General features: G+C 31.3%; 6 protein-coding genes across 8 annotated transcripts; 3 read left to right on the top strand and 3 right to left on the bottom strand.

Moving 5' to 3' along the window:
- Nucleotides 1-3,294: 3,294 nt before the first annotated feature.
- Nucleotides 3,295-7,834, bottom strand: LOC127722286 (uncharacterized). Its single transcript, XM_052229180.1, has one exon. The coding sequence runs from the start codon at nucleotides 7,793-7,795 to the stop codon at nucleotides 4,928-4,930; it is 2,868 nt and encodes a 955-aa protein (XP_052085140.1). The 5' UTR covers nucleotides 7,796-7,834; the 3' UTR covers nucleotides 3,295-4,927.
- A 7,835-nt stretch (nucleotides 7,835-15,669) lies between these two features.
- Nucleotides 15,670-122,051, top strand: LOC127722275 (Fanconi anemia group D2 protein-like). Its single transcript, XM_052229170.1, has 41 exons — nucleotides 15,670-15,710; nucleotides 19,071-19,153; nucleotides 19,863-19,985; nucleotides 22,137-22,204; nucleotides 22,947-22,999; nucleotides 23,989-24,036; nucleotides 24,978-25,038; nucleotides 27,343-27,398; nucleotides 27,635-27,722; nucleotides 28,413-28,625; nucleotides 29,347-29,451; nucleotides 30,171-30,271; nucleotides 30,646-30,754; nucleotides 31,709-31,882; nucleotides 33,425-33,559; nucleotides 34,437-34,568; nucleotides 35,393-35,500; nucleotides 35,715-35,764; nucleotides 36,623-36,682; nucleotides 37,412-37,574; nucleotides 38,149-38,225; nucleotides 38,542-38,679; nucleotides 43,544-43,644; nucleotides 44,685-44,909; nucleotides 45,432-45,555; nucleotides 46,015-46,090; nucleotides 46,742-46,833; nucleotides 47,381-47,462; nucleotides 48,454-48,570; nucleotides 49,632-49,760; nucleotides 94,298-94,416; nucleotides 101,918-102,034; nucleotides 102,567-102,694; nucleotides 103,769-103,868; nucleotides 105,231-105,447; nucleotides 109,749-109,820; nucleotides 110,193-110,231; nucleotides 112,455-112,604; nucleotides 114,327-114,473; nucleotides 116,159-116,248; nucleotides 117,580-122,051. The coding sequence occupies exons 2-41, from the start codon at nucleotides 19,078-19,080 to the stop codon at nucleotides 117,664-117,666; spliced, it is 4,350 nt and encodes a 1,449-aa protein (XP_052085130.1). The 5' UTR covers nucleotides 15,670-15,710; nucleotides 19,071-19,077; the 3' UTR covers nucleotides 117,667-122,051.
- On the bottom strand, nucleotides 52,747-56,316 carry LOC127722264 (E3 ubiquitin-protein ligase TRIM56-like). The gene has a single exon (XM_052229160.1). It carries the CDS (start codon nucleotides 56,224-56,226, stop codon nucleotides 55,528-55,530), a length of 699 nt encoding a protein of 232 aa, XP_052085120.1. The 5' UTR covers nucleotides 56,227-56,316; the 3' UTR covers nucleotides 52,747-55,527.
- Nucleotides 122,052-123,283: 1,232 nt separating the features above from the next.
- LOC127722241 (uncharacterized) lies at nucleotides 123,284-172,309 on the bottom strand. Of its 3 annotated transcripts, XM_052229140.1 has the most exons (7): nucleotides 171,856-172,309; nucleotides 166,610-166,654; nucleotides 136,469-136,523; nucleotides 135,534-135,653; nucleotides 131,015-131,261; nucleotides 127,507-127,663; nucleotides 123,284-126,450 (listed from the first exon to the last, which is right to left on the bottom strand). In XM_052229140.1, exons 1-7 carry the CDS (start codon nucleotides 172,039-172,041, stop codon nucleotides 126,343-126,345), a joined length of 918 nt encoding a protein of 305 aa, XP_052085100.1. In that variant the 5' UTR covers nucleotides 172,042-172,309; the 3' UTR covers nucleotides 123,284-126,342. The 3 variants fall into 3 exon arrangements, with proteins under 3 accessions (XP_052085100.1, XP_052085106.1, XP_052085112.1); XM_052229146.1 differs by lacking the exon at nucleotides 135,534-135,653 and having other exon boundaries at nucleotides 171,856-172,307; XM_052229152.1 differs by lacking the exons at nucleotides 166,610-166,654; nucleotides 171,856-172,309 and adding an exon at nucleotides 159,313-159,673.
- A 9,231-nt stretch (nucleotides 172,310-181,540) lies between these two features.
- LOC127722230 (uncharacterized) lies at nucleotides 181,541-194,302 on the top strand. The gene is made up of 3 exons (XM_052229130.1): nucleotides 181,541-182,090; nucleotides 191,877-191,948; nucleotides 193,189-194,302. The coding sequence occupies exons 1-3, from the start codon at nucleotides 181,736-181,738 to the stop codon at nucleotides 193,662-193,664; spliced, it is 903 nt and encodes a 300-aa protein (XP_052085090.1). The 5' UTR covers nucleotides 181,541-181,735; the 3' UTR covers nucleotides 193,665-194,302.
- An 8,993-nt stretch (nucleotides 194,303-203,295) lies between these two features.
- Nucleotides 203,296-247,226, top strand: LOC127722162 (kinesin-like protein KIFC3). The gene is made up of 17 exons (XM_052229035.1): nucleotides 203,296-203,645; nucleotides 217,921-218,028; nucleotides 226,550-226,627; nucleotides 227,414-227,584; nucleotides 228,479-228,701; nucleotides 229,446-229,540; nucleotides 230,386-230,436; nucleotides 231,274-231,390; nucleotides 232,400-232,549; nucleotides 233,007-233,123; nucleotides 234,170-234,343; nucleotides 235,330-235,466; nucleotides 237,125-237,188; nucleotides 237,486-237,691; nucleotides 238,720-238,906; nucleotides 240,458-240,553; nucleotides 240,985-247,226. The coding sequence occupies exons 1-17, from the start codon at nucleotides 203,310-203,312 to the stop codon at nucleotides 241,114-241,116; spliced, it is 2,442 nt and encodes an 813-aa protein (XP_052084995.1). The 5' UTR covers nucleotides 203,296-203,309; the 3' UTR covers nucleotides 241,117-247,226.
- The last annotated feature ends 552 nt before the right edge of the window (nucleotides 247,227-247,778 follow it).

Raw genomic sequence — 247,778 nt, 5'->3', positions numbered from 1 at the left:
GATAGCTAGTGATCACTGTACCACTCGACCACTGTGGCCCCTATTTTTATAATTGACATGCCACCAAAATTAATCATTGAGTGTAGCAAGGCCTACCGGGTAAATTAAAAATCTTATCTCTTTATCTTAAATTTCAGTTGAAGTAGTTTAGACACTTCCCAGCAATATCAATGTCTTATCCCTTCATTTCAAAACATGTAGTATAATGTTATACATATTTTTTTCTATCTTATTACTTACAATGTTTAAGAACAAATTCAGGTTCTTGTCTTGTCTAAATGAACAGATAATAGTTAATGATGAAATGTGTTATTCAATCAGATAGTATAATGTAATTTCAAACCAAATGTCACGTTGCCACATTTAATAGACAAATAAATATTCTTTTTTTTTATCCAGCTAATAAGTGCTTGGTTATTTAAACTTTACACTTATTCAGAAAATTTTAAATTTCTCAAGTTTTTATTTTGAAGAAATTTTTGAAAAAAATCTTTTTTCTCATTATATCAATAACTAAAGCTCTTGATTTTAAAATATACAATATACTTACATTTGAGGGAAATCAATCTAACTCAAACATTCATTCATTCCAAATTATCAATGTAGATTTGCACTGCAAGAGATTTGAATTAGCAGGTAATATTCAATTATCTCCCTTTAGATATGATCAAGTAAGCAGACACGACTACCATGCTTCATTACATAGTCATGATGGCTTCTACACCTGTGATATAACAATGGAATACAAACAAATCATGCAAAATTGTGCAAAGGTTAAAACTATTCAGTGAAGGTGTATCCTACATTCATAGTGAAACTCTGAGTGAACTGGACTATTTCCAAAATATTAAATACTCGTACTGAGAAAATATGAAACCATGTAATTCAAATTAGTGAAAGAAACTAAATCACTATGTTTGATATTGAAAATATTTTTATTAGTGCATAACATCAGTTTTTTTTGCATCAAAATCTTTATGCTCAGTTCCTGCTCAGATTAATCTAACAATGACAATACTTGTTTGTATGAATAAAAGGAATGTGATTATGTAAGGTAAATACCAATGGGACAGCATTTCTAAAATAAATATGAATAGTTTTATCTTTTCAGGAATTTGACTGCAGTCCTCTGGTGCTTTACTTTAGCATATAAAATTGGGTTTACCAAGTAATTTGTTTGGCTATACCAATTCAGACTCTATATAGACAACCTGACATTTCTTCTTTGTTCAGACATCCTTACCATACTGAAAGTTATGGTACGAATACAGAATATCTTAAGAATGGACCTCATTACAATATGAAGTCAAAGGAACATGCCCCTCTTACATAAAACAATCCTTAATAAGTTAACTGTTATAATGTCAATGTTGATTCAGAATTATAACGAAGATTTACTTATCAATTCTTATATATAAAGGCAAACAATCGTAAAAGGTTTGTATTGATTGTCACGATCAGAAATATGAAGACAATTCAGCTGGTATTAACTTTTTACTATAAATAAAATTGTATTCTATATTTTGACAATGGTTGAACCATTTTATCCTATTACATAATGTTTGTATTTCCCATTCATAAACCTTTTTGTGTGTTTACCTACTTAGAAGAAGTATAGTATAGGCGAACACTTGTCTATTCTTGAAGACCATGTGTTGACCTCTTGATGATCTTTGTTGTTTGCATTGTTGGGTTGCTGTCACATTAATACATATCTCATATCTCCTTAAAACATAAACATAAAAAAATATGTTGGTCCTTTAAGGAAATTCATATCAAAAGTTAAACTGTATAACTGAACTGATCTCTTTTTTATTCATATGTAAAATGACACATAGATTATAAAGATAGTTTGAAGAAGTTTCCTGTTAACATCATGTGCAACTCTTATCAGACTGCCTTTAATCTGAAGTATGACAAAAATTAACAGATATTTAAACAAAGGATATTTTCCTGGCAGTGATATCTGCCAATATAAATTAAGGTAACCCAATGATTCTCTTGACCTTCCAAATACAAATCCAATTATATTTGCAATACATTTTCTAAGACATGAAGTATCATCTTGAATTCAATAGGTAATCATGAAATAGATGACACAGTTTGTAAACATGAAACTTGGATATGCAGTGTAACACAATAAGATTGAAACCTTAATTACAAACTTGCTTGAAACATCCAAAGATTTTGAACAATCATACAAAAAATCATCAATGAACACATGGAAGTAAAATGAAATATAATACTTCCATGATGAACCCAACAAGGCACTGCAGAGTGGAGCATTAATAATATTACCAACAGTTTTCTTTTAAACCATTTTGTTATACTGACATTTAATAAAAACTGATTTGGACCCTAAAATGATAAGTACATGAAATGGCCATCAAAACTCAACTGAGATTTTAACTGAAAAATACTACAAAGTCAAGCATCTTTTTGCAATCAGTGTTTTCTATAAAACCATATTCTTATTCATGTACTAAATATATCACCTTCAACTCTTTCACTGCTTATTCAATCTTAATTTACAGAGCCTTTATGAGCTCTAAATTGGATTATAGACCACTATACAAGCTTATCTAATCTGTTTTTACTCTACTTATTTGGAATAGCATCTCATCACTCTCATGCATATTATCCCCTTATCTTTTCATATATATAAACAGAAGACCTCCCAGGGATGTTTGAGATGAGAAAAATCAAGGTATTGGAATTTGTAAAACAGAAAGTAGCTAGGTCTCCGACAGATTCTATAAGTGTGCACATTATTATACAAATATAATGTAAATTGTTAAGTGTGCACACTTAAAGAATATACAACTGCCAAGTTGTTGACTTGAAATATGAAATCATTCTGTTCAGTAGCACATGAGAAAAGTATGCCGAATCATAATCAGTTCATCCAAGATACTGAAAAATTCTGAAAATCAGCCAACAGGAGTAGATGTCGGACCAATCCCAAGAGAGCTCACACGTTACTACTCGATCATCACTGTCAAGCTCCAACCAAATACAAAGTCATTTTGTTCTGTAGTACCTGAGAAAAGCATGACAGGATATTAGTTAAATGAACAATATACAGTAAAGACGAATGCAAAATAGCCTCCACTTCTAGAGTGGGGTTTAAAATTGATATGCATGTAATATTTTATATAACTTTATTGTTATCAGTCTATTAATTAAAGGGGAAATTATTCATACTTTCCATTCTTTAAAATGTTCTGCCTTTATGAAAACTTTGTTTTCATCCGTTTCATGGTTCTAAAATCTTTCATTATGCAAAACTAAATGTTACAAACAAAATTTTTTTAATAGAAATTAATATTCTCAAAATCACAATTACCACATCAGCACCAATTTATATACATTTATCAACAAATTATATAATTACAAAAACCTCCAAATTAACGGTATAGTTTTATAAATATATTCTAAAAAACACAATTATTATGAAAAAAGCACCACTTTACAGATCATTTATAATATACATAATGACATATCAGCAGCAAAATCATTGTTTACTGCTTCTACCCAAATACAATTACACCAAAAATATATGTATGTTTCGTACTTATTTTCATGCAAGTTGATGACAGAAGCTTTCTAAAAGTACAAAAAACAATGTATTTCTTCATTCTGCCTGTCATATGGATTCTAACAACTTGTTTTTTTTTGTAAAGGCTGCTATAACCAAGGAACCATTGATTTAACATTCTAAATTTTTTTTTAAATCCCCCAATTTGTAAAATATTCAAAATCAACTGCACTTATCTCCCTTTCTATACTAACTAATTTTAATTCTGAAAAATTTATTACAACAAGATATTAAATATATAAATATAAAATTTCAAACTACAAAAAAATAATGTGCATAATACAGAATACCGGTTAATATGTAAAATACTAAATTCAATGCCTATAATTTACTAATAATCTAAATATTACACCAATGTAAAAAAAAAAATCATAGGAGTTGAAAAAGAGAGGCAAAAGATACCAGAGGGACATTCAAACTCATAAGTCGAAAATAAGCTGACAACGCCATTGCTAAAAAAGAAAAAGACCAACAGACAAACAACAGTACTCAAAACACAACATAGAAAACTAAAGACTGAGCAACACGAACCCCACCAAAAACTGGGGGTGATCTCAGGTGCCCCAGAAGGGTAAGCAGATCCTGCTCCACATGTGGCACCCGTCGTGTTGCTCATAAAAGTTCAAACCTGGTAATAAGTCTTATTCGATAGGTCACATTCAGGAAAAGGGGGGACAGGATTGTAGTTACGACATAAGGAATATATCCACTATCATCTGTGAAACGGATATTCCATAACAATCAACCAATTCGTGATGGCGTCCGTAAAACTTACAAATGGGATGATTTCGACTTCACCACTTGGAACTCTTGATTTAATAGCTTCCCTGTGAGCAGCAACCCTCTATAAAGGAAATCATGATAGGAAATACAAGCCCTGGAATATTGAAAATAGTAGACTCGCAATAATGGATGTCAATTTATGTCTCGCTGAAATAAACTGTTGAAATAAAGATATTTCTCAACTATATGTAATTTAAAAGTATGATCAACATGGCAACAGTTTAATGTAAACTATGCATTAACTTAATATTGTAAGCAGACATAATTACAATTAAGCTTTAACATTTAAATCATGCAAAAGTTTCAAAGTCAATAGATGATAAATGGGGGTAGGCCCAATTAATCTCCATAAAAGTGAGATGTCACCTCAGCCTGAAGCAGCGTGCCTATAGACAAAAATTAGACATGTTATCAGGCTGGCAAACCCAAACAAAAAATTCTCTTCTTCTAACAATATATTGAAATGTGGTTTTTTTTTTCTTCTTCAAAACTAATGAAAAATATATCACAATTAAGAACATTTATCAGAATTTTAATAATCAGTTTTTATATGGCAGATTCACTGTTCAAAAGTCCTGATCCTTCAAGACCAACTGTACAGGAGTTGTCAGAAGCAGACTTGTGTAAACTAGTTTGTCCAAAGCTTCTTTCAAATGCTTGTTTAAATTCAATTTCCATACTCTCCATCAAACTCACAGCAGACAAATTCAAATTGCTTCCTAAAGTTTCAGAAGTAATAAAACTAATTCTGTCAACTGATGACATGTCACCTGTTCGTGTTTTGTTCGTTTGGAAATCACAATTAATTGTTTCAATCTCCTTCACATTGAATTCCATCTCCATGATGAAAATAGAATTATCATGAGATTCTTCATGGATTTCAGCATGGCAAGTGTTAGTGAGATCAATGCTAGCATTTCTTTTTTCTTGAATGACAGCACTATGAACAAGATCAGGCAGATTGGTTGTCAATGACAACCTAGATTTTCCAAATTCTTTGAATCTTGCATGTAAACTTTGTTTTTTCTTTTTATTATGACCATGAAATTTAGACATTACATGTTCATGATTTTCGCCAATGTTATGATTCACATCTAATGCTGGTGATATAAATTCAAAGCTGTTTGTTTCATTTTGCTGATGAGTACAGCAACTATGTCCGAAAGTATCATAGGCTCTTTCAACAATGTCATGCCAACTTGATCTTTGGAAATTAACAGATTGTGTAGTTACATATACCATTAAAAAACACATACAAAATTCGACCAATCGTAAAAGAAACTGGTAAGAAAAATAAGGCCATGGTTCAGGAGAATGGTTATCTATCTGAATCTTATATACACCAAATATTCCATATATTTCGAGCAGAATACATACCAGTCCAAGAATTGCTGCTATCAGAGTAATTTTTACTGAGGTATTCAAATTATATTTTTTCTTTTTCCCTCTCTTTATTTTTCTAGAAGTATAGTCACTTGAAACAGATATAACATTCTTTCTTATAGCCATTCTTCTATTTTGATAGGTATATCTGTCTGTGTGTCCTCTGTGAATGGAAATTTTTGAACGATTTATTGCTGCTTTTCTTAATTTTGTGAATATGTATAAAAATCCAGTAAATAAAATAGTTCCCCATATAATATAGAAAAGCTGACAGATTAGCATTAGTACCTGAGCTCTAGCAAATAAGCCAACAACAACATCAGTAACGATTGACAACCCAAAATGAAAAGTAATTATTCCAATGAGAACCGAAAGTTTCTGTATTTTTGTTGAAAGCACCTGGACTTTTGTTGCTAGTAACAATGCATAAAACAAGATACAAAAAGCAGATGTCAAACATGGAAATGCTGTACTGTAAAGAAAGTAATTCAATATTATCGGAAATGTCTCATTTTTGTTCTGTGCATCAATCAATAGATATAATCCCCTCAAGAAGGCTATGATGGCAATCAAAATATTCAACATCACAAAGTAATTCCTACTGAATAAATGTTGCATTGGTAGTAAACGAACAATATTAAATACATTGTAAGATCCAAGTAAAAGGAACATTATTCCAAACAAATAAACCAAAAAATCCCATCCCCATTTGTACTGTGTCATTGCAACATTCCAATCTGGAATAGGCTCAGCAAAGTGACCTTTAGGTTCAAAATCTGGTACTAATTCATCTTCCGGAGTTGGTTCTTGTACTGATTCACCTTCAGGAATAAATTCTGGTTCTGATTCACCTTCAAGGGTGGATTCTGGTACTGATTCACCATCATGAAATGATTCTGGTATGGATTCAACTTCAGGAATTGATTCTGGTACTGCTTTACTTTCAGAAATGGATTTAGGTACTGATTCACCTTTAAGAAAGGATTCTGGCAATGATTCACCTTCAGGAGTGGATTCTGGCAATGATTCACCTTCAGGAATGGATTCTTGTATTGATTCACCTTCAGGAATAGATTTGGGTATTGATTCACCATCATGAATGGATTCTGGTAATGATTCACCTTCAGGAGTGGATTCTGGCACTGATTCACCTTCAAGACTGGATTCTGGTACTGATTCACCTTCAAGAATAGATTCCGGTACTGAATCCCCTTCAAGATTTGATTCTGGTACTAATTCAACTTCAGAGGTGGATTCTGGTATGGATTCAACTTCAGGAGTGGATTCTGGTACTGATTCATCATCAGGAATTGTTTTTGGTAGTGCTTGACCTTCAGAAATGGATTCTGGTACTAATGTATCTTCAAGAAATAATTCTGGTAATGGTTCACCTTCAGGAATGGATTCTGGTACTGCTTTACTTTCAGAAATGGATTTTGGTACTGATTCACCTTTAAGAAAGGATTCTGGCAATGATTCACCTTCAGGAGTGGATTCTGGCAATGATTCACCTTCAGGAATGGATTCTTGTATTGATTCACCTTCAGGAATAGATTTGGGTATTGATTCACCATCATGAATGGATTCTGGTAATGATTCACCTTCAGGAGTGGATTCTGGCACTGATTCACCTTCAAGACTGGATTCTGGTACTGATTCACCTTCAAGAATAGATTCTGGTACTGAATCCCCTTTAAGATTTGATTCTGGTACTAATTCAACTTCAGAAGTGGATTCTGGTATGGATTCAACTTCAGGAGTGGATTCTGGTACTGATTCATCATCAGGAATTGTTTTTGGTAGTGCTTGACCTTCAGAAATGGATTCTGGTACTAATGTATCTTCAAGAAATAATTCTGGTAGTGGTTCACCTTCAGGAATGGATTCTGGTACTGCTTTACTTTCAGAAATGGATTTTGGTACTGATTCACCTTTAAGAAAGGATTCTGGCAATGATTCACCTTCAGGAGTGGATTCTGGTACTGATTCATCATCAGGAATTGTTTTTGGTACTGCTTGACCTTCAGACATGGATTCTGGTACTAATGTACCTTCAAGAAATGATTCTGGTAATGGTTCACCTTCAGGAATGGATTCTGGTACTGATTTGCCTTCAGGAATGGATTCTGGTACTGATTCAACTTCAGGAGTGGATTCTGATACTAGTTCAATATCAGGAATTGATTTTGATACCGATTCACCAGCAGGAATGGATCTAAGTATGGATTCAAATTCAGGAATGGATTCTGGTACATATTCACCTTCAGGAATGGATTCTGGTAGAGATTTACCACCAGGAGTGATTTCTGGTACAGATTTACTTTCAGGAGTGAATTCTGGTATGGATTTATCTTCAGGAGTGGATTGTGGTACAGATTTACCATCAGGAGTGGATTCTGGTACAGATTTACTATCAGGAGTGGGTTCTGGTACAGATTTACTTTCAGGAGTGAATTCTGGTATGGATTTACCTTCAGGAATGAATTCTGGTATGGATTTACCTTCAGGAGAATATTCTGGTATGGATTTACCTTCAGGAGTGGATTCCAGTACTGATTCATTACCAGGAATTGATTCTGGTACGGCTAGACCTTCAGAAATGAATTCTGGTATTAATTCACCTTCAAGAGTGGATTCTGGTACTGATGCCCCTTCAGAAGTAGATTCTGGTATATATTCATCTTCAGGAATGGATTCTGGTACAAATTCATCTTCAGGAATGGATTCTGGTACAGATTTACCTTCCGGAGTGAATTTTTGTATGGATTTACCTTCAGGAGAGGATTCTGGTATGGATTTACCTTCAGGAATGGATTTTGGTATGGATTTACCTTTAAGAGTGGATTCTGGGACAGATGTCTCTTCAGAAACAGGTTCTTCTGGCTTAATTTCACCAGTGAGTTCTTCTGTATCATATTCTGCTTCTTCTTCAAAAGTAGGTCCTTGTTCTGCTTCAGGAGTGTGTCCTAGTTTTATCTTGTTTTCTATAACAGCTTCCTGTCCATCTTCTGTAATGGCTTTTGATTCTGCTTCACTTTCTGAGGTAGGTCCTAATTCACCTTCAAGAGGCACTGCCTTGCCTTCATTATTGATTTCTTGTACTTCTTCACTCTGAGGAGTTTCATTTGTAGGTTCTGGTTCTGATTTACTCTGCATGGATTCAGTTACTTGCAGTACTTCCAGTATTGAATCATAAATTTGTTTGAATGTAATTTCAGATGCAGCTATTGATGCAGAATTAGAAACATCCATTAAATCTTGACCTATTTCATGTTCAGACCTTCTACCAGTTCCTGAAGTGTCTAGTTCTGATTTATGGATTGCTGCTCTGATAAACCGTGTAAAAATAGCATTTTTTTCTGACAAGGAGTGATAAGAGTATACATTCTGTCCAAGTCCACTACATAAAGACAGGAGAGTTAGTCCAAAAAGTCTTACATACCACATTGTTAAGCATTACTATGCCACTGAATGACTAAACCAATACTGTACTTTATTTCCTTGTCAATGTATTTTGTCCTTTCTCAGGTATAACAGCAATATCAGGGTACAATCCACAGCAGGGTTGCATCTGTCTTCATCTGAAAGTATTTAAAAATAAAATAAAATTTCTTGTGTATATATGTAAACATTTTTCTTGGATTTGTTTTATTTCAACTTAAAATAAATGTGGATTGTGTCCGGGACGGTAAAAGTGATGCTACCCAAATTTTGAACTTGATCTGAGTTTTCTGGTAATAAGCATTGTGTGTAAGTCTCATAAAATTTGGTTGAGGCAAACTTAAGTAGTGAACAGAAACTAGCAATTTTTCTTTTTGTAAACACGCAGAACTCTAGAATGGTTGTGTATAAGTTTTATAACATTTGTTTGAGACAAATTAAAGTTAGAGAATGGAAACGAAAAATTCAGCAATTTTTCTGTTTATAAAGGGACATAACCCAAGAATGGTAAAAGTGATGCCACCAAATTTCGTATTTAATCTGTATTATGTAGTAATAAGCATTGTGTATAAGTTTCATTACATTTGGTGGAGGCAAACTTAAGTTAGAAAACGGAAACAAAAAATTTGTACTTGATCTTAGTTTTGTGGTAATGAATATTGTGTATAGGTTTCATAATGTTTGGTTGGGGCAAACTTAAGTTACAGAATGGAAACTAAAAATTTTGCAATCTTTTCGATTTATAAAGGGGCATAACTCAATAATGGTTAAAGTGACACTACCCAAATTCAACTTGATCTGTATTTTATCAGTGGAAGGCAAAATTAAACATTGCATTGTATAAAGCATTGATTGTAGTTGATTCAACTATAATCATGAACAAAGGAAGATAACTCCAATTTCAAAAATTACTTGAATAATGACATTGATATTTTTAGAAATTACATTTAGTTACCGGTAAGACAAACTCAAGTTAGAGAACGCTTTAATTTATCAGTGGAAGGCAAAATTAAACATAGCATTGAGGGGCCTGATGGGTTATTTTCGTTCTTCGTGATCGGCGCATTTTCGCTATCATGATCCGTTTTTCTACAGATTTTTTTTTTTTTTATATTTTCGTGATCCGTGATCATGGAAATTTATTTTCTGTGAATCGTGATTGACAAAAAAATCAACTCGTGAATCGTGATGAGACCCCCCATCAGGCCCCTCAGCATTGTATAAAGCATTGATTTTAGTTGATTCAACTATAATCATGGACAAAGGAAATAACTCCAATTTTAAAAATTAATTGATATTTAGGGGGAAAAAATTCACACTTGATCTGTATTTAGTGGTAATAAACATTATGTGTAAGTTTCAAAATATTTGGTTGAGGCAAACTAAAGTTAGAGAACAGAAACCAACTTTGGGACGTACGTACGGACAGACGTACAGATGGACAAGGATAAAACTTATTGCCCCCTCCGCTACGGCGGTGGCATAAAAAGAACATGAAAAGATTCCATCAGTTTGAAGCAGATCATGCAGACTTGCCGATTTTTCTAATATTTAGCCTCCCAACCAACCAAAATGGCTGCTAAATATTGATTTAAACCTTAATTATGTAATCAGTATCTTCTATAGATTTGATTTCCAGTAGTTAAAAGAGTTAAAAATAATTTCTTGTTGATGTATCAAGGGCAACAATCTACATTTATTTGCTATAAAATATTGCAAAAAGGGGTGCCAAGATGTCACATTATTTCTCCAAAATTTGGCCTAAAGTGGAATTTCAATCCCCTGGAATGATACCTTTTCTGAAATTATTTAAAGGTATCAATCAAGATATATCTTTCGTCTCATTTTTTCATAAAACTATGTCGAAAATTCGTGTGAAAAAAAAGTGTTTGCAAACATTACAATAATTTCAGGACCTATGGCCAGTCTGGATATGAAAATAGGGACTGTCAAATAGAAAATAGCCCATAAAACATGTAAAAAAAATCATGATGTTCATATAAACCCACTTAAAAGTCATTTTTTGTCATCAGCTGTCTAAAAAGAATTTTATTGCGAAACCACACCCCTAACTGTGTATTGCTACCTTTTTTCCGACCCCCCTTTTATTTTCTGTGTTCTGCTGGCTTAAGGTGGTACCCAACACCTTGACTTATATTAATTTGGCTCGTTTAATTTTCATAAAATTTTGTCAAAATGTTTACTTTGACCCTTTGACAAAAATATAAAAATTTCAAAAAACTTGAACCAACCACTTTATCAGAAAAATTTCATTGGTTATATAGCAGTTTGACAAACACTAATTTTGATCATTGAGAAGCTTAATATTTCCATAACAATACAACGTGATTAAAACGTTTAGCTGATTTTTACAGAGTTATCTCCCTGTAGTGTTAGGTACCACCTTAAATGAGTAAAATAGCCTCTTATTTTTGAAAATTGGTAGAGAAATGAATTTTTATTGAAAAATAGCAGTTGACACTGAAACACGAAAAAACTGAATTAAAGAAAAATGCCAACTGCAAGTCAAAGTGTAAAATCTCATTTCTTTCTCAATTTGTAGTTAAAGATTAAAAACTATACCTCTTGCATCTGTTTTTTAATGTTGAAAATCTTAATAAGACATCTGAGGATGCAAAATTGTACAAAATTAAGCAATTTAAAGCACAAAAATGTTTATTTTTAAGTGTATTGCATACCAAAGCCTCGTCTAAGAGACTTGCTTAAATAAGGACTAAATTTTTCACAGCAAAGACAACTATAGATTTAGCTTATGCCAAATTGTAGGATGAAACTTGGCTAAAAATAATAATTTGTTATATCTGCATGAAAAAAATTTAAAGCTTTTAATACTTAAGGTATTGCATACAGTGCGATCCTTCGGTAACAAGGGTTAAGTCAATAGAGCATAAATATAAGCTTTATGTCAAAATGTCTATTTTTGGTTGCTAATGATAATTAACAATAAAATTTATATGTATGGTCATTCTCAAACACTTTAACCCATCAGAAATTGATTTGAAATCTAAATATTAATAGATTTGGGATATGAATAGTCTTCAATTATGCAATTCTGAGCTTTCTACAGTATGCCACAAGGTAGCAATATACAGTTAGGAAAAAAAATATTAAAATTTACCCTCATAAATTTTACCATCCCCTTTTCTTTGCCTTCTTACAAATTAAGCTTACTGTTTGTGTCATATATGTGCATATGTATGTAATCAGCATCTTCTATAAGATTTGATTTCCAGTAGTTAAAATAGTTAAGTTATTAAAATAGTTAAATATAATTTCTTGTTGGTGTATCCATGGCAACAATCTGCATTTATTTGCTATAAAATATTACAAAAAGGGATGCCAAGATGTCACATATTTCCCCAAAATTTGGCCAAAAGGGGAATTTCAATCCCCTGAAGTTATAATTTTTCTAAAATTATTTACATTTATCTATCAAGAGATTCATAAGTGTTTCTCGTTTCTCGTTTTTTATATAGATTAGACCGTTGGTTTTCCTGTTTGAATGATTTTACACTAGTCATTTTTGGGGCCCTTTATAGCTTGCTGTTTGGTGTGAGCCAAGGCTCCGTGTTGAAGGCCGTACTTTGACCTATAATGGTTTACTTTTACAAATTGTGACTTGGATGGAGAGTTGTCTCATTGGCACTCATACCACATCTTCTTATATCTATTGAATAAAAATCATGTCTTTTTGTCTCATTTTTACGAAAAATTATGTCAAAAAGCTTGTGTGAGAAATCATTATAATAATTTCTGGACCTATGGCCTGTCTGGATATGAAAATACAGATTGTCCTAACAGTATACTTCTATTAGTTTTAGATGAAGGAAATATGCCAGCCCTTTAACATGTTTAAACCTCTAATTTGTCTTTTCAAGTTCATAAAATTATAATTTTATATTAAATGTAGACTGTTTATCATTCTATGATAAAACAATATTCAGTTATTCCAGTCACTAATAAATGACTTACAAGTTACATTCTAAAATTTGCTTTTAATACTTAGTAAGACTCATTCCTCAAATGTTTCTAAAGCGCCTGTATGTATCACTCACAGGTATCTTTATGCATTTTTGTGACTAAGATCTCTTTTTTTGTCAATTGCTGATTATTTTATCTGTTAAATTCAGTTTCTCTCTATCTACTGTTGTTTTTGCCCAAAATTCAAAAAATGGGCAAAAATCATGGATTCAAAAATAACGTTTTAGCAATGTTTACTTATTTGTAGATCTTGTCTTGCTCATTATTTTAGCTGTTTACAGTTTTGCTTTGTCTTTTATTTATAGTTTTTGTATGCAAAAATTGGGTAGAAATCATCATTAATGGGCAATGACACCCTTTAAGAGTCAACTGATATTTTGGCCATGTTGATAAAGCAGATCTTGCTGATCACTTTTGATGTTTACTAGCTTTCTTTACTATTTTTTGGGTCAAAAATACCAAAAAAAGGGGTAACAATAGTGGCACAATGCACAGGCTTGCTTAACTTATCGATTTATTAAAAATTTATGCTGAAAGTCTTAGGAGAAAAAAAAGTTTTACATAAAAATAACATTATCAATAATCCGTGTTTACAAATGAGGTAAAGGTCAGATGAACCTGTTCAGACAGACAATCATCCCACACACCAACTAAAGTAAAAACATTGCTTATAGTATCTGAGAAACAGACCTTACATGTACAAATAAACCAAACTTTGATCAATAAACCATGAAAATGAGGTCAAGGTCAGATGAACTCTGCCCGAGAGACATGTACACCTTGTAATCATTCCATTACACCACATATAGTATTAATCTTTCTATGCAAAAATAAGGTTGTCATAAGTGTTTCTTGTTTCCTGTTTTTTATATAGATTAGACCGTTGGTTTTCCTGTTTTAATGGTTTTACACTAGTCATTTTTGGGGCCCTTTATAGCTTGCTGTTCGGTGTGAGCCAAGGCTCCGTGTTGAAGACCGTACTTTGACCTATAATGGTTTACTTTTATAGATTTTCGACTTGAATGGAGAGTTGTCTCATTGGCACTCATACCACATCTTCTTATATCTATTGACTTACTGATGGATGGTCTTTAAAAAGTTCATATACCAAATACATGTAAAAAATCCTAAAAGTATCTGGTCACTGGTGTAAAACAGATGCAACTTTATAATAAATAAATCATCAAAATTCCAATGATAGAAAAGTGAAAGTAAACTTTTTGATATTCAGACTTCTAGAAAATCAAGAGACCGTTTCTATTTAATTTCCTAAAAAAAAAATCAGGTGATTTTTATGCTGAAATATGGACAAGCCCTGCTTTTTACGCTACTTATTGTTGTGTTTAGAAACGTGACCTATTTATATAAATAACTTGGGAAAGCCGATTCCAAATCAAGTCAAGGTCAACAATGGCTGCAGATGAATGTTGGACGCTGACAAAATATTATGATTATCGTGAGACGTGGACCATACAGCATACACTTTCCTTTACACAACTGTTTGAATGATTAAAATAAGTCGTTGCCGATTTGTTTGATGATGGTATTTTAACGGAAAATCATAACGCGAATATGATTCTTTATCAAGACTTCTCCGCTAAAAAGTTCCGTTTTTGATGAATTCACTTAATTTTTCCATAGATTTACTCAAATTAAATATATATCTTATATGTATAAACAGAAAAAAATACGACAGAACAGTTACTGTAATATGCACTTATCAATGTTTAATCAACAATCGCACACCAGCTCCAGGAAAAGCATCAACATGTCGGGTTACGAAATATCCGAAATGACAACAAAAAAACAAGCACTTTTATTGAAATCAATTTGGGCGGGTGACGGTCGCATGCAATTTCTATAATGTCATAGAGCCGCTCAATCCAGTTCAATCCCAATCTCCCATACAGACAGAGTTGTCGTCCTTTCCTCCTCAAAGATTGAGGAGAAAAGGACGACAACTCTGTCTGTATGGGAGATTGGTTCAATCTGGTAAAGAAAGTGTTAAGAAAGCCTGAAAGGTGAAACACGTACTGTGTGTCAACACTGTATTCATCATCATCATATCATTAATCAACTCAACTTCCTTAATTCACTAGCACTGTGAGATAATGACTTTTGAAAAGATAGCTTTATTACCAATGACTTTCCAAGTTTACTGTTCTTCATTACAGTTTTCTTTTTTCTTTCCTAAAAAAATGCACAAACGAAAGAACCTTACGAGCGGAAATAAATACTAATCCATTCCGTTTTGTTTTGTGACTTCTTTTTCCCGCAACGTTTGAGTTAATAAAATTATATCAAGTAAACCTACACTTTAATTCGCTCTCATTCCTTTAGTTTGAATGTTGTTATACTGGCAGTAGGTGATGTGTTTTAGTGGAGTAAATTAGCTTTTCCTTCGTTTTTTCTATCTTTTGAAGTTCTTTTCAAAATAGTTTGTTCAAACCGGAAATGACATTTGGCGGGAAATGTAAAAAGGAAAACAAGGGAATTTTACAAGGTACTAGTATCATGCTATTAACGTTTAACCTTTCACATTCAAGATTTGTTCAGCTCCTATTAGAGGAGAAGTTATTTGTGAAGATAGTTTCGATGTGTGCATTCTGATGCGTGACGAGTTTCTGTCAAGTTTGACCATGCCCATGGCATTGGATCAAAACATTGAACAGACGTTGGGATCCCCCTTTTTGTGTGTGTTTTAGATGTATGCATACAACCTCTCTAATGTTATGTGTAACTGTCCATTACACAATATTAACAATCATGGACCCTCAAAGCAGGGCTCCCAAAACGGTCTTAATTTCTGGACTTGTCCGGTGAATTATACAAATACAAATACAAATACAAATATTTTATTGGCAGAAACTCATTAACAATAAATGGTTAAGACCTATTGCATACATATAATTATATTAATTGACATGGTAGAATGAAAAGCTACATGATAACATATCATTATAGAATGAAAAGTACATATTGGTGATTCATATTAGTTCACTATTTCTTATATTTAGACACTCTGATATGAAAGAGGAAGACAGTCTTAGTAATAATGCTGAGCTATTGTTAACCAATAGAGATATTTTATCATCAGTGGTAATGTTACACTGTATTTTAAATATAACATTTATTTTATTTTCTAATATTTCTCGTTTTGAGGTAAATCTATTACATTGTAATAAGAAATGTTGTTCATCCTCAATTTCCCCATTTTTACAGACAGGACAGTATCTTTCCTCTCTAGGAATGTTGAGATGTCTTCCCTTTTCAATCATTAAAGAATGTGCATTTATGCGTATTTTGCATATTGCTGCTCTATCATTTACATTGTTTAGTGAATCAACATATGATGGTCTTTGACCCATTTTGTAGACTCAACGAAAGAAACTGAGTTTAGAAGATTCCTGTATGTTTGCATTTTGATTTTGCAAGCACTGATCATAAATTCTTTGTTTTACTTGTCCCAAGTGCTGCTTTGTTCAACAACTTTTTTCTACAAGATATGAATATCCTAATTCTACAAGATATGAATATTATATAAATGACTTCTTGTGCAGATGCTGGAAATTATGGACATTTTAACATAGTACCGAAAAAAAATTAAGTTTATGTGATCTTTTTGACCTGACCTTTTGCCTTAAACAGCCACACATTTCCAATCATATAAGTGACATGATGAATAATTACTATCAACACAAACCCTACTTTAATACCCTCTCATTACAATCAAGGTAAATTAGTTTTCTGACAGCTGAAGTTTACCTGTTCAGGCGACAGGTAAACTATTTTGTCCCGGACATTGATCTGTCTGGTAAAAGTAATTTTCTTAAATTTCAGCGGTTTATATCTAATTAATGAATGTAGGACAGAAAGTCACATAACAAAAAGTCACAGGACAAAAAGTCACAATTCAATTTTGAGATTCTTTTTCTTTAAACAAGAAAGATTCAGATTCAGATTCAATAGTTTATTAAAGTCTCACCACATACATACAAGTATAAACACATTATAATATCAAGTACACAATATAAAAATTTAGAATGCATGTGCCATTCTTAAAAGAACTATGAGAGACTGTTATATACAATTATAAAACAACAGAATTAAAACATAATTTTGTTATTTACACAAAACATAAGAGTGCAATATCACCATGCACATTCAATGATAAAACCTGTTACATGTACATAGAAAACACTAATTTAAAAAATTTTTTTTTGTTTTTTCTTGAACTATTATATACGAAGCAACTTTGTAATTAACATTTATTCAATAAATATCAATAATGATCAAATAATTGTTATAAAACAAAATGTCAAAGTGGCTTGGTACTTAAATGGCTTCATTGTGCCAAGAAATATATCCTTTGCATGATTAAAATTTAATAAATTTTCATTTATCAAGGCTTATGAACAATTTCTTAAACTTAAAAATGAATATATGTAATAAAAAGAAAATATTTCAAGATCTTTCTCTTATATATTCAAACAATTGTCAACAAATTATTTGTGACTTTTTGTCCTGTGGCTTTTTGTCCTATCAAATTTGTGACTTTATGTCCTGTGACTTTTTGTCCTGTGACTTTCTGTCCGTTTACCTAATTAATTTAGTCAACCAGATTTAAATTATCAGAAAATGTAAATAAATAGGATTTGATGAAAATTTAAAAAGGTAGTAATAAAGGTTTTAAGTGAAAAATCGTCAGAACCACATTGCTTTAACTAGTATACTTGTGCGCAGTTGTGAGATTTAATTATGAATCTGAATTTTCAAAAATGCTAAAAATATCATCGATACCTTTATCTTCATTAGTAATGTTCATTTCAAGTATTTTCCTGAAGAAATAACGCGGAAAGAGCTACTTAAACTCAATCGTGCTTTGTAAACGTAGCAGATTTTACGTATCTATCCATGGTCCGTGTTTTACCATTGTCAAGTACTTCAAGGCAACATCTAGTAAGGCGGTATTAGGAAAATTACTTTTTAAAAACGAAAGTAAAGTTATTGACAGAATAATTTTGCACAAATAAAGAGTCTTAAGGCAGATATTTGTACGCTGATGTTGCACACTTGGAATGGTGTACTGTCAATTTAAAAGTTAATGCCAGAACATTGAATTTATATAATAAAATCAAGTTAAATATCATTTTTGTGTCAATCATGATTTATGTGATGCCCAACTGATTTTGACGGCCATTTTCTTGTACATTTATGCTCTTAGTCTTTTGGAGGTACAAGGAGTGTCACAAAGTAAAAGGTTCTAGACTTAAGATACCTTATGTAACTTTAATTTTGGAAAATAAGAGTCGATGCCCTCTGAGGCAACACCATTAATCTTTCATTAATTTGTATAGTTTGTGTATAGAGTTATATTATGCTGTATATTGTCTATTGAATATTTATATTGTGTAAATCCTATCAGCTGTATTTGCTTACGGAAATAAAGTATTATTATTCTACAGTTATTGTAAGATTGTATGGATACATTTCATCATGTATTTATTAGAAACTACATGTATTTATGATCATTTATATGTATCAGACTTGCCTGATGACATGCAGACTGCTAGTTTTTCCACTTAAATTCTACACATTGTTTGCACATGCAGCTTAAGAGGATATTATTTGTGCAAAGTATAGTCTTTTGAAACATGAAATACATTTTTGTACCAAGTACTTTATGTGTGTATGTGTATCTATTTACAAAATGCATCTCCATAAATTCCGCCTTCATTTGAAAAAAAAATGGTGATGTATATTTTTAACAATCATTATTGTGTTTATATGATACTCTTGTTACAAAAGTTAGAAATGGATGCTTATAATGATTTGGTAATTGTAATAAAGGAATTCATTTCAGATTCAACATGGTTGCAGAAAGAAATTCTGTTTTGTCTAAAAAAAGGAAGACAAGTGGTGAACATGGGGAAGAAAAGTTAAAAGGTACAAAATGTAGTACATGTAGCTATATACTAATGATGTATAGTTTATTTCTTATTATTAGAGTGTCTGTAAAACATGTAAAACTAACAAAATACATCCATGGCAGATGATGCATTTGAAGGTTACAAATCCTTTAAAAGAGCTGTGCTAGAAATAGATGTGTTGGGGATCCAAGGAATCCATTGTAACTGTTCCATCATCCTCTGATTCCTTTAGCCATAAATACCTCAGTACCTATAATAATCTATTAAAGTGTCTGCCTCCCCTCTATACTATTACATCATTTCTGAAATAACTCTGAAAAAATACTATCATTTTGATATTCACATACATCATTAAGTTCAATAACATTATAAGATCTGTATATTTTAAGTATGTAAAAAGAGGATTTATCTATGAATTCATCATTTATTACAATTTGCAATATTCATAGATCAAGGTTTGTCTACATGGTATAATTAAGATAGGCTTTGAATTCTTACATGAATATTTTATGCAATTAAGGATTCATAACACATTCGCTTTAACATGTTCTGAAAGTTGACTAGCTGGCGTCCCTCTTGTCATAACAAAATTTTCGTTTAATATGTTTTAGGACAAAAACTTTTATATGAATCATGATAATTCTGCACAAATGTAGTTTGTTGATAATATCTACATAATCTGTATACATTTTATATTTTATCTTAATTTTATATTAAATATCTAGGTGGCCAAAAGAAAAGAAAAGGCAGTGAGGATGAAGATATATACCAAAACAATTCTACTTTTTGTGAATTAGTGAACAAAGCAGGACTTACATTAATGAAGGGAAATAAACCTAATTCACTAGGTAACTACATGTAAAAAAATGTATTGGAAGTTTAATAGGAATAAATTTATCATCATGAAAATACATATGTCTGCAAAGTTCACCAGCAAGATAATCACCTCTTTTATGCAAGTTATAATTATATAAAGTACTGTGAATTCAGGAGACTGATCATAGCAAAAAAATCATTGTTTCTGAATCTCAAATCTGACTGCTAGGGCGTAGGCATAATTGTACTATTCCATTGGTGTTATTTTCAAAAGTAAATACCGTTTAATCTAAAGTACTGTAAATTAATACAATTTTACACATTAACGTTGTAATTGTTGATCAAAGAAAAAAACAGGGGTTCAAATTAGCGGTGGTCCGAGGTCCGCGACCTTCCATTTTTGCAGTCGGACTCTCGTTTTGGTTACAAGCTACGCCCGACGGACCTTCGGTTTGAAAGAAAATAAAAATAAACTTTGCCGACCTTTTTAAACAAAAATTTCCAAACAATCTAAAAATTTATTTTCATCATTATCATTCATGACAGCGATGTTCATTTTGTTCAACCGCTAGCTTTATACCGAAAATTGCCAACTAGTAATGTGTAAATCAGAGTAAAATCGTATCTGACTGACAAAACAACATTGAAAAACATTGGATGCCATAAACCGGAAATGAAGAAAATAACAAAAAGCGGATCCGATTCCGGAGCGGATAAGGGTAATTCCGGGTTTGCCGATCAAATACAATGAAAAAATAATAATTCCAGGCAGTTGACAAAATACATCTATGATGATAAAATATAAACACTAGAATTGAAAACCGAAAGATATATTGAAAAGAAAGAAAAAGTAGGAAATATTTTTTTACAGAAACTCAAAATTACTTTTAGTTCATAAATTTTCATCTCAAAATCCCAAAAAATGTGACAGTAATTTTCTTTATCATTAATAAATATTAATATTACATGTAGATTTTGTATAGTGTAAACGTATTACTACAATTCCAAGAGGTAATGTCTTCTCAATTTTAAAGGACCAGTACAAATCTGGAAGTTTCTTATCTTATTTTCACAGAGGAACTAGTCTAATGCATTATAATAGTGCAACTAGATATGATACACTTAAACCAGAGACATATATACATATGTATATTGTATATACGTGTCTGCTTAAACAGCTTTGAATTTGAACTGTTTTATAAAATGGTATAAGTAGTAATAAATTACCAATAGTTGAGACAACACACCCACCCATGGTGACACCCTCCTCAATAACAAAAAAAAAAGATTATCTGAATTTATAATATACAAGACAATTACAATTGTTATTAAATATTTTATACAACAGTGACTTTGACAATGAAACAAGTTGATCTAACACCAACAGCACATTAATTTTGTTACTTGTATCTTACTATGTTAGGAAATATTTCAAGTAAAAGTAGGACCTGGAATTTAGGTTGTGGACCTTTCAGTTTGGAGTGTCAAAGGTCCTGGACCTTCCAGTACCAAATGTTAATTTGAACCCCTGAAAAAAACAACAGGATTAGACAGTGGGATTTCAAGATATGCTATATAGAATTTATGTGATCAAAATTCTTTAATGCCAGTTCTAATAATTTATATACTGATCCTGTTGCTTATACATTTTAACAACCTCACAAATTTTTCAAATATACAGTACCACACCTTTTAAATTCAAGAAAAAATTTGTATACACACATTCTCAAAAAGTCTCTTACATTTTAGAAATAATAAAAGGCATAATACCTAGGAATCAGTCTTTATGATATTATAAGATACTATGTGATCTATGAATACAGGACTTTTAACTAGTCTTACTTAATGTAGAAATCAATAATGATTCTTCTGAAGCTAAAACCTTAAAGTTTTCTAATGACCAATATAATGTAAATTTCAAATAAACAAAACAGTTTCAGCTGGCAAAACAATCGGTAAATTTGCTATTCATTGTATTTCTGGATATATATGGTAGTTTTGGCTGCTTATAATTGGACTGGAAAAGAAAATGTTTCTTTGAAACAATTTTACCATGATTTTACTTAAAACTCTTGACATGTATAATCATATTTAAAAATTAGAAAACTTTTCTGATAGAACATATTCTCATTGATGAAGCTGCTCATTTTAGAAATGCATTTTTTTCTTGGGTTTTTATTTAGGTGTTGACCAGGCAGTATTTCAGAGAAATCTTCAAGTTTCATTAAAAAGACATGAAAGTTATCCAGAGGTAAACTTCTGGACAGTATTGTAGAAAAATATTTTTACTTCCTGTTTCATGTGTAAAGGAAGTATAAATTCATAACCTGTTGTTCATGTTGACTAATTCAAATAAAAATAATGAAAATTTTCACAAATGAAAGAAAAAGTAAAGGTAAAAATAAGTGTAAACTCATTTTGTGTCATAATGCAATTTCACTAGCAAATTGCTTTAAATACAAATTATTTGAAAATCCAGAACAGTGTGAAAGAGAGGTGAAAGATACCAAAGCGACATTCAAACTCATAAGTGGAAAACAAACTGACAATGTCATGGCAAAAAACAAAAACGACAAAAAGACAAATAACAGTAATCAAAACACAACATAAAAAACTAAAGACTGAGTAACACAAACCCAACCAAAAACGTAGGGTGATCTCAGGTGCTCACGAAGGGATCCTGCTCCACATGTGGTACCAATCGTGTTGCTCATGTAAGTACAAACCTGTTTATAAGTCTAATTTGGTAGGACTCATTCAAGGAAAAGAGTCTGTAACCTGATTTAGGATGATTATGTGTTTGATGATAATAAAATACAAAATAAATTTTGGTGATTCCAGTACAAATTTTAAACAAAGATGCTGTTTTGGTAAAACATGTCAAAATTAAAAGGAATACACATTCTGACATCACATTTTCCTTTTAAGTTAAAATAAAATTGAATATTAATACAATTAATATGTACTGTAAACTTTTTTTCTGTCATTTAAAGGTTTTAGATGAATTTGTGGAAGGATTCCAAGAATATATTGAGGACCAAAAGAGGTATTTAGCATCCTTAGCATCAGAACTTATTATGAATACAGTTTATATCCTTTTTTAGTAGTATAATTACAGATAGCTTAAATTCATCCAATATCAGCAATCTTTGATATTTTACATGGAACTTAAATCAGTTTAGGCAAGCCAAATTTTATTGCATGCAGTAAATATTTTATTTGTTAAAATTTTGGGTTATTAAAAAAAATGTTTTTAAGTGGAAAAACTAGAGACATTGTTGATCTTTTTGTTAGGTGTGAGGACTTCAGCTCAACAGTGAAGACCTTCTTGTAACTATCTAGACTACACTTTGAAGATGAACCCAAGTTTTTGTAAGATGAATCAAGTCATCAAATTATAAAAGTTGAACCTAGTTAACTCAATTCATTTTATTTGATTGATGACTTATTTAGTGAATAAAACCATTAATCTGGCTTTCTATAAAATGAACTCATCATTTCCTAAAAATGAATAGCCAGACTAAGAACATTCAAAATGTCTCATTGACACAATTGTTAGCTTCTAGTATTTCCTTAGAATAATTTTGTTTCACACATTTTCCACATATAATATTTTGTTTTAATTTAATGTGATAAAAATGTAAAGGATGATGGGACTGTTGGGTACCTTTTTCAACAGGATCAAAGAATAATAATGCAGCTATGAACAACTGACTTGCTCTATTTTCATACCATAATGAGATATTCAATAGAAAAGGAGTTAATCTTAAAACTTGTTATTTAATGGAATAGAAGTTCCTTTATAGTATTAGTTCTAAATGGAAGAAATAATCTGGAATATTGTTTCTACTGGAAGAAATATTACAGAATTTGTTCCTGACAGAATATAGGGTTTATAAAATGTGTTTCAATGGGAACAGATATTTTAGCATTATTCATAACAAAGTTTCCAGAGGAACTTCTGTTGGGAGGAACAAATATATATTAACAGTTACACAGTTGTTTTGTCTTGATAATACTGATATTTATTTTCAGATTACACAACAGCCTGGTTCCTACATTTACAGCATCAGAGTGTGACAGGTAAATCTAAACCAACACTGATAATACCACAACTTAAAAAGTCCTCAGGCCGTTCTTAAGTTACCAATGACTTGCTTCAAATATTCAGCAGCTGTATATGTTGTATGGTATTTAATATTTAGTGCATGGCATGATGTATGTGAAATAACGATGGATTGAACTTTAAACCAGACATTGCTACCATCAATTTCAATTTAAAAATGCTCTCCTATTTTTCTACTGTATACTTAGATAAACATCAGTATATATCCAAGTGATTTTAAAGTGGTATTAGACCTTTTTCAGACAGTAGTACTAGCAAGAAACAATAACCTACATGTATATGCTTCATAGTGGAATACATGTGTGTTTTTAAACCCAAGCTGTGTACATGGTATATGGTATCATATAATGCAGTCACCATGTTATTTAAAATTATAAACAACATCAAAAAAATTTTCATTCCTTTTTCATTAGAGCATATTGAAATTTTGATTTGTGATTGTCCACAAATCTAAATACACTTTCAAAGCAGGTGTAAATGAATTTTAATGATTGATTGATTGATTGATTGAATGGTGTTTAATGCCACAAGATTGGAGTCGAGCGCACCTGACTTATGCTGGATTCGAACTCACAACCTCAGTGTGATACAGTAGTTCGACTACTTAGACCACTCGTCCACTGAGGCCCCCTGAATTTTAATGAGAACAGACACTGTAGACCAACAAATTTCATTAGGTGGTTTGTTTACGTAATTTTCTGAAGTAGAAATGGCATGAACAGAAATTGTCACGAAAAAGCCACACTTGGATCCTCTCTTATATGAATTAATATGTTATAATAAAATTTAAAAAAAATAAATAGTATAAAGTCTGCTAATAAGGGCTGAAAAGTATCTCTGAAAAATAGGTTGGTTCACAAAATATATTTTCATTGTTAGTTTTCTTTTGTATTTCTAGTGCAAGAAGTGTTCACCAAGACTGTTTAGTTAGATTACTACTTGGAGTTGATTTAATACAGGTAAATTTATTTAGAAAACATTCATACTATATCGTTAGACTCAAGATGTCAAGGAAGTCAATTATTAAGTTTAAACGAAATAATACATGGTACATGCTGATAAATTGAATTTACAGAAAAGAATTTCAATAATGTCTAAAAGAATTAGATGAATCAGATAAAATAAACCAAACTTGTTATTGTGATGCTATTTAGCAGCATACATGTAAAGCTTATACTTATTTTTTTATTCATGCATTCTAAATATATACACAATCAGATTATCTGTTAATCACATATTTATATTTTACTGTGGATTAATTCAAATTCATGGGATAATATTTTTTTTTCAAGGAAAAAGTAAAACACAAATCTGTTCTGCAAATAAATAGCAATATTCTTTAGAAGGAAATGACAAACATCAAGATTAAACATCATTAAAACTACTTGTCTTGTGCATGAAAAATTATAAACACAATTTATTTAACCTAATGTACACAATGTTTTACCATTTAATAAATGTTATAACTTGATATTTGTTTTTGTGTTTGAAGCATAGCAGAGTCAGCAGTCTCTATTTAAAGATCCCTTGACTCTTCTATGGGAAGTGAAGTTATACACCAATTAATTTTTAGCTCACCGGGGCCGAAGAGCCCCATGTGAGCTTATGCCATCACTTGGCGTCCTTCCTCGTCTGTCGTCGTAAACTATTTAAAAAATCTTCTCCTCTGAAACTACTGGGACAATTACCTTCAAACTTTAACTAAATGCTCCTCAGGGTATCTTGTTTATAAATTGTATCCGAAGTTTGTATCCATCGACAAATATGGCCGCCATGGCTAAAAATAGAACATAAGGGTAAAATGCAGTATTTGGCTAATATCTCAAAAACTAAATCTTTTAGAGCAAATGTGACGAGGTTAAATTGTTTAATTGGTCAAGATCTATCAGCCCTGAAATTTTCAGACGAATCGAACAACCCATTGTTGGGTTGCTGCCACCGAATTGGTAGTTTTAACAAAATTTTGCAGTTTTTTGTTATTATTTTGAATATTATTATAGATATATATAAACTGTAAGCAGCAATAATGTTCAGCAAAGTAAGATCTACAAAAAAGTTAATATGACCATAATTGTCAATTGACCCCTTAAGGAGTTATTGCCCTTTAAAGACAATTTTACACAATTTGTTCATCAAGTTTGCTAACATTTAAAAATCTTCTCCTCTGAAACTACTGGGACAATTACCTTCAAACTTTAACTAAATGCTCCACAGGGTATCTTGTTTATAAATTGTATCCGAAGTTTGTATCCATCGACAAACATGGCCGCCATGGCTAAAAATAGAACATAAGGGTAAAATGCAGTATTTGGCTAATATCTCAAAAACTAAATCTTTTAGAGCAAATGTGACAGGGGTAAAATTGTTTAATTGGTCAAGATCTATCAGCCCTGAAATTATCAGACAAATAGAACAACCCATTGTTGGGTTGCTGCCACCGAATTGGTAGTTTTAACAAAATTTTGCCATTTTTTGTTATTATTTTGAATATTATTATAGATATATATAAACTGTAAGCAGCAATAATGTTCAGCAAAGTAAGATCTACAAAAAAGTTAATATGACCAAAATTGTCAATTGACCCCTTAAGGAGTTATTGCCATTTAAAGACAATTTTACACAATTTGTTCATCAAGTTTGCTAACATTTAAAAATCATCTCCTCTGAAACTACTGGGCCAATTACCTTCAAACTTTAACTAAATGTTCCTCAGGGTATCTAGTTTATAAATTGTATCCGAAGTTTGTATCCATCGATAAACATGGCTGCCATGGCTAAAAATAGAACATAAGGGTAAAATGCAGTATTTGGCTAATATCTCAAAAACTAAATCTTTTAGAACAAATGTGACGAGGTTAAATTGTTTAATTGGTCAAGATCTATCAGCCCTGAAATTTTCAGACGAATCGAACAACCCATTGTTGGGTTGCTGCCACCGAATTGGTAGTTTTAACAAAATTTTGCAGTTTTTTGTTATTATTTTGAATATTATTATAGATATATATAAACTGTAAGCAGCAATAATGTTCAGCAAAGTAAGATCTACAAAAAAGTTAATATTACCAAAATTGTCAATTGACCCCTTAAGGAGTTATTGCCCTTTAAAGACAATTTTACACAATTTGTTCATCAAGTTTGCTAACATTTAAAAATCTTCTCTGAAATACAGGTGAGCGATTCAGGCTCTTAAGAGCCTCTTGTTTATTTTCTCTATAGCTAAAATATTTAACTTTGAACTGTTATTGGGTGTTTTCTATTTTTAGACAAAACTAATGCATTGCTTGTTAGAAAAGTTGGCAGAATTTACAGAAGATGATCAGTAAGTATAACTAATTAGTAGAACTTTGTTATTATTTTGTGAACATATTTTTTTTTTAAATTAAAATTTTTAGCTTGGTTAGGTCCATAAATTAGAAAGCAGGATAAAAAAAAATGTCCTTGCTACTATTAAAAAAGTTGTTAATCAATTAAAAAGAAAATTGTAAAACTTTTTTTTTAAATTCATTTAAATCACTATTCTTTTTGTTTTATACAATTATTTAATTTTTTTTTCAGATCTATATTTGAACATGGGGAGAAAGTAAACATACCAAGATTATTGATGAGTCAGTTCAGATGGCTAGACAGAATTTTGGCAGGAAAGGTACAACATACATTGGCAACCTCCTCTTATGAAACCTTATTGTTATTGATATGTATTGTCCTTCTGTGATAATGTCTTGGCATACTGATTTGTAAAAGCCAGAATGGGACACACAAGATTCATGTCAGAAGTGTGCAATTGTCCTTTACAAAATAAAGAACCCTTGTAAAATAATTTTATTTGGTCTGTTGATACCTAGTTGTAAGGCATTTTTAACTTGATTAATGATACTCTTATTGTCTGTCCAGTTTCTTCCCTTTCCTCTCATTTTTAGAACATACCTATGGTATTATTTTACTTTTTCTCATTCTGTTTATGATCGTGGCATTTTTTGGTGGACACAAAGCAACCCATGGTCATACAGCTACATGTTTTACAGTCAAACATTCCGATCATGTTTTAAAAGTAATACAGTTGCCTGACTGTGAAAAAAGTATATTGTGTGTTACTATAAAAGGCATAAAATAAAACATTGGATATATAATATTAAAAACAAAACAATAATGAAATGAAATAAGTATGATACAAATAACAAATCAAACTTGTTTAGTGCTGCAGGCAAACAAGCTCAGTGTGATCCCTGTTAAATTAATAATACCACTTTATTTTGTTTTTTTTAATGTCACAATCAATTCAAAGTCAAAATGATTTGAATGTCAACAAACATTAAAGTAATTGATTATATTTCAGGAAATTACAGAGAAAATGGTAGAGATGATTGGAATCGTTACACTTGATGTTCAAAGGGAGATAATTTCTTGTTTACCAGAAGTGGTGGAAGATTCAGAACACGGGGATGTAGCCACTGCATTAAGAGATTTACTCTCACACAACACACAGCTGACAGTTTCCATTCTAGATTCCTTGGCTAATCTGAACCTTACTTCTGAATTATTGTCTGAGGTTGAGATAATGTTACTTTAGCAGTTTTTGTATAAAAAAAAAATGCAAACATACGGTACTACAGAATAGCAAAGTACATACATTTAAAGATAAAGGGAGATGTGGTGCAAGGATCCAGAAATATATTCACAAAATTTGGTTATTGTTATTTAGGACATGAAAGTTCAGGAGTCGGTTTCACAAAAAAACTTATGACTAAGATTGATCGCAAGTATACTGAATTGTTCATGACTTAGGATAGTCTTAGTCGTAAGTTTTTTTGTGAAACTGACTCCAGGTTCTTTTTTCAAACTGATAGATTCATACTAGAAGTCACAGCATAAAGAACTTGTATTGACAGTTCCTCAGCATTTACTTCATGAAATTACTCACCTTTTTGTTAAAATAATTGAGAATGATTAATTGAATGCAACACTTAAAATTTAAATGATTTTAATGATAAACAGCTGTAAATTCATCTAGAATTGATAATGCTTCTTTTCTTTTTGAGAAACGAAATAAAAACAAAAAGTTAACCTAAATTATCATTGATTACAGATTCATTTTTGTGGTTTTTTTCTGCTTATCAAATTTTTATTTGATTACCTGCAAAGTTTTTGAATGTGACTGATGATAGTTTCAATCATTTAATTTGTCATTAAATTATTTTACAATTAAGTGTAATAACCTAAACTTTCTAATAGTAGAATTTAGAAAACTTTTAATCATTTTCTATTTTAAGGTGAGAGGAACTGTTTTAAAGACTCTCCATTCTGCAGAGGTAGAAGAACTCCCAGTGATTATAAAGTTTTTATTACAGTCAGTGAATAATCAAGATGCAGTAGAGGTATAAAGTTTATCAATTTAATAGTTAAAAATTTTAAAGACCATTTTGTCAGATTTTAAACACTGTTTTGTTCTCAGGTTTGTTAGTCTTTGTCTTGACACTCAAGGGTACTAAATGTATACCAAGCAATGTATTATGTGTTTTGTTACAAATCTGAAAATGAAAACTTTGATTGGTCAGATTTTTTCTTTTCTTTTTAACTCTGTTATTTGAACTGATGATAGTGTAAATATAGAGTATATTTGAGGATCACATTTTTTTTTTTTTTTTTTTTTTTTTTTTTTTGCTTAATACACAGATGTCATGATTTGTTTCAATTGTGCATCTGCTTTGTAATTTTACAAAATATTAAAAGTATATGATATGATATTAGTTTTAAATATCAGATCCTAGATACACATGTAGCTTAGAAGCGAATATATAAATTATTTAGAAATTATGGTTCCAACTTCCTCAGGAAAAGTTGGCCATGGATGAATTTGGGTATTCTTTTAAGGTTCTTAAAATTTCTACATATTTACACAACCCTGGCTATCAAATGATAGCATTCCCGATGAAGGTAAATCCAGAATAGCACTTCTTTCACACAAAATTTAAAATAGTGTTATTTTCATTCTTCCAAATTTTAGAGTACTACAAAATCTAAATCAACAAAACATATTTGAGCATACATGCAAGTTGATTTATGTTATACTGTACAGTCTGTTGTTTATTTCAAGGTTGTGTCAGAAATACGCTCTAACTTGGATTTTAGTACAACTTTTAGACCTCCAATATCATCTACACCTCACCAGTCTGTTCAAAGGAACAGGGATAAAAGGTAGTTTAATCAGATTGATTATATTCATTATAGAGATGTGGCACCATATCTACTGATAGTTGTAAGTTTCTGTTGGATACATATAGATTTGTTGAAGTTTTGTTTTAAATAGCTGTTTTATTTTATTTCTAATGTTATTTGGATATCTTTCAAGTGTATTTGCTTAAATAATAAAAGTTCTGTCAATCTGAATCGCTTGATATAATGTGTAATCACTTATATAAGTTTTGATATATCCTCTCAAGTAATAGTTAAAAGTTCACACTGCCGTAGTATTATAAGGTTCCTTCAAATTTCACAATTTGCACAGTTTTTCAATGCAATGTGCAGATTTTATGAGCGAATAGAACATACAAAACTTGAATGTATTAAAGATTGCAGAGAATAAGTGGTGATGTGAACAGGGGAGCTGAAGCTTTAACTTTGGATGCCATTAAATCTAGTATTAGATTCCAGAAATGTGTGGCAGAAGCTTGTGTTAAGGTTTGTTAAAAAAACACAGAAACAAATTTATCTTATTAAATCTTCAGATATTTAAAATTTTGGAATACCATAGAATGATATTTTTACATAATGCATTTCAAATATTGCAGAGATAATAGTTATCAATTCTAATTCATGGAAAACTTTTTGGTGTCAAAAAAATCACATATATAATATTTTTACCCCTTTATACAATGAATCTGTTTAAAGCAAATCTTTTGTAAACAGGAAACCTGCCTGAATTTAACTCTTGTTACTGTTGAAAATATATAGAAATTTGTATACTTTTGACCTGTCGAATGCTAAGAAGATTCTGAATGTGCTCCATTTAGACAGGTTTTGCATGAGTTAACAATGCACATGATTTCGCCAACATCCTTGCTAAGTAAATAAGCTTATTTATCATGACATATAATACTGAAAAAATGACTGCTGAATGGAAGGAAATATAGACTTATAGATTATCAATGCTTTTTCAAATGAGAGGGTGTTTATCAGCTGCATCTCATCGACGGGTAACAACTCTGAGATGAGATGTGGCCAAGAAACATCCTCAAGTATGGAAGACCATTGATAATCTGTTTATCGCTATTTTGCCTGTGACTTTGTTGATGTTTACATTATCAACCTAAACCTTTAGTTTCAAAAAAGTAATTTTCTATCTCAAGATGGTAGCATGATATGAAAAATTAACACAAAAAATGATTAAAGGAAAAGTACACCAAATAGCAATAATATAACTTATTAGTGGTTCCAAGACACCAAAGTATAGGTGATGGGTCTATAAAACTTTGTACCAAATACTTTTATTCTTAGAATTTGACAGAACCTAGTCTATTTTCTGCAAGCTTCAAATATTTGGAACCTTTGCAGAGGAATGTGAAGAAAAAAACAATTGTCAATTTAAATTCTAAAAGTAAATTGTCTCATCAGTTGAATTAAAAACTTTTTTAGGCAATAGATGGAGTAAAACAGCCGGGTGATCATAAAGTAATAGACATATTCTTATTGCTGATTCTACACAGTACAAACAGGAAGAAACCTGTGGAAAGTCTGGTCAGAAATAAGATCAGGGCTGGTGGTATAACAGAGGTTCTACTACAAGATATCTTTACAAATCATAATGAGGTAATAAAGACATCTTATAAGATGTAGTCATGATCACAGTATTCCTTATGTTTTAATTTTTGCTATATTCACTGGTCAGCTTTTCTGTTTCACTGTATATTTAAGATGCATAGGAGCTGACCATATTATTAAAGGGGCATTAGCTGTCAAATTCATGTTTCACTAATTCAGCTCAAAATGTCTATCCATATAATAAAACGTCCAAAAGAAACAAATTACAATACATGGACTCATTATAATGAATCCACATTTGATGTATATTTTAGAATAGACACCATCTAATTTAAAACCATCAAGCTGATCTCTGAAAAATTCTGTAGGTCGTAATACCTGATGTAAACATAGATAAAAATACACAGACAAGCATGTGCAATCTAAAATGACGATTTTTCTAGATCTGTTTGTTTTTATGTCATTTATTTAAAAAAAAAAATATAAATCATTGTTTTTCCTGCATTTGAATGATTTTTTGTTGACAGAATCAGTCATTGAAAGGAATCTTCCCGGTGGCTGCCTTGTTTCTCTTTTCTATGGTTACATTCTTTTCTTTTTAATAACTAAACATGCTTAGCTCATGGGTAGCCCATCCCAGTTAAGGGTTAAATTGCAGTTCGCATGGATACAGATTTAAATGAATTGAATTATTGACTTGCAAGCCAATAATACATTATCAATGATTTTGTGCTTATTTTAACAATTGAACCAAAACTGACTGCTTATAGCGAAATATTATTTCACAATTCCGTTTTTATAAATGTTTGAAACAAAAGCAACATCAAATTTTGATTTTTTTTGTCAGCATTATAGCTAATGCCCCTTTAACTCAGTTTTTACCCTGTAATTGTGATTAAGTCTGGTGCCAAAATAACCAAAGTATTTGAATGTCTTGTCTGAACCTGCTTTTTAAATATAGATTCTACCACTGCATTGTATTATATACAATATTTTTCTGCTTACAACAGGTAAATTGTCAAATTATAAACGCTTGCTAATATGAATTTTACTTCTTCTTGCCTTCTATCTCGAATGATCCCGTTTTATCAGTAAATGGAAATTTTATGTTAAGATTGAATTTTTACTGATGATAATAAAAAAATAACTAAAATATAAATTGTCAAAGAATATGAGAAACTAAGAAAACAAAAATGATTTTCAGAATCAAGCGTTGAAATTGTATGAATTAATATGATATATGTTTGTTCACATTAAAATAGTTAATTATACCCCCGCTTTAAGAAAGTGGGAGTATACTGTTTTTCCTCTGTCTGTCCATCCGTCTGTCTGTCCGTTCGTCCCATGAATATTTTTCGTTGCATCTTTCTCAGGAACTACATCATAAGGATTTCTGAAATTTGGTTTCAGGGTTTATATAAGTCAGCTATACCGTGTGATGCATTTTCAGATTCATCACTCAACAACTTCCTGTTTACTGAAATATTTGGGCCGCGGCATCATCAGTGAGCAGTAGCTCGCAGTTTCACTTGTTTAATATTAATTTTGTGTTGAAATAACTGAAATTACAAGTGTTTATTTCATTTTTAGGTGCTAAGAGAGTTTTTCCCCTCCATTTTATCCCTAGCAGAAGTACTGTTGAGATCACCAGAACCAGCAGTGTCGTATATAGCATGTACCCTATACACAAAAGCATTTGTAGCATTTGATTCATTTTGTCAACAGGTAAGTTATAAAAATTGATACTGTTACATTGTCATTTAGAAACTTTAATCTGAGATTACAAACAAATGAACAAGAAATTCTGCCATTGTTAATAAAGGCTACCCTTGCATTTTGTTTCAGTATCAGATTCATTAACTTGAATAACCAGCCTCACAGAGAGCGTGGTATATTTCAATCACCTTGTTTGTTAATATGTCTGTATTAAAGATTCATTACATATTACTCACTTCTCAAAAATGAAGATTTTGTTTGGATTAGACAGGTGATCTGTCTACCTAGGTTAATTTTAAAAAAGAATATCCATTGTATGTCCTGGTTCAAAAGATGGGACAAGTTTCATTCTTTAAAACAAAAAATAAAGGAACATGGTTCGCCTTAGTAAAAAAAAAATTATTAAACTGGTCATTTTTGCTTCTCTGCCAGGCACCAAGTATTCAATTCAGAAAGCATAGACAGGTCAGATTGCAGTCACATTATCATTGTGTTCGGCTGGCATTCTTTTACTTAATGTTAGGTTCTTATAACCTTGTGTATATATATATAGATATAAACAAGTCTAAATTGAAAACAACGTTCAAACCTATGATTACGTTGGATAAAAACCGCAATTTTTATACGTGTGCATGCAAAACAAATTTCTTGGTAGAGGGGTCTAAATACAGCACAAACAACATTTTCCAAAAGACCAAAAAAGTGAAAAAGTATATTTTGACATATATATATATGATATTGTAATGGATGGTGACACTTTAATAAAATTAATTATCTAATCTGTGTTCAGTACAATGTAAAGTACCAATTATTCATTATTAGTACATATCAGTTATTGTTTTTTGGTTTCTTTTAAATTTATGTTTAAATTAAAATCTTTTTACAGGAAATAGTAGGAAACCTGGTGACACATATTGGCAGTGGGTTTGAAAGTGAAATAGACCATTCATTAGATATTCTGTCTGATCTGGTGGAACATTATCTCTCAAAGATGGCACCATTTGCAATATTTGTAAAGGTAAATTATTATAAAAAGACTGCATTAATCTTGACCAAGAGTTAGTGTGAATTTATGTGATCAATTGGCATCCATCATGTGTCACTAATTTTTGAATTTCTCCTGTGATACAACTTTGCCAATTGGAAATGTAATCATTGTGAAACTTCTTATGTGCGTTCTTAAATATTATACTTGATTATGCCATCACCATACCTTCATGGCATCTAGGGGGCCTAGGTGGCCAAGTGGTCTAAGTAGTGGAACTACAGTATCACTAACCTGTCAACACTGAGGTTATGAGTTCGAATCCTGCACATGGCAGGTGCGCTTGACTCCAATCTTCATTGTCTAGGATTATCAGTTTTCCTACCGAAGGTTGATGGTTCTCTCCGGGCACTCCGGTTTTCCTCCACTAATAAAAACTGACCACCATGCAAAAGCACAATAGTGATGAGAGTGGCATTAAACACCAATCAATCAATCAATTATGGCATCTTTACAAGAAGGAAAATAAGAAGATGCCATGGGGGCACTGAAACATTAATATCAGACAAGTATGACAACACCATGAGTGAAATTAAAAGATGAAAAGGAAAAAGAATGGCTCATCAAGAATTAACAAATCCTGTTAAATAATCATGAGTGAAATTAAGTTTCTTCGGAATGGTTTTATGCATTAGAAATACATCATTATTATAATAGTATCTGCATTGTATTTCTAACATAACATGGTTTTGATTGTAGTCTTTGAACATGTTGAATCAAGGCTGTTTTTCAAATATTAAAAAACTTTGATGGTTCATTCTACAGATTTCACTACTAAAAACAGATGTTAATTTCAGGGTGTGTTGGATTACTTAGATAATTTATCAGTAATGCAGATAAGAAAACTTTACTCCATGTTGAGTATCCTGGCTTTCAGAAATCCTAACGATGGTGGAATGATACAGGTAATATAATAAATTAATAGCTAAATTTGTTTTTAAGTTGAATAAGCTAAAATGAAAGTGAATATGCTAAAGTCAAAATAAGAATTATCAATAAATCTTATTAATGTGAAATATCTTTACATATTTTGTGTGTCCATTACTTTTAGCTGATCGAAATCATCTTATGAGACAGTGTATTTCCATCATAAACATTGATAATTTTCTTATTTTATAGGATGATCTTCACATTATTATAAGGAAACAGCTTTCAAACAACAGTCCAAAGTAAGACATGTTACATTGTTATGTATAATCTTGATCACAAATTGTTCTACAGTAGTAATGAAAAATAATATATAGTGTACAGAGATGATTCTATTCTGACCCCTATTTTGCAGATTTTCATTATTGGTAACTCTGAATTGGTCCATTACAATTTCTGATTTTTACCATAAGCTTGAAAGCGAGTACACGGTCCACTTTTTACTAAAAATGACATTTGACTTGATTATGTAGGAAGATTATTTGTACAAATTTTTATGAAAAAATGACATGAATTTTTGTAAAAAATAGATAACAATACAGAAAAGAATGCTGTTTTGGGGTTGTTTTTTTTTTTTTAATCATGAATATTGTATAGAAATGAATGATTTTCAAAATATTTGTAACACAAATTTAAAGCATACTTATGTAAAGAAGAAAGTTCAAATGCTTTTACAAAAATCTGTTTATGTTTTGAAACAAAAAAGTTAGTTATATCTGTCCATAGGATAGGAAATTCAAGAAATCAAACTTTTGAGTAAATGCCTAAATTTCAACCCCATTTATCTCTAAAAGTAGCACATGAAGTTATATATTTTATCACATATTTGAATTGATTAGGTGAAATATAGCTTGAATGTATGTTGGGATCAAAACTGTATTGTATGCCCTTAAATGTGTTTCATTTCTTTACACATTTGTTTTTAAAAAATCTATTTTGGATTGTGCTATAATTATATTTGAAGTGACATTTCAGTTAAAAATTTACTTTTCCTATCATGAATATAAAATCCTGATAAAAATAAATTCCATTTATAACTTCTGTAAGTAAACAATACATTTCAGGAAGAGGAACATAATTTTTGTAAATCATCTTTGCAGGTACAAAAGAATGGGTATTATTGGTGCCATAATGATTGTTAAAAGTATAGCCTATAAAAGGTATTGTAGAAGTGATCCGCAGTTCAAAAAGTGAGACTTCTTTCATTTCATGAAAACTGATTTTCAGACTTTATGTTGTTTAATATATCTCTCTATATTGAGCTGATTTTTGGTTTCTTTTCACAAGAAATATGACAAAAATTGATCGTAAGTTATATTGAATTGTTCATGACTTGAAAGAGTATTTTTCTCTTAAAATTTTTTGTGAAATTGATCGGTGATGTTTACATATAAATAAACAATGTGAACCTGTCACTAAAGAAAAATAAGTATTTGCCATGATTTCACTTGAATGCACTCAGAAAGCTGTGTATTTAAAATTAATATCAATATGGCATATTTTTGCCTGATGAGAGAAATCATGCTTTTCTGAACTGAAGATATAGTTTTCATTATGCCTGTACATATTGATTCTATTTTTGAATAAAAATGTTTAATGACTAAACAGTTGAAATTTAATCAATGTTATTTTTATATATTTTGGCGTTTGAACATGAAATTACACATAGTCTTTTAGATTCTGAAATTAAGAATTAATAAATACTTGATAGTTTATTTCATGTCTGTAAAAGATCATCCTCTGCGAAAATAAAAGTGTTTTTCTGCACTTGTTCCAAGGTTTTGAAAATAAGAATTGCCTTTACACATTAAGATGTTTGTTTATTAGTTTTAATGTTAAGTTGCTTACAGTATATGTACAGTGTATTACAAGATCTATTATTTTGTCAGTAATAATGGACAGTCTGGATTGACAGAGGAATCATACAAGCAGGTTGTAGCCTTACTGAATCTAGTAAGAACCAGTATAAACAGGATACCAGAAGCAGCAGCTCTCTTTATGGATGAACTTGCTAATGTTATACAGAAAGGTTGTCTGGATCCTAAAGTTGAGGTGTGTGTAACACTAGATAATCTTAAAAGTACATGGTGAAGAAAAAATGTGAATGTGAATTTTTTGTTTGTTTACAGAGTAATAAGGTTAGCACATAAGGGACAGATATTTCCTTATTTTAATCAAGTATTGTTCATATGGTATTATTTGGGTTATCTCTAATTGCTGATGGTCTTTTCAGACTAATTAGCGTGAGAAAGTAAGAAACGAAAGAGTACATTTTGAAGTTTATGAATAATAAGTAGAGTAACAACCCCCCTCCCCAAATCAAATGAATTGAAATTGGTTTTGGAAGTAACCAATAATAAATGGAGAACCCTTGGATTTGAATTTTATATTATGTGACAGATTTTTATTTTCACTTTCCATTCCTTAGTTTTAAGTCATTGCTATAAAGTCATATGGAAATTTTGATAAGGATTTAAGAGTATAAAAGCTACAAGGACAAAATGGAGTTTGTGTCTTGGCACAATACTGTAAATAAAACATACGAAATAACAGTTTAAACAAATTTTGCATTGGGAACTTTGATTCTGAGGTCAACTTCTAGTTTTGCATTGTTGTCTTTTTATAGGCCTGGATAGACGAGACTGTAATTTCAGATTTTCAAGGAAATTTTGTATTATATGTGGACGAATCGCCCAAGGATGAGTAAGTATTCATTTATTCTCAAGGTTGTAGCTCTAACTTAAAAAATCATAGAAAGAAATATTTTTGATTATGTTAATGTTTTACGGTCATCGTTACCTTATATTTTTCATGTGCAAAATGATGTTCATTTGAAATTAATTTTAAAACATATTTTAGATCTAATCATTTGGACCGACTTAATTGTTGAAATTTTGTAATGAAAGAATCAGTGCTATAAAATATTCAGACATGAAAATTCATAAAGCTAACCTTTTCTAAAATAAAAGTATGTTGACTACATCATGTATGATGTTATTTCAATGACATATATTTTTAGGTGTTTAACCCCTGGAGAACTACAATATAATCTTGACCCTGAAAGTGAAGAACCTATTGCTATATACATGTCACATCTTGTAGAAAAATCTGTTGCTGATAAAAAGAAAATAGCAAATAAGGATTCCTCCAGTGAAAGGTAACTAAGCTAGACATTGAGAGAAATGTGAAGTTGACTATACGGTATAGGTTTTGCTCATTGTTGAAGGCAGTACGGTGACCTATAGTTGTTAATTTCTGTGTCATTTTTAGCTCACCTGGCCTGAAGGGCCAAGTGAGCTTTTCTTATCACTTGGCGTCCATCGTCGTTAGCTTTTTACAAAAATCTTCTCCTCTGAAACCACTGGGCCAAATTTAACCAAACTTGGCCACAATCATCATTAGGGTATCTAGTTTAAAAAATGTGTCCGATGACCCGCCAACCAACCAAGATGGCCGCCATGGCTAAAAATAGAACATAGGGGTAAAATGTAGATCTTGGCTTATATCTCTGAAACCAAAGCATTTAGAGTAAATTTGACATTGAATAAAACTGATTATCAGGTCAAGATCTAACTGCCCTGAAATTTTCAGACAAATCTGACAACCTGTTGTTGGGTTGCTGCCCCTGAATTGGTAGTTTTAAGGAAATTTTGCAGTTTTTGGTTATTATCTTGAATATTATTATAGATAGAGATAAACTGTAAAACAGCAATAATGTTCAGCAAAGTAAGATCTACAAATAAGTTGTCATGACCAAAATTGTCAGTCAACCCCTTTAGGAGTTATTGCCCTTAATAGTCAATTTTTAACAATTTTTTGTAAATTTTTGTAATCTTTTACAAAAATCTTCTTCTCTGAAACTACTGAGACAAATTTAACCATACTTGGCCATAATCATTATTAGGATATCTAGTTTAAAAAATTTGTCCGATGACCCCCCCTTCCAAACATCATGGCCGAATTGGTTAAAAATAGAACATAGGGGTAAAATGCAGTTTTTGGTTCATATCTCTGAAACTAAAGCATTTAGAGAAAATCTGACAGGTGGCAAAATTGTTCATCAGATTTTGATTTATCTGCCCTGAAATTTTCAGACGAATCCGACAACCTGTTGTTGGGTTGCTACCCCTGAGTTAGTAATTTTACAAAAATTTTGCAGTTTTTTGTTATTAACTTAGATATCATTATAATATCTAATATCTAATACTATTAATTATGATTTTAACCTTATTTTACATGATTTCCAAAGCATCAGTAAATACAGGTGAGCGACACAGGCTCTTGAGAGCCTCTAGTGTTTCTTGTGGAGAGTTGTCTCATTGGCAATCATACCACATCTTCTTATTTTCATATTAGACTAAATAATTTAGAGGTAGATAATTGAATGGATCTTTTAAAGTTGCTTTATAATCATTGAAATGTCTGTGCTCAAAACACAGGTAATACTTTGTACAGTTCACACTTTCTGAGTCTTGAATATCCATCCACGTAAAAAGCATTGAACTGTCTCCAATAAATTTTTTATTTTCATTCTCAACGTGAAATTTTGTTATTTTGGTGTGGAATTGTTTCTAAGCTTAAATACTCAGATAAACACATACATAAGGTTTAGTTTTCACCCAAAACTACTTTTTAAGGAAATAAGGATATATTTTTTTTTACCTGCGTGGTCGAGGGTGAAGCAGGTTTTATTACCGCTCAACTCTCTCTGTCCAAAAGAAAACTTTTGTCACAGTTATTTTGGCTTCTGTAAAAGGGAGTGATTTAATATTTTGTCTGCAGCTTTATAATGTTGAGTTGTAGCGAGTAAGCAAGTTTTACTTTGCATCAGTGAAAGGAAATGATCAGTTATGCTCCAGTATACATGTTACATCAATCAATTGCATACAGTGATGCAGGCCCAGACCCAGTATTGGTCTTGTTTTAAAAACACATATGCTTTATAAGTGTATGTGTGGTTGTTTAGCTCACCTGGCCCAATCACTTGCCGTCCGTCGTCTGTTAACTTTTACAAAAATCTTCTCCTCTGAAACTACAGGGCCAAATTTAATCAAACTTGGCCACAATCATCATTAAGGTATCTAGTTTTAAAAAATGTGTCTGATGACTTATGTATGAAGAGTATTTGTACAAATGTTTATGAAAAATCACTGATGATTATACAGAAAAGAATGCTGTTTTTTGGGTTTTTTTAGCTCACCTGGCCCGAAGGGCCAAGTGAGCTTTTCTCATCACTTGTCGTCCGTCGTCGTTAGCTTTTTACAAAAATCTTCTCCTCTGAAACCACTGGGCCAAATTTAACCAAACTTGGCCACAATCATCATTAGGGTATCTAGTTTAAAAAAATATGTCCGATGACCCCGCCAACCAGCCAAGATGGCCGCCATGGCTAAAAATAGAACATAGGGGTAAAATGTAGATTTTGGTTTATATCTCTGAAACCAAAGCATTTAGAGCAAATCTGACACAAGTAAAATTGTTCATCAGGTCAAGATCTATCTTCCCTGAAATATTCAGACAAATCCGACAACCTGTTGTTGGGTTGCTGCCCCTGAATTGGTAATTTTAAGAAAATTTTTGCAGTTTTTGGTTTTTATCTTCAATATAAATATAGATAGAGATAAACTGTTAACAGCAAGAATGTTCAGTAAAGTAAGATCTGCAAATAAGTCAAAATGACCAAAATTGTCAATTGTCCCCTTCAGGAGTTATTGCCCTTTAAAGTAAATTTTTCACAATTTTTTTCGTTAATATTTGTAATCTTTTACAAAAATCTTCTCTGAAACTACTGGGCCAAATTAAACCAAACTTGGCCACAATCATTATTGGGGTATCTAGTTAAAAAAATGTGTTCGATGACCCCGCCTGCCATCCAACATGGCTGCCATGGCTAAAAATAGAACATGACAAGAGCAAAAATGTTCAGAATGTTAAGCTCTACCAATTGTCCATATACGTCATAAATGTCAGATGACTTCTTACAGGAGTTATTGCCCTTAAATGAAAAATTTTCCATTTGTTTTCATTTTTGCCTATTATCTTGAAAACTATAATAGATACAGAGAAACATTAAACTGCAAAAATGATCAGCAAGGCAAGTTCTCCAAATAAGTTTGCATTGTCGAAATCGTCAGATGACTCCTTATTAGAATTATTGCCCCATTTGATGATGATTTTTACCATTTTTTTTGCGTTTTAACCTTATTCAGAGCTCACACCACTTCAGAATCATAGGTAGAAGTGACTTCTCTTATAGAAACTGAGAGGGAGAAGTGGTGAGATTTGAAAGAGAAGTGCTCGTCCGCTCGCGGCGCTACAATGTTTGGTTTTTACTATGATACAAAGGGCCATATGTATCATTTTTTTTTATAATGTTAAATTTGTACCTGGGTATACAATTAAAGTAACAGTTCAAATTCAACGTTGTTTAATTTTATCATATCTAGTTGCACAATCATATTAGTCCTCTTGTCAGAAAAATACAATTAAATAATAATAAAAAAGATTTTTTTTTATATCATAAAGGAAAAGAAAGTTGTTATATCATTTAAAATTCAATTAAAAACTACTCTGTTATCATGTTTATGAAATTAAGTATTTCTCATTAAAAAGATATATAAATTTGACAGTTTTATTTGACACAGTTAAGCTTGGACATAATATAATTATATTAGTGTAATAGTCCCAGAGTTGAGCAACTTTAATTTATGAATTGAAACAATGAATATACATGGAAATATATACATTAATCAGGTAGATCTAACCAAAAGTATGTTAATGCGTGTGGAATGTGTAATTTTTCCTTTTTTGGATCAAATTTCTTCTGTCAGCTGTGCCATTCATGAGTCTGTAGTCATTATCGTAAGAATCCGGATTTCGGTCATAGCTGGTCCGTTTCTGATGAATCCTGACTCCGATCCGTAGTTGTACAATAATTTGCCCAATTATTTCAATGGCGGACGGAGAAAATTTACAAAAATAAATGATGTTTGACATGCTATTTGGAAAGGAATATGATGTTTTTAATGCAATATATGGATAACAAATTTACTTCAGGCAAATTTCATCACGTTTTAATGAAGTAACAAACTTATTTTGCTGAAAGCTAGAATGATTTGATGTACGCTCTCGAGTAACAAGTACCGAAAGTGATAAAAAAAATTGTCTTTATGAAAATAACATGCAACCAACTTTAAAATCAATGCTTTAACCTCTTTTCTAAAGAAAATAAATCGTTTTTGTCTTTGAATTTCTTTACTTTTAAATGAAAAATTGCTGTTTCATCGACTTGGTAAATATTGAATATTGCCGATGACGAGAGTGACTGAAAGCGAGTATCGTTAACAACAGGGCGACTACATTTCGCTTTTGACGGTCGGGCAAAGCAAAGTGACAGACAGGAAAGCGACTTTGTCGCCCCAGTGGCCTGCTAGCTTGAGCCCTGCTTATATCATAAAAATAATAATAGATAGATGGAAACTTAAATAAGCAAAAATGATCAGCAAGACAAGATCTACAATGAAGACCATGTAGACAAATTTGTCATATGTATCCTTGGAATTATTGCCTTTTAATGACAATTTCTATCATTTTTGGGGGTTTTTTGCCGTACATGATTAAAATTATAATAGATAGACACTTTAAATCACAAAAATGATCAGCAAGGCAAAATCTACTAAGTAGTCTCATTTCGCTGTCAGATATAGGTAGTAGGCTGTCACTTTTTATAGGAGTGATTGCCCAGCCCCTTAAATAAGGATTTTTTTTACCCTCTTTTGTGTTTTGAGCAAAAACTAAAGGAGATAGAGAGAAACTAAACAGACTAAATGATCAGCAATACAAGATCAACAGAACAGAGATTTTTGTCATGAATTCTATCTTCGTCTACAATGTTGAAGAGTGTCCTTTGATGAAGATGCTCATAGACCAAGGTGAGCGAAACAGGCTCTAGCTCTAGTTTTAGATTTATAATCCTTATTAATGTGACAAAAATTTCTCACTTTACACTGTATTTATTTCAGTGGCTTGAGTGATCCATTGTGTCTGTCCCCACACTTCAGACTGTTGTATGTGTGTGAATCTCGACAGCAAGAAGATCTCAGTGATATCAATGCTTTATTAGGTAGGTGTAGCATGATAAATAATTACAATGTAACAACAAAAATAAAATCTCAAGATTTAAAGAGAGATTCATGGTAAGTTGATAAAAAAGATTTAAACTGGAACAACTTAATAAGAGCTGTTCTAGAAAAACATAGAGGACCCAGGAAAGGCAAGTTGAATTTGACATTATGGGTGTTTGCCAGTATGGGTGGGTGTAAAATATGTTGTTGTACATGATTTAATGTATGCAGATCTCAAAAATTGCTATTATGCATGTTTACTCTTTTTTTCAAAGTGCCTTCCCTTGGTATAATTTGTGTTTTAATGGCTTTTAATTGATAGCATAAAGTTATAGAAAGGCACCATGACCGAAGAGAAAAATACAAAGAGACAAACAACAGCTTGCACAACACTACAAGGAAACTAAAATTGAGCAATAAAAACATAACCAAAAAGGGGAGACAAACTCTGGTTCTCTAAAAATGAAAATCTGGTGACAAAAATAAGGAAAACAGGAAGGGATAAAGAATAAATAAGGTGTAAATGTCTTAAGATATATTCATCTTTCTACAAAAAAATGTACATTTGGAAATCAAATAAAAAAGCAGTGTTCCCCAAAAAAAATATTACAAAATGGCAGATTGTGAAACAATTTAACAGGGACAAATTAAAATATTATTGCATTTATTTATTATTTTTGATTTTTGATGAATGGACAATAATGCAAGATTATTTATTTTTATTCTTAGAAATTCTGCATACAGATATATATGTATCAGATATCAGAATGCGAGTTCTTATTAATTAGATACTCACCCTGTTGCATTATTCGTAATTAATAAAAACATCGCAGTTATTTCTGAATTTACAGTAATGAATGTTCTCACTTAATTGAGTAGACTAGCCAGCAAATTAATTTAACTCTATATAGTTGGGTTGAATGTTTTGAATTCTGGTAAGTTTAAGAATTTGATAAAAGTTACAAAACTTATTATTCAATAATCTGTTAAAAAAAATTGTGACATTTTAAATCAAAGAAAGGTAATCATGATTTTGTAGGATGCCCAGTGTTTTTACCAAAACCAGAAGTTTATGAGAAGTTGGAGCCACTATCACAGAAAGAAAAGGAGTTCCTGTGTGACAATTTGTTCCTATCACTCAACTGGTTCAGAGAGGTCATCAATGGTTTTGCCACTCAAACAGACCCAGAAATGAAGGCCAAGGTCATATCAAGATTACATAATATTACAGATCTTCAGAGGTCATTGGAAAAATGTTTGAATGGTAGGTGTTCAGGAAACCAGAATGCTTCAATGCACTTCAAATCTTTTAATTGACATGGGCTTGTATGCAAGAGAACAGCAATCTAAATAAAAACAGTTCCTTAAATTATATTAAAACCATTATGGAAATAAAAAAATTCGAAATTTGAGTGACATTATAATTCCTATTAGATGCATGTACTTAGATGGATTGATGGATATTTAACATCCAGTGGCAAATTAATGCATATTCAGGATAAGAACATGTAAATGTAAATACTTTAACTTGTAAAGGAAAGTATGGGTTAAATCAGCTTTATAGTGTGAAAGCTTGAACTGTACGAAACCCTTCTACTTTATTATACCAAAATGTATGCTCTATTCACACACAAAGAATATGTCCATGAAAAAGATATTGATTATTTACTTGTAATGAAACAGGCATAGAAAAGGAATTTCATGAAAAATATTAAATCTCAACATTCAAACATACATAAATTATCATTTAAGCTTTTCTTATTATCTTTAAAACATTTTTCTTTAGTTCAGCCAAGTTATACCCCTCCACCTGCCCATTTTGATTGGTATGAAGCACCAAAAACTGTCATACAGAATATAGCTACTACAACTGAAGGAAAGAAGAAGAAAACTAAGAAAGCTTCTAAGAAGTAAGTATTTACAACAGTCCGTAATTTGTTCTGTTTTTTATGTCCCTGCTGTGGCGGAGGGACAATTAAGTGTTACCCTTGTTCGTACATACGTCCCAAAATTAGTTTCCGTTCTCTAACTTTAGTTTGCCTCAACCAAATGTTATGAAACTTATTCACAATGCTTATTAACATAAAACACAGATTAAGTTTGAATTTAGGTGGCATCACTTTTACAGTTATCTTACTTGATTGAATTATCACATTAAATGCTTTGATTTTCCTTCATAAAAGTTTTGCAATCTCATTAATTAGATTTCACATTTTTGTCAGTGGTAAAGGATTTGCAATAATAAATGCACTCATTAATTTCTGAATTTACAGTAAAAAAAATCGATACAGAGACTCTCAGATAACTGGGACAGCTGTTAGATGAAATATTTTAAATTGAAAATATTCTGAACAATTTATCTTTTATAGAAAAGCAGATAGTAATGAAACAACCAGAGTTGATGATAGTGATGAAAGCAGTAAAGATTCAACACATATAGAAAAGGTATCATTGTATAATATGATGTTTAATTTGCATGAATAATAGATGTAGGATATATGACAGAAAGATTCAAAATGCTTGACTTTTACTCATAGATTATTCATGGACAAATTGAAATTTCAAAATTGTGTTTCCGAGACTTATGCCTATTAAAATGAGTATTTGAAATTTATTCAATTATTTGTATTGACTATATGCATTTAAGAGAGTATCTGTTGGATGTGAAAGCATTTTACTTGTTTCATTAATTTCTCTTTGCATGACCTTTCTGAAATATGCCAGAATATTTGCAATGATCAGTTAGTTAAATACAGAAGCTCATGATGACTTGCTACAGTTGTGAGGCATGCCACAACCTTGATATTAACCATTATGTTTTTAATGCCCCTGCTACGGCGGAGGGGGCATTAAGTGTTACCCTTGTCCGTCCGTACGTCTCAAAATTAGTTTCCATTCTCTCACTTTAGTTTGCCTCAACCAAATGTTATGAAACTTATTCACAATGCTTATTACCATAAAACACAGATCAAGTTTGAATTCGGGTGGCATCACTTTTACAGTTCTCTAGTTATGTCCCTTTATAAAGTTATTTGCAAGCAGGGGCATCATCTGTGTCCCATGGACACATTCTCTATTTATTTATTTTTCCTTTAGGATTCACAGAATACACAAATAACAGAAAATAAAGATGGAAATAGTACCCCAAAGTCAGGAATTAGTCTACAGAATTACAGACCTTTCTTTAGGTATGATGGAGTTGGTAAATGTATATCTAAAACTTAAATGAAAGAAGTTTTTGAGGAAAGTTTGATTTTGATGATGTATAAACTTAAAACTGAAAATCTTTACAAGCAAGTGATTTTATATTCTATGTTAAGAGTAAATTGCACAAACTCATTTATGGAAGAGAGTTTTTCAATATTGCTATGACGCTTTTACCTGTGTCTTCCTGTTTGCTGATAGTTTGAATTTTACATTACTCATTGTACAAGAAACATTTTTGTCAGACTTTTCTTGCCTTCCATGGAAGGGAATGGTCAATAATGCTGCAGTATACATGTTACCTCAATAAATTGCATGCAGAGACCTAGGTCCAGACCTGGTATTGGTCTTGTTTACCTGGTGATTTAAAAAATTTTGTTCCATGTACGATTTTTGTCCAAAATTTTGAAGAAAAAATTCTAGATTTGTACAGGTACGAATTACATGTAGGTGTAAATTTTGGTTTGTGACAATAAAGTCGTAAGTCTGCAAGTATTACAATACAGTACTGACAGTTATCTTGTTTTACAGGGAAATTAATATGGAAGTCTTTACCATTTTGAATACAGGAATGATTACCGTAGCTGATTTAGACACAGAACAGAATACAAAGGTTAGTTTGATGGAACATCTAATGTTCTCAGTATTATCCACACCTTTTATCATCAGAATTCAAACTGCCAGGAACGAGAGAAGTGTGTTTTCCTAAAAGTTTGTTTGCATTGAGAAAGTAGAGATATCCATATTTCTCCTCTGCTTAATTATTTGTCTTTAATATCATTATAATAATTCAGTGTTATTTTTAAAAGAAATATTTATAATTTAGATAATCAAATAAAAGGGATCTTTACAATTTATTCGTTCTTTTAGTAGCTATCAGTTTTTTGTGCAATGTATATGATCAAGAATGGAATTGAAGATTGATCTTATTTGGTGTATCAGACAGCTTCTATGTCTTTCTTTCAGATTTATAATCCTCAAAATTGCTACCATTAAGATGTATATTTTCAGCTTGCTTTTGATGAAAAACACGATTTATGTATTTGATTTAAGTTGATTTATGGCTACTTTTAAACTTAAAAAAGTATTCTATGGTCCTTTGATTAAACCCTTTTCCATTTTCTGTGACAAATGCATATGGCTCGTAACTAAACAAAGAGATTTATCCAGAATTTCAATGGTCAGAAAGAGGTAATCTACATGTATCACCTACTTGGTTGTATTGGACAAGGTTCTGACAGTTTTTTCACTCATCTGGAATATTTTAAGCAGATAATATGCTTGATAAAAAAATCCCTTCAGAAGAAAGCACACAACACATTATAATAGCTTTCAATCCCCAGATTTCCAGGTGAAATATTGGTTTATAAATTGTGTATTTGCTATTGTTTGACATAATCAAAACTATTAAAAGAATGTGACTCCCCTCCAAAGATTTAGGATATGTTATTTATGTTTTTTTCTTATTTCTTTTCTTAACATATAAAGAAGTTTATTGTTTTTGAGTACTGTTTAGTTGAACTTGTATAAGTAAAGTGCCTTGAAATAGAGAATACAGAAAGTACAACACATAAATGATTTAAGTTTATATTTTTATATTGTAGGCTACAACAGAACTAAGTATTCAGCCACCACAGCTAGAATTCTTGCTGGAAGATTTGGCTTGCAAATTAAGTCACAGTTTGATAGCTTCAGCCTCAAAGAAGAAAACTTTCTTAAAAGTGAGTAATTTTTAAGTGTAACATACATACGACTTAACTTAGATTAATTATAGAAATTACTCCTAAAGGGTAAACAGTTCCTACTCCGCCAGTGTCACCTGTTTTGGTGCTCATGGCAAGTAAACATTTGACGATAAACACATTTGGTAGTATCATCAACAAGGAAAGAGAACATGATTATGTCTATGACAAGTGGAACTGATATGTCTATGACATGTGGAACTGATATGTCTATGACAAGTGGAACTGATCCACAATTATGTCTGTGACAAGTGGAACTGATCCATGATTATGTCTATGACAAGTGGAACTGATCCATGATCATCTGTGACAAGTGGAACTGATTCATGATCATGTCTATGACTAGTGGAACTGATCCATGCTTATGTCTATGACAAGTGGAACTGAACCATGATCATCTGTTACAGGTGGAACTGATTCATGATCATGTCTATGACAAGTGGAACTGATCCATCATTATGTCTATGACAAGTGGAACTGATCCATCATTATGTCTATGACAAGTGGATCCTATCCATGAAAATGTCTATGACAAGTGGAACTGATCCATGATCATCTGTGACAAAGATATACCATGACAGTCAATCAAATACATGATGGAGTGTGTAAAATTTGTGAAGGGATGACTTCAATTTTATAATTAGGAACTTCAGTACTTTTCTTGTAGATAGCAACCTTTTTTCAATGAAAGCATGATATTATTTTTTAGTCATTGTCACCTTAAAGTAAAATTTCACTACCATAGCTCCTCTGATTATAATATGAGGTTTATTTTGAATATTCCTAAGTGAATTTTGTCCTATAACCATGATAACTCAACATTTTTCTGTATGAATTTGAAAATTTCATTTTGATGAGCATGCTTCAATACATAGCTGGAAAAATTTAATAGTTAGGTTTTACTTGGTATGGAATTCAAACACCTATTTAATCAGTGGATTTATAATGTCAAAAAGAAAAGTGTGCTAAACAATTATGAGTTCAATGCCATATGGACACAGATTGTAAAGAAATTCATTTGAAATGTTTTCTTTGAACAGCAAAAGACAGATAAGAATATAGGATTTTCCCACATTGATCAGTTAACTCCAAAGGAAGTAGCCACTAAAGCTGTAAAATTATTACCAGCCTTGTGTAATCACTTAGAAGCTGCTAGTGGATTCTTTCAGGTAAGCTGTTGAATTATTACCAGCCTTGTGTAATCACTTAGAAGCTGCTAGTGGATTCTTTCAGGTAAGCTGTTAAATTATTACCAGCCTTATTTAATCACTTAGAAGCTGCTTGTGGATTCTTTCAGGTAAGCTGTCAAAGTTTTGTATTTTCAACATGTTACTTGGTGTTGAATGTGCCTATTAACCAAAAAAAATGTTTCATGTAAATTCCTTGGTTTTCTTGTGAAAGGGAATGAAAAGAGAAGTCAGGAATTGAAAATATGCTCTTAACCTGAATAAACAAGAAATTAGTAATGTGTCTTGATTAGGTTTAATAAGATGTTATTTCTTCTAAGACAACATATTGTCTTTCTGAAAATCCCCATGTTTTAGCTCACCTGGCTTAAAGGGCACAGGCATTTGTCTCTGAAAAAAAATCCTATATACCTTAATATAACACAAGGTACATAACTTATATAGTCTTATATTTCCAATCAGCTGTTGGTAGACGAAATAATTACAGTTGACATACTTTGGGCAGGCCTGTTACAAATGATTCGGACAACAAAGGTAGGCGTATTGTACACCATTGTGTAGATAAATCAATTTAGATTTACGGCATAATAAGTTTTAGTGGGGTTGACAACCGAAAAATCGAAATATAACGGAATTTCACGACCGGGTGACACTTTTCAAAAATGCGAGTTAAGTACCTTGTGTTATATTAAGGTATATAGGAATTTTTTCAGAGACAAGTGCCTATGTTAAAGGGCTAGTATGAGCTATTTCTTTCATCTATCAGTGGGAGAATATATCCATTATAGAATAATTTTGTTCAATCAATATTTAGAAAACAAAGAAGACAATAAGTGATACTATTAAGATATAATTGTTGTCCAATTGCAGGTAACTGTTTTGACTCTGCTGGGAAGTCATTGACATATACTGTGGATTCTTTAATATTCGTTGGATACCAATTTTCGTGGATTTCGTTGGTACAAGTGAACCACGAAATTAAATGTTCAAAGAATGACAAATTTTCTATAGGCTTGTATGCAGACTTCAGCAAAACCACGAAATTATATATCCATGAACATGCAAGTTTTCCCTAATCCACGAAAATTGGTACCCACGAAAATAAATGAATCCACAGTACCCATTATTGAAATGAAGTACTGCTACTTATTAATTCTACATGTACATGTATGTATTCATCGATAGATCTTATTACTTTTATGGTAATAAAAAAAGTGATAAGATCTACTATCTGCTTACAAATAATAATCTATTACTCCCTGATATTAGAATTAGACAGAACAAAAGTAGTTAATAAATTCTATTAAATAAAATCATAAATCAAGATATTTTACATTTTAAATCTCACAAAAATATACTGTCATATAATATCAACATATCTACATAAGACTTCTTAATAAAGGCTTAACTAAATTTACACTTTGATTTGGGTTTGGGGCAGACTTAGCATTTACTAAATTACTAACATAGTTAAAACTCGATGTACCAGCTGATAAAGCTATCCGAGCTGAAAAACTAGATGTAGTTAACTGGTTGCAACATAGGCTACAACAGCCGCAATAACAATGTCAATAATGCATATGGATATAATGCCCAACTACAAGAGCTGGAAGTGAGGTCAAATGCTACTTAATGTAGGCTGAAATTTTAGAGCCGGAAGACACGTGTGATACAAGAACTGAAAGAGCATTACCTCAAACTGATCTGAATGAAGATTAGCAAAATACGCTAGACAAATGTAGTTTCCCATTCAAACTTTAATGTACATAGCAACAAATAAAAACTTCAGAATTTTGGGGAATTAATGAATTGAAAATTCCCATTACCAGAGGAAATAACCCTTACCATGCGGTATTATTACAGACTCTACCCAAAATACTGTTTTTTGGCTCCAATTGCTCTCCATACTTTAAGAGGTCAGCTGTATGATATGTATTTCAAAATTGATGCATTTTCTCCCAACCTAGGGCTATTTATTGTCATGTTTCTCAGGTTTAAGATGCAGTTTGAGTCCAAATATGAACTTCAAAAATTGAAATCAGATAAAACTGGAGGGTGCCCTATCTTTCTGAGTTTAGCATAAGCAGTACATAGGCCTAAAACCTCCAAAAATAGTTTAAACTTGCTGATTGTATTTATTATCAAAATGCGCATAGGGAACGACTACTTCGGTTGTAGGTGAATACAAAAATCTGGGAATAACGGAAAATTCAGGAAAATCGTGAAGGACTTTCTTTTGACTGTCATACCAAATCCAGTTTCACTCCAACCTAAGCACTTTTGTGGTTAATGTGTTCACTTGGTTCCAATTTACATTCAGTGGGATACATCTATCGTCAACCCTCAGTCTTCCGGGTCAAGAAATAGGATGAAATATCATAAAAATTTACAATTTTCGCACCAGATGACCAACTTTGGGGCATAATAGATATAATTTGCATATCTATGAAAAAATTAGACAACATCCGAAATCAATTTAGCATGGTAAGAGTTAACAAGGCAAACCAAGACTTATATATATAATACTGAATCTGCCCAAAATGCAAGTATGGTTGACAATAGGATAAAGACAAAATACAAATAATGTAATCATAAAATTGATAAAAAAAAAAAACCATCTATATATTGAGAAACACAAAAACACAAAAGCAACAATTATTGTTATGAATGAAACTTATGGAAGAGCTGTGGGGATGGTAGTGGCTGTTTTATACTTTAATATGACAAGACCTTGCAGTAATAATGCAAAACATTAGACATAGACAGAACAAAAGTAGTTAATAAATTCTATTAAATAAAATCATAAATCAAGATATTTTACATTTTAAATCTCACAAAAATATACTGTCATATAATATCAACATATCTACATAAGACTTCTTAATAAAGGCTTAACTAAATTTACACTTTGATTTGGGTTTGGGGCAGACTTAGCATTTACTAAATTACTAACATAGTTAAAACACGATGTACCAGCTGATAAAGCTATCCGAGCTGAAAAACTAGATGTAGTTAACTGGTTGCAACATAGGCTACAACAGCCGCAATAACAATGTCAATAATGCATATGGATATAATGCCCAACTACAAGAGCTGGAAGTGAGGTCAAATGCTACTTAATGTAGGCTGAAATTTTAGAGCCGGAAGACACGTGTGATACAAGAACTGAAAGAGCATTACCTCAAACTGATCTGAATGAAGATTAGCAAAATACGCTAGACAAATGTAGTTTCCCATTCAAACTTTAATGTACATAGCAACAAATAAAAACTTCAGAATTTTGGGGAATTAATGAATTGAAAATTCCCATTACCAGAGGAAATAACCCTTACCATGCGGTATTATTACAGACTCTACCCAAAATACTGTTTTTTGGCTCCAATTGCTCTCCATACTTTAAGAGGTCAGCTGTATGATATGTATTTCAAAATTGATGCATTTTCTCCCAACCTAGGGCTATTTATTGTCATGTTTCTCAGGTTTAAGATGCAGTTTGAGTCCAAATATGAACTTCAAAAATTGAAATCAGATAAAACTGGAGGGTGCCCTATCTTTCTGAGTTTAGCATAAGCAGTACATAGGCCTAAAACCTCCAAAAATAGTTTAAACTTGCTGATTGTATTTATTATCAAAATGTGCATAGGGAACGACTACTTCGGTTGTAGGTGAATCCAAAAATCTGTGAATAACGGAAAATTCAGGAAAATCGTGAAGGACTTTCTTTTGACTGTCATACCAAATCCAGTTTCACTCCAACCTAAGCACTTTTGTGGTTAATGTGTTCACTTGGTTCCAATTTACATTCAGTGGGATACATCTATCGTCAACCCTCAGTCTTCCGGGTCAAGAAATAGGATGAAATATCATAAAAATTTACAATTTTCGCACCAGATGACCAACTTTGGGGCATAATAGATATAATTTGCATATCTATGAAAAAATTAGACAACATCCGAAATCAATTTAGCATGGTAAGAGTTAATAAGGCAAACCAAGACTTATATATATAATACTGAATCTGCCCAAAATGCAAGTATGGTTGACAATAGGATAAAGACAAAATACAAATAATGTAATCATAAAATTGATAAAAAAAAAAAACCCATCTATATATTGAGAAACACAAAAACACAAAAGCAACAATTATTGTTATGAATGAAACTTATGGAAGAGCTGTGGGGATGGTAGTGGCTGTTTTATACTTTAATATGACAAGACCTTGCAGTAATAATGCAAAACAATCAATGATGTCATAATTAAGGTGAAAAGGTCAATGTTAGAGAAAATTTACAATACAGTGAAGCTCAATGTTAAAAAAAAAAAAGTTAAAAAATATACAAAACGTAAATCTCTAAGTAAAAATGTTTTCCCAACGCAAATAGCATGGTTTAGTAGGATTATTGTATTGTAAAAAGTACTACTGGGGTGTTTAATGACCTTGACTACCCATGAGGGTCTTCAATGGTTGGGCTCGTTAAAAGAGTTCTGTTTTATACTTTTATATGACTGAGACCTTTCAGTAACAATTCAAAACTATCAATGATGTCATAATTTATTAACAGCCAATTAAAAGCCTACTAGGCAAAAACTGTATTAACCACCTAAGCTGCAAGTATATATACATGTAGAGTAAAAAGATGTATGTTTGAAATAAATAAATCTGTTTATTTTAAAAATGAATACAATGAAATCAAATTGTCATGGTTTCAATGTTATTTAAACTCCTGATATTTTCATTTCATAAATCTTTGCTTCTGGATTGCTACTGTTATCACAAGTCCCTATGAATAATACCCCTTTATTGTCAATTTCTAAAGACAGTGGATTAGTTATTCCAAATTCTCTATCTATTCTTACATAATGAATGCATTGACCCATGCTATTGAGGACATGTAAAGTATTACACCAATAATCTGTAACAATAACATTATTGACCAATGTTGTTTTCAGATCATGGGGTACAAATTGCTGATGAGAGCTATTGATTGCAGGATTACCTAAATAAATGCTACTAACACCACCCCCCTTATTAAGTTTGACCACCCTTCCATCGTCATGAGAAAACAGATCAATAACAAAAATATCATTATTAATGTCTGTGGTGATTCTGAATGGCAATGTGAAGATTGGTCTTCCTTTATTGTCTAAATAGTATGTCATTTCATGTTCTCCTTCCATATTCATCACTATAACTTTCCTGGGACCATTAGGGGGAAACATTGGTCCATCTTCTCTTGCTCCAACAATGATTTTATTGTTCTTGGAAATATGAAATGCTGAATTAGATAATAAAGGTGCAACTGTGTACTTTGATGATGCTAATTTTCCAGTTTCAGGTTGGAATATACACAGATTCGATTTTTTTAGAGACAAAATCAAATCTGACTTGTTCAGTTGCATACGGCACACCTCACTCAATTTCACATTTTTATTTAATTGTGTTGAACCATCTTTTAGAAGGCTGATATTTTGCATTTCATTTGATGTGAAATTGCTTATCCACAATGATCCATTTGGACAACAAACTATGCATTGTATTAGTGGTAAAGTTGTTCTGTATTGATTTAAAAGTTTGAATTGAGGCTCCTGTGGTATTGGTTGAGCTGGAATATCAACCAAAGTTCCGTAAAATGTTGCAATGGCTTTCTGTTCAATACATCCAGGAACAAATTTTGGAAGACTTTTGTATTTTGTTAGATCTTCCAGGCTTATCTCCGTTGTTTTTGCTATATTTTCTTTTCCTACAATTTTAAAGACCTTTTGTACATTGTTTGAGTCTATAGCATCCAGGAAAATTTTGCTTTCTCAACTCTATAGCTTTGTATTCTTCATTTGTATGGTTTTCATCAGCTTGCATTGATATGGTCATCTTATTTAATCTTGCATCCAGTTTGTTTAAAAGTTTTTCTGACTGTTCATGAACTAATTCATTCAAGACTTTTTCTTGATGCAAAATTCCTTGTTTTTCCTCTGAATATCTAGCCTTTACTTCTGTTTTCAGACTCTGTAGTGTCACCCTTTTTGTTGTTAATTTAGTAAGATTCTCAACTGTACTGTCATGCAAGTCTCTCAGAACTTCCAGAGAATTTTTGAAACCTTCACTTATTTCAATCATGTTGTGTGTATTATGAGCATTGGTAATACACAAAGGGCAGACAACTTCTTCACATTTTGTACAAAATAAGCAGCATATTTTCCCACTATGTCTGTCACATTTAATGTTATTGAAATCATGAATATGTTCCAATTGTCTTTGCTCCAAAGCAATGTTTTTCAAGTCCACAATTTTATGTTCTTCAGTGGATTTGACCTTCTGATGGATTTTCTTGCATTTGTCACACATTAAGAAATTACAAAGTAAACATTTCCACTTGATCTTACTTTCTTCTTCACACATCTGACATGCTAAGACAATCTGTCCTTTCTGGAAAGATTTTGATAAAGCCATTTTCTGTTGATTAATTTCACATTGACTTGTTAAATTAAACTTACAATGGATGTAATCACTTAATTTTTATCCATTGTTAAACTTCCTTGTTTAAAGTATGCACCTTGGTAACTAACCTTGAACTTTAAATTTTTTAAGATATGCTATTGCAAAATGCTTTAAAGGACATTTTCTAAAAATAGAATTGAATATTGAATATTGAAATAGGGTGAAAATGGGGACAGAAGAGCATAAATTGTGTCATTATTTTTCCAGTTTTTGCACAACTGTGAAAATTCTTTGATGCATGTACCATCTTTAATTTAAACTTGATCGTTGGCCATCTGTTATGATTGCATTGTTTTGCCTGCATTTTTTTCATCTTTCCTGAGACCAATTATTTTATTTAATAAATTACCAAGTGTGTGTCATTGATTTTTTGAGACTGGTCTAGATCACACAACTGTTGATTTTTGCACAATAAATCTCTTAATATTGCCCATATGTAGATTAAATGAAGTTGATTCCCTTTGCACATTAACCAACAACAACAACAATTTTTTTTTAAAGAGTTTTACACAGTTAGCTATATAACTTATCTTCACTGAGGCCCTCATCATAGAAAAAGCATCAACAAAAATGCAAACATATACATGGCATACATTAGTATAAAAGCCAAGTATTATGATAATGTTCAATACAACTTGATAAAATGTTATGAAAAAATAAACATGATGAAATAATCAATATTCAATATTTATTCAACTGATTGATTTCAATAACTGATCTGTTATTTTGTATTTGAAAGAATTAACATTTGTAATATTTCTTAATGATATTGGCAAATTATTCCACAAGAATGGTCTAGAATACATAAAAGATTTCTTGAACAATTCTATTTTTGTCGAGCCTTCGACTTTTGTCGAAAAAGCGAGACATAGCGATCCTACATTCCGTCGGCATCCACAAATATTCACTCTGTGGTTAAAGTTTTTGAAATTTTAATAACTTTCTAAAACTATCCTGTATTTCTACCAAACTTGGACACATGCTTGTTTATGATCATAAGATAGTATCCAGAAGTTAATTTTGTAAAAAAAAAAATCCTGTTTTTCCGTATTTTACTTATAAATGGACTTAGTTTTTCTGCCAGGAAACATTACATTCACCCTGTGGTTAAAGTTTTTAAAATTTTAATAACTTTCTCAAACTATCCTGGATTTGTACCAAACATGGCCAGATGCTTGTTTATGATCAAAAGCTAGTATCTAGAAGGAAATTTTTATTAAAATTTTGTACTTGTTTATCCATATTTTACTTATAAATGGACTTAGTTTTTCTTCCAGTTAACATTACATACAGTCTGCAGTTAAATTTTTAAAAATATTTATTAAGATTCATAAACTATCCTGGATTTTTACCAAACTTGGACAGAAGCTGCTTACAATAAAAAAATTGTATCGAGAGGAATATTTTTATTAAATTTTTTCCTCATCTCATTTTTGTTGAGCCTGCGATTAACAGCAAAAGTGGGCGAGACACTGGGTTCCGCGGAACCCTTACGAATTTTTGGTTTAGGCAGTATGAGGTTTCCTTGAACAGCATTTCTCAAGGGGTATGGACTGAAACATAATGAAACTTGCTAGTAAGATATGATGGGGCATCATTGTCGAGCCTTCGACTTTTGTCGAAAAAGCGAGACATAGCGATCCTACATTCCGTCGGCGTCGTCGTCGGCGGCGTCCACAAATATTCACTCTGTGGTTAAAGTTTTTGAAATTTTAATAACTTTCTTAAACTATCCTGGATTTCTACCAAACTTGGACAGAAGCTTGTTTATGGTCATAAGATTATATTCAAAAGTAAATTTTGTAAAAAAAAAATTCCATTTTTTCCGTATTTTACTTATAAGTGGACTTAGTTTTTCTGCCAGTTAACATTACATTCACTCTGTGGTTAAAGTTTTTGAAATTTTAATAACTTTCTTAAACTATCCTGGATTTATACCAAACTTGGAAAGAAGCTTGTTTATGATCATAAGATAGTATCCAGAAGTAAATTTTGTAAAAAAAAAATTCCATTTTTCCGTATTTTACTTATAAATGGACTTAGTTTTTCTGCCAGGAAACATTACATTCACTCTGTGGTTAAAGTTTTTAAAATTTTAATAACTTTCTTAAACTATCCTGGATTTCTACCACACTTGGACAGAAGCTTGTTTATGATCAAAAGCTAGTATCTAGAAGGAAATTTTGATAAAATTTTGTTCCATTTTTTCCGTATTTTACTTATAAATGGACTTAGTTTTTCTTCCAGTCAACATTACATACATTCTGCAGTTTAAGTTTTTAAAACATTTATTAGATTCATAAATTATCCTGGATTTTTACCAAACTTGGACAGAAGCTACTTACAATCAAAACATAGTATAGAGGGGAATATTTTTATTAATTTTTTTCCTCATTTTTGTTGAGCCTGCGATTACCACCAAAAGTAGGCGAGACACTGGGTTCCGTGGAACCCTTACAAATTTTTTTTTATATATAACCAAGTCTAAGAGTAATTAGAATTTATTACGTAATTTACAAAGTCAGAAGGTTTCTAAAGATAATTGGTTCAAAAGTTCAATAAATCGTTTTGGCACTATAACCCTTTCCGTGATCTTGACGAATTCTGATGTTGGCGAATTGTGTCGTTCTTGACTGAGTAATTCGGATGGTAAGTGAATTAATTCCAGCCTACTCACAAGGGGGAGACCTGGCGGAATCTCCTGTTCTAGTCCAAAGCTTGATCTTATATAGTTCAGAGGGGTCATCAGTCAGCTTTCAACAGTAGCCCATAACTGTCGTAAGGTTTATAGAGTAGTCTAGCTATTAAATAATACATGTACTAGGTTAGGCAGTGGACATTGCTATTAACGTCTGCAGAATACATGTACGATAAATGTCTGCAAGGTACAAGGTAGATTGGAATACACCTTGTTAAATATTGTTATTTCACAAATTGTGTTACATAATGCCTTCCATCACAATAAGAACGAAAGTTCGATAAAAATAAGTTAATCATCCTTCTTTTATGCGATTATCATTTCTGTAGTTCCTTGTTAAGTTTTTGGTAACCATCACTACATATATATTTCATAAAATTCAGCAAATTCCAACATCTGGATACATAGAGTTCATAAAATTCCTAAAGTTCAATATCTGGATATATATATATATATATATATATATATATTATAGAGTTCATATAATTCATAAAGTTTAATATTTGGGTATATATAGTTCATAATTTTCCCGTCACCATCATACCGTATATCAGGTTTTTTTTTCGCGATTTCATGACAAAATGGGCAGGTTAAATTTTCACTATGTATAATTTTCGCTGAATGGAAAAATACACGCGAAAATATAACTGTTTAGCATTGTTAAGATCTGAATAACACAAAATTGATTGATCGACAAGGTAATCGATCACAAATAAGTACGAGTCATACAAACGAAAGTACACAATTTAGAGAACTTTTAAGGAATATAAATTATGAACATTGGGGCATGCTAGAAATAGAAATCTGATCAATACAGATATACAAATAACTGTGTAAAAGTGATTTATTTTTATTCTATTTTTTATTGTTTGGGTTAGGACACCTATCAATATAATAGCTCGTCCCTAATTAACATCTGATTGCTGTGTTTTCAATAGGCGTGACACGAATATTTAGCCAATTTAATTATTATGAAAACAGAGATTTTAATTAAGTATGCTCATTCTTGTGATCTGTTGAACAACACAAAAGACTCCATAATTAGCAGTATAATGTATAAAACTTTCAAAATTTGATCAATCTTGGAATATGCAGGGAAATTTACGCTGGGTCAAATTATCGCGTTTCTTTAGCTACTGCAAACAAAGCGAATATTAAACACACACGAAAAAAACCCGATATACGGTAGTATACTGTTCATCAATATCCAGTAAGTGCGCAATTCTTTATACAATTGTTGTTCCATTCTATTTACACAGTTCATATTGTCACTTTTCATTATTTACACGGTTCATCATCTGCTAGTGAATCAGGCCTCAAGGTTGTAAGTTTACAATCTAGTCACATTATGAAGTAGTTGACGTATCTAGCTCTGGGTACATTTTTCTCAAGAGACTAGGGGTGTTGGCCTTCAGTTAAGTTTCGCCCTTGATCAATGGCGCAGAAGGAGACATCTCTCTGGAAGCAGTAACATCTGTCCCAACCAATTGAGTTGACACCATTTTGTACCCATCGTTCGTGGCATTAGAACCAAAACTTACACCTTTCTTATTGGCTAAACAAGATTTATTTCTGATATACATACAGATCAAAAATATGGCTATTCCAATGAAGATCACACTTTAATCTTGGCCCACGGATAAACCTACTCCCTAATCTGGAAATTCAATATCGTTTTCAATTCCCCTAAAATTTCTTAGCTTTTCAATTAGAGCTTCCATGGGAATTTGTTTAATCGCCTTAAATTCACTTGGTTTTTCAAGCCTAGCAAAATGTGAAAAATTTCTATGTCTGAATTAATACACTCTTAAATATTGAATTATCTGGCAAGAACAAAAAAGGGGAAAAAATGTTGTATACAACTTCTCAAAACAAGAAATGTTTTTTTTTATACAAGACTTAATATATACATTTATATTTATTTTTTTTTATTTACTTTAAAACTTCAGCAACCTATTGCCTATCCTTTTTATACATTTCATATGACTGAATGTATATGCTTAGATTTTATTGTCTCGCCTTGACGGAGTCAAAAAGCGAGACATAGGTATGCTGTTTCCAGTGTCGGCAGCGACGGTATCAACAATGTATTAGTTTGTGATTAGGTCTAGTTCATGGTGAACCAATAGTGGTAGGTCAATGATATTTGGTATGCAGTTGTATTAGCATTGGCACATCTCATTACCTGGGAGATTATTTGGCCCCGCCCCCTCAGTCAAGGTCTATTGACTTTGAAACTTTTCATAGTTTACATGTATTAGTTTGTGATTAGGTCAATTTATGGGGACCCACTGGTGGTAGGTCAATGATATTTGGTATGCAGTTGTATTAGCATTGGCACATCTCATTACCTTGGAGATTATTTGGCCCCGCCCCCTCAGTCAAGGTCTATTGACTTTGAAACTTTTCATAGTTTACATGTATTAGTTTGTGATTAGGTCAATTTATGGGGACCCACTAGTGGTAGGTCAATGATATTTGGTATGCAGTTGTATAAGTATTGGCACATCTCATTACCTTGAAAATTATTTGGCCCCGCCCCCTCAGTCAAGGTCTATTGACTTTGAAACTTTTCATAGTTTACATGTATTAGTTTGTGATTAGGTCAATTTATGGGGACCCACTAGTGGTAGGTCAATGATATTTGGTATGCAGTTGTATAAGCATTGGCACATCTCATTACCTTGGAGATTATTTGGCCCCACCCCCTCAGTCAAGGTCTATTGACTTTGAAAATTTTCATAGTTTACATGTATTAGTTTGTGATTAGGTCAATTTATGGGGACCCACTAGTGGTAGGTCAATGATATTTGGTATGCAGTTGTATAAGTATTGGCACATCTCATTACCTTGGAGATTATTTGGCCCCGCCCCCTCAGTCAAGGTCTATTGACTTTGAAACTTTTCATAGTTTACATGTATTAGTTTGTGATTAGGTCAATTTATTGGGACCCACTAGTAGTAGGTCAATGATATTTGGTATGCAGTTGTATAAGCATTGGCACGTCTCATTACCTTGGAGATTATTTGGCCCCGCGCCCTCAGTCAAGGTCTATTGACTTTGAAACTTTCATTGTTAAAAGGTAAAAAAATGAGTATGCCTGAAGCTGTCAAACTGAATTATAGACCCCTTAACATAGAATTGTCCATATTTTGAGTTAGAGCTGGTAGACTTTTCTATAATTTTGATATTATTTGTCCCAAAAGTAGTACACTACACTGTAAAAATCTTTTTCAGATAGAGCAGGTGCGATTTTTTTAATTTTAATTTATTGTCTAAAAGAAATGCACTACCAAATAACTGTGTTCTCGGGCCACATGTCGGTTTTGCAGAGCTCATCTGACATTGAACTTATTTTCATGGTTCATTGGTGAATGTAAGTTTTCATGGTAAGATTCCTTGGGTCCTATTTGGGAACTCCAGCTTTCTCCACCTATAAAAACTGACTGCCACGAAATAACACAATAGTGCTGAAAGTAGCGTTATAACACTAATCAATCAGGTCCTATATGTATAAGGTCAACTATATTTGGTGTATGGTATGATTGCATAGTGTACATGTCTGTCTGGCAAGTTCATTTGACCCTTACCTCATTTTTGTTTCGCCTGTGACGAAAGTTGCATAAGTCGCAGTCGCAGAGAGCGAGACATAGGGATTACAATCCGGGGGCAATGGTGTAAACTGTTTGTTTAAAGCTCTTTACTTTAAATTCAGAAATTATAGTGCATTTATTATTGCGTTTTAATTTTTGCAATATTTAGAAAAATCCTGTTTAATTCATAAAAATTTCAAAATGTGAGTTTAAATTATTGCGATTATTACCCTGTCGCATTGTTCACACTAATAAAAACATCGCAATAATTTCTGAATTTACAGTATATCAAAAGGTAGAAGACCTGGATGCATCATACCAATGTATGCAGATACCTTATGTTACGAAGTTTCTGTCTGTCATATGCCCATTGTCCTTGACCTTATTTTCATGATTCAGTGACTGCTTGAAAAAAAATTACAGTTTTTTTGTCAAGAGAAATACTTATTTATTATGATAAATAGGATACTATATTTGATATATGGGTTCCTTGCAACGTCTTCATGTCAGTCAGGTAGGGTTCACCTGACCTCAGCCTTATTTCATGGGTCAGTGATCAAAGTTTAAGTTATGTAGTCAAGTCTGTATCTCACAAACTATAAGCATTTGGTCAACTATATTTGGTGTATGGAATGATTGTAAAGTGTACATGACCGACTCAGGTTTCATCTGACTTTGACCTCAATTTTATGGTTCATTGGACAATGTTTAGTTTTTTATGGGTTGGTCTATTTCACAGATATAAGCAATAGAGCCACTATATTTGGTGTATGGAATGGTTGCAAGGTGTACTTATCTGTCTGGCAGGTTTCATCTGACCTTGACCTCATTTCATTGGACAATGTTAAAATTTTGTGGTTTGGTTTATTTCTCAGATATTTTAAGCAATCAGTCTATTATATTTGGTGTATGGAAAGATTTTAAGGTGTACATGTCTGTCTGGCAGGGTTCATATGACCTTACCTCATATCCATGGTTCATTGTACATGTTAAGATTTTGTGGTTTGATCTGTTTCTCAGGTACTGTTAGCAAGAGGACCACTATATTTGGTGTATGGAATGATTGTGAGGTGTACATGTATGTCTAGCCATTATCATCTGACCTTGACCTCATTTCCATGGTTCATTGGTTAACATTAAGTTTTTGTGTTTTGGTCTGTTTTTTTCAAATACCAATAGCAATAGGTCAACTATAATTGGTGTATGGAATGATTGTAAGTTGTACATGTCTGTCTAGCTGGTGTCATCTGACCTTGAACTCATTTTAAAGTTTTTGTGTTTTGGTCTGTTTTCAAATACCAATAGCAATAGGTCAGATATACTTGGTGTATGAAATAATTGTAAGGTATACATGTCTGTCTAGCCAGTATTATCTGACCTTGACCTCATTTCCATGGTTCTTTGGTTAACATTAAGTTTTTGTGTTTTGGTCTGTTTTTCAATTACCATTAGCAGTGGGTCAATTTTATTTGGTATATGGAATAATTGTAAGGTGAACATGTCTGTGTGACAGTTTTTATCTGACCTTGACCTCATTGTCATGGATCTTAAAAAATGTTAAGTTTATGTGATACTTGTAGTAAAACCTTTATCTTTAAGACTTTCAACATAAAATCAATGGTCAGTAAAACAGGCGATACATTTCACCATGTGCACTCTCGTTTTATATACATTTATACAAACTACTGCATTTTGACTATTTGGGATGTATAGATACGCAGTCATGTTTATAGAGTATTGAGTTTTTGTCTCGCCTTGACGGAGTCAAAAAGCGAGACTGGTATACTGCTTCCATTGTCGGTGGCGTCAATAATGTATTATTTTGTGATTTAAGGTCAGTTTAAGGGGAACCACTAGTGGTAGGTCAATAAAATTTAGTATGCAGTTGTATCAGCATTGACACATCTCATTTCCATGGAGATTATTTGGCCCTGCCCCCTAAGTCATGGTCTATTGACTGAAACCTTTGCTTAGTTTACATGTATTGGTTTGTGATTGGGCTATTCCAGAAATATTCTGTCCCCCCCCTATGGAAGACATAAGATGTAAACAAAAAAATCCATGGAAATATTTTTCACCATTACCAAAATTTTCTGGAATTCCAGATTTTAAACGCATTATAAAACTTAAATATACTGGAATTTTTTTCATGATGCTGTCAATTTGTCTGGAAATTTTAGTGTAAAGATTAGAAGCAATACCTATGGAAGACATCGATATTATTTCTTTTGTCTGGAATTTATCTGTTTTTTTTCTAAATGTGCCAAAAAAACTGGAATTTTATACTTAGTAACATATATGCAGCCGTAACCAAAGAAGTTTTTTTAAAAGTTAAGCGCAAACAAATCCCTGACTAGAAGAACTGTTAGCCAATATGTTTACCAGTGTATATAAAGTCTTGTCTTTGCAGACAAATACACCACTATGATATCCCAGGAGAATTTGGATCCAGCACATACGTTTTTTTAACCTCGTTGCATATATTTTCTATATATATATATATGTCCCAAGTCAGAAGCCTGTAATTTAAGTGGTTGTTGCTTATTACTGTATTTCATATTTGTTTTTCATTTATTGTTTTGTATATCAATTTGGCCATTAGTTTTTCTCGTCTGTATTGTTTCACACTGGTCATTTTCAGGCCCATTCTAGCTTACGATGCTGTGTGAGAATAGGCTCCATGTTGAAGGCAGTACTTATAGGTTTCATATAACAAGTGAGAATTGAAATTATATCGCTTGATTTCAACTGGAGTTATTTAATTTCAATATAATAATAAACTTGCCTGTGGCGAGTTTATTATTAGTAATTAAATTAAATAACAAGAGTTGATATCAAGCGATATCCAATTTTCTCAAGTTGTTAAACCTATTTCTCTTATGGTCAACACTCTCTAAGTGTAAAATTAAAAATATGTAGTTTTACAATATTACAAATTTTTAATGTTAATTAGGTGAAAATGTCTAAACAATAGGATTAAAAGCACAAACAGCAAGTTAATAGCTGGTAAGAATGCATATGGGAAAATTTATAGAGAGATAATTGATTTGACCACTATTGGATACATTTACAACTGTTGTTATTACCACATAAAAAGATTCTGACATCTGATTAGTTTCAATCACTTGTGATATGAATAGGCAAGTTGAAAACTTGACCTTCATCTAAATTTCCAGATTTGATCATATATAATCATGGAAGTAATATTTAAAAGGAATGAAGCTTGAAATAGTGACCATGGTGACCTTTTAAGCAGCTCATCCCTACCACTAAATAAATAGTAATTGAAATTGGATTTCCTGTTTGAAAATGCAAATTATTGCTAAAGTTCACTTATGAATGCAATAATCATTCCATAAATCTTCGAAGATGAATCCTTCGAAAAATACTGGTGTTTTAGATATGAAATGCTTTTGAAAGAATACTGAAAAATTCCGATATCTTCATAAAAACTCAAACCACCCAATTTTTAAAGAAAAAGAACAAAGTTGAAAATAGATGTAATGTATCATTCATTACATATTATCATTCTCAAGCAGAAATACTTCAAAAAGTATTCAGGAAATACTGGCATCTTTTTAAAACAGATTTTACAATAGATGCCAGATCCCATAAAATCCTATCAATAGGATTCAAAAGAAATAGAACATTGGTGAATTAGTGAAATGAGCTATAAAATTATTTGTATGAACATCACAGTTCCTACAAAATATTTCACTGTGCAGAACTAATTAATGACCATCATCATGTAAACCACACAAGTAAACTGATATTCTTAGGACAAAATTCTTACCATGAAACATTTAATTCAACATTAAATTTTATTGAAATAAGGTTGAAATAGTTAGAAAATCTAAATCAAAATTCAAATTTAAATTAACAAATCAAAAAACTATAATTATTCTTATTATTATTATACAGTATTTATAACAGCGATTTATATAATATTAAAATTACCCTAATTGCTTTACAACATATATCCATTCACATATATAAGTATTAACAATAAAATATGAAAGCCCATGTTATAAAATCCTAAAACAAACAGATTTTAAAAATATTGCATATAAAACTATACAATGAAATTTACTGATAAACAATAAAATTTATATAAAATGGGCATGGAAAAATTACCATAATAATAAATAAAAAAAGATATTAAATTGTTTTTAAAAACTTTAAACAGTAATAAAAAAGAAATAAATGAAAAACCAAAACAAAAGGGGTGGTCTCTGATGAAGGTTTCCCTTTAATTATAAATACAATTCCGGAAAAAACCCAAAACATTGCTACATGTACATAGCACAGTATCCATGAAAGGCCAGAGATATGATTTGCACCAAAATGTGTGGATATTGGATCAAATTCTATGAAATTATCCCTAATCACTGAAAATGATACTTGGATGTTTAATTTATACTCTTAATTTATCTTGTCAACTAAAAAATTGTGTCTTTTTGAATTAAAATGTTGCTTATTAGATAGATAAGTGCTAGCTCTATTAGGCAGAGACCCCCCCCCCCCCCCCCCCCCTAAATACACGTCTGCATATGACCCTGTTTATCTCTTCAATTTAAATTATTGCAAGATATGTTTTTAACTTTATTTTATTTATATATAAAAATTAATCAAAATTTTTTCAGGGTTCTATTTCTTGATTTACAAGAAAGCTTCTGTCTAAGTTTTGTAAGTTTTGTAAAATTCCACAAAGGTTTGACAAAATTTATTCAAAATCTTTCACTTACCTAAATGTTGACTGTGAAATAATATTTATTAGTAAATTATGGAAGAATGGATGGAAAATTCAAAATTTTACTCTACATGTCGGGTATTTATCAAGTATGAAGAAACTAATCATCAGTAATATACAGAAGCGATAACAAAAAAAACCCAACTATTTTTTTCTTAATTGCAATGTTTTTGTCAAGAAGAAACTTCTGTCCTTGTTCTTGAAATTCTATAGTTATATTGATGTCTTAATACTTTAACCCAATACTATTTAAGGAATGAGTGTAATATTTTTTCTGTCTATGAAGAAATAACATCAAAAATGTGGTGCACACTGAATAACCCGCTTAGCGTGTTATTTTAAAGTGTGCACCACATTTTTTATGTTATTTCGAATAGACAGAAAAAATATTACAGTCATTTCTTATAATTTAATTCTAAATTCCATTTTAAATCGTAGTAAAACATGAAAAAAGTTGATGACGTCACGATCACATGACAAAATTATGTCTATGAGCTGATAAACAAAACAACGTCAGCCAATCAGAAGACGTGTTACATCCAAAATTAAATTGTAACTAAATAATAACTTCAAAAATTCCATTTATCTGTAAAATATAAAAAATGAAACAAATATTTTAAAATTTTACTCTTGATCTTGAAGAAGCTATTTATATCATTCCAGGGGCCTTAGTGTCCAAGAGGTCTAAGTATTCTAACTACTGTATATTTAGCCTGTCAGCTATGAGGTTTTGAATCCCGCACATGGCAGGTGCCCTCAACTCCAATCATTATTGACTATGATTGTTATTTTTCATACCGAATGTCATGGTTCTCTATGGCTTCCTCCACCCAATAAAAACTGACCGCCACAAAATAGCATAATAGTGCTGAAGTGGCATCAACACCAATCATTCAATCAATATATCAATCATTCCATAATGCTTTGACAAAGTTATTTTGAAGTCTAAAAAACCACATTATTGATACCAGGCTTAAAATTGTGAACACCAGACCAGGGTTTTATCTACAAAAGACTCAACAGTGATGCTCGAATCCAAAAAGTTTAATAAAAGGCCTAATAAATTATGAAGTTGAAGAGCATTGGGGACGCAAAATTCCAAAGATATTTTGCCAAATACAGCTAAGGTAATCTATTCCTGGAATAAAAAATCCTTAGTTTTTTGAAAATTTCAAAGTTTTGTAAACAATATATGTTAGTGCAAAAAAAACTTAGTCCATTATATCAGTAAAATATTGAAAAAGAATAATAATCTCTGGATGCTGTCTTTGTATAGAAGAAGCGTCTGTCAGTTAAGCAAAATTCCATGAATATTAAACAAAGCTATTGACTTAAAATAAAAAAGAAATTAACCCAAAACAAAGGAGTAGGCCCAGTAAGACCCCTTTTTGGCCCCAAAATGTAGCAGTTTTACAAAATTGTTAAAATGTAAACTTTCAGCTATTCAATTGGTAGGAGAACATTGCATTCAATATCATCTAAAGTTTCATTCCAGTACACAATAAAAATATTTTTGAAAATAGGTTAATTCTTCAAACATCAGTCATTTCTTATTATATTTATTTTTCTTATCTTAGTAAGTTATATGCTTTCATATGAAAATAAAACACTAAACACAAATAATTAATTTATAAAAGTTCACATTGCCTTGCATTAATTTAAAAAAAAAAAGGGGGATCTTCTGTGTGTAAATTCAAAAGTCAGTAGACAGTTTTTGCACTGATTCTGATAACAATATATTTATGTGTAATAGTATTTTGCAATCCATAGTAGAGTCAAAGTACACAGCTGGTCATTTCTGGTCAGTCTTCTACAATATTGTGGTAATTAGACAATTTCCTGCTGTGAAGACAATCAAGTGTGTTTGAATAAAGGATGTATCACTTAGCTGTTTATTGGTAAATGTTCTGGCTATTTATATATACTTAGTTTGAGAAGTAACCCAAAATCTGGCATTTGTTTATAATGATATAGGACAAACATTAAATTTCATTCCAAAAAATTTAGGAGATATCAAATTGCACAATTTATTGGTGTTAATTAATGGTGAAAAATACAGATTAAATTCTAAATATATAATTAGGTTGACATTATCATCTACTTGATTACATCATATGTCTGAAACTAATCAGATGTCAGTATTTATTTCTGATGTGTTTAAAAAGGTTATTAAGGCATCAAACATTTGTCAAACCAAATTTTCTTTGTTTTTATCTTCCCTGGTGTGATATAATTTTCCACTGAGTGATGCTAATCATAGATGCTATTAATCCAATCATTTTGAAATTTGCACCTGATTAACATTCAACAGTTTTGTATACATGAAACAATTCAAGATAAAAATCTTAAGTTGCACATCTGTAAATAAAGACAATGCAATTTCCCATAGGAACCCCCTTTACAGCTCAAACTGTGCCACTTTCACTATGAAGTTTTGTAACAAAAATTATATCCTAGAATGGAAAGTTGTTGATATGCACAACTATTTTATTCAAAAGTCTAACCATAGGGATCTGCGGCATATTTTCAACATTTACATGCCCAGAACTTCTAAGAGTTTGAACTTATACTTATAAAATTCTGTACTGCTCCCCCTTTCCCTTCATTTTGGGTCTTCCTCAGAATTCAAGTTGGCCACTACCTATAAATATCTACCTATACTGGTAACATTCCCAAGTTATGTCTCTATGTCAGAGATAAAACATACAGATCATATCTGGGAACGTCGTACATATACAAAACAAAATATCTATGAATATGATATACAAATGTATCCCCCAAAAGAGGCAGTCTGTGAAACAGCTGTATTTACAAAGTGCAACCTACAAAATGAAATTCCATAGTATCAATATCATTTATTCTCTAAACTACTATTGTTGTATCAGACTTTTGTCCCCCTCCCCAGAAATGTACATATACATAGGGAATTAATCAGAACTCTTGTGTTTTAAAGCTGGAAATTATGGGTCACAAAATATTTCTATTCTGGAAAATCTTAATGACTACCAGTAAAAATTATATGGAAATTATTCGTCCCTTTGGAAAATACATGGAATTTCATGAGCACTAACAGACAAAAAGTTTGGAATTTTTTGGTCAAGACAGAAAATTTGTTTGGAATTTTAGAAAAAATCAAGAAAAAAAAATCTGGAATTCCAATGTCTTCCATAGGGGGGGGACAGACTATTTCTGGAATAGCCCATTAGATCAGTTTAAGGAGAACCACTAGTGGCAGGTCAAGGTACTTGGTATGTAGATGGATTAGCATTGGCACATATCTTTTCCATGGAGATTATTTGGCTCTGCGCCTTCAGTCATGGTCTATTGACTTTGAATGTTTTGGATAGTTCACATGTTAAAGTTTGTGATTAGATCATTTTAAGAGGAACCACTCATGTTAAGTCAATGATATTTGGTATGCAGTTGTATTAGCATTTGCAAGTTTCTTCTCCATGGAGATAATACGGCCACATCCCCTCATCATAGGTTATTGACTTTGAAACTTTTACATTGTTTACAAGTTAAAGTTTGTGTTTTGGTTAGTGTAAAGAGCATCACCTATGATAAGTCAATGGTATTTGGTATGCAGTTTTATAAGCATTGGCATTTCTCATTTCCATGGAGGTTATTTGGTCCTGCACATTAGTCAGGGTTCATTGACTTTGAATGTTTTGCATAGTTTACATGTTTAAATATTGCCATTTGGATTCAATATTTGCATTATACTACCAAAATTACAAAAAGGCAAGACATATCTCTGTCAACAGTTTATTTGGGTTTTTTTTTATGAGGTTCAAGATTTGGGATTATATCAATAGTCCAAAACTTACCTGTATTACTGAGCTATTTTACACTAACGACTAATATTGTTAAAATTATTGATCCTGACGAAGGCTATTTGTTCAGCTGAAATATTTGTCAACACAATTTTATTAACATCATCTTCGTATATTACCATCTTATATTAGTACCATTGCGCAAATCTTTAGACTTTTATATATATGTATATATTATGTATTCTGTCAATAGTCGAAAAAGGTGTCTTTTGTGGGTCTGTCGTCTATAGTATAGAGAATACATATATATAAATTGCCTAACAATGTAATTTTAACACACTATTTAGTATGTAAGTATTAAAATGTTAAAAAAATTTATAATGAAATAAAAAATAAATGCAATATTTCGCTAGACAAAATGAGCTGCAAAAGTTTCTTATCTGCATCTGATTTCACCTGGATAGATGCACTCTTGATGAAGCTAGTTTGTCTAGCGAATTATTGCATTTTTTTTTTATCGCATTGAAAATATTTTTAATATTTTAATATTTACATACTAAATAGTGTGTTAAAATTACATTGTTAGGCAATTTATAATTTCATTTGTGTAATTGTATTAATCTTTGTACTGATCCACACGCACATAGATTTGTATGTTATATGTGTTGCTATTTATAGACATTTATATATATATATATATATATATATATATACAATAAAATCTATAACACAAGGTTCCATAAGTTTCAGCCATTACGGCCTTCTTCATTGGAATTAAATTACAACATTGAAACAACAATTACATCGCTTGGATACATTATGTTACAATAACTTCTATGACGTTCATTTGCTGGGTTTTTTCTTCTTCTTTTTTTTACTATCGTTCGTACATAGTGTTCAGTCCGTCAGGCTCTAAAGTTTTTAATTTTTTAATCCAAAAGGTTTCTTCAGTTTTTCTGTAAATTTCTGTGCCAAACACTCTTTCCATTGCTGTGACTTTTAGATTTTTCATCGAATGGTTATGTTGAATGAAGTGGTTTTCTACAGGATCATCTGTTTTGTTTGTTCTTATTTTTTGAAAAGTTCAATAACATCCTTTGATACAGTGTAATGCCTGTTTGTCCTACATATATAAGTTTTTCGCATTTTGTACAGTTTATTGCATACGCTATGCCCACAGTTTTACAGTCTATTTGTCCCTGAATGGTATATTCTTTTCCGGTGTTATCACAGAATACTTTGGTTTCATTAATGTGTGAACATAATGCACAATTTTTCCCGCATGGTCCACAGCTATTACTCTTTTTTGTAAAATGATAAATTATGTTTCTTGTGCACTAAGATGTCTTTTTTGTTGTAGTCGCATTTGAAAGCTACTCTAGGCTGATAGGGGAATATTTTCTTTAGTCTGTTAGATTGGTGTAGAATTTTCAAATGTTTTCTGAGAATGGAATGTATATTAGGAAGCACTTTGGAATAAGTAATTACTAAAGGTACTCTTGTTTTCTTTCTTTGTTTTGTACTGTAAAAGATCGTCCCGGTTTAACATGTCGACTTTTTTCAATTGATCTTCAGTTGACAAATTATTATTTCCTCGTTTTTGCAGGTGCGTTTTTATTATTTTCTTCTTCTTCTGTTGAGCAAATTCTTTTAACACGAATACCGAGTCCATAAGGTATAGCATTTTTGACAGAATTTGGATGGCTCGACGAAACATGTAGGAACTGATGCTTATCCATGCATTTTGTATAAAGATCTGTTTTCATTGATCCATTTTCTATGGCTACAAAAACATCTAGAAATTCGATTTTTTCAGTTGAATAATGCATTTCTGTTTGAATTGGCAGATGAAAACTATTTGACAATTCGTGAAATATTTTTAACTCTCCTAAACTGTGTTCCCATATTCACCAGATGTCATCAACATATCTCCAATATGAATACAGCTGTAAATTACTCTTTTGAAATAAATTTTCTTCCCATTGTCTGAGGTAAGTATATATATCTTCATCAGTGTTGTCCCTTTTAAAAATGGGATAAAACAATGAGTTCTTTGTGTGTTAAAAAAGCTCACTCACTCGTACAGGTTGACATGTGTTTTGTGCTATAATTTAAAAAATTCAATACTGATTAAGCCGGTGTGAATGTGTATGTTTGCATCCCGATTCTTAAGTAGATGTGAATGGGTACCTTTGACATCCTGATACTGGCCTAAGAATCACCATTCATTATTCTATACATATTCCAATATAGTCCCCAATATGGACTACATTACTTGTAAATTTTACCCCATACATCTTCCAAATCCATCTCCTCATGTGTCATGTACAAAGCAGAAGCAAAAAGGTAGGGGTTGGGGGTGGGAATCACACCAGTATTGGGATGTCAAAAGCATGTCTACTTAAACACGTACATTCACACCTGCTTTGTATTGAATTTTTATGCCCCATCTACGATAGTAGAGGGGCTTAATGTTTTTCTGTCTGTGCGTCCGTTCGTTCGTTTGTTCGTCCGTCCGTCCGTCCTGCTTCAGGTTAAAGTTTTTGGTCAAGGTAGTTTTGGATGAAGTTGTAGTCCAATCAACTCGAAAATTAGTACATATGTCCCCTATGATATGATCTTTCTAATTTTAATGCCAAATTAGAGTTTTTACCCCAATTTCACGGTCCACTGAACATAGAAAATGATAGTGCAAGTGGGGCATTCGTGTACTATGGACACATTCTTGTTTAAATTAAATTTTTTATGCCCCACCTAGGGGCATTATGTTTTTCGGTCTGTGCACCTGTCTGTTCGTCTGTCCCGCTTCAGGTTAAAGTTTTTGGTCAATGTAGTTTTCTGATGAAGTTGAAGTCAATTCAACTTGAAACTTAGTACACATGTCCCCTATGATATGATCTTTCTAATTTTAATGCCAAATTAGAGTTTTGACCCCAATTTCACGGTCCACTGAACATAGTAAATAATAGTGCGAGTGGGGCATCCGTGTACTATGGACACATTCTTGTTTTTTTTAGAAAGATTATCGAACAAAGCACACAATGAACTCAATGTTTTATCACATTTTGAAAAGGGACTGACACTGTTGTGCTGAAAGATATGTCTGTTGCACAAATCTTTAAACTTTTATATATTTTTCTATTTGTTCGGCATTTTAGTTAGACAATACCATACTTATGAAATTTGCTGATTTGTTTTTTTCTATACACTCTTTATAAATATATATATTTAAGAGTCTTTAGAAAAAAACAAACCATCAAATTTGATAAGTATTTAATAATTTTATATATATATATAGAGGTTGGCAATTTTTATAGTTGAAAACTTATATTTAGGTTGAAACAAATAGCTTATACATGTGCAGTTAACTAATTTGAATGGAGTAATGGCCATCTTTTCCTTCAGAGCTATCTTTATTTGTACTTTGTACATCTGTTTTTTCAAAGATTTCAGATTTTGGTGGAGGTAATGTGGTCTCTTGCACTGTTCAGTACTAATTTTGATGATTCTTTTCTTTTAACATAATATGGTATATGTTTAAATTCTTATCATTTGATCTTTATTGGTAGTTGTCTTATTGACAATCATACAAAATCATCTTATAGAGTCCCCTGCGCAATACAATGTGGGGGACATAGAAATACAGGGCATCTGTTCGATCTTGTAAGCGTTCTCATGTGTACAATTCTTGCCAGATTTTTATGGAATTGATATCAAAGGTTTATATCAGCAATGCCTCGGACAAGTTTGAAAATCAGTGCCAAACAACTATTTTTAAAGAAGTTATGCCCCTTGGAAATATAAATTATATTGAAAATTGCATTGTTAGCGCTCTCAAGCCTACATTTCTTGTAGGATTATTATGAATTTTTATCAAGGCTTATATCAGTGATGTTTTGGACACGTTTGAAAGTCAGTGCTGAACTATTTTTGAAAGAGTTATGTCTTTTTGAAATGTAATTTATATTGAACATTGCATTGTAAGCACTCTCACATACTGTGGATTCATTTATTTTCGTGGGTATCAATTTTCGTGGATAGAGAAAAAAAGACATTTCGTGGTATACGTAAATTCGTGGATCGCTGATTACAAAAAAAAAAAATTCAGATACGTAATTCGTGGATTTCTTTTTGATTTAGGTGATCATATAACCTCCTTGGTTTGATCAATAATAAAACAAACAAAAAAGCAGGAATTCATTGAAAAAGTTTTGAATTGTCAAAATCCTCGCTTGGTCATTCTAGGTTAAAAATTTCTTTGAAAACTTCTATTACAATAATGGACAGAGACAACTAATTATTTGTTTGTTTTACAATTTATAAATACTTGTCGGAATTTTATAAGGCATTCCAAACTCTATGATTGAAAGCTCATTTCCCTAATCACGATATAATAAACAGTCATTTAAGTAAAAGGTGTGAAAATAAATGTTCCTGTCTTAAACAATATTACCTACGGGCAATATCCCAATACTTAATCCTATTGAATTTTAATCACCAGTAAACCAAACTATGACACGGTAATTAACAACTTGCAGTTATTTTCCATAAACAGTTTTAATCAATTTTAAAAAGTAAATGATCACTGATATTCGATATATTTATTATTGATTTAATCAAAATACTTGTATCTTCTTTCAATAAAAACACGTGTTATGTTACAATGTTTATCGCTAGTCAACACTATACTAGAACTGCATAACATAACCAGAAATAAACATTCGACCCCATACACATTTCTCGGGATTATTCTTCGTTGAATTCTTAAATTCGTGGTTCACTGTGACCCACGAAACCCACGAAAATTGGTATACCACGAATAAAAATGAATCCACAGTATACATTTCTTGTTGGATTTTTATGAAATTATATCAAAGGCTAAATTCAGCAAGGTCTTGGAAGAGTGCAGACCAACTATTGTTACATGAGTTATTCCCCTTAGAAATATAAATTATATTGAAAATAACAATTGTTAGTGTTCTCATGCCTACATTTCTTGTAAGATATTTTTTTTAAAGTTTTGAAAATACTTATTGCCTCTGGACAGATAAAATATGTGCAAGCCGAGGAACATTGAACAGCTGTTCTTTTATATTTATTTAGGAATATTAAAGCAATGTCAAACATGTCATAAAAAGTTGGCATACATGCCAACTTTTGAAAATCCCCATGGGGGTTTTAGTGCGCGACAACAAGTTCAAAGGTTACAATTCTTTGCGGTGATTTTTGCGCGTGCTGTTTTGTGGTCTAGAAAAAGTGTCATATTTGTATGATGAGCTTACAAGCCTTTTTCTTCTGTTTATTTGCATGATTCTAGTTATTATATCAGTAGAAAAGATGAACATGTAGCTAGAATACTGTAAATTCAGAAATTATTGCGAAAAATGCGACAGGGTTATAATCGCAATAATTTAAACTCGCATTTTGAAATTTTTTATATGAATTAAACAGGATTTTTCTCAATATCGCAAAAATTAAAATCGCATTTTAGTCTAAAATGACAAAATCGCAATAATAAATGCACGCAATAATTTCTGAATTTACAGTACAAGGATTTATTTTCTTGTGTAAGAATATTGAATGATTGCTGACTTTTCCAATTTAAAATTATGCAAAAAGAAAGACATTTATTTGGTCCTTGTGAAAAATAAAGAATAGTACATTGTACTTTAAATGATTTGGTAATTTAATTTAATACAAAAAATGACAACTGTAGTGTATGATATCAAGTGTAATGTCAATAAGTTAGTGAATAAACTACTATTTATTATCTTTATGGTAGTACTGCATCATTGGATTTTGTCAATCAGCCATGCTTTTATTTTTAAGCTGTGTAAGAACCTCCTTGCAGTTGAAAATTCACCTGCCTTGTTCACGATTTTACGATTCTGACCAACACACAGAGGAATACAACACAAGTTCAAAATTTAGCATGTCCCAATAATCATGAGAGAAGACGTTTTTTTGATTAGCTTATTAATTTGATCATGAGAAACACAGACTTTGATTGGCTGATCACGATTGTCTTCCCTTGGGAACAGTTCAAAATCGGGAACCATAATTTTTTCGTGTAGATTTTCACAAAATCGTGTTTAAGAGCTTTTTTCACGATCAGGATCGTGCAATCGTGACAAGGGGTCAAAATCGTGTCGTACACGCCTAAATCGTGAAAGTTGGCAGGTATGAGTTGGAACTCCCAATTATTTAAACTCCTGATAGTTCCACTTCAAAGATTTTTGCTTCTGTCTCTGATTCTTGATTATCAGTATCATTTCCTATCAACAACACACCTTTATTGTCAAATTCTAGAGACAATGGAAAGGTCACTCCAAGTTCTTTGTCAGTTCTAATAATATGAATGCATTGTACTGTGCTGTTGACAATATGTAAAACACTATGCTCAGTATCTGCAACAATAATATTATTATCTAAGGTTGAAATTATGTCATAAGACATAAATGGGTGATCACCATCATTGATATCTGGACTTCCTGTATAAATGTTACTGATCCCACCACTCAAATTAAGCTTTATTAACCTTCCCTTGTCCTCATTTAACTTGTCAACAATATAGATATTATTGTTATAGTCTGTTGTGATACTTATGGGAGTGGTGAAGATAGGTTTCTTTCTATTATCTAGATGGTACACCATTTCATTTTCTCCTTCCATGTTCATCACAATAACTTTCCTTGGTCCTTTTGGAGGAAATAGAGGTCCAGCTTCCCGTGCTCCCAGAATAATTTTGTTGTTTTTTGATATATGGAATGCAGTATTTGTGATCAATGGTGCAACTGTGAACTTTGACAGTTCTAGCTTTGCTGTTGCAGCATTATAGATAAGAAGGTTTGATTTCCTTACTGACAAAAATAAGTCTCCTGAGTGGCTCAGTTGCAACCATGACACTTCACTTACTCCAATTATTTGGTTTATCTTTATTGACCCATCATGAAGTAGACTTATATTCTGTATTTCATTGGAAGCAAAATAACTTATCCACAGTGAATTATTAGAACAATTGACTATGCATTTTATCAGTGGAAAAGATGTTTTACATTATATGGTTTAATAGTTTGAAGATTGGCTTTTTTGGTACTAGTGGGCCAGGAATTTCCTCTAAAATTCCAAATATTGATGCAATGGTCTGTTTTTCAATATGTCCAGGAACCAATTTTGGAAGTCTTTTGTACTTGGTTACCTCAATCAAACTCATTATTTCCTTGTGTATGTTTCTTTGTCTTTCTGCAGTTTTAAAGACATCAGATGCATTGTTTGAATTTGCAGCTTCCATGAGAGATTTTTTATGCAATCTCAAATCTTTTTCTTCTGCCTTTATCCTGTTTTCATCAACTTGTATTGGTCTCATTAGGTTTATCCATCTTGCATCAAGTTCGTTTTGAAGTTTCTCAGACTGTACTTTAATTAATTTTTGTAAAGCTGACTCCCGATTACAAATTTCTTGTTTTTCCTCTGAATACTTGGATTGGTTTTCAATTTTGATCTTCTGCAGTTTCAATATATTTGTTGCTGATGTCTGCAAATTCTGATCGGTTCTAGAACACATTTCTTCTAAGGATTTAGCTGCAGCTTTGAATCCCTCACTTATTTCAATCATGTTGTGTGTATTATGAGCATTGGTAATACACAAAGGGCAGACAACTTCTTCACATTCAGTACAAAATAAGCAGCATATTTTCCCAGTATGTGTGTCACATTTAATCTTATTGAAATCATGAATTTGTCCTAATTCTTTTTGCTCCGATGCAATGTTTTTTAAGTCCACAATTTTATGTTCTTCAGAGGATTTGAATTTCTCATGGATTTTCCTGCATTTATCACACATCAAGAAATTACAAAGTAAACATTTCCACTTTATCTTACTTTCTTCTTCTTCACACATCTGACATGCTAGAACTGTCTGTCCTTTCTGTATAGATTTTGATAAAGCCATTTTCTGCTTTCTAATCGTACACTGACTTTTAAATTTAAACTTCCAATGGATGTTATTGTTTGACTTTTATCTACGATATGGTTAAACTTCCTTGTTTAAAGTATGCACCTTGTTTACTCTAACCTTGAACTTGGAAATTATTTAAGATATATACTATAACAAAATACCTTAAATGACATAATATAGAAATAGAATAGAATATTCAATATTGAAAATGGGGACAGAAAGAGCTGATGTCATTTTTTGCTCACCTGGCGTAAAAGGCCACGTGAGCTTTTCTCATCACTTGGCATCCGGCGTCCATTGTCCGTCTTCGTTAACTTTTACAAAAATCTTCTCCTCTGACACTACTGGACCAAATTTAACCAAACTTAAGCTGAATCATCATTGGGGTATCTAGTTTAAAAAATGTGTCCGATAACCCGACCCGCCAACCAAGATGGTCGCCATGGCTAAAAATAGAACATAGGGGTAAAATGTAGATTTTGGCTTATATCTCTGAAACCAAAGCATTTAGAGTAAATCTGACAAGTGTAAAACTGATTATCAGGTCAAGATCTATCTGCCCTGAAATTTTAGACAAATCTGACCTGTTGTTGGGTTGCTGCCCCTGAATTGGTAATTTTAAGGAAATTTTGCAGTTTTTGGTTATTATCTCGAATATTATTATAAATAGAGATAAACTGTAAACAGCAATAATGTTCAGCAAAGTAAGATCTACAAATAAGTAGTCATGACCAAAATTGTCAGTCCACCCCTTTAGGAGTTATTGCCCTTTATAGTCAATTTTTAACAATTTTTCATCAATTTTTGTAATATTTTACAAAAATCTTCTTCTCTGAAACTACTGAGACAAATTTAACCATACTTGGCCATAATCATTGTTAGGGTATCTAGTTTAATAAATTTGTCTGATGACCCCACCTTCCAACAATCATGGCCGACATGGTTAAAAATAGAACATAGGGGTAAAATGCAGTTTTTGGTTTATATCTCTGAAACTAAAGCATTTAGAGCAAATCTGACAGGTGGCAAAAATGTTCATCAGATTTAGATTTATCTGCCCTAAAATTTTCAGATGAATCCGACAACCCGTTTTTGGGTTGCTGCCCCTGAGTTAGTAATTTTACAGAAATTTTGCAGTTTTTTGTTATTATCTTAGATATCATTATAATATCTAATATCTAATATTATTAATTATGATTTTATTCTTATTTTACATGATTTCCAAAGCATCAGTAAATACAGGTGAGCGACACAGGCTCTTGAGAGCCTCTAGTTGGTTATTATCTTGAATATTATTATAGATAGAGATAAACTGTAAACAGCAATAATGTACAGCAAAGTAAAATCTACAAATAAGTCAACCTGATCAAAATGGTCAATTGACCCCTTAAGGAGTTATTGCCCTTTATAGTCATTTTTTAACAATTTTTTGTAAATTTTTGTAATCTTTTACAAAAATCTTCTCCTCTGAAACTAATGAGACAAATTTAACCAAACTTGGCCACAACCATCATTTGGGTATCTAGTTTAAAAAATGTGTCTGATGACCCCGCCTGCCAACCAACATGGCCGACATGGCTAAAAATAGAACATAGGAGTAAAATGCAGATTTTGGCTTATATCTCTTAAACTAAAGCATTAAGGGAATACGATACAGTAGCAGGGGCAGATAATAACGTTTTCTAAACTGTTCGTGTTGTTTTCGCGACGTTGTTAATCAGAACGTTGTAATTTCGCGAAGTTTCTAATAAGAACGATTACATTTCGCTTTGTCGTTTTAAATGTAGTCACATTTGCGGAAAATCCAGTGACGTCACAAATCCGGTTGCGCGAATTTGAAAAAAAAGTACCTGCCAAGAAAATCGGCCATATCATGAAAATTGTTATATTCATTCATTAATATTGAGTTCAACAGTATTAACTTGAAATGTGAAAAAAAAAATTAAATCCACATTCATACTCTTGTATATGTTTTATTTCATATAGGAAATGAATAACAGATATGCAAATAATGATACGTCGATGAGACAGAAACCCAACTAAACAAAAAGACCAATAAGTAATTAAATGTAATTTAGATATCAACGTACTGTCTTGATCTATATATAATATCTACACCATTTGGAAAACTGTATGGAGAATTGTGCAAATAAATTTAACAGAGACTATCAACAAAATGACAAAATAACATGATTAATAAAGACAACGCCTCATACTGCACCTGACTTTGAATAAGTACATTAAAAAGTTTAACGGCATTTTTAGAATTTAACCCAGTAGAATACATATGTGTATGAAAAAGAACTGTCAGTTTAAAAGTCACAGTTATAAGCCCCGTATTATAGACGGAATGACGGACGGACAGACGGACAGGTGTAAAACAATACGCCACCCAACTTTCATTTGCGGGGGTATAAAAATACCCTGAAGACAAATAAACTTAGGCAACTTATCTTTTGATACAAAATCATGCAATTTCATGATCTAATACCGAAGGCCGTGCGGTGACCCTTAATTGCGTTTATCTTCGTTATTTGAAATATGGTTGATAGTTGTCTCATTGGCAATCATACCAACTGTCCTTATTTTTATATTATCCCACTTACTTGATAATTGTTTCATATTTTGTCTTGTTGGGACCTTTTGAATTATTAAAAATATGCCCAAGCTGTGTTGTCTGCATGAGTTGAAGGACTAATGTCGGACTGAGATGCAAATTATTTTTTATGCCAACGCCGTAGCGGAGGGGGCATTAAGTTTTACCCTTGTCCGTCTGTACGTACGTACGTACGTCCCAAAATTGGTTTCAGTTCTCTAACTTTAGTTTGCCTCAACCAAATGTTATGAAACTTATACACAACGCTTATTACCACAAAACACAGATCAAGTTTGAATTTTGGTGGCGTCACTTTTACCATTCTAGAGTTATGCCCCTTTACAAATGGAAAAATTGCTGAATTTTTTGTTTCCGTTCTCTAACTTTAGTTTGCCTCAACCAAATGTTATGAAACTTATACACAATGCTTATTACCACAAAACACAGATCAATAGATATAAGAAGATGTGGTATGAGTGCCAATGAGACAACTCTCCATCCAAGTCAAAATTTATAAAAGTAAACCATTAGGCTATAGGTCACAGTACGGTCTTCAACACGGAGCCTTGGCTCACACCGAACAGTAAGCTATAAAGGGCCTCAAAAATTACTAGTGTAAAACCATTCAAACGGGAAAACCAACGGTCTAATCTATATAAAAAACGAGAAACGAGAAAAACTTATGAACCACATCAACAAACGACAACTACTGAACATCAGATTCCTGACTTAGGACAGGTGCAAACAAATGCAGCGGGCTTAAACGTTTTAATGGTACCAAACCTTCACCCTTTTTCCGAAACAATAGTGTAACATCACAACATAGAAAGACACACTATAAAATATCAACTGAAATAGCTTAACTCAATCAAAGGACATATTAACACCATTGAACATACACTGAACAAATAAATTTGACCTATGACACAATGTAAATACAAAATAAATAAACTAAGGGAAGAATAATAAAAGTAACATGTTATATCGGTAAGAAATGTTAAACAATTAAAGAAAAACAATATGCTCGAACAAAAATATCAGCTATTTGCACTAACTTTAAACACAGGTAAATGAAAATAATTTTGTTGTTAGGTATACGTGTATATAGTACCAATGGAGAAAGGAAATATTTTTACAAAATAAATAATTTTGATGTTCATAGTACGAAGTGAAAATTTATAGTTATACCAAACACTTATCAAAGCTGGTATATAGACCAGATATAACCCTGAATAACATTAAATAACAAAAAAGCAATACAATTAGTATCAACAGGTCAAATAAACAAGAAAGTACGATTTGAGAGTACTCGCAGTTACTGACAGCTAGTTAAAAGCCAAAACAATTAATAATAAAAAATCATGCATCAGAGACTAAAATCAACTAAAACACATCCCAGGGATTTAGTATTTTAACGTCATGGACAGTCAAAGAAGACATGAGAAGTTTGAATTTTGGTTGGGTCACTTTTACCGTTCTAGAGTTATGCCCTTAACAAATGGAAAAAATTCTGAAATATTTGTTTCTGTTCTCTAATTTTAGTTTGCCTCTACCAAATGTTATGAAACTTATGCACAATGCTTATTACCGCAAAACTCAGATCAAGTACAAATTTGGGTAGCGTCACTTTTACAGTTCTTGAGTTATATCCCTTTATAACGTTATATGCAAGCGGGGGCATCATCTGTGTCCCATGGACACATTCCCCATTTATTTTTATTGTTATTATTATATTTTGATTATGAAATATTTATTTTTATCAAATTTATCTTTTTATGTTTCCGAACATTTCTTTTCTAAAAGTAATTTATTAGAATACTTTTTGTATCCAGCATGTCCAAGATTCGTAACAATTCATAAAGGTTTTGGCAAATATTTTATGCTATTTTACGAGTAACCAGCTTTAAAAATTTTAATGAATAATATCATTGCTTTCGAAAAAAAAACTTGGCTATACCACTGAACTTGACAGCGTAATCATGAACGGCGGGAATGATTTTACGACGTTATTGCGATTAAAACTTATTTCAACGTAGTTTAGCGCCCTATTGGCAAACGTCCCGTTTGCAATTAAAAATCAAAGTTTATTGCTTTTATTGAAAAAACAAGCACATGGACCCCCAGTTTTTTCTTTTGCAATCAATCAAGTAATATTTAAAGAACACTCCGCCAAAATTTTAAGAAAAAATCAACTATCGATTTTTTTCTGCACTTCTGAATAGACACAAAAATATTGTCAATTTCTTTATTTCACTAATAGTAAAGTAAATTCAGAAAACATCAATTTTGTTTAACCTTAAACTTGATACAGCATGGTCATGCCATGGATCAAGGGAACATTTTACAAAAAACCCGGTTAAGTTATGACTGTTCGTTCAAAAGTATTGTAACTTTCTTTAAAAGTCCTTTTTTATGAAATTTCAGGGTTTTCCCTTCAAATATGCAAATTTCAAACCAAATTATCTCAAAAAGTAAGTCATGAAGGTATATTTTTCTTTGCATATTTCAAAAGTACACATCGAAATTGCCCTTCTACCAAAATTTCAAGAAAAAATCAACGAGGGATCTCTACTGTATCGTATGCCCTTAAGAGCAAATCTGACAAAGTAAAAATGTTCATCAGGTTAAGATCTATCTGCCCTGAAATTTTCAGACAAATCAGACAACCTGTTGTTGGGTTGCTGCCCCTGAATTGGTAATTTTAAGGAAATTTTGCAGTTTTTGGTTATTATCTTGAATATTATTGTAGATAGAGATAAACTGTAAACAGCAATAATGTTCAGCAAAGTAAGATCTACAAATAAGTAGTCATGACCAAAATTGTCAGTCGAACCCTTTAGGAGTTATTGTCCTTTATAGTCAATTTTTGTAATATTTTACAAAAATCTATTTCTCTGAAACTACTGAGACAAATTTAACCATACATGGCCATAATCATTATTAGGGTATCTAGTTTAATAAATTTGTCTGATGACCCCACCTTCCAACAATCATGGCCGACATGGTTAAAAATAGAACATAGGGGTAAAATGCAGTTTTTGGTTTATATCTCTGAAACTAAAGCATTTAGAGCAAATCTGACAGGTGGCAAAAATATTCATCAGATTTAGATTTATCTGCCCCAAAATTTTCAGATGAATCCGACAACCTGTTTCTGAGTTAGTAATTTTACAGAAATTTTGCAGTTTTTTGTTATTATCTTAGATATCATTATAATATCTAATATCTAATATTATTAATTATGATTTTATCCTTATTTTTACATGATTTCCAAAGCATCAGTAAATACAGGTGAGCGACACAGGCTCTTGAGAGCCTCTAGTTGGTTATTATCTTGAATATTATACCGAGACAAATTTAACCAAACTTGGCCACAATCATCATTAGGGTACATCTTGTTTAAAAAATGTGACTGATGACCCCGCCTACCAACCAACATGGCCGACATGGCTTAAAATAGAACATAGGGGTAAAATGCAAGTTTTGTATATTATTTTTTGAACCATTATAAATAGAGAAAATCTGAAAGGAGCAAAAATGTTCAGAATAATGAGCTCTACCAATTGTCCATATATGTCAAAACTGTTAGACAAATTCTTATAGGAGTTATTGCCCATATATGACAAATTTTACCATTTTTTTCATTTTTGCCTATTATCATGAAAACTATGATATTTAGAGAGAAACATTTTTTTTCTGTTATGCCTTATATGATTTGAATTGTAATAGATGAATAAACACTTTAAATCACATAAATGATCAGCAAGGCAAGATGTATTAAAAAGTCAAATTTTGCCGATATAGTTAATAGACTGTCACTCTTCATAGGAGTGATCATAAATGCCCTTAAATGAGGATTTTTTTAACCCTCTATTGTGTTTTGAGCAAAAACTAAAGATGATAGAGAGAGACTAAACAGACTAAAAGATCAGTAATACAAGATCAACAAGATAGAGATTTTTGTCATGAAGTCTATAATAGACTCTATTCTCGTCTACATTGTTGGAGAGTGTCCTTTGTTTGATATGCACATAGACCAAGGTGAGCGACACAGGCTCTTTAGAGCCTCTAGTTTTAAAAGTTTTTATACACAACTGTGAAAATTCAATGGTGCATGTACATTAATCCAGATATCCTTCTGAGTTTGCAGTCAAACTGGCAAACGCAATATTCTTGTCTAAGCCCATCTAAAAAATGGATGTAAGATAAAAACCAAAACACACATTGTTAAGAAAATAAGTAAAACATCTGCCAGGGATGTGGTGGAAGGGAATTAAAACTAGATTTGGCATTGCAAGCAATAGCGGATGGCACCCTTCCCCCCCATTTCCGGGCGAGCGGCATCCATTTAGAAAATTCCACAGTCAGAGAGCATCTACACATGCAAATTATCATTTTTGTAAAGTTTCATTAAGTTTGGAACATTTTGAAATTTTGGACATTTTTGCTGTTTCCATGGTTACGGCGGCCATTTTGAAAATTCCAACTTCAAAATGCAACTCTGCCCATGCCAGTTACCATTCCTGTGGAGTTTCTTCCAGTTTGGAACACTTTGATTTTTTTCACATTTTTGCTGTTTCCATGGAAACAGTGGCCATTTTTGCAATAAACAATCTAATTGGATAATTATAATTGATCCAAGTACAATTATAGATAAGCATCCTAGATACCAATTATAACAATTAATCAAAGAACAGGGTTGCAGAATACATGATATCCAACCTTGGTTGGTTAAAGGAAACTTTGTGTAGACGGTAATTAACTAAGTAAGAAAATGGCAATAATGCAAGATCCCTCTATATAAATACTTTATTTTATTTAAAAAACATGGTCATACAGATATACTTTACAGACTGCCCAAAATGCGACATCTTTTGTGGCGTTAAAGGAGAGTATAGCAAAAAAAAGGAAACAAAATCATGGGTGTAATTTGCAACTTAGTAGTGTTAACGTCCCACAACACCCAACGAGCACCTTTAGAACATTGGAAACTAAATGTGTGTCAATAACGAAGGCATAACCTCCCTCAAGATGTAAAATCTGTATTATAGTCAAATAATTACGCAAAGAGTTATACTACAGATGACAAGACAGGTGGGCAATATAAGGCTAAATTGTATTGAGTTGAAGGATCCAAAGGAATATTAAATAAATTACAAAAAGTCAGATAGGACTTTAAAGTAAATCATGTAAGTTTTTTGGTTGGCTCTGAACATACATGTCATCTGAAGTCCATGACAATATCTTCATATGCTGCCATCTCATTTGAGTCCTGTGAAACTAGACAAAACAAAAAGGATGGAATGACTAAACATATGGGAACAAAGTTCACAAACAGAATTAGGTAAGTATAAGATCATGAAGGTAAAACTCATGGAAGCATCATGCAAATGTGAAACCATGTCAGCCATGACTTTGGATTTGCCTGCAATGTACACTGCTTTTAATGAAATTATAGGAAGCTGACAACAACAAAAAAAACTCTTAAATAAGACATCAAGGTAGCATTCCTTGATGAACAGTTTTTCAAACAATTAACTGTTTAACCAGTTAAATTTCCCAACAAGGGATTTCAATTGCTTCTTTGATGCATAGGATCACTTTGCAAATGCATTAAGCTCTTCCTTTAAATCTGCCAATTTATAGCCTGGAAGTCTGACTTCCATAGTTGTAGGATCAATTTCTTACTTCAAGAAATGGGATGTGTTGACAAGGGGCAACCACTTTTGACCAGTTAATAGCAAAACCAAAGTAATAAGCACATTCAAAGCTTCTTGGCAAGGATATTTAGTCTGCTTGCATATGAAAAACTCATCTAATTAAGCCACCATGGTAAAGCCCTTACATAACATCATACATCTACCTGGAGCCAATTATTACCTATAAGAGAGTTTGCAGAAAGTGGTGGTCTGAAGGATTTGACAAACAAAATTTTGCATAGAACTGTCATAATTTTGGCATTTTGCAATCGAAATAATAGTGAGGACCAGTAGATTTTCTTCAAAGACCACAAGGGAAAAAAGATTTCACAAACTCTGGCCAAAAGGGAGCTTGCGTTCAAAAAAGGTAAACTCCTTATTATCAGTAAAAGTCCATCTAAAACTTGTCACCTGCTGACTAGCCTTGCTTATTCAAACGGACCTATACCATGACTACAAATCAACCTTTGCAATGTAGCAATTTGGTTTAACAAATTTAGTTGCAACATCTAAAGTTTGAAATTTTATTTGGGGGTCACCCACAAAATCGTTTACAGCAGAACCCTTAGTCAGCTTTATTTGAAAATTATCATTATCAGTTTTCATTAGATGCTAAGTTTGCTTAAATACCCAAAACAATTCAAGTTACAATAAAATGGAACTGTACTACTATATGAAAAAGTACAAATGTACTATGTTATGATATTGGACCCCTTCATTATGGTTCTATCCCATTATTATTGTGTAATTTGTTCCAAGATATATGATATATCATACTGTGATGTGGTTTCTTGTTTACCATCTTCTGTTCAGAAATAATACAATTTTTTTCCATTAAAAGTAGAGGGATAAAACTGCATATTACAAAGAAATAAATCTGTTTATTTCAAACATGAATACAATTAAATCATATTGTCAGTATTCAAAAGTTATTTAAACTCCAGATAATTTCACTTCATAAATCTTGGCTTCTGAATAGTAATTGTCTTGCTGAGTCCCTATGAATAAAACCCCTGTATTGTCAAATTCTAAAGACAATGGATTATGTATACCAAATTCTCTATCTATTCTTACATAATGCATGCAACTGCCCTTGTTATTGAGGACATGTAAACTGTTACACTTGCTATCAGTAACAATAACATTATTGCACAGGGTCATTTTCAGGTCCGTAGGTGTAAATGGATCCTTGATGGCAGGATTACCTAAATAAATACTACTGATCCCACCCATCATATCAAGTTTGACTACCCTTCCACATAGTTCAGACAACAGATCAATTACAAAAATATTATTATTAATGTCTGTGGTGATTCTGAATGGCAATGTGAAGATTGGTCTTCCTTTGTTGTCTAAATAGTATAGCATTTCATGTTCTCCTTCAATATTCATCACTATGACTTTCCTGGGACCATTAGGGGGAAACATTGGTCCATCTTCTCTTGCTCCAACAATTATTTTATTGTTCTTCGAAATGTGAAGTGCAGAATTAGAGATTAAAGGTGCAACTGTGTACTTGGATGATACTAATTTTCCTGTTTTAGTTTGGAAAATACACAGATTTGATTTCTGTAGTGACAGAATCAAATCTGAATCTTTTAGTTGCATACAGGCCACCTCACTCAATTTCACATTTTTATTTAATTGTGTTGAACCATCTTTAAGAAGGCTAATATTTTGCATTTCATTTGATGTGAAATTACATATCCACAATGATCTATTTGGACAACAAACTATGCATTGTATTAGTGGTAAATTTATTTTGTAATGATTTAAAAGTTCGAATTGAGGCTCATGTGGTATTGGCTGAGCTGAAATATCAACTAAAGTTCCGTAAAAAGTTGCAATGGCTTTCTGTTCCATACATCCAGGAAGAAATTTTGGAAGACTTTTGTATTTTGTTGCCTCTACTACTTTTATTTTTGTCTTTTTTGCTCTATTTTCATTTCTTACAGTTTTAAAGACCTTTAGCACATTGTTTGAGTCTAAAGTATCCAGGAAAGTTTGGTTTCTTGACTCTGTGGCTCTGTAATCTTCGGTTGTCTGGTGTTCATCGGCTTGCATTGCTATGGTAATCTTGTTTAATCTTGTATCCAGTTTGCTTATAAGTTTTTCTGACTGTTCATGAACTAATTCATTCAAGATTTTCTCTTGGTGCACAATTTCTTGTTTTTCCTCTGAATATCTGGCCTGTACTTCTGTTTTTATGCTCTGAAGTGTCACCCTTTTTGTTTTCAATTTAGTGAGATCCTCATCTGTGCTAACATGCAAATCTCTCAGAACTTCAATAGCAACTTTGAATGCTTCACTTATTTCAATCATGTTATGTGTATTGTGAGCATTGGTGATACACAAAGGGCAGACAACTTCTTCACATTCTGTGCAAAATAAGCAGCATATTTTCCCAGTATGTGTGTCACATTTAATCTTATTGAAATCATGAGTTTGTCCCAATTGTTTTTGCTCTGATGCAATGTTTTTTAAGTCCACAATGTTATGTTCTTCAGAGGATTTGAATTTCTCATGGATTTTCCTGCATTTATCACACATCAAGAAATTACAAAGTAAACATTTCCACTTTATTTTACTTTCTTCTTCACACATCTGACATGCTAAGACAGTCTGTCCTTTCTGTAAAGATTTGGATAAAGCCATTTTCTGTTTACTATAATTTTACATTGATTTAAACTTCCAATATATATTATTGCTTAAATTTTATCTATTGTCAAACTTCCTTGTTATTAATATGTCCTTTGGTAGCTCCTATCTTTAAATTACTTTAAATACTAATACACAACACATTAGGTATTTTCAAAATACATGTACTTGTGATAAGTCTAATCAATAAATTAAATTGAATACCAAAACTAAAGTTAAAACTGCGACATTTTATTAAACCAGTGATATATAAGATTTCCCATGAGAGGACAGCCACGTGGCGCTGTCCATGGTCATTGCAGTCATTATGTTGTCCGAGGTCGTAAGTGCATAATGTGGTTGCAACATTGTATCATTTTATATTTTGGCAGAAATGCCCGGTTAGTGATTCAGGCCCCAGGGAGCCTCATGTTTTATGTTTCAATTGATAAATTCATTCTTCAATAGATAAAGCCAAATAAACGACTGATTGTGTGTCATGTTGGAATGTGGGGTTATAGTCCTTGATCCCATTATAGATAAATGAGAATTCACAGTATTTTTTTCATATAATCTGTTGGAAATCACACACAGAAGAATACGTTACTGTAACGCAGTATTATTGTTTCTAACGTCATATACTTATGATGTTATCTTGTACTTTAGTCATCAATACAAATTCATACAGTTTAGACGTCTTTATTATTATATATGCAGTTTTTCGTAAAACCACTTTACGATATTGGCACGGTGACCAGAAGAATATGACTTCAAAGCTTAAATCTATTCAAGCAGGACACAGAAGCGCAGTTTCTAGGATTTTAAGAAGATTTGACGAGCAAAGTGAATTAGAAGAAAAACCGGAAGAGGACATGTTGGAAACATTTCTTGATATATTAGAGAAAGTGTACAGGAGGAGGATATAGAGCAAGAAATACTTGACTCAGATGAGTATAAATTTCACTTAGAGACGAAAATATGTTCAAATTCAAGTGCCAATAGCAGCAACTTTCACCAAATTTACCCAAATTTGATGGAAACATACTTGAATGGCAATCCTTTTGGGGTTCTTTCAATTCAGCAATTCACAACAACAACACACTAAGCTGTGTTCAAAGGTTCAATTACATAAAGCCTTTACTAGAAGGAGAAGCGTCAAACACCATTGCAGGTTTTGCTCTTTTGCACACAAACTACAACAAAGCTATTGAACTTATACATGAAAGATTCGGACAAAAGCATAAGATGATTCAATCGTACATGCAGGCACTACTAGACATATCTGGACCAAAAAATACGTTAACACACCTCAGAAGTTACTAAGACATGGACAGAAACATACATAAGAGGATTAGAATCTCTGGGACAAGCTCAAGACTCGTACAGCTAGTTATTGGTACCAGTCATACTCGACAAAATGCCAAGTGATATACACTTCAGCTACGTTCTACACAAACACAAAATCGCGTAAAATCTGGCCAAAAACCAATTTAACACAGAAATCAAATTCAATAAGCTGCGCATTTTGCAAGGAACCCCATTTTCGTCTGAATGTACTAAATATACAGATCACAACGAATGCATGAAAATTGTAAAAGAAGATAGATTATGCATTAATGGCTTAGGGCAACACATTGTAGCAGATTGCAAGTCTACATCAAACTGCAAGAAGTGTAATAGACATCACCACACAAGCTTATGCAGCGATGATCAAAATAAGGAAACTACAAGTACAAGTAGTACATGTACAGTACAAACACACAACGTGGAGGAATCTGAGACATCTGTTCTTTATTCATCATTAAACTATAGTCGCCCAAATGTTGTGTTGAAGACCGCAATTGCACCACTAAGCTACAAAGGACAAACGATTGACGTGAATATCCTTTGAAGGCGCCCAAAGGTCATTTATAACCAGTCATTTAGCAGAGAAATTGGAGTTAAGACCCACAGGAAGTGAAGCAATCACCTTATCTAGATTTGGAGATGTGGATATGAACAACCCTATTAAACAGCTAAACACAGCAACAGTGAAGATACAAACTATTTTTGGCAAAGAAATACCAGTCAATGTTTTAATTGTACCTAAAACAGCCGCCCCAGTAAAGACTAACATTGAAAATGCAAAACAGTTGCTGTATTTGCGAAACTTAAGATTAGCACACGCCGTTACTGAGGATGAAACGTTTGATATTGGACTGCTTGTTGGAGCTGACCAATACTGGGATATGGTCGAGGATGAGATCATTAGGGGCGAGGGACCAACAGCAGTAAGGTGCAAACTAGGATACCTACTCTCAGGACCACTCATAGGAACTTCCCGTCCAATCAATGAAACACAAATTTTTACAAGTATAAGAGGAAAAGAAGAGACACAGACAACAGAAGATAAAACAGAGAGGAAAACTAACAACATTGAACATATTTCTGGAATTGTAGACATTTCAAGGTTTGACACTTACAAGAAATTATTACATGTAACTGCCTACATTATTAGATTTATTCAAAATTGTAGGACAAAACAATGGACCACTAGTCCGTTGACCATAAATGAAATCGACAGATCAGCATTAATGTGGATAAGAGACAATCAACAAAAAAAATACTTGGATATTTACGACGATTTACAAAGAATTGGAAAATCGAAACATTTTCTGTTCAATCATTTTCCCGTACATTTCCAACCCAATTTCTGTTCCCTCGAAATCAGGGATTTTTTTTTTTAGTAAAGCGAAAAACTTACCTGTCTTGTGCCGATTTGTGGGGGGGGGGGGGGGGGAAGGCTTTAAAAAGATCGCTACCATAATTCTTTAAGATATAATGAACTATTTATTTTTATTATATAGCTTAAACTACCTAAGAGTTATAAAGGGCTTCATCAAAACACAGAAAACAGCTGTACTTCCACTGTTTGTTATCGAGAGCAGCCATTTTGAAACACCACATGACCTTGTAAATTGTTTCCGGTTCTTATTTTAGAAAATAAAATTTTCCGATTTGATTTATTTACCTTCACGATGTTATTAAAGCTGTTGAAATAACTGAAATAATATCTTCAGATATAGTAGATTTTAATTGAAACGTTGAATTGAACTGTCAAGAATGGTAAACCGCGTAAACTCGCGGCTTTTATTGGGGTAATATTTTTGTATCCAGAAGGATACACTCGCCCTGCGCACCGTGTATCTTTCAGGATACATCTGCCCTGCGCATTATGTATCCTCAAGGATACACTCGACGGGAAAGGGTTAAACTATATCAGGAATTGGACTACAGGGAGAAACTTACCAGAAAAAAAGAATGTTAAATAAATGTGACACCGTACTATTACAAACTGTGATAAAAGTTTTCATCTAATGATTGACTTTAAAGTTAATTTCATATTATTATTTTAACAGAGAAACTTTAACTATTTTAAAACATGTAAATTTTCACTTTTTATGGGCCGGAGAATGTTGGAAATCACTCACAGAAGAATACGTTACCGTAACGCGGTATTATTGTTTCTAACGTCATATACTTATGACGTTATCTTGTACTTTAGTCATCAATACAAATTCATACAGTTTAGACGTATTTATTATTATACTTGCAGTTTTAGTAAAACCACTTTACAATATGATCTTTTTGCCCAATATTTTGCTTTTTAAAGCAAAGTATACGTAATGGGGTAATATATCAGATTTTTTATAAAATTTTGTATGCATTTCTAAGTATTTAAACTGCATCTGGATATCAAAAATGTTATGTATGTAGGATTCATAAATCCATATATCATGTATATACAATCAATTAAAAAATTATGAAATAGGTTACATATGTTAAGCATTTACATGAAAAGTGGTGTGAAAATATGGATTTTTTTTCACTGTTCTCAGAATTTTGATTAAAAATTATATATATCATTTATTTTTGTGGTTACCAATTTTTCTCAGATTGAGGAAAAATGATATTTTCTTGGCTATTTGATTTCATGGTTTTGCTAATTAAAGTCTGCATACAAGCCTATAGAAAATTAATACTTCGTTGAACATTTGAATTTGTGGTTTAAATTTACCCATGAAACCCACAAAAATTGGTACATGTATTCCATGAATTAATGAATCCACAGAATATTGATTCAACCTATAATTTGTTATCCAACTTTTCTAAAGTACTACTGAACAGAATAACGTCATATTTAGTCTGCAGTTTTACATTTAAAGGTTGCTTAGCACTTCAAAAGATGCATTCGTTTTTTGAATAGTATTTAAATCACATATCTTTATCAGTGACAAAAGTTTGATTATTTATCGTATTTGACATATTTTTTTTAGACTATGATTGCTGAGAATGATGGAATGATCGATGGTCCAGGTTTTAATAGTCCTGAATCCTTACTGATGGCATCTTGTTTCCAGTTAATTCTCCAGACAATGTGTTCTCTGTTCTCATGGTAAGTGTTAGATATACTTAAAGTCACAAGGCCATCATTGCAATGGTGATGGCTTATTTTTTCCTATACTGTAACAGGTCATATCTTATTGTTTTCATTATGTGTATGAAAACGTAAAAACAAACTTTCCATAGACATATAAAATGCAATTACTCTTTATTATATCCCCTGAATTCCAAAGCATGTGGTATATTTTGATGGGGAATCTGTCCATCCTTTCATTCCTTTGTTCATTCATTCATTCATTTAAAAGTCCTTCTGTCCCACTTTAGTATCCACAACTTCTCCTAAACACCTTGACAGAATCTTTCTGAAACTTCCAATTAATTTTACTCACATGAAGAACTTTTTTTTATCTATTTCATTTCTTATGCTGAATGATTTTTGGGGTTTACTTTGGGGTAACATGGACTTCGTCATATCTGTACACTTTAAATCTTGCAGTACCTCTAGTTTTAAGATATTTACATGACTGATTGTTCTCTGTTCTTGTCTGAGATATGGTGACAGTATGTGTCTTTTGTAATTTTTGAATGAAACCTGCTTCAAGCTCTCTCCAAGTCATGCTTATATATATTGAGAAATGTAGAAATGCTCAAGTTCTGGACCCTACAGACCCATTGAAATTTGTTCTCATTGTAATTAATTGTATATGGGTAATAGGAAGTTGTTGATGTTTTACTGGGAATTTCATCAGTCTTTGTATTGGATTTCATCTTTTTACAACCTTTTAAAAGTATGTGTTTTCACCCATTCCATATGTAAGTACATGTAATAGATGTGTAGTTGTTAACATAGGGAAGTTGGATTAATTGTTATAAAATAGAAAATGTTAACCTTGGAAATCTGAGATTAACTGGAAAACGGGACAAATCTGTTTTAAATCTAAAGTATAAGAGATCAATTTAATAGTGTACAAATGTAAAGTTTTTTTTTAGATATTTTTGTGTGAACATTTCTGACAGTTTTCAGTATTTTTTATATGTAATTTTGAAGTTTTAAAGTCTATAGTTTTCATCTTAAATTAAATTTGAAAAACAATGATTTAAAGGCTTTATTTGAAGAGTTAAATACTTCTGAGAACTTGAAACTTAAAAGTTACTTCAAGTCTTAATTTGATGAAATAACCTAGGCTTATGACATATTTTGACAATTTTAGAGTAAAAAAAAAATAAATTTCAACCATAACAAAATTTTCATTTTCAAGGAAAATCTGATCCAATTTCGATAATCACTGTTTGGTTAATCCAAAGGCAACAGATAAGTGGTGTTTAATGAGTATATAATAGTCCTTATCAAAACTGGAATATGGGTGTAGCCACTTGCAAAAGTCAAGTGCAATTTTTTATTCAGATAATAAATGTATTTCATTTTATCTCAATGAAAAATGTCTGTCCTGGAATAGCACTTTAATATTTCTTGGACAATCAACCTGTAAATAGATAATTTTTATAAATATTATTTATCTGGAATAAAGCCTCCTAAGCACACTTGACTGCAATGACTCAAATAACTTACCGGTAAACTACTAACAAACTACCTGTGCATGAAATTCTACTGTATTCTTTTAGATAGCCAATCAAACAGACCTATCAATAAATACTATAAACACATGTTCCTTAAAACACAGCAAACTTGTATGGATATATGTACAACTTTGATAAATATAATGATTCGTTTCAAAATAAAGAGTTTTATTTGCACCATCCAACTATTTACATTTTCATGGATGATATCAAGAAAATTGAAGAACAAACAAATGTCAAAATCAGATCTCTTCATGTGCTAGCATCTGAAAGATAAAAAATGGACTTTTTTCTTGAAAAGTAACAGATGTATGATAGAGGTGTTATTACATAGTTCCAGCATATTAGAAATGTAGCCTTCAAATACTCTGCCAGAATGGACTTGTAAATATGTAAATGTGCATATGATTTCAATGTGCTTTTTACCTGTGATATAAAAAGATTTAGAAACTGCACGGCTGGTAATCTACACAAAATCAATCGTCCCACGAGTAATTGCCGAAAAAAGTGACATTTAAATTTTGAGATGGTTCTATTAACAGAACTACAAGTTCAGATTTAGTTTTTTTTTCTGTCAACGGGATTGAATGTCGTTTTGGGCGGCGTGTACCCTGTCCGAAGTTGATAGACGTCTTAATAAATCTAAAAACTGCCAATTTTCATTATTTCATACGTGAGGGGATCCGTTCTTATTGAGGACATCGTGAATGCGTGAGGGGAAGTGCAATCATATCTTTATATCGAAAAATGCAATAATCACTTCAAAGAAAGGCTAGTAACTTGCATAGTTTTATTGAAGTTCATACTAAATATATAAATTGACAATGGAAATGGAAATGGCTACAACGTAAATATAAGTGGTTTAGATTTATGATTGATTTTCTCGTGTGCATGTATTAAGACTTTTAATCTATGTTTTAGATGGATTGAACACGCCACCATTGCCTGCAGTGTGATAAGTCATAAACTCAACGTCCAAAGCTGAACTTCCATGCAAAGCTGGTACATGAAAACACACTAGACACAAAGTGCAGCTACTGTGACAAGACATTTTCATCTAAAGATAATAAAAGAAGGCATGAATCTGTGGTCCGCATGGGAGCCAAGCCTTTTCAGTGTAACACAAATGATTGTCAGGAGGAATTTTTAACTTCTTTTATTATCTTTAGATGAAAAAGTCTTGTCACAGTAGCTGCACTTTGTGTCTAGTGTGTTTTTATAGGCAATAGTGGCGTGTTCAATCCATCTAAAACATAGATTAAAGTCTTAATACATGCACATGAGAAAAAAACATAGTCAATCATAAATCTAAATCACTTATATTTACGTTGTAGCCATTTCCATTTCCATTGTCAATTTATATTTAGTATGAACTTCAATAAAACTATGCAAGTTACTTGCCTTTCTTTGAAGTGATTATTGCATTTTTCGATATAAAGATATGATTGCACTTCCCCTCACGCATTCACGATGTCCTCAATCAGAACCAATCCCCTCACGCATGAAATAATGAAAATTGGCAGTTTTTAGATTTATTAAGACGTCTATCAACTTCGGACAGCGTACACGCCGCCCAAAACGACATTCAATCCCGTTGACAGAAAAAAAACTAAATCTGAACTTAGGTCTGTCAATAGAACCATCTGAAAATTTAAATGTCACTTTTTTCGGCAATTACTCGTGGAACGATTGATTTTGTAGGAGTTTTACTCCATGCACAACAATAAACTATACATGGTTCTCTTCGTTAAAGTATTCACCACAGCATAGCATTCTCCGATTTTCAATATTTTGATCAGTTGAATTAGAAAATTGCGATTTAGAAATGTACATACCTTTTGAAGCGGTGACAATTACTCCACTCAAGCATAACCGGAAAATCCTCTCACGGTTTTCATTGCAGAACCGATTGTTCTGCGTGTGTAGATTACCAGCCGTGACTGATATAATAAATTTATAATTCTGCACGAAATCCATAAAATGCTCCCCAGGATCAGCTTGATACGACCACAGAGGTTGAACCCTGAACAGTTGGGGCAAGTATGGACACTACATTCAAGCTTGATACAAATAAAGAACTGAAAAATTTGAAATTGGACATTTACCTATTATGGTCCAATATCCAAAATCTAAATACATGGTTAGATTCAGCATATCCAAGTACACCAAGAATTTAAATTTTTAATGGACAATAAAGCTTAGTTTTTAAAATGCTCCATAAAGGAATTTAGTTTAAGCTGTAATTGGTAGGAAACCTTTTATTATATTAATTAATATTTTTTTTGTGTTTGATTATTGCTACAAATGGGGTACAGATGGATGTGTATGGTAGTTGTAGTTAATTTGTCATCAGGTAATGAATGAAGTTTTAAACATATTGTGACTGGATGGTGGGAAAGGGGAGGGAATTCACTTTTCTTGACATTGTTAAGGGGTAAATTCAGTAAATAAATATACGTCATCAGGGACCGCTTATTTGGGGGAGAGCTTTCTGTACAAAACTGAAGTCCTGTGCTCTTCTGATTGGTAGATAATGTTTGTAATAAATATTTTTTGATGGATGGATCAAAACTAGAGTTAAAAAAAATTAAAAAATGAATGCTGAATGTACTAAATTTTTTTAACTGCAGGGTTGAAAAGTAATGGGGGTCAGTAAAGGAATTAAGTGCGAATCTACAGTGTTTGTAAACAAGGCCATGTGAATGCCCAAAAATGCCACATGACCCTATGTTTTTATTGTTGCAAAAGATAGGGCTACATTTGTACTTTCATGAATGATATATGAAAGCTTCCAATTTCTAAAGGTAAATCAGGTATAAATTTAATTCAAGACATAGATTAGCATTAAAGTCAATGGGAGATTTTTTGCTGAATTTACCCCTATAGGAAAATATGCACTCTGTCACTGTACTTGTTCAAGGCCACACAATAATCACAAAACTCATTTCCTGTAAATATTAATGCAATCGAAGCCTTTTGGAACCAGTTAAAGTTGTTTTTATACAAATTTCTATGTTTAACCGCGGCTATCCAGGATGCTCTGAGTGTACTGTGGGAGGAAGCATGGGGTATATGGTAAAAAATCAGTTTTGTGTCCAGATTGAAAGAAACAATAGAAATTACACTTGAGAGTTATGATATTATTAAAAGGCATAAATATTCTCCCCACTTTAAATCACATTTTGCACATATTTCTCCTAATAATGTGTAAAATCATATGGAAAATAAGAATTACCTCCCTTTGACATAGTGTATTTTTTTTAGCTGTGTTCCCCATGTTAAGTTGTAGATCATGTTGTAAATAAACACTTTTCAAGTATTTTAACACTCTAATAATCTGACCGTATGAAGATATTCATTTATTTTTACATAATTCATTGCGTTTCTTTAAGTAAAAAAAAATACTAGACAACTTTTCATGATTATATACCCTTCATCTATAAAACCAGTGTTGAAATGTTTGTAATTGGATTGCTATGTTAAATAATTGCTTTTTAATATTCTTAATTGTTACTTTTATGTTCCAAATGCAAAGTTTGGTCATACCCAGTCTTATTTTTTTCATATTTGGCACTTTTTTCTACTTCAGTTTTGTCCGCCTAGTTTTGGCGAATAAACCATCCAGATGTTGGGGTAACAGGAATTTCTGCAGAGTAGTTCTCAATGACATTTTGTGAAATTTACAAGTAATTAAAACACAGATTTAGTAAAATGAAACATAATTGTTGTTTTTTATGGTATGAAACTGCTTAAAAAACCTTTGAAAAGTCTTTTTCAGGGTATTTAATTAAAATCTTCCATATAAGGCAAAATTAAACTAAGAGTACATCAAGACTTTAGTTCCTAGATGTACTTGCAATACTGATCAAAGCAAACACAGAAAACATTTCATATTTATTAAGCATAGTATTTTACACCATTCTTTTAAAAACAGTCAATGCGCAACTTTATATACCAAATATACATTGGCCGCAGTATGGGCTGTAGTATAAATTTTCCTCCCTCTTTACAAGTTGAGCCTTTATGAATGTTGCATTGAAACTGGAACTTGAAAATTGGACACATAACATGATTAATACAACAAAAATAGGAAAAGAAGTTAAAAAGACCCTTATAGGGGTAAATTCAGTAAATAAATATACGTCATCAGGGACCGCCCATTTGGGGGAGAGCTTTCTGTACAAAACTGAAGTCCTGTGCTCTTCTGATTGGTAGATAATGTTTGTAATAAATATTTTTTGATGGATGGATCAAAACTAGAGTTAAATAAATTAAAAAATGAATGCTGAATGTACTAAATTTTTTTACTGCAGGGTTGAAAAGTAATGGGGGTCAGTAAAGGAATTAAGGGTGAATCTACAGTGTTTGTAAACAAGGCCATGTGAATGCCCAAAAATGCCACATGACCCTATGTTTTTATTGTTGCAAAAGATAGGGCTACATTTGTACTTTCATGAATGATATATGAAAGCTTCCAATTTCTAAAGGTAAATCAGGTATAAATTTAATTCAAGACATAGATTAGCATTAAAGTCAATGGGAGATTTTTTTACTGAATTTACCCCTTAAACTGTTAGCATTTAGAAATTAATATTGATAATTTAGCAATTTTAGTAATGAATGAATTAGTGAAAATGAAATGCAGAATAAAAATTATATCAAAGTTAAAAGGCTAATAGAATTAAATTTTAATGAACTGAAGATTTTTTTAATTGTTTTGCAAAATAGGAAAATAATATGGGATAAAATTGTGGTTTATGGGATTGTAAAAGAGAAGACATAAATTATAAGCTAAAAGATTGTAAGGGTGGTTAATCTTAATGTAAAAAAAACCAAACAAATGAAAATGTTTAAATATAAGCAATTCAGCATAGCAAAAACCCCTACCAATCAATTTTTGTTGAAATCAGACAGTTTAATTTTGGACCCTTTGGACCCTGATGTGGACTAAGTCAGGAATCTGATGTTCAGTAGTTGTCGTTTGTTGATGTGGTTCATAAGTGTTTCTCGTTTCTCGTTTTTTATATAGATTAGACCGTTGGTTTTCCCATTTGAATGGTTTTACACTAGTAATTTTTAGGGCCCTTTATAGCTTGCTGTTCAGTGTGAGCCAAGGCTCCGTGTTGAAGACGTACTTTGACCTATAATGGTTTACTTTTATAAATTTTGACTTGGATGGAAAGTTGTCTCATTGGCACTCATACTACATCTTCTTATATCTAATTTGAAAAATGGGCCAAAAGTCAAAAATCTATATACATTATTAGATTCAGCATATTGAAATCAGTTGAAGTCTAATTTTGGACCCACTTGAAAACACAACCCAAAAACAGAATTCTAAATACATGGTAAGATAAAGCATATCAAAGAACCCCAATATTTCAAAATAATTTAAACCCCATTGAAATTGGTCGGAAATAAGCAATTCAAACATTTTTAAGAATTTGCTTTTTTTACCCCTTTTTGGCCCCTTATTCCTAAGCGGATATGACCATTACCCACCAATTCAATCCAACCTTCCTTTTGTGTTATGGAACCTTGTGATACTATTTCATACATATCCATACACTTATACTCAAGTTATTGTCCGGAAACCAGAAAAATGTTTGCTTCTGGCCCCATTTTGGCCCAAAATTCTTAACGGAAAAGGCCATAACCCCCAAAATCAATCCAAACCTTTCTTTTGTGGTATGGAACTTTGTGGTACAATTTCCTAGAGATCCATACACTTATAACTCAAGTTATTGTCTGGAAACCAAATGTCTTTGGAAGACGACGACGCAAATTTTTGCAGTCTTATAACAGTCACCTCCAGGGTCAGCAAGGGGCAGATGTAAGGGGTGTTTCCTGTAATCATATCAATAAATTCTATGCAACTTCAGTTTCCTATGACTTGTGTTTACCTGCAGACTTATTTACCCCACATCTGTTATTCATAAGTATAAAATTTTTCCATATATTATATATTTTTACAGGAATGGATTTCTGATGTCAGATAACAAGTCACTGTTTAAAGAAGGACTTGGAACATTAGTATCAAGGATCAAAACAACCTCTGGTTCTACACAATTATCTAGGCAGGATCTCATTAAGTATGTTACTATCACAATTGTGCAGTCTTTTCTTAAAAATGAAACGGAATATCACTTAATTGTTAAAAAAGAATATTTTTTTGTTAACTGTTTACATGTAGGGCATGGAATCATAGGATTTGTTTAAATAAGATGTGTGCTGTTACCTGAAATTTGACAGTTTTTTTGTGATGAGTATTGTTTACATTCATGAATGGTCAGCTGGGGGGAAAAAAAAGGAAAATAGGAAGATACATTTTATTAAAATTTTTATTAAGTTATGTAAAAATAAATTGGTTCTTATATATACAGTTTGCATAAACCATAGGATGCTTTGTCAGTACTTTTATTTTTAAATTAGTATGAACTCACCTTATTTTTATTTAATGATGATTTTCAAGAATGAGTTATTGTTACTCCTCTAAACAAATAACTTGAAATTAAACAATTAATTGGATTAGTAAATTATTGATTTGCCTTAATTTTAAAATTATAGAGGACAAATGGAATGCTATTGTGGATAAAACTTACAATATTTTTTCATGTTTTTCAGGACATCGTTTCAGTACATTAAGAATTTTGCAGACATGGTACCAAACATAACTACAGCTGTCAGTGTTGTTAAGTTATTAACTGTATTAGCAGATAAATCTGACTCCAGAGATCTTCATGGACAAATCCGTAAGTTTGACTACAGAAATCTTTATGGAGAAATAAATAAGATTTTCATTATTAAATATGTAAGTCTGTTCAAGAGATCTTCATTGGCGAATATGTTTTTCTGACTCGTAAGATCTTCATTGACAAATATGTTTTTCTGACTCATAAGATCACCATGGACTTACATGTAAGACAAGTATGTAATTTGACACTATTGGCTAAATACATCAGTCTAATTCCCAAAGATCTTCATTGGCAAATACATAAGTTTACCTAATGATATATTCATTGGGTAAGTTTGACATAAAGAGTACATAAGTTTGACTCCTCAGTTCTTTATGGACAAATACTGAAGTCTAACTTTCAGAAATCCTCATTAGCAAATACAAAAGTTTGCCTCATGAGATCTTCATGGACAAGTATGTATGTTTGACTCCAGAGATCTTCATGGACAAATACGTAAGTCTGACTCATAAGATCTTCATTGACAAATATTTAAGTCTGACTCATGAGATCTTCATGGACTTTTACATAAGTCTCACTCATAGTATATTCATGGACAAATATGTAAGTCTGACATATGAGATCATCATGCACAAATACCTAAGTCTGATTCATGAGATCTTCATGGACAATTACATAAGTCTGACTCATGGTATATTCATGGACAAATACATAAATCTGACTCCAGAGATCGTCATGGATAAATAGGTAAACCTAACTCATGAGATCTTCATGGACAAATAGGTAAATCTGACTCTGAAGTTCTTATCGGACAAATAGGTAAATCTGACTCTGGAGTTCTTATTGGACAAATAGGTAAATCTGATAGAAATAAAGTAATGAATTTTAAATCTTTTTGGTAGAGTGCCATTGACTTTTTATAGATTTTACTATTGAAATGTCATCACCATGAATTTAGTTTTTTTTTTTTTTAACCTTTTGATGTAATCAGTATTTAGTTATTTTCTAAAATTCTAGTTAATTATGTCTCTTTTAAGTGGCAGTTTTAGGTATGACAGGGACTATCCATCAGTATGTGGTTAGATGAGCATAGTTAAGCTGTTCTAACTTTCTACTTTGTTATTTTTACAGCAAAAATTTGTGAGGAATTTTTGAAAAGGGAATGGATGTCTGCAGATGGACAAAAAGAAAAAGGTGTTAAATATAATGAAAATTTACAGATAATAATAAGGTAAGATAGAGAACTACAGTTAAACAATGCATTAGTTTATGAATTTTTGATTTACATTAAGAGTATACAGATTAGGTCTGGAATTCATTCTGTTTCCTTTTTACCGTAGAAAGGCTTGTATAGTTCGCACTGGTACATAGTCCGCACCCCCTTCTCCCCACGAAATTTTAGGTAAAAAAACTTTTTGTAACTGTTAGAAAAGGTCTAATGAAACTCCGGTAATTTCAAATCCTGTGCGGTCGTTTGCGGTATTTTCATGGAAAAACCTGTTTTCCATCATCAAACAGAAGCTGAAACTGCTTGTAAATGATTCTAAAACGCTTCATGATTGTTAAAATAAGTTTAATTCACTTAAAAAACAATTTAGAAACTTGTGTATGTTTAAACAGGAAGTTTAAAAAGCATGTGTAAAAGAAGAAATTAACCGGTGAGAGTCGAAATCCGTACATAACAGATATTACTATAATACGACTTTGAAAGTAAAACAGTTCCATCCTTTTGTAAAACAGTCTTTAATATATCTATCACATTAATGTTTGAAGGGTCTTAAGCTAATACAAACCATATTAGTCAGTATGAAACACCAAAACGGAACGAACAATAACCGATGACGTTTTGTAGTTTACAAATTCTAAGCTGGTTTACGGTTGTCTTTTTCACTATGTTTGAATAGTTTCAATCAAGCAGATACCAGTTTATTTCAACCAATGCATTGAAAAGAAACGAGAAATTTGTAATGAAAGGTTTAGTTTTTAAATTTATCAGTAATAATTTGATATTAAATAGAAATAACTTATTAATATGGATGAGTTAAAACTATTAGTTTGAAAAATGATAAGAGCGCCCTCTACAATATAAATAACAAAGATGGCGGAACGTAAACAAACCACCTCGCCCGCGAAATTGAAATTTTACTCTTATTTCTTGCTTATTGTACTCTATAGTCCGCACCCCGTCTGGAAGGTCCAATTTTGGAGAATAAAACCGCGGACTATACAAGCCTTTCTACGGTAATTAATTAATTTTCATGGTTGATTGATTGTTGTTTGCTGCACATACAAATTTCTGAAGTTAATGTCTCTTTACTTTTACCATGATTTTACTCACACTATAATTGTCTATTGAAGACATAACATGATTTTGTTACTTTTCACATCATTGCACCAAATAGGTACTGCTTGTAGACGAGGTGACTATACGACCAGTCTTTCTGAAATAACTTTTTTTGTGATATCTGATTTTTTTCCAATTGTAAAGCAATTGCAATTTGCATTTTACCAAAAACATGATTTTTTTTGTTTATGTTAATTATTTTATGATTTCAATTTTTTACCTCACTTTGTTTTAACATATGTTTTTCAGAGCATTTATGGTGTACTCAGATGACCCATTATCTGCAGCTGAAACCATAGCAACTAAAGGAATGCCTGAGCTCTTGGAAACAGATAAAAATGGCTGCTCAGCCACCTTTCCCACATTAAACAGATCATCCTTTTCAACTTTCTACAGGGTTATGTTTAATCAGTTGATTGATTGTATAAAAACTATGGCACCAGCAAAGCAAACAGATTCTAGAGAGGTATTTATTGTCAATCATGAGAGCAGAAATGTAAAAAAGTTAGAATTCCTAAAAGTTCAGATAAAATCCAAATTTGCATGTCTCATTTCCTTAGAGATTATATCCCTCTATCAAGGTTTTATTGACTTTGAAATGTTTGCATAGTAAGACATGTTAAAGTTTGTGTTTAGGTCAGTTTAAAGACAACCACTTGTGATAAGTATTTGGTATGCAGTTGTATTGTCATTGTCATTTCTAATTTCCACAGAGGTTATTTGGCCTTGCACCTTTACCCATGGTTCATTGATTTTGAATGTTTTGCATAGTGAACATGTTAAAGTATTGTCATTTAATTTCAACATTTGCATTAAACTATCAAAATAATATGAAGGCGAGACATATCTCTGTGTCAACATTTTTAAGATTTACATCTCCTTGTCTATTTATCCGACTTTGGAATCAGATGCGAGCTAACGTTGTATGCAAAATTTTACCAAAATATGACATTGCCAATTTACTGTACCTTCACCTTCACCTTAACTTGTCTTTGGCAATTGGACAGCTGTTTGTGTCAAACCTTGATGTGTATATGATATTTGTCACTGGACAATAAGCAGGTATTAATCAATCAGATCATGTGTTTTTTATACGACCGCAAACAAATTTTGTGGTCGTATATTGGTATGACGTTGGCGTCGTCGTCGTCGTCGTCGTCTGGCGTCGTCGTCCGAATACACAATGGTTTTCGCACTCTAACTTTAGTTTAAGTGAATGGATCTCTATGAAATTTTACCATAAGGTTCAATACCACAATAGGAAGGTGGGGATTGATTTTGGGGGTTATGGTACCAACAGTTAAATAATTAGGGGCCAAAAAGGGGCCGAAAATAAGCATTTTTGTAACTTCCAGACATAACTTGTGTGTTATTGTATGGATCTCTTTGACATTGTACTACAAGATTCCATATCACAAAGGGTCGATGATGGGATTGATTTTGGGGTTAATTTCCTCGAAATTTTAGGAACAAGGGGCCAAAAGGGGGCAAAAAACAAGCATTTTTCTAGTTTCATGACAATAACTTGTGTGTAAGTGTATGGATCTTTCTGAAATTTTACTACAAGGTTCCATTTCGCAAAGGGAAAGCTGGAATTGAGTTTTGTGGTAATTGCCCAAAACGTTTAGTAATAAGGGGCCTAAAAAGGGGTGAAAAATAAGCATTTTTTAGTTTCTAGACAATAACTTGTGTTCAAGTGTATGGATCTCTCTAAAATTGTATTACAAGGTACCATACCAAAAGGCAAGGCTGTTACTGAGCTTGGTTTGGGGGGGAAGGGGGGGTGATGAATCATGGGGGGGGGGGGGGGGGTCAAAAAAGGGGTAATTATTTTTTTTCGTTTAAGGAATAAGGGGAAAAAAGGTTAAAAAACTAGGGTTTCCATTTTAATAGACAAATAATTGAGCAAAGAACATTATTTAAAAGCAGTGTAAGGTTGGTAATTCAAACTCATTTAAATATCTCACCTGCACTATGTTTGAATTATGTAAATTGGAAATTTGCCAATTATTTTAGTATAATAAACTTCATTGGAAATTTGCCAATATAAAATTTTGCTGATGAAGGTTTTTTGTTTACCTTTAGTCTGACTATGATGTCATTTTCTATTTTAATAGCCTTATGATGTAGTTAAATATTTTTTAATACTTTTATGATGTATTTAAATGCGCTTTTATGGTTGCAAATTTATTGTTTTAATATAATAAACTCCATTGGAAATTTACCAATAGTTTGTTTATTTTTAGCTATGACTATGATGTCATTTTCTATTTAATTTTAAGGTTACAAATTAATTTCAGTTTTAAATATTATTGTAAAATGTTTGCCCAAAACATTTATTAATAAGTGGCCAAAAAAGGGGGCAAAAATAAGCATTTTTTTAGTTTCCAGACATTAACTTGTGTTCAAGTGTATGGATTTCTCTGAAATTATACTTAAAGGTACCATACCACAAAGGGAAGTGGGTCAAAAAATTTTTTTGGGGGGGGGGGGGGGGGATTTTTTTTCCTTTTTTTTTTCTTTAAAATTTTCCATTTTAAGTTGGTTAATTCTGATCACAAAGAGAAAGTTGGAATTGAGTTTGGGGGATAATTGCTCAAATGTTTAGGAATAAGGGGCTAAAAAAGGGGTTAAAAATAAGCATTTTTTTTTAGATTCCAACAATTAATTGTGTTTAAGTAATTGGATCTCTGTGAAATTGTACTGCAAGGTACCATACCACAAACTGAAGGCTGGGATTGAGTTTGGGGGGGGGCGTGATGTGTGAAAATTTTCCACTTAAAGTTGGTTAATTATTTCTGATTTAGATATAAAAGCAAATAATAATGATGTGGTTTGATTTTATCAAAAACTTAAATTGAAGTTATGTATATTGTAAATTTAGGTTACATTGGAATTTAAGAATTGGCTTTGGGGTAGGGTTATGGCTCAAACCTTTAAATAATAAGGGAAAAAAAGGTGAAAAAACAAGGGTTTCCAGGTTAATAGACAAATAAGTACAAAACATTATTTAAAAGCAGTGTAAGGTTGGTAATTCAAACTCATTTAAATATCTCACTTACACTGCTTTTAAATTATGTAAATTGGAAATTTGCCAATAACTTTATTGTTAATAAATGCATTGGAAATTTGCCAACAATTTTAGTATAATAAACTTCATTGGAAATTTGCCAATATAAAATTTTGCTGATGAAGGTTTTTTGTTTACCTTTAGCCTTGACTATGAAGTCATTTTCTATTTTTATAGCCTTATGATGTAGTTGAATTATTTAATACTTTTATGATGTGTTTAAATGGGGTTTTATGGTTGCAAATTTATTGTTTTAGTTTAATAAACTCCATTTAAAATTTGGTAATAAAAAAAAATTTTGTTTATTTTTAGCTATGATTATGATGTCATTTTCTATTTTACTTTTATGGTTGCAAAGAAATTTTTATTTTTAGATATTACTGTTAAATGATGCTGATTAAGGTTTTTGCTATGTTTAGCCATGACTATGATGTCATTTTCTATTTTAATATCTGTCATGATGTATTTAAATGGGCTTTTATGGTTACAAAGGAATTTTATTTTTAGATATTACTGTAAAATGTTGCTGATTAAGGATTTTGTTTATTTTTAGCCATGACTATGATGTCATTTTCTATTTTAATACCTTTATTATGTAATTTCCATTTTTAGATATTACTGTTAAATGATGCTGATTGAGGGTTTGAATGCTGGGGTTGATTTTGGGGGTAATTGCCTCCAAATTTTAGGAATTAGGGGGCAAAAAACAAGCATTTTTCTAGTTTCATGACAATAACTTGTGTGTAAGTGTATGGATATTTATGAAATTGTACTACAAGGTTCCATATCACAAAGGGAAAGCTGGAATTGAGTTTGGGGGTACTTGCCCAAAACGTTTAGGAATAAGGGGCCAAAAATAAGCATTTTTCTAGTTTCCAGACAATAACTTGTGTTCAAGTGTATGGATCTCTCTGAAATTGTACTGCAAGGTACCATACCACAAAGGGAAGGCTGGGATTGTTTTTGGGGGTAATTGTCTCAAAATGTTAGGAATTAGGGGCCATAAAGGGGCAAAAAAACAAGCATTTTTCTAGTTTCATGACAATAACTTGTTTGTAAGTGTATGGATCTTTATGACATTGTACTGCAAGGTTCCATATCACAAAGGGAAAGCTGGGTTTGAGTTTGGGGGTAATTGCCCTAAACTTTTAGGAATTTGGGGCCAAAAAGGTGCAAAAAACCCAAGCATTTTTCTAGTTTCCAGACAATAATTTGTGTTCAAGTGTATGGATCTCTCTGAAATTGTACTGCAAGGTACCATACCACAAAGGGAAGGCTTGGATTGAGTTTGGGGGTGATGAATCATAAGGGGGTTTCAAAAAATTTGGGGGGGGGGGGATTTTTTTTTCCTTTTTTTTCTTTAAAATTTTCCATTTTAAATTGGTTATTTCTGATTTATATATAAAAGCAAATAATAATGATATGGTTTGAATAGGTAAATTAAAAAATTTTAAGTTCTTAGACTACTTTCATTCTGTGTGAGAAACCTATGCTGTGTCAAATATTTAATTACAATCCAAATTCAGTGCTGTATCAAGCTTGAATGTTGTGTCCATACTTGCCCCAACTGTTCAGGGTTCGACCTCTGCGGTCGTATCAAGCTGCGCCCCAGCGGAGCATTTTATTATAGATTTATATCAGGAAATGTGTTAATTCTGTGTAGCTATTGGATTCAAAATGAATATTATCTGTTTTAGGTGAAGATAGACAAGCTGCTACAGTGGAATCAAGCTGTCAGAATATTACATATCCATATAAATTTGATAAAGGTTTGTACCTATAAAAATATAACCAACAAATATTGATGGAAATATGTACTGTTAATGCTAAAACAATTGTATGGGGAGTGGGAGCAGTGATTGGAATAATATTTAGAGTTTACTATATACAAGAAACGGAAGACAGAACATTTTTACAATTTTACCTTATTTGTAAGCATACAAAGGGTTTACATGTTTAAGAGCTTTTTTATGCATATGTACTTGTTTATTATAGCAGTCTATAGACAGTTATTTTCAATTTTGAATTAAGAATAGTATGAATGTATCTGTTGACAAGAGTGTTATTCCTTTTATGTATGATTATAGTTAATTTTACAATGTATATCAAAATCATTGCAAAATATTTTCGTCTGTTTATAGGCATTTGATGGAAGAGGAAATGTAACATCAGCATTAAAGGTATGTGCAATACTCTTATTTAAGTTAAACATATAGATTTTATGATATTATTCCACTGTATGTTAAATTTGATAGCTTAATCCACAAGACATTGGTCATAACTTCATATTCCCCTCTGAACATCAGGACTTCCTCATGCGACGTTACGTTCGATTAAAGTAAGTAACGTTTTGAACGTTTTTAAATTGCGGTAGTAAAGTCACTATTGTGTTCTGAATTATTTAGACGTAAAATCAAAACAAAAATGATAGATAGCTATCTTTTGATAGGTACTGTTTATCTATGTTTTAAATTATGTCTTGTTTAGTTATGAAAACAAGCGGTTACGAAAAATGTATGTAAACTAATGTTTTATGTTCAGGTACTTTGTTAGTAGTAAACAAAGTATAGGCAGTGGAATAAATCATTCATTTCCCTTGGCTTATGAAGATATGAAGATTTCTTCACCCTTGAAAAGTCATATTTCCTCGGGAAATATGAATTTTCTTGGGTGCAGGAGGTCAAGGGTTTGAAAATCAGCGGGGTCAAACCAAAGACTTTAAAATTGGTATTTGCTGCTTCTCTGCTAAGCACACGGCATTAAGGAGTAAGAGCAATGACTGGTTGACTCGGAGTCAGAATAATGTGTCCGGGTAAGGTGACATGTCTTCCGCGAACTGTTACCTTTTGAACTAGCACAATAAAAATCCAGCACAGTGTGTTGGTCTAGTACAAAGCAGGGTTAATATTCAAAATACATGAACATGTCCTCGTCCTGAATATGCCTATTTATTTGCCGCTGACAAAATAAAAGAGTTCACTATTCAAAATAATTTGTAGTTACAAACAAGGATCCGGAAATTTTTCCAGACAATTTCGGTCATTTTGAGATGTTTGAAAAGTTGGTGCCCCTTTTCAAATTGTCAATATCAATTTGACTATTCATAGCATCAACGAACATGACGAACTTGTATTGCTGTTTCATCGCATTTACTAAGTAAATGTCTTACCATTACCATGAAGGACAGTTTAGGGAAGGCAGCAGTCTAAAATTGAAATGATTTTAATGACTCAAAATGGTTAATTTCTCAGACATTGCTTACGTTTCTTTCGATTTGACAAAAGTTAAAACCGGAAGTTTGCGATATTTTAAAGTACGAATAATTCCGGATTCATTTCCGGGATTTGTTTTGTTTATCAAATTGACAGGAAATCACCAGCTTTTTATGGCTTTTTTATTTTATTACCTTTAAAAGTGTTTGAATATAGCAGATAATAGTTGCACTCGTTTAATTTAGCATGAAATCAATTTGCATTTTACAATTAAATATTAAATTTACTGAAGACAATTTCACGCATGCGTATTACATAGTAAATAAAGCACATGTGTTACTCATGAAAAAATACTTTTTTCTACGTAAATTTAGATTTAATTTTTAAATCAGAATTGATGACTGTCTTTGATGAAAAGTAAATAAATAATGAATACACTTGTCAGGGAACTTTAATGTTTTAAAGATATTATTCTGAGCTTGTGATCACCGTCAGGTGTGAATTAAAACCACAGGTAAAAAGTGATTAGTGATCATTAGCCTATGTTTCCCGGAGGCATTGATATAGATATTAGGAGGGCCCTCAGGATTATCAAACTACTGTAGTGGCAGTTTTATTACAGGAAAGGGATTATAAACAAAAACAAGTGATCACAAGTGCAAAATGGCGATTACGAAATCCGATTTCAAACATTGAGTCAATGAAATGACCGAAATTACTTCTGTAAAAAAATAAAATTTGTCCTAAATCCCAATTACTCGTTTAGGACAAATAGTTTTATCTTAGGACATGACTGGCAAATATGACCGTTTCCGGACCCTTGGTTACAAATCATATACAACCTAATCAACATGGAGTTGGTTTTATTTTATTTTTTCAATTTTTTTTTAACAATTTTTTTTTCATGATTTTTGGTGCGTATTATACACAACTGGGAGATAAAAAAGGATTTAAATAAAATACATGACAATAATTTTGGTTTACTGTCTAAACTTAATAGACATATTTGATGTTTGGTCACTGACTAGGGGCTTTACTAGAGTTATGAGATAGCCCTCACCAATTTTATAAAGAATAAACCAAAAGTTTTCAATTTATTAAAATATTTTTACAGATTGTAATGTTTAGTACCTGCTAAATTTAGTTTTATTATATTTTTTCACTGAAGTTTGCCTTGTATTTCTATTAAAGTGTGGAAGACAGTTTATAGAGATATTTTTAAGACAAGGCATGCCATTACTGGACACCATGTTCCGTACGAACAGAGAGGATGTACAAGGGTTACTGAAAAATCTACAGATTAGTACCAGATATCTTCATCATATGTGTGGACATTCTAAGGTAACTAAAAAATCTGCAGATTGGTACTAGATATCCTCACCACACGTGTGGATATTCAAAGGTAAGGACAAAAAAAAACAACCAACCCTAATTCATGAGAGCTGACACTAACCTTTTCTCACTGAAAATTGGGCAAATTGTATTCTCACAAGTATTGTACTTAACAGTGATGTTCTTTTTGCTAAATCTCTAACTTAATCCTGAAAATGGTCAACAATATTCTGTAAAACTTAGTAAAAACATATATGATTGACAAAAAACAAATTTGACAAATGGCAGCTATAGTGCCTAACAAGATTTTGTTAGGTAGACTAAAATTGGCCATCGTATTGAATTTTGATGTCCAAAAATAGGCAGATCGGACATATTTTGACTTTATATACAGACTTCTTTTGTTTGGGATTAATTGTAATTATAACATTATAATGAGACTGAAAAATGTTTTTTTTTTGTTAAGATAAACAATAATTTTACCTGGCATAGCCGCGTGTAAAATGTATTTCGGCATTTCTCTTCAAAAAATGACTTGTTTAATGGAATAAAACATCTGATTTGTAAACTTTCTCTTTTTTCTCTGGAATAGGCTTTATTCATTTGAATTTCAGTATGCTGTGGATTCATTTATTTTTGTGGGTACAAATTTTCGTGGATATTTGATATCTTAGTTTTGCCAAAGTCAAAAGTTTTAAAAACTAATGTGACCGCTAATGGTCACTAATTTTTAGTGAATTGAGGAAAAGGAATAGGTTCGATAAGGCCCTAAAATGGCCCCTTATTCTAGCTGATATTTGAAATTAGGATTTATTGACCAATGTCACAAGGAATCATAGCTAATATAATGACTAGATAGGGAAAAAAGTATTTTTGTTGAAAATTTATGTTTTTTGCGTTCTTTTCATGACGTCACAAATAGCACTTGTTTTGATTTCCGTGAAAATTCGATGAAAACGGGTAAATTTACATTGATTATTTTGGAGAGGAAACATAGAGCGCATGCGTCGACAACAAAGATATTTTAGCCTAATGTTTGTCACATATTACACATTTTACATATTTGACTTGAATATTTTGTTTGTGGACATCTGCGCTCTATATTTCCTAGGTCTTAATTTGGTTGAAATCCGAACGATTTTTTCCAATGTCGCAAAAATCTCTATTTTTAACCTATTTGGGATGTAAAATTCAATGCTTGAAAATAAAATTATGGCAAAAATAGTTTTATTTAACTTTCTCACATGTCTTTTCATCAACTTCAAACACGTTTTATCCTGAAACATTGAACTTAATAATCGGGGCCAAATTTGGCCTGTACCAAACTTACTCCTTTGTACGTTCATGGATACTGTGGATTCATTTATTTTCGTTGGTACCAATTTTCGTGGATTGAGGAATTCTTGCATTTTCGTGGATATTTGATTTTGTTGTTTTTGCCAAAGTCTGCTAATGTTTTTATAGTAAATTTGTAATTCGTTGTACATTGGAGTTCGTGGTTCCCTGGTAATCCACGAAAATTGGTATCCAACGAATAATAATGACTCCACAGTATTTGATTTTGTAGTTTTGCCAAAATTTGCATACAAGACTAGAGATAATTTGTACTTTGTTGAACATTTAATTTCATGGTTCCCCTTCACCAATGAAATATACGAAAATTTGTATCCCATCAATAATAATGAGTCCCTAGTAGAGAATAAATAATGAAAGTATTTTGAATATTTTCAGATCATGAAAGATGTATGTCTGACAAATTTGGTACCATTGATGAAGAAATGTTTGGAAGCTTTTGTTTATCGTGTCAAGGCTATGCTGACTATGAATAAATGTTTAGAAGCCTTCTGGTTAGGAAACCTAAAAAACAGAGATTTACAGGTAAAATCATTCTAGGTATTTCTATAGAGAGTTTTCAGATCTTACAAATAGTATTACCCGATAAAATGTCTGACGGCATTCTTTATGCCAAAATTTCACATGAAACAATTCAGATACAATACAATATATAAAGAGTATACCGTAGAAAGGCTTGTATAGTCCGCGGTTTTATTCTCCAAAATTGGACCTTCCAGACGGGGTGCGGACTATAGAGTACAATAAGCAAGAAATAAGAGAAAAATTTCAATTTCGCGGTCGAGGTGGTTTGTTTACGTTCCGCCATCTTTGTTATTTCTATTGTAGAGGGCGCTCTTATCCTTTTTCAAACTAATAATTTTAACTCATCCATATTAATAAGTTATTTCTATTCAATATCAAATTAATACTGATATATATAAAAACTAAACCTTTCATTACAAATTTCTCGTTTCTTTTCAATGCATTGGTTGAAATAAACTGGTATCTGCTTGATTGAAACGATACAAACATAGTGAAAAAGACAACCGTAAACCAGCTTAGAATTTGTAAACGACAAAACGTAATCGGTTATTGTTCGTTCCGTTTTGGTGTTTCATACTGACTAATATGGTTTGTATTAGCTTAAGACCCTTCAAACATTAATGTGATAGATATATTAAAGACAGTTTTACAAAAGGATGGAACTGTTTTACTTTCAAAGTCGTATTATAGTGATATCTGTTATGTACGGATTTCGACTCTCACCGGTTAATTTCTTCTTTTACACATGCTTTTTAAACTTCCTGTTTAAACATACACAAGTTTCTAAATTGTTTTTTAAGTGAATTAAACTTATTTTAACAATCATGAAGCGTTCTAGAATCATTTACAAGCAGTTTCAGCTTCTGTTTGATGATGGAAAACAGGTTTTTCCAAGAAAATACCGCAAACGACCGCACAGGATTTGAAATTACCAGAGTTTCATTAGACCTTTTCTAACAGTTACAAAAAGTTTTTTTACCTAAAATTTTGTGGGGAGAAGGGGGTGCGGACTATGTACCACTGCGAACTATACAAGCCTTTCTATGGTAACTGGAAACACCAATAATATTTAGTAATAGAACAGATCAGACCAACCACTACAACTCCTCCCTTGCATCATTGAGACCCTCCATTCATTGAATATGCTTGCACTAACTTAATGTTTGGGATTGAATCAGATTATAGGAATATCACTAATTGTAAGTCAATTATATTTGATATTCACTTGTTGTAGCTTTGGCATATCCCTTTTTGATAGAGATTATTTGGCCCTGCTCTCTTGGGCACAGTCCATTGATTTTTATAATGTTGCATATATTTAAATGGTTTAGTATCGCTATTTAAATTTCCTCAGCATTTGCGTTATACTATGATAAATTACACACAGGTAAGACATATCTCTGTGTCAACAGTTTATTGAAGATTAATTCAACTATGGAAGAAATGTAAGATAAAGTATTCTGTATTGTAGAGCTACATACTTGTATATTATTTTTCATGGCCACATTCTGATTTTCATACCACAATTTTAAATTATAAGATCAGATTGATTGAAATCACATTTTGTAAATGAATCTTGTTATCTGAAATTCTCTAAAACAATTGTGTTGCTTCTTGATAAAAAAATTGTCCTATTTAAAAAATAATTTTCATTTTTGAAAGTTTATAAAAACAATATTTTATAGGGTGAGGAGATTTTATCACAGACTTCTGCTACAAATGACCAAGGCAGTGATGATGAGGCTCCTGAGGAGGATCAAGAAGAAAGTGATGTTGTAAGTTGTATGATTTTAGTTCAGTAGTGCTTGACTTGACAAGATGGTTTGTTTCCCTGACATTTGTACATGTGGCATTTTCATGCCAATCAGGCTGCTTTTCCTGCTTATCAGCCTTTTGTAAATGTATTGTTAAATGCATGAAACATGATATTATATAGTTTATTCCAGGCTGGAATAAAACATGTAAGACATCCTATTTTAATACCCCGGAGTCAAATTTTAATTTCCTAAGTGGATTTGAGGGCATCCATCTTTCATTTTCATGATTTCTAATCAAAATTGCCTGCTTTTACATGGAATGTATTGGCCTTGGTTGTCTAGTGGAAGCAATCTTACCATGAGTGTGGGGAATTGTGGGTTGGATCCCAGCTTGGTCGAAATAATGACTTCAAAATTGGTATTTGCTGCTCTGCCAAGTACGCTGTATTTATGAGTAAGAGCAAAGACTGGTTGGCTCAGAGTCAGAATAACATGTCCAGGTAGCAGTGAACTAGCAGTTAAAACCCTGATAAGCATGTTAGTCTAGAAAAAACCAGGGTACATATTCATAGCACTTACATTGTTGTTATCCTTGACATGCATGCAATATTTGCCACTGGACATTAAACACTTATCCATCCATCCATCCTTTACCAAGACTTGTGGAATTAAAAATGCCTGAATGCTGCTTTATAATTAACATACAGCTATATGTTTATAATCATAATGCTCATAAGGTGTAGTACCACCAAATCATAGTACGTCACATCCAGTTTCATACGAAAAAGGGTAAAAAAAAATATTCCCTTGATTTTGACAGTTGTAGAAAATTAACCCTGCATTTCATAGCAGAAAAAAAAATTCTCAGTCAAAAACATATATGTTGGGTGTTAAAAAGCACCATTCTTTTTTTTATTTGCTGTTTCTATAAAATATTTTGGAAACTTCAGGTGACATGGTTACTAAAGCTTGTTAACAGGAAAAAAAGGGGTGAAAATTTGATTGGTTTACTTTCGGTGATGGTTATTATCTTATATACAATGACATGTTATTTGAAATTGTCACTGTAGTACTGGACAGGATAAAACTTTACTCATGCCTAGTATTTCTTTATCTGAAACAAAGATAAATTCTGCACAATTTTTTGAAAAGTGCCAATTTAACAAAGACTAATAGGGGAAAATCAATGGTGGTATTAGTCCATAATACTAAATGATTAATTAACATTCTTCTTTGGTGACATCTATTGTTTGTTGCTGTAATAGTATGGGTATACATGTATAGGTAAATCTGAAAAAATCAGTTTCTGATGCCTGTCTTTTAAACTTTTAATGTTTCATTGGTTGTAGGAAATGGATAACCAAAGTGAGGCTGGAGATCAGACCAATCAGGATGGAGATGATAGTGATGGACAATCTTGCAGTGAAACTTTCTAATGAATGGACTGTTGCTGTTGTGCCAATTATTTGAAGAGATATGAAACTTCACATGTCAAAAAAGATGAAATGATTAATTCAAAAATGATCAATTTATCTCTTTGATCACAAAAACAGATTAACTGGTTACAAAGATGTTACCTTGAGAATTAAATGTTAATGAACCTAAAGCTGTTTGAGCACTCAAAATATTTTGTAAGGAATTTTTATTTGTCAGTATTGGGTGTTAAATAGATGTGTATTTATTCAGTTGGAGTACAGTATACTGTTTTCAGTAAAATGTTTAGCAAGTCAATGCATGTAAATTAGTCAGCACTCGGCAAAAACAATAGTCGGCTTACATGAAAGTTTCCTGTAAATTAGTCAGCACTTGGCAAAAACAATAGTGTGCTTATATGAAAGTTTCATGTAGATTAGTCAGCACTTGGCAAAAACAATAGTGTGCTTACATGAAAGTTTCCTGTAAATCATTACATTGTATTACATACTATATCTTCATAAAGGTAAAGTTAGTGGGACCAGAGAAAATTGATTAAACAAATCCAAAGTTTGTCTTTGAAAACATTAATTGAATGATCTTCAACTTTATGATAAGATAATGTATAATTTTTGCATGTTTATGGAGGGTATCTATGGAAAAGATTTCAGGGTTAAAGTTAAAGTTTTGAGTACTCCAAGTTCTAAACTTTTGTGGAGTTACTTGTATATTGATTTATATTGAAATCAAGATCATGGGAAAATCAATGTTTCAAATCTGTTGCATAAATATTGAATTATGAAGTATAAAGTTTGAGTATTTGAAGGAAATATATTCAACAGAAATGTTTTGTTATAGTTTTTTCAGTTATTCTTAATCTCAAAATTTCGATTGCAATATTATTTTTAGCTGTTGAATAGACTGCAGTGGCATGAATTGTAGAGCAATAAGAAATGTTTTTTTTTTAAACTGGTCAAAAATGAATGGGTTGGAGACAGGAAAAGTTGAACATACTACAATGTTCTGAACATGTCTCAAAAGGTCGATGGGCCATTACATTTTTAGCTATAAAATATTAAGAAAAAATCATTTGAACCAAAAGTTTCAAAAAAAAAATTAAATCTTAAAAATTAAATGCAAAAATTACACAAAATTATTTTATATAAATTTAAAAACAAATGTCTTGAATGATGATAAACATATTGTTATCCCTGCCAGCATTATCGGAACATGTGGATAAAAAACAAATCAAATGGTACATTTATTAGTGACTTATCTTATAATCAGTTAGATCACATGTAGCATTGCTTTTTACTTATGGAGGTAATAATGACAAAGCTCTAATATTGTCAATTCTTCTGTTATGACTATCTTTTTGGAAAATGATGCTATCAGCGGCATGTTTCCGATACCATTGACCAGAACTTAAGGAAGTCGATTATTGCCTCCGCCTACCGCACTCGGTTTCATATTTACTATTTTACATACTAACTGGAATCTGCTTATATTACGCTACAGTCGAACAAAATGTTGTAGTCGGACGGGAACCAGTTTACATACTTTATTTTATTTACCAAAAAGATATCTTGACCTGTCCATATGTTTTTTGTTATTAAATGGTATTTGGAGCTATCCCTTTGTTAATGTTATATTTTTCATATTTATTCGAGCTTTCACTTTTATGCTCATGTCTTACAATCGTAAACAATCGGTATGTATACATGATAAATAGATCACGGTTTTGTTATGGTGTTGGACTTTTTACCCTCCAATGATCAGCAATCGCTAGACAAAATAGTTCTCCTAAATAATGTCAGCCTTTCATGCCATTTCATCATTAAAAAAAGTGAAAATCGGAATCATTTTGATATCCATTGGATAGAAACTGGTCTTTATCCAGATTTACGAAGATTTTAAAAATTGGAAATTAGTAATACGGTTATACCCACGCGGTGCGTATGAATCTTTGTTTACAAAACAGGATTTCGGAACGTCTCTAGTTTTTAGATCGTAAGTCACGATAAACTCAAACTGAAAGTAAACAGTTGTTTGTAAAACGCAGGTTTACTCACCATAAACAAGCTGAAACGTTCAGTATGGCATATAGTTTAGGTTAAAGACCGTCCCATTCATTTAAAAAGCATTTTGAAAGTAGACGATGGGATTATTTCAGGTTTGGGGAACGAGTAAATTATCACAAAGTTCATTTCTTGACGACCTCATAATTTCATCATGTCAATGGTACAAATCGATTTTTACTGTTTACTTCTCATGTTTTGTATTTGAACGGTCGTTTATTTTTAAACCCGAACCAGGCATATGCATTCTGTAATTGTGCAAATCTTCGTTCTTTGGTCAATTGGCTTATGGATAGTTGTATCAATTTCAACTCTTACATTATTTTTTTTTTAAATATATTTGCATTACACATGCAATGGCAGTACCTTTCCAATTACTATTTATGTGTTGTGTCTAAATTAAAGTTGTAACACTTTATAGTGACTGGAAAGGGTAGAAAAATTCATCAGATGAGAAAAGGCTGAAGATACTTCAAACGGCACCGAATCATTAGATATTGCATCTTATAAAAAGAAACTGAGATTTGGATAGTTCCACTTCAAGGTAAAAATGTTTATCTCTTGTGAAATGAAATAAAAAAAATATTGTAACACTGTAATTAATTAATAAAGATACTATTACGTGTATTTCTGTATTGGCCTTATTATTGGTTCTCGGCCAGCAGTCAAACGGCGCCGATCCATTAGATATTGCATCTTATAAAAGGAAACTGAGATTTGGATAGTTCCACTTCAAGGTAAAAATGTTTATCTCTTGTGAAATGAAATAAAAAAAATATTGTAACACTGTAGTTAATTAATAAAGATACTATTACGTGTATTTCTGTATTGGTCCACGGCCAGCAGTATTGGCCTTCCGCTTCACCTCAGACCAATACACCCAAGACATGGACCAATAACAAGGCCAATACAGAAATACTGACGCAATGATATTATAGAATGACAGTATGGTTCAATAGCGGGAATCAGCCCCTCAACTACTTTTTACATAAATATTAACTTCTGGCTTCAACGCTTTGTTCGTCTTGTCTGGAGATCTTGCTTGTAGTTCCAGTTCAGCAAGCATTTTAGAGACGTATCCCGTCCATCCTCTTTTGACTTGTAATCTCTGGTGATAGATTTTGCCGCTTGACATTGTATCCCTTCAAGCTTGTTTTTTTTTGTTACCGTGTAGGGGTCCCATACTATGGCTCCATATTAAATTATAAGATCCATTCCTAAAGATCTAGATCATTGTTCTTATCTGACACAAATTTCAATAACTGGAATGCTACCCAAGTTGAATATATGGTGACCCACGAGAACAGCATTATCACTATTGAAATTGTGTTTAATACCATGATTGTTCAATGTCATTAACTTAAATGGAGACAGACATTTGACCTGAAAGACATGAAAGGTGGTGTGGGAGTGCAAAATCAAAAACTAACTGACTATGATATATGATTAAAGAATGAATATCAATTACATGGGTCAACATGGTCAAGGGCAGAGTTGTTATAAAATAACAATATGGCAGAGAAGTGGTTTCAAGTTTCATATAAAGCGACCTGACTGACATGAAATAAAAAATCGAAGGAGTATCCCTATTTGTCTAATCTTCAAGGTGAAATAAAACTAGTAAAACAATATACTATTGTCTTAATATACAGAAATATAATTTGCTTCAAGTAACAGAAATAACTAGGTCACTAGTAACTTATTTAATGAGTATGTTGGGTATAAGAGCTTGCTAACATCAGGCTCTTCATAATCATTTGGTTTGAAAAGGATACTAGTAGTCTATATTCTTGATTTAGAAAAATGTAATAGCAAGAAAAAAATCACATTACTTAGAATACTTTAGATCATTCAGGTAGTCTTTATTTATATGTACAAAAGAACAGCCAGTAGTCATTGGATATTGTAGATCATTCAAATAGTCTTGACCTTTTTATTAGTACAAAAGAACAGCCAGTAGTCATTGGATATTGTAGACCATTCCGGTAGTCTTGACCTATTTATTTATACAAAAAAACAGCCAGTAGTAATTGGATACTGTAGATCATTCAGGTAGTCTTGACCTATTCATTTGTACTGAAAAAACAGACACATATACGAATATCAATTATATGCTTACGAGACATGTTGCAATGTTAAACTTATTACGGTATGTGAAAATCAAGACTTGCATAAAAAATATCACAATATTAGAGACAGTGGCGTCATTTTTCCTCAGAGCTTTCAGCTCTTTGATTCTTTTGTTATAGTTTGTTAGAGCTTTTGTACATTTGTATTGTTAAGACTATACTCTGATGTATTTAATTTTCATATTAAAAAGAATGAAATAACGTATGTTTTACATTTATTATCTCCCCTGTAATAACAGTCATTGAAACTAGAAACATGTTAATTCTCCATTGGAGTATTGACATATCCATGGGTAATGGGCAATCTTGCTGTTTCGGTTCATATACATCCTTGGCTTTTAATATTTGTCTTTCAGCGTTCCTGATATAAAAGGTAAATCCAGAAAAGTGCTTCAGACACATGAAATTTATAAAGTGTTCTCAATTTTTTTTTTAAGAAGAGTGACTAGAATTAAATCAGCCTGGTCATGTAGCTGTAGGTTCCTGAAAAAAATAGGGTTACCTGGATCCGTGTTGGATATATAGCCTGTTTTCATATAGCTGCATGTTGGATAGTAGGGGTTTACAATTTTTATTGCACTTATCCAATAATGGACTATTGGACATCTTACAAAGTCTACCAGAATTATTTTGCAAAAAGTTTTTTTGCTGTTGTTGTTTAAGGCCTCCCTACTGTGACTTTGAGATGAAGAATAGCAATAAAAGCACTGTTCCTTTGCTTTTTGTGTTTTTTGCTGTGCATATACTTATTTTGTGTCATGGATGGATACCCCATATCCTTTTTCTATTGTATATTTTGCCTATGGTTTGTTCCAGTTGAAACACTTTTTACTCGTCATCATTGAATTTGAAGCATAGAGCTGATTTCTTGCAAATAATTAAAAAATGAATAGAAATGGGTACTTTTAATTAAAGTTTCAATGACCTACTCTTGAGAAACACAACAGGTGCCACATGTGGAGCAGGATCTGCTTACACTTCCAGAGCACCTGAGATCATCCCAAGTTTTTGGCAGGGTTAGTGGTTGCTCAGTCTTTAATGTTGTGTTTTGTATACTGTTGTGCATCTTTTGGCCTTATTCTTTTTTTGCCATGGCATCAGATTATTTTTGACTTAAAAGAGTGTGAATGTCCCTTTGGTATCTTTCACCTCTCTTTTTAGATCTGGCAGACAAGGTAAGTTACAGAGACCCATTTCTTGATATTTAAAAGGAGATGTACAAACATCCAACATTTTTGAGACTCTTTCAGGGTGGAAATGACAAGGCCATGTACATATTTTCTGGCATGTTGGTACAAATGCCAAAGAACTATGCATATTTTTTAACATGGGAGAAATACCACACACTATTGCATATCAGATGCCAGGATTTTAAAATATGTGATACAGGATTCTTTTTTTCGAGGGTGAGTGTAAGCAAATTGATAAAAACATTTTAATTATTTCTATCATTTTATTAATAACAAATAATACTGGATAACATAAATCAAATTATATATGAAACAATAATAACATACAATATAATTACTTGGACCAATAGAGAACAAAATTATTTACATAAAACCTGACTGGTCCATGAGGAGAAATTAGCACAAAATTTGGTCCAAGAACAAATGATACTATGTAATATAAAGCACATGAAATCTGGTCCAAGAACAAATGATACAATGTAACATAAAGCACATGAAATCTGGTCCACCAGCAAATGATACAATGTAACATATAGCACATTAAATATTAAATTGTCCAAACTCATAACGATGAGTGAAACAGTACCTGAATATAATATTTCTAAAATCACTAATGAAAATTTGGAGCTTCCTATGCGAAGCTCTTATCATCTTTTGACAAATATATAGCTTCTCTAAACAAAAGCTACATTAACCAAGAGAAATACACATTTCATAACTGGAAAGTGTCATGAACTGCATCTCTTTTTGTGGAGAACTATAAATGTACATTTGAGTCAAATATCATAAAATGATGAACAAAGGTTAAGAAAAAATACCAGATTTTAACCCATTTTTGCTATAAATGTTTTTTTGTACTTTTTACAAATTGAAACATATTTTCTTTACTATCTTTTCCTCTAAATACAAAATGTACCTAAAAAATAATTCCTCAATACACTCTGGCTATTTCTGTATGTGCTGTAATCTTAAATAAAGAGTATTGTATACAGGATAACACATACCATTCATCCTCACATAAAATATACATTGTTTTGTTTCAGTGTCAATTTCCTTACTATTCTACTTTTGTTAACTTAAAACTATACATTGAACACATATTTAAACAATTTAGAAACAACATTGATTTATAAATATGGTATTAAAATGCTGGGTCGTTGTTACGTTAAGTATGAAAATAGACATCTATGGACGCAGAAACTGACTTACATCTATGCAAACTTTTTCACTCGTTTCGACATGCACAATTTAATATAAAACAACAATTATGGATGTATAAAAATCAATGGACATAGCAAAATATGAGATTTAAGCATTTTTCCAAAAATAAATGTAACGGTGATAGAAGACATTTTATTATTTGGCCACACGACAAAGGATTTACCATTTTCAAAAACAATCAACACTCTAAAAACAAAAATCAGAATCTCCATTTAATAGGCTGTAACTAACATGAAGATGCAAAAGGACCCATTAATGGAATGGAACACGAAAAGAACACAATATTATGTCATGGAAGATCTGTCCTTTCTGTTAAAACTTCTCAAATGCAACAATAACAAGAAACACTGAACAAGCTTCTGCTTTGGAGTGTAAAAAGGCAGATTTTTAAATTTGACATCAATTTACACATTATATCTTACAATATTAAAGATTAATTATTACCATGGCAACTTAAGTGATTCAAAAAAATTTAGAAATTCCTGTAAAAGTCTTTCAATTTGACTTGAGTCCTATGTATCATCATAGTTTTGGAAGCGTTTTTTTTTAAAAGAAAATTTACAAATAATAAACAATTTATTTTATAGTAATCTATGCAATCTCCTGTAACTCCTGAATTTGATGACTGCTGTAAAATAGCAGGAATGATTGAACTATGGTTGCCATAGTACTGTTAAGTTTTTGACACAAATACAGATCATGACAACACCAATGGAGGGAAACATGGCAATACTAAGCCCTGAGACAATGATAGCATTCACCAGTATAGCACCATTATGTAATTTCTGAAGCACAAAATTTACTACACTGACTTAATATTGGTTAATTTAAAAATTTCCATGCAAAGACATAAATCTGATAAAATGTAACTTAGTATCTGAAATGATATTTGCAGTCACATAATCATAGGACTTAATAGAAATTCCTTTTTATCTGTTTGGAAAGAGGGCATGCATTTGTCCTCAAAAATAAAATATATGGTATGATAAAATTGATAGTAAGAAATATGAAACTGCAGTATTAAAGACTGAATTTGCTTGCAATTTTACAATGACATTATTCTACAAATAAGCACATGTTGATCTAGTCAGTTCCTTACATCAAATCAAATGCTGTTTGGTATACAAATACTGTGGTGCTTTTTAATTTACTTTCATGTTCATCAAAATAGATTTAAAGCTATGAGACATAAGGCATTTTTACATAATACACCTGAGCTTTTGAGGGTTATGTGACCTTTTCTTTTCAACCCCTAAATTTGAAAAAATAGGTGATAATTTTTGTGTAAACATGCTTTACAGAATTCAAATCCTTATGCAATTCATAATGATGGGCAGATAATTTTCAATTTAATACCATTTCTAGCACTATTCAAAGAACATATAAACTCCCTCGCCAGAATTCCATCCAATTAATTGTGCCCTTTTCCCAACTACAGTACTTTTTAATATTTCCACAAAAAATACATTCTGTTTGATGACTTTCTAAAAATTTAATACATATGCTGTATTTCATTTTAAGATGTCACAACTCATGGTGAGTGAACTTTTTGCACTGAGTATTATCATCATACAATATGGAAACTGAGGTACAAAAAAGAATGTGAAATACCATTTAAACTAATTTCAAGTTTATCACTGGATTTCTGACAATGAATAGATTAAAATGGCATTCACATTGTGGTCCAATTGATACATTATTGATCATAACTTGGAATGCAAATTCATTTTTTTGCTTGCACAAAATGTAAAAAAGCTGAGATTAAAAAAAGTAATATTTTTTAAAGTTATGAAGATCTAATGTCAGCAGAGCAGTGATTTCAACAATGTTTCAAGAATAACTTTCTGCTTAAATTAAAACATGTCTGTCATATGCTCAATACAGGTTAACATGGAAAGTTTTTAAATACATTAAAATAAACATTTAAGATGATAAAATACAAGTTACATTCTTTACTTTCATACAGAATCATCTATAATATCCAACTTCACTAGATTTACAAGAAAAGAAAACCAGCTTCTTAGAATCAAGGTCTTCTAACTCTGTCCAGATTCCACAAATTGATAAAATTCAGAATGATGTCACTTCACTTGACCATTAGCTGTCTTGCTTAATATTTTTGCCTGGATTTTTGATAGTTCAGTTTGATTACCTTCTTCTTTAATGGGTTTCATTGTGAGGTCTTCTTGCTGAAATGATCAAAGATTTATCGTTCAATGTAGCATTAATTATTACAGAAAAGATTAAGTAAAAATCTTTGTAAAATAAATCGTGTAGCAGCTCATCCGAAATCTAAATTATTATCGAAGATCTCAAAATGAGTCTATTTTGATATATTTTGCAGTTTTGTACTTAACTCAAGAAGTTTGAAGTGGTGAGGCTAACATGCAAGACAAAATTCAAAAATATAGTTACTCATGTCTGGCAAACAGATGTCTTATTAACATCAGAAGTATCATGTTTGGTAGCAAACTTTTATACAATTTTTGAATTCAAGGGGAAAAAATAGATCAAAGACTCAAACGGCCGGGTTACAAAGAATTATTCTTAAACAACTGAGAATGTTCTATACTGAACATTTAAATATTTGAAAAAAGACTACGTTCCCAAGTCTGGAAAAATGAGAAAAAAATTCCTCAAACAATCCCATAATAGCAGGTGCACAACATCAAAATATGTGTAACCTCCCTGTGAAATTTCAGGGATCTGAGTTGAAAACTGTAAGAGGAGTTCATTACACAAACTAGGTACCTACTTTTCCTTGCTCACCAGCCCACCCGCCCATCAGCCCGTCCAACATCACCATGACATAAGCGGGTTTTCAACCCGAAACAAAAAAGTGACCTTATCGTATCTTCTCCTTTGTGTTATCTCTAAATCAAACATTTTTTATACCCAAAATAAGGTACATAAATTAAAATGGTGATTACACTTGTGATAGAATTATTACATGCCATGAGCAACATGATAGGTGCCACTAGTGAAGCAGGATCTGCTTACCCTTCCGAAGCACCTGAGATTTGCCAGAGTTTTTGATCAGTTTGTGTTGCTGAGACTTTTGTTTTCTGTGTAGTGTTTTATAGACGTTTTTTTTTTGTTTTTTTTTTCTGTATTTTTCAACTTGTGATTTTATAATTGTTCCGTTGGTATATTCTGTGCCTCTATATTCTGTTAGAATGATCTAACTAAAGCACAATATAAAATCATAAATATCTTTCAAAATTTGTTGGAGCAAGGGATAATACCTCCTTTAATCTTGTTGCTTGTTGTTCTAATTTATATTCAAAACTTGATCTTTTCTGTGCAGCTTTCATCTGAGCATCCCATTCTTCTCTTCTTTGTTTTTCTTTTCTTTGGTCCAAAACTTTAGAAAGTTCAGGTTTTTCTAGCACATTTTTACCACTGAAAATAAAAGATGAAATTAATTATAGAGAAAATTACATATGTGCACTGTTTTCGAAAAACTCTCGTCATATAAATTCTGGAACTATATATTAACAATCACAGATGAAAATAAGATATTTTTTTTCAAATTTGACAATGAAGATAAATTACACAGCATTTTAATTTCAACATGCTTTCATTATATTTATTTTTACACAAGTTATCTTTGTTAGTGCAATGAAATAAGTCATGTGAAAAAAAGCCACAAAAATCACATCTACAATAAAAATTTTGGAACAGAGGATTTTTTTCTTTGGTGCAAACCCAAGTCACAGTAATATACATGTTTGTGTGAGAAAGTAAGTTCAGAAATGATTGGCAGTATTTATTTGGGCGATTCTTTTATGATCTTTTATCACCTATAACCATTCTGAAATTGATTAATGATATTTCTAAGAACACTGTACACCAATAATGATATTAGAATTTAAAAGGTGAGTTCTTTTTAATGCAAAGCTTTTTCATTATCGCTTTTTATAGAATGAAAATGTTGCAAACATTTCTGAACTTTAGAGTAGTGTAAAAATTGCAATATACAGCAAATGTCATTCATATAGATTGTGAAACACCTTTTCAAATACCTTGTTATACTTTGAGAATGACTGCTTAAATAAAATTTGCATAATAAAATAATTGTGTAAGTTCAAAAACCATGATTACAAGCAAGTAATAGATGAACCTCTCCCTTGAATTTAATCCAATTCCTCAAAAAAAAGGTTAATTACTGAACATATTGGTCATCCATATTCTCATGTTAACCCTTATATTCGGTCAAGTTGGTATTGCTGATGGCCTGGCAATTTTGTTTAAAAATGCAATTTTACGGATTAGTTGCTCATTTTAGTTTTAAAAATCACCTTCTATAAATTCATGAAACTCATGATGATCAGTTTTATTAGTAGAAATTACATAAAGAAAAACTAAATGCAAAGAGCTACAATACATCATGTATTGCATCATACCAGAAGTCCACTACTTTAAAATTAAAAAGTTAAATCTATAAAAAGCCCTCTTGGTCAAGTAGTCTAATGTGATGGGCGAAGTGCAGAGTTGTGTTGACATATCGTCTCACTAGCTTTACTTTTGAATCACACTGAAGTAGAAATATTTGCAAGTGCAAAAATATGGTTCTTCTATTGTAGGGCTGTTAAATTCAAAACAAAAGTATATATTTATAGCAAGTTACTGACAAAATCTATCATATACTGTTACATTGGGAGATCCTTACCATTAAACAAATGATTGGGCTACGATAATGTCAAAGGTTCAAACGAGGCAATTTAAAACAATTTTTGGTCTACAGTAATTATAAAAAGGTTAATAAAGAAAACCTGAGGATAGTTTGTCATCTTAGAAGTACATGTATACAACATGCTTTTCCTTTATGCAAAGAGCATTTAAATGCACAAAAAGGTGCAAGCCAGGACCGACCGTGCAAGACCCTCATGGGTAGTCAAGGTTGTTAAAACACCCCTTGTCGTCATCGCAAAGAGCATTCTATGACAATGGGCAGTCAATCAACCTATTCTAAACTTTAAGGACATAACATTTATTTGTGAATACTTTTGTTGACACTGCACCAATACACTGTTAGTATGTTAAATCTGCTAATATTGTTTGTGAGTGTTGAATTAGAAATCACACTATCACAAACAAACAAACCTTGTTCTCAACCTACAGAAAAAGTCATTTTACAATTTGCTGTAGATTTGAAATTCACATTTTAAAATTTTCTATATTAAAGTATTATTACAACTACAGTAAAACCTGCTATAAAGTCGACTCTATTGAGCGAAAAACCTGTCTTGTGAGGCCACCCTCTTCTCTCATTGTTTTATTACCTATGTATTTTGAACCTCAATTCAAAGATGACCACTCTTATAAGGTAACTTTGTTTCTTTTCCCAAGAGTGACCTTTATATACAGGTTTGACTATAGTACTAAACATTATATACAGATTACACACAATCTAGATGATGTGCATCAAATATGTATGCTCAACTCACATCAGTTGTCTTTTAAATACACTTTTATATGTAAATAGGTTTCAAATGACGTAATTTGATTTTGAGTTATATCCCTTGGTGCCATTTTGGAGGGATAAACATTTGATTTCCTTATTTGACTTACCAAATTGGAAAATGCGATACACACAAATCTGATAAGAGATCCTGACTAAATCTTAGCGATTAATTAAGCAAGACTAAAAGTAATCAAAACTGTTCAGAAAAACTCTCAAGTCTAGTGGTCAGAAGAACAAGTTGAATTTGACTGATTTATGAAGAAATTTGCATACATGGCCCTCCAACATGGCGACAAAAGGAAAGTAACTCTTGCTCAAATTGTATCAAAACATTTTGAAAAATAAATCAGTAACGTGAGTTTAAACATTTTGTATTTAATATTTACTAGATACTATTAGGTTTTATTTCCATCAGGCAAAGATAATTTAAATAAGACGTTTTGTATGTCCTTTTTAGACTTGTCTATTTAGGTTCATGTCTTTTATTTATTTAGGTTTTTGTTTAGCAGAGTAAGTTATATTTGTGATGGATGAATTAACAACCTATCACCAAAGATTAACAGGAACCTTTTTTTTTTTTATCTTTTCATATTTTTTTTACATTTTTTACATGCACTAAAAAGATGTTATCAATGCTGCCAAAACAAAGGCAGTAATGGCTCGGAAATAAAACCTGAAACAGCTGTATCTATCTTCAATGTACATTGAATAGATCTATTTATAAACCATTATTAAATAACCTCTCCTTAAAAAAGTCACGATTTATAATATAGTGACAATCACCTCTTAAAAATCCAGAATTTTAAGTGATATTTGTCATATTCATATACTTAATTTTACAATCAAATTTAGCCATAGTATCTTGTCATAGATATGTTATAAAAATTTGCTAACATTATCAACACAAATAATGTCCCTTATAAAGTCCTGTTTCATATTAAACTGATGACAACAGTCAAGTTTGAGGGGCAAGAGACATACAAATACTTTTCACAATAACTACAATAGTACAATGATTAATAATCTAATGTTATTTATTCTAAGACAGACAAAAAAGAATGCTTGTAAATTATATTTGCAAATATAAATTGAACGGTTTAAAAAAAAGAACAGAAAAAAAATCAAAAACATTTCTTTTCCCCTTTTCCAAAGTTTATAATTTTCGATTTACATTTACTAACTAACCCTACACATATATTGCATGTTATTGTTACACTTATGTTATATTTGCTATCATAATGCATATTTTCATTTTTTTAAATTTTCATCTCAAAATGAACTCTTACATTTTATAATTCCGTAGTAGTTCTTTATGTAATGCCATTCGTTCTCTAGAATCCACACATGGATTTGAAAGTTTTCTTGGCTTTATGAGTTCATTATTTTCAATGTCTGGATCAGATAAACGTTTTTCTGTCTCTGATGGGCCTCTGGCTCTGATGATGACTGGTTCCCCATTCCCTTGTAATCCTTCTCCAGAGTCTACTACATCATTATAATCTGGTTCTGGTTCAGGAATATCATATTGGTCATCTGCAAAATGAAATAATAACTTAATTCATATGCAAATATATTTATTGAAACTTAAAAAGATTCTGCAATATTCTAAAAGATTTCAGACAGTTTACGTTATGATGCACATTTTAAAATGTTTATAAGTATTCACTCTTTATATATAAATGTTATCTAGATTCATAAAATAAGAACTCTTACTTGCACTAATAAATTGCTTCGCCGAGCGCAGCTGAATACGACCGCAGAGGTCCTCCCCTGAACAGTTGGGGCAAAAATGGACACAATATTTGCGCTTGATACAGGTATCAATTTGGATTGTAATTAAATATTTGACACATAATAGGTTTCTGACACAGAATAACTGTAGTCAAAGAACTTAGAATTAATTATATGATTTGAATTTATATTCAATTTTTTGCTTTTGTGAGTATACTCTATGCTGTTGCGAATTGACCCCCCCCCCCTCAAAAAAAAATTTACCCCCCTTTTTTTTTTTGCTTTTGTGCAATACACTATGCTGTTGCCAATTGACCCCCCCCCCCCCCCCCCCCCCCCAAAAAAAAAATTCTTTAACGTTTAAAAATTTTTAAAAATTCTTTCCCTCAAGATATGGTCATAATCTCAATTCAAATTTCCAATGGAGTTTGCTTATCACCTCGACAATACAACATTTCTTTATACATAATTTAAAAGCAGTGTAAGGGAGGTAATCCAAACATAACATTGTACTTTTTTTTAATTGTCCATTAACCAGGAAACCCTTGTTTTTCCCCATTTTTTGCCCCAAATTCCTAAACAGTTTGAGCCATACCCCCCCCCCCCCCAAAGCCAATCCTAACCATCCCTTTGTGGTATGGAAACTTGTGGTATAATTTCAGAGAGATCCATACACCATTCCACAAGTTATTGTCTGGAAACTAGAAAAATGCTTATTTGGGCCCCTTTTTGGCCCTTATTCCTAAACTGTAAGGACTATTACCCCCAATTTCATAGATTTCTATTTACATTTACTAAAGTTATTGTCCGGAAACCAAATGTCTTCGGACGACGCTGACGAGATACCAATATACGACCGCAAAATTTTTTGCAGTCGTACAAAAATTGTTAATGCATATAAATGAAACAAAAGCTATTAAACAATACTATTTTTATATAAAAAAAATATCATTTTTTGTTGTACATTTTAAACACTCGGATTCTTAATGAAATAACTCTGAAATAAACACATCTACTGTCAAGCATTTTGCTTAAAATACATATATATTTCACCTTCTATTGCAGAAGAAATTTAGATTGATGAAGAGCAATTTCCAGTTTCAAGAAAACCAGTGATAAATTTTAAGGACTTAAAACAAGATGCTAATGGAGACTCATTTAAATGATTGTATCTTCATAATCATTTGTTTTGGTACCATTTTCCAATTACTATCTTCTTGTCTGATTTGTTTTTCGTATGTTTAGGATATAGACATCATATAGTATTTTCAAATATTATAATATAAAGTTGTAACAAGATAACAAAAGTGCATTTATCTATTGTGTTGAATATTTCTCAATCTAATAGTAAAGAAAAATTGGAATAAGGTATGAATTATTCTGAAAGATGTTACAAAACTCCAGTAAAAAAAAAAATATTTGAAGTTGTGTGCATGGACTACAGTATACAGTATCTACAAATCTAATCCAGTAAAAGATAACTACAGTATTATCCTTTATTTAGGGCAGATCCAGGAGGCACATCCCCCTTTCAAAAATACTGGATCTGCCAATAGTATATATATATATATATATTTATTAAGAGTCCCCTAGTCTAAAAGAAATTGTATAATAATTATACAAATATTTGTTATAAGTTTTCTTATTCAACAGGAAATGTTTAGAGATAAATAACAGGAAGAAATATTATGTTGGTAACAATTAACCATGTCAGTCTAATATTTCAGATTTTTTCTTTCTAAGTACAGCAATAATGAGTACTGTACCTCTATGCACCTACTAATGCTAGTCAAAAATTCTTTAAAAAAAAGTTGATGCAAATGAAGCAGATGTTAAATCACAAAAAGATAATTTAATTAAATATTTAATCTAATCTAATGATATGTTAGGGGCCTGATGGGTTATTTTCGTTCTTTGTGATCGGCACATTTTCGCTATCGTGATCCGTTTTTCTACAGATTTTTTTTTTTTTTATATTTTCGTGATCCGTGATCATGGAAATTTATTTTCTGTGAATCGTGATTGACAAAAAAATCAACTCGTTAATCGTGATGAGACCCCCCCATCAGGCCCCTCATATGTACATCTACAAGGATCAAGTTGTTAAGTTTTACCTTTAACCTTAGATATGACTAATGAGCCCAAATAGGATTGTAAATCTGTTTTAATTCAGGCTCATTTCTTTCACTACCCAATCTATCCTATAGTTTTGTCATATAAAAATCATGCAGAATGCACTAACAGGTCTGTGTAATTGGGAAAATAACTTTGAGATTCCTCTATAAACCTTATGTCTCTCATATGGGATTGTTACTTTTTTTTTGAAGTTCTGAATGGGTCACTAACAAACACACTGAGACTGTGCAACATAATTCATGACAAGATTTAAATTTCTGAATTGGTCAATTCTAGGAATTAAAAAGATATAGTTGCAGAGTTATATCCCTTATTTTAAACATATATTATACGCATAACATTAAAAACAATATACATAAATTGTTTAAAATTTCTTTTCTTTATCATATGGCAACAACAACATTATTATTGAATCCTTGAATAAAGAATCATCTTTGTAGCAAATGCCTGAAATATTTACAAGTGGACATTTAACCAACAATCAATCAGTTATCTTCATCAATTTAGTAGTTTACTGAATCCAACAAATCTTTTTCATTAAGCATCAAAATTTTACCTAAAAAATGTGGATATAAAACAGACCTAATTTTAATTATCCTGGCTATCCATAATTTCATGCAGATTATAAGAGAACATGTTTGAGACATCTGGGTCTTAAAGTATAGCAGCATTATGCAATGTTTGAAGTTGTACATGTTATTCTAATTAAAACAGCTGCATAAAAAATAGATTGCTGTTAAGATATGGAAGTCACATGCAAAACTGTGACAGCAAAGATTTGTTTAAAAATGATTAATTAAATGTTGAACTATAAATGTTAACAGATTACAGAAAATTAAATGAGTATCAAATTTAATGTAAGGTTTATTTACATTTAAAAAGTTAGTACAGGTACAAAGAAAAATATATAACAACAAGAAGCTACCCATCCAATATTTTATAATATGGGAACAACACTTCATTATTTTTCATTTAAATTATCACACCTTGTAACCTGATGATCCTTTCAGAAGTTATTTTGCTGAACAGGCAAGTTAAATATATATATATGTTTTTAAGGTATCAAAATGCCTGTTGTTGCTCTGGGTGTGAATATAGTATTTAAGCTAGTATTCAACAAAAAGATTTTTTTGCATATTCAAATCTGTAACTACACTCAGATCAATCCTATTACAATAAGCTTTTCCAATTAACCTGGAAATATTTAGTACTTTCACACATAAGGTACTTTTTCATGATCATAAAGGTCAAAACAAAGAATGGTAAATGAGGAAAGGACAGCTCTAAACTTGGAGACTTATGATTCTTTGAATCTATTGATTTTGAAATCAAAAGTTTTGATTAAGATTCTGAAGTTAACTGCCGTATCTTAAAAAAGCTAGACATTTACATAAATGTGAAGTTAGCCATTTTTTCATTGTTTTCCTTCCAAATTTTCAAAGAAAAGCTTATTCATCACATATAGCATTATATAAAGAGTTAAAGTTCATTAATGAATGTAAACTGTGCTATCAGTTTTCTTGAAATCAGTCATTTTAATCTGAATGATATAAGTTTGATATTTCACAAATGAAAGCCAACATGAAGAATTTCTTTTTGCAGGAGAATTCATACTTAGGTCTGCACCCAAGTGATTGCTTTTAAAATTCAAATTTTAACTTTCTTTGTGTATGGGAGTGTTGCATTGCTTAATTTTGAAGAGGTCATTATTTTCCTAAAAGTGGATTTAACTGCAACCCATACACACTTCTTGGTACAGACCTGAGGTTTTGGTTTGATAGTGAAAACAAGTTTAACTGAATATTTTCCACACATCTTTAATATTGATATTGTGCGCTGAAACCAAGAAAACTAACAGAAACACTAACAAAGAGTTAACAGGGTTTTTTGCATATTGTGCCACAAAACACAAAACAACATTAAAAAGACAGGCAATACCTATCAGTTTTATGTTGTTGATTACAGAGCCAAAATTTTTGGCGAATGAACAATATTTTTCGTAAGTTTCTTGACTGTCTACAGTTCCCTCCTCGTAGTCAGGTACAGGTGTCTGTGGGTCTATAAACAAACTTATAATGTTAAAATAAACAAACATTCATGCAGGTTAACCAAAATTTTCTTTTAAACTAAAATTTCTGGACAAACTGAAAGCAACTGAGCAAATTTAAATAAAAAGAAGCATTATACATTAATGTTTTTATAGTCATTTACAGAAATACTAATATAAATCAAAAAGAAGCATTATACATTTAATGTTTTTACAAATTATTCAAAGAAATATTAGCGTTTGACCTTATATCACTGTACATTTTACCATTCTTGCAATTCCAAAAAGTTCAATGTTCCAAAATCTAAAGAAAAATTTCATTGTTCGTACACCATTAGGAAAATTTGTAGAATATCCATTGTTCAGGTTAACCAATCACAAAGTTTTTGTGTACACAATCGAAAATAATACCAAAAATGTTTTAGATTCTGAAACATGAATTGTAATTGTGCATATGTATGAATATGCTTTTTTTAGTTTAGTTCGTCCATTTTAATCCCAAAACCAATTACAACTACCACTTTCATGCATCCCATTTTAACCATGTTATATCTATTGTAAACACAGAATTTACTTAAAAGCCTCAGAAGAAAAGTAGGTTAACCTAACCCAACTTTTGTCACTAAATTAATAAATTCTGCTTATATTCTTTAGCCAACTATGATATGATAAAAGTCAAACTTTGTAATCATTTGTATCTTTTTTTTATGAAGCAAAATCCTGATTGATATTAATGTCTTCTTTGATTAAATATCATTATGTTCTACACAAAGGTATTTCATGTGTTTGTTCTTAAGCACACAATATAGGAATATCAGCAGCATACCTGGTGATGTGTTCTGCATCTCAGAAAATCTCTGTATTGATTCTTCTCTTTGGCTCTGAAAAATACAGAACAATTCAAAGAATTAATAAATATCAAAAGATTTTATAATGGAAATTCTAACAAAAAGTTGCTTGGATTGTTGTGCTTAGCATTACTCCCACTCATGTTACAACTTATTATTGTCAAGCTGATGATCAAATATGTATTCATTCTGTTCCGTTGTTTTAAGAGAAAAGTGTGAGGAAAATATTTGTTGAATGGATGGGCAGTCTGAAATACAGGTCAACAGACAGACTGACAAGGAGGTTGCAATAGAAATGGGGTATAATGCAGATCATTTTTTCAGTATATGATAAGACTGCATATGTTGTGATAGCCTATATAAATTACATTATATATCACAGTTATTTAGAATTCTACTCTCTAACCAGTAGCCATATCTTCTTATATGACTTCAACTTTGTAGGCATGATATATGTTCTAATACTTATTTAAAGAATGTCTACAATGACATAACATAATGGGGAGCGTCTTTTTACCACAGAACACCACAGAATACCACAGAACACCACAGAATACCACAGAACACCAAAAATATACCACAGAACTTCGAAATATAAATACTTCAGACATTATATCATTGTTTTTGTTAATTCTTTTTATAATTTGACATTTATTATTCAAATAAATTTAATTTTTCTATTTAGGGTCGACTCACTATCTCTATGCCCCTAACTGAATTGGCCTATTATTGGGTCTATACCAAAAACGCCTACCGGTATTAAAACCATAATATACAAAAAATATTTAAAGTCCCAACAATTCTAATTCTGGGGTATATTTGTGACATTTACTTTTTTTTAAAAATACATTTTAATTTTTTCTTATTTTTTCCTTCCATTTTTTAGAATGTTTCTAAAAAATGCATAATGTAATTATATCTTAAATCTATTTTGTATATACCAGAATTTATCGTTTTTGTAGTTGTCATTTTTGTTTAATAATAAGTACATGTATATTATTAAATATTGAATAATGTATAAAGCAGTCCTTTAAGGGCTACCAAATACTTTCAACAAGATATTTGAAGTTGTTGTTGGACAGTTATTTGAGTTGACTAATAAAATATTATTAGTGTGTCGTTATAATAGTGAAAAATTTCAAATTTGATGATTTGGGACTTTTCTTTTGATGTGGGTGTATCTTCTCCAATTTATGTATAGAATTTATGCAGGGCCTGAAATTGTGTAGAGGCATGTTGGTAGTTGTCTCCAGCATTGTCCAGGGAAAACATTCTCTGACAACACAAGCGGCAACTCAGATGGACATCACAAACTAGTACATTAGCTTGGCTTTTGAAACACTGAATAGATTCTTGATACACTTGATGCAGTTCAAAACAAAATACTGTCGGCAAGTCAGATGAAACATTGTATACACATACTTTACTTGAGATGAAATAAAAGTCATTGGACAATATTTCAGATTTACGAAATTTTGTATGCATTTGGAAATAGTTGAACTGCATCTCAATAATTAAAAACTGGCATATGCAGCATTACTATATAGATTCTATATTTTGAGTCTAAAATGATGATCTGAGCGAGTTCACCGGCACATTAAAAGTACCAAAATTTAATTAGATTATCTAATTTTGACACTCGTCGTAATCACCAATTCATCAAGCCAATTAACATGTCATTTTAGTTATCACACATGAGACATCAAATACATTTAATTGGGTGTCTTCCTGCTATTCCTACATTTTGAAAATAAATATTCCTTCTATTCCTCTCTTTCAAAAATAATGGCAATGCTGAATTCGACTATGGTGCCGGTTGAACAATATGAGTTCTAATCGGTTAAACAGAAAAGTTTTCATATGGGCAGACATTATGAGTAAAAAACACAAGTGTTTAAAAAATTGGAATTTTTATGTAACGAAAACATTTTCTGAGTGTAATGCAAAACATTTGTGTTACATTACAGAATATATTCATAGTACTTCAGTTGTCAATACTATTATGTCTAAAATGTTTAAGTAAATATGTTGAAAAGTGGCAATGCAATTTACAGTCAGAAAAAGCTTTATCTGGGAAAGGTGGTAACAAACTTCGAACATATAATTTATTTAAGAACAGTTTTGAAACGGAAGCTTATTGTACAATTCCAATGTCATTTTCACATAGTTCTTTTTGTCTAATTTCGATGTGGTGTAGCACCACTAAGAATCGAAACAGGGAGATTTGAAAAATTACTTTTAGAGGAGCGAGTCTGTGATAGTTGTAAGGGTATTTTAGAAGATGAAGCCCATGTTATTTTATCGTGTCCTTTATATGACGATTTTTTGAAAAAAAATCATTTGATGAAGCAACACATTTTAATAGTGATTTTATGTCTTTCGATGATAAACAGAAATTAGTGTTGTTAATATGATTCGTAGCTGTTCCAAAGCCTTTTGTTAGAACTTTTTTTATATTTTCTACTATTACTATTTTCAAACTGTACATTGATGAAAACTAACTCGTTAGGTTTTATGGATATTTACCTGAAGTTAATTAGCATTATGTTTTGACAATCTAATCTAATGAATCCCTTGTTTATTCAACTATTCCTTCTATTCCTACATGGATTTCTTACGGTGTCATCCTGGTTTGCCCACTTTTAATTACATGCATATGTAAACATAGGGTGGATTGTTGTTTTAACAATTATAGTTTATTTCTGAATTATAGTCATATTTTTTACCTGTAAAATTTTATCAAATACTATATTCTGCTATTAAATCAATGAAAATGTTCAAAAGTTTTAATATAGTTTTTATCAGGAAAATGTATTGAATTTGACAATAAATACTAACAAATAGAATAAAAATGCAACTGTTCAGTAGCCAAGCTTTACAAATGAAATAATTTAAAAAAAAAACCAACAGATTGTTATTTTACAATAGTGCTCTATTTATTTCCTTATGCAATGCATTTATAAACTTGATTCATATATTAGGTGACGACCATTGGATATTGTATGGAGGGAAGATTTTGAAAATAAATAACTCAGCCTTGATAATAAGAAAAAAATAATCGTTTGTCCTGTAGTAGTTTGAAAATAAATAAAGTTTAACTGACTTAAAATGTATTGAAAATAAATAACTTGGCAGGTCTTTTAAGCCATTTTATAAATGCTATTCTAAAGTATGAGATGGCACCTGATTCGTCCAAAATTCGTCTTTTTTCATTTTTTTTTAGGGAAAAACTTCCCAAATCTTTAAATAATATCATGTATTAATATTAATTTACTTGAATTAAATGTCTGAAAATGGGTTTCATTTAACTTAGGTATATTGTCTCAGGAACATTTACTTTATTCTCTTTTGCTTTCCATTTGTAATTTAGTAAAAAAAAATTTAACTTGACTTTTATTTTTTTTAAGGATTTTTTTTCTAAAAAAAAATAGCAACCACATCCATAAAACTATATGTGAACTACATGTTTTTGCTTTATCCTACATATTGGTGTTTTGATGTCCCTAAAAACTAAAAGTCTTACACTGAAACTATATATTTTACCTTGAGACCAAAATATTGTCAAAAAAATAATAAAAAAAGAACTTGCATTTTTGATCAAGAAAGGTTCTGGGAAATGCGCAGAATGCATGATTTTGCATACATTTTTCTATAGCTTCTTCGGGCCTTCAGCGGCCCCAAAACCCTGCGCACGAAATTTGTTTAGTTATTTTTTAATATACTTTATATTACTTTTAAAACAGGCTAGTGCCATTGTTTTACATGTATGTTAAATTATTGAGAGAAAAAAAATATAATTTATGTATAATTTATCTATACATTTATGAAAATGGAATTACAAAATAAAAAATACCTGAATATATATAGAAAACACTGATAAACTATATACCTAAGTTGGAACAGACTATATAATTGTGTGCTCATTAAACCTTTTGTCTTTTTTGTTTTCTTTACTAATAAATAATAGGTGTAATTAAAAGTGGGCAAACCAGGAGTAAACCATTTCTTACAAATGACATACAAGATTTTAGGAGGAATAAACCATTTAATTGAGTTATACATTGCATAATCAGATGGCAATTAGAATTCAATCTATTGACAATTTTGTAAATAGTTGATTATTTTGAAATTTATTAACAGAATTGGGAGAACAAACTTAATCTTAATAGTGCAATTGGCGCCGGTAAAATTCATCATGTCAACTTTTTTTTATAGAAAATTTTTTTTTAAATACAAAAAGCATTTTTTTTATATAGAAAAACATTTACTTATAGAAAATCATTTTTTTTTTTTTATAGAAAAACTTTTATTTATAGAAAATCATTTTTTCTTATAGAAATTTTTTTTTTATTACAATAAATTGTTTTTAAAAGATTTTTATAAAATATAGTTTAGTATCTCAAAGGTCTCCAAATATAAAAAAAAAAACCAAATAACAAAAAAAGTTATGATCATTAAAGAAATTTATATCCCATCCGGTCAATCGTCCTGTCATTAGTGTAGCCCGAATTATAAAAATGATATAATTCTGAATTATTAGTTTTGCATTTTGTAAATTAATTCAATGTTCTGTGGTATATTTTAGTAGTTTTATTGTATTTTGTGAAGTTCTGTGGTATATTTTAGGTGTTCTGTGGTATTCTGTGGTGTTCTGTGGTAAAAAGACGCTCCGGAAATCCGTAACATAATGTGGTAATTATGGAACAGAGAATGAGTGAAGAAAGATTTTTCAAAGGACAATGAAGCCAATATTCATCATATAAATACCAAGTCAGCAATTCTCATTTATAAAATGTCATTTTAATGACCTGAAAGATTTTTAAATTGGAAATGAATAATTATACTAAAGAAAAATGGCTTCAAAGACAAATCATACATACACCAATAATGATCTTGTAACAGACATTGTTTCTTTATTCTCAAGGTATAAAGGATATCAGACATAAATGAAATTGTAACAAATTTAAAAGATTAGTTATTAACCTAGTATCCTTAAACTGGTGGCATGTCTTCCTTTTAAAGGAATGGACACTAGGAAGACATCTTAAACAAGACTATTAACATAATAACTGGTTTCCTGACTGCACAGAGGAACCAGATGAATTTTTTCAATCAATTCTGTCACTCTATTACTTTGTACCAGTTATATTGCTATATAAGCAAAAAAACCTTTAACAACTACAGGTGTCTTATGTTCAACAGAAAAAATGTAGAATGTTTAAATGAAAATTGACCTAGATTTATGACCTTTATTTAATTCAAAAGTTTTTAAAATATGTATGTATTTCAAATTACGATCTATTTGCCATTAAATTTCAGAATGTTATTATTTAAACATTAGACATTCAAGTCAAAATCAATCATAAATTCAATGATTTTCTTCTTTTGTTGACAGACAGAATTTCACTTTTTAAGTTTTAGTGTAATATAAAACATTCAAACTGCTTATTCATTCATCACAATAAAACTTAATCCTAACATAAAATATTTGAATTAAACCCCAGATCTGTATGACATTACACGGTAAACATAATACCTTAATTCACTATCTTAATTTTAAAATACATCATTTTGTAATACACATGAAAATATATAAATAAAAGGGTATGTGGGGTAAACGTCAGGGAGACGACAGCCGAACAACACAAATTTACATACATATTTTTTTATTAAAATTGTAAAATACACATCATATTGATTTTATAGAAGAAATTAATACTTTTTTATGCTTTTTATGAGTGGGGATTAATAATGCTGTTAAAGTGTTGATGGCATGGTATTGTCAGTTTGTTTTCGCCTTATGAGTTTGAATATCCCAATGGTATTTTTCGCCTCTCTCTTATGGTTGTTGCATTTTATTTGGATATAAAACATTCCTGTAACACACCATGTGATTACTATCTGCCAATCAAAATGGAGGTATCCTTATGAAATCTATAATACTTCGTATTTCATTAGGTGTTAATTAATTGGTTGATTGAATATTTGTTTAATGTTGTGGAAATGCAAAATGACCAAATATGTAGAAGGTCAAACTTGGGACTGTAAGCCATCATGTTTAAGCAAGTTATGAGCCTTGTCAAAGGCAATTTAAAAGAAATATCTATATCTGAAAGTTGTATAATAATGACTACAGAAAGAATTGTTGAAATCAGTTATAATAGAAATTTTACAGTACAGTATCAAATGAAAATTTCTGACTGAAAACTGCTTAAGATTTAATTAAGCTCTTAACTATATAATACCTCTTGTTTTTTAAAATGTCTTAATGACCCCAATAAATGTATTCTACAACAGATTTTCTACTAAAAAATTGCAGCCAATGAGCATTAAGATCTGAATGGAATGCATAGAAAATAATGAAAAATATTCAAAAAATAAATATAGCTTCTGATGACTGTAATTGAAAAGCATGTGACAAAAAGCTGAAGTACTTACTGTGTAGTTTATACATAAAATGATTGATTGACAGTTGTTTAATTAATGTCCAGTGGTAAATCTTATAAAATGAGATCTATGTCAATAAAAATTTCAAACCAACAACATAATAAAACTATAGAGACGTTTGATCATATATGGGAAATAAGTTATAACTAAAATGCACTGATATGACATTTTTATAATTGGGATCAGGCAATGTATTTGAATTAGTATTTGTTCAAACAGGAAACAGGAAACTTTAAAGGAGCAAAGCAACTACCGGATACAAGTACCTCTTAATCTAATAATCCTCAATTTTCAACAAATAAACATAAGTATGATAAAAAAAAACAAATGTAAGGCTTTACAATTTGTATTCATTTGAACAATGCAGATACCATAGTCATTTCACTTTTAAATTAAAAGTAATCTACAACTTTGACCCATTCAGACAAAGAGCTTATGTAGGTCAGAACTATATCTTGTTGGTGACATTCACTCATAAAAATATGGTCAAACACATGTAAAGAAAAGCAACATGTCATGTCTGTACATATTCATTAGGTTCCTAATGGATATTTAGCAACATTACATAGCTTGTAAATGGTGTTACGGAAATTAAAAAAAAACTAGTTGGACATGAAGGTCTAGGTATATATAGTTAATTACCAAACATGACAGGAAAAGTAAAAATCGTGTAATATTAACAGAATAATCATGTAAATGAACTCCTTTAACAGCGGTGGTATGATAAATGATTTCTAAAAATGTGTTTATAACCATAGAGGTGTTACGAGTTCAAGGCCTTTTTCTGCTTTTATTAAAATTAACATCTAAATTTTATTTTTTTTATTCTTATTTTTTTTTTTTTTTTGTAGGGGGGAAATTAGGGTGCTTTCTACCAAAATATTATACAGAAATACTGAAAATAATTTCTATTTAAGATTAGATCTTATACTTGGTAGAATAAAACTGTCTGAAAGCAGTTGCATTTCTATCTTAACAACACCAATAGGACCTGCTTCTCTCAGTAACCATCATCTAGGTTTTCAGTGAGTCTATATGTTGTCTCTAAAGTTAAAATCAAAATGGATGAATCAACTACCATTATCAACCTTTCTCAGCATTCCAGAGAGGATTCAAGGAGTTTGTGAGCAGTCAACAATAACCCATTTTTCAAATAGTCTAATTTTTTCACAATATTTCTCTGACTGACTACTAGCAGTAACAACAAAGCCATCAAACCCATACCTGTGCAATCACATTTCTTGCACTGGAGAGTTTCTATAGGTCTGGTTGCTTGTTTGCCCAGTAACAAATATTTCATATGTACTCAGGATGTTGCCCAGTCACAATTATGTGTTCTCAGGATGAGTAATATTAAACAATAAATCAAATAAGCCTGTTCTTCAAATTTAATCAACCACAAATTGACAATGGAGGGCTAGAAATCTGAATGCCCACTGGACTGAATCCTTTAATTGAAGTTTGCTAAATCCCTGACTGTCACTCAAAATTTAGGTATTTGTAAATAAAGGGTAAAATCAATTTCCCCTGTAAGTGGTCAAATACAAACTCATTAATTGTTGCCACAAAGGTTCTTTAGTATGCAGAGTGTGTGGAACTCTTCAAACCCTTCGCATCAGATTTATCTTATAATATTGCTACTGAATATAAGGTTTTTATACAAATGGAACAGCCAAACATATGCTCCATTAGCATGAGTATAGCCACCTGATAAACGTCCTGGTAACCACATTTCTCAGTACTCTGTTGTTGTCTTAATATCTAGCCTCATTGGACATATCTCTTACGATTTGAAAAAAAAAACTTTAATCAAAGAAAAAATACCAATACAACACATGGACCATTAAAACTGCCCAAAAATGAAGAAAAATATACAAAATCAGCTTTATGTCTCTACAAAGTTTAAAATATATGTCCTTTGTATTCCTCCTCATGCTTCGCTGGTCATATTAAATTTAACTTATATACTGAACTGTAAATAAACAGCTGATAAAATTACTTACCTCTAATCAAAATAAATATATTTTCTTAAAATTTTCCAGGAAAAATGTGCATATAGTAAACTGCCAGTTAAAATTTTATCCTATGCTTCCTTAAAAGTACAAAATCCCATCTCCTATGGGTAAATCCTGAACTAGAAATCAAAACAGATCGTCACAAGTTGACAAATAGACCACGGTAGTTTTATACAGGAAGTGTAAAAAAGTTTAATCTCATAAAAGATTTAACAATACAGTGTAGTAATACATACTATACAAAGACCTGAATATTAAATATCAGGGTTTCGTACTCCCAAATGATACATTTTCATCAATGTAATAATTTGAAATACAGATTTAGAAAATTTTGTCATCTAAATGTAATGAGTTGTTTTTACTACCACTCATAAACTTAGCTAACATACAGATATAAAGTTCTGGGACCAAACACTATCAAAATTTCAAATCTTGGTGTGTCTCCTGAGTCATAGGCGTACAAGATTAAATTTGATGCAAAAAAGCAATTTGTATATTTGTGTCAGAATGACATAGCTATAAACATTTGGAGCCCCCATAGTTTGATTTGTTTTCAGGAAAAGATCCATTCTAATGATAATCTCATGTTAGATGCACAATCTCAAAACAGAAGCATTTGATACAAAAGATAATAGATTATGTTCGGTGCACATTTTCATAGCGTGCACATTTTCATAGCGGAAACATTTTATAAAATATTTGCTATCTGAAGCCTTTTAAAAGCCACACCTTGTCACCCTCCAATTACCTCTTGTTTAAAATTTGAAAAAAGAAATCAACACTGATGCATGAAAAGTGAAAATTCTTTCAATTTTTGGCCACATCCCTCCTGGTTTTGAGGGTATCACACCTTTGAAACAACACCATCTCTGGCATACATACCCATGTCTTATAAGGCATTCTTGAAGCAAGAGCACTGAAACAGCAAGTCATTGTGTTCAATTCACTGACTTATAATGTACACCTTCTCTTAATGAATAACTCTCTGGACAATAAAATTTACACAAATATTTTCCTAACAGTGAAAACAGTACTCATGACATGATAGTTAACACTAATCAGCTGATTACCTGTAATATGTCATAACAAAATCACACCTGACTGTGTAATCCATCATCTAACCTGACTTCTTGGTTTAAAGATCAATGACCATTGTTTGGGTGACTACTGACTTCACTATATACCTTAATTATCTTGTCTCACTTGAAAAATGCCAGAAATTTTCGCTTTATCATTTCACTGTTGTTGTTTTTTTGTAGGCTTCAGTATCACTTTTGGTCTGACTTTATAATTCATTTGTTCTTGAGCTATGTAACTAAATCTAAGGCTGGTGGTGTATTTGAAAATGTACAGGAATTAATGCAATGGGAAACAAAAAAAACTCGCTTTTTCTTTTTTGCAATTTTTTTATTCATTTAACTTTTTACACATCTCTTCCTCTTTTTAAATGACTGAACTTCATTAGAACCTCCATCCCTCAATTGCCATAAATGGTGAGAATTTGAGAACTGAACTTTGACATTAAACTTAATATACATATAAGGTCAAAACAAACAAAAATTTCGGGGGGGGGCAAGCCCCCCATGACCCCCCCCTTTTTGGTCACCCACTACAAATTAGTAAACAGCCTGTTCATTAAAAAGTTATTGAAAGCCCTGCAAAAGTTTGATAGCATTTGGTTGAGGCAAACTAAAGTTAGAGAACGGAAACCAACTTTGGGACATACATACGGACGTACAGACGGACAAGGGTAAAACTTAATGCCCCCTCCGCTACGGCAGGGGCATAAAAAATAAAAAAAAGAGCAGACAACAGCATAGCCAGAAAGAAAAGCAAGGACAAGACAAACAAGAGTCCACAAAACACTTCACAGATGTACCAACATGAAACCCAACCAAAATCTGAGGGTGATCTCAGGTGTTCCAGAAGGGTAGGCAGATCCAGCTCCACTAGTGGCACCTGTTATATATACAAGGCAAACTATGAGAGATCATATGTTTCGGTCATGTGTAATTGCAGAGATGACCATGTTGGTCAATTAACTGAATCAATGACATAATTGTGATGAATAAGTCTTACCCTGTTTACTTTTATTAGGGCAAGTCACTCATGGGTATTTAACGCTATGTCGGTTTCAGACGTTTTTTTTTGTTTGAACTTAGATTTCGCGAAAGGTTTTTTTTTACTTTCTGACAGACAATACATGGATGACAGACACCAAGAGATAGTAAAAACAAAAACTAGCTGCTTGGCCAGGAAGGCTAAACCGAAATTCTAGGAACGTGATTATGAAATAAATTCAATTTCCTCATTACACATAAAAGACCCCCCAGATGGACACTTTTAATTTACCTTCATCAATCATGAAATTAACATCCTCATATCCATCTTGAAATAAACAGCTCTGGTGATTATTATATATGATTTCGTGTAATTTGTCACAATCATAACAAAAATCTAATAAACCGTAAATTTGTCCTGAGACATCAACGTAAGCAACACACCTGTTGAAAATGTCATGGAAGAATAAAAATCAGGCATGTTTACAAATTTTTTTTACCTGTTGATATTAAGTAGGTTATTAAATAGGTCATTTGAGAATCAATCCTATAATTATAATTTTTTACCATATAAGTAGAAATTGATGACATATAACTTTGTGGTAATATGATAAGATAATGACAGGGATTGGAATTGATTGAAATGATTGTGTAAGCTCTCTCTACCTTAAGATGATGATCAATACTACAGTCATATAGAAAGATTTTTTACAACATATTTTTTTTTTCGGAGAAAAACATTACTTCCATCTAAACAGATAAAATTGTTTATGATAGGCAAAATAATGCAACACTTTCATCTAAAAATATTCAACATTATCTACATTTTATCACATGCATAGCATATATGAAATTTTTTCAAACTATTAAAATTGATAACAAAACAATATCATTGATTTTGATTAATCTACCAACAGGGTATTCTTCAACTGATTATCCTTTTTTTTTTATTTTCTTTTATGGGGTTATATAACTGATCCCATGAGTAAAACTCCTAAAAACTGACTTGATGCCCAAACTTTAACCTATTTCTGTATCAAGACAAACCAATCTAAATGCTCCAATAAACCATGTAAGTATCTGTAAGACCTTATTACCATGTAGAATTGTTACTGATGAAAATGATTTATATATTGAATTATGAATAACTATGCCTGTAATTTAAGTGAACTACATGTTTTGTTTGTCAGCTATGTAAATATTGTATCAACTTGTGACAGCTGTTCAATACAAGTTTATGTCATTTCAGGACCGAAATGAATCTGATTGTGACAAATTTTATTGATAGAGTCGGAAATATACATCCTAGTTATAATCAAGTCAGAATCAGAAATATAAATTCTAAGACCACAACTAGAAGTTATTCCATCTACAGAATATGTTTCTCATTAAAGGTACCATAATTGGTGGACCTACTCTTAAAATGAGTTTTGTTATGAGCAGGGGAATAGGACTTAAACTTAATATATTTCCATAGTTAAATTTTGATTGCAAAGTTTTACAACCATTGCAGCTCTTCTGTAATAAAGCTCTAAACTGTTCCCAAATATCTTAAAACTTTCACAATTTTGTGTGATGACTATACAATAAACATATATATGTCAGAAAAAAATCAACTTTGTACATATAATTTGTTTTTCTAACATTGATTTTTTCAATTACTTTTTGGTTATCCCTAAAAAGCATATATAACACCAGGAGACCATATTTATGCACTATATCAATATTTAGTTAGTTTGTACAAATTTATATAGTAAAATATGGCAAACTGCAGGATAAAAAATCATTATCATGCTTGTTGAAATATAAATATTTGACATCAATTTATGTTCACAGGAAGCATATTCTCATTTTTTCCAGTATTTCCGCTAGCTAACAATGGTTAATGTAACTCCCTTGATGCCATCTCAAATCATGTCAAGGAAATGAATTTCTTCTTTAGACTGGTAGTAAAATATGAAACATATGATTTAGTTTTCATCAAATTTAATGGATAACTATATATTTATGGTACATTGAAACAGTTCTTCATTAAACCTTTCTACTTCAAAGTCTTTAATTTGATCATGATACAATGTACAGCTACTATTTGCAGTGGTACATGGAATTAATTGAGAGACCAACAATTAATCTATCAAACAATGTAACGATAATAAGGCCAAACAAAATAGTATAACATGTGTTTATGGTTTCATGCAGATAAAAGATAGAGTAGACATGTACAAATGTTTCTGCTAACTTTTCAACTATTTATCATGGGATCAAGTTATTTGATTTTTTTTTTAAAATCGAAAAAATATCAACTCAGTCTTATTAAAACCAGATCTCATTCTGCTCTATCCCTGAACAGAGCAAAGTCATGAAAGTGAGAGAACCTTACTGATAGGCACTTTTAAGCATACACAAAATAAACATCTTAAAGATCTTAATACTCAGACACATACAAAAAATTACTGATCTCTGTTGGTAAAAATACCATTTTCTACTAGAGTTTTTCTAAAACTTTCTGTGGATTACTGTTTATTGATTCAGAAGTTCACTTTGAGCAAAGTCACCAACATTTAATAATGGTATGGAATAGTTCTCTGTTCCCAAACATTGAGTCTAGATCTCAGGCTAAAATTTACAGATAAATTAAATTATCTCCCTTTAATAACTTTGTGCTAATTAATTTACAGTGTTAATAAGAACTTATTAATTAACTTTGTCTTAATAATTTTGATCCTTTGAATTCAAATTCAAATAGCCTTTGTTTTTCTATTACTTAACATATTCAGATTTTTTAGTTTCATTGGAGTTAATGTCCTTGTATGTATTGATTTACATAAATATGTGGTGTAACTGCCCTTAAATATATCCTTTTACAGAAACATGTCTATCATACAATAATGACAAGTAAAAAAACTTTACACTTGACATAAAACAAAAATTTATTCCTGGTTTTTTTTTGTTGGTTGGGATCTTATGTTGCTCAGTCTTTAGTTTTCTGAGAAGTGTTTTGTACTATTGTTTGTCTTATCTCCTTTTTGTCATGGTGTTGCATGTCTTTCATCTACTTATGATTTTCGATTGCCTTTTGACCTCTTCTTACTTTTTCACAATTACTGAATAAATAATATAGTTCTCTGGTGATTGTCAACAAGTTCATCTTTATCACTTTTAACAATAACATAATTACCAAGATTCTGCTTCCAAATCACGCTTACAAAAAAATATCTTGATGTAAATTTACCATGCAACATGTTTCTTTTTACTGTTTTTAATAACGTATGATGATGCAGAACTTAACAAAAAATCCATAATGAATTAATCATCACTGAAATGATATCCAACAGCTGGTGAATAAATGCATCTTCTGTCTCTTTAACAGTAATATATATAAGCAATAAAAAGATATAGTCTGTTGAAATATTAAAATACTTTAAGGCATCTGCATGTAAACTTGTATGTAGTCACACCTACTATAAAATTAAGGAAGTGCATAAGCTTATAATTTTTGTGCTCATATATTTGTGCATGCATGTATGCATGTAGGTATGTAGGTATGTATGCATCTCTTTGTTGTTGTAAAACAGGTTACCACTTACATGGTACATTTGAATATGCACTCTGATGTGACTTAGTACAGTGGTTTTCTAAATCTTATTTAATATGTCAATTTCGTAAGTAAACAATTTAAGCTGCTGTCATAATGACAGCAAAAGTTTGTTTTCTTGCATTCATTGTTAATTCAATTAAAGGTCATTACTCCTAAAGTCTATAAGTGGAAAATGTCAAAATCAAACTTAATCTCTATTTCGTCATCAGAAAAAAACATTGCAAATTTTGAAAAGATTTAGTTTTAAAAATTTTAAGTTATCAAATGGACATGACTTCCAGCTCCATTTTTCAATCTTCATTGTACATGATAACTCCTAAAGGACAAAAATTTCATAAAAAATTATCAATTTAAACTTCACCTCTATGTTGCCATGAGAAACAACATATTAGGATTGACTTATCCCACAGAAACAATTTAAAGCTCTATTTTGGATAACTCAAGAACCATAAATTTTGTTGATGCAAATGATTATCAAAACAAAGCACTTTAAATACTATTATGCTATTTCGTGGTGGTCAGTTTTTATTGGTAGAGGAAGCTGGAGAGAACCATTGACCTTCTGTAAGAAAACTGACAATCCTAGTCAATTAAAATTAGTGTCGAGTACACCTGCCACATGCGGGATTCGAACTCACAACCTCAGTGTTGACAGGCTAGTGATACAGTAGTTAGACTACCTAGAACACTCGGCAAAGCTTTAACACAGGTTCTGTATTTCATTCAAATGATCATTCAGTATTACATATTACATAACCAACAATCAACATAAAGCTTTGGGATCCAGGAAGTCTATTTTATCCTTTGATTGGTCTAATACATGTGCCATATACAATTTAAATTTTCTTTAATCTGGACAGTATATTACAAGGTGATTCAAAATATTCTCTTTGTCAATGTTTTTTTTACCCTTGACTTCTGACCTAAATTGAGTATCAAGTAAACAATGAACAAGCTTCAGTGAATATCAAATCATATAAAAGGTAATAATGAATACAAATTTAATAACAATTCTGGTGTTCATCAGCACTATGTAGAAACATGAAAGATTACTACAAACTAAAATTAATTGATCATTTTGCAAGTTCTCCTAAAAACGAACAATATACTCTGTACATTTAAAAAAATTTCCTACTGCAAGAAGTACATTCAAGCCGTGTAAATAGTTTAAACAGATGAAAGACAATATTCAATCAAAACTCCATAAAATGTTTACTACCTTGTAATTATTAAGGATAAACAATTACAAGGATTTATTATCATGTAAACAAAGTTTATGATTTATATCATATTTACAAGGTGATAGTACTTTATCCTGTCTTGACTTTTGACAAGGGTAAGAGTAGTTATCAGATACCTTAAATATTTCTTTCTGATTATGCTTAGTCTTATCCCTGCATGACTAAAACATTATTTGTTGTCTTGTAAATTCAACATAATACATGCATCAAGATCTCTTAAATTTATTGAACTTGAGTGATGTTTACTTTAAAGTATTTAATTTGCTTCTTGTATATAGCAACAAAATATTCCCTGCAGAATCCAACAAAAATTTTTGCATTTAATATTCCCTGTGCAAGTATTACCTGTAAATTGCAATGTTAAAGGTATCTGTTTTGCCATCCAATAAAATTACTTCAAAAATAAATATTAAAATGTATTCTTCATAGAATGGACATTATAGTAACTCCACATGGAATTAATGCCATATAATTCTTTTTTCCAGAATTAGCCCAATAAACTGATGCACACATACAGCCTAACAACTAGCATCCAATGAGAACATGCAGGGAAGTTAAAATTTATGCCCTTTGTTAGAATGCAACAATCTCTACACGGAACCTTACTATAAATTATCCCTCTTTGAAGGGTATGTAGGTGACCATAGGTGACCTGAAGTATGAGTCAACTATACCAGAGTGCTTGGAGTGATTTTTTTTTTTTTTTAAATTTGACAAACCACAGAGAAAACCACTCTATATGTGGGTAGGCTCAAGTCAAGATTGTATTTGTTAAAATTGTTCAATATATCATTTGATAGAAAGACAATGAATTTAATTTAAACAAACAGCCACTTGGCAAGTTTGAATAATAAAAGAAAGTATACAGCACTGGATATGCCATTCACTTCATCCTATCCTGTGATTAAAAACATTTTTCCCTATACCATGGGACAAAGCGTCACCCTGCTAAATGACCTTTCTACACAACACCCATGAAGATACACTCAAACTCTTGAATAGGGGTCACATTGGGGGAGTCTGATCCTGGATCCCACTTATTGTTTTGTCAGAATCCCGTTTCCCTGCTTATCATTGTAATAATAGCGCTTGTAATTTCATGTGTCCCGCTCGACTTCGTTTCCCGTTTTTTATGCAAAATAATTTGACTTTTCACATGTCACGCTTACAGTTACAAAAAATCTGCCGATCCCGCATCACTCTTACACCCCAATGAGACCCTCTTGAACTTGATAACCTGATATCTCATCCTTCCTGATGTCCTGTAATCAAACTATTAAATATCCTATTTTCTGTAGAAAAAACACAAAAAGATATCTGTAATCCAACAAGATCAATACAAAAAGATCATTTCTGTCAGGTGTTCTTTCGTTAAAATTGGAACATTTAAATGGTGTTAAAATCATTAAGTTATCAGGGGAAAAAATCTGCCGCAAAGGAAAGTTTTCCTCTAGCAGAATCTCTATGATCAAGAAAAAAAAAGATCAAATAATAATTTTCAGTTGTAATATTGAATGTCAACACCATAAAATCTATGTAAATAAAAATATAAAAATTTCTATTTCATTAAGATTAAATCAAAACATGATTTTATAATAGATTCAAAGCATGAACATTGTGACAAAAAAGGCCTTCAGGGTGGAATGTCATAGTTAGCAATCAGCAAGTCAATTTAATATGTATCAACAAAGTTGTTTAATGTTCCAAATATAATGGTCTCCCTGAAGCACCTTCTTGGTGTAAATTGGTACTGGTCAGTAATGTTGGAATTTTGACTTAAAAAAAGGTCTATTTGAGCAATGAACTCCATAAATTACTACTTCCCATTAAATACTTCATTAGAAGTTAAAGTTACAACAAAACAACATTTATTGACACTTTAAAGAGAGGTGGCTTTTTTCTAAAAAGTAAACAATCATTAACATCAGCTCAAACCAGCTGATGTGTGGAGAGAAAGAAGTCAGTGGTAATCCTTATTGGACATGAACTTAAAAAGAATGCCCATGCTTATATCAACTCAATTTTTTTGCTTTTAATTGTGTCATTGTGTGATAGCTGTCTAATTGACTTATACCATACAGCTCTTTTTTTTATGGTCAACTACTTTTAGCAACGCTGCAACATATTTCTTAAATATAGCTGTTTGAGATTTTTATATACCATCTAAATCTACTAGAGTAAGTAATAAGGTCCAGGATATATTGCAAAAGAAATACTATAACTTTTCAAACTAATAAAAATATTCAAAATTTCCCTTGTTTTCACAAGTATGCAATAAACTTCTTTGCTGAAAACACCAAGACAGGAACCATTGAAATTGTAGATGAAAACCAAAGAAACAATTCAGAACTGTGTCAAATGTCAAAATTACTGATGGCAGATAACAACAGCATGATAAGAACAAAACTGCACTTACAATTTTCCTTTTGATTTCTGAAGCTATCACTTGAAAATCCTTCATAGTTATTTTTAATTTAGAAATAGTACTTCACATATATATATCCTCCACTAAGATCCTCCAACACAGAATGGTACACATCTAACCAATACACTATACCATAACCACACCATAAAAACAGACATTATGTTGACATATACAACACGTAACAATATTTACTATTTGATGGATGGTTTGACAGAAATGGTCCCTGTATGTCAAGAAACCTGACAACAGGATCATCACTTTAAATAAAAATAACAAATATTATGATTTGTGTGATAATATTGCCTTTGGAGTACTGTATTTCTGCAATTGCTGTCATAAGGAATGGTAAAATTAGGAAATTCGAAATCCCCTTTAGTTTGCAGAAACTTTTGATGGCATCTGTTTATATTTTATGGTACTTTAAATGCTATTTTTTTGTTTATTCAATTATTTCGGTATTTAAATTGAAACAAGAATACAACATGTAATGCTCACACTAGATTCTTAGGTTTAGCAAACTGTGAAATTGGGGTCAAAACCCTAATTTGGCATATCTCATTTAAATAGTTCGCACCAAATGAACATGTGTTCTAAATTAAAAGTTGATGGGACAACAGCTTCATGGTAAATAACATTAACCATTATCATTAATCCAGGTATATGACGGACAGACAGAAGGGTGAACAGATGAACACTGACCAGAAAACAAAATCCCCCCCCCCCCTATTATGGGTGGGGCATAAAAAATCAATACAATTAATGAATCTATATGTAAAATTGAATCTCTTGCACTAAAATAACTAATTTAACAACAAAAAATAAGTGTCAATTTGTTTACAGCAAAATACATTCTACTTCTATTAGGATTTTTTTAACAACATTGACTACCCATGAGGGAAAATAAGCTTAATCAACACTCTTTTAATTTATGTACAACAGAAAAAAACATTCTTTTACTTTCTTCTCAATCCTATTACACAAGTTTCTTTTAAAATCTTACTTAATAACAATTTCTTCAAACCCAAAAGAATCTTCATTCAATAATAGTACATACATGTCCTGAATTTGCCATTGGACATAAAGCAAACAAGAAACAATTGCAATCATTAATACTGGACACGTTTTTATTGTGACCCTTCAAATATTCGTTGACAAATATCACAAATTGACCATTAATATTTTGAATAATTCATGCAAATAATCTTCTTCAAATTTAGAAAATTATGACCATTAAATCACCACTACAATGATGGCCATGAAAATCATATAAATGTATAAATCGTACCTGTCTGTCAAAAAAGTTGTTACCTAATTATAAATATACCTTGATAATAAAATATTGACAAATTACCAAACACTGGGAAACATTGCACCTGACAGACGGATGTTTGTCATCGGAAATGTGACCTTTTATGGTGGATCCTTGATCTCAAAGATAACCTTATATTTTATTTCTCAAGGCATACAGGTTGGACTTGGTTATGACCACATAATCTTGATAGTAATAGTACAAGTCTGACCTGCAATACCAAGTTTTTTTAGATAACCAAGATTTGTCAACAGGCAGATGATAGACTTGCCTACAGGTATTATAGGTTTGGCACATTCTGAGATGACAGAGATATCCAACAGACAGCTGACACAATTGCCTATAAGACCAAGTTTATTACATATTAGGACCAAATAGCTAGTTTATATGGGGTTTCTTATTTCCGTGTACCAACAACAAGTTAAAGTCATCATCAAAATATTGATTTTTTTTTTCAAAGGAGATGATAAAACCATGACATTCAATATTCAGAAAGCAGCAAAAGATTTAAGGGTTTGCTTTGTTCCTGTAATAAATCTTAAAGGTGGTAGAATGTTATATTTCTAGGCAAATTACTTCAACAAACTATCTCATGTATTTCAACTTTTGTTTTCAGAATTTACAGAACTATTGGAATTTCAATTGTCTGTACATCAAAGGGAAAAAAACATTTAATATATGATATCTGTATATGAGGGGCCTGATGGGGGGTCTCATCACGATTCACGAGTTGATTTTTTTGTCAATCACGATTCACAGAAAATAAATTTCTATGATCACGGATCACGAAAATATAAAAAGAGTTTAAATCTGTAGAAAAACGGATCACAATAGCGAAAATGCGCCGATCACGAAGAACGAAAATAACCCATCAGGCCCCTCGTATATATGTGACTGTACCCTGAATTACAAACAGGTATATAAAGGACCTTGCTTTCAGGCCATGGGAGACCTTATTAGGTAGTCAAGGCCATGGGAGACCTTATTAGGTAGTCAAGGCCATGGGAGACCTTATTAGGTAGGCAAGGTCATTAAACATCCAAATGGTGGTAAAGGGTAGCAGGGTTTACACATACACATCATGCTAGCTCATTGCTACTTACTGTCATGACTGTATGGACTCTAATCTTTCCCCTGTAATTTGCATCTACTCATACATAATAGGTAGGTCTATTACTGATCAACATACCATTACAATTTCTCAAAATTTCAAATAAACAATTAGACTTAATGTATCTTTTTTATATGTTTTAAGTTATAAACTATATTTTTTAATGACTATATATATATGCTTAACTGCAATTTTTAACACATCAAAATACCTTTGTTGAGGAATTCAGTTAAAAAAACAGGGGATTTCAAGAGTCAGGTCAAAACCTCAAATATGGGAAATCAAACACAATTTGGGAAAAATGACAAGTCTGCACCAAAGGTAGGTAAGTGATTTGAGCAAATAAAACTGACTGCTATGAAATCACATATTCATGTCCTGAAAGTTGTATAAAGCATTATCATAAAACCTCATCTACTGTAAAAAAAAAATCAATATTCAAAAGGTTTGAAACTATAACTTTTCTGTTACAGATTCATTTATACTTTTGAGAATACATGACCTGAATTTTCTATTCTAATGATTTGTCTGTCAGCTACACTTTAACTGAATTAAAACAAAATTGATTAAATTGATAAAAGTAGTAAATTCAAAGTCATGAAAAAGAAACAAAAATTGTTAAACATGCATGTAAGTAGCCCCAGGATAACTCTGTGATGTTTTACGGTCGCAAAAAGATGCAATCATGATTGGGGAAACCAGATTTAGCTGGAAGTCCAAATCCTTGTGATGTAACATATTTAGCTTTAAGTCAGTTAGTCAGTACACCAGTAGTAGCCAATTACATTCTCTTAATTTAATCCTAATAATTATTAATTGTATTAACCAGACTGAACAAACACATTTTAAAAATAATAATTATAATTCATTTTTTTTAAGTTAGTTTAAATTAACATTTTTCAAGTCAAATCAACAGTAACTGAAGAAAATGAAGAAATTATCTTTACAAAAGGTTATACTTTTTTCATTTCATTCTTTATTTCTTTTTTGCTAATGTTTTATTTAGTAAATGCACTTTAAAGTAAAATTATTTACATTGTGAATTCTTTAAATTTACCACAAACACCCCCACAATACCTTTTGACAGATACAACTCTGAAACTTGTTGCTTCAGTAATACTATTGCAAAAACAGTTAATTTTAACATAAATCATATTTAAAAACATTTATTTTTGCACATTTACAAAAGAAGGTTACAAAATTGTTCGGCAATGACAAATACAGACATTAAACCAAAAATTGTTACATAAATTTAGAATATTTACAATCAGAATCACATTTTAATCAGTTATTGAATTACAAAGTAAAATGATCATTTTTTCAATAGCTTTGAATTGTAAATATACAAATATATATATATATAATTTTTAAATGTTGTGATTTATTTTGTGAAAAAAATGTTTATAGAAAATTCAAATGCAGAAATAAAGAGGCTTAATCGCAAATCCGCCAAGGTTACTAAGATAAGGTGATAAATGGGGTTTAAATTTTAAACCATCTAGTTCTTTTGTATAGTTTACCATAAATGGTGTAATGTGATGTCCATGGAAAGTGACACCCTGTCTCCAGCTCAAAGATAGAATTAATATAATAGGTATAAATTATCTGTTATAATAGTCTTAACCTACTGTAAATTCCTTATGACTTTAGAAGTTTGAGGTTACAAAACTTTCCTTCATATTTGGATTGCATGACCTTCAGACAAATTAAAGGACCCCAAAACAAATTCAGGATAATTGCAATAATAAATGCATGCTTTTGGTTTGTTGCATAGATTGGTTGCTGTCTCATTGACATACACCACAAATCCTTTTATTCATGCAATAAAAAATTTCTGAATTTCCAGTGCAGTGCTAGTTTATTAAAACTAGCAGTGCTTATCAATGTCTTTCTCATTTTTTTCCTCCCAATAAGTTTCAATATCCTACTGGTGTATATTCAAACTGTTGGACTCAAACAGCTTAATCAGAACATAAGTATACAAAAATCTACATTACATATGTACATAACAACCTTTGCCAAATTCCAAAGTCAATAAAATATTTAAGATAAATAGTTCAAAGATTCAAGTAGACTGTAGTTGAAAATGCCATTCAATTCTAAAAAAGTGAACTAAAATTAAATCTTTGAGGAGAAACTTTCTTAAAAGGATAAAAGCTTCTCATATATGGTTTAGTGCTTAAAGGTACTGAGTAAAAACAAAAATTGGAAAAAGTAGGCTTGTATTACAATTATAACAAATCTTTTTCTTTGATTCAACTAGAATATAAATATTCAGCGTTCAAGCATAATTCTGGAAATCAATAATTTTTCAGTTAATCAGTTTCTGATTTATATTTTTTCAGTAAATCAGTTTCTGATTTTACTTTCCTACTTCAACAGTTGCCATGGCTATCAATTTCAAGGTATTTGACATTAACATATATTCTTACTTAAAAACACGACTATTGCATTAATTCCAACATACTAATACATTGATGGATTGTTATGTTAATAGCTGTTACTCTTTTTCGAACAAGGTCTGACATAAATTGTATAAGTAAACTGTAACATCAGACCATACAGGAAATGACCAGATTCTGATATATAATTACCGGTAGATAGAATAAAATATACCTTGTAGATCAATGTTCCTGCTCTGGCTACAGGATATACCTTCCGTTCTCCCCTCCGATCATACAAACTTCTGGATCGTGAGCTAATCATTGTTAAATGTTGACAATTTCTTTAAATATTTCTGCCTTCAAAAAAGTCCTAATCGGTTTGCTTTTTGGAACAAAAAATCCTTTCTATCTCCACTAAGAAAATCTCTTAAGTATATTCTGCTGAATGAATTCTCTCAAACCAATGTTTCTTGAATAAAATTCTCTACTGAACTTTGCATCCACAATGACAATTTTTAATAACAGTAAATACACAATATACTCCTTCTTCCCTATAATATGAATATGATTTTAATTCAATTATATCTTTAAAAGTGTACGGGACAAATTACAATTTAAACTTTATAGTCCAAGATAAACAAAGTATCATAGCCGCTAACTGAACAGGTAAATCTTAATGACATTCAAATTGCTAGACCGTGAACGGTAACAATAGGTGGGCCCAATTACGTGAGGAGAATTCTTGCAGATGGAGACTCTACGAACTTGTGGTGCTTGACCAGCGGTTTGTTTATACGCTGTTTAAATAACGTGAATGTATGGTCAAGTCATGATGTCCATTTTCATCTTTAAAAGGTGAGAGCTTTACAGCATACCGAAAAATAAACTCGTTAAATATAGAGTCTTCTTAATTAATTTAAAATAAAATTACCATAAAATGTTATTTAAGTTATGCTAGATTTCAAAAAGGACAACATTTACCTTTTCAGATATACTTTGTTATTATTGAAGACATACATTTTTTGCTATATTAGACATGATCATTGCATCTGACATGTCTGAAAGTAAAATACTTTTGATTATACAAATCTATAATTTTTTTTTCAATAATTCATTCATGTTATGCAATCAAGAGTAAACATAGAGAGTTGCTGTTGGTAGAATTAAACATTTATCATTTTTATACAAAGGCAAAAAGTTATATAGGTAAAAAAAAAAAATCAGAGACAAGTGCATGTGTTTTTAAAGAGTGGAAATTATTCAAAAATAATGAACTTTCATATTTTTTTAATAACTGCTTTTTTTCCAAGGCATTATGTTCCAATCTGACTTAAAAATCAACTGTTAGGTTTTAGACAGATTGCAATAGTTACCTAATTTCTAGACAGACTTTTTTTTGGAAAATCTTACAATGAACAGTACATTTTCTATTTTTTCTCTCACCTTCTTCATATACAAGTCTATATATGTTTTTTCCTACAGGAAAGCAGTACATTTTCATTGTAATATATCTGACATAAAAGCTGATGATATACCAGTATTTTTCAAGATTTTTCCATTAACTAAGGAAAACAGTGACAATAAAACGTTGGGTTATTAAGCAAGATAAATGCTTCAAAAGTCTATTTCTAGACATGACTGTTATACTAACAGGGGGCATGATCTTTTTTTCGTTAAGACACTGAAACCAGATACATATACAATAAAATGCTTCGCTGGGCGCAGCTTGATACGACCGCAGAGGTCGAACCCTGAACAGTTGGGGCAAGTATGGACACAACATTCGAGCTTGATACAGCTCTGAATTTGGATTGTGATTAAATATTTGACACAGCATAGGTTTCTGACACAGAAAGAATGTGGTCTAAGAACTTCAATTTTTTTAATTTACCTATTATGGTCCAATGCCCAAAATCAAAATACATGGTTAGATTCAGCATATCAAAGAACCCCATATATTCAATTTTTGTTGAAATCAAACAAAGTTTAATTTTGGACCCCAACTTGGACAAACTTGAAAACTGGTCCCATAATCAAAAATCTAAACACATGTTTAGATTCAGCATATCAAAGTACCCCAAGAATTCAATTTTTGTTAAAATCAAACTAAGTTTAATTTTGGACCCTTTGGACCTTAATGTAAACCAATTTAAAAAAACGGGACCCAAAATTAAAAATCTAAAAACACGGTTAGATTTGGCATATCAAAGAACCCCAATAATTCAATTTTTGATGAAATCGAACAAAGTTTAATTTTGGACCCTTTTGACCTCAATATGAACCAATTTGATAGCGGGCCCACAAAATTAAAAATCTAAATACATGGTAAGATTCAGCATATCCAAAGAACCCCATATATTCAATTTTTGTTGAAATCAAACAAAGTTTAATTTTGGACCCCAATTTGGACCAACTTGAAAACTGGGCCAAAAATCTAAAATCTAAACACATGTTTAGATTCAGCATATCAAAGAACCCCAAAAATTCAATTTTTGTTAAAATCAAACTAAGTTTAATTTTGGACCCTTTGGACCTTAATGTAGACCAATTTAAAAAACGGGACCCAAAATTAAAAATCTAAATACACGGTTAGATTTGGCATATCAAAGAACCCCAATAATTAAATTTTTGATGAAATCAAACAAAGTTTAATTTTGGACCCTTTTGACCTCAATGTGGACAAAGTTGATAATGGGGCCCAAAAATCATAAATCTAAATACATGGTTAGATTCAGCATATCAAAGAACCCCATATATTCAATTTTTGTTGAAATCAAACAAAGTTTAATTTTGGACCCCGATTTGGACCAACTTGAAAACTGGGCCCATAATCAAAAATCTAAATACATGTTTAGATTCAGCATATCAAAGAACCCTAAAAATTCAATTTTTGTTAAAATCAAACTAAGTTTAATTTTGGACCCTTTTGACCTTAATGTAGACCAATTTGAAAACGGAACCAAAAATTAAGAATCTAAATACACAGTTAGATTTGGCATATCAAAGAACCCCAATAATTCAATTTTTGATGAAATCAAACAAAGTTAAATTTTGGACCCTTTGGACCTCAATGTGGACCAATTTAAAAACGGGGCCCAAAATCCAAAAACTTAATACTTGGTTAGATTCAGCATATTAAAGAACCCCAAGAATTCAAGAATAAAACCCCATTGAAATTGATCAAGAAATAAGCAATTTATACGAAGTATCTTCTTTTGCACAATACTGTGCAATTGAATATTTCTTGCTATTGTGCAATACTGTACAATTGACAATTTCTTGCTATTGCGCAATATTGTGCTATTGGATATTTCTTGCTATTGCGCAATACTGTGCAATTGAAGATTTCTTGCTATTGCGCAATACTGTGCAATTGAAGATTTCTTGCAATTGTGCAATACTGTGCAATTGAAAATTTCTTGCTATTGCACAATACTTATTATATAATAATTTACACATCCTGTTTGGTGTGTATCTCCTACCATATCATTATTATTTGCTTTTAAATATTAATCAGAAATAACCAACTTAAAATGGAAAATTTTAAAAGAAAAAAAAAAGGAAAAAAGGAAAAAAAAGAAAAAAACAAAATCCCCCCCCAAATTTTTTGAACCCCCTTATGATTCATCACCCCCAAACTCAATCCCAGCCTTCCCTTTGTGGTATGGTACCTTGCAGTACAATTTCAGAGAGATCCATACACTTGAACACAAGTTATTGTCTGGAAACTAGAAAAATGCTTATTTTTGGCCCCTTTTTGGCCCCCTATTCCTAAACGTTTCGGGCAATTACCCACAAACTCAATTCCAGCTTTCCCTTTGTGATATGGAACCTTGTAGTACAATTTCAGAAATATCCAAACACTTACACACAAGTTATTGTCATGAAACTAGAAAAATGCTTGTTTTTTGCCCCTTTTTTGGCCCCTAATTCCTAAAATTTTGAGGCAATTACCCCCAAAATCAATTACAGCCTTCCCTTTGTGATATGGAACCTTGTGGTACAATGTCAGAGAGATCCATACACTTACACACTAGTTATTGTCTGGAAGTTACAAAAATGCTTATTTTTGGCCCCTTTTTGGCCCCTAATTCCTTAACTGTTGGTACCATAACCCCCAAAATCAATCCCAACCTTCCTTTCGAGGTATTGAACCTTATGGTAAAATTTCATGGAGATCCATTCACTTAAACTAAAGTTAGAGTGCGAAAACCAATGTGTCTTCGGACGACGCCGGACGACGACGACGACGCCAACGTCTTACCAATATACGACCAAAAAATTTTCAATTTTTGCGGTCGTATAAAAACTACATGTACATAAGTTTTTTAGGAAAATCTTACAATGAACAGTTCATTTTCCTTTTTTTTCTCCCTTTCTTCATGTACATACAAGTCTAAATAGTTTTTTTAACTGGACCTCAGTACAAATTAAGTGTAAAACCTCTGATATAAGAGTAGATGATGTATTATTATTAATTATTCATTTGATATATAAGCCAGGTCATCATGGTACAAATATAAGCTGCTTTACTGTAATCCATCAGCATCTATAACACCTAATTTAACATGTCATAAAAAAACATATGATGGAGAGTCAAGATTTTTCTTTAACTATTACACAACAGACTACCAAAACAGAGTGACAATTCAAAGTTGGGTTACCAAACAATATAAATACTTCAAAAGATGATATCATTCTACAATTCATAGACATTGTCATAATAACTGGGGGCATGATCTTTTTATGATAGGATTCTGATATTGAGATACCATACAGGGATAATTACAAAACTACATGTACATTAACATAGGTAAAGAACTATTGAATGACCATTTAAATATATACATCTACATGTATTTTTCAGTAAAATGATGTTTGGCCATTGACCCAAGTGTCAATTTCATTATTTCTTTAAGACAGTAACACTGAACTTCACAAACACAGGGATGATGTTTCATTCACATCTTACATGTATATATACCATGTTTCATAAAAACACAGTTTCGTTAAGTCCAAGATGATTAAATATTTTCAAAAAAAGGAAATGTTTATATTCTCTGAATATGCATGCCCCTTTGTCAAATAACTTGCAGCAGAAATGATTCAAATGGTGTTGTTCAATTGGTAAAAATTTTCACCAATGATTGGCTATACATGCAGTTACAAATGTAATATAATCAAATCCAATCAGCTTTAAACTACAAGTATCAATTATGTAATTTATTGTGTTTTTTAACCCTTTCATACCGAAGTTATCCTTTTGGCACCCTCGTACGCATGCCGAAATGATCCTTTTGGCACATCGGTGTAGATGCCGAAATTATCCTTAAGGGTACCTAAATTTCTATTTTTAGACTATCGCAATCAAGAGTGCAATATGCATGTTTTTACAACTGAGAACGTAGAATGGTTAAAACTATTTTAAAAACATATTTCAATTTAAGAAATAAAAGAATAAAACTACCAAAAATGTTGGCAATAAGTGTCAAATTTCGAAGCGTATCTGAAAAAAGTTTACGACTACAACAAACATGGCGGACGAGAATAATCCAAACAACATTCTCGTAAATTTGACAAAGAAAGCAAAAAAAAACAGCAAAAAATAATTTCCTTTAGAACTTTACAACATATTTTAGGTTAGTCTATCAATTTTCAATCGTTTGTATGGTGTTTTAGATTCGAAATCAAGCCTCTTGGTGTCTGACATTTTTTTATGGGTGATATTTTACGAAGAGACGAGACTTACTTCCATCACTATTTTTAGTAAAATTATCCCACAAAGATGACTAAAATTTCGCTAAATAAACACATTTATTCAATATCAATAAAAAGCAATGTTTTAATGTTAACTGAATATGCAACAAAGCATCTTGCTTAACGATAAAGAGCTATCTGCAGTAATTCTATATATATACTGCAACCGTTAAAAGTAGGCTTCAAGTCTTTCAAACTGTTTTTCTATAACTGATTATATTTTGCAATCAATTATCTAGCAGGATTGCCTCAAGCTACATATTTTTTATTACCAGTGTAACTAATTGTCAGAGCAACACTAAATATCACATTATAAGTGCTTTTTTATTTTTTTAGTCACCTTATATTAATTGGTTGATAAATTGTAGATGTGAAATGAGGCCATCTACCACATCTGTCCAAATTTCCAATTTATTTTTCTCAAAGCAGCATCATTACACAGTGCTTCATAAAATATAAGAAATATTCTGAATCAAAGTTATGTCTCTCATCTGGCAATTACTAACCATTCTAACTGACAAACAGTTCATTTCAACAGGTACAACAATATAAAATTACAGAACCCATTGAACATAAGGGTGAAACAAGGTTTATCTGAACTTGATCTACGCACTTGTACCAGATCACCCTCTTCACCTGATTACAATTAAATTTAAACCTGACCATAGTTATGTACCAAAATATGCCTGGACACAAACATGAAATTGAATAAAGAAATAAAAGAAAATTTAATTCATGAAATACTACAAACTAGACCAACTACATGTACCATACCTAATTTATGTAATCCTGGGCAGTTTTAGATTCAAGAAAAATGGAATGCAAATTCTTAACTATGTCCACAAAACAATTTAATGCAAGACAAAAAAAACCCGCATTTTATGCTAGTATATATTCAAACAATTGTGAAAGGAAGATTATTATCAAAAGGGAGAGGAGATTAGGCTTTTCAGTCATAAAACTTTACTCAGAACTCAGAGTACGAAATTTGTGCCCGAAACACCAAATCCAATATCTTGATTGGTTGATTTCTGAGTCTCAGAACAATAAACATACTCAAAAGTACTCCAAAAATGAGGTCTTGAGTAGTGATTTTAAAAGGTTTTTTTAAACTATTTGAAGTCCTTCCAACTGGAGTCTTGACATCCATGCTGATGCATCCTGGATGGATTGTTTAGTGTTTGCATAAACTGAATTGTGAGAGTGCATGTAATATCTCGTGTTCATCCAAAAGTTTTGTAGCAAACCTTGAACTCTTTTAATAACAGTTTATGACAAATATATCATGTTCCTCACTTCTAAATATCAATTTAAGAAGTTGTGATAAGGAGATACCTTAATTAAATCTCCACTTCACTATGCTGAATCAGAGAAATTATTTGTTGATGATGAAAAGGTACTCTTTAATAAATTTTGTAAAATGAAACCTAAATATATAACATGTACAAATATGCATATCAATTTCATGTACAATGTATGAGGGTCTGGATGGGGTTTACAGAATAGAGAATAATGGGTAAAAGGTGCAGAATAAAGGGGGGAAAAAAGAATAGAAAAATATAGGCAAAATAAGAAAGAATAGAGAATAATGGGGTGCTAAAATATAAAAAAAAATTGAGAATAATGGGCAAAATAAAGAATAGAGAAAAGTAGTCAAAAAAATTAAAGAATAAAGACCCTCATGTGTAATATAATATTCTTGTTAAAATTTAACATGCAATATACATCCATGTTATAGTCCATGCTTGTTTACATGGAGAAATGTGACCTACCTTTATATCTTCTGAGATCAACTTTCCGATCTTTCTTTCTTCAAACTGAAATAGGAATACAAGTGTTAGTAACATTTTACTTGCATCTAAAAAGGGAATAAGATATTATTGTATGAGTCTCAAACAGCTGGCCAATCATTAAAAATAAAGTGCTTAAATTATGAAGGGGTAGAAAAAGGAAGGATTAAATTTTCTCATAAAATTGGACAAGTTGATATCAAATCTTCAAAAAATATTTATGATTTAAAATATGTAAATTTTTATTTTGGTGCCTCAAAACTTTTTATAAATATCTTACAAAAATTTTCGATCGTTTCCGAGACATTGCTGATATAAATCTTTAACATAAATTAGATTAAAATCTGGCAAGAATCGTACATGTGTATGTGAGAGCACTTACAATGCAACTTTCCATATAATTTATAATTCAAAGGGGCATAACTCTTTAAAAATAATTGATCAGCACTAATTTTCGAACTTGTTCCAGAGAATGCTAATATAAACCTATGATACAAGTTTTGGAAAAATCTGGCAAGAATTGTACATATGAGAGCGCTAACGGGAAGACCAGACAATCGGACAGACACACATTATTTCTATGTCCCCCACAACATGCCACGCAGGGGACAAAAAACCAACAGATAACAATTGTTTGAGGTAATGGACAATATGACAGTAAGGAGATGTAGTATGACTGACAATCAGACAAATATCCACCAAAGATGTGAACAGGTAACTGTAAAACCTTCAACAATGAGCAAAATTCATACTTATAAGCTATAACTTGACCCCAGTAACAAAATTAAAAACAATTCAAAAGATAAAATGGAAAGGGTCAGATTTATGTCTATAATTGACTAGCAACCATTTGTATCTGGTTGACAATTATACATCATATTAATCTTTTTATCCTATAATATTACAGAGATAATTCTTACTAGAAAGACACACATACTAATGATTGATTAAAGTCATTTTATAAAAAATTAAACTTACATTCAAAAAATTTTGTTTGTCTTAGGAGAGTTAAAAGATTAAATTGTACAACTTCTGATTCAAGGATGTTTAGTATATAAATAATCTCCTTAAACATATAAATGTTGATGAAACCTCAAATAAATGGGGGAAATGTAAGTATAATTATATGTAAAGTTCTAACAAAAAAATTAAGATTAATTATTTTGTTTACATAAAGGGCAACTCAAATTGTGTAATCTTATTTGGATTGAAGGGCAGGGATTAGAAGAAACTGACATATCTATTAAACATAGGTATTTACTAGAGCTTCACAACATGGCATCCTGTGTCAATATATACTGTTGTATCAATGTATCCTGTATATATACTGCTGTATCAACGTTTAATCTAAAAGCTGTTAAAATACCATAGGTACTGCAGACTCCTTCCCCTCTGTTTCAACCTAACATTTCTTTGGAGGTTAGTTTATTTCTAACCAACCTTATAACATGATAAATAGTATCTGCCTTTGATCTCTATTTACAGAGCCAAAAATCCAGTTTTTCCCCAAAAGTAATCTCGAACTTTTAGTAGATCCTCCAAAACTGACATTTAAAATTGAGCTGCGCTCCTGAAAATCTGTAAAGCCACAGCTTGATACATACATGTACATTTATCATATATTCTAAGATTTCTGTTCAAACCTGCTTTAGTTTTGCTTAAGTTTTACTATAATATGTACAGAAAAATACCATACACAAATAAATCACTAATTTTATTTTAAGCATAGTAAACTGTCCAATAATCTTTATGTGTAATCTCACAAAAAGTCAGAAAAACTACCAACTCCATGCATTTTTTCATGAATTTGGATTAAAACTAGATATGGACAATGCCCCCCTTTCTGCTCTGCCATATGCATGAGTATAGTTCCACATATTTTAGATTTGGCAAACAGTGATGTTGGCATACAACTTGAAATTGTTACGCTGTCTGTAAGACACAAATGATGCCCCCGCCTGACCAAAAAAAAAAGTCCAACTACCTGTCATTTTCGGAATATTTGAAAAAAATCAAAATCCTGTGGCCATGTACCTAACCTCCAGACGGACAGACAGACAGACGGACAAACGAACGGACAGATGGACGAACAGGGGTAAATTAATATGCCCCTCAACATTTTGTCATGGGGACATAAAAAAAAGCGCCTTTGGCATTTGCAATTCAGCAGAATATCTTAAGGAACTAAAAACATGACAAATACATCATGTCAAACAGTTTCATCAAATGTGAAGTTGATGTATTTATGTCGGGGCACTTTTTAATCAAAAGTACAAAATGTAGGGCAAAAAAAAAAAATCTTCAAAACATGAATTTGACATCATCTAACATGTATGAGCATTTCAGGGTGTTAAACTATGTTTTCTTTATATATTCAGGAATTCCCAAAAGTCACATACATGTTATTTGTATCTTGGACATATTTTCAACCATACAACCTCTCTAATCATTTTTGTCTCACATGCAACTCAAGTTGAGGTAATTTAAGGCAAAACTTTGGTATAACTTTCCTAGCAGTGGTACTGAAAACTTAATTGTTGACTTTAGTAATTTTAAAAATTGTTCTTTAATTATACATGATTATAGGTCAACAATATATTAACCACCTCAGAGGTTTTGTGGGGACATGTTTGCCTCTATCTCATTAGTTTTTGGGTTCAATCCCCACCAGGATCAACTGAAAACTTCGAAATTAGTATTTGCAACTTCTCTACTAAGAAAGTGGCATTTAAGAGTAGGCATACTACCTTGCTGGCTTGAAGTTAGAATAAACTTCAACAAAGCATGGTATATTTATGTTTTGTTAACATGATATTGTCCTAATTATGCATGTAATATTGGCACCTGAACTGTAAGCAGCTACATGTAAATGTACCAATCAACAATATTTGTCAAAAGTTTGGTTGCAAAATGTATAAACATGATAAACAAACAGAATGAGACCCTCATGGGTAGTCAAGGTCTTTAAACAGTGGCAGTCTATACATTGTGTATTTCCATCCGACAAATGTCATAAACAACTAAAAACTCATTTTCAGGTTCCAGTACTCAGGATAAATTTTAAAAGATTAAGTTTGTTCCTTTTGTCAACAATATTTGCCTTTTGGTATGTTGGTTGATTGTACATGTATGTCTTTTGAAATACAAGTACATTTTGTAGTCCATATGACTTTAACCTCACTTTCTCTATCTAGCGTTTGTGTCCAGTGGTCAAGTTTACTCGATTAGGTCTGACCCTCAGTAACTACGTGCACATGTATATATGGCAGGTTAACAACAGTGGCTGAGGGACAAACCTTATCCTGAAAATTAAACCTGACCAGGACCATTAAAATGACAGAGTTTCATTTAACCTTGACCTTATTTTGAAAGTGTGTTGCTCTTTAAAATGATTCAAATTTTGTAACTGAACAGACATTGTAGTGACTCTTTTTTTATTTTGGTTATTTTTTTTAATTAGTGGGACGAAGTTTGATAAGTCTAAACACTCCTAGTCCAATTCCATGAGTGTATAGAAAAGGATCTTCAGATTTGCTCTGGACTCAAGTAGTCTGTCCATCAAGACGTCTGTTCCCAAATAGAAAACTTGTTTTGATGATGGTCTTTATTTGATACATTGTACAAACTTCCCAAAGTTTCCTGATACTGATCATCATGATCATGATGATAGTAAAAATCACATTTCAAGAAAATAAAGATAAATTTCAACTAGACCAAACGTGCTGACAACAGAAGGGTGTGGTTTCTTTAAAAGACAATTTTAACAAGGACTTTAATCTCTAATTTATCATCTTTAAGGTAGAAACAAAATGTCATAAATCAGTCAAGGTACAAGATTTTGGTGCTTAATGTTGATGTAAGACCTATTTAACATTTCCTGTCATTTCATGCAATCTGTCAGTCAAAACATAAGATACTAATTTTACTGCAAAAACACTTAATTTATACATTACACCTTTCAATGCCATGGTGAATCTGAGTAAATCTGTTACCATCAAAAAGAGAGAGTTAAAAAACATTACATATCTGTCAACCTCTGAAGATGAAAATGCAGGTCAAGGCCTGCATTGAAGAAGAAAATCTCAGGTCAAATTGCATACAAACTTTTTTCAGCTGAATTAAAATATTTAGGGGACATTTTTTATATTCTAAATCAAACAGTTTCCAAAACATGTTCACATGGTTAAGAATTTACTGGAAATAATGTAAAACTTATAGTTACACTTATAGTTTTGTATCCCTGTACAACTTTACTTCATAAATCATGACTTTTACTTTATATGAGATCATATCATTTTTAAAAAGGGAGTAGAGATGAAAAAAATTATTTTCAAAATAGTAATTTTCTAGTTGTCCTAAGAAAGTAAAAATCATTTAAGTATTATTTTTATATATCTTTGCATTCAATTTGCCTTACATTTAATCTTTTTACTAAGAAACATCAATTTAAGGAGTATACTGTGAAAAATGACAAAAAAGGGGGATAATCTTGAATTTTTAGTCAAACATCTTTGAAATACACAAATTATTTTTTACCTTAGGCTAAGATAATTGGTGTTAATCAACAGTGTGTTTGACACAGAAGCTGTCAAGTGAAGCCATGCACTTAATGGGTCACTTAATTTGACAGTTAACACAGCTAGTTGAACTTCTTGTCCAGGAAGAATTACAAATTTGCCGATATTTCAAAGTAAAATCATTTATGAAATCCAGCATTTCATACATGTAGTTAAAAAGTCTCAAAGCAGAAGAATACAGGTGAAAATAGGTCAACTGCTGAAATTACAGGTTATTTGATCATCCGGGCAACTGTAGCAAAATCGTGGGTGAGCTCTTTTTTTCCAAAAATATGCAGGTCATTTGACAGGTATGACATGAACACATAGGTACAAATATCTTCTATCTCAATCTGAACACAGTAACAGTGGCATATACATTTTAATACATGTGCATAATGTTAATGAATAACAGAACATGTACATCTTCAATAAGAATTTTTTCAACTTACAAGGGAAATCGCATAAAACTACTCCACGGAATGAATTTGATTCAATTCTCAAATTTAGAATAGTCGGAATAGTCTGATAAATCAGTTTGCAAAACATTTCTGTTTAAATGTATAATTCAAAATTTCCATATTTCACCCTATAATCATGATTATGTCCGATACATATCATGATTATGTCTGTCATGTGTACTGTGTAAAATGCTAGAAGTAGCATACAAACCTTCATATATTTTGATGGAACATATCCCACAGCATTATCAGAAACAGCTCGTGCTCCCCACCATTCAGCACTGGTTTTGTTAACATCAAATATTTCAAATTTGTCACCTTTCTTAAACGACAGTATATTCTGGGAGCCCTCTGTATCTGGTGAAATAAAATCTGAGATGGCACTAAATATTTCCATTATGTCTGTTAAATAAAAAACAGCCCTACTTTCACCTGGATGTAATACCAGATTATGGAAGCTGAACAGGTGATCATAAAGAGATCATTAGCAAAGCAGGACTGTTTACAATTAACAATTTATATTATCTATGCGTTTGTTTACATCAGTATCTGTTATTTCATGTCATATCGAGGATATTCAGGCATGTATATTCTCATAAAATAAAAAGGGTTTAACCGCTGGAATGTTAGGTCTTTTTCTTTCCTTCTTGAATATGGAATGAGATCAATCGAAGGTTTTGTCAAATGTAAAAAATAATAAAACATCTCTGTGACAGGTGTATAAACATTCCGTAACGGAACGGAACAGACATGTATTTCCGAACAGAAAACTCAGCTCACCTGGAGCAAAGGCCTAGGTCAGAAATCCAGAAGAGACACAATATTCCAAATTCCAAATACTTTTTGACTACCGGTAAATAAATATAATTTCATTGACAAAATTATAAAATTTAAAAATTCTCGGCAAGACATGCCGCTTATTCACGGTATACTTACATATAGACTATATCATGCTGTCCTATGTTTTTCATGACTGGCCACCGCTTAATTTGATATAAATGCTATATTGTTTTATGCATGCATGCAGCCTATGTTTTTTTTAATTTCAAATGCGTATGAGCGAGGTGGCAACAGGGACACCCCCGGTTTTGCAAAATTACTGAACCCGCCAATAAAAAAAATTAAAAAGAAAGAATTTAGACACGGACTAAAATCTTTTAGACTATACGGTATAGTATGTGTTTTTGTTTAGTTTTGTTTTGCTTGCCAACAACCTTATTTTTACACCCCTCCACAGACACATATATACATTTTCGGTCTACCCATACGCCACTGTATTTGTCACGATTCGTTAATTAGTAATAGTTAGTCTCCAGAGGTGGACAAATCTATAGTCATATGACTTCTGCCGAATAATGATTGATTGATTTGGGGTTGCTTAACGTCAAGTGGCAAATATTTCATGCATGTACAGGACGCCATCAGAATGGTATAATTTAGAATTAAAAACAAGGACTTCGTTTGAGAGTCACCGACCGCCCCGTTTACACATTAACTACATGTAGAAAAATGTGTGTAATCCTCACAATTCTCAACCAAAACATTACTGTTATTTTTTTCTTTCCGGCAATTTCAACTATCCTGGAACCCCAGGATTCCATTTATGTATATCGCGCATTGATATAGTGGAATCGACATAGTGTTTACATAGGTAACGAAAGTCACATTGTCTATCGAAAGAAGAAGAGAAAAAAACCTAAAGCATCAATCACATTCTGTTGTTGTAGATATGCAAATCAGATAAGAAATGAAAGCAACACTTTAAATTATGTTTACGTACATGAAACTGAAAACAACACTTTATAAATTGCATGCATCCGAAGCGCTTTTCTGAATTTACCTCAGTCATCAGGAACGCTCAGAGGCCGAATATTTGACAGCCAAGGGTGCATAAGAACCGAAACAGTTGATGAGCTATATGACCTGAAAAGACCTACAAATAATAGCCAAAGATTAAGATTTAATATAAGGCCAACCTTGCTTGAAAACTTAATTTACAAACGGACAAGTTAAGACATTTTTGTAATAAATCTTGTTCGTACCGATACACTGACTACTGATGATACACTCGGGGTAAAGTTTACAGTCATTAGAGACCATGTAAAAAATTATCAAAACCGTGAAAATCGCTGCGACAGAGTCCTCAAATCATTCAGGTTCAGAAGCTCTGAAGTAAAAAAATAACAAAATGATATTGATGTGGTACAGTTGATATAAACATCACTACTGGGAAGAGCATAACTGTTACGTCAATACATTATGTCCCAGATCACAATACATTATGTCCCAGATCACAATAACTTTAATGTAAAACATCATTCAAATGACCAGCGTAAATATAATAGCTTCAGCTTTTGAACAACCAGGACATTCAATTACCAATTCAAATTCATCTATCTAGCCAAATTCTAGTCATATAAAAAGGAATTCATAACGATTTCGAAAACATTTTTCTATTTGCTTGATAATGACTTACGAAAACTTATCTTACAAAAAAGAAAAACCGCGAACATATAAGTGAAAAGTCTAGATTATGTCGGAAACATAAATAAATGAAGAGGGTCACACAGCTGGATGAGGTTTACAGATTAGAGAATAATGGTAAAAAATATAATAAACAGAAAAAATGAGCAAAATATATGAAGATTACAGAAAAATGGGGTAATATAAAAAATAAAGAGTAACTTTGGAAAAATAAAAGAATTATATAATTGTAATACTTAGTCTAGTACTGATTACAGAAATGACCGATGTACAGAATACAGAAATCATCTAATTATAGAAAAAATTAATAGTAAAATAATTTTGATGACCCGACGTAAGGCATAAACAAAATGACAAATGATTACCCATCATAACTTTGTGGTAAACTTGCAAACAAACATCTGTATTAAATTTGCTAACTTTTCTCGAATATATCTATCATTCAAAATTTTGAAAATAACTGTGAACAATCAAAATGCGTAAGTAGTCAATGACGAGTTACTGAGACAAACAAAAGATAACAAGAAACTACAATGAAAACAAAAAGAGTGAGCAACCCAAATCTGGACAAATACTGGGGATACACTCGAATACTTTCAGTCTCTCCAGAGGGATCAGCACTGCATTTCTTGCTCCACCAAAGAAACCCATCGTGTTACTTCTATAGTAGGCATTTGTTTTCAAATATGAATACTGTGTCGTGAAGACCATGTTAAAATAAGAAGAGTTGGTATGCCTGAGTCTATATGTAATAAACGTTATATTACCAGACAAAATGTAGAAGCCTTAGGGTTGACTGATGTATAAATACGCAGCCACGTAGAGTCGGAATTGGGACGTTAAATCCGATGTCTCGTGATGAAAGAGTGCCACGCCCTATGTACGTTAAAGAACCCTTCCAACAAATCATTAAGGAGTCCGTAAGTGCCCCAATGAAAGATTAAATTTCTGTCACCTATCCAACATTCCTTCATTTCCAGTGGCAGCCTAAAATCTATGCATCCAAGTCGACCTACCTCGCAGAACCTACATATTGTTTAAAAGTTGAGGGTTTCTCGTCCTGAATATGTATGAGATTATTGCCACTAGACGTTAAGCAACATTTAATCAATCTAATTTGGTACAATTAATGCATAATTCTGATCAAGTCTACCTATGTGTCCTCATATTTCTTATTTTTCTGTAAAGGAATTAGAGTTATTGCCCTTCGTTCACAGTTTAGTGAGGTTTACGTGGATGACAACCAAAGAAAATCTCAGTAGTGTCTACCGAACTACTAGTACTAAGATATGGCAAAACCAACAATTGAAGAGACGGAAGATACCAAGAGAATTAAAACTCATAAGCCGATCACAAACGGAGTCGGAACAACGTCATATGGCAAAAATATTTTAATATTTCCTAAACAAACCGTTTGCATCCGATGCTAAATAGTTTCTTTTGAAGTATGTGTGCTCTCTGAGTTTAGCTTGATATATTTGCAGGGAGGTTTTCTAACCCCTTTTGCTAATTATCAGCCATCAACAGAAACAATGTAACAATCACATGGACAAACCGAAGGCAGTGTAATAAAAAAGTGTATCATAAAAGAGAATAGTATATGATAGTATAATAGTATTTATAAGTAAAACAAAAATATATGTGTACCCTGGAAAAAGAAGTTGAATTAAGAGACAACAGTAGTTTACCGATCCCGTAAATATAAAGAAAATATAAATCAAGATAAAAACCAAAGTGATAGAAATCACTGGTGGAAAGATTGTCATGGTTGTGTGCATTATTTCAAATCATATTATAGTCTTCCGTTGGAGGATTCCGGTGAACAAAAAAAGTTGTAATAGCACTTTTGCATATGATTCCCTAAATGTATTTCTTTCGAATGTCAAGTAACTTTTCATTAGACAAAATTAGCAAAATCTGTGTGAATCTCTGTGATGCTCGATGCCAAAATATATGGAATATCCAAAAGTTAACCTATACAAACTTTGCAGAGCTAATATTTTATATAATTGAAAAGGACAAAAAACTATAGCCAAACCTGGATAAGGAGACATGGCTTGGCATTGGAGAGAAGCATTCTTTTATCAAAAAACGATTTCTTAGATTTTCAGCAGCAGCTTTCAATAAAACTATAGCCGAATTTTTATGACACCCACCGACTAACGCATTTAACTACACTGATGATACACTCGGGGACTAACTACGAAGATGAATCATTGAAGAGTAGGATCACTTAATAATCGGGAATTAAGAAATACAACGTAAGATCATGACTGTTTTTTATAAACACATAGACATAATTTTCTTGTAATGCAACATAGATAGATATATATACAGTTTATTTTTTTAAAGCAACATTATTTAAAATTACCATTGGATAAAATGAACATGAATTGAATTTCTGCTTTAAAATTAGCTACTTCCGGCAAATATCCGATTATTTGCAGACATTTTCGGTCGATTAAGAAAGCCATCCAAATCTGCAATACGCATATATAGTGTGCATATATAAACTTTATTATCAACTGTACCATTTATCTATTTTTAGAAAGTCCGAGGGAGACCTATATCACTGGTAGGGAAGAACAGTATGTCCTGAAGGAGAGGGAGATGGGGGAGGGGGATAAGAGTAAAAAAAAATGCACCATCATCATCTGTATGTATAGTTGTGATTTACCAAATCATGTGATCAATCCTTCAAATATAGTTTTCTTCCCTTGTCACTTTCAGAAGTTTGCAATCCACACTGTTCGGTCTACTGTTTCAATATAAGGCTCCTGAATTTATGAAAGTTGTATGCACTTACTATTTGGTGTATGGAATGGGGTTGTTTGAATAAAACACCATCCAATCCATGTAAAGAGGTGTCATTAAAAAGTGAAAGTGTGAACAAAAAGCTTTTAAAATTAAGGGGATTAGCTGTAAAGAATTTAAAAATTCTTAACATGTCACAACATATACTACATTTTTGCAAAGAATGAACAAATACTACCAACATGTAAAAACTCATCAAGACACCAGACTTATAATTTGTACTCCAAACTCTCGTTTTGTCTACAAAAGACTCATCAGTGACGCTCGAATCAAATAATTTAAAAAGCCAAATAAAGTACGAAGTTAAAGAGCATTGAGGACCCGAATTCCAAAAGGTTTTACCAAATACAGGTAAAGTATTCTATTCCTGGTGTAGAACATTCGTTTTGTAAACATTTGATTTATAAACCTGACCATATCAATGATATGTCATGTCAACACAGAAGTATTGATTACTGGACAGGAGATACATCGGAGAAGAAACCTCTACTAGCAGTGGCATCGATCCAATGGTTATGAAAAAAAAATCGCCAAAGAATGTATTGTTCATAATACTATACTGGTAGATTTTGTAGGTTTTGCTGAAGCATTATTCCGATAAGGGATCTGGAACTAATTACATGTACTTGCCAAAAAATCCAGAGTGAAATGAATATGGAGATGGAATAAACGGCGAAAAGGATGTTTTGTATGGTGTTGAATATGAAATATAAAAAAAAAACACACCGTATCCTAGAAGTTTACATAACGAGATTACTCCATGCGTGGTATATGTCTTGCCAGAAGGTCTACAGTTCTTATGGTTCCATCAAAAATTACCTGCCATCAAGGCTGGCTTAAATAATTTTCTAAGTAGTTTATGTCTCATATGAGCACCAGCGACCGAAAACAGACTCAATATATTTGCGTTGATGAGAAGTTGGAATCAAGTGGTCATGGTAGTAGCCATGCTTAATATATATACAGTGGAAGCTGTGTGTGGAAGTTTAAAATGTCCATGGTATGTTCAAGACAGAGAAGTCATCTGCGTAGTTTCCTCGAAATAGAACATTTTCACTTTCTGAATGTAAATGTTTTGTAATAAAGATTTAGTATGCGTCCGCTACTCAGTGGCCAGTTGTTTATATTGTGAACCATTCCGTCACTCTGGCTTTCCAATAATGTACATGCAGTTGTCAGGTTTTTTTTTTTAAATATTTTGACCGATTTAGGTCGTCACATGATGGACTATTGAACTTGTTGTCCGTCGTCGGCTGTCGCTGTCGTAACTTTTTTTAAATCTCCTCTGAAACCACTCGACCAACATGTTTATAGATTTATCAGATTATTCATTTTGATAATATTTTTTTTGTGCTACAGTATAAGCACAGACACTTGTCTCTGAATTTTTTTTCCTATATACAGGTATATAGGAATTTTTTTCCAGAGACAAGTGCCCGCGAGTATAAGCGTGTCCCACATTTCCTTCGATTTGTATTTATATGAATCTCTTTCCGATAAATAGCCGGCGACTTTTCCACTCGTCCATGTTTTCCACCACTGGTAAACTTAGGTATACCAGTATGTCTATATCAAGGAAAATTACAATTGGATCAATGATAAAATGTCAATTTAATTCATCTGAAGATAAGCAATTTGAATGGAGAAATGTTGGTGAATGGTTATAAAGTAGTGCCCTTCCAATACTAACAATACTATTCCCGCCGGAAAACAAAGATGGCCTTCATTGCAAAAAACGTTTTAGAAAGTATTTATAACACTACTAGTATGGTCAATTCAATATTTGATCCAATTTGAACAAGTTTTGGATAAAATTGTCTTCAAATTATATTCGATAAAAAATTAAACAAACGGCCACTCAACTTTTCCAATATGGCTCCACTTCGGAATTAATGTTTAAAGAAATAAAATTTCGATCAACAAAACATTCTCCTTTGTTATCACTATATGGGCCAATATACTCATCATAGATACCAGTATTTAAAAAAATTTACGCCAGATGGGCCTTTCGTCTACAAAAGACTCATCAGTGACGCTCGAATCAAAAAATAAAAAAAGGCAAAACATAGTACGAAGTTGAAGAGCATTGAGGACCCAATATTCCGAAAGGTTTAGCCAAATACAGCTAAGGTCAAGCCAAATACAGCTAAGGTCATCTATTCATGAGATAGAAACTCCTTAGAAGTTTGAAAAGTTCAAAGTTTTTAAACTGTTAATTTATAATAATGATAATTTCAATGATAATTTATGTCAACAAAAAAGTGATGACTAATGGGACAATATGGGACAATCATAGCTATAATCATACAGAGTACGTTTTTGTTAAAATGTATGTCACAGATGCCCATCAATTAATACGTTTGTCGGTACTATAATACTAAACAAAGAAAACAAAATAAAATAATCATTATGAATTTCTAAAGAAGCGATGTAGTGGTCCGATTGTAAGTAAATTCAGAGAATTGATTTGTTACATCCTCTTTAGGACCTAATAATGGAGATACCAACACCCCGATGTATAAAATGGCTTACAAACGTTTTCACGGAATTATCGAACATGCATTAAACCAGTTTTTGTCCGGCCATTTTTCTCCGGTATGCCTATAAATATTTTGCTAAAGTCTTATCGTTATTCTGACGATTTTTAGCATTCTTGTCATCCCGACACATCTTGTTTTTAATAAAATTTTGAAAATGGTAAAGGTGTGTAGTTTTTGTATTCATTGACCATTTTGTTTTTTGACCAAATTTAAAATATTTTTGCTATTTTCAATGCATTTGTCAAGAGGTTTAGAAACCTTCCAGATTATTTAAGTATTTGAAATTATGTACTATCAATGACGAATATAATACAGAATTTGAGATTATAGTATTTCACTAGTAGAATATATATATATATATATACAAGTATACAATTTTAAAAGGTTTTGTTCTTTTTAATATTTAGAAAAGAATGGTGTACAGACTTTAAAATATATCAGGTTTATAATTTTGTAAGCAGCATTGCAATGACATTAAAACGATACCAGATCGGACATCGTGTGAAAAGCACTAGATGTATTTTATTTATTTGTTTGTGCCACTAGGTTGCTGTTTCATAAACATATACCCAGCATAATCTTTTAATTATATTCAACAATAGTCAATTGCATACATCCTTTGTCAATTTCTAAAACGCTACGAGCCTATCCACGTCGTATATAAAATTTTCCTTGCCTGGCAAAGATCTGTCGTCAACACAGGGGAATGTTTAAAGGTCGAAAAGGCCAGTATATATACATGGACAAATACTATGCTGATCGAGTGCCAATAGAAAACATCACACACCATATTCAAAGACCTTCTTGTACCTTTTTGAATAAAAATAAGAAAATAGCTCTGTTCAGGTTATCATCGAACATTTACTTTCAAACTGCCAATTAGCATCATAAGGGTCAAAATTAAAAATCTTTTGTGTTCTTTTTTTTAAATACTTCTTATTTGATAAAATCCAAAACATTTGCTGTTTCGAGCAATTTTTAGGCATTCATAAGGTGATCTATCCTTATTTCCTTGATAGAGGGTTACTGATTACAAGAAAACTTTTTAACCAAGGGTTCCTTTTGAAGTCATCCTTTTGAAAGTTGTATGCATGCCATCATGATTTGGTTGGCCGTTTTGGAATATCGGAATCACCGATGACCATGTAGCCGCAACCCGTCCTCGTTTCCTCCATTGTAAAATCACTGATTGAATTTGTTCATCCTTTTTTTAATTGCCATGTGCAATATGAAAGGTGGGACGTACATGTGGAACAGGATCTGCTTACCCTTCCTTGGCACCTGAGATCACAACCCCCTGTTAATGGTTGAGTTCGTGTTGCTCTGTCATAAGTTTACCATGAAGTGTTTAGTAGAATGTTATTTGTCTCTTTGTCATTTTCTTTAGTTTTGCCATGGTATTGTCAGATTTTCTCCGACTAATGTCGTAATGAATTCAATTGTTCATTTCAAGTTTTCTCGTCTCTTTTTGGGGTTACAGTATAAACACAAACAGATGTGGTTGATTGCAATTGAAACTATTATCTACCAGAGACCAAGTGAAGTCGACGTTAGAAACTATAGGTCACCATACTGCCTTCAACCATGAACAAAACTCGTATCGTATAATAAGCTATAAAAGACCTCGACATGAAGAAAAAATGTAAAACAATTCATATGAAAAAAACCAACAGCCTGATTTATAGTAAAACAATAAACGAAAAAAAGAGGCCACACAACAATCAACGACTATCACACGTATACATGCGCATTTAGAATGTTGCGGGGTTAAACATGTTTGCGAGGGCTCAACTCTTTCCCTAACCCGGAACATAGCATGGTGTAACAGTACAGCATATAATCATTTAAAAAACGAATCAACCTACAGAAAAAAGACAGGAAAAAATGTCCGATCTGAGTACTCACGGTTACATAATTTTACAAAAACATATATGCAATGTTGAAAGAAACTTAAAGTACACTCGTATACAAAAATAAGCTCTTCATATTATATTGCGATGCAATAACAGAAGTAATGTTACTTTAACAAAAGAGTATATTATTGTGACATTGTTGCGGAAGTATAGTCTGTCGAAATACAATTTTACGTTATAGAAACTGTACAACGCCATAGATTTGTTTTTATTACTAACTGCGCATTACATTGTCAGCTGACCGTAAGTGTAGACCGACGTTTCATAACTAATAACAATTTCATAACAGTACTAAGTGAATATATATTAGAATATTTAGAATCTGACATAGAAAATCAAAATGTTTAAAACAATTGTTTTGCAATTTATGTATTTGGGTTTGTCAATTTTGTGTCTTGTACAAAGTAAATGTACTACAGGAAATGAATGTCATAATGTTGCTTTGCCTCTCATGGATAGAAGTTTCGAAGCAACGCTGACGGCAAATATAAACACTGATAAGTTAAATAAACAACTTAAAGCGTACATATCACAGGAAATTGACCAAAGCAACCATGGTGTTGTTACCAATGTTACCACCGAAACACTGAAAAGAGTTTTAGGAAATCTTACTTTGAAAATAGATACTCAAATGAAATCTTTGGAGGCTAAAATTATGGAGCAAAACACAGAAATTAATCTTTTGAAAGCAAAAGGTAAGAAGTTTATTACTATTAATTTAATTGGTGGTCTATCTTTCATTTTATGAATTCTGTTTTTGAAGAAGATGGAACTAGGAAATATAACAATAGAGTTATTATAACCCGTTAAATTTCGGTACGGGTTACATTAAAGTCTGTTGGTCTATAATCGACACTGTGGCGGCTTTAAACGCAAGACCGTATACAATATAAACACATTTATTAACACAAGTTTACAGCTTGAAATCTAGGGAAAGACTGCCCAAGTAACAGTTTACAGAACAATTATACATTAATTCACAGTTAAGGATCTAAAAACAATACATCCCAACTACTTTGTTCTAACAGGGGTGATCTGAGTCGGATCACCCCTACCAGATCACCCTACCTGAGTTTTTTTGATCTGCATGCTTTCTTTTGTTCTGTTACATTTTGGCGGGAATGTCGAACACACAATAAAACTTAGAATTATTTATTCGGAATAAAGACTAACTTTCAAAATTTATGTAGAAAAAATCCACTATATTTCCAGCGTATATATGCGGGGAATCGAACTCAATACATTAAGCATATGAAGCCACGATTCATACCTCTACACCAGGACGACTGGATACAAACTCCCTGTTAATTCAAATGGTCAGTGCATGGAAGTATTATAGTGACAATATAATACTACGGTCAGTGTAAGATCATCCCGATGACACACCAAGTCCGAATGGGATAACTATTTTACATCCAGCTGTACTGGATTAGATAAAAAACCATTTACGCTTCATAAAATCTAGTTTAAAACGCCACACTATCATTATAATATACTTTATATAATACTATATAGTATATACCCTGTATGAGCCCCGGGCACAATGTTTATCTTAAATTAACATTGATTATTTGTATCCAGTCGTTCTGGTGTAGGGGTATGACTCGTGGGTCTATATGCTAAAGGTCTTGAGTTCGATTCCCAGCATATACACTGGAATTTTTTCAACATAAATTTTGAGTTAGTCTTTCCCTATAAATATGTCTAAAGTTTTATTGTGGATTTGACATTCCCGCCAAAATGTAACAGAACAAAGAAACTCAAGCTAGGGTGATCTGGTAGGGGTGATCCGGCTCAGATCATCCCTGGTAGAACAAAGGAGCTGGAATTTTAGATAAAATATATCTATCATTGTCCAATCTTATGCAATAATAATCGGATTATTATCCTCCGGCTAAACTTAGTAAAATAGCGATGACTGCTTCTTTTGTAGTTGAGTGTAAGTCTAGGTTAGTCTATGGAAAGGTATATACTATGAAATTTAGATCGAGGGGCTTGCCCCGAGCTCTTAATTTCATAGTATATACCTTTTCATAGACTATCCAATTTAGCACATATTTTCAACTCGAGTAATCTTTTAATTGGTCTATTGATAGTTTATTTTGGCTGACTACTTGTATCACAGGTGTTTGTAAAACGGAGCTCATTAACGAAGTTTTGTAAATCTACTCACTAGTATCATTGTAAAATATGTGATTTCAAAAGGCCCTTGACTCCAGAATGAAAAGATGGTAGCTGTTGGTGTAAGTATGTATATTGATATAAAGCGGTGTTTTACTATACATGTTCTTCTTACATGGTAAGATGACCAAATAAATTTACCAAAAGCAGGCAATAATTAAATTGCAGTGGAAGCTTTTAAATTACATGTTTTGAAAACATTTTTTAATTTCACAGTAAAACTAAAGCTATAATCAATTTGAAACATATAGATAGTTTGTCCCTATAGATATAGTCTAGCAGATAGGCATTTAAAAGCAACTACCAATTGATCAGAGATTATAGGTTTTGTGTTTTTTTTTTTTTTTTTTTTTATTATTTCAAAGTTAAAACAAAGATTTATCAGAATATGTTTATATATAGGTGGCACATTATCTTCAGACATAATCACAGTTTTTCAATTCATGACATCGTCCTGAACATGCATGAAATATTTGCCACTGGAAATTAAGCAACCAATAATTAATAAAGCAATCAATTCATGACGAAATAGATCACCTTCCTTAAGAAAGTTTAAAAAATTATCACCAAGTTGATTTAATTTCCCTTCACAAGGTTTCATAGTACACACTTTTTTGTGTACAAAGTAATTGCATGGATGATACATTATCATAATTTTAAGATATCGTTGTACTCTTATCAAGGTATAAAGAACCATATGTATTACCCTTTATTTAAATGAAAGAAATTTGCAATTGTCAAAAACATTTTTTAGATCCAAAAATTTTATAGCAGGATATTTAAAAATCAACGTGAAAATTGATTACGATACAATGAAATCTTACCCTTGTGGTCATTCATGCGTAGTTACTTAGTACACGGGAAAAGTATGTACTATGAAAATTAGAAGGCAAATATAAGCTATTTGATTGGACGAGAAGTTGTAAATATGTGCTAAGATACATTTAGCACATACTTACAACTTCTCGTCCAATCAAATTGCTTGAATTTGCCTTCTAATTTTTATAGTACATACTTTTTTCCGTATACTAAGTAACTACCCATGATTGACCACAAGGGTAAGATTTCATTGTATCGTAATCAAGATATTAAAACAAAAATTGCCACTGGCTATTTTGAAATAAAATGCTGTGTTCCAAATTAAATTGAATAGTTCAAATTGATTTTTAAATATTCTGCAGTTAAAATCTTTGGATCTAAAAAATGTTTTTGACGATTGCAACTTTCTTTCATTTAAATAAAGAGTAACAAATATGGTTCTTTATACCTTGATTAGGGGGAGTACAACGCTATCTTAAAATTGAGATAATTTATCATCCATGCAATTACTATGTACACAAAAAAGTCTGTACTATGAAATCTTGTGAAGGGAAATTAAGGCACCTTGATCTATTTCGTCATGAATTGATATTTTGATTATTGGTTGCTTAATGTCCATTGGCAAATATTTCATGCACGTTCAGGACGATGTCATGAATTAAAAAACCGTGATAATGTCTGAAGAGAATGTGCCACCTATATATATATACATGTATATATATATATATATATATACATGTTCTGATATATCTTTTAGTTTTTATTTTGAAATAAAAAAAAAACAACATAAACCCTAGTATCTTTGATCTATTGGTAGTTGCTTTTTAATGACTATCCGCTAGACTACCTATTGGGACATACCAGGGGCGGATCCAGCCATTTTTAAAAAGGGGGTTCCAACCATATGACCCCATTTAAAAGCATTGATCGTCCAAAAAAAAGGGGTTTTTGATGAAGACATAATCTTTTAATCAGTTTAATTGAGGTCTGGAGCTGGCATGTCAGTAACTGCTAGTAGTCTGTTGTTATTTATGTATTATTGTCATTTTGTTTATTTTCTTTTGTTTCTTTTTCTGACATCGGACTCGGACTTCTCTTATACTGAGTTTTACTGTACGTACTGTTGTGCGTTTGTTTTTTCTACATTGGCTAGAGGTATAGGGGGAAGGTTGAGATCTCAAAAAACATGTTTAACCCCGCCGCATTTTTGCGCCTGTCCCAAGTCAGGAGCCTCTGGCCTTTGTTAGTCTTGTATCATTTTTAATTTTAGTTTCCTGTGTATAATTTGGAGTTAGTATGACGTCCATTATCACTGAACTAGTATACATACATATTTGTTTAGGGGCCAGCTGAAGGACGCTTTGTCACGGAATAGAAGTTCCTTCATAATATAAGTTCCAAAAGGAAAAAATATTCTGGAATATTATTTCCACAGGAATAAATATTACAGTATATGTTCCTAACGGAATAAATGGTATAGAATATTTGTTCCAACAGGAAAAGTTATTATGACATTGTTTATAACAAAGTTTCCAGTGGAACTTCTGTTAGGCGGAACAAATATACGTTGACAGTTTTGACACATTCCCCATTTCCATTCTCAATTTTGTTTTCCAACTCCTTACCCCCCCCTTTTGTTTTACTGTAAAATTGAAAAATTTCCACTGCAATTTAATTATTGCCTGCTTTTGGTCAATTTATTTTGTCATCTTACCATGTAAAGAAGTACATGTATAGTAAAACACCGCTTTTTATCAATAAACATACTTACATCAGCAGCTACCATCTTTTCATTCTGGCACCAAAGGCCTTTTGAAATCACATATTTTACCATGATACTAGTGAGTAGATTTACAAAACATCGTTAATGAGCCCCGTTTTACAAACACCTGTGATAGAATCAGAACATACTCACCCATTCTCGTCCGATGGAAAATCAGTATTTTCCCCTCTATTTTTCATAGTACATGGCTTTCCATGCACTATAAAATTCTACACATGAATGACTTTTAAACTCTTAAAAATTGCACTAACGAAGTGTACAACTCCCCAAGGCAATGTCCACGGGAAAAGAGCAAACGAAAAAAATCTTGAGTACTGTTGTTTGTCTAATTACCCGGTATTATAAATGAAATCACGAGAATAGAACTACAAAAGCATTATAAGTTGATATTTCAACATTGTAAATGTTATTTAATGGTATATATATATACCCCTAAAAAAATGAAAAGGGGGCAAAAGTGTAGGGAAAATACATGTAATATTTGATATATTTTTTACACCATACCTCAAACTCCTTATTGTAAGAAACAATATGTTAATAAAAAAAATCAAAGGAAGTTCGTCAATAAAGAAAAGCAAGCATCTGATGTTTAAACGATTGTAAATTAAAATCTGCTGATGAAAGTATTTTCCTTATTAAAAATTATACAATTTTAGAAAAGCGGATTTTACATAACATTTTGTGCTTTCTAAAATGAAGGAATTTTAGATATATAAGATTAAATTGTACCTGAAGCAGAAGAAATTTCCATTTTGACTAATTTATCCTTTTTTTATCACAACACTAACTCATTGCTCTTTCACTCCATCTGTTGAAATGACCATTATATTATTAACATCCCTTTATCTAAACATTTTAACACTTTAAGTGAACTAATATCAAAGTTTGATTATTACAGTGAGAAGCTAATTTTGTTATGTCACTCGAATGTGTGAATATGTTCTAAATTGGTCAGACAATACTTGGTCATGTTTTATGAACTTTTAAAACCCTCGGCTACGCCTCGGATTTTAAATATTCATAAAACACGACCAAGTATTATCTAACCTATAAGTAGTCAGCCAAAATAAACTATCAATAGATCAATTAAAAGATTACTCGAGTTGTAAATATGTGCTAAATTGGATAATCTATGAAAAGGTATATACTATGAAATTAAGAGCTCGGGGCAAGCCCCTCGCTCTTAATTTCATAGTATATACCTGTTCATAGACTAACCTAGACGTATTATCTTTCGCACTTTTAACTGCCATCGGATTAAGTTGTAAATTACTGAAATCTATAATCTATTTGGGTATTTGAAATAAAGAAACATTATATTTAAAAATAAAAAAACATTTAAAACAAGAAATATTCAATCTAAAACGAGAGTTCACATAAAGCACTTTGCGAATTATAGTAAAAGTTCCTAACGTCACTTTTCTTCCGGTTATAGTCTTCACTACTTCCCCAAACAGAACTATATCATCCTTCTATGGGTATTTTTTTCTGGTTGCTGAAAGCGTGAAACATACCTGGGACTATTATACTAATACTATACTATATTAGTATAATAGTCCCAGAACATACTGAAGACATCACGAACATAGAAAATGCACATTTTGGACATTTTAATAAATATACAAGGAAGGTGGGGGTATGAGGAGAGGACAAACATTAATATACTAAAAATATTCATTACCACTTCTTAATTCAAAAGAACATGTCTCCATTATATGTATAGATATATAAAACAACAAAGGGGCTGCTTTTATTACAATCATAAAGCTAGGAATAGGACTAAGTATTCAAGGAATTAGGGGAAAAAAAGGGGGGGGGCAATAATGATCATTGGCCCGTTTATGATCCTAACAAAAATTACACTTTTACGTACTTTTCGAAAACACTATCAAGAATTTGAACCGATTATCAGATTATCAGTGGCTATACTTGTACCTTGTAAACAGGTTTTCTTCAAACATATGCATATTTCTGACATGCAGTATACAGGTCGTCACTCCTGTACCCACAATTGAAACAAGACCACAAGGCAGGTGACGAGTCCATCTTGTACCCTTGTTTCGGCCCAAAATTGTATTATAAAATGATTTTGTTACCAATAATAATCGATGTATATGAAAGCCTACACGTGTAAATTCACCTACATATAGCATGTTGTGTGAAAAGATAAAATAACGACAACTAAAACAATTGTGGTTATTTGGTAGAGGATAGAGCTCTGGTTATTTGGTATACTACTGTCAGTGATCTTTGTTCAGAGTTACAACCTTCACTTGTGTAAAACACATGGTCATGTGATACAACAAGGATACACAGACTTTAGCTCGATTTATTGCTTGGTATCTTAATGACAGAGGCAAATATCTCAGACATATTTAGAACAGTTAATATTCACCTTAGAATAATGAAGTTTTCTGAATAAATACATTCTTAATATGAAAATGAAAAAACGAAAATAAACTTTTCTTTTTGAGTTGATTAACTAGACTCGATAAAACCATGTACTGAAAAATAGGCTTGGCCTGGTTTTATTTTCAATTAAATCATTGCCGTTTTCGCTTATTTTTACTTTGACTCTGAGCATGAAAATGTTGAATCAAATGATTTGGCATGTGGTGGGATGGTTCCCATGTACTTTGCGAACTACTGTACCCTCGCCATTTAATAAGGTATTGTTTCGTGTTGCCTGTTTTTCTATACACTTAATTATTCTTTCGACATCATACATGTCCTGTTGATTGTTTGTATTTTGTGACGTTTGCTTATCTTTGTGTAATTATCCCACAATAAATCACATAAGATTGGACAATCATAATTTATATTTTATCAGAACACTTAGTACGTTTTTAAGAAGATTAACTTTTAACGAATGTTGATTTTTTTGTAAACTGTTGCTTGGGCAGTCTTCCCCTAGCTTTCAAGCTGTAAACTTGTGTGAATAAATTTGTATATATTGTATACGATCTTGCGTTTAAAGCAGCAACAGTGTCAATTATAGACTAACAAACTTTAATGTAACCCGTACCGAAATTTACGGGGTTATAATATTTCAAATCTAGGTCCTTATTACAAAATCTTTCATCTTTTACTAAAATGATCAGTAGCACAACTTCACATGTGTGTACTTTCAGTTATTGACGACATTGTGACCAATTTACGAAGGTCTAAAGATGGCTCAGAACTGCAATCATAATGGATTTATAAGAAATTTATAGTATTTAAAAGAATACGAAAATCATCCAAAAATAAAGACAACAATCTATAACGGATGTCAGCCCAGAGGAGGTTCTGAAATATAATTCGCTAGTTGCTGTAATACATTTATTAGGTACGGAACATTTTCTGAATTTGTCCGAAGTACAAAGAATTAAATTAAAATTCAACTTTGTATAATTCTTATTTGATTTGCATATCTACAAATACTTGAATCAGAGACATATAATACTGTATTATATGTCTCTGCTTGAATGTGATTCACATGTCCGTTATAATTCTAACCCTTTTACACTTCAATGGACCATGTTTACTATGATATGCGTAATACACACGAGGATGGAATCCTGAGGTTCCAAGAAAATTGAAATTGAAAGCAAACTGAAATACAAAGTATTTGCAAATACTTTGTATTTCACCCAATTGGGTGGAGTATTATGAGGATTAAACACATATATATTTTTTTTAGAAATAATTGATGAGTAAGCAAGGCCACTGACTCACAAACTTTACATAAAAGTCCTTCTTACTTTTATTTAGTTTGTGAACAAAGTTCCAATATTTTTATTATTTGACTAAAAAGAAATTCTGTGTTTGTAAAAATGATATTAACACAAGATGAAATCGTGATAAATCGCATTTCTACATATATTTCGCGGCCGAATCTACTTCTAAAGAATTGAGGTCGGATGTGTCCTCAGCGGAACGGAATTTTTTCGTTATATCGAACAATAAACTTACGTTTTGCTGACAGGACTTAATGGAATGTTTGGTGAATTTATAAGCAGGAACAAAAATGAAATAACAGAAATAATGTTTTTTTTTTTATTTCTAACTAATAGTTGCAAGAAATGATATAACTAACTGTCAGGCGTCAATCTGAAAACTAATCTATATTCTGCTAAACCTTCCGATTCTTCGGTGACCATAACTATCAAATTTCAGATTAACATTTAGTGATCGCTATGTCGCCATAGCTTCGTTGACTGTACAAATAACAAATCCTGTATTCATAAGCGCAAAATAGGACAACATAGTAACAAAGCATTTACCTAAATGTTAAAATCGTCTCAATCTAGCAGTCACCGGGTCTGTTCAATTTCTAACTGTTAAACAATCGTGTAACAATTTTCCAAAAGCAATAGATAGGATATCAAGGCGAATTTGTTCGAGCAAACAAGCTGGTTAAAGTAAAAAATTGGTGTTTTAAACTGTTTCTATAGATTGAAAAGTTATATTGAACTTCCCTGTGCAATACATAGTTGTGATCAAACGTTTACTGAATATGAATTCCGACTATCAGTATCAAACGAGTAGTTTGATTGGCCTACAAATTGCTTTAAGTTTCTGATTAACAAAATGAGAATACATGCAGGTAAGGGTTTTAAGCAATACTTTTCAAGCTGTCGTACACTTGAAAATGAATACATGTTTCAATAAATGTCTTCATTTAACGAGTTGGTTGACTGTTGTGGAATATCTGTTTCACAGATGACGACAGATATGTTCCAATCGTCGTAACCACAATCTCGTCCTTTTTTTCCGAATGTGACCTTAAATCAAATTAGACTTATCACCGGGTTTGTACTTATATGAGCAACACGACGGTTGCCACATATGAAGCAGAATCTGCTTACCCTTCCGGAGCATCTGCGATCATTCCCGGTTTTTGGTGGGGTTCGTGTTGCTCTGCTTTTAATTTTCTATGTAACGGTTGTATTTTGTATACTGTTGTTTGTCTTTTGGTCTTTTTCTTTTTTTGCCATCGCGTTGTCAGTTTATTTTCGATTTATGGATTTGAATGTCCCTTTGGTATCTTTCGCCTCTCTTTATAACATAACTAATTCTTCCTGAACTAGGAATCACTCTCAAATGTTTAAAACAGCTAATCAGGTTCACGTATTGCATACCTTTTTTTTACAGGAAGTAATTTGTCTAATGGTAGAGTCTTAATTTTTTCTCTTTAAAGAATCATTCTTAAGCAAGCTATATTTAGTTTTCCACAGGAACGGTATTCGAAATACCCGTACTTACATGTCTACTTGAGACCGCTGCATGTGGGTAAAGTTCATATCGTTGCGGCCGAATAAAACTTGAAAGCCCGATGTTGCTTGTATCTCGCATTTTAATAATCTAAAATACAAAATTTTGCACACAAAAAAATGTTTCTCAAGTTTGATCGTCATTTCAAAAGTGAGGCATTTATTTACCGTATTTGCCTGCATTCTGCTACGTTGCTATCCTTGTTATTTGCTTATTTCAGTAAGAACCTATACCGATCATTTGCAGTCATTGGTGATCCAAGCATGCAAGATGGCGAAATACTCTAATTTTACCTTATGTGAAAATCGTCATTAAAATGTAAGATGTTTCAGAATCAGCGACCAAATATTTGGACATCTGAAAAATTGGCAATGTGCAATTGTGCATTCAAAATAGAGGATAATTGAATCCATGTTTGACCTTTACGTTTGTTTATTTTCAGGTAGTCCAAGGGGTACCTATGTTAGGTGGGGGAGAACGGTATGTCCAGAAGGAGCGACCATTGTGAACGATGGTAATTTATTTACGTTTTATGAAAATATCTTTTCGTTGTTTTTGTCTGTATATAAATGTTCTTGAGAGAGGGAGAGATGTTGATGTTGATGTATTTGTTTCGTCTTTTGACTTTACATATCGTTATTGTTTTTTGGTATTATAATTATAAGTGAGCCTTGTGTATCGTCACATCAAAAGCAGAAACGTTATTGTTCCTGATACACTAATAAACTATCCCTTCTGACTGTTAAAAGATTGAGAAACGCGTATTTTGATGCATAATAAACATAATCATATATGTTTGTGTATTCAAAATAAGCGTTTCCACATCCCTCTGCATGTTTGTGTGTGTGCATGTGTGTCGACACGCTTATCATTATGCATTTCGAGATTCACCGACAATATAAATGTCATAACAAAGCTACATATAACTAAAAGATGATTCGCAAATTTCGATTTTTTTATTATCCCTTGACTGGCACATCGTGAATATAACTGGAGAAGAAGGTAAACCACTTTAATATTGATGCCTCATTTGTAACTTTGACATGATTAACAGTACTACTCAAAACATTCATAATACCAGGATATCCTGAAATCGAATTGTGGAGGTCCTACAAATATTTCATAAAATCCCAAAATCGAATTATGGAGGTCCTGAAATATTTCAGGATCTTCTTAAATACAATAACTTTGACTTAATACGAGCCTCATATGAAAGTAGCAACATTTTCGAATGACAGACGTACCATGAATAAACACGAACAGGTGTTTCATGTTCATCCGGAAAGTACTCAGATCAACAATTTACTTTATAAAAATAAGGAGATGTGGTATGATTGCCAATGAGACAACTATCCATCAAAGGTAAATCGAAGTGGATGTAAGAAATTATAGGCAACCGTACGGCCTTCAACAATGAGAAAAATCCATACCGTATAGTCGGCTATCAAAGGCCCCGACATGAAAAATATAAAAACAATGCAATTGAGAAAACTAACGGCCTTTAATATAACAAAACAATTTACGAAAAGCAAATATGACAGATATGAACCAACGACAACCACTGAACTACAGGCTTCTGACTTGGGACTGCCACATATAGAATGTGGCGGGGCTAAATATGTTAACTTTGATTGTCATCTGAGACTACTATAACAATATGACTATATGAGTTATATTAGTCTCAGATAATATACAAGCATGGAAATTCGCTATTAAAAAATCTAGAATGTGTCGTAACCTAGTTCGTTTTGTAGGTATTGCTTCCGGGAAACATTATGGAGATAAAGGATCTGGGGCTAACTATTTGTGCTTACCAAAAAATCCAGAATGGAATGAGTATGTAGATGGAAAGAACGGCGAAAAGGGTCTTTTGTATGGCGTTGAATATGAAATATCAGAAAACACACCGTATCCAAAAAATTTACACAGCAAGATTACACCATGCGCGGTATGTCTTGCCAAGAGGTCTTCGGTTCTTATGGTTCCGGCAAAACGTACCTGCCAAGAAGGCTGGCATAACGAATTTTCTGGATATCTCATGTCTCATATGAGCACCAGCAGCAGAACTCCGACAGAATATATTTGCGTTGATGGAAAGTTGGAAACAAGTGGTCATGCATATGGCAGTAGCCAAGCTGAATTATATCCGGTGGAAGCGATTTGTGGAAGTTTAAAATGTCCCCCGTATGTTCAAGGGAGAGAAATTACCTGTGTGGTTTGCTCGAAATAAAACATTTTCATTTTCTGCATGCATGTGAATGTCCTATAATACAGATTTATTATGAGTCCGCCACTTAGTGGCAGTATATGTATATATATTAAGGAAAATGCATAGTTCCACTGGCCCGCCGACATACTATCATACCTGTTTAGGTCAAATGCATATAATCAATTTAATCTGAATTTATGCAATTATAATGAATAAATGTTGGTGAAATGGTCCTTAAGTAGCGCCTTTCAAGTATACTACCAATACTGCTGTCGCTTACTGACAAAGATGCCCATCATTGCAGAAAAAAAAAACAATCAGTGAGTAATTCTTATTAAAAATCTCACCAAATCAATAGCTGGTGCAATTTGAATAAGTTTTTGGTTCATCGTCTTGAAATTTTTTTCACTATGAGATTTATTGCAAATAAATAAATCAACATTTCCAATATGGCTGTGGAATTTGTGTTAATATTTAACTATCCGAAATAATGCAACATTTAAATACTAGTAGTAGCTTCTTTGCAACAATGAGTAAATGTAAGCAAGACTTAACTTACAATTGATTGTAATATTTGAAATCATGTATTACTGATGACGCATAAAATGTCGAATTTGAAATTGAAGCATTTCACTAGAAGAATATACAAGTATACAATTTGAGGTTTTATTCTTTTAAATTTGGTGTGTAAATCATTGCAACTGCATCCACCACCAAAACAAACCCAGGTTAGACATCAAGTGCTCAAAATACATTTTTTAGATGTCTTTTTTTGTTTTATGTGTGGTTGCGTTGTTGTCTCAAGTATACATACCTCTCAACTCATGTTATTCACATTAAGTAATAGTTTATTGTGAACATAATATGTCAATTTCTAAATCGTCTCGATCCTAGACAAATATTGAATAATCTGGCAAAAATCATAGTCAACACTTATGGAATTGTTAAAGGTTAAAAAGGCCAGTAAATATATATATATATGTATAATTACTCTAAATATCAGCACAACAATGTTAAATCTGCAAATTTGCGGAAGCAAATTTTTGTTCTTCCCTCGCCGGGATTCGAACTGATGCTATTGGGATATGTATATATATGCACACATGTCGATATCTGTAGCCACCAACAAAGATCAACAAACAACACAATAAAACAAAAGTCCGATCTAGAGTTCATAATTATGGTATACAAGCCTACAACAATTAACAAGTATCTATAGTATAATATGTAAACATCTAGACAAGTTTTGAATTAAGAGATAGTGTCAATTTCTTCTGATGTACTTCAAACAGAAGCATTTTTTTTACCTTTCATTTTTCGTCAAAATTCTAAGTACCGTATCATCAAATTTGAAATGTGAAAACGAAAGATATGGGATAAATGTCTATTTGACCGCAAAATAAACAATAATCTGAAAGTCCTCAATTCAGTATACTTGTCTTTATTCTTCTAATTTGTTCGGCATGTCTTAATCGTGTATTGTCGTCCTTTGGATTTGTATTTTCTGGTTCTCCTAAAACAGTTGATTAAAAAAAAAAATATCTTTTATTTGTCATTTATCTGTACAGGTATAAATTTCATTAAAAAGCAGAACTAAATAATAGTTCAAAATCGTATTGTCATATGCATTAAGGAGTAAGAGCAAAGACTGGTCGACTAGGAGTCAGAATAATGTGTCCGGGTAGCGTGACACGTCTTCCTGTGAACTGTTACCTTGTGAAGTAGCACGCTAACCATCCGGCTCAGCGTGTCGTCTAGTACAAAGCATGATTAACAATCATACCCCGGTATTACCTAAACATTTTCCAGTCGTCCTGAATATGCATTTAATTTGCCATTGGACACTAAACAGCCATGCATCATCACCATCTAAGCATTTCGGATGAGGTTTTTATGAAGCTAGCACTTGTACAAGAATTGGTAAAAAAAAACACAAAGATAAATAAATAAAACAAAAAAACAAAAACAGCCCGTACACACGATAAAAGTCATTGGTACAACTGTCTTGATACTTCTGCCTCGTCACGTATCGGTCGTGTATTGAATTGCAATCATTTTATGATTCTCCTGGAACATAGCTGATCATCGGTACAGTCAGGATTCTACTTCGTCAAAATTATCTCCCCATTACGCCAGTTCATTTTTACAATCGTAAAAATGGAAGCCATTGTAGGGATGACGCGCTGCCAATTTAGCTCTTGAAAACCGATAAAATTATCCGCATAGCACCATTACGATCCTTATATGCCAGTTATATTTTAAAAGACAAATGTATCTACTAGCTAATGAGCATCAGTTAATGTACTTGTCTGCATTCAGTCAACTTAAAACTATTGTCTGATCGGTTGTCAGGTGGAATTTTCGAAAATTCATAAACATTTAAAAAAATTCTAATTCAATATTTCGTGGAAGGGCAGACTAAAAATTTTCAGTGGTTGAAGACTATAAACCCTAGATATGACACACAAAAAATGAAGTTTTTTCGAAGATATGCATTTTTAAGATCCAACTTAAAGTCTGTCGTCAAGTACTTTTAGTAAAAATTTGCTATTCGAACACACCTACTCTGTTTTTGTGATTCATTAGAAAGGTATTTCACTTGACCTATATATTTCATTTTTTTAGTACTGTGAATTTTCGATGTTATAAAGTCAACCTGTAGCCTTGATATATAAAAATGATAGAATCTGAAGCGAGATGATGTATCAAATACTTTTGCCTTTTTACGTTTTCAAGACAAAATATTCAACTCAAACACGCCCCAACATAAAAAGGTGCACTCGATTTTCTCATTTTTTGGATTTTTTTCTTGAGTCACATAATGGAAGGGCAGAAACGAAAATTAAGGAACAAATAGATCGATTTGTTCTCCGTCCGTGGTAAATTTTTTTGAAAAATCGGAGGTTATGCATTTTTTTGATCCAACTTAATAGACATCATGTCGTCGACTTGATATCTAATTGTTCTGCTAATTATGTAATAGATAAATTGAAAACTTATGCAAATTGTGTTTTTATGATAAAATATTTCGTAATTTAGCAAAAAACTGTCATTTTATTTGTTTCTATTAACTTTTAAAATGTGTGTTACTACAGTAAACATTACAGTAAGCATTTATCGCCTTCTCTAACAAAGAGCTTCGATTCTTTTGTTCTATTTCAACTGGGTTTCCGCCTGGGTATTTTCGACCTGTCATTTACTTGGATTGTCGAACAGAACCAGTCTCAAGGGCTTTCATTATTAAAATGCACTGAGCAATCTATGATAGCTAGAGGCTCTTAAGTGGAACATGCATAGCTCACTTCATTCTGGGGAAAGAACGAGATTGAGTTCATTTTGTTCTGTGTACAGTTTCAAATATTGTCTACTATACTTTTCAAGATAATGGCTAAACAGTGTACACAATTATTAGTAATTTAAGGGCACTAACTCCTTTATGAAGTCAATTGATATTTCCGTCATTAGGGATGTATCAACTTGCAGTGATGTGAGAGTTTTTGTTCCGTTTGGAAGGCCTCACGAGGACTTTGAAATGAAAAACAGCAATAAAAACGTTGTTCCTTTGCTTTTTGTGTTTTTTGCTGTGCGTGTATTGGTTTTGTGTAATGGATGGATACCCTATATCCCGTTTCTTTTCTATTATGTTGACCTATTGATAGACCTTGTCTTGCTGGTCATCATTGCTTTCTGTCTATCTAATTAATTTTCGAGATAATAACCAGACCTAAAAAATAAACAATAACTCCAATAAAAAGTCCATTTAAAATTTTTGTCCTATTACTTTTTGTATATCTTGTCTCGGTCATTTTTGCATTTTACATTTTCTGTAAGACTATTACACTTTTCTCGACAATAGCCAAAAAACACCAAAAAAGGTAACAATTGTCATTTTTTTTAAGGGTATAAGGAGTCCATAAGGATTTCTGACATCTTGACTATATGTATAGATCACGTTTTGCCTCGTTCAGTTTCTATCTATTTATAAAAAAAAATTCAAGATAACAGCCAATATTAGAAAAAAATATTAAAAAACCGGCATTTCTGCAATAACTCCGATACGGTGTCAATTGACAATATACATCAATTGAATTATATGTAGACCTTTTAAAATGCTGATTATGTTGATTTATCATAGTTTTCAGGATAAAAAGTAAAATCCACAAAAATGGGTAATAAATGACTGTGGTATATCTGGGACATAATATATTGAGTTTAGTATAATAGTCCCAGGGTATATATATATAGAAATGGTCGTCAACTGGAATTTATCCAGCCGGTAGTAACACCCCTGTCATAGAGAAACGTCCGTTAGCCTGGGTGGAATGTATAAATGTGCATTCATGTCCGGTCGGAATTTCGTTATGTCCGATATCAATGTAGCTGGGAAAACAACCACTCGGAGTGCCACACTCTTTGCAAATTAAAGAACCCTTGCAACGAAACTCTTCGAGGGATTCGCGGGTGCCCAGATTCCAGGCAAGATTTTAGCCCCTGTTCAACATTACCATATTTTACCGTTCCAAATTTCAGGGGTTTCATCTCATCTTGCAGAACCTACCTATATATGCTATAGCTATTATATGTATTGTTGGTATGTCTTCGTCCAGAATTTGTATGAAATACATGCCGTGGGGTTTACGTATGCCACAAGGCAACCGATCTTGCACCTAATATTTCAATATGAAGGTAACATTGCATAAATCCGATGCTCATCAGTATGATATGAAACTTGATATAAAAACTGATTAGGAGGCTCTGTCTCGTACTTGCAGAGAAAGATGCGACGAAAATTTCATCCTATGTTGCCATCATGTGTAAAAGACATAAGCATATGATTAACAGGAATTAAGTTGATGAGCGATGAACGTGAAAACGCATCAAATAGTATAGCATGCTCACACGAAGCTTAATACCAAATTTCAGGTAGTTCTTATACCCGTAGTTCCTGAGAAAAAAGTTGTAAGAAAATTTCATTGGACGTACGGACGAACAGAAGAACACACTGACGAACGAAGGTACTGACTCGTGGGTCAGTTGACATTGACTCCAGTTTTCAGAGTTCAGAGACCTTTGAAATGTTTTAATATATTTTAGCAGACGAGACATTTCAATGTGTCAACTCTTGGCTTATCATAAATATTTATATGAGACCCTCGTTGGACTTTTATCGTGATACCATAGTTGACTAGGCCTATTAATTTAAGATTATCTGATTATCTCCAAAGGTAAATTATGAAGTATAAATTCAGGCAAAGTTTGATAACGAAGATTTACCGTGAGTTTTACCTGCTGCAGACAGCTATGAGGGTATGGATGGGGGGTCCTTCATTTCTGTATTCTTTATTTTTTTCGCTCATTATTCTTTATCTTTAAAAAATAATTGCTTTTCTGTGATTACTTGGTAACTGTATTCTGGATATTGTTCTTTTCTGTAATCAGTATATTATACCCAATTCTTTAATTTTTGCAGTTATTCTTTATATTTTAGCACCCCATTATTCTCTAATCTTTACTTTTTGCCTCATTTTTCTCTATTCTTTATTGTTTTTTGGCCATTATTCTCTATTCTGTAAATCCCATCCACACCCTCAGCTATTCCCGTTCACTAGTTTTGGACGTTGAATATGAATCTTTCAGAAAAGTGAATACAGGTATTTTCAAATTAGTATCTTGTTCTTTTTAGTCACAAGCGCAACACCTGGATTAAGAATTGAATGTAAATAATTGTAATATAAAATTATTTACTTTTTTTTTTTAATAGTTATGAATTTATTTCAAGAGATTTAGAATTTTGTCAGCATTTTTTTAAATAACTGAAATTATCATGTAAAAAATCGGACCAACAGTTATACGTAAAGTCATGTATAAGTCCAAGAAAAAAAGATAGTTTCTCCATTTCCTGATTATCATAAATTTCATTTTTAGAGTGAGCACCAACTATTTTACTATGATTTTAGAAAAAAACGTGAAGAATTGCTCAAACCCCCAAAAAATAAAAAGCAACACATTAATACAATGTGGCCACGTAAACAGTCCATTTAGACCTCTGGGTAAGCTTTGAATATATAAATTATTAATTCAGTGTTATAAAAGAAATATAACTCTATGGGGAATTTAGCGCGGGTCAAGTTACTTAACTCATGTACAAATTTGGCGGGATGTTGCTATCCGTATCTATCTCTTATCAGGTCCGATGTTGTGAAGATTTTAAATATATCATTAAACAGGAGAGTCAAGAATGTTTGAAATATTGAATAGAACATGGTGCATAAGATTATAAAGACATGGTAATAAATAAAATAGCATAAGCATCGTTTTAAATGAAAAACACCTGTTTAATCGACGTTAAAAAAAGGCTTGACTTTTCCGTTCGTTCTTTTTAAACAGACGAAAGACCAAGACCATTAATTGTTTACATTTGCTAGGTAGCAAGAAATGAAAGCTATCAATGAACCAATAGACACACTCAGAAAATACCAAACCAATCATGTATAGCATTTATACTAATGACGTAAAGCTGATATACAGACAGTATCGAGTAGATCAAACAGTTTTTAAACTATCGATCGTTTGATTTCGTGTTTTAAGTTGATTTGTGATGACGTAAAAATTACATGGCCCAGTGACCGGTACACATTGGTGTTCAATAATTAAAGTTTTTAATGTAAAGAATATGTTATTCGTGGCTATCCTTAAGTGTTCGGATATATAATGGAATTGTTGGTTTCTTTATTGAATTAGGAAAAGGAAATACTAATTGCAGCAATACACAAGTCTGAAATTCTATTCTTACTGATTTGTATAAAGGTGTTGGAATATTGGAATATAATTTGACAGGAAGCTTTATTTAGTTCAACTTGATTTGAATGAGTAAAAACATGTGATCATTTGACTATTTTGATAGATAAATCTAATTTATGGTAAGTTCTAATGAAATTAGTAATAGTATAATCACTGATAATTATAATAATGTGTTTAAATTAACAGACTGCTTAATTATCATATCTCTTCTTCTTCTGGTATACAGTTACAGCTTCATTTATATTGAAGATTACGAACTGTTACATGCGCGGAGTATATGATGAAAATTATATATGAACAAAAATTTATCTTTAAATTTGAATTAATCTTTAGATACTCTGTGTGGATGTTTGAAACTTTAGATAGATATTTACTGTATTTGATGGTAACTTTAGGTTGCTTATTAACTTGAAATAACATGTTTGAAATGAATGTCTTCCAACATACATAATACAAATGCACATTGTGGATAATTTCAATTTAAAGACATGACAGATACATGTAGGTAGAGAGTTTTTGATTAATTGGTAGAACTCTGGACTGATAACTATTTGTTTTTATTTGAAATGATAATTTCACAGAACTACACATAATACAGTATTATTTTATCCCAGAACAATGAACTATGCTGTCTTTTCAAGATGTCCTGACACATGCTAAAAAGATCCACATTGGAATGTCATATTTGTTTTGTGGCTTACCGTTTTGTGCTGTTACTAGAAAATAGAAAATGCAAGGACACACTTTCAGGATCTAAACTTTTATTCAAATAAAAGTTATTGTCTCTGCAGGTTCACGCATTTTTAGTTTATGTGATTTTTATCAAAGCCAAACAATAGTCAATACATTATATTGTATGAAATGTCTTTTTTTTCCTTTAAATAATAATAAAAAAATTAATAAGGTTGTGCATTGTACAGCAAAGAACATGTTTGTCTGTTTTTTAATTTTCTGAATGCATGTATGCATTTACTGAAACCCATGCATACATGTTAATTTTACATATATTTTTTTTTAATTCATAAAAATCTTTGGATATTTTGAACTGACACTTTAATTTATATCAATCAGAAACAATCTTCTAAATGTTCTTATAACCCCAACATTTGTGCATGTTGATTACACAAGAACAATTGTTGGTTACACAAGAACATTTGTTGGTCACACAAGAACATTAGTTGTTCACAGTATCTGTTTTATAAGTAAAATATTTATGTTGGCATATCATCAACTATTTCATTTTATTTTAGATCTAAATGTTATTAAATGACCCTTATAAATATGAAGTTGATGTAAACATCTATAATTAAAATAGCACAAAACACTTACTAGTATTTCATACAGGTAGTTTTAAATGATACAAAGAATCATAAATTTATAAACAAATTACATATATCAAATTTCTCCAAAGTTGTCTTACTGGACAAACACATGTACATGTACATGTACAAAATGTATGTACTGAAACTATTTAAAAATTTGTTGGGCCAAATTATATTTTCATCATTCTCAGTCCAGTTCCTTAATTCATTGCTTGAAAAAATCATTCACTTGTGTCAGACATGCATGGTAACAAAATATACATGAATTAGACATTATATAAATAACACATAGCTGAGAGGGTAATAGAGCAGATTGTTACCCTGAGAAAACATTGTCAACTGAGGCGATCAGGACTGACACTTTTCAAGAACTTTGATTGATATTGACTGAGGATGTCATTTAAAAATGTTGTGTACTTCAATTAGACAGCAAACTAAAATTGCAAAAAATGAAAAGACAGTTACATGTAGAGGTCAACAGATGTTTTCAATAGTAGATTGATTGATTGATTGTTTGGTGTTTAATGCCACTTTCACCACTATTGTGCTATTTCGTGGTGGTAAGTTTTTATTGGTGGAGGAAGCCGGAGAGAACCACCGACCTTCAGTAGGAATTCAATAGTAGGCAGCTGGTGTCCATACAATATGTCAAACCCAATATCACCCAGTCCCAGAGTCCAGTAGTGAATAAATTTAACAGAGACTGTCAAAAAAGTGCAGTCAGCACTAAGTTCCTTAAAGGCTAAATAAAGACATTAAGACAAATAAAGGAATGACTAAAAACAACCACCGACAAGCATGACTAGGTTCCTCTGATTTAGCTACATACAAATGTATACATGTAGATTGAAAATACATGTATATGTATACTGTACTCCCCTTTGCCTTTGATGTCCTGTTCTCAGTTCATAAATTCCAACAGTAATATACATGTACATGATATACACTGTATACACGTAGTTACAGAAAGAGGAAGACCTCCCATACCTCCAATAAACATGGCCACTATTTTTTGGCAGAAAAGTAGAAAGTTTGAGAAATATTTATTTAAAATCTAACATGTAAGAATAGAAATGATGAAACTTAAGTGAAATGATTTATACATATGTAAGTTCAAGATCCCTATTTGGAATTATAATTTTCAACCTGATGCATGGTATCACATGCTGTCCTGCTCTTCATACTATAGTTTTCAAAATTGAATGTTGTGAAAATAAAAATCCTGTGTCCTTTCTTTATTCCAATACATACATTTTTAGATCAGTGTTCTCCAAAGGTAATGTTATGCTACATGTATATTGCTTGAATGTGGTGCTATCTGAAATGATTTTCTTATAGACATGATAGATATACATGTAAAGCTATAATTGAAATAACATCTTATCTTGTTATTAGAAATCATATTTCTAAATGAAGATGGTATTTCAATATTCCCTGTGGGGAGAATATTGTGGTGTGTTATCTTTCCTACAAGTACATCATGTACAAAAATATACATGTCTAAAACATTTATTTTCATTTCATAATTTCAGCATCAGTTGCCATGGGAAGTAGTGCATCTGCAGAAGATGGCTCAAGTAGGCCAAGTACTGTCCAAAAGGTCACTGTGAAACCAGTGACCAACAATAACGTGAAACAAACTACAATGAATTCTAAAACCACACCAGCTGCAACTCCTAGGACAGCTGCGTCAACACCACGTAAAAAAGAATTCCAAGAAGTTGAGATGAAAAGTAATAATAAACCTAAAGAAACCACTAAACCAAGCAATAATACATCTAGTCGTCCCAGTCAGCAACAGACCAGTCGAAGACCAGAGGATAGTGCGGCTGCGGCAAGTGGGGGTGGAGGATCAAGAGGTAAAGGGCCACAGCAACAGGTTGGTATGCTTTCTGACATAAAAACATGAAGCAAATTCTTGCTAGAACTATACTTGTATTGCTTTTTGTTTGGTTAAATTGACATTGCTATGTTTAGATACATGTACATGTCCATGTGTAGTAACTTTAAGGTTAGGTTTTAGACATGAAGTAGATACTTAATAGCAATCAATATTTGTTAATTTGGTTCATTTTAGATGTCAGAATAATAATACAATATGTATGCAGATGAAAAAAAATTATTCCCTTGCTGTAATATCTCTGTACTATAATATTGTAATTAAATAAATTATATTTAATTGATTGTAAATACTGATATTTTGGATTAAAAATCATTTTCTATCAAATTTTTACCAACATGAAAGGAATTTATTCATTAGCTCAGTACCAGTACATGCATGATTTTAAGATTTATTTAAATGTTTCTTGTTTACATATTATTGCATTTGTGTGCTACTTTTTAATATATTTTTATACAGTACACCAGTAAAAGTTCATATTTGTTCATACCTTGAAAGAAAAAAAAAGTATTTTGAAGAGAAACTATAAGATTACTTTTTAAAATCATAAAACAATAAATAAAAACATGCTTGAATGATAAATAAGTCCTGTAAAGTCTGTTTACAGAATATTGCTGTAAAATTATGGTGTAAAACACATTGAAATGACACTATTAATAAAACACGCATGTTTTAATGTAGTTGTTACAAACATTTTAAATAATTGCTTTATTATTAAAAAAAAAACTAAAAAAAACCCCACTGATACTGCTATTCATACATGTAATTACATTGTTAAAAGAAACATTTATCATTGTTTCCCAGAAAAGAATAAAGCAAGAGTTTATTTTCAAACTTCCTCATGTATCTGTCAAATATAGTTTAAAGATAATCCCTTAAATCGAATTTTGTGAGACCTAAGTCCTGTGCTTTTATAAAAAAAAAGTCATAATGTGAAATTTAACTTGAACAGCTTTTATTAACGCATTTAAACAATGCAGGCCTTTAGTTTAGAATTTCTTTCCTCAAGTGACTGATTGACTGAGTGACTCCTGTTGTACATAATAAAGGCCAAACTTCTGTATGCTTTATCCCAGTTTTCGTAACTTAATTAGGGAGCTACCATTTGATTTTTATGGGGGGGCTAGGATGAACAATTTTGTCCTGCATTTTTTTTTAGTTGAAATCTCTGTCCTGCCTTTTTATTTTTCACTCTATTCGGTCCTGCATTTTTTTTTATTAGTTTATCCTGACTTTTTTTACATAAATTGTCATCCTGCCTTTTTTTTTACTCAAAACTCCTGTCCTGCCTATTTTTTTCAAATTTCATCCTAGCCCCCCCCCCCCCCCATAAAAATCAAATGGTAGCTCCCTTAGGAGATGATTATTCAATATACTCTTCAAAAAAAAAAAATCAGGCTGTTGGTTTTCTCTTTTTAGTGGTTTCACATTTTGCCACACCAGTGCCTTTTATAGCTGGTGTGTAGTCTGGGTTTTGATCATGGTTAATTGCTGTACAGTGCTTCATAGTTATTTATATTCTCATCCTTTGATCTCTTGTGGAAAGTTGTCTCATGGGCCATCATACCACATCTCCTTATTTTTCTAAACATTCTTTAAAATGACCTTTTTATGATTATTTTTATACCCTCCTCACTGCCACTAAGCTGTCAGGCAATTTAGTGTTACCCATATCCTTCATTTTGTTCTTCATTTCATCTGTTTCTCCACCAATTAAAAAAAGGCTACCATGATGCAGCCAAGTGATCATGGCAGCCAAGTGTGCTGAAAGTGGCATGAATCACTTAAGATCATAACAAAACAATGGTAAAATCCAACAGTTGTCTATAATTTTTTGTATACCTAAAGATTAAGCTGATTATGTTTTATAAGTGTATTATGGCGGGTTACAGATCAAGTATGTGTTCTGTTTCTGATGAACTTTTTTTACAGAATACTGGCCATGGACAGACAATTTCATGAAAATTGTACTTGGCGTTATTTTTTGTTATGAATGTAAATATAGCAGGTCAAGTTAGTGTTCTGTTCAAGATGACCTACATTTCACTGGTTCCTTCTACAGGCGGGTTTATAAACCATGTTTAATTTAAAAAGAATCTAATTTCAGATCTAATTATAAAATATTTGTTTAAAATTAGGACATAATCCTCTGTAAGCTGCTTAGAATCTTGTATGGCATAAATTAGTATATGTGTCCCTTAAAAAACATGTAACCTAAATGTACAAAAACAAAAATGCGTGTAGTCATGTTTTGATATTTATTTGCAATTCATTGTTTTAAAAAGTAAGCAAAGGCTGATCAATAATCAAATGGTTTATGTCACTTTAAAAAGAAAATGAAAATAATCCTTGGTCCAATAAGTTTGTAAAAAACCAAACTAATCTCTTTGTTCTGTCAAAAGATCCCTTTACAATTAATCAATAACACCAAACAATGCAGGTACGTTTATTTTTGAACTTTTGATTTAAAGAAAAGATACTTTAATTTTTTTGTATTTAAATAGATAGTTTTTATATTATTCCTTGCCGCTCTTTACATTTTGATTTTAATCGATTTTGGCATTATAAATCTGCAGCATAGTAAATATATATTGGAAAGTGCTTCCTCGTTGCACAGTTTTGTGATATACGGTTGAGATGTTTTAATGGAATTGTTTGGTGTCCAGATTTATAAACAAAATGGCTAAAGATAGAATATCTGTGGAATTTTATATAATAGACTTGGGAGAAGACAACCTTGAATTTTGCTTATTAGATGTTAAAGTCTTCCTTAGTTTCACTTAAATAAATTTTTATAACTTTTTCTTTATCTCACAAAAAACAGGACCCAGATTTTCAAGATTTTGCATATTTTTTAATATTTGAGAAAAAGAAAATGAAAATTACTAACTCCTAAAATTAACTTAGATTTAAAAAATGTTGAACAGTATATTTTCAATTAAAAATTCAAATATTGAAATTTTACGATTTATTTCTTTTACAAAAGTCCAATATTTCTGACTTATTTACAATTGTTATAAAGGGAAAGAGTCACTTGATCACATCTCATATAACTTTTTATGATCAAGATGTACTCCTGTAAAACTAGGGCCAAATATTTCACATGGCATTATCTGGAAAAAAAAGAGAAGAAAACGTATTGAGTCTGTCTTATTATAATATTTGCAAAAGATAAGTAACTTTAATGTCACCCACTTTTATTTTATTGTATGGGAGAATTAAGACATTGTAAATCTCATGATCATTTGATATAAGTAGTTGTTTTCAGTGCAGAAAAATTACCAGTGTTTAACCTGAAGGTTATTTTTTTTAAAGTCTAAAGGTTCCATATTTAATAATAATGATTGATATTTAAAGTATTTTTATTGTAACTTGACTTAGTTGTTCATAGAAAGTTTTTAAATCATGAAAAGTTGTTTTTTTTCCATCAAATAAAAAGAGTTATACCACACTGGGGTTGCAAAGTTTATAATACAATTCTATGAATGATTAAAGAACATAATAATTATTATATAAATTTAAAGCCTGTGTTACAGTAACAAAGATTGATAGCTATTGAAAAGAAATCAACTTTATGTTGAATGGAACTCTCAAATTGGTCACTTATGAAAAGTTAATCTCTATAGTTTAAAGAATTTGTAATGAAGGATAATAAAAAAAATATTGAAAAATTAATAGTCTGGCACTTATGCTTAAAAATTCTTGTTTTAAAAAAAAAGGAAAAAGACTCTTTTTCAGAGATTGTTTCACTCTAAAACCTTTTCTCAAATGCACTGCGTTTAATAAATATGTGGCAAGATTGGTTTTCTTATGTGTTGAAATTTGTCAAACAGGGACAACATGTAGACATAGAAATTATTATTTTGATAATTATAAAAATGAGAAAAATCTATTTTAGCATAACAGATCTGCAGTTGATGAGGTACATGTAGTTGGTACACTGCATGATAATTTATTGGAAGTAAAAGATTCATCTTCAGTAACTGAAATCACACCTATAGATAGCAAGACTTGATTCGCATTAAACATTTAAGAATAGAATTTTGTCTTAAATTTTAAAAAGAGTTAAAATTGATTTTTAAACTTAGTATTAGGTAAAAAAGGTAACATTAAGTTGAAATATTCAATGAAAACAGTGCTAAGAATTGAAAAGAAAAATAATTATAATATAAACTTTAGTAGAATATTCAACATGATATTCATTTTGCCATCTATAGGCATTGTCCAAACGATAGTTACTGTATGAGAGTCTATTAATGCATGTACTGTTACACTATTCATTATGTTCCTATTAAATTGTGGCATGTTATTATCAATTTTATAAGTATTAAAAGTTGATGTCAGTATTTTTTTATAAAGATCTGATGCAATTTTAAAATATTGTACGTATTTGTAACTATATTGCAAGTTGAATTTTATAATTACAATCTTTGTCTTAGTAGTTCATATTGAATTAATGATAATTATCAATGACCCTTTGGTATACTGTGGGTTCATTATTAAGTCTCCCAAATAAAGTTTTTCGACTTATTGTTTTTGCTCAGTTATTATTACTATAATTAGTGGGAGACCAATTTTCATGGATTTCGTGGGTATAGGTGAACCACAATTTTAAATGTTCCACAAAATACAGATGTTCTATAGTCTTGAATGGAGACTTTGCCGAAACCAAAATCAAATATCCATGAAAAGACATTTTTCACTCAATGTATGAAAATTGGTACCCAGGAAAAACTAACGAATCCACAGTAATTCAAACTCAATTAAAGTCTTTTCTACATATTTTATTTCTACACAATATTTTTTGCATGTTTTTATATTATATGATTGATGTTTGTATGAAAATGTTCAACAATTCTTATGTGTACTTACTACCGGTACTTTGTTGTATTTACACTTTCTGTTATCCTTCTTTCTTTCATTCATTGATAAAGGATTTTTATTGATAAACGAAAAGGCAGTTGAATAAACACAACAAGATATATATTGATGTTAAACTTCTAGGCATAAACATATTATTTTAATTTTAAATGTGTGTATTTATTTTAATTTTGTAGAAAGTGGTAAAGGATTTATTTTGGTATACTCGTATTGTTCTATGTTAGTGATAGCTTTAGTCTTTGCAGTAAACAATGCTACAAAACTTCCTTCTTCATTGTAAAATATCGTTTTTTTTGTTTGCTGTTACAAAAATAACGTAGAAGCTAGTCTTACCAAAATCCTTTTAATTTAATACACCTTATTTGCTCATTTTGTTTTAAAGATGACTTTGCCATTACTTTGCATCTGTTGTAAAAGACACTGGTAGTATGAATATGTTTCTCAAATTCAACAGTTTTTCACACAACTCTTTGTCTGACAAACACCAAAAATAGTGCAAGTCTACCATTTTGTTTGTCAGTTCTTCACTGGCTTAAATTCAAATGAACAGACTTTTGGCTTGAATGGAACTGCTGGCCATCATTTTATGGTACTGTCATTCAATTAAAACTATGAAAAAAAAAATATTAAAAGTATGATTTGTAACTGAAAATGTCTAAACTCAGTTTAACTGCAAACACCATGGAGAACGATTTCAATTAACAGGAAAAGGCTTATAATGGAATATGTTTTCATCTATAATTGTGCATTTATTGATATTTTACAAAAGCAGATATATTTCACTTAATATGTTTTAACAACCTGAGGGCAATTTCTAGAATGTCGCTTATTAAGATTGATGTCATATTTTAAATATATTTTTATGAATTTTAGTAAATAAGCAAATAAACTTAAGTGGTACACTGGAATCCTTAATGAATATAGGTCAAATTATAGAATCTCAGACAATGCAAAGGTTATAGTGGTATTTAAGATACTAAATCTATTAGAGGTGCACTGGAATAGTGATTATCAACCAAATTATTTGTAAATGCCATTCAATGTGGATCTTTAAAACTAACTTTATTTTGAAGAAAATTGGTAATTTTAAAAATCGATGTAAAAGAGGTGTACTGGGGATTTGCAGGCATCGATTTTATATGTGGTCAGTTTGAATACAGCCATTGAAGATGAAAGTCTCAATTCAAAAATTTTTTAATTCAGTTTTAGTGATAGCAGTTATTTAGAAAATAAATCTAAAAGTAAAACTGCGGAAAAATTTATCATAATAAATGATAAGAAAATAACTATTCCGCAAGTAATGATGAGCAAATACAACCTTCTCAGGTGAAACGAAGTGCTAATTTAATTTAGAATAGTTCTAACATGCTAGTTAAAAAAAAATTCTGCTGTAGAGAGCCTAAAATCCAACCAAAGTGCTTATGATTAACTTTTTATATCATTAAATTATTTGCCCTTGGAAGTATATCAGTACACTTGCCAGGCTTGTTCATGTTCATATTTGTAATAATGTTTTACAAGTTTACACATCACTGATTAAATTTGAATTTGTTTCAAATTTACAGTATATGCATCAAAAGCATATACAATTTATATGGAAATTAGTATTTTTGTAATACCTTTTACATGTCTTTGATCTCACTCTTTAATTCTTAAATATTTATTTGTATATACATGTTTTTTTAATGATATGAAATTGCAAGATGAGTTTTGTAACATAATCGATACAGCAATTTAACATCGTTAAGGAGTTCGATTCAAAAGTTATTGAATAAAAAAACTTATACCACAAATTTATGAAACCATGTGGAATTAACATGTTATTCAATGTTTAGGTTCACTGACTGTTAAAAAGTTGAGGGAGACAAGACTTAGTCATTACTTGTCCACCATTTATATATAGTATAAGACTAGATAATTTTTGGCATCTTTCAATGAGGGAAAAACAATTTGTATAGAGCTAGCATATAAATGGACCTTATAAGTTAACCATTGTCCCTTGACCTTGACCTTTTATTCACAGTTTGACAATGTTTGGTTAACTTATTTTTATGACTTTTTGTCCATCTGACATATGTCATATGACCATAACCCATGTTCAGGCTCCAGTAGTCTATTGTTTAAATTGTCATAGATTAGGCTGCTGGTTTTTTCCTATGAAATGTTTCAAAATATGTCATGTCTGTCCTTCTGTAGCTGACTATACCTGTTGGTTTTACTCATTGTTAAATGCCTTACAGTGACCTATAATTGTTTAAATTCACATTATTTTGACCCTGTTGGATATTTGTCTCATTCATGGCAATCATACCTCATCACCCATGGAGATAATTTGACCTTGTCCCCTCAGCCTCAGCCATTTTAGGTAATATGAATTTATTTTAAGGATTCAAGTCATGTTTATCTGGTAGTTGTAATTTGACATTTACCTCTGCTCACCTTGTCAATTGGCCTTCAAAACAATTGTACTATATTGTCTATAAAAACTGATTTAAGTACATTTGTAGTACAAAAATTTAGTGCAAATTTAGTTTGTTTTCCCTTGAAAGTGATTTTTTCCATTCAAGATTACAGGATAAAGAAATAATCAGAAAATGGCATCCTTCTATTTTCATTGTTTCCTTTAAATGTTTTGTAGTATTCGTCTGTAAGTATATACAAAGGTGGATTGGGAAGATTTGTGCATTATATAGATATATGTCAGTAGTTAGATATGGTCACAGAATACAATGGTCACAGAACACAACCTTGATATGCAATACAAATCACAATTGATATCAATTTTTAATATCTATCTGATTGTTGTCAATTTAATTGGTTTATTATTATGAGTTAACTATGCAGAAATTATAACCTTAGCTTTTGAATGACCTTCACATTTGATTAGTCACACCCAGTTTTGTAAAGATCTATCAAACCCCGGTAGCTGGTAGCTGTCAGTACAATTGAATGAGAATTATCAGTTGATTTATTATTAAGTAAATGAATGACATTGCCTGTTGTGTCTGTTGTTTATCATATCTGTTGTGTTTAAATATTCTTAGAAATTAATTAAAAATATGAAAAAAACAATTATGAACACAATTCGTAGACAACATTTTTAACAGTTACCCTTTCTGAGTACATATATTCAAAGGGATCAATATTAAAAAAATTGTTTTTTTCTCTTGGCATCCTCAATAAAAAAAGTCCTGCTTTAATGACCCCCGCAACGCCTTATGGGGGGGGGCATAGAAACACAGGGTGTCTGTCCGTCCGGTTTTATGTCATGTGTACAATTCTTGCCAGATTTTTATAAAACTTATATTATTGGTTGATATCAGCAATGCCTCAGACATTTTCGAAAATCAGTGCTGATCAATTATTTTTAAATGAGTTATGTCCCTTGGAAATATCACTTATATGGGAAAAAAAATTGTTAGTGCTCTCATGTGTACAGTTCTTGCAAGATTTTTATGAAACTTATATCATAGATTAATATCAGCAATACCTTGGACTAGTTCGAAAATTAGTGCTGATCATTATTTTTAAAAGAGTTGGAAATATTATTTATATGGAAAATTTCATTGTTAGCGCTCTCATGTGTACAATTTTTGACAGATCATTATCAAATTTATATCAAAGGTTCATATAGGCGATGTCTCATATAAGTTCGAAAATCAGTGCCAATCAAATATTTTCAAATGCCCTTTGGTACTATTTATTTGATGGAAAATTGCATTTTAACTTTAAGCGCTCTCATGTGTACAATTTTTGCAAAATTTATATCAAAGGTTTGTATAAGCAATGTCTGAGACAAATTTGAAAATCAGTGCCAATCAGATATTTTGGAAATATTAATTATGTTGGAAATTGCGTTGTATTCGCTCTCAAGCCTTCATTTCTGTATTCTGTATTTTCATTACCCTTGGACATGTTGGATAGATAGAATATGTGCAACTCAGGGGACATTGGCACTCTGTTCTTTTATTTTTTTACATTAGATTTGCTTAAGCACATAAATACAATTTCTGAGATAAAAGGGAATGTTCACAGCATAATTACTAATTACTGTGTTTAACACATTATTTTGTCTAGCACATTGCTGTAATCACAATCAGTTTAGATATACACAAACTAAACTTTGTAGACATGATGTGGTGGTATCATACTGCACCCAGCCTTACCTTTTATTTGGGGATATCTGTATACAGACAAATGATTTGAATCTACAATTTTCCTTAGACCTAACCCAAAAAAGTCTCATGAACTTTTGCAGTTGCTTTATATCTGTTATGCAATTGTTTAGTCCTTATCTTACCATAATTTAAGTTAATCTTCTCCAAAACTACTGAATAGGATAAACCAAAAATATTATGAATTTATTTTTATTATACAGCCACTCCTAGTGTGGATATTGCATTCACCTTGTCCATCTGTTGGTCCATTACAATTATTCCCATCACACTTTTCTCAAGTACAACTGAATAGAGTTCACTTCATATTTTGGTTCATCTACATGTAGTAGAGTTGAACAAGTTTTGTATTTAGGTCATATATAGATAAATTTAATTTGAATTATGTGGACCATTTGTTAGAACAGGATAGCTATAAATATTAATGTCACAGTAGAACATTTCTCCAGCAAATGCATTAAGCCTCTTCTTTGCCTTTATGGAAGAAAACAGTTTGTCATAAAATCAAATAGGCTAGTAACCTAGAACCCATGACCCTTTCTTTTAAGATTAAAATTCTGTCCTAACTTGTTCAGGGTCAGAAATATAGAAATACAAAAATATGAAATTGAAAATTCATGACAGAGAAGAAAGATGACGTATTTATCTCTGATTTGAATTTGTAATAATTAAATTAATTTCATACATGAAAAATTATCAATTTGACTTTCAAATCCATGAATAAAAACGTACGCGTACTGAAAAGGAAATTCCAGTTCTTAGTTGATCTCTCAGGGTGTGAATAAATTACATTTTTACTTACCACAAATATACATTAAAATTTGAATACTTTGTATGATGAAGATTATTATATACTTAAATGTCATTCAAGTGATACAATATAAGTTAACTTGGTTTTTGAGGTTTTAGAAAAAACCTGTACAAGTTATTTTAGTACATGAATACTGGCATAATTGTACATCAGACCTGGCTGTGTTTGTTTATTAATGATTTGAAGTTCAAATCAAGGTTAACCATTTCAATTTTTGGTATACCAAGCAACTAAGCTTATTTCAGTGCTATAGTATTCTTAAAAATACCTATGGTCTTTTGAACAGTTTTACAGAAAACAGACCTGATCTACATTTTCATTTTGAGAATACATGGGTTAGGGGATGCAAGAAATCACTTGAAGTTAAATACATATGGCATTTTCTACTGATGTAACTTGCTCTAACAAATGTACTTGATAAGCCACAAAAAAATAAAATGGAAATTGTTAGAACATATTTGAGAATTCTATTTTCTGGAATTATTGAAATTGTTTCTCATGATCCAGGCACGACTGGAATATCCTAATAAATTTTTAAATTCCATTAATATTTGATTTTTTGCAAAGTAGAGAAAGGTAAAGTATGCCTAAAACCTTATTGAAAAATTGTTTTTTTCTTAGGAAAGTTAATTTAACCATTGTATTTACAATTAAGTAATCAAGTTTGTGAATTTTTAACTCCAGAGATGAACAGGTCACATTTTTTAACCAGAAACTGTAAAATTGTTTTAATTCTGGACAAAACTTAAATTAGATTAGAATTTGGTATGGCATAAGAAGATAAAACTAATGGCATATGTAGTGTATATGTTTTCACAATGTTTTGTTTGTGATAAAAAAAGTGAAAAAAGAAAGGAATTTTGTATCAAAATCTTCATTTTCAAAGAAAAATATGTTGTACTATTCCTGTATTATAATCATTGTGTCATCTGACAGTATCCCTCTGTTGCTAGCGATACATACGGGTCACATTTTTCAACTATCAATGCTAAAAGTCAAAAATTGTACTTATGAAGAATGCTAATTACTTAAAATGACAAGATTACATTGCTAATTTTCTTAATTTATAATTCAAATATTTATATATATACAAGTAAGGCAAGTAATTTAAGGCAGCTAGGCCATAAGGTCAAAGGTATTCTAGTTCTCATAAAAACATGATAAAGTAGACCTATGATACATGGCATGTTATTGCACCTCACGAACTTAAGAAATCAATGTCATAATACAATTTAAAAAACCCTAAGATAAATAAATGTATTGTGTTTGATCACTTCTATAAATTGCATGCATTAGTTTTTAAAGAGTCAGTTACTGGATAGTTTTTAAATCATATTTATCTCTGGTGTTCATCACAATCTTTAAGGATTTATATTAAGATATCTCCTGCATTTTGACACCTTTATCGGTGGAGTCTTGCCCACCCCAGATTTTAAGTACATGTACTAGACTGTAGAGAATACAAAATTAAATTTAAAAAATTAGTATTTTAGGGGATGAAGAGAAATGTACATATAATACTTTTTGAAAATTGTACGATTTTTTTTTACTATAAACAGCCAAAGTATTGGAAAAGTTCATATTTCTAGTACTGGTGATTTAAGTTCAAATTTTCTTTGGTTTTCAAATTTCTGCACTCTATTGACATCTTTATGAAGTTTAGATGCTCCATCAAATTTCCAGAGTTTATTTACCAAAAATATGCTGTCTAACAATGAAGTTGACAGTAACAAGTGTCAGCTTGTAACCAACCATACAATTTTATCAACATTCTTAATGGGATGGCCTGTACCTAGGGTTAATGTATGGACAATTCAATAGTGTGGTACCCTGGTCCACAATAAACTATTTACCTTTGTTCACTTGTATACCTTTACTATACATGTATTTATTTACTCACAAAGATTATCGGCAGTAAGATTTATTTTGCAGAAAAAAAGTGACATAATACAATTTAACAGGTCTTGCATAATTAAATTGCAGGGTACTTTAATTCCACTAAAGTTTTTAATGTGTCCATAAATGGATTTAAACACAAGCATTCATATTTGGTAATCTGATAAGGCCACTAGAAGGTTTTGGGATTATTATTAAGTAAACGGTATAAAACTAAAGATCAGTAATGTGACAACCTTGTCTCTTATTTAAATTAAAGACTCGTTATTCATTCTCTTCAAGGCAAATTATTTATTCTTTTCACTTGCATTCAGATCTTTGTTGGTAATATGTGTCAAACATTTAAGTATGTACTTTTGCATTAGTCATGAGAATGTTTTAAATATTTTGACAGCATAATAATACAATAATTTAGAGCAAAATCTCAAGAATGGTTTATGTAAAGAACTTAATGTTTCAAAATTAAAAATTATGGTTAATTTCATAATGTACAATTTAAAAAAAAATCCCAAAAGCTTTGACTAAAGTCAACATTTATATGAATATAACAAAGAGTGTGTATAAGTCAAACTATATTTAATAACACTGACTGCAAAGGCTAATGTTTTTTTCAGTGTCTCAAATTCAGATCAAATTGATGTCTAATAGGTTTTCTTACTCCTATTTTTGCATATTTTTCAAAGGAGTAGGCCCGAAAAGACCCCTTTTTGGCCCCAAAATATAGCATTTATACAAATTTGTTAAAAATGTACACTTTTAGCTATTTATTGGAAAGTATAATACTTTTGTTACATAAACATAGGCTGTTTTTGACAATACAATGCACATACATCAGGTACTAGCATCATTAATTGACATGCAAAATTAGGCTACTGAAATTTTTACAATTCTAGCATTTGTGCTAATTTTTAAACGGTTTTTGTCTATAATGGAAGTGGCCTCACTTGTGTTCAGTCTTAATATTTAAATATATGTTGTATTTGATGATGATACATGCCATATACAAAGGTTGAGACTGAACATGAATGTGGCCACTTAAATTTTAGATAAAAACTATCTGAAAAGTGAAGTTAAGGCATATTTGATACATTTTTCATATATAAGGTTGAATTTGAGTGTTTTTAGGACCAAATCAGTTCAAATCTTTTATATAAAAAATGTCCATTGAAGATACATAAACCAAAAAAAATAGGTTTAAACATGTATCACTGGAGGACTTATAAAAGATAACGAACTTGAAATCTAAAATCGCTGAACTGAAGTGATGAAAGACTGTTGGGTAACAGGGTTGCATGTATTTGCAATTTGCAGAGGGAAATTAGCACATGCAATTTATCACTTAAAAGTTTTTCTAGCATAGTCTAACGCCAGTAGCTGCTTCGTGCTTTCGTGTAGTTAATAATTTACGTTGGGTGTCAGATGATTACTGAAACTGATGGGTAATCACTTTACCTTAATTGAGTAGTTCTAAATTATTCATAAGGTGATGAGAGTAGTTTGTTTGTTAAACAAAAAAATATACAAAACGTGACATGCAGACATTTCTATTAGAAAATACATGAACAGGTTTGCATGCAGTCATATATTTGTATTCAAATATTGTCTCAAGTTTTTAGTTTACCCATGCACACTTGTAATAAAGTAAATAGATTAATTGATTTTCAGTTCATTTATTTTATCAGTTAACTGTTTTGATTGTTGCCAAATGCTATTTTTGTGATTATATTGTAAAAGGAATTCTAAGTAACAAAAATAGGAAGTTGTAATTTGAAGAGATTGTGTTATATTTGCAAACAAAAAAAAACATCACGCATGAAATGAACCTAGTAATGACAAAATCTATGGCTGTTTAATCATTTTATGATTGTTAGATATAATATTTTCAAACACCAGGAAGTTAAGAGAAGGAAATTTTGTGTTATTATTTTCAGCCTGCAATTTTATATCGACTTGCTTCTTGGAAAAAATTGGATGGAAAATTAAATTCCATGCATGTGAGGGAATATTAAATTTCACGCTGAGCTGTGATATTTTTACATTTTATTTAAGAGTAATTTTTCTATGAAATCACTTTATCAATTGTTTTCAGAAAGATGCTTAAAGATATAGATTTTTGATATCTCATGTAGCAATTTTACAAGTTAAAAGATAAAAATGGCATTGAATACAAAATCAATCAAAAATATGCACTATGATCCGTGTCCATGGGGTCACTGTCAAAATGGTGTTAAAATGAAAGTTAAGTAACCATTATTAAATCTTAACCAGAGTACTATCTGTATATTCTACTAAGAACAAAATCATTACATACATTTACATTTTATTTGATCTCTGGTTAGTCCAAGATTGCTTTGATGTCTGAGGGCCCTTTTTAGGACTTGCTTGGGCCCCGGCAGTCATACATCAAAGAAACCTTGGACCTATCTCTAATCTCTCCGACTTCTTCCAAGACAATACAATTTCTATAAATGATATTGGTGTATATTTTTAGAGCCAAGAAGACATAGTATTTGAGACATTTTACCATAGAAGTGGCAGGGAGTTCCAATGCATGTATTTAAATGGTATGAGATTCTACCTGGATGATTGGGGATCTAAGGTAAGCTTATGAAGAGTGCACACGCTGAAATGTCTCGCCTACTATACTGACCGTTGATTTTTTGTTGATAGTCCTAAATATAAAGTTTTAATACAAGTATCATATTAACATTTATGATCCATGAAAACGAGGTCAAGGTCAGATAAACCAAGCAGTAAATACATGTACACCTTTCATACAATCATTCCATACACCGAATATAGATGACCTATTGCTTATAGTATAAAAGAAATAGACCAAACCATGGAAATTTTATATTGACCAATGAACCATAGATTGAGGTCAAGGTCAGATGAACCCTGCCAGTCAGACATGTACACCTTAAAATCATTCCATGCATCAAATATAGTTGACCTATTGCTTATAGTATCTAAGAAACAAAGTAAACCAGGAAAACTGAACATTGACTAATGAACCATGAAAATGAGGTGGAGGTCAGATGATACCTGCCAGACAGACATATACACCTTACAATCATTCCATACACCAAATATAGTTGACCTATGGCTTAAAGTTTAAGAAAAACAGACCAAAACACAAAAACTTAACATTGAGCAATGAACCGTGAAAATGAGTTCAAGGTCAAATAAAAACTACCAGACTGACATGTACATCGTAAAATATTTCCATACACCAATACACTTATAGTTTCTAAGATACAGACTTAACCAAGAAAACTAAACTAAACATTGACTAATGAACCATGAAAATGAGGTCAAGGTCAGATGAACCATGCCAGGCAGACATGTACAGCTTGCAATCCTTCCATACAACAAATATAGTTGACCTATTGCTTATAATAATAGAAAAACAGACCAAAACACAAAAACTTTACATTGAGCAATGAATCATGAAAATGAGGTCAAGGTCAAATAAAACCTGCCAGACTGACATGTACTTCGTTAAATATTTCCATACACCAAATATAGTTGACCTATTGCATACAGTATTAGAAAAACAGACCAAAACACAAAAACCAAACTTTTACCACTGAACCATGAAAATGAGGTCAAGGTCAGATGACACCTGCCAGTTGGACATGTACACCTTACAATCATTACATACACCAAATATAGTAGACCTATTGCTTATAGTATCTGAGATATTGACTTGACCACCAAAACTTAACCTTGTTCACTGATCCATGAAATGAGGTCGAGGTCAAGTTAAAACTGTCCTACAGGCATGAGGACCTTGCAAGGTATGCACATACCAAATATAGTTATCCTATTACTCATAATAAGAGAGAAATTAACATTACAAAAAATCTTTACTTTTTTTCAAGTAGTCACTGAACCATGAAAATGAGGTCAAGGACAATGGACATATGACAGACAGAAACTTCATATCATAAGGCATCTATATACAAAGTATGAAGCATCCAGGTCTTCTACCTTCTGAAATATTAAGCTTTTAAGAAGTTAGTTAACACCGCCGCCGGATCACTATCCCTATGTCGAGCTTTCTGCGACAGAAGTCGCAGGCTTGATAAAAATTAGGCCACTGAAATTTAGGAGAGTTTGTTTATCTTATCGTTGATGTCATATTGAATCCCTTATATTTCATTGGCATTATAAGAAATTTATTGATCAACAAAATAAAAACAATAGATCAAGGATTTGCATATCACTATACAAATCCTTGAATAGATTAACTGAGAGTAGAAATGCAAATATTTAAACCTTTTTTCTCTTTTATTTTTAAATTGATCAGATTTCTATTCTGTATGTTTTCTTGTGTTTAGTAAAATTCCTGTTTTCTTTTTTCAATTTTATATCTTTTTTTAAGTCTTTATATAAAGATATCTAGTTCTAACTTGAAATTGTGCCTTTTTACCTCACATAAATGAATATATAATAGGACTAAGATCTAATGACTTCTTTTTCTTAAGACTTTAAATCAAACCTTTGTTTTATGTTATTGAAATTTTCTGTCTTATTTTTGCCCTTGAAAAAAATTTGCAACTTACTTTTTTTTTTTACTCTTTATAACATTTAAAAAAAAAGTAATGTTTATCAGATGTCCACTCTTACAAAGCCAATGGATTGATATTTCTTACCAACCAAGTAGATAAATTACATTGAACAAGGAATTATTTGAACCTGGAATAATTTTGAATTCTGGAAAATTTGTCAGAAATGTTTGATGAAAACTACCCCAACTAAAAGAGGTTAGCCATATGCATGCTGAAGAGGGTTAGTTAGTTCATACTGATATATCAGTGAAAGTATCCTGAACCTTAGCAATGCACCCATGGCTAACCCTCTAAATTTGGGTTAGTTTTCATCATAAATTTCTTATCAATTTTCCGGAATTCAAAATCATTCCAGTTTCAAATAATTCCTTGTTATTATGACATTCACATCATGAATCATTCTGAGTTAAACTATGCAGTTTTAGGAAGTAGGTCACATCAATCTAACCAGAAAGATAATAAAGCGATTCCCATCTCTAGCTTTATAAGTATGGACATATTGCAAATGTGGAATTCAATTGAAAATTTTGAATAATAAAGTAAAAATATAAAATCACTTCAATGAAAAAAATACTGAACTTTTCCTCAAAATTAAACTCAAAATTAAAAAATCAATATACACAGTTCTGACAACATCCAACAATTTAAAAGTTATATTTTTATGAATGATTTGTGGTGTCAAATAAAAAGGAGGTCATGGTTTTATATTGGATAAGTAAATATCATCAAATTGTAAGAAGATGTAAGAAAATATTCTTTTGTAAACAGTATGTAACTATATAAATTTGTTGAAACCACAAAATAGTTATGTCAATAATGATACTGTCGCCAGTTGTTCTATTTGACGGCTACTGTACGATGTGTGTAAGGAAGTTGTAGTAACAATGCTTAATCTATGTTTGTGTACAGACAAGGATTTATTTGAGGTTATTTCTGAATGTAAATATCTACAAAAATAAAACTTCAAGGCTATTTTACATATTTACACTATAATTTTGGTCAAATTTAGAAACAGGATGTGTCTAAAGTAATTTATACCTTGTATGTTCTTATGTCCTTGGTAATGATTTAAATATCTGTATCACATTTATTTGATTTCAATGAAACAGGATTTTTGATAATGCATAAAAAGTATAACAGAAATTACAGAAAAAATTGGTCAGTACATGTACAACAGACCACATTAACTACTAACTGCTGACTCCTTTGTATAAAATACATGTACATTGTACTAACTAAGTCAATTAACAATGAAATTCACTTGGTCCACATTACCTGACTTAATATAGGCACAAAATGTGCTACAAATCATACCTCATCTCCTTATTTTTTAAAGTCTACATTATAGGTAATTTGTGTTATCTGCAATTTATCTTACAATTAAAAGAAACTACAGATGATCAGGGTTTTTAGTCCATATGACTTTTCATTTTCTGTAAAGGAAGTTTGGGACTTTTGGTTGATGTAGGTTTCACCAAACAGATCTCCTGTTGAAAGCTAGACTAAAGCATCACATGGCTAACATGCACATTGAGTTGGGTTTGCCTTAGAAAGAAGAAATTCTATTCACCGCTAGTGAAGAAATTGTTTAAAAGTGATATTGGAATGCTTATGATAGCTAAACAAAAATATATAGAGAACCCATTACTATTCAAAGCTAAGTTCATCGATAGGTGAATGTAATAATTTAGCAGAAATTTAATGAAGTAGGACCAATTTATTTTCTTTTGAAAAGTTTTTTTAAAGTTATAATGAAGTACTTCCGATGATAAATATGTAAAACACATTAGTAAATGGATATGTCTGTCATATTTTGTTTTTTTCATAATAATATGTCTTTAGATTTTTTAACTTCTATGATGAATAGATACTGATTTATTACATGAAAATAATTTCTGTAGTTTCATTGCCCACTTTTAAATTATATCATTTAATATTAATTTTGACACTTTTAATACTTGTGTAATCAAAAGATTTATTTACATGGTTCAAATCAATGCAATGTATGATGTAAAACTGAAAAAGTAGACCAGGAATTCTTCAAATTATAGGTGAAATGTTTAGTTTGCTATTTTTTAAGCCAATCCTTGTGGTTTTAAAATGTATGGTCAATATTTTATATTTGTATGTTCATTAAATTATTCCACAAAAAGAGTACTGAAGTAAAAGGAGAAAATAGAAATAAGTAAATTGAAAATGTGTGATTTTTTTTTTAAGTAATTGTTACATGTCTGTATCTGAGAAAAAAATTCCGAAGTGAACAAAATATGAAATAGACTCTATAATGATTGTTTTTAGTTTTGGAAAAGATAGTGTCTGGTTGTCTGGGCATGGGGTAATTAAAAGCATTCATATTATTTTGTGATTATCTTTCGGTAAACTCCAGATAACTATTTTTAAAATAATGTTTCTGATTCATTGACATGTACATGACATCTCCTTGTGTTTAAACTTAGAGGCCTATAAATTAAAGAATATTCCTATCAAGTATAGTCTCAATATTAATCATCATTTTCAATTACTGTGGAATCATTATTTTTGGTGGGATATCAATGTTATTGGTATTCTTGGGTATTGGTAAACCATGAATTTAAATGTTCCAACGAAGTACAAATCTTCAATAGGCATGCATTCAAACTTTGGCAAAACCATGAATTCAAATATCCACAATAGTACAAGCTTTTCTAAATTCATGAAAAATTGGTACCCACGATAATAAATGACTCCACAAGAGTTAAACTTTACAAGGAGACTTAGGGGAAGTTATTCAACTTCATGTTGCATCAAAACTGAAAGGTCCCTTAAATATGTGTTTTGCGAGCAGAAAATTCATCGCTCAAATCACTTAGTTCAAAAAAAAAAAAATTTATTTGAATTATGTTTCTTCTTATAAATGAATCTGCAAAGACAGGATTGTTCATGTTTTTTCACTGCATTTTTGGGGAATATACATTCATTCCTTTAAGAAGTTAAAGGTCAGCTCAGATTTTCATTTAAAAGTTATTATCTTTTCATGTGAACAAAAACAGATTAAGTCCATTTACTGAATAACCCTTTATTTCAACTTTCCATGTCCTTCTGATAGTCAGAATAAAGAGGAAATCATCCAGAGAGTTGTTTGTATGAGAACAATTCAGCCATGAACAACGTGCCAATGTTGTCATAAGAAATGAACAGTGCAATAATAGTCCTAAGTTAATTAACTAAGTACATTTTAAAAGAATATATCTTAATGGTTATTGATCATAGAGTAGTCTGATTTTGAACCTCGAAAGATTTCATATTTGTTTTTGTTAGCATGTTGCTTGTCAACCGAACGTGAAAAATTGTAGAGACTAAGCACGACTCATTGATTAATAAATTATTTTAAAAGATCAATACATATCTCTTGTTTGTAAGGCCAAAGTTTCCTCTAATATTGTTTAATAAGTTACTGGACAACAGTAATGTGTGATAACTTATTTAAATTTTCCTGTTGAAATGAAACTTCAAGTGTGATTTTTAATCTTTGATGATAAATGTTAAATGACTATTAGATAGTTTTAGTTAGATTAGTCAATGAAAAATTGGTAGTCAAATGCTTGAATGTAGCAAACTTAACTTTTATTACCATTTACAAACTTGTTTCAATTGTTTTCTTAAGGATTGGGCAGTAAGGATCATAAAAATTCAATTTTTATTGATTTTCAATCCTGTTATTTCAATAATTTGAAAGACATAAAAATACGATTTTTGAATTCCATCTGCAAAATTTAAAGATGTGGGGGATGCCATAATGAGCCAGAGGAATCAATCAAAGGACATAAAAACATTTATGGTCAACATCAAGCCCTCGACAATAGACAAATGTCTCTACAAAATTTCAATCTTTGAATCTCCAAGAGTTTAGAAAAGTTATAAATTAATTTAACAGAGACTACCTAAAGATCTAGCTAGCTGCCATCAATGCCAAATTCCATAAAGGGCGAAAAGATATGACTAGAGACAATTATTGGTGGGCTTCCTGACAGACACATCAGTATGTTGCAGGGTAAACTTGTTTTTTGGCCCTTTATTCCTAATATGTGAAAAGGGAAAATCTTGAAATTTAACCCTTTCATTTTTTTGTCGGTATAAACACTAAAATGTTTACGTTTTACAGTACATGTACATACTAAATGAAAGCATATGTCATTGGTATAACACGTTGTTACCAGGCATAGTCTGCCACTCAGAAAACCTTGAAAAAAGGTCTACTTGAATGATAGCATCTGCCCAAATGTTAAAGAACATTTTATGAATGACTTTAAAATTTAGTGAACTAGGTCATGGTTGTATCTTTAAACCAAAGAATGTTGATATTGTTTAAATTTTAAAAAGATGTAAGTAAATACACTATTGTAAATATGATATTGAATATCTAAGGTCATTGTGTCTATATACCTGTATCAAAAGGTAGCTGTCAGATCATACTCTAATTCTGGGCTTAGTTATTTTATTACAATTTTTTAAAGTGACTGAAAATGTAAAGTTTTTTATTTGTGTCCAAGGTAAAGAGAATTACTATGCATTTGATGATATTATCAATACTGTAAATTCAGAAATTACTGCATGCATTTATCATTGTGGTTTTGGAAGAATGAACAAAAATGCAAGATTATTTATTGCGATTTCATGAAAAACTGAATACATATATATGTATCAGATATCAGAATGCGAGTTCTTATTATTGCATTACTAATGCAGTTGCATTATTTTCATTAATAAAAACCTCACAAAAATTTCTAAATTTACAGTATACAGTAGCTAGGTCAGTTATGATAGATATAAGAAGATTTGTATGACTGCCAATGAGACAACTCTCCATCAAAGTCACAATTTGTAAAAGTAAACCATTATAGGTCAAAGTACGGCCTTCAACACGGAGCCTTGGCTCACACCGAACAGCAAGCTATAAAGGGCCCCAAAAATAACTAGTGTAAAACCATTCAAACAGGAAAACCAACAGTGTCTATTTTGATACGTTTATGACTTCATAGAGATATCACAATTGACATTTTTGCACTGAAATGTCCAGATTCTGTCTTGATCATATAATTCTATTCATTTAATAGGAAAATTATTCAAAATATTGAAAGGGCTGTAAATATTTCTGTTTTTGCAATTGCAGGGACCGATAAATGGCCTTTATCATCCTTCAAATGTGCAAGATTTTATTTTTGTGTGGTTGGGTTTCTGTTTCATTGAAAAGTCCTTTAAATCATATAGACTTTGATTGCATATGTGTAAGAACTTAATTCATTTAAACCTGTGGTCTAAAGGTAGCGATGTTTAGTACAAAAGGTCATAGGTTAAATACCCAGCTTTGTCAAACAGAAGTCTTTGCATTTGACATTTAATTTTGCTGTATCATCACTAAATATGCAGCATTTAGTAGAGAAAACAAAATTGAAACAGCAAAAGTTGTCCAAAATAAGAAAAATTAACTTATTCTTTGAAAATCCCATGAGACTTTTACAAATCTATTTGTGATTGATTTTGTAGTGAAATTGAATCAGTAAAACCTATACCGCTATAGACCTGAAGCATGATAAGTATAATTTTAAAATGAAATAGAAAATTACAACAAAGCAGTGACAATATTTCCTAGGACTTGCTATGGATACCCAACATGATATTCTAAAGATACTGAATAATCTATAAGGATTAAAGGAATACCTATGTTTGACGCTTGATAAAATGAAAATCAATGTATAGTACATTGTGATATCATATCAGGAAAGGAATTCTCATTGATTGAATAGTTATATACAAGTGTTTATAAGATCAAGATTAGAAATAAAGGTTCATATATAAGTTAAAAAGTTCGTACAGGTGTTCAATTACTTTATCAATTTTAAGATTGAAATAGGGTACAAAAACCTTATAGTTTTCAACATTGCAAAGAAGTAAACACATGTATTTTCCATCTAAATTACCCAAAAAGTTTTAACGTGTTGCCATCTCCTGCTCATTCTAATACGATATTTTGACATAAAGTCCCATTTCCAAATAAACACCATTCTTTTATGCGCCTCCTTCAAAAGTACATGTATGTGGGGCATTATTACTTCCAGTCTGTTGGTCCGTTTGTCTGTCCAGTGTATCAGGTTAAAGTTTTGAATTAAACAAAGTTCAACTGTTAGCTGTACTCACATCAACTTGAAAGCTTTTTTACAAATGTATGTCCATTGAATGTCATATTAGGGTTTGGACTTCAGAATTTGCAGTTCAATGAACATGCATGGAAATGTGATAGTATTGGCAGGGCGTAGTTTTCTATGGACACTTATTCTTGCTAATAAGCCCTGCCTATGATAGAAGTGGGCATAATGTTTTAAAATATGTGCGGCTGTCACTGTTTTACTCTGTTCAACCAATCATTAGCTGTTTATATGTAGCAGGTTAAAATTATAATTTTAGGTAGTAGACTATGAAGTTGTGGTCACATCAACCTGAAATTTAGTACACATATTAAATATGATGTTACTGTGTTACAATATAACTATGTGTTTTTCTTTTCTATAGGAATGGCAACCATTTCCCAAGAGATGGTACCAAGAAGGTCTGTTAATTACCAACACAGTTGTGAAAGATGCTGAAAATGTAAGAGTTTAGACATTATAACAACAAATCCTAATCCTCATGGAAATTTGACATAAAAGGAAGATACATTTCATTAAAAGAATTTAACTCTTATGAAATCTTGGTTCCAAACATAGATTTTAAAAAACTAGTTCCATATTTTGTCTCACCTCAACAAAATAGATGTGATGCTTCTGTCCTTGTCTTCATTAACAATATGTTAGAGTGTGTTGTAAGGTCGGTTTAAGGGTAAACACTAAGGTAGGTCAATGTTATTTGGTTTGCAGAAGTACATGTATCAGCATTAGTCATGTTAGTACATCTTATTTCTATGGAGATTATATTGCCCTGCCCCTTCAGTTCAGTGACTTTGGAATTATGCAAAGTTGAAATGTTTAAATTTGTGATTATGTCAGTTTTACAGGAACCACTTATGATAACTCAATGATATTTGATGTGCAGTTGAATTAACATTGGCATATCTCATTTCCATGAAGATAATTTAGACCTGCAACTTCAGTCATGGTTCATTGACTGAATGTTTTGCAAATAGTTAACATGCTAAAGTATTGCCATTTTAGTATCAACAGAGACATATATACACATATATATATGTCCCTGGTATCAACATTTGCATTTTCCTTTCAAATTACATACAAGTGAGACATATCTCTGTGTCAACATTTTATTAAATTGTTAAATTGAAGAAATATAAAGACTTTGCATAGTGAAATCCACTTTCAAATATATAGCTTGATTTTCAAGTTATTGTAAAATATATTGTTATATAAATATTTATATTGATAGGATCAAAGAAACAGGGAAGCAGCTGGTGCAGCAGGAGGGGGAGGGGGTACCAGTGGAGGAGTTCAAGGACAAAGAACAAGAGAAAACCAGTCACGTGGGTCAGGGGGTGATGATAGAGAAGGCCAAATCACACATCCTCGTAAAAAGAAAATACCAACTTATATTTTCCAGGTATTTTTTTTAATGCTCTTTCCTGATATTGTACAAAATGTGAGGAATTTTGTCATGGTTATATATAAAATGTATATTTCTTGCATTCAATCTCTCAAAGGACAATTTTCTGTAGGTTGTAAATTAAGTATTTGATTGTAAAATTAACTTGGAAACTTGTTTGAAAATTTATGTTTATTGGAGAGTAAATAATTTGTCCTTATATGTAAAGACCAATTGTAGAATGGTTTAGCAGAATGTTTATATATTTAGAATTCCTAATACACCATTGTGATATGGACAGTCAGTCATTTCTGCACTGATACATATTAACCTGTTATTTTTACTTTTTATCTCTCTCCAAAGTATTTCTAAACAAATCCAGTAAATATATTGAAGTCAGCTTTTTTCTTTTTGTGAACATAAAAGATTCAGACATTTAGTCTTTATACTTAACAGAATATTCATGTTGTATTAGTGAAATAATTTAAATTAATTGTAAAGTTTCAATTACATTTTACTGGAGTAGGTCATTTGGGAGTTTAAGGAATAAAAAAAATAATATTTAAGGAATGACTGTAATTTAGTGAGTGTAATATTTTTTCTGTCTATGAAGAAATAACATAAAAAATATGGTGCACACTGAATAACCCACGTAGCGGGTTATTTTAAAGTGTGCACCACATTTTATTTCGAATAGACAGAAAAAATATTACAGTCATTTCTTATAATTTAATTCTAAATTCCATTTTAAACCGGAGTAAACCATGAAAAAACGTTGATGACGTCACGGTCACATGACAAAATTATGTCTATGAGCTGATAAACAAAACAACGTCAGCCAATCAGAAGACGTGTTACATCCAAAATTAAGTTATTATTCAATAATCATACAAATGATTGCTATCATTTTAGAGAAAGCACAACATTCATTGTTTTTATGACCATGATAACGGCCAATGGATGAGGATGCCGATTGGTTATGAGCTACACCATGAAATGGTTAGTAAATTGGTGGACCAGGTTGAGGAAGCTTTGCCACATTGGAATGACCGACATGATATTCTGGCTATGTTACGGCAGTGTAATTACGATGCTGATGAATGTATAAATACATACCTACATTTAGAAGGAGATGGTAAGTTTTATTTAGATATGATCGTCCTGAAAATGTATAAAATATTCATTGGACATTAAGCAACCAACAATCAACCATTTAGATAAAGATGGAATGCAATACAAATGCTTAAAGAATTGATATCAAAGTAAGGATACGTATGATTGCCAATGAGAAAACTCAGACATGATAGTAAAAACACATTTACAGGTTACCATACCGCCATCAATACAGACCAATACTGAAAAAAAGTCTAATAAACCAGATAAAAAAAAAAAATAAAAAAGAAGAGAAGTATTACATTAAATATGTCTAGTATAAGCTTAAACTGCTGAGTTGTAAAAGGAAATACGGTGGGAAAATTATTCAGACAATTTTAGAGTGCATTGCATTTTATTTATCCTCCAAGAATGTTATATGTGACATGAAATATATGAAGCTACAAAATTCATTGTTTCCAATGCAATGACCATCCCCTGCAATCTTTGTGTTAATCAAACTTCGAAAAAAAAAATCTACAATAATCTCAAATGTAAGTATGGGTATTATACTGATTCAGTTATGAAGTATTTGAATAGAGGCAGAGGGTGCATCTTCACACTCTTTAAGCATTTACATGTTCGCCTTTGCAAAGAAATCAAATATAAAACAGAAATATCTAATTGTGCTAAAAATTGGAAAATATGAATTTGTTTTCCTTTTATATTTATTATTTTGCTCATTTAAATGTTTTGAAACTTAATATTTTTGACATATTATTTTTAGAGTGGTTAAAGGCTCCTAAAACAAGTAAAGAGGCTAAAGACATGAATAACAAAGATGAAAGATTGAATGAGTTAGAACAAACTGTTAAACTACTGGTATGTATTTCTTGTATTAAATATATTAGAGAATTACATTGCTTATGATATCTTGTAAACATGTCATGTGAAAACATAAATTGGCAATGACCACTGAATTAAAAAATAAATTGTTAGGAAATGTTAAGCACTTTTGTTTTGCTTTGACGAAGTCGAAAAAATGTTTTGTGTAGTTGACATGTTTAAATATTGCCATTTTAATTTCAACATTTGCATTTTATTATCAAAATTGCAAAAGGCGAGAAATACCTCTGTGTCAACAGTTTATAATAATACATGAACATGATAAATAAGACCAAACATCACAACCATTTATTCTTTTTAAGTGCCAATCTGGGCAGTGGTGAAAACATGACAAATAAAAACCCACTAAAGTTTACATTAAGTTCAAATGTATAATGGTGCACGAATATAACGTTAATTTCTTATTCCTGTTCTGGTAATTCAAGATATAATTTGGTTGAAATGCAATAGAAATTACCAATTGAGTGGAGCTAACTCTGTAGTCTGCTTTCATTTTAACCAAATGTTATCTAGAGATTTCTCTAATTACCAGACACGCAGAAACAAAAGACCTACTATTTCTAACTCAGGATGAAGATAACTTCAAAATAGAATGGTTAGGTCGGCAGGTTTTTTCGGTCATGTTTTGAAATTTTTCTAAATTGCCTGATTCTTACAAGGACTGACACTTTTAAAAAGATATGCAAGGAAGTTGCATGTACAAGAATGAGAAAAATTCTTCAATTCTGTTAAAAATTTCTGTATAATAAACACATCAGGAAATATGAAGGTTCTATCTTGTTCTAATGATGCTAGATTAACTTAATCTGTATTACTTACAGAAAGCAAAGCTAGATCAAGAATCAAGAGCAAAAAATGAAGCTGAAAGAATAGTAAGTGTATTATATAGAACTTATAAATCAGATGTGCTTAATGTCAAGATCCTATGGATGGTCAAAATATATCTTTCTCTTCTATGGTGATTTACCAGTTTTAGGTGTTGCCAATACTCCTGTGCTGCTAATGTTAATGGAAAATCATATAGTGATTTCTCAGACATTACATTAGTTATATGTGTAAATAAATTACTGAATTATTCAGGAAACTATCTCGAACATTCATGCTGCTTAAAGCATAGTTCTCTAAATTATTCAACATGGTTGATGGGAGAAACAAATGGAATAATGATGGTCTAAAGGAAATTAGTCATGTCAACATTATATCCATACTGTACATATTATCTTAATTTTGCTGTTATTTCCATTTCTCATGGGTGGTTATATATTGAAATGTACTTGAGACATGAAAAAACATTGAAAATAAATATTTCATACCAGTCTAAAAGTTTAGATTTTTGTCTCGACTTGACGGAGTCAAAAGCAAGGCATAGATATGCTGTTTCCGGTGTAGGCTGTAGCAGTGTCAACAATGTACAAGTTTATGATTAGGTCAGTTTATGGGGAACTACTAGTGGTAGGTCAATGATATGTGGTATGCAGTTGTATTAGCATTAGCACATCTCATTTCCATGGAGATTTTGTTTGGCCCTGTACCTTCAATCATGGTTCATTGACTTTAAATATTTTTCATAACTTACATGTTAAAGTTGCTATTTTAATATAAAAATAACATAAAGGCAAGACATATCTCTGTGTTAATAGTTTATGGAATTTGTAGCAATTTCAAAAGATGTATATTTGAAGGAATAATTCCATGAATGTTTAATTTAGGTAAAACAACAAGAAGATAAGATTACATCATTGGAAGTAGAAGGAAAACAAGCTGAAGCTCAGTTAGCTGTTTTACAGGAAAGACCAAAGACAGCAATGCGACCTAAAACACCTCAGGTACAGATTTTGATGAGTTTGATTCAAACATTTTGTTCAATTGTTCCTTTTAAAACTATTATCACTGATATCTACAAAATATTTACAAGACCATGTTGCTAATTTATGAAGTTTCAAAGGGACATGACTCTTTAAATCCTTTCAAACCTATTGAGTTGCAAATTCTGTTGCAAATAGTAAAGGAGGAAGTGTAAATATTGAAGTGAACTAAGAGTTAAATCCTTATTCATGAAATATTTACACTTACCTGCCTAACCTACCCTCTCTCAAGGAACAAAAGAATAACTTAAAGAGAGATAACTTGAGGTGTTACTGTATATACTCAACAAATGTCTTTGGAAGATAGAGGTCTAGGTTTATGATTTAACATATACCTAAACAGATCACTACAGCTACTGTAAATTCAGAAATTATTGCGAGGTTTTTATTAATGCAAATAATGCGATTGGATGAGTAATGCAATAAAAAGAACTCGTATTCTGAATTTCGATACATATATTTGTATCCAGATTTTCTTGAAATCGCAATAATTAATCTCGCATTTTTGTCCATTCTTCAAAAATCGCAAAAATAAATGCACGCAATAATTTCTGAATTCACAGTAATCACCACAATAGTAGGGATTCACAACCTGGTCTGGTCCTCTGTAAAATTGAAAGCTACTTATGGTCTAGTCTAATTTGACAAAACTAGGAGTTTCAGCAATTGACCAACCTAAAACTTTTGCATAAAAGGTGTGTGGATGCAAGCAGTAAAAAATCAGAAAAATGTACATGGTAAAAAAAAATCAGTCATAAGAGAAAAGGGGTTGTCTCCCTATTATTACCATTCTATGATAGGTTATAAATAGCTAGTATTCTACATGATCTAACCAGTATAATGTTACATATACTTACTACATCTCATTATATTTATACTAAATGTCGAGACATAGTATTTCTATATCTCCAGCAGGAAAGGCGAGTTTCAATAAGTATGTAGATCATATACTTTCTGTATATTTTAACAGGTAGTAACCAAGGTAGTGAAGGAAGAAACAGTTAACCCAGATGATGTTAAACAACTAAATACCAGTGTAATACAGCTGAGGAAGGCCCATGTTCATCTCAAGATGGAGGTTCAGAGATATTTTGATGGTCTGAAAGGATCAATAGGCGAGGTATATACACATTCACATGATCTCAAATAATCTACTGTGTGCCTGGAGCATACCTAAAAATTGACTTTTTTTGTAAAATTTTATGTTACAACTACCAACACATTTATGTCCCATTTTCATTTCTGTTATTTGTTGGTTTGATTTTTGCTGTCAAACTTAATCCATGAAATTACACTGATGTTGATATTTGTAGTATAGTCTATATATTATTACCGGTATTTTAAAGAGGTAAATCAAAACACATTCAGATATTGATAGTTAGAAAACATAAAATATGAGCTGTACAGGTATACAGTTTTTGAACAAAGAGAACTAGGAGATTTTGTGAAAAGTCAGCAACATCCTTTGAATATTTTAATCAACAAGATATTTACTCAATGAAAATCAGACTTTTTGTATCATCACTGAATCGTGTTGAAGAAAATGCTTTATAATTTTACATTTAAACAATATACAGGCTGTAGACGGTATGAAGAAAATGAAGAATACTGGAGCTGCTCAAACAGAAGAAATGGAAGAAGTCAGGGCATTGTATAGAAAGGAAGCTTTACAAAGAAAGATACTTTATAATCAGGTACTGTGAACTTACATTGATTAAACCCATTAAAAGTTAAATATTTTACATATAATATGTTAATTTTGAGTACAACTTCATTTGAAAAATAATTATAAAGTTACAATGTAAAATTTATAAAAATCTTTTGGATTTTAAAACTGTTGATCCTAATGATTGCAGTTTGACATGTTCTGCAATTTTTATTGTCCCCCGCGTAATGCGTTGCGGGGGAAATGGAAATACCGGTCATCCATCCGTCTGGTCTTGTTAGCGCTCTCACAGGTACAATTCTTGCCAATTTTTATAAAACTTTTACTATAGGTTAATATCAGCAATATCTGGGACAAGTTCTATAATGGTGGACGATCGACTTTTTTTTTCAAAGAGTTATGCCCCTTGGAAATATTAAATTTATGGAAAATGGCCTCGTTAGTGCTCTCACAGGTACAATTCTTGCAAGATTTTTATAAAACTTATACTATAGCTTAATATCAGCAATATCTTGGACAAGTTATATAGTGGTGGACGATTGACTTTTTTTAAAAGAGTTATGCCCCTTGGAAATGTTAAATTTATGAAAAATTGTCTCGTTAGCACTCTCACGGGTACAATTTTTTAAAAAACTTATAGTATACTATAAGTAATGCCCTTGAAGGTCTGTTTGAAATATTTAGTATACAACAGAAAAATCTTTTTTGTCCCCCGCGCACGCTTTTTATTTATAAAATGTTTTTAAGAACAACAAAAAAAGTGTTGTATTAAGTTATTGCCCCTGGAAAGATAAAATATGTGCAATGTGGGGGACATTGGAACTCTGTTCTTTTATTTTAGTTTTGAATCATTTTTTTGTTTTATGGTAATACTTTTTTGTATGATAACTCTTTTGAATTTTTACTTATTTTATTTATTAAGGATTTGATCATAGAAGCATATGCTTTTACCTTTACTGAGATACTTAAGATGCCTACAAAAACGATAACTGATTTAAAAAATCTTTTATGTCATGCTAATCTGTGTCCATTCAGAACGTTGTTGTTGATCTGAAATTTTGTTTTTATTAACAGCTACAAGAAATGAGAGGAAATATACGAGTGTTCTGCAGAGCAAGGAAGGATGACAGAGCAGAAAATTGTCTGAAATTCCTCAATGACCAAGATCTTGTGGTCAATAATGCACAGAATGGAAAGAAAATGTTCTCATTTGACAAAGCTTTTGATCCGAATACTTCTCAAGAACAAGTAAGAAAAATTGTCTAAAAAATTATTTTTTGAAAGATTTATTTCTTATCTATAGTGAAGTCATCAATTTTTGTGGGTACTATCTAAGTGGATTGAGGAAATATTGTTATTTTATAGACACTTTATTTTTCTCAGCTTTGAATATATTTGCTTACAAGTCTATAAAATGTTAGCATTATGTTGAAGACTTTAATTCATGTCTCACCTATACCTATGAAAATGAATTAACAGTAAGTGAAAATTTCACAAAAAAGTCTGGAGCTTCATATCAGGAATTTTTTGTTTCTAATGTTTGCTATTTTCACAGTAGGCGTTTTGTAACCAAGCAATTTACCCAAGGAGATGAATGTTTTGTCTATAGTACAGTGAACACTGTGAATTTTTAATCAACCCTTCTAATGCCCAAACCACAAACACAACCTGATGCAAAAAATAACCCAATAAATTTTTTTCCTGAAAATTTCTTTTACTGGTACTATTTGTAGGAATCTTTTTTTCCCCCACCGTAGCAGAGGGGACATAAAGGTTTTTCGTACGTAAGTCCCAAAATTGGTTTCCGTTATCTAACTTTAGTTTGCCTCTACCAAATGTTATGAAACTTCTATATAATGCTTATTACCACAAAACTCAGATCAATTTCGAATTTGGACCGTTCTGGAGTTATGCCCCTTTATAACATTATATGGAAGCAGGGACTTTTGTGGACTTTTCACTCTGTTTACTTATTTTTAATTATTTGTATAAAGAAAGCAAAAACATGCAAATCTATTATTCAATGTTGGAAACATTCTATTCATATTCAGGACATTCATGTTAATGCTATAGGAATAAATTCTGCTTTACTTAAATGATTGATGTTTAGTAATGACTTGAAAATAAGGAAACTTGATGTCAGTGTTTGTAGATAAAACATACTTTGTATAAAATATCCATAGTCACTAATAGTAGAAAAAAATAGTATTCATCAAGCATTATGTATTTTCCAGGTTTTTGAAGATACAAAGGGAATTATTACTTGTTGTGCAGATGGGTACAATGTATGTCTAATGGCCTATGGTCAAACAGGGTCTGGTAAAACATTTACCATGATGGGACCTGATAGCAACCCTGGTATTAATATCAGGTAAGTGGTCTTCATATAAACAGGGTAAATGATGAAACAATCCATACAATAGTACTTTTATTCATAGTAGATAAGTGATGTACATCATATTGGGGCCCTGAAACATTTCATGATGAGGCCATAGATAAAAACCACTAATCATTTTACCATGAAATTGAATGTCATAATGATGGCTTAATCATTGTTAACAGATCATCATTTCAAAGAAATAAGCATGTATTATCATAACGAACCATTCTATGTGTTATACAAATTTAATTATGATTTAAGTTTTAATTTGATTAATTGCATCAATTTTTGTCTTGCCTTGACAGAGTCAAAAAGCGAGACAGGTATGCTGTTTCCGGCGTCGGTGATGACGGCGGCGTCAACAATGTATTAGTTTGTGATTAGGTCTAGTTCATGGTGAACCACTAGTGGTAGGTCAAATGATATTTGGTATGCAGTTGTATTAGCATTGGCACATCTTATTACCATGGAGATTATTTAGCCCCGCCCCCTCAGTCAAGGTCTATTGACTTTGAAATTTTGCTTAGTTTACATGTATTAGTTTGTGATTAGGTCAGTTTATGGGGAACCACTAGTGGTAGGTCAATGATATTTGGTATGCAGCTGTATAAGCATTGGCATATCTCATTTCCATGGAGATTATTTGGCCCCACCCCCTCATTCATGGTCTATTGACTTTGAAACTTTTGCTTAGTTTTCATGTATTAGTTTGTGATTAGGTCAGTTTAAGGGGAATTAGTGGTAGGTCAATGATAATTGGTATGCAGTTGTATAAGCATTAGCACATCTCATCTCCATGGAGAATATTTGGTCCCTACCCCTCAGTCATGGTCTATTGACTTTGAAACTTTTGCTTAGTTTAGATGTATTAGTTTGTGATTAGTTCAGTTTAAGATGAACCACTAATGTTAAGTCAATGATATTTGGTATATAAATGTATTGGCTTTTGCAAGTTTCATTTCCATGGAGATTATATAACCCCACCCCCTAATTATGGTTCATTGATCATAGTAACTTTTACATGGTTTACAAGTTAATGTTTGTGTTTAGGTTTGTTTAAAGGGAACGACTTATGAAAAGGCAATGGTATTTGGTTTGCAGTTGTATTTGCATTGGCACATCTCACCCCTGTTACCTTCAGTCATGGTTCATTGACTTTGAATATTTGCATAACTTACATGTTAAAGTATTGCTATTTTTATTTCAACATTTGCATTATCAAAATAACAAATAGACGAGACATATCTGTGTGTTAACAGTTTTTTTTTTCTAAATTCTTATACCTGTACAATGTACTACTGTACTACAACAAATGAATTTGCATACACTTAATAATGAAAGTATTGTCATGGATTTCCTTAAAGCAAGATTTTCCATTTTAAAGTATAGTGTTTACCAATTGAGCCCTACATGTCTATATTTGCTTCAATTAAGTCACAGCATTCAGAAAAAGCTTTACTAGTACATATAACAAACACATGTTTGGGAAAAGAGCCACAGTTTAACGCTTAGCTTTTTCATATTTATAAAACCACAATCAACAGTACAGTTTCCAAACAATACACAAATTGATTAATTAACAATCTGTGGTATTCCAAATTTCAAAATCCTTCAAATATTGGAATTTCAACACATCTTATTTTCTACAGGGCAATTAATGAATTGTTTAAAGTATGCAAAGAGAAAAAGGATACTGTATCTTATGTCTTAAGGGTAAGTATTTCTGCAATTAATATAAGGATATTAAAAGAAAAGACCAGAAGATTGAGGCCATAGAAAGACAGTAAATTGTTTAATGTTCATAACCTGTGATAATTTGCCTTCACATATAACATATTACAGATTGCAACACTAAAACTTGATTATTCATGCTATTTGATAAAAGATATACATGTACATAGGACTTTTGTGTGAACAATTTATTTAATAATTCCCTTGCAAAATCATCTATCACTTTTATGATAATTGTTTCTGATTTATTTTTTTTGCAATCTAATTTATATATTCCAGGTATCTTTAATTGAAATCTATAATGAGACAATTCAAGATTTACTCACAAAGGAGGCTAAGACCTTAGATCTGAAGACGGCTGGCAATAAAGTCAACATACCAGGATTGACAGAAGTTGAAATTAAAACTTTGGACGATATTAAGAAAGTAATGGCAATGGGAGATAAAAATAGGACTACTGCTTCAACTAAGATGAACTCTACCAGGTATTTTTTGAGATTTCTTACACATTTATTTATTGTAAATAGGACTTTTATTTAAATACATTATTCATAAAAGGATTGATTGTTGTTTGCTTAATGTCCAGTGGCAAATATTTCATGCATGTTCAGGACGAGAACAATTGATAAAGGTGATGTGGGGTATATGTAATTGAAACAGCAACCCAACAAAACTAAAAACAAAAAACCATCTAGAAATCAACATTGAGTCTTAAACAAAAGACTGGGTCAAAATGTCAAGATCTAAATCAATCTTGAGTCACAAGTTGTGGATAATAGAAGAGCGACTATCAAAGATCAGCTATCAATACCATATTCCCCAAATGACGAATAGAATAAACATACAAAAATGGACAAGGTGTCTGATTTTGGACATGTGGTGAGGTTAAATTATTTTTTTTGAGATCTCAATCCAGTCTTGAAAAGTGGTAAAACAAAAGGAGACTTTACAATAGAAATTAGTACAAAAAAAGCAATAAACTGTATAATAAGGGTAAAATAAATAACAAAAACAAAAGGGCAAGCAAGACAATAATAAAACAAAACAAGATTAAAGAATGCCAGCAGTTACTTAAAATGAGCTCCAACAACTTGAAACTCTACTAGTAGGAGAGTTCTGGGATAGTTGTTGTTTCAATGTGGATATTGAAAAAATCGTATCACTTGATATTTTTCTATGCACATGGCTAGATTTTTACACAGGCGAATTAAACAAATGTAATGATTTATAAAGATTTCCTTGTAAAAGTAAATCTCACTGTTATAGATTGACCACCTCACCCTGATGAAAACCTAATGTAAGATGACACCACCCATTTGTTGTATTTTTCATGCAGGCGATGTTGTATTGATCCAAACACTGCATAGATTTCTGAAGTTATCACATGACATTTGTGTAAAATGAAATCGGACAGGGTAAAACAGACTATCTAGGAACTTGAGTATAGTAGCTGTATTTCAAAGAAGACTTCACATAGTAACATCATGAACTTTTATCTATTTTCTTTTTTTAGTTCACGTTCACATTTACTACTGTTGTTGGCTGTAGAAGGTACAGATAAAATTACTGGTGCAATATCTAAGGGAACTTTGACCTTGTGTGACCTTGCAGGATCAGAGAGGATTTCCAAGACAGAGGCTGAAGGACAAAGATTGGTAGAGGCAGCTGCTATCAATAAATCATTGTCTGCACTTGGACAGGTATTCATAAATTGCAACATTGGATATAATAGAAATTTTTTAGCTCAGCCGGCCTTTAATACCATGTGAGCTTTTGCCATCCCTTTGCGTTCATCATCTGTCTTCTGTTTCTGTCTGTCTGTTCGTTGTCAGGTGTAAAAAAATTCAAAGATCTTCTCTGAAACCACTGGACCAATTTCAACCAAACAAGGGCTAGGGTATCTTATATAAAGTTTGTGTTTTTTATACTTATCATTCACTATAATAGAAAGTAAAAGGATATGGGGTATCCAGCCATGACATAAAATCAGTACATTCTCAGCAAATAACAAAAAAAAGAAAAAAAGCAGTGTTTTTTATTGCTGTTCTTCATCTCAATGTGTTTTTACTACATCAGCTGCTGTGGAATTTTAAATTGAACCTGCAATAATTATTTTATACTGGACAAAATACAGTCTATTAAGTGATCAACAATTCTCATCAGGTCACTCTCTTTTTGCTCTGCTTTAATTATACCTATACAATTTGAACCTCAATTTAAAGGTCACCTCTCTTGTAAGGTCAGTTTTATATATTCCAGAGGGTGCCCTTTATATTCAAGTTTGACTGCAATCTTAATGGTGTGAGTTTTTTTTGACCAATTTGAATATGTTTTAGATTACTTTCTATTGATGGAGGCTGTGTATGACACAGCAAAACATTACAGGTAGTTGTATACTTTTTTCAAACACCTGCTGTAGGTATAAGTATAAGTGTTTTGTCAGTAGAAGATAATTTTGAACTTTTTTTGTGAATATCTTAAAAGTGCTGAAAGTAATAAGACACTGTTTTCACTATATGTAAATATCTGTAAAATTGTAAAATTTTCTTCCCCAAAATAAACACAAAACAATTCTCATGAACTTGGTATTTAGCAACTCCAAAAAACACTTAATATGGTAAAACATTGAATTGTAATCTGATGTCATTTAAAAGAAAATCATTTTAAGTGAATTTCAAAGTGGATAATGTGGCGTTCATTTCTGGCAGTGAAATAGCAGAATGTTTTGCTAAAGTGGAATATCTTACTCTCCTTATGTAATGCCAAAACAAGCAATTCCTAACTTTTTGGTTACTTCATTATAAGCATAGTAATGGCACCATGATATTGTGAAGGAAACAAAAGCTATTAAATGTATATGTGTATTACATCAGCCACATTGAGGTACAGAGTAACAACTGAATTATAGAATGACATTGCAAAGTTTGTTCCCTAACGATCCCTATCAACGTCTACAACATTGATCCCTATCAACGTCCACAACAACGTCACGTTAAAATTCGTGTGTTTTTCTAAACAACATCTAATATCATCTACATGTCTGGGGAGCATCTGATGGCTTCCACAATTTCCTTTGCAGTCCATTAAATGAAAATAAGATAGTCTTAGTTGATTTTTCATACCAAAGGTTGAAATTGAACAATATGTAGAAATATTGTTATATATTTTATTTTATTCCATAAATTAAAGAAAAAAATAGAAATGAAAATTAAATGCTTTGTGGAAATATTAATGATATCTGTTTATTTCAGGTATTCACTTCTTTAAGACAGAGTCAGTTGCATATACCCTACAGAAATTCTAAACTAACTCAGATTCTACAACCTTCTTTAGGAGGAGATGCCAAGGTAAGCATTGTTGTTGCAGCATGGCTAAATTAATTAAAAATCAATGTTAGACCATAAAATGTATACATGTTTTTATTTCGAGTATTATTATCTATTTGTTTAACGTTTTGAAAAATTTGAAATGGTTATGACTAGTTTGAATCATATTAGTAATTTTAGTTACTTTTTTATAAAAAAAAAACAAAGAACAAAAAACAACAAAAAAACACTGAATAGTCTGCATTTGGTTGAGTCTCATGAAGATTGCTAATTTACCTTCATTTTCAGACAATAACATTTTCTATTATTCTATATTCAAAGGGAAAATAATGAAATAGGTCTATAGTGTAAATTTGATTGTTGAAAATATCTGACATTTAAAACACATTTTTACAAGCTTATCTGTTCTAAATTATAAAAAAATTCTCAATTTACAAATGTCTTTTTTGTAGGCATGCTTGTTTGTGAATATAAGTCCAGATTCATATAATTATTCGGAGACAGTAAGCACACTGACATTCGGTTCTAATGCCAAACAAGTAGCATTAGGTCAGGCTAAACAGAATATTAAGAAAGGAAACTAGTCATGTTAAAGACGGAGTACGAGTCTCGTATGTATGTTGGAGGAATTTATGTAGTTGTAAGACGGTGAAAAATTTATAATCTTAAGGCCATCTTAAATTTTTGTTAGTTCTCAGATACCAATGAAGAGAGCTGCCTTCAGAATAAAGCTTGATAGAAAATTCTTTGTCATTCATATAGGAAAATAACACCAGATGTTCAATATATGTCAAGTATATTAAGTATCTGCAGAACTGATAACCAATTTTATATCGCCTTATTTTTATAGTTTTGTCTGTATGCCTTCATGGAATATGCATTGAAAACTGTAACTTTTGCTCAAGTCCTACATTTTCCTGCATATGAACATTCTTACCCTAGAGTGTCTCAAGAGATTATGTCTCACAATCAAGAAAAAGTTATCAAGCAATAACATATAAATATTCATGACAACAGTGTGAACATTTCTTCGAGAATTGACAAAATATTTCGGTCATTTTCATATTGTATATTTTTGAAATGTCAACTCTGTTTTTCATAATTTTTTTTTTAACAAATTAGGTTTATGTTATTATAACAAACAATTTTTCATACGATATTCCACAAAGATGACATTTATATTTCTTTTTTCTTCAATTGACATACCTCTAGTCTGTACGAATTCTTTGATCTCTATTTGTAATTGTAAAACATTCTATTGTTTTCTCTTATCTGATTTGTTCGGTTTTTTTATGACAATGTAATTAAATAAGACTGTTAACTACATATTGATTTTTTAAAAAGCCTTCAAAGTGATTCTGTGATATTGTATCAAGATATTAAAGTGCTGTATTTTGAATTAAACTATTATATTTTTGCTGATGATAGTTTGTTTATGCATACAGTAAACAAAACGAACATATGAGATATATTTGAATGGGGAATCTCTTTTAAAAATTGTATATGACTAATAATTTATTTGAAGTTCATCAGTTAAATACCAGAAACACTGTAGATAATTCAAAAAATTATAAAAATCTTCTGATTTATTTGCTAAGCACTATAAAGTTTACAACCCAATTAACTGATGCTACACCAGTATTGTATATTTTGTAATTAGTAATTTATTTTCTGTTATCTATATTGGTGTATTCATGACAAGACACAGAAGTGAAAAGAAGATTAGTTTTTGACCATTTACAAACTTTAAATACTAGCTGTTCTAAAAAAAAACAAAAAAACATTGGCTCGTTATGTGAAACTGATCTATCTGCTTGACTGTTATTTATGTTTTCTGATGGCAAAAATATAAGCAATTTTCCAAATTTTATGTATGAACTACATATAATTAATTCCAAGCTATTATATAAGATTCAAATTATACTGATCAGTTTCAAGAAATGTTTTATCACATGTAAGGCTTTTGGTAAAAACTTGCAAAATTGTTACTTATTGTTACAAAATCCTTTTTGAGCTTGGATTACAATGCTGCATATGGCACTTTTTTGTTTAAATGACGAAAACTCCTAGAGTGAATGTCAAAACTCAAAACTGATTTTCACTGAAGTGTTACTAGAATAATACAAATAGCAATGTATGTATATAAAATGCCTCTTGATTGGCAGAATTCCTAAGAATATTGTAAAATATTAGTTATTCTAATCAGAAAGTGTATAGATAAGTCTTATTCATTATCTAATAGGAATATGTGGGCATTTGGTTATATTGCAGTGGCAGGCGAAATTGTGAAATTTATGAATAGATGATATTGTGTAGTTATTTGAAACCCTCACCTCCTGCAACCCTTTTATGTCACTATTTTTAAAAAGCAAAGATCTAACCATAGAGACTGACATTAAACAGTTTACCCTGTGTCTTTCATTAAGTTTTAATTGACATATGTAAGTAATGTAAGTATATATTTGTTTAACATTGTCATTGTATATGTAAAACCATAAAAACTTCATGTAAAATGTCTTTTTCAATAATGGTAACATTGTTGTAAAAATTGTTTTTATTGCAATGACTTTATCTGTGATAGAATATTACTGGTAAAATATCATTTATAATACAAGAAACATAGTCATTATTAGTTGCTACCTTATCTTATTTTCCAATATATTTAAGAAATAAAATTATCGTCATTAAAATGAAAAAAAAAAAAAAAACAGTTTTCACATTTGTTCAAAATTTTATATGATGTTGAAACTGACTGTGATGAAAAATTATTAGGGTTAAAATCCATGTTTCAACATTCCAATCAGTGAATTATACTTTCACAAATATTTTATTTTCAAAAATTTAATTTGCTAAATGAAATCTATAATTTAGCTCCTTAAATTCTCAAATACAATACAGTTCACTTTAAATTTTTCATTGATCAATATATTATGAAAAGCACTTCAGAATAAAATGTATTGACCATAATGCTTGACTAAACAAAAAGAAAAACTTGTAAATTTATTGTTGAGAACTTTTGAAGGAGGGGAGATAAATGATTGTATCTTAAGCACAATGAGATAGTGATATGGGTTATTCATTGTATTATTTTGTTGTGGTGTTTCCATTTTTCAATTAATGTGTGCTTGATGTGTATAAGATTTGTACAGAGTGTCAGTTCATCCCATATTTTGGATGTAAACCATTATAAGTATTATATGTATGTCTGCTGTAGTCTTGAGGATTAAGATGGATTTAATTTTGTCTTTCGGATTATTGGCAAGGTATCATTGTAATGCTTAGTATTTATGTAATACTTATTTTTTGTATTACTGCTTACACATATACTTGTGAAAGAAAGAGGGTCATTAAGTTCAAAGTTGGCCCCATATTTTTTTTTAAATAGTTTCAGGTATTAACGAGAAAATAAATTTTGTAAGCATATTCATATATTAGTGCATATTCTATAAGTAACAATATCAAAAGAGAAAATCGAATTTATTTTTGAAAAAAAAAAGATGCAATCTTAAGCTTTAAGTACACTATGTATGTTCCGGCCATCAAAACATTTCAATGAAAAGTATAGTTTTATAGATGCTAAACATCCTCAAACAAACAAACAATTTATGTCATCTAAGGTTGCTTTGAATAATAATGTTGTTTAAATATGTGCACTTTTTACATATATTTTAAATATTTTCTCTATTTCAATGATGTGTGACCTTTTAAAAACTGAAATATTAAATCTTTAAACTTTAGATAGGTTTAATCACTTTGGAAAAGCTGAATTGTAAATCTTGGCATCTAATGCAAAGAGAATGCTCTATAAATGCTGTTGTAAGTGTCAGAAAACTCTGGGGCCACATTTGGTCTTTAATGGCACCCTCCTTTTAGCTTTCTCAAGAAAAGTTGAATATTCATTCATCAATTGCCTCCATGATAATTTGTTAAGTTTTTATTGTTATTTTATATGGATTTCAGGACATGTTCACCATATAGTACTTGTATATTTATAATGTGAAATCTTTATGTAAGTAGTAGAGCCTTATATGAATTCAGTATGGAATGTATGTATATGATTTAAAAAGAGTTCATATTTATTTTATTTTATTCAATAGTGTATATAATGGAGCAAATAAGTATTGTCATAAACAATCTGTTCATACAGGTATTTTAGACATCTAATTTATGAATTTTAACAATAACAGATCATTGATTTGCCTCTTTTTCAGTTTTTTCCAATATTTTCTTGTGAACACAGCTAAAATTAATATTCACAAGATTTTTTTAAAAGATTCCTAATCCAGACATCAAAAACAGTTATTGAGGCCAATCCAAATGGAATAATTTAGAGTGAGCAATCAAACTTTTATTCTTTATTTTTTTTAAGAAATGAATATTTTAGCAAGTGATACCTCAAATTTGGTGAGAGGAAAGCATATTTTAATTGTATTCTACAAAAATTCTGTTTTCAGGATTGAGAAACAAAATTTTAACACAAAATTTTTTAATTTTCTGTGGATTGTATGACGAGCAATGATATTTAAAAAAATTTGTTGATTTCATTTAAATGGAGCTCCCAAAGACTACCATAGTCTACTCCTCATAGTTTCCCTGCAATACAGTTCTAGTAAAGTCTGTGATTATATTATTGCCAGAGTAGTAAAATAATTTGTAGATAGTTTAATAAGGTATGGTTGCACAATCTAGTTTTTTTTTATATTTTTTACATCTATAAGATCATTTATATTTTTCTTCATTTCCTGAACACTGCCAAGAAATGTTTCATGCAAGTATAAAAGATAAATTCACTTTAAGCTGTTTTTGAGATTGTTAATACATTTTAAGAAACGTGATTTGTTCTAGAGTAAAATAAAGTCAAAAGGATATTTTTTTTAAAGCAATTTATTTTTCTAAACTATTTTTTTCTGAAAGGGAAATGACTATTTAAGATTGACGCCCATAAGCAATAAAAGAGAAGTTAAAAGCATCCGTTAAAGTAAAACAAACATGATTGATTCGTTTAAGTAAATGTAAGTCAACAAAAATAAAGTGTTCCTGGTATCTGTTATGACTGGTTTTGTTTGTATATAAGCACCTTTCTTTAATAAAACCTCCGACGATTCTGTATGGCTACTTTGCCTGACATACAAATCATGCAATGAACATCCATCCATCCACATAACATAGCTGTGATAGGTTGATCTAAGTGCTATAGAATTTCAGATAGTTTATAATCCGTCCAGAAATCATTAGCATTATTTTTTATCATTTATTTTTTCTTTGTTTATAGGTTTATGTCTGATATTTACTGATACAGAAATTTACAAACTTTATGATTGAACTTTCACCCTTACATTCCATTTAATGATAATAAAATATATTTTTGATTTTTTCCTTTGTTTTTGTCCTTCATACATATACATTTATATTTATTTGTCTTGTTATTCAGTTTAATTCTTTACATAAACAATAATTAAAAGATATATATTAGTTTCTAGAAGAAGTTCAAAGAATTTAAGCTAAATGAAGGAAAGGAAAAATTTATTTGCTTTTCTACAATATGTAACCTAAATGTATAACCAGAATGGTAGAAACCTGAGCCAGTTATCTACCCTGAATCAAATTGACTCAACCTTATTGTTTTTTCTATGATGTAAGTATTCCATAATCGGTTGACTGTAATTCTTGGTTCTTTCAAAAGTTGATATTCTGAAAAATAGTTTTGTTTTTTATCTTTTCAGTTTTTTAAGTTCAGTTAAAAAAAATAGTCAACTCGCTATTTCTGAATTTAAATATATACATGTGCAAGTATTTAAATTCTGCTCATTGAAATTGACATCTCTTCATTGCACAAAGATTAAGTTTTTTTAATGCTAAATAAACTAATTGCAACATTTTTTGTATATCCTCTACATTGTTTCATCTGTTTATCAAATAGCAATGAGTTAATAGTGTGCTATTATTGTCTTTGAAAAGTTATATCCAATAAGATTCAAACTTCAAAAAATAAATCTGTCAGTAGTTTGAACACATTTAAATTGATGAAACAGTCAATTATCTGTAAAATATACCTCCCACATCCACTGTACTAAAATTCTAGAATACGTAATCCTAAGATATTATTTGTTTTACATATTTAAAGTATTTTGTTGTATTTTATATCTGTGATAATGGTCTGTTGACAAACTAGTCCTCAAAATTCTGATTTTCCATCTATCAGAAGATAAAACTATCCATTTCAGAATCAAATGCATTCTGGGTAATATTTTCCAAATTATACAACAAAGCGTTGTGATTGGTTCAAAAAAGCCAAAACCATAGAAATTCAACCAATGATGTGACGTTATTTTCAATTTGGTGTATGAACAATAAAATTACCCATAGTCCTTTAGGTTCTAAAATGTTAGACAGTTTAAAAAAAAAAACAACTGATTTGGTGAAAATCAGAAAAATTGAAAAAATTTTGTTTGGTAAATTTATGGCTGAACAAATAGTTTGATTTAATGATACAAACTGCTGTTGGGTAAAGAAAGAGCTTCACATTTACTCTTTACACAAAATTAGAGAAAACTGTGAGGAAAAGTTTGATTAAAGTGGTAGCTGGTAAATAAAATTTTGAGGGCTGTTTTTTGTTGACCAGTTTCTTTAATAGAAAATCTTATTTTCCACTGTGTTATTAGGTTTATTGATGCAATAAATATATTTTCTGATAGCCATTGTTGTCATTTATGCATACAGATATTGCTGTAAATTCAGATTTTTATTAGAAAAAAAAATTATTGTGAATTTGAAGCTAAAACAAAAAAACATCACAATAATTCAAACTTTTAATTTGAATCTTCCAGAATTATTTGTATGCAGCTTTTCCAGAAATAGCATTCACTTTCCTGTATATTTTGCTGATCAACAATTGCATTACAAAATTTATCCATGCAATAATTTAATTATTTCTGAATTCAAAGTATTTGGAATACATATTTGTTTTTCTGACAGTATTTACATGTTGTTTTTACAGATTGTTTTAGGTACATGTTTATGTCAAAATTAGTGTCAGGTATAAGACCAGTATACAATTGACAAAGGGAAATAACTTGTGTTAAAAGTGTTTAATAAAAGAATCAAATAAATAATTGACAAATAAAATTATTGTTAGGAACACTATCTAGTTTTGAATTAAGTCAATAGACATAACCCCAAGTTTTGAATAGGCTATTAAACCACAATCACATGAAATAATAAAATGCTTCGCTGGGGCGCAGCTTGA

This window comes from Mytilus californianus, unplaced genomic scaffold (genome assembly GCF_021869535.1).
Source record: "Mytilus californianus isolate M0D057914Y unplaced genomic scaffold, xbMytCali1.0.p SCAF_1, whole genome shotgun sequence".
Taxonomy (NCBI): Eukaryota; Metazoa; Mollusca; class Bivalvia; order Mytilida; family Mytilidae; genus Mytilus; species Mytilus californianus.
The sequence above is the reverse complement of the archived record's forward strand: the minus strand, read 5'-3'. Positions and strand labels throughout refer to the sequence as shown.

Excerpts from the sequence above, each read along its gene's own strand:
- LOC127722264 (XM_052229160.1), bottom strand. The coding sequence starts at position 56,226 with ATGGCTTTATCAAAATCTTTCCAGAAAGGACAGATTGTCTTAGCATGT.
- LOC127722230 (XM_052229130.1), top strand. The coding sequence starts at position 181,736 with ATGTTTAAAACAATTGTTTTGCAATTTATGTATTTGGGTTTGTCAATT. Across the intron at positions 182,091-191,876 it reads TAATCTTTTGAAAGCAAAAG|GTAGTCCAAGGGGTACCTAT; the intron begins GTAAGAAGTTTA and ends GTTTATTTTCAG. Across the intron at positions 191,949-193,188 it reads AGCGACCATTGTGAACGATG|GTATTGCTTCCGGGAAACAT; the intron begins GTAATTTATTTA and ends TTCGTTTTGTAG.
- LOC127722241 (XM_052229140.1), bottom strand. The coding sequence starts at position 172,041 with ATGGAAATATTTAGTGCCATCTCAGATTTTATTTCACCAGATACAGAG. Across the intron at positions 136,524-166,609 it reads TGATCTCAGAAGATATAAAG|AGCCAAAGAGAAGAATCAAT; the intron begins GTAGGTCACATT and ends TGTATTTTTCAG. Across the intron at positions 131,262-135,533 it reads CAACAACATAAAACTGATAG|ATGACCAATATGATATTCCT; the intron begins GTATTGCCTGTC and ends TTCATTTTGCAG.
- LOC127722286 (XM_052229180.1), bottom strand. The coding sequence starts at position 7,795 with ATGTCTGAAGGTCAAGCAGTACCAAAAACAATTCCTGATGATGAATCA.
- LOC127722162 (XM_052229035.1), top strand. The coding sequence starts at position 203,310 with ATGGGAAGTAGTGCATCTGCAGAAGATGGCTCAAGTAGGCCAAGTACT. Across the intron at positions 231,391-232,399 it reads TGCGACCTAAAACACCTCAG|GTAGTAACCAAGGTAGTGAA; the intron begins GTACAGATTTTG and ends ATATTTTAACAG. Across the intron at positions 240,554-240,984 it reads CTTTAGGAGGAGATGCCAAG|GCATGCTTGTTTGTGAATAT; the intron begins GTAAGCATTGTT and ends TCTTTTTTGTAG.
- LOC127722275 (XM_052229170.1), top strand. The coding sequence starts at position 19,078 with ATGGTTGCAGAAAGAAATTCTGTTTTGTCTAAAAAAAGGAAGACAAGT. Across the intron at positions 24,037-24,977 it reads ACAGCATCAGAGTGTGACAG|TGCAAGAAGTGTTCACCAAG; the intron begins GTAAATCTAAAC and ends TTGTATTTCTAG. Across the intron at positions 28,626-29,346 it reads CTTCTGAATTATTGTCTGAG|GTGAGAGGAACTGTTTTAAA; the intron begins GTTGAGATAATG and ends TTCTATTTTAAG.